Here is a 288,358-nt window from a genome sequence, read left to right on the forward strand (position 1 = left end):
AACATGTAATACTGTAAGACAAGTATGTTAACTACTAGCCCAAAAGCATTTGCTTGAAATCAGTAGTAGGAGATTTAGCTAATTGTTTAATGTAATTCAATGACTTCGCGTGTCTGAAAGCTATCGTTAGGAGCCTTCTTAATCAACAACTGAAATTTTCAAATTCATCTTGCACAAAATTATTGGTGATAGTAGGGAAAGGAAAGTATCTTAAGTCAAACTGCTTAATTCCTGTAGTCAGCTAATGCAACAGAATACATAAATGGAAGAACATGAGGAGAAGTGTCTTTGATCAGAGTATAGCTGTTGATTATGGGCTTAGCTTTGTATTCAATCTCCGTGCTGACCACAGACTTCCCACCAGTATTTTCTCATTTCTTGTTGATTACAATGATCAATCCATCCCATCATATCTAGCCACTCAGTCTGATAGTGGGAATTTCAGCTAGGGATTTTTCAACATTTTGCCACCTGAAGTCCAATGCTGTTGTCACACACAGATGCAAGCTTTCCATCAGAAGTCAGTGAAAGACATACTTGTTCTATAAACAGATTTTTCTGGCCTAGCAAGCTTGAAAGTTTGTAGTTCTCTGATTTTGGGAAAATCTAGAACATAAAAATTCTTTAAAAATGAAGCTATTATTGGATAAGCCTGTAGTAATCTGAGAACTGTCTCATGGCAAGGAAATTCCCACCTCCAAATTTCCCTTCAAGATATTACACTAGTGTAACTACTGAAAATTATAATATACTGAAAGCAAGTTAACTGTTGCAACAAATTAATGCAGCTTTTAATAGTAGTAATCATAGCAAAAAAGGCATTTCTTGAGGCAGCTGAATTAATGTTCAGAAACCGATTACTAACTTTGTGTTGCCTTTTGTAGTACAGAGCAATGCTGCTTGAACTACATTCACGACGACACACGAAGAGACACATTAAGAGTGGATATGAGATAAAAATAGCTAAGAGAATGTGAAGATATGTAACATACTTGTAGCCACCTGCTGGAAATCCTCACCTGTTTGATTACTCATCACACATGCATAGTTCATTGACTCCGATGGCTCACACTGAGAGTGCTTGCATAAGCAAAGGCTTGCAGAGGTAGGTCCTCCTAGATGATAAAGGCATGAGGAGTTAAATGAAGAACTAGTAAGATGAAAACATCTCAGATTTCGGGCAGGGGTATTAAATCTCTCCAGGAAGTTGAGAGCAGGAAATAAATTCCTTCTAGGGAAACAAAACCCCACAACAAAACAGTAATACTCTGCACTGGGATGCCTGAAGCCAATACCTATCAGGAGCTGAATGTAAAACGAAACAGAATCCCAGGTGAGGAACTTGTTACAAGTTGAAACATTGTCAAATCCAGCTTCAGTTTTTTTAGTTTTGCTTTTAATCAGCAAAGTCCATGCTGGACTACTGTTTACTGGTTGAACCAAAATAAATTTAGGGCCATGACTGAACAGTTTGTCTTTTATCTGCCAAGTGCCCAGTCATCACTCCCTGCTTCTGTCAAAACCTCAATTAGAGTTTCAAAAAACTGAGTTTACCAGATCTCTAAGCACTGGTCAGAGAGAAAAACAAGTTATATTCAAAGACATAATTGCTAGTCATTTTTGCATAAGAAAAGAATAGAAAATAAATAAATAAAATACTTCAGTTTCTCTTAGTGACTACCAAAATGCTTAGTTTATTCAAATGCAATGAATTAACAATGCAGTTTTAGGCTATTTCTGTATAGAGCATGTTCTATCCTTTCTTGACTTCTATCTTACTTGTGCATACAAAAGTTTTCTTGTAAGGGTCAGGTCACTTCAGATCATAAGATTCACATCAAAAGTAATTAAATCAGCATATCTGGCGTTACGCAAATAATTACCTCTTCATCAAAGATTCAGTTTGAACATGCACAGTGCCTTTTTTGGTAACAAACCACTTATTTTGCAGATTGTGGGGAAAAAGTATCAGTAAAAAGATTGAGCAATTATGAAATTGGTTTATGCATTCATGAATTTTATTCTTGACACTCCAACAGTGGAAGAGAAATAATAAACAATGAATTGTTGAAGTGGAATTTGGGCCAAGAGCAGAAACAAAAGAATTCTGTGCTTGTATGATAGAGAACATGTTTCTTTTCATGGTTGCTATAACATCACCTCAATTCAGGGTCAGTTCAGGCATTTTTAAACATCTTGGTCTACCCTTCTTTCAAGTGGATAGCATTTACCTGCTGGCCAACTAATTAAACAAGCATACCAGCTAATTTCAGTTCACTGTTACATAATTTATCAAATAACTAATTCATTCATATAATCCAAACATGTTTTATTAGTATAATACAAAAATAATTCAATATTTTCCAGAAATAAAGAGGTATAAATAGGGATATATTCAAGTTTCTTTTCTCAAATGCCTCTCTGCCTTACACTAAAAATGGGACAGCAGAAGTTCAGGGAAATTTGGCCAAAACCCCAAGCATTAATAGTATCATTACAAACTAGCACTAAAGAAGATTACATAAGTATCCATATGCTTATGCTTAAAAACAACAGCATATGCCTTATATACCATTTGATGATCACGATCTGTGTCAAAGCAAAGCAAAAGGAGTGGGAATATGAATAATATACTGCCTGAAATGGATGCTAGAAATGGTTTCAACTTGCTCTGTGCATTTCTACTTTGCTTGTTGTGCTTTCTCAGATTGATATACTTCTATTAATTCGGCCAAATGGCCCAGTCATCTGATTCCAGACAATTTCAAGGATATTAAAGCTGAAATACTTTTTTGTCATCAGAAGCAACACTGCTGAAAGCTGAAATGCTGGTATCTCTGCAATACTGAGAAACTGGTAGGGGACTCAATGACTAACTCATAATGAGAAAACCGAAACCAGCAATAGCATGAGGAAAATGAAGGTGAAACTGTAAAGACCTAAGAAAAAATATCCACCAATCCAAAAGAATACAGAAATTTCCGAAGTCCTGCTTCTGCTTATTACAGAAAAAGGGAAAGAGCCTGAAAATTATGCTGACTGACACTATTTTTATGACTCACTGTGTCTGGCATTCTTACAGTGTAGATGTCGTTCAATAACAGGGGAAAGGCAAACTATTAGCTTCTCTGTGTCCACAGTTTGCAATGCAGGAGTTTAGCATTATTGCAGTATAATGCTATGCTCTCCTTCTGTTGTTAACATGGATGTAATCTGATTATCACTGTAAATAGCTCATAACATGAGCTTCATAAGCTCATAAGGAGATGTGTCCATCTCCTCTGAGTCTTCTTCCAAGGACAGGGTGTGCTGCCCAGTGATATTCCCCACCCTGGTTCAGACTAGCACTAGTGATCACTGGTGTTGCAAGTGAGCTTAATACATTCATTGTATGAATGACCAGACCTCTTGCCTGTGCACAAGGGTGAGAACATATTCCTATAGGGAATACCAGTGAGCCCACCTCTGTGGGTTCAGCCCCGTCGTTTTGCTCCACGGGCTCCACTGTGTCATCATTTGCATGAACACCAGCAATGATTCATGTGCCAAAGACAATGTCCCAGATGTCCCATTTCTTAATCTGCTACCTTTTCCCACCAAACTGAATTATCTGGTCCATGGTTCAGCAAAGAGCCTCCTCAGTGTGCTACCCAAAGGACAGCAGCAACTCACCTCTGTTTGTCTGGATCCTGCTTGCTCCAGCTCTCCTTGGTGCTACAAGGACAAGGAGGTCGGTGAGTTGTGGGCCAGCCGGAGCTTGTTGGCCCTGTAGTACAAAGGAGACTTGATGGCTGCCTGTCAATGTATTTGACATTACACTGGATTTTGATTTAGAAGAGTGATACAGTATTATGCTGAAATCACAGCACAAGCATGATGTAATGATTGCAATACACAGTAGAATCACAATACAGACTGATTCCCCATGCCAGTCTCTACATGCTCCACCATCACAAAGCGGCAGGTTTTGTCCTAACTAGAGAGGTCCGAAATCATGGATTCAATAAAAATGTAGTTTGGAAATCTTTAGATGGCCTGCATAGTGAGGCATTCTTAGTATTTTTTCCCTAGCAGTTTGCATTTTGATGCTTAATTTCCAAGAATGAATGTTCTTTTTTTAATGGTAAGTCCCAGCTCTCATTTTAGCCAGTAATTCTGAAGGACAAACCTTCATTGTACTTCACTGAAATCAAGTCCTGAAAGTTGTCGGAGGGAAGAGGAGAGCTTACATAAAGTTGGTCATTATTTGGAGATTCAGAGTCAAGGACTCTAGGGTAATTGTGCATGACCATTCAGAACTGAGATCTGTCTGCACTGAGGAGGAGGCACAGTTCACTTGAAACATCTCCCAGGATCAAGGCCTTTTCTGGCTCCATGAGGAGTTTCAGGTTTAAATGGCAATTAAATCAGATGTACCTTATGCTATCAGTGTCTGACATACCAGCTCTGCCATGCAGGGACAGGGTGGCCTTGTGTGCCACCCTTCGTGGTGGGAAGTTGCACCAAGATGTAAAACTACACACGGTAATATAGTCTAAAATACCATCGCTGATGATTTTTAGGCATTCTGACTGAAGTGAGGTGAAATCAAAGCCACTACTGTTAATTTTCAATTTTCCATGGTAAAAAAAGGGATGGGGGGAGAGAGCAGCCTAGTAAGATGTGTATGCTACAAACCATGTATACACAAAGCTATACTAACCTTTGAAATACCTGTGAACAGTTTCTGTGGAGTGCAGGGGTAGACTTTAAGCAGCAGCATCCAAAATGTGGAAAGCAGCAGATGTTGTGCATCCCATTTTCTGTGCCATGGTGCTAGAGCCAGGGGTGTGTGATGAAATCTCATAATGAAACAGTTGAATACTTTGAGAAGTTGAACACAGCTCAGCAAAGCAGGTCTGAACTAATGTGGGCTGCCTGTCTGCCAGTAAACAGATAATTGCACTCTGTTGTTTAATTGAAATTTAATGAAACTAAAATATACTTTGGTAAAAACCATCAAGAAAATGTGTTCTGCTTGTGTATCCTGCATATAGGCGATCAAGCTATTGTTGGGGGTGGGGGTCTCTATAAAGTATGCAAATAATGCTTGAGATTAAATTGTTGTAAAAACAATGCAACTTCCACATATTATGCAACTTAGATTTTTTAGCCAGAAGTCTTTTCATTGCTGCTGCTGTTATTGGTAGTGATCTGTTCATAGATGGATTAGAGTTGGGGAATGTTATTAGGCCACAAAATGTTACCTTGTTTTTGCAAAACCACCTTGCAGCTGTATCATTCATACATGGTTAGTCTGCATTTCTCAGCTACCAGTCATTCGAAATGGTAAAGAGCATACTACCGGACTATGCGAGGTTTTTTTAAAAAAAGGAAAAATGAAAGAATCATTCTGATACACATTCTTTCTCATGAGGCTAAAATTTCAATGGCTTGGCCGGTAAGTTATGTCATCATAATCTCCTCTTTTCTTCTCTGTGCTTCATGAATAATTTTTCATGGAGGAAAGGCTGGATATTCTCAAGAACATTCTTACTCTTTGAAAATAGTAAGAATTTTCTGATTCTCTGAGGCACTGTGGGCAAGATTAATAATTCCTGTTTGTTGCTTTGTTCACAATTATTTCCATTGGGCATTATAATCTCACTCTTATTTCTAAATCTGTGATTTAACCCCAGGCTAGGGAATCGGAGGATTAGTACTTGCTTTTCCTCTATATGCTGTACAGGCTGAAGTGGGGAATCAAGCATATGTAAGTGACTCCCTCATAACTCTCGCTGATGAAAACTGTAGTGCCTAAGCAAAGAACCTGTTCCTTGGTTTTCACAGGTCCTTTTGGTTTGGATGACCAAATTAAAATACCTGGAGGGCACTGGAGCTATAGATATGTTCGAGGAATCTCACTGTGATTCCCTCAGTAGTTCCACTAAAAAATTCCTCCGACTGAATTTTCCTACTGTCCCACTAATTCACTCTGCTCCTGAAAAACTTTCAGCAGTGTTCAAAGTCACTTTTTTGGAAGGCGTTTTTTCTTTTTTGTTACCTTAAGTGCTGAACATAAATCTTGGCCACTCTGTCAACTGCTAGTTTCTCAAATTAGTAGCATTCCTATTCCTGAACTAGTATCTAAATGTAGCTTAGTCCCTTTCTACAAGAATCAACCTTTAACAGATAAATTGACAAAGAAATTGACAATTCAAAGTCTTAAGTGTTTGAATTTCATAAGGGAGAAGCATGTTCTCAAATATGTGAGGCATGTAAAACATGACATGACATGGTGTCACATAGATCAATACATTGAATAAGCCTGCAATGTACACTATGATCTGCTTTGGTTCTACTTTCCATAAAAAGAGGCAGGGAGAGAATCAAATAGCAATTTTGCTTTTTTGCAGGAGGAGTGTGTTTGTCCTAAGAGATATATGATTTTTAAAGCTTGTGCTAGGATACTTGGAAATTATACACAAGAATATACAGAAAAAGAAACATTAACATACTTTCAACCAGTCAAATATTAGAAGCAGAAGGATATTGTGAAAATAAATTAATTCATGTTCCCGGAGCACTCAGATAGCGTACTGAAGAATGTCACAGAAATGTCAATATGGAAATTAATAAATCTTGAGCTTGAATAATAGAGTTCATATAACGTACACTAAATAAATCTTTGGCCACCAACAAGCAATGTGGATAGAACACAGTATTGCGTACGTATTGATTCAATGAGTCCTTTCATCTTGTGGAGTGAGTAAGGCAAAGTTCCCATGGAAAAAAAAATGGTACGTAAGCATGCAACTATTTAAAAAGGCAATCCTGATCCTCTGGAATTTTTTAAATCTTAAAGCTTTTTGGTTTTAAAATGTCAATACTGCATAGCTGTTTATGTGTGTAGATGTATAATTCTCTAGGTTTATTTCAAAAATCCACATAATTATGATGTGGGATTATATCATATACCACATCCAGATCTCCAACACAGATCTCTGACAAGAGAACTAACAGTAACTAGCAACAGAATTAAGTTGACCTGGAGAAACCGTGGGTTCTCTTTTAGCAGACTGTTGTGGGTACTGCTTCTTTTGTCCTGTGTTTTTCAGCCTGTTGCTCTGCTAAACCCTTTCTCCCTCTCCTTGCTTCTACATTTGAATCTTCCTAGCATCCTATGTTGACTCAGCTCAGTCCCTGTCTCCTTCCCTAGCCATTCCCAGTCTTTCCTCTCAGCTATTTGCATCATTAACAGTGTTTCCCTATGCCAGATCTAGGTGTTTCTCTCCTTACTCTTCTTTTACTTTCCCTCTTCTGTGAGTTGTCTGTACCAGTCTTCTTGAGAAAAAGTCCTCTTCTCCCTATATAAGTGCTTCTTCTGTTCATAGTCTATTTTTTTCAAATTTTCCAAAATAGTAGCCTCACAGCTCTTCCTATCTTCCCTGTTCTCAGGTATAGCTTGTTGAAGCTAACTGGTCACTCCCTTTCTCCCCTCTCAGCTGTTCCAAGATCTTTATCCATCCTATGATTCCCATATGTAAAACCCACTCCTACTACATTGGCCTCAATTAGCACCTGCTCTCCAGTTCCGGTCTTCCTTTCCTATGTTCCAATTTCTTCTTCCCCTAGGCTCCTTGCCTTTCTCACAGACTACTCCTTCTTCAATGCCTCTCTGTGTTTTAGGCCATTCCACTGCATGGGCTGTGTGTCAACAGTGGGAAGACAAAAAGACTGGGACATGTTCAGTACCTTCTATCACAAAATGGTCCCCAAGAGCCAGATATTTCAAAGAGCACTTTACCTTAAGCAGGCTTGCGATACTAAGATGAAACGTCCTCAGCATGAACTAAGTATTTGGAAATTTTCATTGTTATATTTTATCAAGGTTTCCACTGAACATGTGCGAACGGCGTTTTTTCAGATGTATGTAACGTGGCTAAATGCAAAGAAGAAGGTAGTTATGGACTTTCTCTATGAAAGGGGTGCTATTTTCTTTTACATGCAATAAACAATGTATTTCTCCTTTACTTTTTCCTTTGAAAAAATATAACTACACATTTTTAAACAACGTAAATCTGTTAATAGTTGTTACACCATTGTCCATTGCTATTAAGGTCCATGAAAAGACATTGTACTATATATGACATCTGAGATATTAAGTAAATCTTTACATTCACTGTACTTATGTCAGATATACCCACATCAACTACTAAGACTGGATTGCAACTCGTAGTGAAATCTATCCACTGGAAGGTAAAAGAGTTAAAAGATAATCTGTAGATTATCTTCAAAAGACACACCAAAAAGACCAAGTTATACAGGGCTATGGGTGGATGAAGAGAACAAAAGTTTAATACGGTAGTAATTACTGCACGTATGTTGATGCCAAAATGAAAGGATTATCCAAACAGAAGAGAAGGGCTTATTGTAGCCAAAAGGAATGGTACGAATATGAACACAGTTTAGCATGAATCCCTGTATTGAAGATGCTCCTTATTAATAATTCAACAAAAATAAGTAACAGTATCTTGAAGCTAAATAGCTTAGGCTGCAATTATTATCAAGCTATTAGCTGAGATAAACAACTTATCATTTAACGAGTCTATCACGAAATATAGAATTATTAATAGGGAGCATCCAGGCGTTACCTTTTAATTAATCTTACAGAGAAGATAAATTATCAATATTAATCTGCATTTATTTTTAGACAAAATATGTCAAGATACATAAAAATGTGATGTGAGCTTTGAACTGTTGGCAAATTGTCAGCATAGTCTTAATGCACTTTTGGGATAACAAAGAGTAGAACAAAGATGGATCCAGTAATGTGGGTCTGATTCTCTGAAGGCCCTTCGTGTAACTTGTATTTCAGCATCTGCAACAAATTAGGAGTAAAAGTGACAAGATTCATGAGAGAGGTTTTCAAAGGCATCTTACTTTCTTGGTTTCAGGTGGGACACGTACACTTATCTGCCCCTTGTCCCTTTGAAAATCTTTCTGTTACACTCTATCAGTCAAGTCCTATTATTGGGCATCAAAGTATTATTGTTATTGTTATCTGGTGACCTAACAAATACAATTATTAAGCATATTCCCCTCTTATTTATCCTAAATTTACACTAAGCTGTGGTGTACTGCTTAAATACAATCTTTAAGAAGATTGGATAGATCCCCATCACTTTATGGCAGAAAAACAGTAGTCGGTCTCAGAGTGGATGGTCCTGCACCCTCCTACACTGTAAATATGTTGTGAGTAACAAGGTGAAGTAACTATTCCCAATTCTACAAGGAACTTATTTTCTTGTAAGACAAGGAAGGGTGGAGGAATCCTTCCTTTCTCCAGAAAGCTGACACAAAATTCTGCCCCATCATTAGAGACAGTACACTGGGAAAGGGAGTTAATTTGTCCTTTGCTTGCTGCATGCAGGCTGGGTAGAAGTTTGTTCTTTGTTATTGCTATAAACCACAATATACTTGTTTTAAAAATAATAGGAGCTCTGCTATTATAGGTTGTATTTACAATCATCATATTTACTATTACTGCAGAGAATTCTAGCATTGGCTCTCTATTGTACTGTACTGTAGCATGCTTGAAGAATTCAGCCATCCTAAACCACAGTCTTTCAGATTAGGTGCTGACCACAGAAATAGTCCAGTGGAGTGTTAATTATTTAGTAGCAGACTGGAACTCTTCATTCCTTTCGGATTTCAATAATTGGACGGTAAGGAGAGACCTTGCTCTCTAGATTGGAGGTGGCCTGAAGTCTTTTGCAAATGACAGTATTTAAACTGACAAGGTCAGATCGACATTTGCAGTACTTCTTCAGATGAAAGTTCTAGAAGTAATGAAGATGGGTTTGCTTCTCCAAAGTGGATTGAAGCAACTTAACATTTTATCTTTCAGGAAGGCATCAACCCCCTGCTTTGTTATTGTTATTTTAATAATGAGAATGGCTCTAATATGGCTCCTGACTCTGTAAGTGACTGGGAAAACTAAGAGTGAAACATGACCCACGTCACAGCTAATAATAAAACTGCCATTGATGTTAATGGAGTGAGGATTTTGTTCACTTTTTTTGGATAGCTTTAATAATAAAATTGTAAACTTTAAAATTGGAAGATGGTGTTAAAAATATGTTTTTTGTATTCCAGGCCTTCCACAAACCTTCAGGTAAACAGAAAAACAAAGCCATATCTCTAAAAATATCCAGTAGTATCATCTCACAAGAAAAAAATGACCAAGAAAACTAGAATGCTGTTGTCTGCACATAATTATAATTTCACACATGCTTTACAATTAAACTGTTATGAAATCCTGTTCTACTTCAATTTCTGAAAGATGTTTTACCATGTTGCACAATACCATTTCCATAACTTCCTGTCTGAACTGCTAAATATACCTTCCTTGTTTGCTTTTTCTCTAAATAATAATTTCAAAATGATTATTCCACTTTCTCTCGTATTTTCTCACTCTTAATTTGTATCCTCCTTTCCTTTTATATTCTTCTGCATTATAACCAAAGTTAACATCACTACTTACATGAAAGCATGTCCAAAACCAGAGATAGTGTATAAAGGAAAATAGACAGGCAAACACATAGTTTATTACTGAAATACTAGCTTGAGCTGAATAAATATGCTGAAATATAACCTATGTTGTCTGATTTAAATCTGGCTATGAAAATTCTGATTCCTAGTTTGTTACACTGATTTCATTATGCAAATGTTATTCTTTGGTCTCAAGTATAAACATCTAACAAGCTGTTGCTTTACTTGCTGTGTTTCACCTACCTATATTAACAACACAAAAAAAAGAACTGACAAAATATAAGGCCCCTAAACAAAAAAATCCTCCAAGCCAACTAATCAACAAGAGCAGAAGAAAATCCCTCCGAGCCCCTCCAAAAACTCTTCCATGAACTCAGCCAAAGAAACTCTTCTGAATCATATCACCTCCCTCTGAAATTAAATTTCTGCAATTCCTAGTATGTTAATAAAACATTAAATCTTTTTCCCCCCTCAAAGTTCTGTGACCAAAAGTAATTTATCAGCTTCCCCAGAGTAATGTTATTTTCCCATTAGTGCTATTTTACAACAGTGCCCCAGATTCAGAGGACTAGAGTTATCAAAACAACTTATTAGTAAATATCTTATGTAAAATATAAGACATGAAGAATAGTTTATATGGCAATGAAAAGGATATTAAAAAATAGCAATATACCACCTGTGATTTTAATCTTATTTTTTCTCCAAGATAAGTAGTTCCAGTTATAATTTGTTCCTCAATTCTCTCTTCATTCGCAGACTTTAAGAACACTATTTTAAAGGAAAGGCATGGTAAGAACATGTGTTCTAATGTGAGTCATATTTCAAAATATTTACCTCAATCTCTAGGCATTTTAAGATCACGGCAAGCTATTATAATTGCGCTGTAGTTTACATCTTTGGGAAATCTTATGCCCGGTACAGAACAGGGGAAGTTGATGGAGAGGTTAAGAGTCCTGTAACAACTTTGGAGGGTGGCTAGCCAACCACATAAATCAGTGGTTCAGCTGCATTAATACGGGATTTAACATGATTTGTACAATCACACGAATAATATGCATAATTAAAAAGTGTACTTTGTTTTTTGATTGTTTAATGTGCCTTTCATGGCTTGATGACATACATTCTCAAAAAGGAGACTACAGGTTAGTAACATTTTGTATGTAATTAAAGCACCTCTCGTTTGCTACATACTGTGATGAGCACGAAACCAGTACCAGGCCTCAAAAATGCAGTACCGGGATGCTGAAGGCACGGAGAAATGGCAGTGCTGCGGCTGTCCATACACCCGCAGCTACACAGCCACAAGACTGCAGGAGCTGGGCACTTAGTTAACTACCAACTAGCCCCAAACTAGTTGACCTAGTCTAGACCAACAGACTGAACTCTGTTAAAGTGCAACGGAGAGCAAAAAGACGAGCAGAGCCATTCAGGGCCTCGGGCAACCCCGCCAACTCGCCTCACCCAGCCCCGCTGCCGCCACAGCCCCAACCTCTTCCCTCACCGCCTCCTCCCGCTCCAGACCGCCCCGTGCCGACCCCCCACCCCCCCCGCAAGGCCTGCGGTGAGGGGAAACGAGGGAGGACTTTGCGCCCTGGCGGCTTTGCGCATGCGCACGGCGTCACCGTCACCACCACTACCCCCCCACGCCGCCGCCGTTCCCGGCAGGGCAGGGCAGGGGAGGGGGCAAGGGGCGGGAGGAAGGAGGACGAGGCGGCTCTGCGGGCCGGGCCAGCGCGGCGGCGGGAGGGAGGGTGTATATCAGCTGACCGCGTCCCGTGACGCCCCGGGCTTGACGGCGACTGCGTCGAGAGGGCGGTCTTGCTGCTGGAGCTAAGATGGCGGCCTCCAGCGCCAGACTCTGAGGGAGTTGGAGAGGTGTAGCGGCTGCCGCCTGGCCAGGTGGAGGGTGAGGGGCGAGGGCTTCGCTCAGTGGCCCTTCGCCCTTGTTGCCGGCAGCGGCGGGAAGCGCAGTGCTGGTGGGGGCAGGTCCGGGCAGCGCAGGCTCCCCGGCCAGGTAAATCCCAGCGGCGGGGGAGGCGAGGAGGCGATGGCGGCGGCCCCCCGCCTCCTTCCACAGCCCCGGGCGCGGCCGTTAGGCACCGAGGTGCTGCTCGAGGCCGTGTGGGTGGGGGGCGCGCCCGGCCGTTGGGGCTGTGAGAGAGCGGGGACAGGGCTGCGGGCAGCGCTCTCTGCTGCCGGCGGGCAGATGCTTCCGCCGGCAAGGCCCCCCCCCCCCCTTGCCCCAGCCGTGGAGGGGTGAGAGGCGGGCATCGGGGGGCGCCCGTGGCCTCGGGCGGTGAGCAGCCGGCCCGTGCGGCCCTGATCCCCAGGTGTGGTACCTGTTTTATTACAAGCCGCCCTCAAGCCCTTCTCTTCCTGTATCTCCCAGCAGAGGAGAGGCTGGGCTTTTCTCTAGCCTCAGCCTGCCTGGTGCTTCACTGAACGTGCTCTGCACCTGATGCAGCTTTTGTAGCCGCGGGGCAGAATCTGTCCTCTTTCCTACATGAGTACTACTATGTCCATTAAGAAAAGATACATTATTTTTCTCCTGCTGGCCTCAGGTCAAAATATACTCATCGTGAGATGCTTTGGGAAATAATTTATGAAGAGTGGGAGAGATGAGGAAGAGACTTGCTCTCACAGAGATGAGATTGTATTTCTTTTTTGAGTGGTAATAGTATGATGAAGTGCATGAGCAGAATTAAATGTATCTTTCAGAAAATCAACCCTTAATGTGCTTATTTTCCAGGAGTTTTTGAATTTCTCCCACAGATGCTTTTCACTTGCTTTTTGTTTTCTGAAAGTCAAAACAAGTAGGCATACTAAATGGTTTTCTGTCTGCAGTGACCTGCCAACAGTCTTTGGATAGATTTTCCTGTTGGGTGGTGTGGAGCTTGCACCTTCGTAGCTCTATGTCTACTGAGGGCCAACCTCTGGGCTGTAAAAATGTTGTCTTAGTGCTTCAGTTTGGGGTGGAGGGTTTTTTCTCTTGGCTTGAGAGCACTAAGCCAAAACCAGAATGTTTGAGCGTGCTGCTTGGCGGTAAACATAGGCATATAAGTTTATTTGGAGTCTTCCTATTAATGCACTTACTCTCTGCTCTGTGGCTGCTTTTGAAGTTAATGTAATCTGAAATGTATTTGCCCTTTTTCTCTTGTGCTCTTTCACAAATAAGACCTATGGTAGTGAGTCTGAGAAGATGAAGTTGAGTAGATAGCTGCTTTGTTTCCTGTTACTTACCGCTGATTAAATAATACTGTATTTCAGAAAATATTCCTTATTTTAGAACTTAAGTTCTTTGAAGTCCAAGGCTTTTCTTGATAGTTAGAAGATTGTCTACATAGGCTACTTGCATGTAGTGAGATACGTAGCAAAGGAGGAAGGCTGTCAAAGGGACTGCTAGTGACTCAAGTTTCATTTTTGAATTAAGTTAGGAAGATGCTGTTCAAACAATCTGCTATGGTTTGGTTCAGAATAACAGGACTGGTATTATAGATGTAAAAACTGTGCTTATCTAGCCTGCTTTAGTCTAATTCCTGTCTGCTCTAGGCAGCCAAGTGCCAGAACACTTAACCAGAAATTACTGACTCCTTTCTATTATTATTGACAGTTTATTCTGCTTGCAACAAATTTCTAAGTGTTTGGAGATTCAGAGCTGAGTACCTGTCCCTGTGTAGTATAGACTATCCAGGAACTTTACTTTGTATTTTAGCCTTGCTGGAATAAATTTCTGAGAAGATTTATTTCATATGTATTGCTTGCTCCTCTGGGTGTCATGTGATATTTTTCATAGTTTCCAAACACGTATTTGTCCTGAGGGACTGAATCACTGTTTATTTCCAGATTTTAAGTGGTATGCTGGGATTGGTTTTAAGGGCCAGATCTGTGTTTCAGACTGAGCAGGTGACTTTTCTTCTAACCTGTGTTTGAAGGTCAGTAAGTGAAGCTTACTGACTTAATAAAATAATTCTTCAGCTGGCATTCAACTGTATCTTGAAGTGTTTAACCTCTCAATTTGCTTCCAAAAAAACTATTGTCATGCCAAAAAAACCTTAACAATTATCCTATCTCACTAATAAAACTTAAAATAGAATGATAGTCTGAAGAAATATGGTAAGATGGCTAAACTATGACTGAAAGGAGCACTTTTTTTTTCTTCCCCCCATTAGTGAGTAAACCCTTTTGTCTGATACTCACCTGTCTAGCTGGTGAATCAGATTAGTGTTCTGCTGTATCAATGAACCAATGTGGATGGAAAAGAAAAAAACAAGTGTGGAAGATTCTGGTTAACCTCAGCATGGGTCCTCAGTGAGGGAATGGGAGCAGTCAGTTGGAGGATGGACACTAATGTAGTCACCATCATTTCTGGTAGTAGTAAGGTCTCAGCCAGTTTGCGTCCTGGACCACTGAGGGTGGTGATGCTGCTATCACTGAGGTAGGCGGCACTAATCCTCTTTTAAGGATCTGGTGGGTCTCATCTCTTTCTCCTCTTACAAAAAGGGCTGTGAGTTCCTGCACAACAGATTAAGAAATCTCAGTTTCCACAGCTAACTAGGCTGTAGTACTTTAAGAGCAGAGTACTGTTTAGGGAAGAGGAAAAAGTTTAGTGTTTGTGAAAAAGAATCTGTCTGAAGGCAAAACTCTGCCAGTTTCAACTCTTTCGCATGGCAGTGAAAGAGGCAGATGAAACCTAGACAGCTAAAAAAAAATTTCAGTGCAGAAAAACTCATTTATTTAAATAATGCCTTTAAAGCAACAGATGAGTAGATGACTGGAAATCAGGCTCCAGACCTTTAAGCTATAAGGTAGGTATGTAGAACTACAGATTAACAGAACCTTGGGGTTTTTTCAGTGCCTTGCTTACATGTCTTTCCAATTGGTCCCTGCTTTTATCCTCTTGGTATGTCTTCTCTCTCTCAGGAAAGTCACACTTGAGCTTGATGTGAGCATCTGTCCCTGTGTAGTATAGACTTCCCAGGAACTTTACCTTGTATTTTAGCCTTGCTGGAATAAATACTTGATAACAAACTGAGGTTTCTTTTTAGCACTTCTCTTCCTCCTCCCCCAAGAAATCTCAGTTTCTTATCAGCATTTCTCTTCCTCCTCCCCCTAGTGGAATAGAATAATAATCCTGATTGGGGCTCTAAAGTGCTACCTTAGCATAGGTTAAACCTTCACTTAAGATATGGAAGCTTTGTAATAGTAGAGGAATAATATGATCAGGAAAAAAGTCAATCTGAATTCTGCACTAAACTTTGACCCATGTCCAAACTTCTTACTTGATTTAAACTGAGGGATATTTATGTGTAATTACAGCTATGACAATTGCTTTGATGCCTGCAAGGTCACAGCTTTGTTTCTAGCTCTTCAAGTGTTAGTTTGAGACTGAATTGTCTGTTTCCTGAAATAGATTCTGTTTTCCCAGATGGTAATTTTGTCTGAAGAATGTGAAATCCTGGAAAAGTGGAAAGTGTATGCAAGTTGAACACAGCTTGTGTAATATACCTATTCATGTAGCTTAAACTCTGAAGGGGGGGGAGGAGGAATCCTGGCAGCAGTTCAGGCCCTTTAATTTTAGGGTTTGCTATTTCTGGTATATGTAGTACACAAAAATAGGGTTTCAACTCTTTCCCCCAAAAGCTGTTTCACTGCTACTTACAGTACTACAAGAACCAGATAGGAAAGTATTGCTGAATTGCTGTCTTGTGAAAAAGCTAATTAAAATATCCAGGTATTGGGGGAGTGCTTTAGTTAGGCTCCCAAAAGAAGTTGCAAGTAATGGACAATGTTTTGCCTGCAGGAACCTCAGATTATTTGACTATACTTTGCATTCAGCATGCTCTCTCTCTCAGCCAGATAAAACATATTTATAAACTGCTACTTTCAAAGTACTTGTTGCCTCTGCTTCTGTAGAAATAGAACAACTGAACTAGGAGTTTCTCCAGTATTAAACCTTTGAGAGCCGTGAGTATGGGATATCCAATAGCTGTGTCACAATATGTTCAAAATAACCTTTGAAGTTGTGATTTTTCTATTACTGGGTACCTCCAGACACTTAAGATGATCATTAAAATTGTCCTGGATGCTTTTATGAGTGAAATAAAAATTTAACTCCATTTCTGTGTTGTCAGTCAACTCTTCAAAGGTTTCTCAAATACAGGAGGAAGAGGTAAAGGTGACAATAAGAATGTTCTATTATTTTGGGAAATTGATTTGATATGACTAAGCAGTCTGCTATAGCTTACACTGGCAATATGGCTAACTCGATTAATAATAAAACCTGATGCGCTCTGCGAAGTCAATTGTTATACTAGCTCAGGTATTAAAATTACAACGTATCACATTGTAGATAGTATACTAAGAGTGATGCCATACTGGTTCTACAAGAATGATGGAAGATAATTTTAGAAGAAACAAAAAAGTTTCTTTGTCTTTGGCATGAACTATTTTTTTCGTCTTGCTCTTACTGTGGAACCAAAGGCAACTAAAAAATGATTGCTGGACTTCAACATAGCAGCTCAGAACACTAGGCTATTGTTAGCCTTGTTCTCTGTTAAACTGCAGGAAAATGTGTACAAGAATTAATTGTTACTAGATTTTGGCATACGTTGCCTCTGTGCTAGTCTTCTCAGTGGGAGAGATAGTTACAGTCATTGTCCAGAAGCACAGTGAGTAAAGTATCAAAGCTTAATGATTTTAATAGTTTTAATCTAAACAAAAAAGCAGTCTAGTGAATTTGTCACTTCCACTGCATGTACAATACTTCATGTATCAGTATCCTGAATCTAGTTAGATGCTGGTATTAAAATTAATGGCAGCTGCTGGTAGTTCATAAATGAGTGTTTCTCAGTTCTGTATTATTAAGAATAGATGTTGGCAAGTGTGAGAATATCTTGCTTTAAATACTCTAGAGCAGGTGGTGTTCAGGTCTGTGAGACTTACTAGAGCTGGTCAGAGGAGTCTGGTGTTGGTGAAACTGGAATTAAAGATAAATAGATCTTATAATCCCATACTTAGTCGAGCTAGTCTTGTTATAAGCCTTTTATTTTATTTTTACTAATACATTAATTAATGTCAAGAAAACAGCTTAAAAAGGGAGGTATGAAGATTAAGTATCTGGGACTTTGTTCTGAAAGATAACTTGAAAACACAAAATTACCAGAGCTAGTGTGCTACTATACAGTAAGATCTGAGTAGTTTGGACAAACAGAGTGTACTGTTTTGATGCTTATCTGTGGCAATAATGATACAACACAGTTCTTAAACCAGGCAAAATGGAGAACTTAAGAATACTGCTGCTAAATATCTTACCCCTCATGAAACTTTGCTTCTAAAAATGGATTTAGAGAATTTAACTTGCCACAAGTCAATGGGGTATTAACTCTGAAATCTTGACTCAAAGATTGAGTCATTGAAATACGTAAATACTGCTTTTGTCTTTTTCCAGAGGCATTACCGCAAGTTCTCTTCAGCAGGTAGTGATGATTGTGCTGGCTCTTCACCTGAGGGAAGGAATTCTCAAGTTCATTTCAGTCAGGCTATCCTTTCTTCATGTTCATGACTACATAACTGTTACAGTCTTTGCTCAGAAATAAAATAGCCTGAAGTTGTAGACGGTAGAAATTAGCAATGAGCTAACGTTACAGGTCATCCATGTCAAAATGAGAAATCTTCCTTTGCCAAATCAAGTAGAGTTAGCTGAATGTAAAAAGATAACTGGGGTTGTAGTCTAACTTTTAGTGGGGTACTGACTAGGATTGGATTACTTTAGCATTGCTTCAGGCAAGCTATGAATATGAATTCTTGCAGACTGGCTTCTTAAGCATGTGATGTTTTGGGGATGCTACCACATTAATGGTGTGAACCTGAGAGAGTACCAGTTGTAATCAAGAGCAGGGAAGCCTGTTATGACACATTCGAAAATAAAACTAATGCTGTAGCAGTAAACTCAGAGTGACAACTTCACTCTTGCAAGTTAATCAGCGTACCTCCACTTGAGTGCCTTGTATATATAATAACAGCAAAGTGAAGTAAAAGGGAAGTTAATTTCCCAAGTACTCAATGTGCATCTGTTTCAATCATGGAAGATAATGTTTAGTGTTCAGAAGCATGCCTTAGAACTTAGCAGCTCCTAAAGCAATGATTTGGTCAAGCAGTTGTAGGCAAGTTTCGGTAAATTCCTGCATGTGTTTAGGGAATGGGTATCCATGCGTGAAAAAAGCATGTTAGGATATCAGCAGTGGGATTGCTTAAACTTTTACAGCACAGAAAGGGTACTTAGTCAGCTCTTTAATCACAATGCTTGGCTAATAAGTAAGTTTCTGAACTTCAGATTCCGTTTCAGGCTGGAAAATAAGCTGGTTTATCTATAGAGATTTCTCCTTGCTGTTTATTTAAAAATTGCAATAAGAATCTGGCTTAGCTGGAGTTGCAGACGCGGGGTACTCAAATCATTTTGATATTACACAATTTTCAGGAGTTAAGTATTCCGGACATGACATAAAATACACTTGAATATGATTGTGCAAAGGTGCAGCAAAAGTAGTGTGACTGCAATAATATGGCAAATAATGGGACATAAATTACTGTAACCTGGTACTGTTAAAGAGTAACTAGTGTGACAAAATCAGTGGGGAAACTAATAATTCATGTTCAACTCCGTGTGCAACTTAGTCCATGCATTGTTTGATAAACATAAGTATTCCTAATATTTTTGTGTGTGTGTGGAATTGTCAAAGCAATGACTGAGTGTTTAAAGACAGTCTTTTTGTCTTGAAGCATATTGATGATTACTGAACTTTGGTTTTAAATGAAAATCATGAGTACTAACAGGATGTCTCTTTTGTTTTCAGGTCTTGGCACAGAATGAATATAATTAGGGAAAACAGAGATCTTGCTTGTTTCTACACAACAAAACATTCATGGAGGGGAAAGTAAGTAGTTTAAAGTTTGTTGGTTTTTTAATGTTTTGTGTGACATTTCTCCTCTCCATTATTGGATTTAACTGTATAGTTCCTGTATTGATGGATCAAAAATGAACTAAAGGCTCCTGCTGCTCAGTCTCTGAACTGAATGTATCTTCACTAGAATCAATTTGGATTTTAAACATTGCAGTTCAGCCTTCATCTGCACATGTTCCCACGCTTCAGTGTAGCTCTGAAATGGACCACCGGACTTGCTCAGTTTCTGAGTCTCTTGAACTTCCTATATGAAGTAGTAAATTTAAAGTGGAAATGCTTCTCAGAACAGGTTCTTGAAGGAGTGGTGTCTTACGTATTGTAATAGATGAGGGTCACTAGTCCACACATATACTTAACATGTTGTGTAATAATCTCGGTTAGTAGTTTAACAGATAATCTATTTGAAGACTTTTGTTGCTAAAAATAAACTTCATCCCTAATGGGGGGTCTTGGATCTGAAAATGAATTTTCAGTGATGCTTCTGTCTGCAAAAGCTAGGAAACTTCTAATAAAACTATCCATTAAACTATCATAACTCATATCTGTTATACTGTATTTGAAGTCAGCTGTTATGCATACTTCTTAAAGCTTGATAGGACTTTCTTTGGTATCCTTACCCACTGTTCCTTCTCACATGCATAGTAGTGCTGTGTAACTGTGATTTTTTTCCTTGCTACCTAAACATCAATGGAATAAAGAGGGTATGTTGCCTGTACCTCAGGAGCATGAGTACTGCTTTAATCTAATGATTATACTGAGAGGTGATGTCTGAATCAGTTTGACCAGTAAGTTGAAACTGGCTTTTTTTAGCTGTCTGCTAATAGATACTTCATGAATTCTTCCTATCAAAGATTGGGAATGCTGGGAAGGAAAGGAGGATGGGTTTGCAAGGAGTGGCCGCCAAAGATCTTTCTCAATTGTGCTTTGAAGAACCATGAGGATTGCTTCAGTGTCTAATCAAAGAGCTCCCTGCCTCTTTGTCAGCAAAAATTAAAGCCCTAGGTAGTTCAGAGTCCAGAGTAGACTGAGCAGCTGTCTGAGGGCAAAATCTTTCCTCTACCAAGACAGATTCTTGATTGTCTTGAAATATAGTTTAATATTTAGTTTTACCTCATGAGAATTCTAGCCAGTACTTGTGTAAATTGAGTCTTACCTGAGTTAAGGTCCACGCATTTGGATTTGTGTGGGCACGCGTGAATAAACTGTTTCCTTTACTAATAATAAGATACTATGTTGGGGTAGAACATTAGAACAGTTTGTCCCTTTTAATCTTTCTGTTGCCCAACAGAAAATATCTGCTCTCTTCCTCTGAAGTTCCTGTAGCTTATGTGCAAATTTAGTGTGCATGTGATTTGAGCCACTTGGTGAAAATTAAATACATAAACTCAGATTGCTTCTCTTGCCCAATGCCTTCCATTAAAGAGCCTGTTCCTACATGATGCAAGCTGTTGAATTTAGAGTAGTATGATCTTGACCTTCAACAGTAGTGTTCTGGTAAACTATGAAGTCTTATAGAACTTCAAACTAAGTCTAAAATCTAAACAGAGGCTTAGTTTAAAAACTCAATGGCACTTTTCACATAATGAAGGGGAAAGGAGTACTTAGTGAGTAGTTGCCTCTTGTTGTGTTGCAGCAGAAGCTTATATGGCTTTTAGTAGGCTTATATTTGAATATTTAAGTCCACTCACTTCGTAGTTATACATTCTCAGTATAATCTATGGATAACAAAAAAAAGCAGTAAGTTAATGTGTAGTGCTAAATGAGCCTGAATCACTTTGACTATTCATATGATTTGTTACTTTGCTGAATATGGGCTGTGTGCATGGTAGTTAAAGTATTTTCTAGTAGTACAGATGATGATGCTCCACTGTTGATCTATAGTTCTGTAAAATAAATGAACACTGTCTTTTTTGAGTGTGGTGGTACAAAATTTATTTACCAGGATCATCCTGATTAAAAAAAAAGTATAACTTCTGACTTCTACAGTGCTTTGAAGAAACTAGTGAATACGTAATAGCCTTTTTACTAGGAAGAGGACATTTACTTCAAATTCTTCTCAAAACAGCCTGGCATTAGACTGTACTGCGGAGTAGTTTGAGAGATAATTAATGGTAAAGTCTTCAAGGCCTGAAGGTATAAACACCTCTCCACATATTTAAAGGTGAATTTCTGGACAAGAGTATGTTTAGACAGTGTGTAAGAACTAACTTCTCAGTCCCCTCTGTTCGTGCAACAGGACTTGGGTCTTCTGAATTTGCCTAGGGAGAGGAGATGAAGGAAATGGTAACTCAACAAACCTGCTGTTCTGTCGTGTGTTCCTTGTCACATCATGTTAAGAATGCCAGATAATAAATATGCTTCCTAGATCTTGAAATGCTGGCTTGAGTGTGAGGGGAGAAAAGGAAGGGACTATAATGTTTGGAAGCTGGTCTTCAATTATGTGTGATCATTGCAGGTCATTATTCTGCCACAAAGCACTGTGAAGCTCTTCAGTATGTTAAGTGAGTAAACAAAACTTTAAACAAAGTGCTTTATTACTTGTGATAAACAAGCCTTAAAGAACTTAAATTTATGCTGTTCTATTTGTAAATAATATGAAAGACAGAATACCTACCTAAATTGTGCAACAAGAGGAGAGGGAACAGTTGATTTGTTAAAAGGATTTTCTTATTATCTACGAACTGGAGCATTCTTTGATGGACTGAATATGGTAGAATTATTAGCAGCTAGAGTAACTTCAAATGTTCTGCTTCATTACTACGACTTCTCTTGACTGACTGCTCATGGCTTGGACGGGCACACTCTTTGCTGGGTAAAAAGCTGGCTGGATGGCCGGGCCCAAAGGGTTGTGGTGAATGGAGTTAAATTCAGGCAGCCAGTCACAAATGGTGTTCCCTAGGGCTCAGTATTGGGGTCGGTCCTGTTTAATATCTTTATCAATTATCTGGATGAGGGGTTTGAGTGCACCCTCAGTAAGTTTGCAGATGACACCAAGTTGGGCGGGAGTGTTGATCTGCTTGAGGGTAGAAAGGCTCTTCAGAGGGGTCTGGACAGGCTGGATGGATGGGCCAAGGCCAACTGTATGAGATTCAACAAGGCCAAGTGCCAAGTCCTACACTTGGGTCACAACAACCCCATGCAACACTACAGGCTTGGGGACGAGTGGCTGGAAATCTGCCTGGTGGAAAAGGACCTGGGGGTGCTGATCGACAGCCGGCTGAATATGAGCCAGCAGTGTGCCCAGGTGGCCAAGAAGGCCAATGGCATCCTGGCCTGTATCAGAAACAGTGTGGCCAGCAGGAGCAGGGGGGTGATCGTGCCCCTGTACTCGGCACTGGTGAGGCCGCACCTCGAATACTGTGTTCAGTTTTGGGCCCCTCACTACAAGAAGGACATTGAGGTGCTGGAGCGTGTCCAGAGAAGGGCAACGAAGCTGGTGAGGGGTCTGGAGTACAAGTCTTATGAGGAGCAGCTGAGGGAACTGAGGTTGTTCAGTCTGGAGAAGAAGAGGCTGAGGGGAGACCTCATCGCTCTCTACAGCTACCTGAAAGGAGGTTGCAGAGAGGTGGGTGTTGGTCTCTTCTCCCCAGTGACAAGTGATAGGACAAGAGGGAATGGCCTCAAGTTGTGCCAGGAGAGGTTTAGACTGGATATTAGGAAAAATTTCTTCACTGAAAGGGTTGTCAGACATTGGAACAGGCTGCCCAGGGAGGTGATTGATTCACCAACATTGGAGGTTTTTAAAAGATGTGTGGATGAGGCGCTTAGCGAAATGGTTTAGTGGTGGGCTCAGCAGGGTTAGGTTAACGGTTGGACTCAATGATCTTAAGGGTCTTTTCCAACCTAAACGATTCTATGAAATGGATATTGCATCTTAAATAAGGAAAATTCAACTGTGTGGAAAAACAAATAGGTTTTTCAGATAGATTAAACATCTTTAAGGTGGCAGGTGACTTCAGTATTACAGATTTTTCTAAGCTTTGAGGAAAATAAACACTTGCTTTAATTCCTAGATAAACTCCTCTAGGCTAATAATGGCTTGAACTTGCACCAGTTCATTTGAATAATAATGGAAAACAGTAGGGAATGAAGTTTGAGACTGACTGTGTCAGACAGATACTCTTGGCCTTGCTATTATGAGAGAAGGGAGGATAAGTCATATAACATGAGGGTGCAGCTCTGAATGTATTTGAATCTCATGCAAAGTTTGGCCTTATACAGAAATGATGGCTTGTGCTGCAGACCTGGCAAGTGAGAGAGAAGAAGGGACTGCAACACAAGAATGCAGAGCAAGAAGGAAGAAATGATCTGCTCCTTCATGCAGTGTCTAGGGTGGCATGGATCCAGATTAGTTTGCCATCTGATAATATCCTGCTCTTTCCCTAGCAAACCCAGAACTGAAACTTCAATTGCTACATTGAATCAGTTCTAATATGGACAACTAGCCAAGGTATTTTTATTTGGTTCAAGAAAGAAATCCATGTTCAGATCCTGTTTCTTTGTTCAGAGAATAGTTACTGGAACAGGCTCTGGTTCAGGTTTGGCTTGACTTTCTGGGCAGGACTGCTTCCGGATAGAAGTACCCTAGAACAAGAACTTTGTGCAAGTAGTAAGGGATTAGTATAAGCTACTGTTTTGAACACTGGTTAGTTATGTTGCAAAACTTTCTGATTCAGAAATATGTAAATAGTCTCTGTATAAAGAGTTGGTTCAGGGTATGCTGTGAAGATTGTCTAGGAAATGAAACCATGGTAAGGCTTCCATTTTGCACTTGATGCATCTAAATTTCTTAGCTTTAGCTCACTGCTGCTTGTTTCTGATATGCCTGAAATGCAAGCAACTACCTTGCTACAGCTGGTCTTTAAGCACTATGGCAGCTAACATATCTGTGACATTGATGTACAATGACTAGCTGCTTATTGAACTATAGCTTCAGTGATCTGAGTCTTTCTGAGTTTAGTAGTCTTAGTTTTTCTCAATGTGAAGAAAATTAGGCTTGGCCATATAGCACTTTGACTTGTTACAGTATTGTGACCAGGTGCGTAAATTGGATTATTTCATGTTACAACTGTTGTCTGAGACAGCTTCAGACAGATGCTTTAAAGTATTGCAGGAATATCTTTTTTCCTATCTGTGTAGTCGTCTTAGAATTTATTCTGGCCTGGTAATACCTTCCAGTGCAAGTACCAAGAGTCTTTGGTCCTGATTTAGCCAAAAACATAAAAGATATGCATAAGGAAATATATTTAGTAGTATTTAACTTGTGTGCCCCTTTTATGGATATATAGAACAGAGGAGCCTAACATACTGTAAGGATAAACTAACAACAAAGAAAATACCATATCCATTTCCTAATGCTGATTTGTATGTAGCTTCTTAACATAATTTTTGCCATTCAACAGGGCTTTTTCTGTGACTTCTGGAGAAACTAACACTCTTCTGTATTCTAGGTATAAGCGAGTCTTTTCAGTTGGAACCCATGCCATCACCACATACAATCCCAACACACTAGAAGTTACGAATCAGGTAACTATCATTTTTGAACAGGGCTATTTTGAGTTGATTTCTGACTTATGTTCACCATCTAGAGTGAATAGTGGCATTCAGTCTTTAGAAACTTATCTAGTCTGACAAGATCTCGGCAAAACCAGAAGGTATGGCAGCTGCTACAAAAGCACACATAACAGAAAACTGGTGTTGCCTTCGCTAACTCTACAAATATCCAGTAGTTTTTGTACTTTTAGGCAATTTGTCTTTATTGGCCAATAAGTAGTATTTGCTTTTGGGTGTGCTGTTCTGAAAGAACTGGGATAAATTTGATCACTGTAAGGGTATGTCCCTGAAGGGAGTCAGGACACTTGCTTACTTTGCAGAGTATCAAATAGAAAGCTAAACCTGTCATGTAGCATGCTAGCTATTGTCTCATTACAGTAACTCAGTTGTTATAGGTACTAAGGTTTTTTGAGTGGAGGAGATGTGGCTTTAAAATGACTAACAGTATAACCTAATTACTTTCAATTGTCTAGTGGCCTTATGGAGATATCTGTAGTATTTCTCCTGTTGGAAAAGGACAAGGAACAGAATTTAGTCTCACTTTCCGCAAAGGGAGTGGAAAAAAGTCCGAAACTCTGAAGTTTTCCACAGAGCACAGAACAGAACTCCTTACAGAGGCACTGGTAAGACTTTTTTTTTTTCTTCAAGCAAGCAGTAAGTACTTGGTTGTTGTTACCATTTGTGGTAGCTTACTATGCTTTCTTTCCTACATAAAAAGTAGGAAAGCAAGTTGTCTTTTGCGCTGTTCTATTAATGCACTTGATCTAGAGTCAGTTGCAGCAACTAGTGCGTGATTCTTAAACAGCAAGTAAAGCTACAAATACTGAGTATATTAAACTGCAGTGGAATGGTGAGTCTTCAAGAAGGCTTAGTACAAATCCCTTAAAACAGGGTCAGCTGAAATGTTGGCTTTCTGGATAGATTGGCTATCATATTTGCATTCATTCATGGTTAACTTTTTTAAAAACAGAGATTCAGGACAGACTTCTCAGAAGGAAAAATCACAGGACGGGTAAGTGTCTGGCTTGTCTGCATCATGTGCAGTTTAATGAAATGATCTAAAGACTTAAACTTCTACTGTGTTCATGTATGATATGCTTCTGCTATATGCACTACCTAAAATAGCTTTTGTAAATTTGTCTCTGAAGTCTTGCTTTGAGACGAGTGTGTTCAAAAGCAATGAGAACCTTTTCAACAGTAGAATATTTGAATTCGCTTCACTTGGCCTGAGCCTTACGGTGGTACACTTAAAGACTCTGAATTTTACTGCTGAAATAAAGGGCTTTGCCACAAGGAGTTCTTATTTGGCGAGAAGGAAGAAGAAAAACATAAGCTTTGATTCATTATTCAATGTTTACCACTTCCAACATTTTACTTTCTAACTCTAAATAGTTTTCTGCATAACATCTTGAACACTTGATGTGGGAATATTGTTTCCTAGGAGGATTTCTGTAGGTCAGATTAAAGACAAGATTGCCATTTATTGAATCTTTGTAGTATAGTAATAAGCAAGGCAATATACAAAGCTGGACTTTGTATTTGGTTTTATGTCTTCTGGTCACAAAAGTACTTAAAGTAAAGCATTGCATAGAGTAAATCTTCAGTGATGAGCATAGTAACAGTGCTGGAATATGGGGGTCCCCTTTGTCTTACTGTAGTTTAGAACAGACCTCTAACTTCTGCTGACTTCAGTAAGTCTGTGTTTGAAATGGAATATGACTGCAGGAGATAAACTTACCACCATAGTGCAAATTTTTTATCTTAATTTAGTCTTGGTAAGCATCTGGTGCAATAGCTATTGTCTAGCCACAGTGCACATAGTCCAAGTAGGCCACCTGCTGCAGCAAGAGAAACCTTACTCCCTTTTTTGGGTGGCTGTTTTGGGTTTGCTGTTCTCTCTTCAAAATGCATTGTTTAAGCTGTGACTTCCTTGTCAGTAGACAGCTATTTTCATTTGATTCATAGTGTTCTTAACATAGTATTAAGGGAAATGATACAATTTTTTTAACTTTATGCCCATGCTGCTTACTAGATTGGAAAAGAACTATTGCTGTGTAGTAAAGGAGTGTGTGTGTGTGTGTAGATGTCTCAAGTCTAAAAGTAACTCCCTCTGCAGAGGTATAACTGCTATAAACATCACTGGAGTGATACGAGGAAACCTGTGATTCTGGAGGTGACTCCTGGAGGTATTGACCAAATTGATCCTGCAACAAATAAAGTCCTGTGCTCCTATGACTACAGAAACATTGAAGGCTTTGTTGATATTGCTGGCTATCAGGGAGGCTTCTGTATCCTCTATGGAGGGTTTAGTAGATTGGTGAGTACTAAAACAAAACAACTTGGTATGATGTTTAGGATGTTTATAGCTGCATACTTCATAATGAAGCTTCAACATAATTTGAGCATGCAATTATGTGCATCTTTGACACCCAGCTGTGTCCACAAGCCTTGAGGCTCCAGGTTTTAAAACCTCATTTCCATAGGAAATTAGGTAAAATATTTGAGAGCAATGTGTGGGGTTTTTTTGCTTATTGCATGTTTAAAAACTACGAGTGTAAAATATCCAGTTACTTACATTTGGCTAGTGAATATGAACGCAATGTGGACATGGAGTTGCCTGACTTTTCTCAAAGTTGCAGAAGTGACAGGCAATATTACTAATCTACCTAACTGATGGAGGGATTCTATTCAGAAATAGATCGATCAGTAGTGATGCTTTCTTTTTAGGCCTGTGATCTGATAATAAGCAGCTTTGCTTGGGAAATACTGCAGTGTTGGTTTCAAAATTTTAAAAGGGTTTCTGTGTATTATACTGCAAGCAGCTGAAATTGGTCTTCGGGAGTTAATTCATGGTTACTAATGTAAATACAGCTACCTCAGTCACTGCTAACAAAATAGGACTCTGCTCTCTAGATCAGGGTTTCCACGTCTCTCTTGTACTGCACCATGCTTTTCTCTGGTGTAAAACTAACAATATATAATTGATCCTCTAGAGCTGCCCTAACCTTGCCTAGCAAGGCTGGGTAGCAGCCCTTACAGATAACAGCTGGGGCTACCACTGTGTTTCTCTGGCTCCTCGCTCCTGCCAGGTTGTCAAGATCTGTTGCTGGGGGTGGACAGGCAGGTCATGCAGACCTTTACTTAATGGCATGCTAATGTGTAGCAAGGTATCCTTTTGGAATAGCTGCTATAGATTTTTTTTTTAAGGGAAATGTAAACTTAACGGTGTATCTCTTGTGTAATAAATACCTCTTCTCTTCATACTATGCACTTAGCAAAGGCAAGCCTAGCTGCTGGGAAGATTTTCTACTGTCAGGTATATAGTGGAGGATTACTTACGGAACTGTGATTTCTTGAGCTATGCTATATTTTTCACCTGTTTTTGTTTCTTGTCAAAACTTGCAGCACCTGTTTGCGTCTGAGCAGAGGGAGGAAATTATCAAAAGTGCAATAGAGCACGCTGGCAACTTCATAGGTATCTCTCTGCGGATAAGGAAAGAATCCCTTGAATTTGAGCAATACTTGAATCTTCGCTTTGGAAAATACAGCAACGATGAATCTGTAACATCTTTAGCAGAGTTTGTTGTTCAGAAAATAACACCTAGACACTTGGTAAGGGTATCAAACTGAACTTACTTGGTTCCTCTTAAGTGCTAAGAATTCTCTTCCCTAATGTGCTTTTTTTTCTTAAGGAACCTGTGAAAAGAGTACTAGCTCTTACAGAAGCTTGCTTAGTTGAGCGGGATCCAGCTACCTATAACATTGCAACTTTGAAACCTCTAGGCGAGGTAAGAGGCAATCTTTCTCATACCACTTCTTCGAATAGAAGCTCTAAAAGATGACAATAGTAGGAATTTGATAGTATACATAAGATGGCCTCAATTTGTAAAGTAGATGAATAACACTGCTTCATGAATGTGATCCTTATCTCTTATTTTTAGGTATTTGCAATAGTATGTGACTGTGAAAATCCCCAGCTTTTTACCATTGAATTTATCAAAGGACAAATTCGGAAATACTCTTCAACAGAAAGGTAACTGGAGATTCCGTGGGTTATAAATTCAAATGGATGTTGCCATTGTAGTGCTTCTAGATTTTCAGCTTCCATAAACTCTCACTGTTGGAAGTGTTAACTTGAAGCCTTGCTATTCTAGGGTCTACCACTTACAAATGAAGGTTTGTTACAGGATCTAAATCTCTCCCCTTTACCTTCATCCCAACTTAAAGCAAATCTGTCCAGAAGTTTTCTGATGAACATGTAAAGGTGTCAGACAGTTAGATACAGCCTGTTTCTTGTAAGGAATGTTGTTCTGTGTATGTTGTACTTGGTTAAGCAGTACATCTGGGAGAAGGAAAGCATGATTTAAGTGATAGAGAAATGTGAAGGCTGTAAACCCTTTGAGATGTCTACTTGAAATGGTCATAGTTGAGTCTATTTAAAACAACCAACAGAATGGTCCCAGAGTGTACTTGCAGTAGTAATGCGGTCTAATCCTGCTAAGTGAGGCTTTGCAGAAAGCACAGGGGTGAATTAGCTAGCAACATGTGTAACTCATTAACGGATAATCTAGAGTTGATCCTTTCACTAAAAGGCTGCAGCTGGCTATACTGGGTGTAAGACAGCTCTGTTCTTACAGTGAATAAAGGAACACTTGAAAGTTAGTGACTTCATCCAGAGGTGTAGCTGTTAGCACCAGTGTTAGTAGATTTCAAGTATTGCTGCCTTTCATTCTGTGCTTGATGGTTTTTTTTTAAATTTTTTTTGCCTGTTTTTCTTATAACTTGGTTTTTTGGCATCACTCTTCTGATCTAAACTGTATTTGTATCTCTTTCTCCCAACCCAGAGATTCTCTTCTGGCTAGCTTGTTGGATGGAGTGAGAGCTTCTGGTAATAGAGATGTATGTGTGAAAATGACCTCCACGCACAAAGGCCAGCGTTGGGGATTACTCAGTATGCCTGTAGATGAAGAAGTAGAGAGCCTTCATCTGAGGTTTTTGGCAGCTCCTCCAAGTAAGCTAATGCTTATTACATGGTTTTATAATGCTCTTTAAAGCATCCAGATATTTAGTTAGGTACTGTGCACTTAACTTTCGTTATGTCTTCTTCCAGATGGTAACTTTGCAGATGCTGTGTTCAGGTTCAATGCTAATATTTCCTACAGTGGGGTACTACATGCAGTTACACAAGATGTAAGAATAAATCCTCTGCCCGTCCTCTTAAGATGTTGTTAATGCATAAAGATATTAATAATTGTTATTTCTTAACCAGGGTCTGTTCTCAGAAAACAAGGAGAAACTCATTAATAATGCCATAACAGCATTGCTCTCGCAAGAGGGAGATATTGCAGCATCTAATGCAGAGCTTGAAAGCCAATTCCAAGCAGTAAGACGACTAGTGGCTTCAAAAGCAGGCTTCCTTGCCTTTACTCAGCTTCCAAAGTAAGTGAGAGGTCTCTTCAAGCTTGGAAGTAATAGGTGAAAACAGTTCTTGAGCTTTTGATGATGTCTTATCTTTAAAACTGAGAATTGGAGTTAAGCCTCACTTCTGAAAAAGGCTGGAAGACTCTGTAAGTGACTGCTTCCAGTAGTATGAGGCTGTCATCAGGCTTTAATGTAAATTGAGAATCCAAAGTGATCATTAGTATGTAAAGCTGATTCTTCCTTTGCTAAATACTCTCTGCCTTGAATCAAATATGGTTTAATGTTTTTCCTAGTGGAAAAACTTCTAAAATGCACCTTCATCTGTCCTTGAAGTAGGCAGTTCTTCATTCTTAAAGTATGTTGATGCCATTGCTGTCTTCAGTTCAACACAAGACTTTGATGTTAGGAAGTTGAGCTGTACTCCTACAGTAAGTACAGGCTGCTTGGAGTTTGTGTCTTAATTGGCTAACATAAGGAAGCAGAAGAACTGCCTGATGTTTTTCTGAAAATGAAAAATTCTTTGGAATATTTCTGACTGTGGACTATGGGACAACTGAATGATGTGAAGAGTAACATACACACTAAGTCTGAGACCTTTAGAAAGTTCTATTTCCCTGTGAATAGTGTCCTGTACTGTCACTATCCTGTAACTATGGAAATTTGTCTTTGTTTTGGTGAACGTGCTCGGGGCGTATTGTTAACAGTGAAGTCAATATTAATGTTTTCCTACCAAGGAATCTCAAATTTATGTAAACGTCAAGGGTACTGGCTTGCCAAATGCAATGGGAGCAGGCCACTTTTGGTCCCTGATTGGACTTTAATCTTAAAACAAAGATTTCTGTTTCCTCACTAATCTTGGTGGTTTTGCTTTCCTTTCAAAAGATTTCGAGAACGACTAGGAGTGAAGGTTGTGAAAGCCCTCAAAAGGAACAATGATGGAGTAACCCATGCCTCTATTGACATGCTTTGTGCTCTTATGTGTGTAAGTATTAAATTGCAGATTCTTTCACTTTGGAATGCATGAACTTCAGTCTACTGAAAGATGTAGAAATAGGGACTTCCCTTCAACTTGCAGTGTGCTCAGACATGAAATAACTTGTGGTACAGTGTTTCCTGCTGAACTTGAACTTGAAGTAGGATGTGCTTATTATGGGTTCAGAGTGTGGCTTTTGGACTACAGCTGTTAAGAACTGAGGGTTGAAATGTGACTGCGTAGTGAATACTTTTTTTTTTAATAGCCAATGCATGATGACTATGACTTGAGGCAGGAGCAGTTGAACAAAGCTTCCCTTCTTTCTTCAAAGAAGTTTCTAGAAAATCTACTAGAGAAATTCAATTCCCATGTGGTAAGTCAAATTTTGAAAACAGATAGCTTTAAGTGCCTTTCCTAATTGCTATGAAAACACTTCTGTCATACTTGGATACATCTTTGAATGTATTTGTATCTGCAATTGAAGTGCCGAAAATACAGCTCTGTCTGTCACTGAAGATTGCTCTGAACAGATTTGGATCTTTACAGGTTAGAATGTAGCTGTCTAGACTGCAGAACTTGTGTCATGCAACAAATATTTCCATGTTTAATGTGGAAACTGGGTGTCTCTTAAGTGAAAGAATAGCGTAAACTGGTACTTCTGGGATTAAAACTAGAAAAAGTAATTTGCAGCACACCAGTGTACGAGGTCATGAGTCTGATATGCTCTAGGAGCCAATACTTTACCAGAGTATTGCCATACTCAGAATAATGGCCTATTTTAAACTTGTAATTTTTGTTTGCAGACTATTTCCTGACAGGGAAGAGCACCTTCAGCATCATGAGTACTGAATAAAACTTGCATGAATACTCTCGGGCAGGGGAGAAACACTGTTACCTGTACTACATACCTGTCTTCCTAATTTCAGGATCATGGGACAGGTGCCCTAGTAATTAGTTCGCTTCTGGACTTCCTGACATTTGCCCTGTGTGCTCCATATAGTGAGACTACTGAGGGGCAGCAGTTTGACATGTTGTTGGAAATGGTGGCATCTAATGGAAGAACCCTATTTAAGCTCTTTCAGGTAAGGTTTCATATTTTTTCTATTACTATCAGAGGCCTTAGGTAGTTAGTGAAGGTGAACTTTTTCTTGTTCTCCTGAAAGACAAATTTCTCTACTGTTCAGCTGGTTAATGTGCCTAAACCTTTGCTACCTTGGTGAGTTTTTTAGTGACCTATTGCTTTACCTTCAGATATCACATTGAGGTGGTTATTCTATAGTGAATGATATGCCAAATCATTGTGGAACAGACTGCTGAAGACTTGTTTCTAGAAACACTTTAAAATACCGGTTAAATGTTAAGCTAGATTGAGCAGATGCACAGATCTTCCTCTCTTTGGAGAATCTGCCACCTTTTTGTTTCTCTCTCGGTAAATGAGAGATAAGAGTTACAAAACAAGAGTAACATCCTCTTCAGTAGTAAACCTATAAGAATTCTAGGATTTTATCTAAAATGTCAGTGCTTTCTTTCTGTAAAAACAGTATGCTCTTCTGCTTCTTGGTTAGTGTCAGCCTGAGTCAGTTTCCCCAGCATTATTCCAGCTTTTCGGGTATATACTGCTGTTAGTACTAAGAAGTCCATCTGATAGCTGCATGAGAGATACTTGTTTAAAGGTATAGGATACGGGGCTGGCTTTCACAAAACTGGAAGACTAACTTTTGCCCAGAACTGGAGGTAGAACAGTCATGTAGATCAGTTCAGGAAAATGTATCACAGGTGATCTCATCTTCAAATTTTGCACTTGAATAATTATTTTGTCAATGTTCTATTTTAGCACCCTTCCATGGCAATTGTGAAAGGAGCAGGTTTGGTAATGAAAGCAATAATAGAGGTGAGATTTTTATCAGTGTTATGTGGGATAGCATACTAAATATATGTTGTCTATTTTGGAAGTGCAATTGTTTACCAATAGTAGAAGTTTTATTTTTATTAGCTTCTCTTGGGGGGGGGGGGGGGGGGGAAGGGGGGAAGGTGAGGAACAGAACACCTGCTTAATTGTGAGTGGCTTAATACAGCAACTTGCTTTATCTTACATGTGGGGGTTTGGAAGGCATGCGAGTTGGGACATTAGGGTAGTGCCTTGCATGTTTTCATACTGCAGTAAAGGTTTGGCTGTTAATGTTGTACGTAGCTCAGTCACATCTCAGAGCCACCAGACTTCTGCATGTTAAAGAGGGTCTCTCAAAGAGGAGAGGCCATATTTCCTGGGATGCATTGCCAGATGGAATGGGACTGGGATTAGCAGGCAGTAGTGTCCCAGAGCAGACTAGTGATGTCAACCTCTGTTCTTGCTCTTTGTGCTTCAACAAAGGATGATTTAGTGTTGTTAGTTTCCATACCACATGATGTATGGGCCAAGTCCATGCTGCTCAAGGGCTGCTCATGATTGTTGCAGGGTGACCTTGCTAACTGACTCTCGACACTTCCTGTGTTGAAATTCAGGGCTAAAGTTAATGCCTCATTGTATCACAATGGCTTATGCATCTGAAATGCATCTAGTACTTTCTTGGAATGGAAGTGAATGAACACTTGAAATAGAGGTATTATAACGTTAGCTAAAAGTTGCCATGCTGTTTATTACAACTCCTGTCATTTGAACTATAGTGGGACATGCGCCAGTAAAAATGCAGTGAAAGCTTTTTCTTTGCAGTCAATGTGTCTCAACTGAGTGAGTCTTACCCATGTGGCTGTCTAAACTGAGCAGTACCAGTTATTCTTAAATGGTTACTGTTGACTAAAGTCAAGCAACAAGCAATTACTTGTGGCCGTCATTCTTTGTTTAACTCTAATTTACAATTGTAGTGTGGAAGTGGTACTCGTAAATGTACCACCAACCTCCTGATCTATGATGGGAGACATGCATCTTACAGTCTGTAAGATCAGACAGTATCAGTTACTGTGCTTGTAGATATAACTACCAATTATCTGGTCTGTGGCTTTGTTACAACTTCAATCAGTTGCTGTTGAGAACTTGCACTTAAAGCCCATCATACTATAGCTTCTGGCTTTTGGATGTATGTTGACATAATTGATGGTCAAGAAGGCCTTGGAACTGTAGATTAAGGTAAAAGCAGCTTAACCAAGATTCTTTAGTAATCATCTTGCCCTGTTTCCAAAGGAAGGAGACAAAGAGATTGCTACCAAAATGCAAGATCTTGCCCTCAGTGAAGGTGCCTTACCTCGTCACTTGCACACTGCTATGTTTACAATAAGCACAGATCAGAGGATGCTTACAAATAGGTATGTCAGTCTCACTTGATATATTATGTTTAAAAAGTCTAAATGATGGCCTAGGTAACACTAGAAACATCGTGAGGCCAGGGAATAAAACTTACAGTTTTTTAGGAGAATATTTTCTTCAGCAGCTGGTGTATTTAAGTAGAGCAAGCTTCAGTTGAGACTGCAACCACTTAACAAATCCTTGATTTTTATTTTTTTTTTCAAAATGGGATGTGGGTTGGTTACTCATTAAAGGATCAAGTTTTGATTTTTATTTTTTCCTGAAAACATTCAGGAAAAGAAAAGGCAAGTAGAATGTCTGGAACATGTAAAAGGGTTCAACTTTATAATACAACTGTATAAATCCTGGTATGCACACCTCAGACATCTTGCATGCAGTTAGGGTCATCCATCCCATGTAAGAGAGAAGTCTCCTCATAGAGAAACCATTCCATGAATTCAGCAATCAGTAGAACTTGTGAGCTCTAAGACAGGGCCTGAGGGCATGCTGAGGAGGATGAGTGATAATTCAATTATTTCTACCCAAATAAAAGATTATCGAAGTTTTGACTGCATGTTCCTGAAGCACTTAGAGTTGCTAAGCAATGTAGTGATGAGTGGATCTTATTGCCACTGTATGTCTTCAGGAGAGAGCTAGTATGAAACCTTCTGTCATACTAGCTCTGTTTGGAGTTACTACTTATTACTTGCTTGTAAGCAATGCTTCCATTCAATGCAGTAGAACCCTAGTGACAAATGTTGGCAAAAAGTGTCAGCTGGCATAGAAGGCAGGTTCCCAAAAAGGCTTTCCTAGACAGTAACTGGTATTAAGAGCTTCAAATAGAGCAGTTAACAGTTCTTGATGGCTTCTAGAGTCTAACTTAAGATTGACTGGGTAAATTTACACTTGGTCATTAGAGGTTTAGTTTTTGCTCTATTGCTCAAGTGTTCTTTTGAGGTCTAGATCAAAAAGCATGTGCTGCTACTGTTCCACTCACTTCACTGGAACTTCTTAAAGGCAACACTTTAACGCATGCTAAGCATATCCTTGAACTGGAACAATATAATGCTTTGTGCTCTTACTCACTCAAGAGCACGAAGCTCTTGCTCATCTTCATTTCACCAGCATGGTAAGGGTGTCAGTTTAGGGGTTTAAAAATCTATTTAAAATACTAACTCGCAGTTTGTTAATTTCAATGGCTTTTCCAGGCAGTTAAGTAGACATTTGGTTGGCCTCTGGACAGCTGAGAACAAAACTGCTATGAACTTGTTGAAACGTATTTTGGTGAGTAAAAATGGGATATGGAGTAGGGAAAGAATAAAATCTGAATGCCTGTAGTATGAGAAAACTTGGGGTAGTCTGTATAGTAAACACATCCCCTTTTCCCTCTAAGAGGGAAGTCTAGCCTGGGAGATCGGCAGTCTGGCATGTGCTGTTTGAAGGGTATTGATGGCTAGTGCAAAAATATTGTATTCTTAAAGTATTCTGTTACTTTACTGCCGCTTCCAAAAATGGTGTATGACACAAAACTTAAATAAGGTGTCTGACTTATTTTTTTTCTTATTAAATGGACAAAAATGTGGGAGACATAGTTTCTAATGCTTAGTGCCAATAAGAAATTAAGGCAACAATTCTGTCTATGCTTTCATGCCTATCCAACTTCGTTTGCTTGTAACATAGCTAAATTTATATATTGGCTGATACTTCCAATGTTCTTTCACCTTTACAGCCTTCTGAAAGGTTCTTGCTTAAGTTACTTCAGTGAAACTAGTTCAAAGAATAGTGTAAGGAATTACTAAATCTGGAAAAATACCAACTTTTATATTCAAAATAGCAGTTCTTCATTTTTGGTGGAGCAAACTGCCCTGATTTGGTCGCATCTTCCGGAAGGCTTAGTCAAATGAAACTATCTCATCTTCAATGTCACATGCAATGTTCAATCCATATCAGAGGATATGGATGGATTCTAGTGTTACAGTATTCATCCCCCTCAGTATTGCTGTGGGATCAACTCTTTTCTTCCTGCAGTCCTTAGTGCTCCTTTAAGAAATGGATATAGGCAAGAGCTCTGCTGTACTGAAGCTAATTAGTGCCTCTGTTGAATGGTTCTGTTGAGGATGGTGGCATTTCACTAATAAAAGCGAAAAGCTGCTGTAGCTTTACATACTTGCTTTAGAGTAGAGTATAAATTCTGTTTTGAAATCTCTAATTTAAAGAAATGATCTTGTTACCTATGTGATGGTTTCTGTTCCATGAGCCACATGTGTATTTACACTGGTTTTAAATGTTTTTAGCCACCAGGTTTGCTGGCGTACCTTGACAGTGCTGATCCTGTTCCTGAGAAAGATGCTGATAGGATGCATGTTAGAGATAACTTAAAAATTGCAACTGTAAGTAAATGTAGCTGTCTTACCTCTTCCATTATATAGATGTACTGTCTTAGTGAGTTTTCAAATACAGACACTTAACTGTTGCATTGACCTGCATCAAACATGTTGATAGACCTGTAACTGCAAATAACTATAGGATTTATTCTGCAGGATCAGTATGGCAAGTTTAATAAGGTGCCGGAGTGGCAGAGACTGGCTGGAAAAGCTGCGAAGGAAGTTGAAAAATTTGCCAAAGAGAAAGTGGATCTAGTCTTGATGCACTGGAGAGATAGAATGGGCATAGCTCAAAAAGAGGTAAAAGTATTTGAAATTCTTTGTTACAGCAACTTGACTAAGTGTAGAGAGGAACACCTACAACTCCATGAAATCAGAGGGAAGTTACACAGTAGTAGAAGTGCAGGAATGTGAGAAACTTCACAGTTCTGCTTCCTTTTAGCAAACTCTCTGCCTCTTACTACCCTTTATCTTGGGTTAGAAATGGATTCCAGTGAGAATGTAAAGCAGGCAAATGGATTCCTTCAGCATATGTATTAAGCTTTAACTTGTTCTTGCTTTAGCCAACCTTATCAAACCAGACTGCAGCTTATGTGCATTTCTTCCAAGATAATTATACAGGAGAATAGGAAATGCCTTGAAATGTGGCAAAACCAGTTTTTAACCTACGTTTGGAAGAAACTATGAATATTCTTTGCATCCGAAAATGTGTACTTTATGCTAGTGGTATTTCAATTATGGAACCTGCTTGAAGAAACTTAGTATTACCTTGAATGTAGGTATCTCAGTGCTTAAATTGCAACATAAGACTATACATAAAACCACAGTGAAGATTGAAGTGATAAGTGACTGTTTTGAGGATACTATAAGAGGATAGCTCAAGCACTGCTTAAGTTCTTACTGATGGTCTCCTTTTTCCATTAACTTTATTGTCATGTTCTCTATGACAAATTCTCTGAATTATGAGGTGTTTAACTTTAGTCTCCTGACTGAGCTTGTTTGTATGTGTTCTGGAAATGAAACAAACTATTATATATGCAAGGAAGGATGAAGAGAGCAATGCAATGTAGAGTATTGAAAATGTCTGTGTCTCTACTTGATCTGATGTAACAATAAGCTTTGATTTAGGAAAACCTTAACTCGGTAAAATCTAGCTCTATTTTGATGTAGACTGTGGTGCAGAAATTTGACAGGTAGTATTTCTGGACTAATGGTGAACTAGGTTCAAAACAAAGTATTAATGGAGAAATGTGGAAAACGGTGGTGGAAGGGCAAATTGCACTTTAAGCAACTTGTCTAGATACTGACTTTAAATAAATTTTTCTATTTGGAGTTTTGAGCTGTTTAATTTCACAGTAAACACTTCCAAGCTACACTTGCATAAGGTAGTAGCAAGTTTGGTATTACCACTTTGAATTACTTCAGTGGCTGTGGCTTGTTAAATGTACCTTTTCTTTTTCTTCCAACTTCCCATCACAATCAGGACAGAAACAATATGGTGAGTCTGTATATCTCTGCCACTTGTGTGGATTATGTTGCTCAGGCTTCTGCTTGCATGTTGTACCTCATGTAGAGTATAACATTGATTTCATGCTTGATCAAACTAGGGAATCTTTCAGTGGCCAAGTCAGGTTTGTGACTTATTTCTGTTACTTGCTCTAGTTATTTCCTTTCAAGAGCAAAGCATTCTTGTGGATTCCCCCTCCATCAGCTTTGCAGCTGATGAGTGCTTATGGTGATGGGAATTAAGCCTTTCTCAGGGATAACTTGCTTCTAAATGAATGATTTGTTAAACAGCTGAAAGTTTCTCTGGCATGATTTAACTTGGTGTAAATAACACTTGTGAAAGTCTGTTGCTACTACTTGCTAGAAAAGGAGACCTTATTAATGAGGTTTAGCTTAGTGTGGCTTTCGAAGAAGTAAAAAAAGCCCAGCTTTTTATTTTAAAAGGGGAAAATGGGGAGTGTCTGTTTCTACTAACTTCTTAAATTGGGCTCTTTTGCAGAACATTATTCAAAAGCCAGTGATATTAAGGAAACGCCGCCAAAGAATAAAAATAGAAGCAAACTGGGATCTCTTCTATTACAGGTAAAATACCAAGATTAATATGGTGGTCTCAAATACAAGTTATTACCTGGCTGCATATTTTTGTTAATGTCTTCTGAGTTGCTGTGACTTGATTCCAATTTCTGCCTGCCTTGAAACAGTGGAAGTCCTTTGTAACAGGAACTTACGAAAGATGAAATCCTAAGGTATACTTAAGGATTTAGCTTGTGGTTAGAAAAGGGGGGAGTTTAGAAAGCTTCTCAAATGTTATCAAACTACAACCTTTTTTCCCTTGAATCAAAAGGAAGAATGAATAACAAACTGCAGGTGCAGATCTGCATGATGTTGAAGGCTAAGCAAAGTAGCACTGAAAATCGTTGTAGTGTGTTGGTGCATCAACCTGTAAGCTATTCAAGATGTTTATGTGAATTGGAATAAAAATGAGCTTAAGGCAGGCAAAGAGAAAACACATGGATACTGGATTTCGAATAGTGCCACAGGTCCTAATTGCAGCTTGCTTGCCTCCATCTGAAAAAAGAGAATCATTTTACTTTGGTTAGGGGTGTTATGTTAAATGGACTGCTAAAGCTTGACTGTTCAACAAACTCTATGAAAGCGAGCTTGGGGAAATTCTGTGAACTTGACTGTTTGATTCAGTGCTCAATATTTCTAAAGGTCAAATATAGTCCGTTCTGCACAAGTTTTGCATGAAAGGAAGATTCACATTATTAAAGTGTATTAAAGTGCTGCTCCAAAGGCTGTTTTGTAACTGCCACTGAAGAATGTCCACTGATTGTCTTGTAATACTTGAGACATCAACTTCTATTTTCCTATATGAACTACTTTTTTTGTTTAAAACATACACTTGGTATGTGCATGTCTGCTGCCCTGGGTTCTTGTTCACTTGTAGCCCTTACTGGCAGATGTGATGAATAGCTCACACATCTCCTGGTCATCAACCATATGCAGATAACAAATTGAGCCAAAAGTGATGACAACAGGCATGCTTTAGCCAAGGCTGACCTCTGTGACTATGAAAACACTATACAAGTGAACAACCATGATTACTGTAACAAACTAGAGACTGCTACTCAGTGCCTTTTTAATTAAGGTTCACTAATGCTGATCTTCTCTATCTTGCCAGCTGAGTCTTGTCTGCCTTTCAGATCATGTTTTGAGGGGTTTAAACTATAACTTCTTTCTTAGATTTCTTCAGGATCATGCTAGATCAAACTTGATTTGGAACTTCAAAACACGGGAAGAACTGAGAGATACTCTTGAGTCTGAGATGAGAGCATTTAATATTGACAGAGAACTTGGTAGTGCTAATGTTATCTCATGGAACCATCAGGAGTTTGAGGTAAATGACCCACTGCAGGAGAAACTGCATATGTAAAATACATCTACTTAAAATGTCACTTTTCTGTCTCTAACTACATGAGTGAATCTTGTGGCTTGAGGCTGTGAGCAGGTACTATTGTCCAGTGTCACCCTGCAAAACTGAAACCGCTTTAGCCTGGCACTGTAGAGGTGAAACCTTGATCAGAACCATTGATGTATTCTTGCATTAAGAGGAAAAGAGAAAAGTTTGTGTGTGTTAAGTTGTTTTCCAGATAAGTCATACTTGTTCTTGATTGAATGTGCTCCATCAGACTTGTTTTTGGGTAGTTTCAAAAGTCACTTTTCCTGATAGCAAGTTCCCTGTCTTTATTTCCATCATGTGTCAGTGATCCTAAGGCTGTTAAATACTGGGTTGCCAAACCATGAATAGGTTATGTGGCTAAAATCATGCTGCTCTGTAAATTATAGATTCAGGATAGTGTTTTCACTTTTTAGGAACAGCTGTACCTAAAGTCAAAATAGACTTTCAGGCTTCTGCAAAGCAATTGGTATGGTCCTAATTGGCTTTCTCAAAACAACTCGCAAGATGTTTTCAAGTAATGTGCTAATAAACACTTCCTGTACTCTATCTCCAGTATTGTTATAGTTCCACACAGTTTTAATGTTTAATGCTGAAGCAAAGCAAGGCCACACTTGAATTCAACTCCGAGATATTCTTAGATATTACCAATGCCATCCTTGTCACAGTACAGCTTTCTAGTTGAAATTTGAGCAGAGGACTACTAGTGAAACAGAGTAAACTGCTGCTTTTGAGGAATTCTCAGTTGATTACTCTGGCAAATCAGAATTGCAAGACATCAGGCTAATACTTTAGGAGAAAAACTATTTTATGTATGCAACTTACCCCTATCACACAGCTACAGATTACTTCTTACCTTGATGCAGTAAATAGCTAAGTTTTGGGTTTGGTATTTTTTGCACTGGCATTTAGCTTCCAAAGTTTCTTTCAGGTATGGGTCAGGCACAGGACTTCTGGGTGCCACAGTGTCTGCTATCCCAACTCTATCTCTGTACTTCAGAGGTGCTAACTGTGGCAGAATTAAAAGTACAGATTTGAAACTTAGTAATACAGACTTCCCACCTGCACTTTGCACTCCTATGTGGTTTATGCTACTGGAATGTATCACTAGTGTTCTTGCAGTTACAGCCCAGGATGCTTTGGGACTGGCTTGAGGGGGCTTCTGTAACATGATCTTTGAACAGTTGCTGTCTCAGAGATTTGCTTTTAAATGTTTTAAATTAATACTTTATCAGGCTATGCTGTAAGTATTTGAACTAACTACATAGTGGTGACAAAGGCTTCTCTGTCAGCTGTGGAACGTGTCATTTTGCCAAGGGGGATGGTGGCTTGAGATTGCTCTGGAAGTGTACTAGTTAGTGGAATGTCTTTCTATCATGTGCTGTGGTCAAATCTGGAGATAACTTTGTGTGGCCTCATGACAGTGGCCTGCAAACGATACATAAGAAAAACCACTGTAGGGAGTGGCTTTTGTGGTGTGTTTAGAGGTACCTTTAAATGAGGTACTTGCCAAATGCTTAAAACCACCGTGCTTTGAGGCATATAGTTACATCTAATGTAATTGCTCTGAAGTTAATGATGGCTCTCATTGTGCAATTTCACTTCAGCTTCTTGGTGTGTATACTGATGCCTCTAGGCTTTTATTACCCAGCATAATAGCAAGTATAACTAGTAATTAAGTCATGCTTGTGTTTCATACTTGTAGTAACATTGAGTGAAATACCTTGCAATGGAATAACTACTTATTAAAGCCTGAGTCACTGAATACATCATGTATTATCCAAGTTTAGTTAATAAAACCAGCTGATATTAGAAACAAGTTAAAGGCTGGAAGCTGGGATTTCAGTAAGATGAGAAACTTCATTTATTCTGGGGAGCAACAATAGCTTGTGGCATATTTTGTAGATGTGTGTTTCTTTAACAGGAAACTTGCAGATTTCACTCTTCCTCAGACTGTAGGAGGGGATGCTAACCTTGTTGAATTTATGGATGCAAGCAAGTACAGTGGTGTTATGCAAGGAAAACCTTAACAGTAAATATTGTTTCTCCTTCATTAAGTAACTTGTGCTGTGTTACAGGTAAAATATGAGTGCCTTTCTGAAGAAATAAAAATAGGAGACTATTATCTAAGATTGCTACTGGAAGAAGATGAAACTGAAGAGAGTGGAGCAATCAAAAAATCGTGAGACATCATTAAAATCCTATCTCATTCCCAAGGGCTCTGTTTTCTTCACTAAAATCTCATCTCTTTCTTAGATATGAATTCTTCAATGAACTCTACCATCGCTTCTTGCTTACCCCAAAAGTGAATATGAAATGCTTATGTCTGCAAGCATTGGCCATTGTTTATGGAAGATGTCATGAAGAAATAGGACCATTTTCTGATACTAAGTACATTGTTGGGATGTTAGAAAGGGTAAGAATTATTTTAAATTACTTGATATAGTCGTTAACATACAGCTAGTCCAACATATGTTCAAATCCTTGAGGTTGCTGTGAAACCTGAGTTTTGATTTTATAGAATATGAAGCTGCAGCATGAATACTTTTCTCCATGCTGTCACCAAGTGTTCCTAGTATCTCCCCTTGATTCAGTTGAAGTTTCACTAAAAAAAATCTGCTGATCATAAAGTTATTTCCAACTAGTCTCTTTATATCTGCATTTTGCTGGCCTTAGCAGGTTTTCAGGCTGTACAGAAACAGTGTGAAGGAACTTGGCGTGATATTAATCTTGTGCTTGCTTTTGAAAAATGCAGAAGCATAAAGCTTTTTAAGGAGAACCTTGTTCCACGTCCCATTAGTTTGAAATACTGACTTCAAGAGTAGTAGCAATAGCCCCAGACCTAATGAAATGGTAGCCTTAGATGGGCACATGTGATGGATTAGATTTTTAGTGGTAACTACTTTGCCTATTAAGTGTCTGTTAAGTTTTGTCTGACAACTGATACAGCTTGCAAAAATACATATCCATGCAGTCTGAAGAAGGGGTACTTTGCTAACTCCAGTATGGGTTTTAGATATGGCTGTTGTAAGTGAAACTGAACTAATGCAATCTCTTGTTATTTTGCCTTGAGTCTTGATAGTCTCACCAGAGATGTAACATCAAAGACCCATTCTGCCTGCTGGCTGAAAGCATTCTCTTTTTCCCTTATACTTGTGTTAACAGGCTCACTGTGGAATCCAAACACTGTCCCTTTAGAACAATAGACTTAGAAAACTGGGTTTGACTGTCAGACCCAGAGCAACAAAGGGGATGGAGGGCAATGAGGCCTTTCCTCCTCAGTGGCAGAAAGCTATCTTAATTAGCTGTGCATGAAATTGGAAACTTAATAGTCAGCAGTTTTATCCTGGGCATGAAAAAAGTAAACGGGTCTTTGCAGGTGCAACTGTATTGACTTTTGAAGGTAACTTCTAATATATGCCATCAAATATTAATTTGTTCTCTTCTGCTGCAATAGTGCACTGATAGGCTTGAGCGGGACAGATTGATCCTGTTTCTCAACAAGCTGATCCTTAATAAGGTAAGGTGGACATGTACACCTAAAAGAAGTTTATTGACCTTTCAGCTGTATGAAATGGTCTGAACTAGTCTTTTGGGGTTAACTTGAGGAAGTCTTAAAACAATGTTTGATATAGCTTTCTGGGATGTGGCAGTTATTTACTGGTGAGAAAGCTGAAGGAAATATGTAGATATTGTGGTGGTTGTACCATTCTAGTCACTTTAGAGAATGATTTGACTTTTCTCATGGTTGCTTACTTGAATAAAACTGTTCAGTACTTGTAACAACTCTTATCTAGAAAATGCTTATGTTAACTCGGTTCATCCATTAACAGAAAAATGTGAAGGACCTTATGGATTCAAATGGCATTAGAATACTTGTAGATCTGCTTACTCTGGCACATCTTCACACAAGCAGAGCTACGGTCCCTTTGCAGGTACGTGGCCTTTGTTTCTTACTACTCATACATTGCTCTGCTAAAAGGACAATTCTAAAAAAAAAAAATCAATGTCCTTTTCACATTTCCTGTAGCTAAAGCTATTCTTGTAAACATCAACTTCTAGAGCAATGTGATTGAGGCGGCACCTGATATGAAGAGGGAAAGCGAGAAGGAATGGTACTTTGGCAATGCTGACAAAGAAAGGAGTGGTCCTTACAGCTTTCAAGAGGTACCTGTCAGCTTCAAACTCTCAAACTTGACAAATTGTTTCCACCCTGGTGACTGGGTGTGTTTCAAACCCTGAGAGGGAAAACTAAATGATGCTAAACTATATTCACAAAGTAACTGTTTAAATAAGTATTAAAACTAGGTAAGAGACTTGATGTTGTGCCAAGAACCACAGCCTTTTTGGTAAGGCTGCCTACCCGTCCATGCCTCAATTATGCTGCAGTTAATCTGTCAACTTTTACTTCATGTTTCCTGGCAGAGTTATAAATACATTGGAATTTCATACAACTATAGTAGTCTGCCATACAGCAGTTTTGTCTTGAGTGTGAATGTTTAGGAGCAAAGGTAGCTCTGAATGCTGAATCAACTAAATTCATCTCTACTCTTGCAATAGATGCAGGAACTATGGAACAGTGGAAAGCTGTCTTCAAAAACACGTTGCTGGGCTCAAGGTATGGATGGCTGGCGACCATTACAGGTCATCCCTCAGCTGAAGTGGTGCTTGCTTGCCAGCGGCCAGCCTGTGTTGAATGAGACTGACCTTGCCACACTTGTACTCAACATGCTCATCACAATGTGTGGATATTTTCCCAGCAGGTAAACACTAATTTTCAGCAGAAGTGGTTAACTTCCTCTGGCAGACACATAAATTCATAAATTTTATCTTAAAGCTTTTCTTAGAAACCAAGTAGTACATTAATTAACTGTATTAAAGAGGCTTTTACATAGTAGTAATTAATTCTGCAGGCAAATAGAGAGTTTGTAAATGGGACAATACTAATACTGTGAAAGGGACTGCAAGGATGAATGCACAAGCTATGTGCATTTCTAATGCACAGCAGCGTAGTCTTACTCTTGCAGGCAGGCTCTTGTTTAACTTAAAAACAAAGCTGCTTTAATTCATGACATTAAACCACACTTATCAAGTCTAACAACACACTTTGAAGTTAACAAAAAAATAATGACACTGAATATGATCTCAGTAGCCTGATACTTATGGCTTAATAAAGTTGTTCATTCTTGAAAGAGAAAAGGCACATGTGTGCTTACTGCTGTGCCACTTTATGGTTTTTTTAGGGATCAAGACAATGCTATTATAAGACCTCTGCCCAGAGTGAAAAGGCTGTTGTCAGATAGTACTTGCCTTCCTCATATCACACAGGTAAGCAAATCTTCAAAAATGTATCTAAATGAGTAAAAGTCTGACTTGCTCTACCATCTTCCCCATATTAATACTTTAAGTGGGACAAACACATCAAATGACATCTGTAACATCCTGCAGATCTCTGGACAAGCAGTTGTTTGTTTCACTGGGTGTTGTAACAAATTTCATGTTGTTTCAGCCAATATCTTATTAATAAATATTTCCATCCTTGGAGATACTGAAAAGCCATCTGGACATGGTCCTTGGCAATCAGCTCTAGGTGACTCTGCTTTTGAGCAGGGGGTTCAACAAGGTGACGTCCAGAGGTCCCTTCCAACTTTAAACATTCTCTGATTTGAACTTGTTATTTCTGGGCTGAAGTATTCTTTAACTGAAATTATTGTAAGTTTACTGACTTGTCCCAATACTGAATTAGTTAAAACTTCAATTTTGGCTAGGTAACTTGCACTACTCAAGCAGCTAATGTAAATGCTTGTGTTTGATTTCAGCTATTACTGACTTTTGATCCTATCCTTGTGGAAAAAGTTGCTATATTGCTGTTTCATGTCATGCAAGATAACCCTCAGTTACCACGTTTTTATCTGAGTGGAGTATTCTTCTTTATCATGATGTACACGGGTTCCAATGTGCTTCCTATTGCAAGGTGAGGAAAAGGAATGGCTAAAAATACCTCTTGACCAGTCATACTCAAAACAACTGCTGCTCTAAATGCTCCAGGGAATGTGGCTTGCTAGAACCAACATGAGGTTGCAAGCAAACACCCTCTAGAAGAATTGCCTCCACGTGGTCTAGTCAGTTGCTAAAAAAGTGAATTGCTCATGACCCTGCCAGGGAGGGAGCAAGAGCATGTCTGATCATATTGTTCTAACAGTACAACTAGGCATGGCTTATGGTAGAAGAACAAATCATTACAGGCACTAAGGAGCAGTAGTAATATAGGCTACTGATATGCTAATGTAGGTTTTGGTAGTAAGCAGCTATCAAAAGTGGTGGAAGAAATCTAATAGGCTGGTTTAGTATTGAAGCCTAAAACAAGTAAATCAGTCTGTACTGCCTGACACAGATGCACTGCATACACAGGTAGCTATTGCAGTTCATTCCAGTATTCTTCCTCTAAATTCAATAGTTCATAAAAAGCTATCTTACAATTCAAGTCAAATCTCTTCTATAGCAAAATGCTTTGGGAAATGATTGCATCTTTACATGATGACTCTAGTGTAACAGGACTGTCAGCAGTTAGTGTAAGATCATCTTGTTTCATCCCTGCAATGACAATCTAACAGTGCAGTGAGAGGTTTGTAAGGAAAGGTTGGCTGTGTTTCTATCAGCTTCATTTTTTTTTTGTGTGTGTGGAGAAAACAAGCTTTCAGGAACAAGACTTTCAAACTGAAATGATGAACATAAGGCAGCATTATAACACGGAGTACTTAACTTGTTTGACTTCCCAAGGATTTGATGGACTTTGTTCAGAAATTCGTTCAATTGTTGTTATTCTTTATCTCAAAGTAAATGTATGAGACTTGCCAGCTGGACTGTGTTGGTCTGCTTATCTTTCAAGGGTGCCTTAAGTATCAATTAAACAGGAAATAACTGCTGTTTCTCTTTTTAGGTTTTTGAAATACACACACACAAAACAAGCTTTCAAGTCTGAAGAAGTGAGTAGATTGCAAAAGTAACTACCTCTGTTTCCAAATAGTTTTGCAGATCACCTGTAGTTGTTTTAACAATACTTGATGGTTGTTCTTTTTTCTAAGTTCTCAAGAGTTAGAATTTAAGAACTATAAGGGAAAAGGGGGAGAGTTTTAGATCTCAGGTTGGTTAGCAAGACTGAATTCAGATTACCTTTGAGATGACAATGTGATCTCTTCTGTAGACAAAAGGTCAAGATATAGTTCAAAGAAGTATACTTGGACATATTCTTCCTGAAGCAATGGTGTGTTATTTAGAAAACTATGAACCGGAAAAATTTTCTGAAATATTCCTTGGAGAATTTGACACTCCAGAAGCAATTTGGAGCAATGAAATGAGGTAACTGTTTTCTGACAGAGGGACAAATAAATCTGAACTACGTCTCATGCTGAAGAGGTCTTGTCTTTGACATTTCTAAAGAACACCTAAAATACCTGGGTTCCATGGTTTCATTATTTCCCTCTGTTTGCCTTCTGCAAGGGCAATGTTCCACATTGCCTTCTGTTTCTGTCAAAAATAATGGGGCAAGGCGGGGGACAGAATTGGCAGCAGGAAGGGGAATATTTCCCTGAACATCTGACAACATGCTTTACATCTGCCTCTATCATATTTGATTCAGTTCCTTTCATGAGTGGAGACTTCATTATTTATGTGGACTGCTTTATACTTACTGTACCCATCTATTACCAGCACCTATCTAGGAAATATACCTCTACTATTACAGCATATTTTTAGGGTCTCCCAAAAATTAAAGAGGTGCTGAAGGAGGGAAAAACGTCACTTTACATTGTTTTTAATAAACTAATTTTCATGGCATTGAAATAGTTTTATAACAGAATAGGACTGAATCCTATTCTGAATCACTTCTAAAATGTGGGGAAACTATTAAGGAAAATATTTTTCAGAATAAATCATTGAACACACTTGTACAGTCACTGAAGATTGAGGACTGCTTGGCAAGTGTTAAACCAAACTTTGTAACTTTTAGGCGTCTTATGATAGAGAAGATTGCTGCTCATCTTGCTGACTTCACCCCTCGTCTTCAGAGCAATACAAGAGCACTCTACCAATACTGTCCTATCCCAGTTATCAACTATCCACAACTGGAAAATGAGCTGTTCTGTAATATTTATTACCTCAAGCATCTTTGTGATACACTCCGATTTCCAGACTGGCCAATTAAAGATCCAGTAAGTAATAAGTATTTTAGGATTCATTTAATTCTTGATCTTTGAGTCCTAAAAGTGGGATTTGTAATAGAAATTAAGGAAATCAAATGCTGGGTTTATTGCAAGTAACTGATTGATCCTGACTTTCAGTTCATAAGCAAATATATTAAACACTTTATCTTGAAGCAGAGTAGTCTTCATGCCATATAGCAACTGCATGTTAAGTATACACTCCTTGTGGTGACTACTGTAAAAGCAAAATAAAGTCCCCAAGAAACTTCAGATAGGTTCATTGAAACACTGAAGTGATTGGGGGGGCAGTGGAATAATCACTTTTGGGTTCTTATTTGTCCATGCTGGATAAGAAACTGAGCTAACTTGGTATCAGTACATTAACTGAATTGGTGAGATCTTTTTGGTACAAGTCTATGGTCTAGATCTGTCTAAGCAGCTTTACTTATTCATGCAGCTTTGCGGTTTTTGTAGTATCAAGATGCGAACTGCATATCACTTAAGTGATTCTCCCTGTTCTAATGTGACTGTTACAGAGGCATTTTAATCTTAAGGTGCTCTTATCTTGAAAAAAATACAGCACTACAGTGAAGCAAAGTCTTAATCACTTCCTGACTGGAGGGGGAACCATAATTACTAAAGGTAAAAGGATTAGGTCTTTGAACTTAGTGTGATGGGTGATAAGGATTCATTAATAAAGAAGCACTTTATTAAAAATGACGTGTACTGGTGTCAGCGTAAGTGAAACGCTAATAAACTGTAATTATTTAGGTTAAACTGTTGAAAGATACACTAGAAGCTTGGAAAAAGGAGGTAGAAAAGAAGCCACCTACCATGTCAATAGATGATGCTTATGAAGTCCTTAACCTTACCAAAGGACAAGGCCAGTAAGTTGTTTTCAGTATTTAAGGTTGTATAACTACATTTACATAAACTCCGTACACTGAACAAACTGAAGTTTCTTACCTCAGTACTTGCAACCAATTAGTAGTACCAGTTCAGTTATGTTTAGCACCTACTTCTTTCACAGTGGAAGATTGCTTTATCTAAAAAGAAACAAAGCTTGGAAATCCAACTCCAGGGTTTGAGAGAATAATTAATTGTAAAGTGTTCAGTTAAACTGAAACTGGGGAAAAATGCTTTGACCTCTGCTTCAGAGCATTCATTAGGCTGTTTTACAGGACAAGCATTAGACTCAACCATACTGAGCAAAGAATATGGCAGAACTTGAGTATGTTCAAAATGGAACTTGGTTTCTCTAATCGTCATTGTTCACCCTGCCAAATACTGTCCTTTTTCTCGGTGATAATATCCTTAGAATTTTTTAGCTCCTATCTTGCTACTGGTTTTGACTTCAAGCTTCTAGAGAGAACTGACAGCACTTTGTATTTATCCTTCAAGAACTGCACTTACTACAAATCATGAACTACTAACTTTTACCACTTGTAGCTCGTTTGGAGTCTTGATTTAGAAGATTCAGGGACTTTGAGCACCTTCTGGTTAGTATATTCAGTACAAGAGGTGCTAAAATACTTTCTAAAATTTCTTTCTATTCTGTGACCACATGATTACCCCCATTCAGTGTCAGCTGATGAAGCAGAATTGTCAAATTGAAGTGAGAGCTTTGTAGTTTTCACTTAATTGCAGTTACTATTAGTACTGTTGTCAGAATCCAGGCTTGTTTTCCTGGGTTTTTTTGATGTTACTCAATGTAATGGGACTGGTTTTCTTGTAGGCATGATGAAAGCAAGATCAGGAAAGCTTATTTCAGGCTGGCACAAAAATATCACCCAGACAAGAATCCAGAAGGCAGGGTATGTACAACACAAATTTATGGTGTTAATAAAGTGGGGACAAACTCAGCTGGTTTGTGCATGAAGGATTCTGAAATGCCCACTTAAGTTTTCTTTCTCCCTTTTAAAAGCTATGCCCTAGATGAATACTAGAATACAGATTAATGCTACAGATAAGTAATTTAACTGATGTCAATCAAGGGTTATTACGATTTCTACAGTAAACTGATGTAACCAGGTCAGACCCACATCTCAAAGCATCTGGTTTAAAGAGGTACATAGGACCAAAATAAACTAATTGCTCCCTTTCAAAGACTGCATCCCTGCCCATTCTTACAATCAATTAAACTGTACTTACTAATTTTGTCATAGTGGAATTGACTTAGTTTTAGTCTCTTGTCTCCTGAACTCCGCCATAGGCAAAAGAAAACTGATCTGTAAACCAGTGTTCTTAACATTATTTGGAGTATTTTTCAAAGTGTAATAAGGCAACAAAACTAGTGTAGCTAATAACCGGGAATGCTTTATTTTTCACCTGCATCTAAACTGATGCTGCAGACTTGTAATAATTTAGGGGGTTCTTAGCAACTCTTAAGACTATTCCTCTTTATTTGCAGGATATGTTTGAAAAAGTTAATAAAGCATATGAGTTTCTATGCACAAAGTCTGCCAAGGTGATAGATGGTCCAGATCCAGAAAACATAATTTTGATCTTGAAAACTCAAAGCATCCTCTTCAACAGGCATAAGGAAGGTAAGCATGCTGTCTCAGAAAAATGTTTCATGTTCACTTCTTCAGTGGCCATTGCAGTCAGTTTTAATCTCCTCTGTTCCTGAGTCTGTGTTGTGTTGATCTGGTTTCTGGTTTGCCACAGTGTTATGTAGCTATGGTAAAGGGCTTCAAAATAGGACTCTTTCTTCCATGAAAGAAATTCATCTGCAGTAAAACGTAATTCAGAAAAGCATGAATAGCTTTTTAGAAACTACCTGCACCAATACTAATCAATTTGAATCTTCTTCCATATATAGCTTAGACTTACAATTCTGTCCATGCAGAAAAGTCTTTGTTAGTATTCAGTCACCTGGATGGCAGGCTCTGGGTAAAAATGACATTACACTCATGTGGCTATTAAAAATGAGACAATCTTGCAGAAATTTTGACTAGCATTAGTGTCCTCTGAATGTGCTGCAACACTACCTCTTTCACAAGCCAACCAGGAAAGAGGCATAGCTAGAGTATCCTAACTCTTGGCTCTAGCTACAGTCCCTGGCTGGCAGCTGCTGGTATGTCCAAGTCTTGCAGAGTCAACAGTGTTTTGCTATGTAAGTGTTACATTATAATGGTAAACTAAGAACCTCATATGCAGTCATAGCTCTGTCAGGTGTGTGGAGGCAGTGACAATATTAGTGTAGATTTAGATAGGTCATCTCACAATCGGCTCCATACTGCAAGATGAAATTAGGGTTCAGCAGTGCTAAAGAAAAAAGGAATGTAAAATATAATTATTTAAAAGATATGATTGCTGTGTCAAACTGGAAAAGGTCCTTATGGCTTATTGTCAGACAATCCTGGCCTAAGACAGACAGACAAAGCTATACTTGTGTTTCTCTGGAGAGAGACAAGCGTCATTTGGAAGGCTCCGAGCTGGGGACTTGCTGAGCTGGCGATAAGTCTTTTCAATCTTAAACGAGTTCTTTCCATGAAGCTCTGTCAGCTTCTAGCATGAAGAGTCTTAGATGACAAGGAGTCAGATTGTGTGGACTGCTCAGTCTTGCTCCAGTTTTCCCAGGTGTTGGCTTTCATTGACTCCTAGTCCTTATATCTGATACATCTTCCATTGAGAATTATGTTTAAAGGTGGTTTAAATTGCTTAGACTCTGCATATATGTAAACTTTGAATTTTTTCTTTCAGAGTTGAAACCTTACAAGTATGCGGGCTATCCTATGCTGATAAAGACTATTACCATTGAAACATCAGATGACCTTTTGTTTTCCAAAGAATCTCCTCTGTTGCCTGCTGCTACAGAACTTGCTTTCCATACTGTCAATTGTTCAGCATTAAATGCAGAAGAACTGAGAAGAGAAAATGGAATTGAGGTAAATGGAATGAAACTTAGTGAAATTCATTTTAGTCTTAACTTCTCCACAGCTAAAAATCCTAGATCCTCAATGCGTAGGACATCAGATGCAATTGAGAATCACTTTTGGTGTTGTTGAGACACTTGTCCATTCTTACTGTCTCTTTTCTGGATGCAGTAGGAGAAGCCTCTTGCAGCATATACCCTTTTCTGGACCTAGGCTTGTCTGTTGAACTGTGGATAAGCAAACTACGTATGATGGTTTCTCTACTTCTTTACAAAACTCTATTGAGAGCTTTTGCATTCTGTATGTGGAAGAATAGATAAACGCGAACAAGTCACTTGAGCAGAAGGGCTTTTCATTGTGCATATTAGCTCATGTGAGCTAATGCTATCAACGCTAAGGCACCAAATGCTAGTACCAACACTTGCAAGGAATTTTGCCCCTACAAACTGTTTTAGCAAGCAGCAGATTTTGCCAAATGTTTCCCTTCAGCCATAAAACACTAGCTAATAAATCCATTTTTAATTTCTGCCAGCCTTTATCAGTTTTTGTTGTGACTGAACTTATGCATCATCCAATCCTCACAGGTATTGCAAGAAGCATTTAATCGTTGTGTAGCAGTCTTGACTCGTTCTAGTAAACCAGATGATATGTCTGTACAGGTAAGTTGCTGCAACCTAACTGATTGTATCAGCTTCTCAGAAGACTACGTATATGATATGATGTACATATATATGATAATAAATATAAGTGTGTGTATATACAATATAAAATATTGATAGAGTATTAGATATATTACAAAATAGGATTGTAAACCTGCATTTCCCCTCCACTTGGAACCAATAAAATGTTGCTTTTTGTAGGTATGTGGCTATATTAGTAAGTGTTACAGTGTAGCAGCTCAGTTTGAGGAGTGCAGAGAGAAGATTACAGAAATGCCTAACATCATTAAGGACCTCTGTAGACTACTGTATTATGGCAAGGTAAGAGCTCCCTTCCTTTGCATAAATGGGTATTTAACTGTTAAATGTTTAGGGGAATTTTGTGTTTTTAAGGGAGACAGGACAATTGCAAAGACTGATCAAGCCCTTCTGTAAGATACCAGCTAATCATTATGGGATGTAGAACTCTACTTACTGCCTTGTTCTCGACACTTGTGTTTGAATCCATTTAGTAGACTTTAAATGCAATCACTATTAAGATTCAGCTGCTTTTGCCTTTTAGCTGACCTATGCCTAGCCGATTTGATTTATGGCACTAAATCAGCAGATAAAAGTACTAGAGCTAGATCTTATGTAAGCAAATAGATTCCTAAATCAGCATAAACTCTGGGAACAGTATTCAAGAAGTTTTGTTGCCATTTTGCTCTTTAGAACTTACCTCATGTTATGTAAATACTGAATTTTGTTTGAATTAAGGAAGGAAAGTTTGTCTTGAATTTTTCCTATGGGGTATGTGAAAACAGAAGACTATAAAACCAGATTATAGTAATTGACTATAGGTGCTTGTCTGTTCTTTAGTCCCTGCAGAACACAGTATTGCCATAAAAAGCTCAACTGGGAATCTCTGCCACATTCTTGAATTGGTTTTTCCACCAGTTTATCAATGCTGCTTTCTAATTATATGAAATAACTATTCAAGTATTCTTCCTTTTGAAGGATGCTGACTAATTAGCCATGTTTCTTGGCTACCAGACACTTAACTTCAGCTGCAGATGTTGTTCTGTCTACTTCAGTATTCCTGTCTGTGCTGCTTAGATAGTACTCTAGAATTAGCAAGTTTTGGCCTTAAGCCTTTGTTTGGTAAGGAAACTAGTTGGCTTTCTTTGGTCACAAATACTAAGTCAAACTTTTTTTTTCCTCCCTCAGAACATACCACGAGTAGCTTCTTTGGGAGTGGAGTGTGTTAGCTCCTTTGCCTTAGATTACTGGCTACAAACGCACTTGTTCCAAGCTGGAGTTCTCTGGTACTTACTGGGTTACCTTTTCAACTATGACTATACACTAGAAGAGAGTGGTATTCAGAAAAGTGAAGATTCGAATCACCAGGTAATGTTAACAAGGTGCATGCTTTCAGACAACAATGGTTGCTGTTTGCCATGTCATATTAACAAAATAAGGGTATTCAAATGCTTGTTAGAATCATTGAATTACATGAACAATAATGTTAACAGAGCAGTTTTGGAAGGGGATTTTTGTATAGTAATGTAAATACTGTTGTTTGGGTTTTGGTTTTTGTTTTGGTTTTTTTTTGAAAGAGTAGCTCATGTTTTGAGTTCAAATGTTAAAGCTGCCAAAACCTGTAGTTTCCAACAGATTTAATGCAATAGATTTAATGCAACTGAACAGTAAAAAAGTACATTTGTGCATCAGAAGAAAAAGTAATTTTCTCTTGAGGTTGAACTGAAGGGGTTGTCTAGTGATACTATGAACTTATCTGAAATGTCTACTTTAGGACTGTATTGTCCCTTTGCCCCACAGCTGTATAAGTGGCTTCACACTTCCATTTCCTTAAATGGTGACCATTTAAGTATGGCATTTCTTCCTCAGCTACTGGATGAGATGAGCTTTGAACAGTCTATTGTAGTTATTAACTCTTGTATCACTGTCATAAAAGGCTTATTATGCTGATATTTTACTGTGCTAGCAGGAACCGTTGTCTGGTCAGAAGCTATTGCACTAAATAGCTTATGTAGCTTTCAGCTCATCTTGATGCCCCAGTTTTTCCTACTTACCAGTGTTCATGTCTAAATGCATTTATTAAGCCTACAACACAGTGACCATATTGTGCTCCTCTGCAGCACCTAGTGTTTTATTAGACATCGGTGCATAATTAGTGATGCAGATAAATAGGGAATACCAGTTCTGTTCATTCTGGTGCAGAAGTGTTTGACAGCTCTTTCTAGCTATTCTAATATTTCTTCAGTAAGCTCTAGGTTTTTTTTATAACTGTCTGTATTTTTCAGGAGGTAGCAAATAGCCTTGCTAAGCTCAGTCTCCTGGCCTTAAGTCGCCTTGGAGGATATCTCTCTGAAGAACAAGCTACACCTGAAAACCCAACGATCAGGAAAAGCTTGGCTGGAATGTTGACACCCTATATTGCAAGGAAACTCGCTGTAGTCAGTCCTACTGAGGTAAGCATCTGTTGGCCACAACTTTTTCTCTAGTGATTTATGGAAGGATTACTTGGTCACTTGTAAAACACTGAACTCTTAGACCAACCTGATACAGAGAACAGCAGTGCGATTTATTTTCCCTGCAGTTGGAGTAACTGCAAGGAAAAGAAACTGTTTCAGCCTCAAACACTATGGACAGGAACAGTACCCTACAGAATAATATTTGCAAAACAAATACGGAAGCAAAGAAGTGAAGGTAATTGTTGAAGGCTTAAGGTTATAATGATAATAGAGAGCATAGGCTCTCTTTAATGGTGCCAAGGAAGTAATCTACAAAGAGATGCTGCAGATAGTTGCTGCTCACTGTCAAAAATAGGAGAACCTGAAGTAAGTGTGGCTGAAAGCAGAATAAAGAAAAATTAAAATATAGATTGTACTGTACCACATAACTTACACGTACTGTTTTTTCCAGTATGTGGAAAACTTGACACTTTAAACCTGCTTATGAAATTGGTCTGGTTGTTAATGAGATTGGATTAACTTATGCCATGAAACACACCGATTACTGTGCATAATGATCAAGAACTAAGTTGTAAACGTGTTAATCATGTAAATTCCTTATTTCTTAGACTCTGAAGATGCTTAACAGTAACACAGAGAACCCCTACTTGATCTGGAACAATGGGACAAGAGCCGAATTACTTGAGTTTTTGGAATCTCAACAAGAAAGCATGATTAAGAGAGTAAGATAGCCTTTAAATCCCACTACTATTTTTTAAACTTCATGTTTTGTACACCTGCTTGTAGTATGGTGGTATAGTTAATACAAGTATCCATTGTCTACTCCTAAGTCAGTTTCTTCATTCAGTAGTCTTAAAAAGAAAACAAAAAAACTGAGAGTTTGCTTCTTTATTTCTTGTAATGTTTCAGTCAGTCTTGAGTTTCTGACTTTTGCTAAAGCTTTAAGTTTCATGTTCAAGTATTGGCTATTTCATTATCGGGTTATAGCTTTGCACTTTCTACAAGATTATTTTCTGTCTGAGCTTGTGCTGCTTATCTCTGCTTAAAGGGTGATTGTGACAAGAGCTATGGATCTGACTTTGTCTTCAGCGACCATGCAAAGGAACTTATTGTGGGAGAGATTTTTGTTAGAGTCTACAATGAGGTCCCTACCTTCCAACTAGAGGTGAGATGTAGCTAAAACCTTCCTGTTGAAACTAGCATTTGGAATGTTACTTCCTCTTCTTTATCTATCTGTTAATGCAAACAGAATGGAGAAAATAGGAAATCTCATGGAAATTTCCTTCAACATGATCTGCATGTTATGGGATATCTCTCTATTGGAGTAGAATAAATTAAAAAGAACAATGCGTTTGTCAAAGACATGCTGCTTCAGATGGCTTAATGTCTTTTCTCTACAAGCTTGCACTGCAGACAGTCAGGTTTATTCAGTAATTCTAGGAGGTAGTGATTCTGTCTAGTGGCTTTACTGTCCATCTATATATGTGGACAAACATACAACTTAAGAACGCTATTGAAGCAGTGGCAGCTTTCTAAGGGTATGGTTAGATATAAGTAGGGTTAATGTGCTCCAGATGTTATAGTGACCAGAGTAGAAAAGTGTTTCCTGACTGGAAGAAAGAGATATGTGAAAGGTAGGAAAAGTTATTTGTATACACTTCCTTCTAGTGTGAATACTATTGCATCACACAGCTAAAAATGCTCTCATCTCTAATTTAAAGCTTCCTAAAGCATTTGCTGCAAGCCTCTTGGATTACATAGGCTCACAAGCACAGTACCTTCATACGCTAATGGCAATAACACAGACTGGGAAAGTAGAGTCCAACCAACATGGAGATCGGTTACGGAGAGTTGAAATGGCCCTGGAGGCTCTGAGAAACGTGATAAAACACAACCCAGGTAGGCTTAAAAATGAACTTCACTGATAGGCTTTCTTGTGGACAACCTTAAAAAATGCAGATGTCTTTATCTTCCAGCGAGAAGGAAGCTTGTTTTGTTGGCTAACAGACTTTAACATTGTTGATAAGCCACATAGGCTTGCTTTTACTTTTTTTCCCTTGGAGAACATTATCAGTAGATGTATTAAAATGGGTTTTTGTGTGTGTGAAATTTAAGCCTTATCTAGTTTATTCTCTGAAACATTGGGTTTTAACTCTAATTCTAGCCTGCTTTTGCCAGGAAGACTTAAACCTCTTGGATGAAATTTTCTGTAATCCTTCAAAGAATTTTAGCTGAGTTTTAAACTTCCTTGCATCAAACAAGCCAAAAAGAACCCTCTTGAGCTGAGTACTGCACACTAGTAAACACCTAAAAACATGTCAGGGCCTTATTAAAGCAGGAGGAGAAGATGCTTTTGAGTGGGGTAGCTAATATCAGCAATGATTTATGAGCAGATATCAATGTACAGACTGGAGAAGCCTGAGGCACATGATTAGGATGTTTTCCTACTGTATTATATGTTAGTAACATGAGTTGCTTTTAGAACTGTCATGGTTTCTAATAATAGGTGGTTAGGTTGTTCTCAGACTGGATTATCTGTATTTGGCAATTATAACTGTGAAGGCAGCTGTTACTGCTGCAGATAGCAACCCTACTCTGAGCTGGGAGAATCAAAAGGGCAAGTGTATTTGAAGACAAGAACTACTGATAACTAATGATAAATAAAATAACTGAACTTGCTTAGTTGTCTTATAACAATGCAAGTAATTATGTAGTCCAAGAACTAGCTCAGTTACTTGCCTTAGAGGGAGGAATTATCCTCTCCTTTTGAAATGTTGTTGTGGAAGCTAGATTAACAACAGGACTTCATAATTTTCTAATCCTATAGCAGGTGCTGTCCTGTAGGAGCTGTTGTAACTACTGTGGCAGACTATAAACAGGCATGTAGTCTTTAACACCACTGTATAGTGAAATGGGGGCTTGGGATGGCCTTCAGTGAATGCTTTGGCTAACAGGAAGAGAATAACTTATTTGGTGTCTTGCAGGTTCTGAGTGTGAATGCATAGGTCACTTTAAGTTGATATTCTCCCTTTTGCGTGTTCACGGAGCTGGCCAGGTGCAGCAGTTGGCTCTGGAGGTAAAAAACAAAACAAAACACCTCAACCCACCCTGTCTGGATGCTCTGCATATTCAGCATAAACAAACCTGATTGTGTAACTGTTAGATTAGCACCTAAAAAGTGTGCATCACAGAATCACTAAGGTTGGAAAAGACCTATAAGATCAAGTCCAACCATCAACCCAACACCATCATGCTCACTAAACCATGTCCCGCAGTGCCACGTCTCCATGTTTTTTGAACACCTCCAGTGATGGTGACTCCACCACCTCCCTGGGCAGCCTGTTCCAATGCTTCACCACTCTCTCAGTAAAGAAATTTTTCCTAATATCCAGCCTAAACCTCCCCTAGCGCAACTTGAGGCCATTCCCTCTTGTCCTATCACTTGCTACTTAGCACAAGAGACTGACACCCACCTCACTACAACCTCCTTTCAGGTAGTTGTAGAGAGCAATAAGGTCTCCCCTCAGCCTCCTCTTCTGCAGACTGAACAACCCCAGTTCCCTCAGCTGCTCCTCATCAGACTTGTGCTCCAGACCCCTCACCAGCTTCATTGCCCTTCTCTGGACAAGCTCCAGCACCTCAATGTCCTTCTTGTAGTGAGGGGCCCAAAACTGAACACAGGATTTGAGGTGCGGCCTCACCAGCGCTGAGTACAGGGGCACGATCACATCCCTACTCCTACTGGCCACACTATTTCTCATACAGGCCAGGTGTTCCAAGGAGGAACAAGTGATAGCTTCTTGCCTGTGTCTTTGCTCCCTTCTTCCCTGAGGTGACAAGACAATTTGGTGGCAGGAATAAACATTGTAAATATTAGCTGTGGGTGACTGACTTCATCATACGCTGCATCATCTGGACAATGTCTTAACAGCTGGAACATAATCAAGTGGTGTTTCTGATCTTTTACAGGTAGTGAACATAGTGACAAGTAACCAAGAATGTGTTAACAACATTGCTGAGGCAATGGTTCTTGCTAACTTACTGGCACTTCTACATTCCTTACCTTCGAGTACGTACCATATAATTCTTAGTCTTGCAAGGCAAAGGGTTTCCAACTCGGAAATTAATTAAAATGCAGCTGGCTGAGCTTACTACTGAGTTTTAGGTTAAAACAGCATTTCAGTGGGTATGATTAAAAAAAAGTTCTATAACCTGTTTGTTGACTTAAAATGTGTGAGCTGAAACATGAATTATTGCAGGTATTCAAAATGTGTTTGAATTGCATAGAATTTCATTGAGTAATTCTTCTAGGGAATTTAGGTAGCAAACATCTAATTAAGAAGTTACGCCATACTAGAACGTACAATTTATTTGATGTTCCTTAAGTAACTGAATTTAGCCAGAAATCCCTAAGCTTGCAATTGTCATAAGCTTTACTGCAGTTTTGATACAGCTTTCTGTTAAGATCAGTTTAGTTCATCTTTGTGCCATACAGACTATTAACTAATCAAAGTTCTTATTTTGACAGGTCGGCAACTTGTCCTTGAAACTCTGTATGCTTTGACATCTAGCACAAAAATAATTAAAGAGGCCATGGCAAAAGGTACAGTACTATGTTGAAAGCAAATGTTTCTGCAGCACTGGACTTAAAGTAAATACAGTGGCCAAATCTTACTCTTCCCTTTAGAACAATCTCTGGATTGGTGAAGGCATACTACTTGTGACCAGAAAAAAAATTTGAATGTTTTCCTATCTCTTTGTACAGGTGCTTTGATCTACTTACTAGACATGTTTTGCAACTCAACTCATCCACAGGTCCGAGCCCAAACAGCAGAGCTCTTTGCCAAAATGACTGCAGATAAGCTGGTGGGTCCAAAGGTGAGAATCTTAACAGCTCTTGTTGGAACTCTTATCTTGCTACTACCAGCCTCTCTCTGAAGACGAAACAAAGAAACATCATCTGTGACTGAAACATTCATGTGAAGAGCAGTCTGGCTTTTTCAAAATAGATAACTCTTAATCCATGAGCAGACTTCTAGAAGCAGTTGTATTTACAGTAACTACTGTAAGCAGTTTGGTTTCTGTTTGTAATGACTCTAACATTAGATACCTAGATTTTGGACCTGTCACTTGCTATTGCTATTCAAAATGATAGCACTATTTTATTTTGTGGTGTTGTGTTCTAGCAGTTAGCGTTACAGCACTACAAATAATTTGACTTCCCGGAATTCCCTATTTTCTGTCAGTTAGTTTACTTACGGTATACTAAATGTCAATTCTGTTCATGCTTTCTAGGTTAGAATTACACTAATGAAATTTTTACCTGGAGTCTTCATGGATGCCATGAGGGACAACCCTGAAGCTGCTGTTCATATCTTTGAGGGAACTCATGAAAATCCTGAGTTAATTTGGAATGACAACTCCAGGGAGAGAGTATCAACAACAGTTCGAGAAATGATGCTTGAGTATGCGGAGACCTACTGACTAAGTATTTCCTTAACTGAGACACACTTTTAGTGGCAGTAAACCAGAGTTACTATAGAAGAAGTGTCAGACAGAGCTCTGCCTGTAAAAAGTAGAATTCTTGCAAGCCAGACTTCAGTGAAAAGAAACTTGTTGACTGTTTGTATATTTTACCTGTAACTCAGTGATGGAAGTGCGGTTTGTGCACAATCCAGGTATTTGCTCACTGCTGTAAGATTTGGGAGGGGGTTACAATGAGAGAAAATGGGGTTTAGGAACTGGAACTATTCACAATGATGGAGGGAAGATGACTGCTTCTTTTACTGCTTGTTAAAGCTTACTTTCTTTTTAAAGGCACTTTAAACTTCAGAGGGACAACCCTGACACTAACTGGAAGGTAAAAGTATACTGTTTCTGCTTTGGGTCTGTCTAGGGAGACTATAAGCCAGCTGATAATATATGTATGTATGTAACTTTCTGACAGGTTTTCCTCTTAGAGTACCAACAGGAACTCACAGCTGTGCTAACATTACTGTTTTAATGTTGAATTGATACTTTTGTTACTACTTTTACCTTGAAATCAGACACTTTATTGGCAGTGGTTTTGCCAGTAATACTCTGAATTTTCTGATAGTTCAGGTCATTCTAAAATTTACCAATAGTCAGCAACGAAGGAGAGTACTGGTTTGCTGGAAAAAGTCCTATCACTTACTACACAGCTGTAGTAAACTTTCTCTTGATAAATGTTCAGGAACGTTAATAAGCTGCTGAGTCTCAAAAATTATTGTCCTGATCCATTCCATCAAATCAGGTCAATCGGTGAGATATTTGTCTAGTTATTTCCCAATATCTGTGAAAGGCCAGGCATGACTTCCTCCCAGCAGTGGTCTAGTTTGACATTAAAAGGACTTCTGAACACATGCAGGATGACTATTGTAATGCAGGTGTAAACTGGAAACTTCCCTAGGTTAACGGTGGGAAACCTTCCCCTGAAGTGTGCAAGAAAGGAAGGAAAGGCTGTTTTATCAGCCTTGTTGCTGGTACTTCTCTTGAACTAGTGTTTACCACTAGTATAGTTGTAGACTCAGTTACTTGTGTTCTTTGAAAGAAAAGTCCACTTAGTAGTACTGCCTGGGCTGTTCTTTCTACTCTCACTTCTTACCTCATGTTTCTTCAAGATGAAGTGTTTGTTGATCTTGCACAGCTCTGTTTTGGAGAATACAGTTAGTTCATTGACCCTTACCACTTAAAGTCATGATGTTAGAGAAACAATTACAGCTGTCACAAATACCCTTGCCAATAACTCCTTTTACTTTACAATTCAACAGCTGCCTGAAGACTTTGCTGTGGTGTATGGTGAGGCAGAAGGTGAACTTTCAGTGGGGGGAGTCTTTCTAAGGATTTTTATTGCCCAGCCGGCCTGGGTTTTACGGAAACCAAGAGAATTTCTCATTGCACTGTTGGAAAAGTTTACTGAACTACTGGAGAAAAATAACCCCCATGTAAGATTATTCTTCTGATTCTGCTTTTTAAATTTGTTTAGCAGTCTTAAGCGACTAGTCTTTCAGTATCTGATTAAGTTTGATTCTCACTCCTTCTTCGCAATGTGAATGATTTTTTTTGTCTGCTTTCTGACTCTCTGTAAAAGCATGTAGATATGTTTGGGCGTAAAAGCATGTAGATATGTTTGGGCGTAAAAGCATGTAGATATGTTTGGGCGTAAAAGCATGTAGATATGTTTGGGCAACCTCTGAACATGAGTCAGTGCTTTTAAAGTCCCTGAAACCACAGAACTAGCTTCACTGAGTCTTGGAGCCTTATTTTGTGGTAGAGATGAGACTTAACAAATGAGTTGTCTTTAATTATTCCATGACTGACCAACCTAAGAAAATGGCACTTGTTTTACACTGCCTAAAGATTTTTCAGCTCTTTTTGCTTCTAGTGTCCTTCTGCAACACTAACTTCCCACTCTGGTGTAAATCACATGACCTATACAAGGCTGCCACCTAACAATTAGTGTAACACAGTAGAACTAATGTGTTACAGTTTGAATTAGAACAATGTTCAAGTCAGTAACAATGATATTACTAATAACTGAATTTTAAACAGTGTTCAGGCAGGTTCTGGGTTAGACTTGCAGGGAGGCAACTAACTTGCACATTGAATAAAACAGGCATCTCTGTAATAAAGATGTAAGAGCAGTTTGTATAGGCATGCAGAATACAAGTAGTGTGGTGGGTGCTGCTGCACAGACTGCAGAACCTGTTAAGGCATTCAGGGGATCAACCTGAACTTCCATGCTATCGTCCTTCCACTGAGCAGGTTAGCACATGTGCTACTGTCCATGCAGAGGCTGCAGCCAGACACTGGCTACTCTAGATACTGGAAATATTGCTTAGAAACTTCTATGTGATCTGTGTTCATGAAACTAGTGAATGTCTGCCACTGGTGGAGCTGATCATATTCTTCTAAACTTCTTGGTTTAACAATTTCAAAGCAAAGTGACATGATAAAAGCATCAAGGGAAAAAAATCTATAATGCAGAGCAAGTAAGAAATGATCCTATTATGGTGATACGTAAGGCTTTACTGAGGTACATTTTCTGTTGGTTTTTTGTTTTCTGCAGGGGGAAACTTTAGAAACCATTACCACAGCAACTGTGTGCCTGTTCAGTGCCCAACCTCAGCTAGCTGATCAAGTTCCTCCGCTTGGTCATCTTCACAAGATAATCCAAGCTATGAATCACAAGAACAATGCCATTCCTAAAAGTGCTATTCGTGTCATGCACATATTGTCTGACAATGAGGTACTGAATCATTTAAGTGCTCAAGGGGAGGGGAAAAAAGCATAACTGGAGTTATTTGTATTGTTTAGTAGTGCTCCTAGAAGGGCATTATTATGACTATAAATACTGTGTACCAGATGAGCAGGGACGTACACTTAATTAATGGGGAATTGATAGATTAAAGACACTGAGAAATTTAAGGCCTTAGCTGACTGTATCTGCCATAACCATCAAGCTTAGCATAAAATAAAGTATGTTTCTGTCTCTCTGTAGCTTTGTGTTCGAGCAATGGCATCACTAGAGACCATTAGCCCTCTCATGAATGGAATGAAAAAGAGATCGGATGTAATTGGTGTAGCCTGTGAAGCACTTAATCGAATGTTTCAGAAGGAACAAAATGACTTAGTAGCCCAAGTAAGTAGTATATTCTCAGTCTGTAAAAATGTGATATTTTTGTATTTGGCGATCTAACCTGCTCATAAGAACAGAGGTACCATTCAACTTCAGTGTCCAGGAGGCTTCCCAGAAACCAACTAATGTGCTTTTCACATTGGAGAAGTTGAAGTCATTCCTTTATCCAAAATGTGGACCTGTTCAAGGATGCTACCTGAGCGTTGATGCTTAATGCATAGGGGAGTGTTGGCTTCTGTCTGCTGAGAAAGCATAACATAGGAATGCCAGCTAATTCAACTGAGTTTACACCTAGACAGAGCAGAACTGCTGGACAGTATTTTTGTTTTCTCTTGTGTGTATTTATACAGCTCAGAAAAATTAACTAGCTAAACATGCTTAGCAATAGCTGTTGGTACTTTTGGTTCACACTAATGCTAGTAATGTAGAATATCTGTATGGAACTTCCTAGTCCATGTTAAGACAACTCATATGGGTATCTTTGCAGGCTTTGAAAGCCGATTTGGTCCCTTACCTTCTAAAGCTGCTTGAAGGTATTGGTCTTGAGAACCTGGAAAGCCCATCTGCAACAAAAGCTCAAATTGTTAAAACTCTGAAATCCATGTCTCGCAGCCTGCAGTACGGAGAACAGGTAAATACTGGCAAGTCCTTAACTGGGCTTTGCACACTTGGAAGATCCAAACTCTGAACATCCCTTGTTTAATCTTTATGGCTGTCATGTGCATCATTCCACCTAAAGCGTTAACATCATGTAACTACAAAATCATTATGGTTTGGAAGATCTCCAACCCTTTTTTTTTTTTGTGGAGAAGTCATTGGCTCAATGTATGTGAAGAGCACTAATCAAAAAAGACAAATCCCAAGTGCAGAAATGTTCTAGAAGCTTGTAGGCTTCTACTGACAACTCTTCAGAACTTGTTAGAAATGTAAATGCTTTGTTGTTTCCTGGATAAATACTGTTGTAGACAACTGTAGTGGTGTTATGGATGTATATACAAGTTGGTAAAATTTGTCCCAGTAACTGTGCCAGTTCTCGGTGCCTTTCTTTTACCCTTGTGTTAAACTTTCTCAAAGGGAGGGAAACTGGAGATAGTTCTTTACTCCAAGTTGGCCCTATCCTTGCTATAGTGCAGGAAGAGTCCTGTTCTACTTCAGCTGTAGATGCACAGCAAATGGCTGCTTGCAGGGTTGCTTTTCCTTGTCACCTAACTGGGGAATGAGGGAGAAAGTCAAGCTGCTAAATGACTTTTCTTTATGAGCTTTCTGCATTATGTGTTCAGCTGCACAATTCAAACAGAAAAGAAAGTTGCTACAGTCTCCTTGGAAATGTGTGCTTCTGTATCACAGCCTAAACTACTGCCATGCTATTTGGTAATCCCTTCAGAAAGGTTTGGTTCTAGAAAATGAGTTTGTTCCCCTAGAACATTACAAATGTCACTTGCTCACTGTGTTAATCTCTCCAAATACTGTAGGTAAATGAAATTCTGTCTCGTTCTTCTGTGTGGAGTGCCTTCAAGGATCAGAAACATGACTTGTTCATTTCTGAGACGCAAACAGCAGGATACCTCACAGGTTAGCAACCCTTTCCTGTTTATGTCCTGAAGCATACTGAACTGTTATTTAATTGTCAGACTTGACTCTGGAGATAGTGTTTATCCTCAGGATCTAGTGCCATCATGTGGCCTGAACATTCAATGCTGTAAAAATACAGTAAGTTTTTAAAACACTTACCAAAGCTAAACTTCTTTTTTGTGGTTGAGAATGTATTTCTCTGGATAGTCTTTGCTGTACCTGCTTCTGAAATATCAGAGCAATGGAATCTGGACACTGGCAAGTCTTGCAAGTACCCTGTAGTGATAAAGCAGAGAGGTCATCAGAACTAATGAATGACAGTAACTTTCCGTGCTTTCTCAGGATCAGTCTACTTGAGTTCTAGAAAAAAATTGTTTTCCAAGGTTGGGGGAGGAGGAGTAAAGATTCTTCAAAATCACTTAGGCTTTGTCATATTTATTGTCCTGTGAATTATGCTGCTTTAGGTATGTAGTTGTAGTGTTGGAACAGTTTGAATGTTAACAGCTTGGTGTGTGAGGCCATGTTCCAGTCAGACTCGGGGCACTGTACTGGTAGGGCCCTTCTCTGGTGGGAAAGGCCTCGTGCCTGTACTTGGAGTTTGCGGCTGTGTCCACAGAAAGTATAGCAACTGATGTGAACTTCCTTGCTGGTAATGGCACATAATCCTAGAACAGATGTGGACATAATCCTGGAACTGTTATGTCATAGCAAATTAAATTCTGGTTCTTCCTTCACTTGCGTGCAGCACTTGATAGACACATGTTTAATGAGTACATCCTGCTGTATCACAGACCAAAACTTCACTATCACAGATTACTTGCTATATCTGAAAATATTTTATGTAATGACATTGTAGCAAACTTTGTCTAAAGCAACACATGATGCGAACTTCTGACTCCTCAGTAGCCATCACCTGAACAATCATTTGGTCTTAAAAGTTTAGCCTCCCAGGTAAGGTTTTAAAGTCCTTTGTGACAAGTCAATATGAACACTTCCATGTGCCACATGGAACTTTCGCATCTAACCCAATATGGGCATCTTGGTAAAGCTTTTGAGCATAACTGAATTAATGGGGTGTAAATCAGATGGCCATATAGACAGGAAAGTTTTTCTTGCAAGATATTAGCACGTAATTTGAGAAAATGAAGCAAGAGCCTTTAAAGTCAGGAATTAGACATTCTAGAAGCAGATGCTTAATATTTTGAGAGCAGGTAAATTGCAACACTTAGTGTGTTTTTCCACACAGGAAAGACTCGGTGCTTTAGCTCTGAACAGGAGTTTTCTGTTTATTGCACCATTTAATGCCACTTCGACAAAGAACACTTGAAGACTTGATTCAGTTGGTACTGAATTTACTTGGTATTTCATGAATACTATAAATTTAAAAAATTAAGTAAATGCTGCCTGATTACTGGCCAAAAACTGAAACTATACCAGACATTGTCAGGCTTGAGACTGGGGGCAATATAGCTATATAGCCTTAAGGCCTGTGCTGCATTTAAATTGCCTAATGTTGAAGTGCTTGCAAATGTAGAATAAAGATGCTGTATAAATGCAAAGTACAGATGAAACCAAACTACAAGCTTTATTTTTAACCTGCCTTATCTTGTATTCTACCTTATGTCTTGCTTCAGATTGCTTTGCTATTTGCACTTCCCTTGAAACTTCCCTTGCTTATTTCTCTTCCCTCAGGTGTCTCTTCTCCTTCCCTTCTAACTGGCAGCAGTCCCCTTCACCTGAGAAGTGGGCTTTAGATCTGCTCTGCCAGGCAGCTTGCTAACTTCTGTGTAGCTCTCTAAAGCAGGTAGATACCATCTTGCAACACGCACGCCACACTTGCTGCATTCCAAGTAACAGATGCATGTCGTAGAACTGTAAAAAATATGTGGTCCCGACCTGCAAAACACTGATAAACTTGCCTTCGTCAAGCACACAGCAGCAGAAAACTGACTGCAGTGGCTGATACTTGCTGGTACTGCAGAGGAACTAAACTTCTGAAGTATGTTAGGAATCCCTCATGATGGACAAGTTTTAAGGACAAGAGAACTAGTGGAATTTTTGCACTAGGATATGTAAAAGTGGGTCTGGCTCTTGGCAGATGCCACCAATGGCCTGGCAAAAAGAAGTCCCCTTCTGAAGCCAGGCAGCTTTTTTTACCAAAGGCACTGCTTGCTTTGCTCCCTTGCTTGCAGTAGTAGTGTAGGACTGTTTGCAAGGTGACAAACCATGCTCTGATGGTCTGGCTCCAGGCTGTAGTGTGAGGAGGGAGGGTGGGGCACGAAAGGGTAGTAAATTTAGGAGAACTTGGTGAGGATGACTTAAGGGGAGGACCCAGTAGAACTTACCATGTTGAAGATGAGCAGTGTAGGCTGAAGGGCTAATACCAAGTTGATCACTGTATTGATGCAGGAGCATGCTGCGGGTTGGCAGTTTTCTGCAGTCGTTAATCTGATAAGTTGCTGTTGAAACACCTCATGCTGCAACATGAGTTTTTATTGCATTTGTTGAAAGTTTCTATATGGCTAAATCTTAAACTCCAAGCTTTGGGGGGGGGGGGCTTTGTCTGCAGTGCAAAACTGACTGCCCCTATAGTAATTGACATAGATTTATTAATGGTAAGAAGTTCTCCATCTCTGATACAGAGCTTGTGAAGTGCTGTTATTTCTTCTAACTGAAGGCACCAGGAGCTGCCTAGACAAGCATAAGGCAGTTCTGCTTGTTCACAGGGCAGCCCATAGAGTTTCCTTTATATATGCGGCTGGGAAAACCTTTGCAACACTGAAAGCTTAAATGGGGCAGCCCAGTAGTGGAATGCATGCCTGAACTCGCTTTACTTCTGCAGCAGGTCCTTTCCTGAGCAAAGGAAGGCCACACACCCTCTTTACTGCCACTTCCATGGTGGAAGGTGAGATGGATAACGCTGGTGGTTGGGGTGGTTCTGTAACTTATTTGGCACATCAGAATAAAAAACGCTGAGCAAGTCTGAGAATGGTCTCCACAAGCTACTCCACATAGTGGACTAAGATGCCTTAATTGCTAGGGTTCCTAGATCCCTAAGAATCTAAAGGAAAACTCTTAAATGTTCTTGTGTAAGGTGTCTGGTTGACTTGGATGATGCATTTGAGTGTTACCAGAGGGAATACAGCTGTTCAATCACGCTTCAGAATCAAAACTTATCGCCAGTATTCTCTTTTCTTCCTGAAAGGCCCTGGAGTTGCTGGTTACCTTACTGCAGGGACGACATCATCTGTAATGCCCAACGTTCCACCCCCAGTAGACAACGAAGTGGGAGATGTCAGCTAAGGACTGGAAATTCTTGTGGAAGAGACAGAAAGGCAGACTGGCCAGTGATGAGGAACAGCACTTTCCTCCAACACATTGAAGTGAACTTAATGCCTTTTCCAAGTGTTTAATGACAGTGTTATTCCTTTTTCTATGACTGTTTTTTGGTTTTTTTAGGAAAAAGTCAGTGATTCTAACTATCACACTGTAACACAAGAAAGCACTCTGTGGATCAGCTGAAATGGGTACACAAGAATTTTTTTCTTGCTGTATGTAAGCACATTTTGTTCCTTTATATTTGTTTACAAGACTGTGAATCAAAACTTTCCTAGTTTTTATATTTTATGAATTAGCATGACTGGAGTTGAGCTACAGTCTAGAGGAATTGGGCTAAAATCACTTTGACCTCACCAACCCGCACTAAAAGGGCATCCCTTTTCCCTGTCAGAAGTGATCATTCCCATTGAACATGACTTGCAAAGGGTTTGTCCCTGCACCAGTTCACTGATGTCCTTAATCATTAACATTATCTTCTTCCCGAGAACAAACAGCATTAGACATTTGTATGTATAACTGGCTTGACCAAATTGACAAAGCTTCAGCAAAAAAACCTTAAAGTTGACATGTAATGTAAGAAATTAGTGTAATTGTGAAATGTTCTATACATTATCCAGTATATAAAAACTTTCTATATTGAGTGTACATTATACAGATCATTCATATGTACATAAAATTTTAAAATAAAGGGAATTAAGAGCCTTGTTAATGAGATAAAGGTGGTGTTCTTCTGTAGCTGTTCTTTGAAGGTATGGGAAACGAGGGTGGTCAGAGACCTTAATTTGAGTGTGGCTAAACAGGGTTCCTGGGCATTCTTGCTTGGAGAAGCATGTTGTGCAGGTTTTGAGAGCCTGGAGCAGAACTCCTAAACCACAGTAGTGGTACAATGCAGGTTGATTTGTGTTTCAAACGCACTTCAGCCACTGACTTGCTGACATTCTCAACTTCCTAGGAAACATTCTTGGTGGGAAGCAAGAGGAAACTAAGATGAATGGAAATATAAACAGTAATTACTGCTTTCTCAGAAGATATTATAATCTTGTTTTTTAGGTATAATGAACTGATATGAGGTAAGAAACTTACTGTGGAAAGCTTCCAGTTCTAGGTACTCAGAAATAGTACCACCCTGACTGATTTCAGCAGCCTTTGCCGGAACACCCTTCAAGTGAACACTGGGCTGTAGGCTCAAGGCTGGAACTGGCTCCAAACCCCCAAATAGGGCGTTTTCGCTTCAAGGCTATGCTAGGGTTGTTCATTTGTTCATGCCAAAAGTAAACATGCGTATCCTTAAGTTAATTGTTGATCAACCCTGTGTAAGTTGAAAAGAGACTGTCCTACCTTATAGGAAGTAGAACTACTGACAGTCTGGTCTGCTGTGACCTGCCTTGTTCTGTTACTGTATGAACAAGTTCTCTTGTGAGTAACTAATGTCAAAGAGGATTGTTACAGAAGCAGAGCTGAGGAACTCGGACCTTTGAGAACTTCACAAAGGTGTATTGGGCATAAATGGCAGAGCCTCTTTTGGCAGCAGAGGTGGCCATGAACTGCCCTGTGCCAGTCACTGCTTGCTCCAGCCAAAACTTCAGCTCCTCAGAGGGGAAGGTGCCACCTATGCTTAGACACATTTAAGAAAAGGTGGGAGCAGCTGGGGCCAGGAGACAGGAGGACGCTTGTGAGGATGCACAAAAGGAGACACAGAAGGAAAGATGCAAGGGAAGACAAAAGGGGCACCTATAAAGAAAAATGTGGGGAGAGACATTTGGAGAAACAAAGCAGAGAAGTAAGAAGAAAGGAGTAGCAGACAAATGGCTACACACTGACCCCAGCCTCCTGTGCTGCCCTGAGCCTCACTTGAGGGGAGGTGGGAGGAGGACTGAGTTGTAGCATCAGTGAAAAGGAGGGCAGCTGAGAGCAGGAACAGGGGAGGAAAGGGGATTGGAGTGAGGCTGAGCTTAGGATAATGCCTTCCTTTTCATTTTCCAAAGGGATTAATTGTAATTTAATCAGTAATTAAAAGTTTATCCTAGCTTGCAGTAAACTAAATTAGGTGAACTGCTGAGTCAAAACTGCTTTGGCTACAGTGAAAGGATAAAAGAGGGCTTTGGCTCAGAGCAAATAAAGCACTTCAGGCCTATTAGAAAATAGATCTTTATTTAGTGTTACAAAGAACTCGGACAAATTCTGGTATTTACATGGCCTTCTGTGAACTTTTAAAAGCCTCTGATTATTAAGTGTAATAATTACAAGTAAAGGTTGACAGAATATGCATTGCTTCAAGCTAGAATCAAGTTTTTTTATTCATCTGATTTTACCTTAACATTATTACGCTGAAGAAAATCTCGAATCTTCTATCCATTTGAGATGGCTTTATGTTGACATTAGATTTTTGCAGTTAGCTGCTTTGACTGATCAAGCAGTTCCCACCTTGCAATTGTTGAGAGATGAACTTCATCCGGCCCATCTGCCAGGCGCAAGGTCCGTATATAAGCAAACCTGTGGAAGAGCTGAATTAGGGGTAGATTTCTAATCCTGCCACAGCAGCAAGCCAGTCTGACAGCAGGAGTTCTCAGCACTATTTTTGCAATAGTCGTCCTTTTAACAATAATCTCTTTGAAAAGAGCTATCACACAGCAGATAACTGCAGCACAATCTTCCTGGCAGGATTGAGATGTGTGGAAATTCAGAAGGCTTGCTTCTCCCCAAGGCGATAAGGGATAAGATAGAGCTGTAGAAACAGATCCTCTATGCTGCTGATAAGAACTATTTTAGTCCAGTGCCAGCTTTTTTTTTTTGGGGGGTGGGGTGTAAAGCCATGCAATGGTATTGGAATTGAATTATAAAAGCAATTGTTTTAAGTTTCATAGTTTACAGGCATATGGACCATTATTTTGGGCTACCTGAGGTGAAAGAGCATGTACTGGTGTTATAAAATTATCTTAAAAGGAATGCTTAGAATCTACAGGTAAGTCTTTCTTACTCACATAGAAGCCAAAGGGAAATCCTGGGAAACTCCAGCTCCACCACACACTTGGATAGCACAGTCAATCACTTTAAGCACAGCTCGAGGGACAACCACTTTAGTCATGGCTACCTGTAGTTAGAAGAGAACTTACATTATCAGTAATAGTTTCATAAGCAAGTGAAAATGTTTCTTTAACAGTTCTACTGAAGACTGGTATCTCATAGTACATTCCTTCCTCTTTGGATCGGATGAGAGCTCTGCCATTCCTGCTCCCTGGGTAATGTAAAACTGTTTCCAGTCACCCAAAACTATCTCATTGTGCTGTGAGACAAGTGAGCAATACTTGAATGTCTTCAATTTTTAAATACTTTATCAGACTGATCTCACAGTTTCTAACCAAGAACACTTTCCAGTCTTGTGACAATCAAAAGCACATCTTAGGGGTGTCTATTTTCAACATGAAGTTATGCTCTATCATTGGAAGGATAAAGTTTAGCAGTATGTTTTAGCTTGTATTTCAACCAGTTGAATGCACAGGTATTGCATCCCCAAGTCCGAGCCTAAGGCTGCCAAAAAAGAAATTACCTCTTTTCTTGCTTTTCTGTTTCCCAACGTGTCAATCTTGCTGGCTGTTTTCAGTGTAAGCAGTCGAGCCTGTTCTATGCTAAGGCGGCATTCAGCGATCCAGTGGGCAACAACTTCCTGCAGAAACCAAAGCCAACGAGCAGGAAGTCAGTTAATGCCTTCTAGTGTGTCTGGGTAAACCTGCCCTAAGGAAGATGCCCCTATTCCTCAGCATGTGCATGTTCAGTCATTTAGAGACACCCTTGTGCAAGTTAAAGCTGGTTTGATGCATCTAATCTAGTATGAGGAAAAAAGAAAGAAAACACTTGACCGACAAAAATACTAAAGATAGAGCAGTTCTTTTCCTACTAGGAAAGAGGATAAGGGGAAAAACTGCAGATTCTAGCACACTTCCCTTTCCTGGTCAGACCCACTGCCTGCCAGCCATTTTCCTGAAGCCCTTCAAAGCCTGCTTTTTACTCCCTGCTTTCCTTTACCCACTGCTAGGACTCACAACCCTCTCTCTGTGTAACATGCCCCAGTATACAAAAATTGGGGGGTGAAAGAGGAGAGGAATCAGTTCTGTTTTGCTTAAACTACCGTGTTACATGCCCAGACAAACAGCTGCAGGGTGGTTCCTGCAGCATCTGTCCGTTCACAGTGATGATAAATGATCTGAAGTTATGGTCTTGGCAGCCCTTCCCTGATCCTCTTAGCTAATTCCCCTCTGCAGCCAACACACCACAGTAGAAAAAAATGTTCATGTGACGCTTGTCAGTGCAAAAGCTGTTTGGAGCCTGAGCCAGCCTCGGGCACACATTCCTGCCTGCATTGTGGATGTTGCAGCCTTGGCAGCCACAGGAGGCATGAGCAAATGTGCAGCACTCCTTCCAGTGCAAAGTCTGGGGGCTCAGCTTAGCTCATGCCAGCAAAGGTGGACTGAACCTGGGTGGAAGTGTTCACACATTTCTTCTGCCCGCAGCTCCCAGGGTTGTAACTAGGTGCCATGTGGGCAGTGGTGGCAGTCAGCCCATTATGCAAGGCAGCCATCAGCCTCACCGCTTCCTTAGCTATCCCAGAGCTGTGAAGAGCCTAAGCTGGCTATGCAGCTGGCCTCCAGGTCTTGCCTGTGGCTTCATCAAACACCAGTTTTACTTTAATGAGCTTCTGAGAAATAGAGTGCGACTCATCCAACTCTTACTAATTCTAGGTTATGGTCGTGAACGTAAGTTTGGCAATGACATGACTGGAAAACGGAATGTAAGATTATTCCCTTTGGATCTGTACAAACAATTCTCTATAACCTGTGCCAGACGCTAATTCCATTTCCTCTTTCTGTTGCCTTTACTACTTTTTGCCAATAAAGTCATCTTATCTGTTGGATAAGACTGAGGAACACTTGAAATGTGATAGGCCAGCTACTAAATGCTGATGGTTCCTATAAAAAGCAGACCATCATCTTTTTATTATTCTAGTGAGTTCTCTCTCACGAAACAGTATTTTAATTCCACAGCAAGATAAGACCAAAAATCCCAATATGGGCTTGGTTTGGTCTGTACTTTCATAAGTAAGTAAGTACAAATAATTGATTAGAGAAGTAAAATTTTTAGTCATATTTAGACCCTTGACTGTCTCTGGTAATCATGAACGGTGATGTCTAGGTGACAAATTTGATACACAGAAATGGTGAATTCAGATTGTAACTACAGAAACATAAGCTGTATGCCTGAAAAAATACCTGTCCAAAGTGATCAGTGAAAGCAGAGAAAAAAACATGGTGATAAAATCTGTATTCAAATCCAGCAAAGGATATCCAATTCACTGCAAGGAGAAAGAAGGAAGGGAAAAAAAAAAAATCCTGTAGTGAAAAATGGGAACCTCGCAATGTGATTTTTTCCTTTGCCACCTGAGGCATTATGAATAGGAATTCAAGGTTAGGGCACATCTATTGCAGTGTCCGTTATTAGAGTCACAAGGTTTTGTGTGGCCAAAACAAAGGGTGATGTCTGGAGCACATGAGTTGAGACAAAGAGGGAATATACTCACGTGGTGATAAAGTTTCTTCCCAAAAGTCTCTCTCTGTGCTGCGCGCTGGCACATTATCTGTAAAGCAGTTTCAGCTGCACCAAGGGACCTCATGCAATGATGAATACGGCCTGGCCCAAGTCGACCTTGAGCTATCTCAAACCCCCTGCCCTCACCTGGTTGGAAAGAAAAACAGGCACATGTAGACTCCTTGATTCCTGCTTGAAGTGATCCATGGCTCTGAGCAGAAGTGGCCTCACAGCACCAGGGCTAGAAGCAAGCTTCTTAAAGTTTATTTTGCAGAACTGTTGCTTGTTTACTCCAACTAGATCTACACTGACACACTGTTCATAACACTTACAGCACAAAGTACACTCTAAGATGGTTTCTGAGAGGGAATTTACCTGATTTAATTTAAATGTTGTTAATATTACATTGAAAAACACATCTACGAGATTGGGTGTGAGAATGTGGGGGACAACTTTGAGGTTTCCAGGTCCTAGGGCTACTCAAGAGAGAAAGCTCTTTCAGGGAAATAAAAATAGCAGAGAGGAAATACTATAAATTCTGATTTCTTCTAAGTGAGAGAAGTAGAGTCCAGTTCTCCCTGAAGAAGGTCACAGTGCTGGCCTGCTCATTCTTTCTTTTTTTTTTTTTCAGTTCTGCTAAGTTTGCAGGCACCCAGGCTTGGACAGACATGGACTACAGCAGAATGCTCTTTTTAAAAACTGGTTTTGGGGAAAGAACGCCACAGATATCTTCTGCTTTGCTCTGCCTCAGGGAAGTGATTTTCACATGACAGCTACAGCTGCCCTACTTCCTTCAATCACCTTCCTGCTCTAAACAAGTTATATTCAAGCAGCAGGTAGACTGCTAAAGGAAGAGTGGGCTCCCTCTTACATGTGTTTGAGACCCTGGCTCAACCAACCGTAGCTGGACACACCTTATCTAAGGAATCCACTGTAAGCGGTTTACAATAACTTACGGTTATTCATAAAATAAACCACCATTTCATAAAACTTGTTTCATTGCTGTATGTATTAAAAAGGAATTAATACTGAAACTCACCCAGTATTATATTGGAGACAGGTACTCGCACATCACTAAAGTGTATCTCAAAATGTCCTCCATGGATCTCATCTACAGGGATAGAGAAAACACACCAGCAGGGTAAAACGAAGGAGGATAGAAATACATGCCTTCAATTCCTAACCCTTTTTCTATATATGCATTTTACTGATTTATTTCATACACAATATTTATTAGTATTACTGCAGCTTCTGAGCAGTTCTGCTAACAAATTAATACACATATAGCTGATAAATATCACCTACCCAGGTAGCCAAACACCGAGAGGGGTCTTATCAGCTTCAGCCCTGGAGTGTCCATGGGAACAATAATCATACTGTGCTGCTCATACCTGATCAAGACAAAATGCACAAGTTATGCACAAGTTTGAGCCTCCCTTCTGCCCCTTCCCTCCACTTTTTTATTTTCTATCCTCAATTTAGCACTCACATAAAGCCAACGTTGAGATTTACCTACACCGACTGCAGCCATTCTGCCTGCACGCAGTGCGGCATGCATGCTTCAACAGTCCTTGAATCACCAGCCAACAAGTAAAAATATACTACTGGCATCTAATGCACCATGACTGAAAAATTACTACTTCTGTCACTTCTGTGCAAGTACTTCTGTATCACCCAGTCCATTTCCTCCCCCCCTCCTTTCTTTTTTATTCTCCAAACATGTTTATCATCATCATCATCTTGGCTTGCCTATAGTTTAGGAAAAGAATCCCCATGTTTAAATTGCTTCAGAATATTTAAGGTCAGTTATTAGTCACACAGAACTGGAGGTGACATCCCAGGTCCCTGAATTTAGTCTCCAGTTCTAGCAAGTCCAGTATCGCATGACCCCTCCATGAACTTCTGTTCAGCTTTGAAGAGCTCAACAGATACCACTGTCTGTACAGCCTCTGGACAAACCATCCTCTGTGCTGTAAGCAAGTTACTGTTTGCTTCTCAATGGAACCTAGCCAAATCTAAAAACTTAAGATATTCAGTGGAATTTGGGCTAAAATCCAACTTAGAGATAGAAATGTTCCAATTCTTTTGTATTACAAGCTGAGTGATTTTAATGGAACTAGTCACGAAGCATTTTATTCATCACTCATATAAGTTTTTGTAAAAGGCAATTTTAGTTTGGTAATAAGAGTTGAACAACATATTTATTTTAAACAAGAAGATGGAATTATTATATTTATACATATATGAATGGAATGAGTAGGTCTGATTAAAGATTTACAATGCTTTCTGCTCACACAACTTCACATAATGAACAACCCAGGTTTCAAACTTAACCTACAGATAACTTTGTGAAAAACTTAAGAGATAACTTCAGGTCTCTGATGTGCCACTTGTACTCATTTTGTTCAGGGAAGCTCTGAAAAGTTTTGGTTTTATTATCATTTAAGCAAGCAATTCTTAGTCTTGATAATTGTTTTATATACGATACTTTTATGAAATAAATTATAAGCCAGAGGTATTTGTTGGTTAAACAACTGATGCAGACTAAAATGAATGTGACCAAGATAAAGTTAGTGAACCTCCAAAAATTTCCTGATCCAATTCACCACACAGCTGCACGAACACTAGGGCTAGTGCAATGGAGGTGGGGAAGCATGCCGATGCAAGCTGGTGACAGTGAAAATGTTGCAAGGCTTCAGTCATCAGCAGCTGACAGCAGAACAGGAGCTTGGTCAGCAACATTTTTCTCTAAACAGGCACATGCACAGGTTTAAAACTCCCCTGTAATTCACAAGCACATCCAACCAATCAAGGCAATTAATGGTATTTCACTTAGCAGAATTTTTGCAAGCAGTGACTCCTCCAGGAAACAAGTTTTAGGTAACTATTTGAATCTCCTAGGAATCCTTACCTGGATGCTGAGGAGGTTTTGGTTTTGCCCATTACAATTGCAACTTTGCAATTTGGGTTCCCAGCACCTTAAAAAAGTCACAAACACAGAAATAGTTTTCAATATGAAAATCTCATTGTAGAAGCAAATGAAGTTTCATACAAATAAATCTTACTGCCTTCCTTTCGTGACACAGGAGCAAAAGCATGCAATCTACTTCTGTGTTTATACTCTGAGTAATCAGACTGAAACGAAATACATCTTATTGCTTAACATGTAAAAGGGAGTTGACTTGTGGGGAGGGGAACAATGAAAAGCCAAACACCCAAACCCTCCAGGATCCAGCTCCATCATCTATTCCTATGAAAAGAGAACAAGAAGGTACTTGAAATGGAATCTAATTATTTCTGTCTCCATTACAGCTAAGCAAATAAGTGCAACTGATACAAAAGCACAGCTCAAGGTGAGATGCTGCCAATTTAAAAGTTAAACGTCTTAAAATTATAAAGACTGGAGGATCTATGTGGGAATGAAATGCTGACCACATTATAATGAAATTACGCAAATAAGGCTATCAAAGGGTTACCATGATGACTTTGCTGCTACTACTTCAGCATAACTTCTCTGGAATGAAGGGGTTTTTTCACCCTTTATGCAGAAAGATCTGAAGGGAAATCGTTACCTGAAAATAATCTGCTAGCATTTCAAGCCATTGATAACATTATTTGAGACATGCCTTTGTAGCATAAAGCTACCATTTTAATGTACAAGTACTAAAGAAGATTCTATCATTAATTAAAATGGTGTCTTATTTCTAAGAAAGAGCCTTAATCTTCACTAACGTTTTCTTTAAAGGTTTCTTAGGAAGAAAGCATGCTCTCATTCCTTTCATTCAAAGTCTCACACAGACTATAAAGCTAGGGAAAAGGGGGCAGGATTATACCTAACATATGTAACAATCAGTAAATTTTCTATTGCTATCTCAATGCAGATGACAAGCTTCGCAGAGATTTAATTCAAGATTTGATCTGTACCAACTCCGTTTGTTTTGAGGTCAGAAGCAAATATGACTTTTTAACTCCTCTGGCATCTGTTATCACAAGGTTTTGGGAGCCTCTGGTTTAGACAATACAACCACCTGGCTTTGAGCTGAGCTACTTCCTCCTAGAAACAGCCACTGTCACGGCCGGAAAGTGGGAGAGAGATTCATTTTGTTTTGATGAACACCGCCTGTTTTGAGGGCCAGACTGTTGGCTGTTTGCTTTCCTCTTTTGCAATAAGGTATTCATCCATTGCTTTCAAAGTGGGGTTGTATTTGTGGCCCATGAGCTGTACAATGTTAATAAGCTAAAATATCTGAGTGAAAAGCTGGAGTGCGGGGAATAAATCAGTTTGGTAAAAAAAAAAAAGGTAGATCTCAAACAGTTGGCTCATTTGGGCAACTGCAACAAGCGAGTGACCAATGCCCAAATAACAAAACGTACTGCGACAGAACTTTGCAATGTACTACCCCACAAAGGGAAATGCTGTGCTCTTAAGCGGTATTTGACTCTTCTTCTTTTCCACAGAAGATAAAGAATTGCACACGTGGTATTTTCTAAACAACACTTATCTTGAACTGAGATTTACAACAAAATATATTTTGACTTTCTGGAATCTCTTCAAAAACTGTTTTGTAAACAATCCTCAAGTCACATCCCTGCTTCAAAAAAAGGCAAATTTCACCATGTTTTATGAAAAAAATCAGAAGCAGCTTTCATGTTGAACTTAGTGAGGAGTTCACTGAGAGCCAGACATCTGGTTAGATGTGTTAAATCACTAGTACAGGTTTCTGGAAGGCAAATGAATACCTCTGTTTCATTTGTACTTTTTCCCATCTGAACACAGCAAAGTAAGGCAGATTCCTGGCCTTTCCACTCCTTAGAGACTCAAGTTCTGAAAACCCAAAACAAATTTTATGCAACTTTGACCCATAAATGCCAGAAAGAAGTTCTGGTCTAATGCAAGACTCTGAAAGTCTCCAGTGCTTTGGAAGAAATGCAGATTGTCTGGATAGAATAAATCTCTCATTTGCAAATGGCATTTTTATATTACTTACAGAATTCAAAGAAGCTGCTGGAGGATGGGGGGAAGAGTCAGAGAAGCCTGTGATTTTGCCAGGAGTTACAAGTAGTTTTGCAAGAAACTCACAATTGAACAAACAGAAATAGTAGAGATTTTAGAAGGTCAGTTTTAAGCATATTTCCATATTGATAAGCTTTTTAATAAGCTTTTACATATATATGTCTGCACAACCTGTCCAAAACTTTTAAACCACAATGCTGCTACACTGGGAAACATCCTAAGTTTAACTAATGTATTATATTTTTTAACTCTTCATAGCACTCATATAAAGCAAAGGCAATGATACTTTAAAATGTGCTTAGAGGGTTGATCACAACCTTATTAGTAGCCTAATCTTTGCTGTCAGAGGGTGTAACATGCTTAAGATTACGGGTCTTCACACAATCAGCTTATACAGATCTTTTCTGGTGGAGAGTACTAAATGTGGCACAGACACGGACAGTACAACCCTTACTTAAAGAAGCTGCCATATAACCTGATTTCAGAAGCCAATAGCACTTAATTCTTGCAATCTGCTTACCTATATTTTAGTGTCCAGTCTTCAAATTTTTGGCTAAGATGACTAAGGCAGGATAAACTACTACTTGAATGCCCAGAATACCTATGACTCTTGCCACGTTGGCTGCTGCACTGGTGAGCCCGGTGGGTTACCTCTCTCTGCTAAAGATCAGGCGCCTGTGGTGACATTATAGACTTGGCAGCTTCCTAGAAAGGCACTGATAAACACATGTTCTGGACTCTCCTACAAGAGGAAACTGGACTGAGTAGGGTGGATGGCAGCATGGTATTGATTGCTGTAATATGGGGATCTCCTAATGGATAAAAGGGGACCTCCCAAGAGCCTGCAGTAATTTCTATCCACTAGCATAATGTATTCCATAGTTTTATCTCATCTTCTCCAGATAACACCGCTAGGCATCTGGTTCACGCATGGTAAATATTATAATGTAGCTGCGAGCAAACTGGCTACCCCAGTAAAGACAGAGGCGATGCTGGGGTTCTGCAGCTAATCAACAAGGGCTACGCAGTCCTGCCACTGAATGTGGCTGCTAGTCGTTCCCAGCTAGAGCTCATAGTCTCAGATGGTGCCAGTAAGAGCAGTTGCTGAGTTTAGGAATGTTTTTTTTCCTCACCTTCATCTCACTTTTACACAGCCACAAGCGCTATAGTTAAACAAGATCCATTGTCATTTTGCATTCACTCTTACTTATTAAATAATCTTTGTTATTTTTGAGCCTATAGGGCCATACTGAATTGTAGTATTACCCAACAGTATTATTTCTGTACCCTGCCTGGAAGGTTCTGTCCTTCCTGCACCCTGCAAAGTTACGAGGAGCTGAGGCACTGTAATAAACAGTACAGGACTTACACAAACTGCCTTCCTACAGTCTGCCCACAGGACCTCTTAGGCACTGGTAACACAACCATCTTTTCTGCAGACAACACACAGAGATATTTCCCTGGGAGCTTTCTTACTTCTAGCCTGATTATTCTAACTTGTTGAGGACCATATTGAGACAATGCCCATTCAGAACTGAGAGATCCACTTATTTTAAAGAGAGAGCTTAGGCCTCTAAGCAACGAGACGACTTGCGAGAAGCAGACATGCTGGAAGCAATCCAAATGTCTTATCTGCCACTGTGAAGAGCACCAGGGAACTACTGTGATAACTCAAGATGAAAACATTGCAGAAATATGCACAAATATTGCGGCACTCTTTCTCTAGACTCCAGTTCCTCTCCCAACCCATTTTTCTGTCTCGTTGTGAATGCAAATGAAGACAGAAGCATGTGGAAAACATCTGCCCGTTACATTCTTAGCTGCCCATTTTGAAGAAACTTTCCTTTCACTTATTCCAAAATAGTTGAAGCACAGACAGATGGCTACTCCAGCCGTGGCAGGTGCGTCAATTTAGTCAGCGTGGCAAAAAGCAAAACCTGACCTCTGGTCTGCTCAAAATCTCTCTCTGTTGCTTGGCATCAATATTGCATTTACTGAAACTCATTAGACTGCTACGGGATCATTGGCTCCTGACACTCTGCACAAGGTACTCTTGCACAAGAGACCAATTTGAAGCTGTAGAGACTGTGGAAATTTAAGCAAGATCCAGTCATTTTAGGAATCCTTAGCACAGGTAAGTCCATGCCTCAGTGCAGAAATACTAATGAACTTCTCCATCTTCCCTTTCCTATAAAAGTTTTGACTGTTACACAGACAGCACACTGCAAGTGGAAGAAACCTCATGGATAGAATAGCATCTTTCTATTTTTCTTCTACAGTATCTTTCTGGCTTGCAGTTTCTATGGAAATATTATCAAACACTAACTTGATTAGGAGTCTTGACTGGTAACATTCAAATCCCTGAGAACTCTCCCACAGGGTGCAGGACTGCCTGCTTATACTCCAGTTGACAATTTATCACTTGCTTTCACATCTCTTACCTATAATCTTCCTGGTTTTGTTCAATATCGCATACTGAAAGAGCAACCTCCCCCATGTCACAAAAAGCAAACTCATCTTTCTATTGTATCCCCTAAAAAGTTATGTAAAAAGGGGATATACGGATCCCTTAAAATCTTATATAGGCAGCCATCAAAAGCACAGTAGTGCCCTGAGGAAAGACTATAGTGACTGCCTACAGGTAACTCTGCCCCACACAGACCTCCCCCTCTTTCTCTCCTTTTCACCTTTTAAATGTGTGATTTGATAAAAGCCTTTTGACAATGTAAAAAAGCATTTGGACTTTCAGGAATAAAACAACCAACAACACAGTGAAATAGTAAGAGAGTCTTGACCTTCCAAAGAACACTCACATGCTGGTTGGAACAGGAAGGAATGTAGGAAATGTATGTGTTCAACATGAGAAGTGTTTCCAGGAAAGCAGGATTTTTATTTGTTTTTTTAAAAGACTGGCAAGTCAAAATGAAAGTGCAACTGACTTCCACATGAGGGTGTGGTGCTTGAAGACAAAATGCAATGTGTCAGACCAATTCAGATCATTTCACTGAAGCACATCTAAACTGCAGTACCTGCTACTAGTCTGCTGGCAAAAGAAGGTTAGTTTTGTTTTAATATTAACTGCTCTGTATATTAAGTGTGATATCTTATTTACATAAGATAGAGAAGAGCTAGGATTTACTCTTAGTTAAGTTGGCTTTACAGAGAGACATCATTTTGCTAAGGGTCATGTTCATTTCCAGTCTTAAAATTGGACTGGTTCAGTAGAAGAACAATATTCTGCTTAATTCATTAAAGAAAAAAAATCTATCTGTTTAAACTGGGGATATTAACTTCATTCAACATGTATTCATATTCATGTCAAGTTTAAACACACAGAAACTGAATTTGTATCTAAATGGAAGGCAGGAATAATTCTGCAAGAAAACATGCAAAGCTGTCTATTAATGTATCTATTAATATACCTCCTTGAAAACAGTACTTGAAAAAACAGCTGAGGTTCTGAACTGTTTGGGTACTTGTGGGCAGTTTTGTATGTGATAAGACTCCTTTCTGTGCATAACATCCTGAGAAGTCTCCAGCTGTGAGATGCAGCGTACCCACAGCAATTTGACTCTGGAAGAAATTCCACATGGGCATAAGGTGGCTCGCTATGTGGGATGGAGACTAAACTAAGCCTGTTCTGCTGCTGTTGGGCACCTGACTCCCACGGGACTGCTTTGCTTTATGTAATGGGCATGTATACATGTGCCTGAGAAACAACATCATTAACAGGAATGACAGATACGAATAGGTGTGTTAGCCAAAACATAACCGTGTTTGTAAGGGAGAAAAATCAACTGTTGTATTTTAGATAACTTTGTTTCTGTCAAGAACTCAGGTCAGCCAAAAGCGTATCAGGCAGCAGAGCATGTTACTTGTCACAGCCAAACTGCTTTGTGATACACAGACTTCTTGAAGTTTGCACTGAAATGTTTATTGTTTTGCTTTCAAGCAAATTTGCCAGTGATCCAATTTGATTAAGCACTCCCAGATGGGTTCTGTAATAAGTGTTTTAGACCTCAAACAAATCTTTTCAGTTTGACTTTTAATTTTCTTCTGATCTCGGCTAAGTGGATTAAACTTTACCTCCATCAGTTTCTCTTCTACTAAAAGAAGATACATTTGCTGCTGATGTCTGAATCTCTCTTCAGAGTACTATAAAGCTGCAAAAGATTACCCTTGCTGAAAAATCCTTCTAACACAGCTTGTTAGGCATAGAATAGATATCCCTTCCCAAACTAATAAATAGAATTACTGTATCTTTCCATTCTGCACACTTCACTTACGCAACAGTAAATGACATATTACAAGACTTAAAATAAGTGTAATCATCATCTGAAGTCTAATGGGAAGTGTTTTGAAATGTTAAAATACTCCAACAAAGTCATTAAGGATGAAGCCAAACCACATAGTTAATTTCTAACTAACACATTTCTAAAAAAAATTTAGATAGAAGATTCACTGAAAAAAAAAAGTATCAAGTAAAAATAGAAATTATTCATTTCTTTCTATTTAATTGGTCTGCATTCCTAAACATGAGATCAATCAGTAACTTATTTTTCCTGGTAGACAGAATACATTAAAAATTTTTTTAAAAGTTACTGTTTATAGTAACAGTTTGGCAACCCTTCATTTAAACCCTTGTCTAAAAACCTGAAATGGTATTTGGAGTTTTTTCAAGCTTGAAAAAGCCAAGCTTAAAAAAGCTCTGGGGCAGAATATCAGATAAGAATCTGCTTTCAGTAACATTGGCCTCAAATGCTGAAACACTGCAGATAATGAGAAAGGGGGATGTGTTTTTCATTCTTAGCTACTTTTTGCTACTGCTGTTAAGAAATCTTAATCCCATTTATTTCAAGAAAACAGGGCACTGCAGGACTGTAGTTTACAACAGAAAGAATTTCAGCAAATTAATCAATGAACACAATTATAGGAAAAGAAGAAAATACTGTAGGACATGACTTGCTTAAGACACAGCCTGAAGATACAAACACTCAAACTTCAACTCTACGCTGGCAGTGAGAAAACAGCCTTAGTGCTTATGGAGCAAATCTGTCATGAGATAGTACTTGAAAAAAACAGCAGAGCTTCTGAGCTGTTTGGGTACTTGTGGGCAGTTTTGTACATGATAAGATTCCTTTTTGTCATAACATCCTGAGAAGTCTCCAGCTGTAAGATGCAGTGTACCCGCAGCAATTTGATTCTGTAAGAAATTCCACATGGGCATGGATTGCTGTGTGGGATGGAGACTAAAATAAGCCTGTTCCGCTGCTGTTCAGCAACTGACTCCACTGCTGTGCTTTATGTAACAGGCATGTATATATGTGACTGAGAAACAAACAAGCACATTCCTCCTATATTATACTTGTATCCCAAATTTGCCAAAATTAATGATAGTAGGCACAGAATACTACTGTTTGCCTCTCAGCTTTAACCTGTTAGTATTCCTTATCCACGCCAATGCTCCAATAGGATTTACAGCCTTCAACTGGTACTCCTTTGCTTTGCAGAGGCTGTAGAGGAAGGTGTAATTTCAACCCTATAAAGGTACAGACAAATTTATTTTGCAGTGGAATATTGTCAAACATAACTGAGTCAGAGCAGTCTAAGCAATGATGGCTCCTCAACTGAAATGTTGAAACCAGTGAAGTGCACTCCAAGCATCTTGCAATCTCAAACGCTAATGTTGTTAATGAAAGCATTTTCAGTTGAATCCATTTTACTTTACATTGCACAAACGGATGTAGTCAGTTGCCCCATTTCATGTGAGAATTTGAGACGGCCTGTTCTACCTCCATCAGTGCTCTACTTTGATTATTTATGAATGTATTCTCAATATCCAACTTCTTTAAACTTGAGATTTATAAGCAACCCTGAGCAAGGGTTTTAGGTTTCAACAGAAATTTTAAAACGTAAAACCAGTATTATTTCCTTGGTGTTCCCTTCCCCCCCTTTTTTTGTGTCTTGCAGCTTTGCCATGGGCTGGGATATGAATAACTCGACAGATTACTGGATTGAGGACGAGGAGGATGATCTCAACTCTGTTATAGATTACAATACATATGAGCTTCTCTGTGAAAAGAGTGACGTGAGAAATTTCAGTAAATTATTCCTTCCTGTGTTCTATGCATTGGCTTTCACTGTTGGAGTTGCTGGAAATTCATTAGTGGTCGCTATTTATGCCTATTGCAAGAAACCGAAGACTAAGACAGATGTGTACCTCATGCATCTAGCCATTGCTGATTTGCTCTTGCTCTTTACACTCCCTTTTTGGGCTGCAAATGCAGTGCAGGGATGGGAACTTGGAAACTCAATGTGCAAGCTCTCTTCTTCTCTGTACACCATGAATTTCAGCTCTAGCATGCTGTTCCTGGCCTGTATCAGCGTGGATAGATACAGGGCCACTTCTGAATCCCGGGGTCATAGAAGAATTGGTAAACATTGCAGTGTTACCTGCATCTGTGTCTGGCTGGCTGCCATTTTCCTCAGTATCCCTGAACTGATATTTAATCAAGTCAAGAAACACAATGACAGGAATGAATGCCTTCCTGTATTTCCAATGAACATGGAAACACTCTTAAAAGCAACCATTCAAATCCTGGAAATTATTCTGGAATTTCTGCTTCCTTTTCTAGTAATGCTGATCTGCTATTCAGCTACTGCTCGAGCAATCTTTAGATCTGCAAATGCTAAAAAATCTAGACCTTTCATGGTTCTGTTGGCAGTAGTGGCTACTTTCATTATTACCCAGCTACCTTACAACATTGTTAAGTTCTGGCGAGCCATAGATATCATCTACATGTTGATTACTGACTGTGATGCAAGTAAAACCATAGATGTCGCACTCCAGGTCACCAAGAGCATCGCTTTGTTTCACACCTGCCTGAACCCTCTTCTCTATGCCTTTCTGGGTGCCTCTTTTAAAATGCACATTATGAAAACCGCAAAAAATTATGGATACTGGAGAAGACAACAACAGGACAGAAGACCTGAAGAAATTTCTATGAATTATGAAGACCATACTGAAGAAACAGTTAGTTTCACTATATAGACTCTCCATTACTTTCATTATCTTATATAACTAAGAGATTTATTTACTAATTCTGGGGGTATTGTTTCAGCAGCTGTTTGTCTGCAAGTCAACTTTCAGATTAATTTCTGAACCTGCAGACTAGCCAAGACACTACAGTGCAGTTCAAAGTGGAACACGCTGATCAAAATCAAGTATCAAGCAAGAACTAAATACTGACATTCCTAGAAGCAACTAGAGATATTTACTAAAAGAAACCACCAAACCCAAAAAAACCACAACAAAACCCAAATATCTAAAAACCACCCCAAGATTTAAATTTCAAAGGGTCACAGTACTAGGCACTTAAGTAGCTGTGTAATGAACAATCTGTACATGTCTAAACATATAATTAAAACAGAAAAAGAAACCATCAGCCATAAAACAGCAGCATGGGAACTTTTGGTACAAAAAAGTTAATAATCTTGTCTTTCTCTTCTGTTTTGTAAAACTTCAGAACATTTGCCTAATAAGTCAGTTCCATTTTTTTCCTCAGCTATCATTCCATAGATACATTTGCAGCTTGAAATGAGGTATCAGTTCATGGCTGAAAATTGGCAGGGGGGGAGGGGGAGAGCAGGGCGGAAAGCCCTCCTCTATGTGTTTCCACACACGTATAGCAACAACAACATCCTCCACAAAAAACAGTAACTCCTTCTCTGTAACTACCAAAAATGACCTTTCACCTCTCCTTTTCTGCTCACACTAAACTTCAACAAGCCCAGTGTCCTATGGGAGGCACATTCTAGATCTCTGTAAATGTCATGTCAAATGTAAATGCCAAAGTAGTGCAGTCAACACATTAGCAGAAATGTAAGAAAAGTTAAGTTAATCTTCGGATACAGGGCCTGGAATTTCTACTCAGAATTTGTAAAATGACTCAAACCCTGCAGTAACTGTATCTGCTAAAACATATGAAGATACAATAAAATCAAAGAATAAAAAAAGTGCACTGGCTGTCATTTATTCATATCATTATGTTTATTTTGTTTTAATAGGTATTGACATCTCTCATCATAGGCATATATCAACCAGCAATGGCTAGAGGCCTTGCTTGATGAATGACAGAGGTTCTGACTCCATATGGAGCTCATGGTTGGTGGTATTTACAGTTTTTCCATGGAGACGTACCCTGCCACAGTGCTGGTGAGGATTCCAGGAAAACAGCAGTTTTCCATGACACTGTGGAAGCATTTCAAATGTACTGACATATTAGCTTTCAAAATGAAAAAAGTGGTATTACAGCACACTGTCCCTGCCCTCAAACATTGCATGGGCTCTGACAAAATGCCTGATCTGTGGCTTATGAAAGCCAACAAGAATCTCTAATTTTTAGACGCTGTTCCTAGTTACACAACTACGGACTGGAAGAAAAAGCTCTAAAATGACAGACAAGAAACAACAGTAGCATAAACAAGACATTAAGCCTCCTCTCTGTTTGGATGACAAAAGCTTACAGAATTTCTGCCCAGTATTTTCAGAAATACTAGGGCATGAACAAATTAAGTCAGAAGTGCTTGACAGATGGTCTACACATACACCATAAATCTGACATGTTTAAGCCATACTGGATTTACTGTAGATGTGCACAGCACCCATGCAGAGCATGGTAAGAAACTCCAGTTCTTCCACAAAGCAACTGACTCCGTGCATTTGTGATTTATGATTTGTCTTCACAAATACAGAGAGCTCGCACTCAGAGTGACATTCTGACCAGGCTGTCAGGCTTCTGGAATTCCCAAACATCCAAGGTCCTAATGTCCCACTCAGAGTAAAAAGGAAAAAAAAAAAAAAACAACAAACACACAACCAAAACCCAAACCAACCAACCAAAAAAAAACACCCACCCAAAAAATCAACCAAGCAGAAAAGTAGACTCTGTCTAAGGCAGAGCTGCATGTATGAGTTTCTCAAACTTCTTGAAATCGCAGCACCTTTTGTGCATCTGCCTTTGTGCAAATCTGACTGTTTAACTATTGTTATTAGAAATAAGACAAACCAAATCATGCTTACTCTCTTATGTTTACTCTTCTTTTTATAATTCACGTAACTAATTTTATGCGTAATATTTTGTGTGTGTGACCTCCTACAAATTTTCCCATTACTTCCTTAGGAACTGCAATGCACAGTCGAGAGACACTGGCCCAGAGCAAAGGTAGCAGCCAGCAGTTAAGTGACACTCTCAGGTCAAGAGAGAAGATACCATGCCTCCTTTTACCACCAGTTTTGCAGTACTAGAAAAGAGAGAGAGCCCTATCTTCTGGTGAGTTTAGGTATTGCACAAGCGTGTATCAGCAGGTAGCTGCCATGCTCAAAGGTACATAAATGAAACATTCAAGTGTCACTCCAGTTAGCAACTCAGTTTATGTAGTTGGCTTCCAAACTCCCAGGGAATGATGATTTTCCAGTTGTAGTCATGGTTGTTTCAGTAAAAAAGTAATGGTACTGTAATACCAAGGACATTTACCACTTACAGTCTAATCCCTTGATTTTTCTGGGAAGTACAGTATAAGCAAATTACCTGTAAGAATCAGTCCAACAGCATCACAGACTAGTTTAAAAAGCACCCAAATTTTACTGTAACTATACAGTATCCTCAAACCTCACGCACAAGCTGCCAAAGACAACTTCATAAAAACAAAGTTTAAAGGCTATGGCCATGAACATGTAAGTTACCTGATGGCAAGAGGTAATTTTTAAAGAACAATAGTTGCATTAATTCTGTGAACGAAATTCAGAGGTTCCAAAAAGGACCCAAAACCCCAAATTGGATTTGAGTCTTGGACTTTGCTTCATAGAATAAAAGCTTGATTTCAGCTCTTTCTGTTGTTTTACATTCCATTGCCTTTACCGAAGAAGAGATGATTTTCCATCTCAGAAATGGAGCACAAATATTTTTGTTTTGTCAGTTCTTGGAAAGAATTTTAGACTTAGCCATTCTTATTTAGGGTTTCCATACTTACCACTGCTCCACCACTTCTTGCCATTGATCACATAACTGTTTCCATCTCGCTCAATGCTGCATTGCATATTGGTGGCATCACTTGAAGCCACATCAGGTTCTGTGTAGAAGAAAAAAAAGCAAACCAAACCACTGGATTAAATATACAAGTAGTACTACCACCACAAAGATAGGGATCTAGATATACTATATTGACAGTAACACTGTTTTGCTCCCAGTAGAAAAGCTGTTTCCAGAACCTTGCGCTGCTGGTGGTCAAAGGCTTTCTATTTTCTAACAACCTGTTACTCATAGCCAGTTTAAACTTACTTCTTGGGCTCAGACTACTCTTTATAGTCAAAAGCCTTCTTCCTTCCCTGATGTTTTTAAATCCTTCCCCCTTCCAATGTACTTACAGATAACAGCCATATCTCTCTCCTTTTTTCCCCCTAGGCTCTTCTCAAGTGAAAATAAAGAGATTTAAACTACTTTTGTGATGGTTTATGCAATAGGTTACACAAAGCAGTTGCCAGCAAAATGTCATCAATTACTGTTTGGAACAGGAAAGATTCTTCCTCTCTCCTTTAACCCTTAGCTGCTTTTATAAGCCATCTTCTTTAAAGCAAAAGCATCTCTTTCCTCTTGGTGAACACAGTGAAACAGAATTTGCAAAATAAGAGTCCAGCTCTGCAAGACCGAGTTCTCTCAACTCCTACTGACACAGAAATATCAAGATTTTGACATCACATATTCAAAAGCTACCTTTCTAAATCAACAGTCAGGCCCTCCACAGATGCTGAATGCTATAAGCTTTCCAGAGCAAAAATGAATGTAATGCTGAACTACAGACATAAAGCAAGTGCATCATATGTTTTGCAAGTTATCTTCAGGTTATGTCTTAAAACCTCTGCCTATGACACACTGCAAAACTACACAACTTTAATCACAATAATTGTACCAACATGTATGTTTCTAGAGAACCCCGAAGCACATTACAAAAAAGGGTAAGTTCTACTGTAAATCTGTTTGGTACACCAAAATTTATTTTACTGGTACTAAAAATAAATTGAAAATATATGGAAAGCAAATACTAATTATTGTAACCATGAAAACCGGTAACTATCAGGGAAGGGCAGCAAGGATGCTTCACTTTGCACTCACACCTCATACATGATTTCATTTTCAAACACATTCACAGACAGAGTGGAAATTTCTGTATTAATTCATTAACACATAACAACTTGTAGTTTTGTAATTTTTGCACATGCCATGTGAAATTTCTGCCAATTCTTCTCCTGGTGAAAAATTTACCTGTCATGCAGAAGCAAGAACTAATCTTCCCTTCTAGGAGAGGCTCTAGCCACTCTTTCTTTTGCTCTTCAGTCCCATACATATGCAGGACCTCCATGTTTCCAGTGTCTGTAAGAAATCAACAGTCATGTTTACTTCTCAAGACACAAAACTTGTAAGGTGTAAGATGCCCAATTTTTCAATGCTCTTAGGGCTGTAGTTACAGGACACACTTGCTAACCTGGTGCATGACAGTTGAAAACCTCAGGGGCAAAAAAGCATTTCCCCGTCTCCTCAGCTATTAGCGCATAGTCAAGCTGGCTGAGACCACTGACATCTGGGAGAAAAAGGTTCCACAGACCTTCTGCTTTGGCCATTTCCTGTTGCAAGAACAGAGAAAAACATTAGCAATAAATCTTTAAAAGAAAATTAAATTCTGGCTGGCTGCTCATTTCCTTCCTTCCTGCCTAACATACTGTCCAATATATCTGATGCCTTTTTTCAATAGTTATTTTCAATAGGTACCGTTGTTGACTTAAAATTCAGACATAACCGTCACAGAACTCACTTTTGCTTCTCTCCTCTCTCATTCGTATCTCTCACCTCCTTTTATACACTTACTTCTTCCTTTCCTTACACTGTTCCTCATGCTGTTTCCTTCCATGCAGAGTAACTTCTCCAGCAGCATACACCAAACTTTCTTACGCTTCATGCCAGTGCCTGTTTCTCTTACTGCTAGAGTGCTCAAGAATAATTATCCCATACCTTCAATCTCCCAAGCAGTGGTGGTTTCTTCCATTTTTCCTCAGTATTTCCATGTCCAGCATAGTATTTTATTATTTCCTTAGAGAAACAATTAAAAATATGTTTGTTTAAATTAAGAACACATGTGACATACACAAGTAATAATATGGTGTCTTTTCCAGCCCTATACCCCAAGAAACCAATAAAAAAAATATTCAACACAGGTTTTTATTATATAGTTCGTTCCATTATAGAATTAAAAATAGAATTCAAAAATCAAACTGCAATCTATTCATTTTGCAAGACTTTAAATGCATCATGGAGATGACCCTAATCAGTACCTTATTTCATATAGGGAAATGGTTTGCTGTGGTTTAAAATGTGTGATGATGATGGTAGAAGGTCAGTGTTTTCTGATAATACAAGTAACTGTTACCAACAGTACGCACAAGAGGCATAAACCCAAAAGTAAAACAACAAATAAAAGCCAGATGTACTGACACTTAAGATTCAGGTTTCCCATCACAACATTCAGATATATAAGCCAGTTAATCTTTTTTTTAACTGAGAAAAAACTCAAAGACTACATTTTTCCCCTGTCAAACTAATTCCATAACAGATTATGTAAACAGTCATTCCAAGCACCAGTGATTAGTACTAAGTAAAACTGAGTATTCAGTAACACTAGTATTTTCACAAGTATGTTTTAGTGTGGCCCAGCACCTCATCAAAGCTGGCCCAGAACTAGTTTGAGAACTAATAAAAGTAGTGCCCTCTTCTGGGGAAAGAAAAAAAAAAAAATAAAAAAATCACACAATAAGACAAATTCCGAAGTAGAATTTACAAGTCCTGATTCACAATCCCTGTTATCAGAAATAAGTTACAAGCACAATGCTACTCATCTGCAAAACTTGCATGGCTAATTGTGGTTCATTTGTTTTTAAAGCAAGTACATTAATTATTTCAAGGCTTCCTTGGACAATCCAAAACTAGTTACAGACTTTTAAGAAACTTTGCGTATCAATGTCTTTCTGCTCTCATCCTCTCCTTGTGATAGGCAGATGCATTAATCTGTTAGATTAACATGTCCGCTGCACTTCTGCCTGACTGCAAAGAAGGGGGAAAAAAAAAAAAAACCCAACCAAAAAGCTGAAAAACCCAATTCTGGTACAAAAGTCATCCGTGCTTCCATAAGGCTAAAAGTCAAACCAAACCAACTTTCTAAGTGGAAAATTTCTAATCTCCCTAGGCTAAGAAGTAAAATGCTTCATCTTATTTTCCCTTCCACTAATTAGGGACTTCTGTGGGTATTTCACTCTCTGATTTCAAACCTTCACTGGTATTAGATATACTCAGGAATGAGACTATGTTGATACATTATGGAATCACATTTTTTGTCATAAAAGTCGTACCTTAAAAAATAATGCAAGAAACAGAAACATTCAACTTTGTATGGTTAAAAACAGCAGTTTCCATTTTTTAACTAAGTGTCTTTGCATTTAGTATGTGAGAGTTCTAGGGTTTTGTTAGTGTTAAAAATATTTCGGCAAATACCTTTAAAAACTATCTTGGCAAATACCTTTAAAAAGTATCTCTTTTTAAAAAGAGTACTTATTAAACTTTTTAAAGTTTAAAAAGTAACTCACAGCTTTCATTAACAATGCATACAACATTTTAATTCTGCAAAAAAATTAATACAGACTATAATGATTTCTGTTAATATTTTGCAAAGCCACAAACATCACTGCATGAAAATAAGGCTGTTTAAAAAAAGATAAAAAATATAGGACGGCATGACTTCTATACATAGCTTTACGTTTCTATAACTCTACTCAAAAAATGCTCATTTACAAATACATTTACTAAAAGCTTTTACCTTCTCAGCTGGATAGATGTGCTTCTTCATGAACTGCCTGACCTTCAGCAGAATTTCTTGGCCTTTCCTACTTTGATGGAACAATTCTCCAGAAATGCTGTGATGTGTGCTGCTGAAAGATGACCTAAAGAAGAACATTCAGTGCAATAACAAGTAATAATATAAGCTGTCTTATACAACCATTTAAGTAAGTGAAAGCTTTGCCTGGCCTTTGACCAGTAGTTTAGACCACTCTTACCTTTTTGAGAGCTCTAACCCTCTCTCTGCCAAAGGCTTCACAATCTTAGCAAATTCATGACTATTCTCTGCAGAAGCATTTCCAATGAGATATCTAGCATATACACCCTAAAACCAAAAGAAAGGCATCTGTGGTATAATTATGCACTTAAAATTATGCATTCTTTTTTCAGATTGGCGATTTCTTCAACTATGAAAGTAACACTTAAATGCACATATTCTTAACAGGAAAAAATTAGCACCCAGACAGATTTTACTGGGATACGTTAACATCAGTTTTGGTCCATTTCTGATATAATGGAGATGCTTGGCGCACAAGAGAAAAACAACATGCCCCAGCTAAAATAAACTAAATGAAAATCACAAAAATTAGAGGGGAAAAAAAAAAAGAAAAAAGAATACATCTGCACATGATACTGCAAGCAAGCCCAGCCTGTCCGTTAAGCCAACTGACAACAGTATACACACGTGATTATTATCCACAACTACATCAACTACCCACATACATACTCTTACTCCAAATTAATACCAGGTAGCTTATCCCACACAGTTGGTATGCTGATCTCATGTTGCAACTCATAAAAATATACTTATGCCTTACAATGGCTGAATAGCTAATTAAACAGTTACTTCTGTTAACAATGAATCAATAAAACTTATTTTCTCCTATAGCCACATCTCAAGATTGGCCTCCTATGCTTAAAATAAGCTGAGTTCACAATACACCCTTTTTCATTCATGGGTGGCACCAACAGGATCTTACTTACCTATCCTGCTATCTACTTTCATGAGAGCTGCAGAAACTTAGAAAGACCTTTGTTTCTCTGTAATACAGGATTTAAATTATCCAGAGAGTCCAAAAAGGTAATGACAAAATTGCCTGCATACTGGAACATCAATAAGAAAAAATCCACACATACACATTTGCTTCTTTTTCAGCCTACTTTCCTAAGAAGTTAGCTATATCTAACACAATGTACTTAATGTAGCAAGAATTCTATCCTAGAGAGTTATCAGTCATAAGCATCTAAGATATGGCTCCTAAAGGAACAAACTGAAATACAATGGTTACAGTTATTTTTTAAATATGATTCATATTTTGAACAGGTATTACCAAACTACAAATACTCATAATAAAAATGTGACATTTCAGCAAATGTGAGTGTATTACCTGGGATATTGCTGCCATTTTAAAATATGACAAAGCAAGAAAAAAATTAAAGTTGGATAAAGTAGTGCTAATACCCCGGCAGTGGCAGTAAATGGAAACCAGTTCTTCAAATGAAGGAGTTTCTACAAAAAAACAACGGAATATTTTAGAATATTCAACATTTTCTATGACTTTTTCCACCTTGTTCTTCAAACATTTGTACAGCCTTTCAGCTTTATGACATATTCCATTTACATAGTAAAAAACATGATTTATCATTTCTCATGATATGTGTGGTATGAAGAGCCAAAAGGAAATAGAAGCCGTCAGAATTCCAGATAAGCATAACACTTCCTACTGCTCCCCACCTCCACTCCAGCCAGGAAATTATTGCACCATGGGGGATATTTTTGCCTTTTTTTTTAATAAATGACAAATTTACATTTAAATTTTAGTTTTCTTCCATTATCTGTAAGAAAGGTTCAAAATAAACTTTTACAGAAGCAGCATAGTGTGGCTAAGCCACAGCTTATTAAAACAGGACTACCTTAAACCTCACTATCAGCATGTTTCCTACAACGAAGAAAACCATGGAAAAGTTCTTTTCAAGTGCAAAATTATGTGCTTATTAATTTAACTTTTTATAATTGTTTATGAAGGTAACTTATCAAATAGAAAGCAACCCTAGAATTCATTTCAACAAAAAGATTACAGTTTCATACCTATGGTGTCTTTGAAACCCAAGACAGTTCCTTGACCTAAGTCCTTAATAGATGTAGGCCAAAAGTAGAATAGAGTGGCATATGCTAAATCTGCTAAAGGATGACCAGCAGTTGAAAGTTCCCAGTCCAGCACTGCCAAAACACGAGCCTTAAATAAAAATAAAAACATCACATGAACGCCAGAAGATAAATTCTCTACACCCACAAATGCACAACCCACTTAATTTCAAACAGCTGTATTCGATCACTGTGTTTAAAATTAAAAACACGCACTGTACCTGCCTGCAGCAAAAACAGTTCCTTTTAGCACTATGTAAGGATCTGCAGAAAATTAACATTCACATAGTGGCAGAAAACCAGGCATTTTTTCCAATGAACACCTGTTTTAAATTCTACATTTTTGAGTAGTGTTCTTACTGTCAGAAACTTCTAAACTCTTCTAGTCAAAATATGATTGAATTAAAATATCCCAAAGAACAGTAGTATTGACGGTTGGGTTTTTTCTGTTTCCAGTCCTGTTGCACAGATACTGTTGCACAGTCCTTTTGCATGGACAGACCATGCACTAAAACAACATCCTTGCAATGGTGGTTTTTGGCTGAGACTCCCCAGTCCATCGTTCTGATGAATTCTTATAATCCAGCTGGCCTGTCATCCTGAACGACCCCTCCAGCCTACTCATGATCCATGGCTACTTGAACTATGTGCAAAAGACTTTCCTACATGGTCATTCCTCCACACACAGGAACAGTTTCTACAGATTATTTAAAATTACCTATGTAGAGTTTGGTCAATTCTCTCAACTACATCAGGAACAGCTGGGAGAGCCCCTGAGACTGCCAGATTCTCTGCTCAGGGAGTCAATCGACACATTTAAGCCAACAAACAGTGTCTATCAATTGATCTATGCACAACAACAGGAATCTCTGGGATCTGTTGCTTTGTTGTGAAGCAGGCATTGCGGAGTCTTGGTCACAAATCCCATGCATGTCTTCCGGTCACAACACAGCAAATAACATGGAAAAAAATAATGAAAATGCAATTGTGTCGATAGATAGGTAACACACATTTATTTCCACAAGCTAGAAAAAAAAATCTGTTCCTTTTCCCTAAAGATGAATGAGAAACTTTCGGCATCTCTGTGATCTATGTGTGCTCCGTACCTAAGAAGCTTTGGCAGATTTTTTTTTGCTTCCACTGGTATCACATACCATGCATTCAGATCCTGTTCAAAAGCCATTGTTGTTAATTGAAGCCATACCACAGATTTCAACAGGCTTTTGATCAGATGCTTATGTAGTTTAATGAAGTGAGCCTTCAGTATGTCTTTAAGTTGCACTGAATTCAACAGGATTTATGCATATAAAATGTTTTGCTCCTGGACTTTGAAGTAGAGACTAGAGCTAATGAATAGAGTAACTAGCTCCTGCAATGAAAACCAGGACTGTATTAGGTACCTAAACATCATACACAGAGTATAGAAAAGAGTTAAGTTCTCTACTGTTCCTTTCAAAGATGTATCATGCACTAAAACACCCACGTAAGCATCCCATTACATGGTAGGAGTACAAACAAATGGAGGACCAAAAACTACTAAATAGGTACAGATATGTTTTGAATACCTCTGTTGGGTGGAAGATGATGTTATCTATTCTAAAGTCACCATGAATCAGGCTTTCTTCATTATCATCAGGTGGCAAGTTGTTTGCTAACCACTCAGCCAGCTTGTTCATGGCAGGAATATCTGTATGAGCAGCTGCATCATACTGTCTTTTCCAAGTTGATACCTGAAGAAATGCAAACACTTCAACAGATTTTCCAGCTGATTCACCAGTTTTTCAAGAGCACAAAATTCTGAAGCACATGCTTCTGGGCTTTGACTATTACCATGTTACCTGTAAATTCAGTAAAACCCAGTACCCTTGCATTTGCAAATGTGAACTGTGAGATCAAAAGATGTAATGAAGACTACCTCTATTTTCTATTTCAATCCTATTTACATAGCCCAAATCTAATATTATTCCAAAAGTGAATTAATATCATTCCCTGCATAAGGCATTACAAAACTGATCTGAATGTAGTAGTAACTTCATACTTTGAACTAAGTGAAGGTGTTTAATAGCTAAAATATGCTGGTTACTTTTACAAGTCATCAATAATTAACAATTTAGCCTGCAAATCAAATAAATCTTCAAAGACCTGACAAAACAAGAGAATTTTTTGAAGAGCTGTACCTGTCTTCTGCAGTATCCTGGTCCTCTACCATACCCTTGGAGACCCAATGACTGTAAATCAAAGGAGTGCAACAGGGCCAAAGTTTCTATCATCGCAATATACAAGGCAGAACGCTCTGCTGGGCCCACTTCAGGCAGTGAGAGGTCTCGGAAGATGCGACCCTAGACACATAGTAAATCAGGTATTTGGTGGCATGTACGCATCAGATGAAGAGAAGTAAAGCTATACATTGCAGGAGCAAAACCAAATGCAGTGAACCAACACTCCCTATGCAATAAAAAATCTCTTCCTCATTTATTTTATTCCTTGCCCAGGACAGATGAAGGGATTCACAGTAATCTCAGATCATTAGTATACAGGATATCTATTGGAAGGCAATTAAAATAACAGATATATTCAGTAGATGAAAGTCTGAATTACAGCACTCAATCCAGATATCCTCAAGCTTTAAAGTACCAGGAAAAAAAATTTTACTATATTGTTTCTAACAGCTAACTTCCAGAAAAAATATCAATGAAGACCTTGGAGGTGGAGGGGTGCAGGCAGGGAGAGGAGGGGAATAGGTGGGTTGTACATACAAAGAGGTAAACAATCCAAAGAAATTCACTTGCATTCTCCTTAGAAGCAGTTTAATATGTTTAGAAGATGGGGGTGTCTTTCCATTTTCTCCTTTAATTTTGACCCTGCCAGTAACAGATTAGAAAAGAAAAAACAGACTCTTCTCTCCTCTAAGTTCCTCAATTTCACTGGTTCGTATGATGGCTTCAATATATTTACACAGCTAAAGCACCAATAGAACTTTTTTGCTGAAAGATTCTGCATAACAAATCTAGAAATCAGATTTTGGATTGTGTAATAGTTTATTCAATACAATAAATGTGTGTTTGTTTTCTAAATACACAATGTATTTGTTAAAAACAGTGCACTGCTATTCATCTTAGAATGCATAGACTGTAAATTTACATCCTTAGAAATGTAAATATATTAGTAGCAAGGATTCTTATTAAGGAATCACTTTGTTATAGTCAAAACCAGAAAAATTCTCCATCTTTAATGTAAGAAAATTGTTTCAAATTCTTCATAGCTTTTACATTTTATTACTCTTGATTCATTATTTTTGTAGGAAGGTTAACTTAATCTCCAGGAACTGGCCCACAAACTCTTACATTTCTTATTTCCCAGTGAATCTGATGATAGAGTAGGATGCAATGAAAGGGAAGAGGCCTGAATTCAAATCCTTCTCCCACAGGAAAAAAAAAAGACATGATACAGCAGACTTACACACAGAATCACCGAAATCTAGCAGAAACAGTATCAACTCAGCTACAGCACCCCCAGAGTGATGGACCACAGACCGAGCTATGCCATATTCTTTCTGAAACTAGTGCTTGAGCTGGAATCCTGCTTGGTTTTCAAGAAAAGGTGACTGTATGTAGATTCCTATCTTCAGTACTGATCAGGTCCCAGGATGTCCAAAGATTCAGTATAACTTTATAGCCTGATTGTTCTCCCTCTGACTTGTGTATGGTTTTCACAGAAGCAATATTGCCTCATTTCAAGACATCCTTCTGAGAGCTCAAACAAGAGCAAGAGGCTAAATACTGAGCTGAAAATTTCAACGAAGTGGGAAATAAGTCCTGGAGAAGCTGAAATCAGGGAGAATCTCTAATAGCTAGCATTTCTTAAAAATATCAGAGAATTATTTATGTTTATATCACAAAACTTAGTAAATGCCAGATAAGGCTCTAAGAGAAAGGTTTTGGACAATTTAAAGGTAGCTTGCAATAGGGAGAAGAAAAAAAAATCTCTCACACTGGAGGACCAACCTGCACATGCTGCATTACATAAAATTCTGTTCCAATGATAGAAACATCACTGCAATACAACAGGGGCTCAGGCACTGGAAATCCAACTGAAAATAAGGCTTTCTGCACACGATATTCTCTGTCGATCTGAAGAAGACACAGAATTTAGGTTCAATCAAAAGTTCCCAAATGTAAATGAGTACAGTGAATGACAATGTATCCTCTTAAATGTTTAGTTATGTGTATAGCCCAGAAAATTGGAAATGATCGAGCGGTTCACTGCATTTCTAGACACATTCAACAATGTGCTGCACCATCAAGTATAGGACTTAGCCACCTGCAATACAAAGTGTTTGGAGCTTGCTGAAAAACGTTACTTACCTTGTGAGCTCTAGGTAAAAGGGGGCCATGGGGCTTCTTCCTGAGCACATAAGCCTGCCCACCCTTCTGAAGATAAAAGGTTGGATTTGACTGGCCTGAGCTACAAAGAGAAAGATTATAATTATTTACAAATTCAAGTACTTACAAATTTGCAAACTTTTAACAGAAATTATGCAAAATGCACTGTGACTTGGCCTGAACAAAATGGCAAGACAGAGGAAAGGGTTCTTCTCAAGAGTTGTTTTTTTTGCATTTTTTCCAAATACAGTCTTACAAGGATGCAAGTGATAGCTTATAAAATCAGAATTCAGAGGTTCTGTTCCCACCTAGAAGAAAGATGTCTTCTTTCACTGTGGAAAAAGTCACAGATACTCAATTTGTTCTCCTGTGAAATGGAGATAGCATTTACCTCTCCTCCCTAAAGAGATGTCTTTAATGTTTTCAAGGTATGCAATAGATACTAACTTTAAAGCTTTCCGATTTGGAGGAGATTAAGCAGAGCAGAATTCACAGTAGCCCATGATTGTATTTGTCCTTCGGTGAGCTGTATTTTGAACAACGTAAGCATAGAGAAAGCTCTCCAAATAACTGATGAATTCTAGTACCAAGCCCCACTGTATGCTAGCCTGATCATCACATACATATCTATGCTTAAGGGACTGCCTATAATAACTGTAAAATTTTAAAGAATGAATGTTGCAAAGAATCATAGAAATTAGACATTTCAATCATATACATGTGTAAAAGAGAAGGACAACCTAGTTAAACCCTTCATAACACCTTGTCCATCATATCCCAGTCAAGCTAATTGATCCTTATTTTCCTCAAGGCTCTGTGCTAATCTACATGCCTTTCTCTCCTCATTCTGGATCATTTTTAAGATGCATTCTGACCTAGTCCAATAAAAGATTAGACAACTATCAGAAAATCAAAATCAAGCGAACTTTTGCCCTGATGCTCCCTACGACATTTCCATTCTCCCTGAGGCAGTTAGGGCATAGTCTGTAATATAGTTTAACAAGTATACTGCACAGACAAATACTCTGCCTGGCACAACAGAGATTTAGACCGGTTGAAGCCTTGAAGTGCAACTGCAAGACAAACAAAGTAGTAAAAGCATAAATACTGACAATATTTTAGCAGATTTTACTATTAGCTAGTCTTCTAAGGCATCTCCTCAAGTAAAGCACATATGAGGATTAGAGTACAGCTAGGATTTGATGGATGTTTTATATTTGCATCAGAAGACAATGAAAAATTGTTTACTGTTTCTTAGCAATAGGTGCAGATAAAGCAGTCGAGGTCATGTTTACAAAGGAATTAATAGGTATTTTTCAAATAACCTAACTTCTAATAGCTATCTCCCAATTTGAAGTCACACAGCCACACCACTAACTTGCTGAATGCAAATGAACTAGATGTTCTGTGGAACAGCAGCTTTGGAGTCTGGGCGTCGCACCTCACTGGCGCAATGCATTGCTCTCAGGGCCTTAACAGGAACCTCAGCACACTGTTATGCTGTTTTCATGGATTTGCTTACTTCACAATAGCCTAAGGCTTTTTAAATTCATTTCTTAAGCCATGTATGTGCTTCTGAACATTATTATTTGTTGTGCAATTAAAAACCAGTCAGACAAATTGAGATTTATGAGACGGCAATAAAAGTTATGCACGTACTCCAACAGAGTGCACCATGGAAGGCCAAATACATGTTTTTCTGAGGACAGCGGGAAGTCCACCCAACGCACCGCCTGCCTCCAGACGGCCAATGGCGGCCACAGGGTCTGCCTGTGCCAAAGGTCACCTTCGCCACCACCGCAAGCTTTTACCTCTCCAGCCCTTCAAGGGGCGAGCCCTGCCCTCATGGCCACTGTGCGCCATCACCAGGGCAAAGCGCCCTAACTCTGCCCACCTTTCCTGCCGGGCAGCAAGCAAAGCCGCGGCCCCTCTCCTTGTCCCACAGAGGCCCACTTCGGGCCCACACTCCTCAGGGCACCCCAAGGGCGAGGGCCCATGTCAACAGCCATGGAGGCCGCTGCTTGCCCCTCACAGGCGGTCTCGGGACAGGAGAGCGGCCCACCCTTTACCTGTACTGCCTGACAGCCAGAGCCCCCGCGGGCTGCCGAGGGAAGCCGGGCAGGTAGCTGCACAGGTACCGCTCCAAGCTCCCCTGGTCGAAGCGGTGCTGCCGCCGCACCTCGCCGGTGCCCGGCTCCACCGCCATCCCCCCACTGCGCCGGCGGCGTACGCCCCGTACCCGCCCACCGCGCCGCTACGCTACTGACGGAGGTGCCCCGCCCCGCCCGACCCAGCGTCGCCGCGGCAACCGGAGGCGGCTTGGTCCGTCAAGGAAAGCGGTCCCCGACGCCGAGCCGGGGGGGTGTCTCGGAGCCGGGTGGCTGCTCCTGGAAGAAAGCGGCTCCTGGGAGGTAGTTACCATCCCCGCTGACACCTGCCCCCAGTCATCGCCAGAGCCCGCTCGTTGCCTGCTGTCGGGCGGCCGGAGACCCCCTCGAGATGGGAACGCTCCCTGAGGCGTCGGCGCGAGCAGGGGACGGCAGTCCCTGACGCTCCCGGAAGCTCCCTCAGACGGGGAGACGTGTCGCTGCGGTGTAGCCGGCGCTGCCATGGCGGAGGCGAGCCGGCTGGAGCAGCTGGAGCGGCGTGTGCGTGAGCTGGAGGAGGAGCTGGCCCGGGAGAAGGGCGGGCGGCGGGCGCCGCGGGCCCGCATCGAGAGCATGAGCCCGGAGGTGACGGACTCCAACCCCTACAGGTGCGGGCGGGCGGCGGGGCGCGTTATGGGGTGAGGAGGCTGCACCTACGGGGGTTGGATTATGGGGAAAGGGCCAGGACTGAGCCATGGGGAGAAGGCCCAGAAGCTGAGTCAGGGTGTAGAGAATGGGGAGGAGGGAGGGCTATGGGGTCTCAGGCCGTGGGTTGGAACTGTGGGTCTGGGTAAAGGGGAGGAGGCATGTGGAGGTGGGCTCGGGCAGGTGGGGACCTGAGGGATGGGGCTGGGTGTGCTGAGGAGGGTGTCAGGGCAATGCTGAAGGCAGGTGCTCTGTGGGCAGGAGGGGAGAGTTGCTTTCAAATTTCCCACCTGACTGGGCTGGCAGGGGTGTACGTGGGGGTCACTTTGTATTATCTTGCTTTACAGTATAGGGAGAGAGGGGAAACATTGTGAGCTTTTCAGTTAAGTTGCTAATAAATGGGGCAGGTGTTGGTATTACATGAGGTCTTATTCTCATTCCTCTAACTTACCTATTTTAGAATTTGGTTTAGAGAAGTCTTGAGCATCTGGGACCCTTTCTAATGCTGAGCGCTTCTGGAAATCTGATGTGTTATTTTTTTTTCAGGATTAATTGCTTTAATACAAGTTGATACTTCCACTTTCATTTATACTTTCAATGAAAAAATGCAATAGCAGGATAAAATGTTACTGTAAAATACTTATCTTCACAACCTGATATTCTCTAATTTATTTTTTTTTTAAATGTTATGTTGGAGTTAACCTAATCAAATTGATCAGAAAACAGTGGAAGAGTCTTCACTGGCCTGCTGCCGTATGTTTCATTACAGAAAAAAGTGTATGCTTTCATTCTGTAATTCAGAGATTCATTTACAAAAATAGCTAATGGTCGTCCTGATTTCATTGATGTTACTCATACCAACTGAATAAGTACATGAGTTTCTGCAGGGTTAGCACTCTTTTGCTGTCACTAATAGGAAAGCATTTACTATTTCATTTAGACTGCATCTAGCTGGCATTCACAACTGTAGTGAAAACAGCAGGCTTGAATTTGGTGCTTGGTGGGGTTATTTTTAAAGCAAAAATGGTTGTAAATATCTGAAAAGCAAAACTGCTATTAGAAATGTAGAGAGCATTTTCTGTATAATGCTGCTGTTTTTCTTTGTAGTCGCTTGATGGCATTAAAAAGAATGGGAATTGTCAAAGACTATGAGGTAGGATTCTATCTGCCTTAAAACAGCCTTGCATTTTTTCCCTATGAGGACCACTTTTGATATATTGACCTGTATCGTATTTCTTTCTACAGAAAATCCGTACCTTTACGGTTGCAGTAGTAGGTGTAGGTGGAGTTGGCAGTGTGACTGCTGAAATGTTGACAAGGTGTGGCATTGGTAAGGTAATGAGAGTTTTGTTCCTCTTTATAGTAGGTGGACTAGTCGTCTTCATAAAGAATTAGATTCAACTTCACTCAGTTGATTTTTCCCAAATAAAAAAGTACTATGAAGAAAGCACTCAGGAACAGCACTTGCGTAAACATCGTAAATGAAGAGACTCTATTCTTCCTATGCCTTAATCCTGGATCACATGGATAATTCTTGTTTGGATGCTTGTCTTCTCCGTGCTCCTATAGGAGCCCATCTATCTAATCTTCATACTGGATTATTTCAAAAGGAAAACAAAATGGAGAAAACGGAGGGGGTAACTCGCATAGAGGATTAAGTCTAATATTATGAGAATAAGTTGGTATTCGTGAAATTGAAATGCAGTAGATGTCAAACAGATACTTTTATCACAAACATTAGTTCATCATGTGGCAGACTTAGAGCTAAAAATTTAGCAGCAGTTGAAAATAATTTGATATGTGTATAGATAACAGGAACCTCCAGAGTTAATAGAAAAGGATTTTTCTTTAAAGGATGAATTTGGGAAATGGCTCAGATGTTTGTATTTCTAGACAAAGCCTGACCATTACTCTTAGAACTTTAAGAATTAGTTTCTTAATACACAGGTGATGCAATTTTTTATTGCAAAGTTTATTCCCCCTTCCTCTGAAGGAGCATTTCCTGAAGACCAGCATCTTGGGCATAGAAAAGGACATTGGACAGTTGATTCAGATTTTATAATAATCAACATGTTCATGTATTATGTAGGTATTTTAAGTTAACTGTTTTTGAAGAACTACATGCCAAAACAAGTGAAAGAAATTACACATTTTTAGTTAATGCAATAACAGCAAGTAGGACTGTGATAACAGAGTTGATAGTGTTCATGTAGAAAATCTGTTGGATATTCTTAGTTTAGATCAAATGAATGGATTGCTTTTTATTAAGGGTGGTTTTCATGACTTAATGTATAAATACCTGGTGAATAGCAGTTAGAATTCAGTCTTTCAAGTATTCACAATGTTGGTACCTTTTGTATGTGAACTGAATGGGACTGCGGGGTCGGGGGGTGTTTGGTTGGGGGTTTTTGTTGTTGGTTTTAGAATGAGTTTTGCTGTTTAAAATGCCTTGCCATAGTGCTCTGGTTGCAGAGTCTTTGGACATTCACATATGTTAACACAATTTTTATCATAGCTGCTTCTGTTTGATTATGACAAAGTGGAATTGGCAAACATGAACAGACTCTTCTTCCAACCTCATCAAGCCGGATTAAGTAAAGTGCAAGCAGCAGAGCATACTTTGAGGTATAACTTAGAGAAGTGATTATCAAAATGTATTTACCCAGGATGCTGCTCCAGAAAACCAGTGTTTCATTCTTAATCACTTGCAAAGAAGCATGATCTAATTTGGAAATTTGACTATAAAATAGTTGTGGGAATGACTTATACATTAAGGACATTTTTGTACTGTCCAAAACCTTAATGTAAGTCTACTTTTTAAGTATAACTAATTTTGCTCAGAAGCTTGGTGTAAACTATACCACTTAATATGTTGTGATTTTTTTTCTTTTTTTTTTTTCCCTCATCTAATCTATGAATCTTTGAAAAATTTGTGTGTATTCTAGACTTTGGACTGGAAGCTTAAGACTGTAGCAACACCTGTGAAGTTAGGGAGTAGAATGCAAGTTATCGTTGTATTTATTAACATTGACTCATATTATTTCCTCCATAAGGAATATTAATCCTGATGTTCAATTTGAAGTACATAACTACAACATCACAACACTGGACAACTTTGAACATTTCATGGATAGAATAAGGTAAAATCTCTCACCTTCTGCTGGTGTGTGGCTCTAAATACAGCCTCACGTTTTTATTGTTGGGGTTTTTTCAATTTAATTAATTCCAATTGAAAACCGGTGGGAAATATATATATACAAACAAATTTCTGCCTAGACCTTTTCTATAGAGTTGGCATTTATTTCTGCTGTTACATAGTTATATTGGTGCGTCTTTAGATTTCCAACCAAAGCTGCAGGTCTTATAGGCTTTTCCCATTGTAGAAAAATAATCTGATCATATTTTGACTGCTCTGGCGTAGTTTCAGGTATGCTTTATAGAATGAAGAAAGAAAATGGTTATTAGCGGATCTCACAGAGAAGTTCTGAAATATCTTTTCCTGTTGTACAAAGATACAATTCTCCAATACTTTGTACTGTGAGTGTATACTATATAAAACTTCTATTAATCTAAAATGCCCATATATTTAAAACTCAGCTTCAGCATGCTGTTGTTTCTACTGTAGGTCTAAGATGCTAGTTGTATCCTGTTCTGCATTTGCACAGGTTTTGTTAGAAATACACTTCCTCTGTGCTTCTGTACTCTAAAACAGCATGTTGATTGCCATGTTGGTATTTTGTTCTGCCAGCAATTTCATGCAAACTTCTGATACTTATTTCAGTAACGGTGCACTAGAGGAAGGGAAGCCTGTCGATCTTGTTCTAAGCTGCGTGGACAACTTTGAAGCTCGCATGGCAATTAACACGGTAAGGCCAGTGAAGGCATGAGCTTGTGGAAGTCTATTTTCTCCTATAAATAATGTTAGTAATTGTGGCAACTAGAGAAAAGACAGGAACTTACCAAGAATCTTCTAAGAAATTTCCTCCTTGGTTTAAGGAAACAGAATCTGACCTTTTACCCAGTTCTTATAAAACATATTTTATGTATATAACTGTAGACTTCTATGTTACTAGCAGCTAATGGTTAGTAAAACAGTTAAGTATCATAAGCCCTCTCTGTCTTTCCAAATTATCCTGTTTATATAAAGTTATTATCAAAGCCTGCTATGTTAAATCTTACAAACTTTTTAAAGACTGTGTATAGCTAATTGTGTACTTCCTATGACTTTTTGTATACTAAAAACATCTTAAGGCTGTGTACCTAATCAAACTGTTTTTGTTTATAGTAGCAGCCAATGTAGGGTGTATGCCAAATGCATGTTTTCTGTTATCCTTCAGCTAACTTGATCCATAAACTGCATGTGCTGAAGGTACACAGATACACTGTATCCATGCCTCTAAAAGTAGTTTGTGCAATTAGATCCTGTAGTGTGCTAGTAACTGGATCATTAATGCCTTATATGTTCAAAAATCTCAGGTCCTCAGGAAAGCACAAAGGGCTGGCTTCATGAGGACAACTTTAATTTGTCCTTTGACTCTGATAAACAATTTCTATTCTACCTTTTCATGTTCCTTTTTCTGATCATAACCTTTTTGTCTTAAAGCAGGAAAATCAATGTGTTTAATCACTCTCAATTTACAATGTGGTTTGTTTTTTCTTTTCATTAAACTTCTGCAGTGCTGATGTGTGTGTTTCTGTGTTTATAAGGCCTGCAATGAACTTGGGCAAATCTGGATGGAATCTGGAGTGAGTGAAAACGCAGTGTCAGGACATATACAGCTGATCATACCTGGTGAATCTGCTTGTTTTGCGGTATGCAGTGTTCTGCTGAATTGCTCGTTTGTCTTTTAAAGCGGGACTGGGAATATGAAGATTAGCTGGCTAGTGAATGCCAGCTGATGGAGTAGCTTAAAATTTTGTGTGATCTGTGGGGTTTTTTCATCCTTTTTTTAAACTTGATTTCTTTATTTCCCCTCAGTGTGCTCCTCCACTTGTAGTTGCTGCAAATATTGATGAGAAAACATTAAAACGAGAAGGAGTTTGTGCAGCTAGTCTTCCTACGACTATGGGTGTTGTGGCAGGAATTCTTGTACAAAATGTTCTGAAGTAAGTGCCTGAGTTGTTGCTATTCAATGTACAGCACAATAAGAGAAAGAAACCTGAAGAAACATTTCATAATATTGGGTCTGGTTCTTTATATGTTTGTGGCCTATTTCCTAAAGGTATTGGCATCATTGGACAGGGCTGAAATATAAACTGCTTGAAACACTGGTGTGTTTACTTTGGAGCTGCTGTTTTTAATAGAACTTTTCAGGGGTAAGAAAAAGTCTTCAGAGTTTTCCTAAGAATTTCTCTTACTGCATACACACATGCACACTTTTTTTAGTTCTGCATTTAAACATGCTCCCATTTGACATCATTAAATCATACACAAAAAATGCTACAGTGCTGACTTGTCTTTGAAATTTTGTACTTGGACAAAGAATAAATAATTTCTCTTGCAGTGTTTGTATTATAAAAACCTGAGGTGAATTAAAAATAGTTATATAGCAATATGACATATTTTAACATTTTCACAAAGTACTGTCACATGACTCTAACTGCTAAAAGAACTGCATGTATCAGCAAGGAAAATATTTGAACAACTTCATACTCAGTTTCAAAATGATGCACCATTTTTTACAAGCATCTTTGAGAATAGGATCTTATTTAGCCTGTTTTTAGCCTTATCTTGGTTTTGTCAGTTATGCAAAAATTTCATTACAAGGAATAATGGTACTGTTTGCAAGTGTGCCTACAAACAACAAAGCTCCACTTTCAGCTCTGCAGAAAGAGGTATTGTATAAAATTGCATAGCAACATGTATTTTTCTTTAATGAAGAATGCCAACATTGCAGCTTAATTTAAATCTTTATTTTCATTGCAAATCTGACCCTACAGTAAAGATGATTAAACTGGTTCTGATTAGCTGTTGAAAACTCTCCCAGTGTAATACGGGGCACCTGAGTGTTTCAAGCAATGGATTAAGGCACAGGAGAAAACTGCTTGCAAACTACTCTAAACATATTTTTTCTGAGACTGTAGCTGACTTGCTCTCACACACTTACACCACAAGAGGACCGGGTTCTATGTTGATGCAGTTATGCTGTTGTCAGGTGACTACAGCTTATTTTAAGACAATTACAGTAACTCTTTACAACTTCATTAGTGTGAAAGTGTATTCTAAAAGTTCTTTGAGGAAAAATTATTCCTTGAGCAACTGAATTTTTAGGTTTACACCTGTATATAAGGGCCTGCTTTTTCTGTTTGTGTTTCTAGATACCTGCTAAATTTTGGTACTGTGAGTTATTATCTTGGTTACAATGCGATGCAGGATTTCTTTCCAACTATGTCTATGAAGCCAAATCCACAATGTAGTGACCAAAATTGCAGAAAACAGCAAGAAAATTATAAGGTAAAAATGTTTTGGGTTTGTGGTTTGTTTGGTTTTTTTTTTTCCTTTCTTGAAGTCTTAAGAACAAAGCAAGCTACAGATCTGTAGTAAAAGAAAACTTTCATTGCTATTCCAATTTTCAGCAGCCTTGTCTTCAGATGGTTGCATGTGTTTCTAAAACTACAGTACTTAGAGTTATCTTAAAGCAAAAGGTAGGTAGAGTGGCTTGCATTCAGTTAGATAATATTTTTGTCTACAGTAATTGCTCAACCTTTCTGGCAGTCGTACATTTTTGAGTGTTAATTGGTTTGGGTTTTTTTAACTTGCAGGTATTCTGCCTTTTTATGCCTAGCAAAGTTCTAAATGGTGACTGCATATCTTAAGTATTAAAAGAAGTGTGAACATTAGATTTTATCTTCTTTGCTGTTGTTGAAAATTGGACTATTACATATTTTATGGTTTTTATCTTTTTGTGGTTTTCCTTCAGAAAAAAGAAGCTGCACGACCAAAACAAGAAGTAATTGAACAGGAAGAAGCAATAGTACACGAAGACAATGACTGGGGTAAGTAATCAGCTGGAGACTAAATGATGTTCCCAGTAATGAGATACAATTGAAGTCATTGTTTTGGGTGAACACACTGTAGGGTGCATAAACTTCTTATGGTTCCTATTTTTTGTAGCTTATACTGCATAACTACTGCTAGCTTTTCACAGGTTTTGACAGTAATGTTACCACAATTTGATGATGTATTTTTAGTGTGATGTGCAGGTTTTAGGCTCAAAATGTAACTGCCATTTGAATAAAAAACTTTCTCAGAAGATGGTCTGAAGATATGAAAGATGTGAGATGTATTCACTGTGTGTTCCTTTTTAAATATGTAACTATAAAGAGCATTTGTCATTTCCGTAACCACTGTGCTGAGGCATCTTATGGTATGGATTTCTGTATTCCTCTGAGGGCTTTAAATTAGAAGGAATTGTCTTAAGGAATGGTAAGCATATTTTATAGAACAATTTCATGAATGGATATGTATATTCTGTTTATTACATGATACAGAATATAATCTTAGCTTACCATTGGGAGAAGTGACCTCATGATAAGATTTAAATGGTAAGGACAAGGAAGTCCTATAGGAGAGGTGCCATTCTTGTCCGTAAGTTACCCATATGGAATCATTTCATATATTGTAAAGGGAAGATATTTTCTACTGATGATAGAATGAAGTAGTTGAAATCAAAGGTCTTTCTGCTTTTAAATTTTTTTCTATTGCAGAAAAGTAGCTGCCGTTTTCATCTTATTGTGGTAACACAGTGCTTAAAGAACTTTTTCTTCTAACTTTTAATGGAGTTCTTGATTCCTTTTAATGCAAAGGCATTGAATTAGTATCAGAAACTTCAGAAGATGAGCTGAAAGCTGCATCTGGCCCAGTACCTGAGCTTCCTGAGGGAATTACCGTAGCATATACTATCCCAAACAAGGTAATAGATTTATTCTTTATGAATTTTTGAAATACATGTTGCAGATTAAATTTATAATACCAGCCAGTCTGGTTACCCTTTAAACCTAAAATAAAATTCCATCTTGAACAATTCCAGTGAAACTGTACCTCAGTACATCCAATTAGTGCTTTTTACGGTCCGGTTTTGTGTTTCTATGAAGTGTATTTCTTTAAGCGTGGATGCTAGTGTGAATGTAGTTGTGAGGTGATAGGAATGAATGTATTTGGGGCGTGCGGGGAGGAAAACAAATGTGAATTTCTCAGGTGATATTGTGGTGACTAATTAAATTTTACCGTATTTATCTTGTAAAAGCTGTATGTAGTCAAAGAGCAATTAGTATACCCGGGGAACACAGAATCTGTATGTATTGCAGCCAGAGCATTCTAACTCCTAGTCAGAATAGTTTACAATTTAAGCTTATAATTACTTAGGCCTAATCTTGCAATTGAGTGCTTGGTTCTAGGAAATGATGTGGTATAATGGCAGTAAAGCTTATTTGTATGGGGTTTTTTGTTTGCTGTTTTTGTTGCCAACTTTTTCTTCCTGTTCCTAATAGGAAGAGAATTTGATAACTGAGGAAACAGTAGCAGAGTCTGAAGAAAGCCTAGAAGAACTCATGGCCAAAATGAGAAACATGTAGCAAAACAACTATTCAGTACAACTTTTGGGACTTTGGATTGACACTGGATTTTGAGAAGACCAGACTTTTTTTTTCTTCCTTTTACCTCCACTGAAGCTTATCTTTACATTTCTGACAAAATGGAACTGTTAAAGGGGCAGGAGGGAAACAGACTTACTTTGGTTATATTCTGTTGTCTAGTCACATCTTTAAGATAGGGAGTTGTGCTACTGTAAATTTTAATTTCTCAGCATTGCTAGTGTCCAGATATTCAGTAGAAAATAAAGGAGATGGATAAACTAACAAAAGCAGGCCTAGCACATTATATTGCAATATCATGTGATGAGAACAGTACATAGCATTGGACAAGTGAAAGATGAAATCTGATGGAGTGGATTGAATAGGTCAAGGGCAGATGATCATGCCTTTCTCATATTGCTGCTCCTCATTTTCCAGGCACTTGTACTTGTTGTTCACTGGTCTCTGTAAAATGGCATGGATCGTGCTGTGGCTACTTTTTCTGAGTAAACAGAACATTGCAGCCTTTTCATCTGCCTTAAATATCTCTGGGATGGAATTTTTTTTAAACTTCCCCATTTTTATAAATGTTTTACTATTGCTTGTTCTTAAATAGCTGCCTGTATGTTTTGTCATAGTGGTTTAAGTATGCTGTAACAAGGCCAAGTCTTTTGTTAGTAGAGAATTATACTAGCAGACTGGGTAGTAGCATGTCACTATTGCAGCTGGCAGATGCTTTTCATGACAAAAATCTGTAAGAATTACCAGTAACACTAGAAAGAACAGGAGATTTTGTCTATCTCTTTAAAAAAAAAAATATTTTTGTTGGTTATTAAAAGTTTAGCTTTAATTCTGATCCGTCCCCATCATATGGGCTATATTAAGGAATATATTTAATCTGAGTTTGCATAGGAAATATATTTGATGCTCTAAACTTTGTTTAGTGTTGCAAATATTTTCAGTGGAGTAGCTGAGCTATTGTATTTGTCTTGTAAATAATGTTAGTACAGTCATATTACCTTTTAAAATATCATGTGTTAAACTGATCTGTAAATGTCTACATTCTGTAGTGCCAGTACTCTGCAGAACTGGAAGTATTAATTTCAAGTATTTTTACTGTGAGTGTCTGAACCAGAACTTTATCATTATTTAGATTTGGCTTAGAAGAACATAAATTTCAGCCCTTGCAGTATAATACAAATATTTTCAACTTGGGCTGTTCAGAAAACCTTTCCACAGCATGATGCAGGCAACACAGAACCAGCTAGTAATGGCAGTAGCAGTATCCAACCAACATGAAAAAGAGAGTAATACTGTGGAGGTGCTTCTGCTTCTTGGGATAGCTGAATGCTTAGTTAAAAAATGTTTGATTTCTAAGCAATGGTTACAAACTTCAAAATCTGTTTCTTCCACAGCTGACACTAGATTATATTATTTTTACATGAATAATCTCTGAAGCTAGCGAGGGAGGTTGTGGGTGGGTTTTGTGTGTGGTGCATTATACTGTAAAGTGGAAGTGTTTTTTTGGATTGAGCTTACTTGTGGAGAAAACAGATTTTAGAAATGAACTGTAAAGAGGGGTGGGAAATAGAACAATGAAATCATTAAAATGTGCATACTTAGATCTGTGTCACTAACTCTACGTTAGCTTGAGCCAAGTGTCAATTTAAGTGTTACTTACATTTCTTTGTGGCTTTACCTTTCTGTTGGGAACAATAAAAGTGAGGCACACGCTTGGCTCTGGAGATCTTTAGCAAATGGCTGACTCATTTCTGCAACAGCTCAGTTAATCTTGACTTTTAACTATTTGGGTGACATGGCTGCTATCACATGATTGACAGCTTTACAAGAGGCAACTGTTTACCCTTTTACTTCATGTACATTTTAATGAGCAAATTAATACACTTTTTTGTAGGCCCACTTACAGAGTATGCAAAATGGTTCTTATGTTACTTTCAGACTTTCAACTTGTATATACAAGAAGAATTTCAAATAATTAGAAAATACTTTGAGAATAGTGTATGTGCCAATGATTAAAATTATTTAAAAGTAAGCAACATTAAAAAAAGCAGCTTTAAGGATTTTTTTTTTAATTAAAAAGACATTTACAAGTATAATCTATTCTGACTATAAAACCTAATAGAAAATTTATGACTTCTTTTGTTATGAACTAACAAATTAAAGCATATTGCAATGGTTTAGTCCAGCTTTGATTATTTGGCCATCGTATAAAAGAAGCTTTCAGTTTTTACAGTGTTTCATGAATGTTATTGAGATGTTGATATTCTGACTGTATGATTAAATCTCCATTGAAACTGCTGACTTCCTGTTTTGTGGTGGAGGTTTCCTACATCAAAGTATTATTTGGCATACACCAGATACACAAATTACTTCTGGGGGTTTTTTAATGTACATGAGGTACAATTACAAATACATGAACAACTGTCTTAAAGCGCTATGTCTATAGCTGCATTAAGCTCATAGCTAACATGTGGCCTGCAAGACCCTCCACTGTTACTTGTGATCCTGTTTCACTTTCTGTAGAAAGTTTTCTTTGGGTTGACAGAGTAAGCATGTTCTTTTCTCACTGTCTTTGCTAATGGACCATGGATGGTTGGGATCTGCTGCATTTAGGGACTGATTTGCAACCTATGAGTAAGTTGGAGAGAAATCACCCAAGGGAAGAATAGTAACAGTTCAGAACTAGAAATCACTAAATGGGGAAAGTCTGATACAACACTGAAGGTCTAGGAGGTAGCTTCTTATTTAAGCTAACAACATTAAGGATAACTATTTAGAAGAGCAAGGTACATCATTATACATGTTAAAATCAGAACAGAGGTGACATGCTAGACCAGACATCTGATAATTCATAACACTGGCTTTAGAGGAGGGAATTATCATGTCTGAGAAGAGTAGGCAACAGAAACACATAGAAGCTGAGCAGGTTGAGGGTTTTCTTGTGGGTTGTTTTTGTTGGTTTGGTTTGTTTTTCCTTTCACCCCTCTCCTTACTCGGTAACAATCCTGCAGAGAACTTTCCCATTTTCAAAACTGTTCAAGGTGGCTGGAATACAGTGGAAAAAATCTTGCTTTGATTAAAACCCCATTTTCTGAAGTAAGAGGAAAATATCCAGAGAGTTATTACAAAGTGTCAACTCTTGTTGCTGTACTGTAATACGTTCAAGAGCTATTTTTTATTTTTTTATCAATTAAAGCTTAAAAATCAAATCTGACTTGCATATTTCTTCTATCAGTTTTATATGCTGTTTCTTTTGCCAAGTTACAGCCTTACTAAAATACTAAATTCCTTCTAACCAGATCAAGGGCTGAAATAGGTTATATTTAACTCTACTCTAAAAGGGAAAAAATGCAGTGGAAGGTAAGTATCGCTTTGAGGTAAAGGCCATTTGCATTTTTCAAACTGGATCAAATAAATCTTTACATCAGTTGCCTCTGAAACAGTATAGTGAGGTTTCAATTAATTTTTCACTGACAATCTTTTTATAAAAAGTCTTTTTTTAGTACATATTTAAATTGATTCATGGATTTATGCAGCGAATGAGAACAGACTTCAAACTGATTCTTCCAGCTGACTAGGGTTTTAAGAAATACAACAGGAAGGTAGACTTGATTAGTGTCTCTTTATCTGATGGCAAACTATTTTGCCTCGCTAGGTTTTTCCAGCTAATACATTCTTGTATTTTAAGGGATTCAGTAAGATTAAGTAGTGAAAGTATTGCTAAAGGGTTAATGACAGGGAATCAGTTCATAATCATCTTCATTCTGATTCCTCACTGGAAGTATTTTTACTGAACACAGTTGAATCTGACAACAGCTTTAACTGTAGATAATGATATATTTTGATATATTAGCTTCCCAAGGAAACAAATTATTTTTGCACAAGTCCCTTGAATGTAAGTTTGCTTAAAGCTGAAATCACCCTGCAGGTAAAACTTTGGGTGGAACAGTATTTTGACTTTTTCAAAATTACTGTCTCTTTCAAAACAACTTTAAAAGCTTCTGAAAAGGCAGAAAGGATTGATGAAACAAAAATACACAAATCCTCTAAGCCAGGCTATTACAACATAGAAGTAAGAACTACGCCATAGAGTATATACAATTGGTTCAACTTAACTTGTTATAATCCTGGCACTTAGGTTAAGAGGTATCAAATCCACATGGTTTTGGTGTTAGATACAACTTGACCTAGTAACTAATACGCGTATCTATATAGAATGAAAGAAGCTTACTTTGTACCATACCGTCTGTAAAGTTAACGTGGAAGGATTTCAAGCTTAAACACTTGTTTCCCTGTCATTCATGAAGACAGGTGTCGGTCCCAAAATAGTACGTTATACTAGGAAAAATAGATTTGTCTTAATAATTTTATGTCTGCTTCAAAATAGCAATAGAGACTGCCTTTTCTTTGAGCAGGTTTATATCACCTTTGTCCATGTTCCAGGAAAATGTTTGGTGATAATGCACTTTTTAAGCTGAATGTATCTCCACTCGATGAGTGTCGAGAAGTTGCTTTTCCACCTATCAACAAAGTCTCTGCTTCTTTTATTTCCATAGCTCTCTTGTAAAGTTCAGCTGCCTTCTCAAAGTCTCCCCCTTCATAGCTTTGGAGAAGAGTAAAACAAAGTTGAAACAAGCAAATAAAACAAGTCTCTCAATTAATTTAAATTGAAATGCACGCCATGCTCTCAATAAAGTGTACTTAAGGCTCTCTACTTTCCTAATAAGTACACCAAGTCCAGGATGTTTTGTTTCATCCAGTAATTTTTGTAGTAGTTTGCTTTTATAGGGCTAAAACATATAATCTTACCTTAGCACAGCCAAGTTTTTCAGCGTTTCCCCCACACGAGGATGCATGTGACCAAAGCTGTCTTCATAAATCTTTAATGCACGTTCATAAAGAGGTAAAGCTTCAATCTGCTTTTTCTTTGGGTAGCAGAAAGTTGTTTGTTACAGATATATATCACATTTGCTACTCTTTTTTCCAACATAGTATCAACACATCCTAGATGCAAAGTCATGCGTATTTAACCAGAAGGGTATTTTGAGTTCTCGGTACTGTTGACAGATGAGGATAATAATTGAGACTGTCAAAGCAATTGGCTTGCACTTGCAAATGCAATTCCCACTAATAATTAGGGTTTGGGCTTCCTAGGGAGTTTTGAAAATCTCAGTCCTGAAAGTTTTGAGTTACCAAATGCTCTTTAATTTTACCTGAGGCAGCTTTAATCACTGTTTAAAATCAGATACACAGATTGCAGAAATACAGAAAACAAGAAAACAATCTACAGCTCACTCATATTGATACAAAGTAAGGAATTCAGTAAGTTGATTGCATCTCCTTTGAATCTCATACTAGTTGTAGACTAGAAAGCCTACAGCCTTCTCAGATTTTTAGTTACGCACAGTTGCAGTTGATCAAAGTGGGCACTTTTCATTCATGGACATAAATTTCAAAGGATTGTGTTTCCCTCTGAGTCAGTGGTGGAGGTGTGTTCCATCATACTGTGATAACAGTCATATCACTGAAAATGCTGTACTCGTGCTCTAGTCTTATAAAGCATGTGGGTATTTTGAATAATCTAAAGAGTGTTAGCCGAAGTGTCCTTGTGAAATACCAGTCACAAAAATCATGTGTTCCCTGCTTACATTTTCCTTGCCAAATATCCTTTCAATTTTTAAAATGGAACCTAAAAATTTTCAAGTCTTATAAGGAATTTCCCTTTTAAATGAGATCAAGTTTCTTTGATATCATTTAGGTACAAATCATAAAAAAGTCTAAGACAGGAATAATAAACATGTAAGACATGAAAAACTTACCATCTGACAATAAAGGACAGCCAGATTCACCAAAGCAGTTGCTACACTAGGGTGTTTTGGGCCAAATGACTTCTGTCGGATTTCAACTGCTAGTTCGTACAGAGGAACAGCCTTGTCAAGTTTTCCCTAGAATAACAAGGGAAGAAATGATTCAATTGTCTTGTGTCAAAACGGTAACAGTAAAATCTATTTTAAACAAAAAGCCTTGGAGAAGATGTAACTCTTTCCAGAATAAGGGTTTAACTTTGGTTAATTCATAGTTATATTTTGCGCAGATTGTTTATCATGAATATTTATTAGGACCTAATTTTCAAAAATACTGAGCATATTCAACTCCAAGTAAACATGTTTCTCAGCTATGTCTATTTCCTTCTTTTTTAATTTTTTTTTCCCCACAAGTGTCTCACTGAGAAGGCTGTTAAAAAGAATTTTCAGTTGTACTTTTATCCATATAATCATCTCCATTTGTATTTCCTCATCCTGCCATAAATGAGAGCAGAGCTTATTTTTTGTCCTAAAGGGCCTAAATTTTACTGGTGATACAGGAATGTGAATGTAGCTGCCTTAACGTTTGAGCAGTTTTCTGCTCACTGAAGTGGTGTTTCCATCTTCTTTGGAACAGCCGCAGTGTCCGATGCCATTTCAAGTACCTACTGCTTCCCATTTACCATATTGAGGCTTTGGCTTCTTGACTTTGGTTTGTCTAAAATATCCCTCTCATAGTCCAGCTAATTTTACTATAGATTATTTTTCCAGCAAATCTGTTTTCCTCCAAATTCAAATCTGCTCACACATTAACTGGATGTACTTCAGAAATATGGTTAGGCTTCTATTATTAGGATGTGAATTCTCATATTTAATAGCAGTTAGAAATTAAATACCGCAAACTTCCATTTTATAATGGTTCACCGTAATTGCAAAATTCAAATCAAATTTTCTCCTTACTTTTTCAGAGCATTACCATGCCACAGTTGGAAGACAATCAGTAATTCATCTGGAATAAATACTTATCCGTAAATTAACGTCATTTTCTACATCTGATTCCTGTCCCTTCTCTTCCTCCGCTCCTCCCTGTGTCACTAGTTCACCATGAATTTTAATTTGTGCTCCTTCAAACTAGCAAAGAGCTTTTTGATGCAAATATTGAGTGCTCTTGCAGTTTCTAGCAGCATGAAGATTAGAAGCCGAAGTGAGCAGAGACTATGTGACCCAAAACAATTTCATGCACGTAACAGCAGGTAACAATTATTGAGCAAAAACACAGGAACATTTGATCCAAGGGATTATCTTCAAGGACTCTTTTCTCTTTGAAGAATGGTAAAATGTGGAAAATATAAAAGAAAAAAGTTGTCACCCTCTGAATTTGATCTTGGTTCAGCAGCTGGAAACCTTACATCGCTGTTACACTGATGATATTGAATGGTTAGAATGACCATCTGCAAACACAAATATTCATAAAACATTTTGAAATTATGAAACACAGGAGTTTATACTATTAATGTTATTCCCTGTAGTGCATTTAGCAGGGGAGTAACTCATCTTTCACTGAATTAACGTAAGCTGGAGGTGTCTCAGCTACACAATTTATTTGTAAAGTACTATCTCCCTCATGAGCCTTCAAGCTACTCTCAATTTGACTGTAAAGTTCAAGGTCATTGTGTAAAAAGAACTATTCCTACAACCTACATGATTTTTCCATTAAGACACATCAGACCAAACTCCTGTATGTGGATGTCACATAGCAGACAGTGGAGAACTCAAAAACAGCTGGGAAAAGGTTCCCTCACTGCAGCCAAAAGACTAGCTTTTAACCAAATCAGAAATTCTTTGTGGTGAATACTGAGCATGCAGGACACTGAAGATATTATTCATAAATAGCTTTCTTTAAGCAAAGTGTGTTTTGAAAAAGCTATGGGCTTTTTGGAAACAGACTGAGGCCGCCTGACGACATCTTTTATGCATGTGTGTAGAATGCCAATAGCTGACAAAATTCCCATGCCCCACTCCTTTTGGATTGAAGACTGTAACAATGCAAGGCATTACAGTTAATTTAGGTGATCAGAAAAAGGTAACAGGCTTGTGCTTACCATCTTTTTGTACAGCACTGCCAGGTGTTTCACAGTATAAGCCAAGGAGGGATGATCTGGAGCCAGTGCTCTCCTCCTGATGTCTAAAGCTTTTTCATAGAGTTCCTCTGCCTTGTCGTAGTGCTTCTTCTCATTGTACAAGGCTGCCAGATTGTTCAAAGACTGCGCGCAGTCTGGGTGCTCATGTCCCAGGACTCTCTCTCTCATTTCCAAGGAGCGCTTCAGGAAAAGCTCTGCTGTCCTACAGAACACATTAGTTTAGCAATATTTTAAAGCTGGTAACATCTCTACAGGCTGAAGTAGCTGTTTGAAACAGAACAAAAAGCCTCGGATACTGACACCTGGTAATAGACTTTCACTCTCCTCTGAACAAGCAAATGCCAGAGCAGCAATTCATGTATGCAGTGAGGAACTATACATCCCAGACATAGTCCTGCTGTGCAGGCTAACCCTAAGAATGTAGACAGAGAGCTAGTTAATATATTCCTGTGCAACCTTGGAGCCCCCTGTAAAGGACTGAAATGCCAGTCTAGCATATTTCAGCAAACATCACACTACCCCAACAGCTGCTGATTTCTTTAATTCAACCTACATCTTCATATATGCAAGTAATCCTTCCTTATTCAAAACATTCTACTGACTTCTGGGCAACTCCTCAGGGCAGTCATGTACTCCCATGGTTAAAGCAGTAGTGGAATGCAAGGTAAAGGTTCGGAACACACCACACATTTTTCAAGTAACTTTAAAAAATAAATAAAATAAAACATATTACAGGGTTCAGCAGACAGCTTTCATACCAAACGGGGAGAGAATGGAATGGGTTTTATATATGTCAGGAGCTAGATTCTCATAGTAGAATGTGTCTAGAAGTGACAAAGGTGAAAAAACTGTGTCATGCCACCATTCAAGCGTTTCCCTATCAAAAGGGCAGATTTTCTCTCACTAGAGTAGCTTACTACTACTCCGTTACAAATTTAAAGCAGTTCCTCTATCAAAAACAATGGGTGATCCCAACATAATACTGGCAGCATCCATTATAACTAGGCAGTTTGTCATCCTGACATACACACAAATTCTGTGTGACGCTATTCCCAAGAGGTCAGCTTAGTAAATTGGAAAAATCCCTTTCACATTAGAGAAAAAAAAAAGACCATTTATACACAGAACTGTAGGTTCAAATCTGGAGCTCTTAGACAAGTGTCAAAAGGTGTTCACTCTGTGTAAGGGCTAGAGGATGATGTGTGATATAACAACCAGAAGTGACATACCCTTCTGCCATTGTTTTCATTCTAACTGCATCGAATGATCAAAAAATTCAATCTTGGACTTGCTGATTCAGAACAGAGACACAATATCCATTAAAAAATGACTTAAAGCCTCACTAGAACAAATTTTATACTTTTCCTCACCTATGAAATAGTGGAGACACTAGAAGTAGGTTGTGTTGGACAGGAACTACATATGAATAATGTGGAATATAAAATGATCTTGTATTAGATTAGATAGATATCGGTCCTCTATAATCAGTCACTTCGGCATGACTTCATGACGGCAAACTGATGAAAAACCCCACATTTCCAACAACTGTTAATTCCTTCACTGCAAAGGTCCTGCATATAACAGAGATTCTCTGTGCCTATCCTAAATTACAATACACTTCTGCAGTTATCCATCAACTACTGGTGACATAAACATCAGATACAGGAAGAATGTAAAAATACTTCCAGAACTTAGTCTGTGCTTTTTTGCTGTGCACCTGCTTTCTTCTCCAAAAAGATTCAGTTCAGTAGAGTGGGATTTAAGGTGACTTTACAATTCCCTCACAACACACAGTTTTAGACTACTCTGTGGACTGAAGAAGTTGATATGAAGAGTGGCTAACCATGCAATCGCAACTGCTCTGCACCTTTTATTCCCCTTCTTCAACACACCTGCTTATTTCTATCTGCTTTTAGAACACCTTTGTCCTGCTCTGTCCTCTTTTGCCCTTAAAAAGGCCAGCAAGGTAAGATCCTGAGGATTACAAGCACAGTGAATATTTAACTCATGATTTATTGTAATACTGGCATTTCGAGTGTTTTTCACAGAAAAACAACAGTCCTGCTGTTCAAATATGAACACTACAGAGGAGGGTCACAAAATAGTGAAGCTGAGTAGAGGGACCATAACTTTCAAGAAAGAACTGGTATTTGCAACAAAGGCTAGGTTAAATTTAATTGTGGAACATCAATTCTGAATGCAGGAAATTCACTGACTTGGTAAATACATGCTAACAGCATCAACTCTAGAAAATATGAGTGAATTTCACAGTAAACAAAACCCAGTAGAATGAATCAAGGATGGCACTATAATGAGTATTTGATGATGTGTCTACATTTAATGCTAGTTCTCAATTCTTTGCTTCCATTTAGATCTATGGGAACACTCAGTGGATGTGTCACAGTTAATACAACTTACTCAAGATTATTCTGCAGGTAATAGAGGACTCCAAGCTCGTTGAGGGTTCGAGCATTATCTGGTGTATCCTTGCCTAACGTAAGCTCTTCCAGTTGCAGGGCTCTCTGACGCAGGAGAGCAAAGCCACACTACAGCAAAGCACAAGGTAATGTAAGCCAATCACCATTACTTTTAAAGTGTACAACTGAAGACAGAAAATCAGAAGACTCAGTTTGGTGCCAAAGGAGCATAATAATCCTTAAATTCTGTTTTCAAGCTAAATGGCACATAGGCATTCTGCTTATTTACAATCTAACAGTGAATTTCACCAAACATGCTTCCAGGAAATTTCAGTTATCATGCTGTCATAGAGCTCTGTTTTCCCTGTATCCGGGATCCTCCTACCCAGGCACACGCACTCGATGCATAGGGAGCACAAAACAGTGATTTGTTTTAAGGGTGTTTTACTGTAAATAGTCCACTGTGACTATTTCGTAATTTTATCAAAGGAAAAAAAAGATGATGATTGCTTAAACTCCGCAGTTCAGATAACTAATTCAGATCAAATTCTTAGGTTTATAAGCTAAAAACTTAAAATCAACTTAATATCCTATCCTTAATGCCATAACATATAACGTATTACTCAAGACTTTACGTGGATCTTTGTAAAATGGGCTGTCAAGCTAATGCTTACATGCAAAGTGAATTACAAGTAAAAAATGCAGCCATTGTTACAGGCTCTGCCTATTCTTGATCTCTGCAGTCTTAATAAAAGTATTTGTGCAGCAGAACTTATTACAAAAATGGACAAAATCTTCATGATCCAAATTCATTTACATTTAAGCATTGTGGAAATAGCAACATTTTTATGGCTTTTCACTACTTTCATTAGAGCCACAACTAGAGCTCTAGAGTTACTAGCTGAACTCTTACAGTACAGGCACTACATGACAAACAAACCCTTAGCTCAAGAATGACAAGAGGAACTCTGTAGCTGAAAAACACAAAAGAAAAAACAGGAAAAGACTCAGTATGGCACCTAATATTATTACTGGGATTATCCATTGCAGTAAGCATTCTGTTCAATAGTATTTGTAGGATAAATGTCTCAGTTATTCTGGAGAACACCTTTTTCCATTGCCATTTTGACAGCCAATTGTATCAGCAGTAATTCTGCACCTCTGAAACGTTTATATCCACTTATTTCTTTTCCACCTCTCTCAATTCCATACCAGTTGTACTTATTCATCTGCACTTCCAGCAGACTTGAAAGGGCAGTTACCAAAGCTGTGCTAGGCTACTTCACTACCAAGCCCTCAACTATCAAAAGCATTTGAGCATCAGATTAGCAGAGCTGCAACATGCCTTGCATTTTTATTAAATATCAAACTTTTCCTTACCAGGCTGCCTTTCCGCCTTGCTGCTTTTTGGCGTATTTTGAAGGACTTTTTCCTCAGTTGCTCAGCTTGTTCATATCTGAAAAGAGTTATTTACAGTGTTAGAAAGAATGTCAAATGTAGCATCACTGGGTATTCTAGAAAGCTTCTAAGTTACTTGAACACACATCTTGAAGAAATTCACACTTTTTGACAAAGATAAAAATATCCAAAATGCTTAGGACCAGACAATGCTCCTCCTTTATCTCTAACTTGTTTGTTTGAAAATTTGTTTGTTGGAAAACTAGCACAAAAGTTGGCCCCTACTGGGTGGCCTGCTGCAAGAATACAGAGGGGATGCTCATGGTGCATTGGAAGCTACGAAACTCTAAAAAAGAACCAAAGAAACATTCTGGCTTCAGGAAGAAAATCTTTGCTGTTATTTTTGTACCACCTCCACATGAAAGAAAAATACCAGTGTAATTAAGCTTACTTGTTCTGCTTTTGGTATAAGGTCGCAAGTGCATCAAGTTCACGGGCTACCCGAGGATGTTCGGCTCCATAAGCGTTTTCAGAGATTTCCAGCGCCTGTTTATACAGCTGTTCAGCATTTCCAAACTTTTTCCACTGAACATAAACTCCTGCTAGCTGATGGAGTGACTGCGCCACCCTTGGGTGGTCTGGATCCAGCGCAGTCTCTCGAATCTCCAGAGACCGCTGCAGAGGAGCTACAGCCTGTAACAACAAAGTTCAGAACATGATGGCAACAGGCAGCATCCTGTATGCTACAATAATTTAACAACTGCAACAGAAAGCACACGCTGAGCTCTGCTTAATTTGCCTCCTTGCTGTTACAACAATCTCTAAATGTACTTACCTGACTGAGAAGACCTAGGTCCTTAAGAAACCGTCCCAGGGTCTCATAAAGATCAGCCAGGCAGATCATATTTTCCTCTCCCTCACAGCTTTTTTCATATTCTTTCAGAGAGTCAAAATACTCAGCTGCCATAGAGCTCTTATCTTTCCCAACCAGCTGCCAGTAACTCAGCAATTCTGCAAAATGTCCCCTGTTTTAACAAGGAAATAAGAAGCTCATCTTATCTCTGATACCCCTCTATTCAGACTGATGCTAGCTTAGAAGAAAAGGGCCATGTGCACGAATTTTGTCTTTATGCAAAGTGTCTACAAAGACAATCCCCAGAGACTAATGCTGTTCAACAGCAGTATTTATCCCTTTACCAACCCCCAGGTGTAACAGAATAGAAAAAATGGATTATTTATATGAAAACAGCATTTAGCATTTCAGCCTCTACTATTTAAGTTCCTTTAATCTGTATCTGTCATTTTCTGATTTATTTTCAAATATTTCAAATTACTTTGAAATGTTTATAACCGCCAAAGCAGTGGCTACCTTTGTACCTTTTGTAAAGGTTTTGGGATACAAAGAGATTCAGAAGACACTTGTGTAGCTTTTGCTTATCACCCTGCTGTTGGAAGAGCCAAGGAAGTTCATCTGCACTTCTCCAAGTCACTCGGTCTCGACTATTGAAAGAAAAGCAAATAAAAATTAAAAGTCTGAGGCCTAACAGAACTTGTCAATTTGATGTGAAAAATAGGCAAGCATACAATTGCTGTACCTGAACGTCTAAACAGACAAACTACTATAAGACCTATGTACTCCATTTTCTCACATCTTCATTTTAATTTCACCTCAGAGGGTGCTGGAACCTGCAGGTACCCCACAGGAAGCTGCTCCTCCCTCCCATATGGGCTAATCTATGCCTACTAGCAGGCCTGCAGCCCTGCAGCAACAGCTCACTGTCCCTTTGTGTCCTCTTTGCCTGGCACACTGCATCTCTCTTGGCTTTCTGCTACCCAACCGTGGTTGTTCTGAGGAGCAGTAAGCAGTAGCTCACAGCTGGGACACACAAACTCAGGACTGTAAATGCTAATCAGTTTTCAAGCTGGATATGAACTTGTAGCTGTTCAGCTGTTCTACTGGGCCTCTTCTTGTGTATGTGCTAATTGCTTGCTGAACGCAAGTGGTCGTCTGCTTCTTCTTCAAGTTCCAAGCAATCTCAAATTTCCTAGCATTTACTGGGAGTTAAAAATCCACGTGGGGTCAGTTACCACAAAATAACTGATGCAGTATAAATTCATGCCCTACCTTTTCACATGATAACTTTATTATATGCCCATTCCCCTCCATAGTCCTCAATCTTGTCCAAGATATAAAGCAACATATCAATAATAAACTGCTAAACTGACAACTATGGTTTTGCAGAGTTATTTTGCCATAATAATTTACTAAACTGAGTCAAAGAAGCTATATGAAGAAAACAAAATATCCATGAGGCATACAGCCTGCAATTTAGCACATCTTGAGGAAATCTGACCTACCTTAGCTGCATAGTGAAATACTCCACTAGTTTTTGTCTATAGGCAGAAATAATATTTTCACCTTCTTCCATATACTCTAGTCTCACCATCTCCCAAGCCTGAAAGAGAGTATAATTGAGAGAAAGAGAATGCATTTAATTTGTTTATTAAGTGCTGATGTTACACAGGGCGCTATGCAAGATTTCTTTATGAAACACGTCTCATGTTGTAGAACTGAAAATCTTTCTATGTCAAAGGCATTACAAACAGACTGTCTTATATTAGACCAAAGCTCTGGTTATTCAGATAATATTCCCTTCTCCTTCAATTCTGCTTGTTTTTTGTGGAACCAGTATTTTCTAGGACACATAGAGTTAACAACTAATAGATCAGAAATTTCTGAAGGTTTGAAATGCCAGGTTTTCAACTGCTGAACAATACTGACCAATACTGGTATCACAGCTCTAGTAGTTTTCAAGGTGATTCTAACATCAGACCAGGTATTAAGGAAAACGGATGAGCAAACACAAACATATCACAGCCTACCTAGTTAACAACAGAACTTATTTAAAAACCAGCAGGGCCTTAGGGGGTGAAGTTTCACTTGCGAGTGTTTAGAATTACAAAATTTACCTGGAGGTGCTGGAACTTCAGCAAACCACAGCCATATGTCAGCAAACACATCTTGTGCAGGCTGTGAATGAGCGAGGCTAAGGCTGCAGAAGACAGTTCAGGATAAAGTTCCATCAGCTCTGACTCACTTACACCATTGTGGCTAACACCAATGACACACAGTATCTACGTAAAGCAGAAAATTATTTTACACAGTTAGCAATATTTGCTGCAGAGCTTAGTTACACTGAAATTCCAAGAAAAATACTGTTTATAATTGTGTATAACTTTACACTCCAAGGGAAAAAAAAACTGCCTACACAGGCCCTTTTCCTCTTCTGTCCTCAAAGAACAGTCCTCAGTGCTAATGGATTAATATTCTAATAGATAAAGCATCAAATGGGACAATCTGGGACAAAAAAAAAGTCTCCTTACAATTTCCTCTAAAACACTGGGGGAAAAAACTCCATTATCATAAGAAACTTCCATCTAAGTAAAATATGCTGAAGGTCTTATGCTGCCAGTACCAAAGAACTTCTAACAATTATTAAATATCATGTCCTAACCAAAAAAGTGTTCCACATAACAGGGAAATTCTGCAAAGGTAGGAAGAGGAATCAGAAATCTAATAAGCAGTGCCCTGTATTCACAAGATACCATATTTTGATTACATTTACTATGCTCAATGTAGTTAATAATTGGATCAGGGTAGCGATCAGCAAGGAAGTACTAATTCTATATCACATCATAGTGGAAAAGTTAGGTTTTGTGAGACGATGACTTAGTTGAAATTTAACACAAAGCAGTCGTTATGTTCTATATTATGCAACAGATACAATTAGATTAATAAAATTGTCCCTTCTATACTAATAATACAGTAATCTCTGAATCACACATATGAACCAACATAAATTTATACTTACTTTTAAGTTAAGAAAAACTCTTTACAGGAAAGAATATACATTACCTGTAGAAATAGTGACACATTCTCTGCTTACCTCTTTCAAAAGACCTTTCTCTTTATTACTCTGCAATGATTCTTGAATTGATCTCAGAACAAGCCTGTACAGTGACACCGTGTCTTCACATTGGAAACACTGTTGAAGGGTTTCATCAATATTTCCTGTATTTCCAACACTGAGCAGAAGGACAAAAAGGGAATGGTTTAGCATATTAAATTTGGCTGAGTAAGATGAATTGAAACTACTGAGGATCTCTATCTCAAAAGTGCTCTGAATTCCTACTGGGTTTAAAAGGTGCACAGCACCTGGTGAGATTAAAAACAGAAGCGGTGAATTCCTGAAGCGACCTTCTGTCATATTGTCTGATTTTTCCAAAGAACTGCAACATTTTTATTTAAAAAAAAAAAAAAAGAATACATTGCAGTGTTCTTTACTCCAGCAGGAGTACAGAATAAGAACATCAGATTGGATAAAGATAAAACCACTGTTTTATTTAATGCATTTACAAAGCATGTTTTCAAGAGCAATTAAGCATCCTAGGACACAAAACAGAAACAAAAAATAATGAAAAGCAGTCACCCAGAGTAAATTATCAATCAGTGTATCATCTTCTGGGAGTCTCTAAACTAAAAATGCATCATTCTCAACAAGATGAAGTGTAGGTTAATAAACCAATGCACTTATTAAATATTCCCTTGCACAAGAGGGAAGATTAATTTTCTCCACAGCAGGAATTATAGGGCAAAGGACCATATGCAGGATGTTAAACTAAACAGTTGTTGAACTCCCTTTTAGCCTTAAAAATCTATGAGGCAAACTATCTGGTACATCAGTAAATACAACAGTCCTGAATTAAACTGTTTAACAAAACAACACCAACATTCTCCAAATACCTTTAAAAAGCATTGAAGCAACTGACATACCCAGGAAGCAGAACAACAGAAAAATAAAATAAAACCAGAAGAGCTGAAAACAGACAGATACAACTATTTGGATTCACTTAGCATCAAAATGGCAATGGTAATCTCTCTGATTTTTCTTCCCATTGCATTCAGTCAGTGAAGGGGAAAAACTTTGTATACTGCTCCACTGTTTTTTCTTAACAAGATTCATGCTATGTTAAATGAATGTATTTCAAAATGCTAACAAATGTACTTGGAGTTTTCTCATCTAGTGATGAGCATAATAATTTCAAGATCATCTTAACTTACCACGCAATGGTTTTGCCCAAGAGAGTGACATACAAAGCATTGCAAGTTGTGGCAGAACGACAATGTCTCTCAAGCTTCTTCTCCTACAGTATTTTAAACAAAATCTGTGACCCAAGATGAAATTAACCATACCAATAAGATGTTCATTGTTTGACAAAAGTTCTAGATATGCTTCTGCCTGTAACGTCTGAAGACTATGACATGATAACTAGCACACAAAATACTGCATGTTTTTCTAGGTATACGAGCATATGAGTGAAAGTTTTCTTTTGAATTTAAAATGAAAAGAGTTAGGATCTAACTATTACATCTCTCAAGATAAGGATTACCTTACAGAATCGGTCTCCAAGGCAAGGAGGTAAAATACTTTTTTCCCCATTCTGTCAATCATTACAGTATTATGCAATACTAAACCTTCTATTATTCTAACATAAAAGAACATGTTTAGAGCAATATGTGCAACTGCACTGTTTTTGTGTTAATAATTTATGCTGTTCCATCTGTGTTTCAGTGCTATGAGCCATGGGGTAAAAATACTCAAACTGCATGCTATCTTCAGCAGTAGTAGTTAGTTAGCTAAATATAATACTTTCTTTTGGCAGCTGGGCTTATATCATCTCCCCGTATTTTCATTAAAAGTTATACTAGAGTAAGGTACTTTAGAAGAACTGCAACAGACATACCTGCTCTTTAGTCAATTTAACATTTGCAGAGTCACATTCTGCACTAATGAGAGATTTAACATCTTTGGAATTCAATGGATCAAGATGAAGAGTGGGCCACAACCTTTAGTAAGAGAGAACAAAGTCATATTCAGACCTTATTAAATAGCACACAAAAAGAAAAAAAGACATCAAAGTTCCAGAGTTTTTTAAAGATTTATATCAAAGCAGTAACTGAAGCTATTCCCCGCTACTAAGAAATTCTAGTTCTCACATGTCAAATTTCCACTTTTAGCCTTATCCTGGATCTACATCATGGTATTGCGGTTCTTGATGTGTGTCTGACTGCATTTAATATCCCCTTTCATACAGTCATGTGGATAGATCCATCACAGTAAAACGAAAGTCTGGTTTCCCAACAGCTAAAACCTGTCCTCATTGCAGTTACAATAGAGAAGCTTTCGTTGTCCTCAATGGTTGCAAAACCTTGTCCTATTAAATCTCCAGGTCTTGACAAATCTGGCTGTTTGCTCTTCAATGAGTAACTGTAATTTAAAACAGTAATTCTAACCCAGGCTACTTTGAAACATCTCAGAAATATAACATACCTCCAAGCCTGTGGACATGTTTCTACGTTCACTGATACAATCACTCTCACATTCACTGGCAGTGGATCTATCAGCCATTTCATATGCTTCTCAGCTTGCTTAAAAACAAATTTTGGTTACTTAATACAAAGGTTGTTAAAAAAAATGCCAGAAGTTGATAGGTTTCATTAACTGCACAGCTCAGTGAAAGGAGTCTTAAATTCTCCAGTGTCCTTAAAAATTGTTCATGATCTGGTTCTTGAAAGAGTACTAAATGATCCATTGATAGGTATCAGCATGCCTGTACATTAAATAAAGCAGATAGAATACTATTGTTGAAATATTCACATCAAAGACAGCTATTTAAATGCCCAGTAAGTCACCTCACAGCCTCGAACCTTTGCATAAATGAAGTACCTAGACTGCTCAAAAATTAAGGTGTTAAAATAAATTTAGGAAAAAAAACAAACAAAACAACCCAACATAAATTTTATCTATAAAAATGAAAGACTATTTTAAATCATCTGCACCTTTTGCAAAATTAGTTTCTATATGTGCTCTTTAGAGCAAAGCAAACATCAATATTTCTATTACATAGGTATATCTGAACCTGTTACAATAGTCAAGGTTTCCTTTAGACTGACAAATGGCAAGTATTTTGAAAACATACCTGTATTTGGTCAATAGAATCAATAATTATAATAATGCTCCCTTGATGACGTGCAGAAAGTTTTTCCAGCCAGCGGGGAAACTCTTCCAGAAGTTTAGCGGGATCCAAAGTCAGAGGTGACACTAACCAAGAGTGTTGCATAAGCTGCAGAATTATAAACATATATAACAAATTCTACCTTAAAAATCAACTAGGATAGTTGAAAGTCCTACAGACACAAGAGGGAAAAAACCCCAAAAAAACAACAACACACAATTTTGTGGCAATTTTTCTAGTCAACTTCACACAGAATTCTTTCCTTCCAGTATATGCAGAAAGCTGGCATATGCAGAATAAAGAATATTTATTGAACTAATTGTGTAAATTCTAGAGAGATAACCTGAGTTTACACAATGGACAAGGAATTTGGGGACTTAAAGGGCTTAAAAGTTGCACAGGTTAAATAGGCAGACTTCTAAAATACATGAGAAAATTACAAGGAGAGTGCAATTTATTTCATTTTTCTAAAGATTTCAGTCCTGTGAAGTCCTTAGTACCACCCTGTGAAGCAAAAAGAAAGCTCAGACCCTGGCACAAAAATACTCTTTCACTTAGTCCCTACATATCTAACACACAATTAAAAAATAAATTAACATAGGAGAGAGACTAGTCTAGGAACAATATGGTGCCAACTGGTGAATACTGCCTCAGGTTTCTAAACACATAAACAGAAGAGGTACCACCTGCCTCTCTTATTGGCCAGATGGCAGGAAATTTTGGAAGAAGCTTATATGGTTTTATAAGCCATCAATATAGGTCACTGGAAGCATAACTGCTAATGCCAATCTGTTATGAATATCCCAGAGATGCTATTTAATTGATCTGCATTCATGTATAGGATCGGATTCCCCCCATTCTATAATGCCTTACATGTGTTTTGTATTTGTATTACTCTTAACTGATGTAGAAAAACATGTTGAAAATTTTATCTTCTGACATACACACACACACAAGAACTTTTCAAAGAATTATGCAATGCTGGGTATGTAATAATACAGCATACCTTTAAAGTAAGGCGTTTAATTATCAATGCAGATTCTGAACTAGTAGACATGGGCCTCCCAACAAAGTGATAAAGAATTAGTGTGTTTGGTGAATGCTTCTGTTGCAATTGAATCCTAATGAGAGAAGTAAAAAAAAAAAAAGAGCACTTAACAGACTATAATTTTGCCTCAAATAAAAAACATCAGTTTAGCCAAAGGAGATAAGAGTGTCTGAGGTAGAGGTGTTCCACGTTTATCTTGCAAACTAGGATAGACATTTCCTGAGCTGTAATTGAACTTTTTATGTCAGATTCCATTTTTGCTCTCCTCAGTACTGATAGCCATTAACAAGTGACCTTCCTGGCACTAGATAGTCACATGTCACTAAGCTTTTAAGTAATGAAATTTATTTTTATGTCAACAAATTTTGTCATAGCCTACAAAATGACCACAAAATGTATTTCTATGATAAATCATTAGGTCTGATCTTTCCTTTATTTCAGTTAAAAAAAGACTCCAAAGGACTCCTCTTGGGTATCAGAGAAGGGCAACGCTATTGAGCTACTGAAACCACTTATGAACGCTGTGCAAAGACAGATCTGCAGGGTGTTGCAATTGGAGTCAGGAAGACATTAAAGGCAGTCCAGATGGAATTAGCTACTCAATTATTACAAATCTTTCCAGGATGCTTCAATAACTTCAGTGCTTTGTAAATGCTCCCATTTTACCTCTAATTAAACTGATACAATCACAGAAACACAGAATCATTAAGGTTGAAAAAGACCTGTAAGATCATCAAGTCCAACCATCAACCCAACACCACCATGCCCACTAAACCATGTCCCGCAGTGCCGTGTCTACGCATTTTTTGAACACCTCCAGTGATGGTGACTCCACCACCTCCCTGGGCAGCCTGTTCCAATGCTTCACCACTCTCTCAGTAAAGAATTTTTTCCTAATATCCAGCCTAAACCTCCCCTGGCGCAACTTGAGGCCATTCCCTCTTGTCCTATCACTTGCTACTTAGCACAAGAGACTGACACCCACCTCACTACAACCTCCTTTCAGGTAGTTGTAGAGAGCAATAAGGTGTCCCCTGAGCCTCCTCTTCTGCAGACTGAACAACCTCAGTTCCCTCAGCCGCCTCTCATCAGACTTGTGCTCCAGACCCCTCACCAGCTTCATTGCCCTTCTCTGGACACGCTCCAGCACCTCAATGTCCTTCTTGTAGTGAGGGGCCCAAAACTGAACACAGGATTTGAGGTGCAGCCTCACCAGCGCTGAGTACAGGGGCACAATCACTTCCCTACTCCTGCTGGCTACACTATTTCTGACACAGGCTAGGATGCCGTTGGCCTTCTTGGCCACCCGGGTTTGAAATGTAATGTAAACGTTTTTCTTACATTATGTTCATACAAAAAAAAAAAAAAAAAATTAGTTTAAACTACCATTTTGACAGAAGGAGAGATTTCCCAGAGCCTGGTCCTCCTGACACAAGCAGAGGTGGAATTGGTGCTGGTGCTGCTACTAGGTCATTGAGACGTTCAAAATACTATAAAAAAGAAACAATCATTATAAATATTCATCTGTTCAAGGGCAAAACATAGTGCTTGGTATTGTAAACCATCTAGATACAAAATGCAAGTACAGATTTATTAAGGTAAGAGAATAACTGCTGAAATGCAATATAATACAAATGGAAATAAATTTCGTAATGAAACATTTAAACCACAGAATTTATAATTTCTGTTAAAGAAAGTGTAAAATAAATAAATAACTTTTTCAAAACTCTATTTAATAGGAACTTTCAGTGCTAATAACTGAACTGGTGTTACTACAGTAAAGCAATTGGGTATTATGTTTGTTCAGGATTCCCCTCCCCTGCTCCTTCCCCCAATTACTCCACTGCATTGGATATGTTTGCCAGGACAAAGCCTTCAAAGCTGGCATCTGCCATGAGTGTTATTTAGAGGCACTAAGCACGAAAAAGAAAGGATTTCTTTCACCACATGAATGCCCAAGAATGTTGTAGCAGAGTTCAGGATGACAAAAAAAAAACCCAACCAAAACCAACCAAACAAAAACCCCACCCTTCAACCACTTGGGAGAAATTTTGTCTGCAAAAAAGAAGTGGAGGCACGTTAAGACACACATAGGTATTTCTTTTATTTATGTTCTATTATTTTACTATTCTAGCACGTAGTAAAGATGGCAAAATCCTCTAACTCATTGCCAATATATGAGCAGTGAAGTAAAAGAATAAATTGTGCTAGTAAAATAGGGGTACTAACAATTTAAATACACTAACACAGAAACTGCATGCTTATGTTACTTTATGACATCAAGGAATGTTGCCCAAATCAACTGTGGCATCACTTTCCATGACCACTTGAATGTAGGAAGAAAAAACATTAATTATAACTTCCCTACATATAACTGTTCCTGATACCCCCAAACTGAAATGTTTTAAAAATTTTCTTTCAAGTAATGAGTAAGTACTGAGTTATTCAGCAGCTCTCCACTTTTAACTTTCCTATGTTCTTCTCAGCCATATGTATGGCTGCATGATGAGACGAAATCTTTCATTAGTCATCTCCAAAAGACCTAACTTCAGGTGTCAAGACAAAGCTCGGATTGCCTCAAAAAAAAAAAAAAAAAAGAAAAAAAAGAAAAGAAAAGAAGCCATTCAGAGCCTTTTCTATTGACGATCAAAGTCTGGGAGAACATCCTACTTCTGGCACACCGTTATAGTGCTTTTCCCCAGTGCAGGAACAACAACTGCTTCTTCATCAATGCCATTCAACAACACACAGACTGGCACCTCTCCCCAAAAATAAATATGCCATCTATATAAGACATATGGCTTCTTCTAGCCTAAGGACTATCAGCTTCAGGGATGCTCTCAGACTCAACTTCTTCTGTAGAGCTACACCTTGCCTAACAAGAGATGGAAGTAAGTGATGACTTTCTCTTCATCCGTATATATTTCCAACGTACTTACTTTTTCAAATCCCAGCTCACACGTTGAATTACAGGCCTGCTGAAAAGCTTCCATCTGTTCTTGTTCATCATGTGCATCCCACAATACATCACCAAAAACAACTTCTTCAGGAGCAGTGGACTCTTCCTTATTACCCAAATCCTTGCTTTCTAGTTCTATCATTTCACACCCCAATATATCCTAAGTAAAAAGAAAATTACATGGAGAAAACTGCAACTATAATTCTTAACAGTGCAGGCACATTTAGCATTAGTCTTAATTCCACAGTATATGAGTGCAGCTCTACTAACATCAATATCCTCATTTCCTTTTAGGATAGCAGAGAACATAAATAAACGATCAATTAGATGAAACCAAGTTAAGACTGAATGCACAGATCTCAAGACATTGGTTTTAGACTTCTCATAGTGGAAGCAACTCACCACAAGGAAGGATAAGGACAGAATGGACTATGCAATCTTTCCTTATCCTATGATATGGATAAAGAGAAATTAAGAGAATTTAGGCCACGAATAGATCCCTTTCCCCAGTCCATAAAAGCACTGCTCCGTTTTGGGGTTTATTTGCCACTTGCAGATTTCTTTGCTTGCCAGATATTAATGATAAAACACAAAAAGATCCTTTGAATTACATCTAAGTAGCATATAGTAATCACACTGACATCATTTAAGATCATAAATCAGAGTAGGAACAGAAAAAGCTGAAATGCATCATGTACTCTACCTGTTTAATTATCTTTTCCACACAATTATAGATTTCATATGCTCCTTCCTCAACATCTCCAATATGATCAATCATCTGAAAGAGCAAATCGTAAAGCATGATGCAACTCTGAACCTGACTGGGAACAGTATTTAGGACTTCCAAATAAAAAAACAATTCTGGAACACATTCTGTTCCATTCTGTTCATTCCTTAGGTAGGATTCACTTTGCCTAAGCTTTTAAAAGTTGGGCTTCTAGTTTCAGCTGCTCTCAACAGTTCTCTCTATAGAGGGAAATAAATGGCAACTGATCTATTTTCAGGTGGGAAGTATCTCTCTGGAGGTACACTTCTTTCTCCTCAGTGGCTACAGAGAGACTTTAGATAATTAGCTTTGCCATTTAAATGGCTAAACACAGGTGAGAAATTCTGTCCTTATAACATAGGGGGGTTTTTTCAGTGAAAATGCAATGGCTTTTTTTCTCCCCTGCTAATGAAAATTTCATAACATTCACAAATTTCAGTTTCATCAATTCGCTTATATAATGAGCAATGACTGTAATGCAATTTCTCCTAAAATCTGGGACTACTAACACTTGATGTTGTTTATAGCAGGAAAGTAAGCCTTTTAAAATTCAAGTCTTTAAAATGCCATACCTTTGCTTTGTTCACATAAGAAATTTGCTCAATTAACTGTTGCACTGATGCTGAACTGACTCTGCCATCCTCCTTTCTGTGGTAAATTAGCCGGGGTTTTTCTTCTGGATTTCTCAAGAAGGCTTCTTCACAGTCCTCCAACAAACAACTAGATTGGAAATCAGCATTCTTGTGCTATATTACACTGCTGTAGTGAACAGTTCAATCAACACAAGCTCCAAAGATGGGTTTCACTGCAAAATCTAATTCAAAAGTCATATCTATTTACAACAAAGGGCAAGCAAATATGTCAGCAGAGAATTTGAGACAAGCTCTGAAGCAAGGAACAGCTAAGAGAGAAATTTATGCTACTTGTACCAAAAACATTAAAACCATTTATTAATTTTTACCATTATTGCTTTCTAAATTAGAAGTTGATCTTCCTGTCATACCAATACGCAGGGTGAAAGGTAATTGCCTTGCATGGAAAGAACATAGATTCACACATGATTAATAAGCATCATATGCATGCTCTGCCATCACTTATTTGAAGGCTCTGTTCTATTCCTTCATCTTTTTAGGAAAGTCCTTTAGTATTTGTCAGATGTAGGATAGTCTTTTAATTTATAGTAGTTGAAAAGGAGAATTACACACCTCCAAACTCAAAAGCACTTTGTATTTATATATGTAAATGATATCCATGGATATCATTCCCAGCAATCTATTGCTGTTCCACAGAAGGAACTATACAACTTGGGGATGCTGACAACAGCAGACAGGCTCTCTGAAATATTATGTTCTTTATATGAGCACTACAATTTTCATCACAGATTTTCTAAGAGAAACTCTTTAAGTGAATACTCTTGGCAGGAATACTCCTTTGTGGTTTTTTTTTCCTTGTGTATTTTGTTCTTGAACACTTGTGACCCACATACATGAAACTGGGTTATTTGGCAACAGTATCCCCTCAGAGTGTCAATATACCCTCAGCAGCTGACACTATCTTTCTAAGAGCATAAATGTATGCTCTAGTCCAATTCCTCCATGAAAACAAATCAACATCTTCTGTGGTACCTGGCTGTTCCCTGAAGCACTCCACTACTGTAAAACTTAGTTGCTAGTGTCTTAAACCAGCCTTTAATGCTCTGCGGACAGATATTTTATTTACAGAAACAGGAGGTCTAGTTAATACAAGAGCTCTAATAATACAACAGTATTTGAAATCCCTAGAGTTCAAAATCTACCCCTAATATGAAACCTAATGCATACCAGTATTTTCAGATTTTTGCATTCATACAGATATTTTGGAATGACCACTCTGTGATCCTTAATATTATCTTTTCTGATCCCTTTTTCTCTCTTCTTCAGCAAAAAGATACCCCTCTCTCCCCCAAACGTTAAAACCAAACTTTGCCCAAAATTCCCAAATGCATAACAGAAACAGTCCTAACACAATTCTAAAAATATCCCTAGTTTGGTGTTTTTCATTTAGTAAGTCATGTTTCTTCTTCTAGGTTAGAGAATTACTCACTGAACAAACAGAACACATTGCATCACTATTTGTCAAAAACCATACGACTTCAGTAAATTAAGATGTAGAAAGCTAGCATAAGGTACCAAACAGGAGAGCCATGAAATCAGTCCGAAAAATAGCCAAAGATATAAAATAATTTGTGATAGAATAAAATCAAAATACAGACAGTAAGGCTAGATAAGCAAATGAAAAACACTGAGGACATTCACACCAGCCATCTTTAATTCCTAAGACTCCAGCAATATGCATGACAGAGAGCTGCTCTTGGAAAGCAAAACATTTCTGTATTATGAAGACATCTTTCATGCTGTATTTTAAGAGAATCTGTATCTACAAGAAAAAGGAAATGATACAAAGTTGATATATTTTTTTAACTGCCTGAACTAGCAAACCTAAAGTTTGAAGAAGTATCACTTAGAAGATACTAGCTTAGGAATTGTACTGAGTAAAGCATCACATACATTTTAATAAACTATGCACTCTGCATAAATTACCAGTTTCCATTTGCTTTACCAGTCTGGAAAATACTTACCTTGGCAAAGTTAAATGCAAGAGCAAAATGACTAATGAACTTTTTTCAATTTCCCATTTTCTTACATCCTTAAGAGGCCTTTCATTTTCTGCTGAAAAATTAACAACTTGAAAGAAGTACCCCATTGTTTCACAGATTCTTTGAAGTTTTGGTGAGTAGTTCTGAAAGCAAATTTGAATGGTGCTTTATTACAAAATCTGCATAGCACTAAGGACCTACTAGATAAATATCAGCTTCTTTTCTCTACACAATTTCTTCCCCTGAAGTCCTTGACAATACTTCGCTGAAATCAGGCTACACCTACTAAAGCTTTCAAGAAATATTAGACAAATTTCTGAATAAATATCACAGTGGAAACAGAATGGCATATAAGTTAGCATAAATTTGTGAGGTACTCACTTTAATGAAGATGTCCACTTCTGGTTGAGTCTCATCAGTACTAATAACAAAACATCTTACTGTGTTACTCCACAGAGAGTGGGAAAACAGAGGAGTAACCTGTAATAAACTGGCGACAGCAGCATCCCAATCATCTGCCAATGAAAAAAAACAAGATGCAGTCTAGAGATCTTCACATCTGATTACACTACACAACAGATAAGTCATCACCTCTTAAAATAGTAGTAACATTTACTCAACTATTTTAATTTTTAAAATTTGAATTTAGAGAACCTAAATCATCTGATAATGTCATATAATTTGATAATATGGCAAAACAGTGTTAAATATATTCATATTATCATTACAACGATATTTCCTTTAAATAGGATTGATGAAATGTATCCACAAAATCAAGTTGATAGTTGCAAAATAAATAAAAATACACAGGAATAAAATAATCACTCATAATTTAACTTTTTTTTTCTTCCAGATCTACATGTATTTCAATTAGACCATGTGAATAAATGACAGCGAAACATTATAACTTCCTCTTCTTGAGATGAAGTCCATTGCTTTCTGTAGTACAATACTGCATGTCAATTCCCTATAGAAGCAATGAATTTTAAAACTTTCTTAAGTAAGTTCTTCATTTTGCAGCTGGTCATTCTTTCAAGCTAGGAATAGGTTCCCCTGTCAGAACCACAGGGCACGATGAATGGCTTAGCATGTGAAGCTGGAGCCATCACAGAGCAGACCTGACCCTCCCACTTTGCAGGCACAGGCTTCTGAATCAGAGCCTGAAGGACTGAAGAAAAAATGGAGAAACTGCCAGCAAAGTCAACTACATGCAGAAGGGGTTCCAGGGACAGGACAACAGTGAGGGAAACCAGAGCACCGGAAGGCCATTTGGGAAACAAAGTTCAAAAGCAACAACTACTGATAACAAAGTATCTAATACCAATTCACATAACAGTGCATACATCCTGGTCTTGCAATCAGACTTCCATGAATGGCCCATAAGCAGACTCAAAACCCATGCAAATCCAATGAAAAAACCCAAGGATATAAATTATTCTAATACAAATGTAATATTGATACTCAGGAAGTAGAGAACCTGACTACAAATGGAAAAAAGAATGCCAGCAGATGTTGAAAGAAAGATCACTATATTCCTTAGTCAACATAAGGAACAAAATGGTATTCGGTTTACTCACAACGAAGCACTATTCACTGCCGTTTGCTAAAATCACTGCTGCACCTATCGTAGTCACCAAATATATTAAACATAATTTAGCATGTACAGCTACAGATCCCTTTTATTTTTACAAAGAAGAATTCCAAATAACCCTTTAGTAAAATTACCCAAGAATGGAAAGAAAAGGAATTAAGAAAGAACAGAATTATTTAAGAATGGATAGGAAAATGACAGACACATATAATCCCAGCAAAACAAACCACCACTACTTACCTCTGTTTATATTTGCAAATGGTCCCTCAACGTCTATAGAGCTATGAGCGAATTCAGGCCCTCTGAAAGACTGCTGAAGTTGCATCATACTACCCATGGATGGCTCACTTCCCAAAGCTCCTCCATTCCAGTACTCAGATTGTGCCCCAGCAGCTAATATTGGGGAAAAAAACAAACCTATTCATTGTCACTAAATGAGGTAAATTATCAGTCTTAAATACTCCAGCTGAAACCTACGGTCACATGCCACTGCTCATAGTTTTTTCTCCTTTAGCAGGTTTGCTCACACTCTTGTATGCTGTAGTTCTAAACAGGAGTCAATGAGAAGCCATGCTGCTAAAGAACAAGGTATTTGCCATTATTTGTTATTATATGGATTGCTCACATCTGTTGGGTTCAAATGTTGACGTGGATTACAAATTAGGAAAACCATTCACAGTATTGCTGCAGTCATTTCAGCACATCACAAAACTGACAACTTTTGTTCAGGGAAGTTCCAGAACTGAAAGACTGTAAAGGGGCTGTAGGTCAGGATTAAAATATATTCTCTGTGCTGTGTGAAAGAGCTTTCAGTATCTCTTCATAATATGCTTGGATTACACTTCTGCCAATCAATATACAACATTCAAGACACTAAAAAAATCTTCCATGGAGAAAATCAGGAAATTGAAAAAGACTTAGAAAAAGGTAAGAAGGGAAGTATGAATTCAAAAATGAATTTAACACAAAAGAAGACAGAAAAAAAACCAAAACAAGACTATCTGTACCACTAAAGTTCATCAAATGCATAATTACTATGCAAAAAGCAATCACTGCATTTTGAAACATTTCTACTTTTAAAAGATTGCATATTTATACTCCTGCCAAGATGTGACTGTTGATAAATCTCAGTAAGCAAAACAAAGGTTAAGCAACAGCACTTGCACACAGTTTTTCCTCAGTAACCCTTCATGGTGCCAGAATTAATGGTGGCCATCCTTAAGAGTGTTAAGGCGTTAACTGTCTGCTACAATTACTGCTCTGTTTTTGAATCATCAGAGGACTGATCACATACCTATCTGAATCCTTCCCATGTTATCAAATACCTCTTACAGCATATATAAGGTTTTGCCTTTTTTGCCATTAAGTTTGCTAGGGCTTCCCTTTCAAAAAATTCTTCAATAAAATGACTCTTTTGGTCAGTTCATGTTTGTTAAATATCTAACCCTTCAATTCTGAAAAGTACAGCAGCTGAGACTGGCATACTTCATAATCTGTAGACAGTAAGTCTGTCTAAGATTCTCTCTAGTTTCAGGTGTGCTTTTTGGATCCTTTGGAACATGATCTCTCAGATCTAGAATCAGAAAACTCAGAAAAGACTACAAAACTCAGAATTATTCATGGAACAATTTAAAAAAATGTTCAAGTCACTGTGTCTAGACAGTGCTCTATTTTTTTCATCTATTCATTCATAAGACCAGAAATGTGGGGTTCCCACAATCTAAACCAAGTTTGTAAAGTCAGCTGCTTTTACCCTTTAAACTACATTATGTTGCTTTTCACCTGGATAATAAAACTTTTTTCAAAAGAATTTAAATATTTGCCTTGTGCTTCACTATTCAGAGACTTCAGTCATGTTCCAACACAAAATGCTGGGGATGAAATTCTCACCAGTAACATCTGTACAATTATCATCAGAATCAGACTCTTCAGGATCAAACACTTGGATTCCTTGGGCCTGGAGTCTCTGAAGTTTTGCTTCTAGCTCTCGTTTGGCCCTCAGTAAGTCCTGAATCTCATTTTCTTTAGTTTCTCTAAAAATCTATGAGAAAGAAGGGGGAAAAAAAAGAAATACAAACTGTAAATCTTTTAAAATTTAATATCAGTTGCTGAATTCATGTTATCATGTTATTCATGTTATCTGCTTTCAATTGGGAAAATAAGTTTCTAGCATTCATTTAGCAGGCAAAGACATGAAAATGTGAACAAGAAGCTATCAGGAGCCTATAAATGAGCAGGAAAACATAATTTAAAATTATCTATTTTTAAAATTTTACTATTTTAAACCTTAGCATACTGTTCTGAAAGTTAGAAGTCTGTGTTAGTATGGAAAGTTCATTAAAAATGGCAACTAACTTTCTTCAACTTTTAAAGTTTATTGTCTTTTAAAATCTCTACATGTAATATTTTCTTTCAAAGGTTCCCTTTTAGTCTTCCGTGTATTTTTTTACATTTACATATAATCTTAGTTTTACTTTTTATTGTTGCGGAAATTTAAATTTCCCTAAGATAGAAAGTGATCAAGCATCTCCAGCTGTCCCATTTGTAAAATATTACCATCATATGGGGAAGGAAACACAAACCTAGATTTAAATTCCAAGAGACGAAATCTTCAATTCTCATTTTGTTAAATAAGGTCAAAACCAATCCTCTTTTTACATATCTACCAAATATTAACACCTGTTACAATTAAAGATATCACGGATCTTGAAAACAGTGCAAAACCAGGACCTATTGCCCTGTTTTGGGTGGTAGAAGTATCATCATCTGCAGTAAGGCAAAAGCAGAAGCATCAGCTTGGCCTTTCAAGTCATCCCTCCAGAAAGTGCAAAAGCTTTTGTCTTTAACTGGCTATCATATTTTAGCAGCCAAAAGACATGCACCAATACACACTTTTCTTTAATGTAAGCTAGAAATGTTAAACATTGCAATGCTATATATAAAATTTATTCAGAATGGAACTCTGTGTTTATACATTCCTTCAGCATGTGTCAGTTTGCAGCCTGTGTCTTCTTGTCACTCTCAAATATGAATCTATTCCTGTGTTCAGATGCATTGCTGCATAGTCTCCTTTTAATATTTAAAAAGTTTTTAAGAGAGGTCCTCATGAAAGCTATGGGAGAAGAGTTCGTTGGGGGAATGTGACCAAGTGACATCTATCTTTTTTTTTGGTCATTTTCCCACGAAAAGAGAAGTCAAGCCATACCTTGAATTGCCTTTTGACCTTGTCTCGATCATGTTCAAAAGTAGCAGCTCTCTCCATGGCTTGGTATTTAGCTTCTAATGCACTTTCTTTCTCTCTAAGTATTTTCTGGTAAGTTTTCTGAAGTGCCTGAAAACATTTAATATACCATTTTTCTCAGTGAAAGGAATCGCTGATAAAAGGTTTTAGATTACTTTTCAGTTAGTGAAATTCAGGTCTGAACACAACGTTATCCCAGCACCCTACATCTCTCTCCTTGCTCTAAGGATGACGGCCACACACCATGCGGTCCCCATCCCCAGCAGCACACCTGGACCACAGCCTGACAGCTTGCCAGGATGGCACAGGGGTGCGCACCATTTCCCCAGCATCCTGCCTTCCTCGGGGAGGAAAACTCATCATACCCGTCACCTCCCTGCCACAGCTTTCCTGGGAAGCGGGACGAGTGCTTTGCAGCCTCGCATGCGAGGGCTCAGCTTCGCTGCTCAGCCCCCTTGGCCGAGAGGGCGGCAGGAGCTACCTGCAGCTCGGCGCGCAGCCGCTTGTTCTCCCTGTCCAGTTTGGCCTCCTTCTTCACCATAGAGGCCACCTCGTTGTTCTTGCTGACGCGGAAGATCTCGTACTCCTTTTTCAGGCGCTCGTACTCAGCCACGCACTCCAGCTCCTGCACCGAGGCCGTCGACTTGAAGCTGGCCCCGATCAGGCCACCGGGCCGTGAGGCCCCAACGCGCCGCAGAGAGCCGCGCAGCAGCCGAGCCTTGGGCTTCACCTCCACCGGGATCTCGCAGGCCTCGCCGCCGCCGTACGTGTCCTCGATCACCTCCCCTACACCGCCCGCCGGGCTCACCAGGGACGACGCCGTCCCCATGGCCGGGGGACGCCGCAGCCGCGCCCGCTGCCGGGAGAGGCTTGAAGACCGAGCGGAGGAGCCGGTGCCTCCGGCGGACCCTCACGGCGGGGACATGCCCGAGACGGAGCGCCTCCGGAGGCGGCTGCTCCCGGCCTCGACCCGGCCAGTGCCCCTCACCGCTCCCCCAGCCCGGCCGAGCCGGAGGGCCCTCCGAGCCCGCAGACCATGGTCCGCTCCTTGCGGCGGCCGGACGAGGAAGGGAGGGCGGGAGGAAGGCGGCCCACGGGGCGGCTTCCTCCCTCTCCCCCTCCCGCTCCGTCCTGTCCCACGGCGACTCCCTCCCCGCCCCCGAAGGCAGGGGAAAGGCAGAGCCGCGGTGGCGGTGAGCGGGAGGGGCCTGACGGCGGCCGGAGGGCGGGAAGCTGCTCCTCTGAGGAAAAGTGGGGTTTTTTAGGTTTTTGCTTTTAAAAACAGGAGGTAACGTGAGGGCACAGCAAACCCTCCCGTTCCCACTGGCACCATCTCGGTGTGCCTCAGCCCTGCTGGGCCCCGCCGCCTGGCCGGGCAGTGTCAGCAAAAAAAGTGTCCATTTTCTCCTCGGAGAGCAGGGCTCAACAGGGTCCATCACCTGCCCAGAAGCCCGCAGGCTGTGCACGCCCCGGGCTGGTCTACATCTTTATGATGCCTGGTTCTCCTCGGCAAAGCAGGGGCGCACAGGTTGTGCTGCAAGATTTTGTGTGGTAGAGAACTTATGGGGGAATTACCTCTCACCACCCTAAAATAGTGACCTTTGAGACCAGTTAGAACACTCTGAAGAAGAAGAACTGAGAAGAGATGGTAGTGGGTCTACCAAGAAGTAAGTGCTGGGTAATGGTGCCATGTCACACCCAAGCTCAGTGCCTGCACCTTGTGCTGCCTCTGGGCCTCGTCTGAAACTTGTCAATTCCCTGTTTGAAGACCTTCCCTTTCAAGAGTAGGGCAGTCCTAGATTATCTGCCCCTTAAATTATCCTAATGCCATTTCCCTCTCTGCCTCTTCAAAAACCCCCATCTGGTTCCTTCACCCATCCTGGGTATTTTGGAGGAGCAGATCCCCGAGGCTGAGGAAAATGCCTGTTTGTTCCCAAATCTCAGAATCTGCCCTACCATCAGCATGAAAAACAAAAATGTCACTACTTTAAAACAGATTTTACCTCACATATGTGCCAGGTTTGTTACCCATGACTGGGGGAGCCATTTCCTCTTAACAGGAGGAAATAAAATATCTTAGCAATGTCTTCCCAACAATACATCCCTGAATTGGAGGGGAAAATTACTTTTGTTTACAACAGAGAAAAGGTGTTGTTTTATTTCCCTGAGTAAAAACTCTGGGTTTTGGGAATATGTGCTATTTGCCCTAACTTTACCGCTTTGTTTTCATGAGGAAAAAATAATTTCATTTATGGTTACATTGGTGATCTACTCCAGTTAAACCCCGTTGCAGTGAAAAAGACGGATACAGAATATGTGACAATTGTGGGAAAAGGAAGGGTGCTACTATGTTTTCCCTAATACTGACAATAACATAGCCTGCACAGTATTAGGTGATTGCAAATGAGCCTGTAATTCGGTAACAAAGCAAGGCTCTTGGTTTCTTCATTTGCATGTTGGTATCAGGCTGCTTCTCCACTTCACTGCTGTTTGAGCTCTGGGAATAATTAAAAATACATTCATGCTGTTGCTTGAACTGAATTGTTCTCATATTCTGAGTTTGTGAAAGTCAAAATCTCCAAGCTTTAAGGCTAGAATAAAAAATGTAGTATTGCAGGAGCTCCTGGATTCCTTCTAATAATCCACTTGACATTAACAAATAGATTGGAAGAACTGTAGATGCTGTTTCTCTAATGCTGCCTCTGGGTGCATTACAGAATTTGTATGGATAGTAGAGACCATATTAACACAACCCTTTCTGAACAGAAAAATTACACTGCTTCCCTGTTGCTTCATGGATTAGTTTTCCTAATGTTTAGAGATTAGAATAGCTTGCTCCAACATCTAATTTGTAAACTAACAAAGATTGCTTTAAATCACCGATTAGGACATTTCAGAAAGAAATCCAACTGTTCATTGCACAGATGTTGGAAACAGTGTCTCAGAGTATCTGAGGATGATGTCTTAACTTTCAAACATAAATTGACACAAAAAAGCCATCGCTGGAGAAAATATCATACCAAGTTCTTTAAAAATTGCCTTGTCATGTTACGTTACTTTTTTAAGCTTCAATTGTAGCAGCCCAATCCTTAGTCCTCTGAGGACATTAATGCTGGGTGAATTGTGCCATAAAGTTCTTCACCAGTCAGTGAAGACATTTGGGATACTTGAGCAGCTTCATGTTTAACATTGCTGTTATTTAGCTAATTTAGAAAGGTTATTAAGATAATCCATGTGTGAGGTGTGGTGGGTTAACCCTGGCTAGCAAATAAGCACTCACCAGTTGCTCACTCACTACCCCAGCCCGATGGGATGGGGAAGAGAATTGGAAGAGCAAAAGCAAGAAAAACTTATGGGTCAAGATAAAGACAGTTTAATTAGTGAAGGAAAGCAACAAAAGAAAGAAAAAACCCCAACAAGAGATGCAGAGGTGGTCACTCACCACCTCCTACCAGCAGACCAATGCCCCACCAGTCTCTAAGGAACAGCTACTTTGGAAAGACTACCCCCGAGTTTTATTGCTGAGCATCACATTATATGTAACAGAATATGCCTTTGCTCAGTTCAGATGAACTGTCCTGGCTGTGCCCCCTCCCAACCTTTTGCCCACCTCCAGCCTACTTGCTGGCAGGCAGAGTGAGAAGTAGAGAGGGCCTTGATGCTGGGCAAGTGCTGCTCTGCAACAGCTAAAACATTGGTGTGTTATCAACACTGTTTTAGTTACAAATCTAAACCACAGCACCATATGGGCTGCTATGAAGAAAATTAGCTCTATCTCAGCCAGACACCACACAGATATATTTGTCAGATGAGGACCTGTACTTTGTAAAGCTCCTTCATGACTTCAGCTGTAACAGAACCAGACTGCTTTCCATCCCTGAATCCACATAATGAGGAATATAGTACATTGCCTGGTCTGCTGACAAATTTACTCTTCTAACTACCCCTTCAGGTTCAGTATGCAATCTATACTCCTGATCCACAATGAAACAACTACTTTGCCAATCTTCTCCTACTACAATTTTTTTTTTTTGTTTTTGTGTTACTTAGAAGCCCATGGACTTTTGTGCTTTATGGCATGGACAATTTTGTGCAAACATTCTAAATACTTTATTTGCTGTTACTTAAAATCTGCTGGGCTACAGTTTAAAACATTTATGTGGCATCTGTAGGTGTATTGCTCTTGCCTTTGATATATCCACTATATTACTACATGATTTATTGTTGAAGTTTCTCACTCTTGACTTTATTTCATTTTAGGAGTTCTTAACAAAAAAAATCTATGGATCTGAGGATCTGTCCCATAGAGAAAAGTACAGCTGCAGGAACCGGTCTTCTGAAAGAAGGTTGGTTTTTTACATGCATTATTAGGTTCAGCTCCAAGTTAGCAGGTGTTCATTTTACAAAATAGTATATCTGATATGTTATTACCTATGTATTCCTGTAAAATTTAGTGTACAAGGTCAGGATACAGCAAGATAAGAGCTGAGGAAGATTTGAAGATGATAGGTTGCCACAGATTGACTCCCCATTAAAAATAAGAGTTGTTATGATTAGAATGAATGTTGGTAATGACCTGAAAGCAGAAGATGCTTTACATGAAAGGCAGCTGAGCAAACTTCTACACAACATCCTTTTTGTTAACTCAGATGCTGGAGTGACTTTTAAGGCTATATACTACAGACATAAGCAAAGTGTGTTAGAGCCCTTCATAAATCACTATTAAATTGTTTGCGCCTGCACTGAATCAAGTTGATAATTTTTTATGATCTCATTCATTATTCAAAAATATCTGTTGTCTGACGGAACGTGATTAAGAGACTTCTACTGAGGACATGCAGTGAAAAGATACAGTGTGGTAATTTTTAAAAGATTAGTTTTGTCCTGGATTATATATGATTCTATTTCCCTCTTTTTAGTGATGATGAAGACCTTGCTCTAAAAAGTTTCTTGCTATTGGGCTGTTCTTTATTAATTGGTTGGCTTTCCCCAGTACTCTACCCTGTGCAGTAAGTGCAAGCCTGAATAAGCTAAATGACTGATCTACTTCCTCAGCTTCTTACTTTTGTATAACATGAGGCCTGATGTAAAACATAATGAAGACAGGGTGAATTTTTTAACTGAGATGATCTGTTTTGAATCTGGCACTCTGTTTTTTCCAAAAATCCTGAAACTACTAGGTCTTAGCTCTAAGCATGAGAATTACTTCGTTGTTTCTGCCCTGTTGCGACACCTGCATTTCGTTCATCTGCATGAAAGGCGTCTGCCTCTGTCCTCTGAGACCTTCATGCTAAGTGGCTAAGTTCCATGATTCGCCAGCCACTGTGACTGGTGTGTAGGGTTCTGGAGCTGTACACAGATGAGGGAATGTCTCCTACATAGTGGGGAAGTAGAGGTCATCTTCCCTTTTTCATGTGATAGCATGGCTGAGGCTATATCCATCATTATGACTGACTTACACCATACACAGTCTTTCTGTGACCTGACATGAAATCGCATACCTGGGGTTTGAGTAATTTAAGGTCTTATTGAGTATAGGAGACAGTAACTCAGAAACTGATTAAAGTTCATCATTAGGTCAATAAATTAGAAGTTTACATTCATAAGCAAGACTTTTTGTCATAAACTTAAGTTTTAGAAGTAAGACTGTACAATTGAAGTCTGAAGAAATGTGCTGAAAACCCCATCTAAAGTCTTAAGATAATTTATTTTTATAGGCATGTTTATCAGAATCTCTAAGACATCTGCTTTTTCTTTTCAAGCTAAAAAGAATACAACATACAGGTGGTTAATTGTAAACTGCCTAACAAATTCAACCTTGAGGCATAGTTCTAAGTTCAAATAGCTATTGAACTTACTGTGTTTCACTCAGTAACTTTATTACAGTCTGTCAACCTGAGATCATCAGCTTCTTCTAAGAATCCATTTGCTGAGAGACCTGAAAATTACCCGGAGCAGAGATGATGAAAATCACAATGAAGGAAAGGACATCTACTTTTAAATGCTCCCGTAACTGTACACGTCATAGCCCTTCGCCACTAGAGGACAGCAAGACTTCAGGCAAATGGCGTTGTGTCAGGAGGTGGGAGAAAAGGAGAGAAATTACTTACCCAGAGTTAAGAAAGTATTATTTCAGAAGTTACATGCTTCTAACTATAATCAACCTTGTTAAAGAATTGAGACAGGTTTGGAAGATGTTGCAAGACAAAATACAGAGGAGACACTTAGATAAATAAAAGCTGAAGTTTTAATGTAGTGGTTTGCCTATCAGTCATAGATAATATTATTTGAAAAGCACAATACTAGTTTTGAGAGCCATATACTTTCCCATTAAATTCATAGATAGTTTTGCACTGATTTCAGTAAGAATAGGGCTTTGCTCTGTAATCTTAAATAACTGGTAGGTGTTCTGGGTTTTGATGAAGGACTTAGATGCCCTTATGTAGGAAGGTTGTTACAATCTGTTATTTAGAAAGGAAATAACAGTCTGAAACCACTGGAGAGGAATCTTCTGCTTCCACATGTATTACTGGAACCATATTTATGTTTGCAACTTGTAATGCAAGGACTCATTAAATGCTTCAACATAATCTAGAGGAATTGGATTCAGAACAATGCAATTCATGATCAGAACCAACCTTTTCACTTTCATGGCTTCAGAATGTGAAACAAGATAAACTTCTTTAATCCTTATGGCAAGTCACTTGGTGACATTTCTCCATTAAAAGTTCAAAAGAGGCTTTGAAGCGACCTTAGTTTGTCATAAGTCTGAACTGGGTTTTAAGTGAAAATTCCACAAGGAGTTATAATCCTAGCAAGAAGAGAGCTCTTGAACATCCATTTTATCATCACTGAATCATCACTGAACTGAGAAGGACATCTCAGGTTTTGCAGTCTCATGGTCATTTCATCGCAGGCCAATTGGATTAATATTGTGTGTGGTCACAATGCTGAGGAACATCTAATCTTGTTCACCAGAAAAGTGGAAGGAAAGGGAGGGAAATGTCCAAATAAATAGCAAAACTGAGAAATATTAATGACAAGCAATTGCTGTTGCTGTGCTCTTTATTGCTTCAGCCTAGAGCCACAAAACTACAATGGTGCATAACAAGGGATGAAAATAGAAGAAATACGCTGAAGATTGCACCTAATAATTTTTAAGATCACTTAAGAGTGCTTTTTACAAAACCTTCCTGTGTTAGTGGGAATGTGAAATTCAGTAGAACCCAAGTGAAATTTCCTGAGTACTTTCATGTTGTATTGTTCATGCCCAGAACATCTGCTTTCTTGGCAGAGCTGAGTGTACCAATAGCTTATCCTGATCTGGATTTGCAAACTGGGCATCCTAAATCTGAACAAAATTTTCTTCAAAAACACATGTGGAAATGGTGCTGCCACCCAATCCAAAAGGTTGCTACCCGAGTGGGTTCACTGGCTTCTTTAGCCTACAGCAATTAGATCCTGCTGCATCTTTTGTTTCCCAGAAGGGTGCCCTGACCAAGAGGCTGTAGGGAGGACTGGGCTTGGACCTTCTGCAACTGTCTAGGGAGAACTAGTATGTCATACAGCATAGAGTGCATATTTTATGAGGCCAGAGAGAAAGAACTGTAAGGATCGTGATTTTCTAATTCAGTGATTAGGATGACTCCTCTCTTCCAGCAAGCTAAAAAAAAAAAAAAGGGTTCTGTCTCCAGATGTACTCAGCTATACCCAGATGAGGTTGAAATGAACTCTTACTTAATTTTAGATGTCTGATTCAGGGAGGAACCTGAGATCTCAAGAGTGATCAGGTATAAAACACACCCATTCTTCATCATTCCTTTATGAAGCTATCATCTCTGTCCTTCAGTATTCTGTCTGTGATCAGGTGTGAGTCTCCCTCTGTAGTGTCTACAGAAGTCAGACATTTGAAGTCATGGATTGTACCATCAGCGCAAGAGGCTTGAGAGTTTGGTGTGACAATGCTAGAAGATGCCATACTTACTTAAGTCTCTTTCTAGAACAACCTTTATTCAATGGTGCAAATGGCTGCAGTTCACTAAGGTATCAATTTAGCAATGTCCTTAATCAAGCCTAATATGTAATCATGTCAGTATTTACTTTGATATCCAAGGGGCTAATCCCTTCCTGCCATTTTTTCTTGTGGTTGGTGTCACTCTTCTATTTCATGCACAAGCAATTTTGCTTTTAGGAGTTATAAGGACAGTCGCATAGATTTATTTCTGACTTGATCAAATGTAGAAGAAATTATGTTCATATCCTGTGAGAAGAAGGTTGTTTAGAAATCCCCATGTTGCTAGGCTAGTGGTAGAGGTGCCAACAGAGATGTGGCATGTGGGATGTTGAATCCCATCTTTAAGAAGATAAATACTAGAAAGCTTCCCAGAAGTTCTTAGCATGTACATTTGAACCTGCAATTTCATCTCTGAATGGGTCCCTGTAAAGGCTTAGATGCTCTGAACTCCTGCCTTCCAGAGGAAGGTCCTTTTCATCTAGCTGAAAATTAAATACTAAGTTCCTTCAGTTTTCCATTGATGTCTCCAGTTTTAATTGTGTAGCTAGAAGTGCTCGATGTTGAGGGATGCTGCTGTATTTTATTATTTGTCCTGCTGAACAGGATATCATTTCAAGAAATTAATGTGGACAGTGTGGAAATTGCTGAAATGAATGAAGAATATTCAGTATTTTCCAAGGAGTTCATGTTATTAGAAAGAGCATGTAGTTACTTGTGTGCTAAATTAATTTTGCATGTATGAACTGAATCTGACAACTGCATGATGTAGAATTTTGTCTCTAAACCGTAATGTGGCATGTGTGTGGAGTCAGTTTATATAGTTTCCTAAAAAAATTCTTGGGCTACTGGGCTAGCAGGTTTTTTTAGCACTTCATTGTTTATAGTGTTTAAATTCTGTATATGAGATGTGTATTGAAACAAAATGATGTTTTTCTTTTTATAACTGCAGCAGATTCTGAATGTCCTGAGGCTATAACTGACTGGCACACAGAGAGATTAGATAACCATTGCATAGTAGGAATGGCTGGAGAACAGTGGAGCTGCATATACTCCTTTAAACATATGTAATTTTAAAAATCTGACTGATATGAAGAAGGCTTTACGGTCAGATTTATACTAAATTAAGTTACAGCTTATTTAAACACACTGGAGCTATGTTGTGGCATTGATGAAATTAGAACAATGGGCTATAATATGGCAAAAGGTCTAGTTAATTTTTCTCCGAAACATGTGAGGCATGCTATTACAGTAACTCTTCTGGGAGTACTTTAGATTGAAGGTGTAAAGGTCTGTGATTACATTCCAGGTTCATGCCACAGCTCATCTTACTTCAGGAGTTTTGTAGCAATGAACTGTGACCAGAGAGAATGAGAGGAAGGAAAAAAAGACTTGTCTGTAGTGCATACAGCAGAAATGTGCACTTGTGGAGTTTTTTGTGGTATGTTAATTGGTACCTTGTGGCTCCACATTTGGAGTGGCTTCAGTTCATGAGTTGGGAGTATGTGTATGTGTCTGGAAAAAGAGCATATTCATTATTGGATAGGAAATGTGGTTGTGATCTTGTGAGCTTCTGGAAGTCTGGGACTAGGGAGCATCTCCACAGTGTCAAGTGGTACAAGTTCTTATCAGGTAGGTCTGACTGATTGTTGTATAGCAAGACATGCTGAAGATTGCCCACTGTGCACATGCTAATCAGCTACACTGTGCCTGTGCACTGAGTTTGATGTTATAGGAAGTGTCAACTCAACGTACATCCATTGTACAGATTATCAGTTTTGGGCCCCTCACTACAAGAAAGACATTGAGGTGCTGGAGCGCATCCAAAGAGCAACGAAGCTGGTGAAGGGTCTAGAGTACAAGTTTTATAAGGAGCAACTGAAGAAACTGGAGTTGTTTAGTCTGGAGAAAAGGAGGGTGAGGGAAGACCTTATCGGTCTCTACAACTACCTGAAAGGAGTTTGTTGTGGAGTGGGTGTCGGTCTCTCCTCCCAAGTAAAAAGTGACAGGACAAGAGGAAACGGCCTCAAGTTGCGCCAGGGGAGGTTTAGATTGGATATGAGGAAAAATGTCTTCACTGAAAGGGTTGTCAGACATTGGAACAGGCTGCCCAGGGAGGTGGCTGAGTCACCATCACTGGAGGTTTTTAAAAGACGTGTGGATGAGGCGCTTTGGAACATGGTTTAGTGGTGGACTTGGCAGTGTTAGGTTTACAGTTGGACTCAATGATCTTAAGGGTCTCTTCCAACCTAAATGATTCTATGATTCTATCTGCCCAAGTGCAGTGGCTCTGATACATATGAGATATACAGGATTTACAGAGCATGCTCTACAAGCTGCAGTGTGTCCATAGTACTTATGTCTGGGGAACATGACAACTCCACTTTTATATAGCAATTCTATTTGTATGTACGTGCTTTGTACCTGGAGCCACAGCTTCTCTGCAGTACACATAGAGGCATTTCACAACTGCGTAAGATAGTACAAGTAGACATTACTGAAAATGTCTTTAAGGCTTCAAAAGAAAGGACATACTGCATAATTGTTACTTCATTTCTGAAAAGTTGTTTGCCATGCTGTCCTTTCCCTTCCACAAACTCATTTTTTCTCCCTCCCAGGCTTCATTTCCATCCCATTCCACCTTTCACCATCTTACAGTGCATGCCAAAGGAATAGTAAGACAATCAGATAGCTACTAGCAGGGCCTCTTCACTCCTGCTACTCAAGTACAAGTGTTGCAACAGCCAGACATTTCCCTGCATTCCTTTTGGTATTTCTCTGCGCCACAAGTCTGACTGCTGTCCGTGCTTCATCCCCTTAGCTCCTAATTCAGTCTTCTGTCTTAATTTTTATTAAAAAACCACAACTGTGCAGTGTGAAGAGACATCACATATGGTAAAGGAAGAGGAAAAAGATAAGAGATATCTTTTTGGCTTGGGGTCAACATAGGTGAAAGTATCTTCTGGCAACTGGAAGACTGTAGTGTCTCTTACTATCTTCTCTGTGGCAGGAAGCAGAGCACAACTGCTACAAATCACTGGGAAAAGACAATGCAAAGTGCTTGGTGTGAGGTACAATCTTTAATACCTGCTGGTGTCTCAAGTACATTAGAAAGCTGTCTTTGCAGTCATAAGGGCTAAACTTCTTTTATAGAGCTTTATAGAGCTCTGCACAAAGAAAGCAAGCTGCAATGAGAAGAGAGACCTAACTCCCCAGAGCAGTTTCTAAAAAAAACAAAACAGTCAAAGTCTTTTCTGCATTTTTCTACTTGTTTTTTAAAGACCTTTTATATTGACTTCACAGGGAAAATATGCTATAAACCACTTTTTCAAAGTATTTATAAACAGCAAATTGTCACTTTATTCTTAAACAAGGTAAATAAAGCCACAAAATGCATAGCTCAGACCTGTCAAAAAACATACTGCCTTTAAATCAGAAGAAACATTTCACACTGCATCTTCAAAACAATTTTACTATAATTCTGTCCAGCAATGAGACTAGTCTTGAAAACAGTAACCCTGCCTAGCTTTAAATCGTTAAATGTCAGAGCTGGGCTTATGTTCATAATGGAACTAAATGATGAACAGCAGCAATTGAATGACCTTTATTGAGTAAACAATTTGTTGCAGTCTCTGGTGAAGCCTTTCCGACTTTAGATTAGGTGATATGTTAGAATAAACACTACTGATATCTAACAGTAAAGAAAACATTCAAAATATTACTTTATTTCCCCATCCTCCCTAGAGCCTGCCACTTCATTCTCATGCACCTGCTAAAGAAAAGCCCAAGGCTACTTGAAATATTTGGAGGTTTTTTTTGAAAATCAATCTGCATGGAAAAGAAATTGAGAGTAATGGCAACCCCTATTCTTCCTACTGCACTTACATTGTTTACACAGATGATAGAAGAAACTAATTGTAGTTTCTGGGTTAAGGACCAGCTTGTGTCAGGAACTCAGGTAGCAATGAGCTTTTTTTCCCCCCCACAATAGAATAGCTTGCAAATGAACTGGGCACAACTGAAGTACCTTTGCATTGGGGTATCATGACAGTGCTTCCACAGTGCATTGGGAGCACTGAAGTGGGTATTCATATCCAGTAAACAGCAAACTCAGGTGCTTGGTTTCAGAAACAAATCTCTCTAGATTCCTTCTGCCAGCAATGTGGCAATGCCTTTTGGGAATTGCATTCCAGGGTCCTTAGCCATGTTGTCTGCAGGATGTGCTAAGGAAATGAGGCTGTGTCTCTGTCCTCCTCCTGTTGCAGTTTAGGACATGGTATTAACACAGAGTAACTTGCTACCCTGGAGAGGATGCTGCAGTGTTTGGATTAATCTTTTCAAAGGCCAACATGTCTTTGGTCAGCCTGCAACATAGAATGGTGTTTAAATGGCGTGGTTTGTTTTTCTGAGCATAAGAAATTGTATGTTCCATATGAAGTGCCTCCTTAGGCACCAGGCACTTTCAGAAGGGTGTGAAAGCAGAATACCAGCCTAAGAACGCAGCTCACAGACAAATGATGAGAGCACAGATGGGATGCAGTGCCTGAAGCCCACAGGGAATGAGCAACAGAATTGAGCATGCATTTGCTTCGATGACGGTTGGGTGGGGACTGTGTTCTTGGTAGCGGGTTCTTTGTATTTCAGTGCAGTCATGTGAATTTTGATGAGGTTCAAGGAGCTACCTATTTAGTTAGTCACACCTTAGGGAAATTTCCATATGCTAAATGTTTGAGTATATTGCTCTCTTATAGCATGTTTCTATTATCATCGTGGGAGAAGAATTGGAGTCTTCTTTTGTCAGTTATTTAAAACAAACTGGTGAAAAACAGGTGCAGTAAGCAATCAGGTCTGTGCTAAGAAGTTCCCCTCTCCAATTCTGTGCTAATAAATGGGGAGTTTACTTATATCCATGACAAATTCAACAGAGAAAGTAATTGGCCCTTGTGTGTGGTACATAGATTATTTGTCACCTTGAAAACTATCAGTAAGTTTATCAGGTAAAGATAATTGTTTTAGACATGTTCATGCTTCTGATATTAATCTAGCTGTTTCATTCCTTTGCTCTTCATTAGCTGTCATATGCATAATTTATGATCTAGTTTTATAAAACATAGATTTCTGTACCTTGGGTCCCGTCTATCTTCCTTTAAGTTTTGCTATAGAAAACTTCAGAATGAAGAGGATCAAATCATATTAATGTATAAACCTACACATAGTGAGTGACTGAAAAAGCAGTACATATCCCCTGCAAACCTGTATCGTCATTTTGCTGGATACCAGCTGTGTGGAAAGGATGTGAAATTGTTTGATTGATCTTTCCAGTAAGTGATGCCTGTATATTTGGTTACCAGAGACATCTAATGTTCATCTAAAATAGGCTGTGCAAGACTTGGTATATTTAGCAGGATGCTTGTCAGTGTTCAAGGTCACATGGCTTGGTAACCTGCTTGAGCTCTTAGAACAGCTGAGGTATTACAGGAGGACAAAAGGCTGGTAAGAGTAGGAGACTGCAGGGGAGTGAAGGTGGAAGTAGGAGCCTGCCCCGGGGCAACACGTTTGGATGTAAGTGAGGAGGTGAGAAGTCGATATTAACAGAGATTCTTGCAGCTACAGTTCCATATGGTTAAGCAGCTGTGTGCTTGCTCCTCTCAAAAACACGTTTTCCTATTACAGCTTGGAGTTGATTTGTTCAGAGATGCTCTCCAGGCCATAGCATAAAGAAGCAAACCTTGCTTTCTACTTGGGTTGTTATATTTTAATTAAGCAGCAGGTAAAATATTAAAATAGCTTCTAGGTGACTTAGAAGTCTAACTTAATTTTTCATCAAATTTCTTAGAACAATGTTGAACTGGTCTTAAACTCTATTTGAGCCAGTGTGAAAATGGGGCCTGAATACGTGTATCTAATGTGTACCCATATTTCTTTATTTTAAAGGATCCTTGTGTTTGTTAGGAAAGGTAGAAAATGAGAAATATTATTGTTACGCTTTTCCCTTAAATCAGTCAAGCTGTCTTGTGAGGCTGAATAGTAAGCAGTAATATTGGCAGAATAAAGTAAGACATTAACTGAAAGTGTAAAGGAGAAACCAAAGGGGAAAGATATTAAGTGCCCTGAAGAATTATTTTTCTTAATACATGATTCTTTCATAGACTCATAACACCACCACTGAGCAGACTATTCTATTCTTCATTTTTGTATCTTAAAAGTCTACATGATAATTTATGCCACTCAGACTACAGAACCTTACCTTTTAAATCTTCACTAATGTCTGTTGTAAATACTGTGTTTGCTTTTGATGAAAGAAATAATTTTTTTGTGTGTGCTACTTGGTGTTCTTTTATTCTTTCTCTTCAGTCACTTTTGCTTTACTTTGCTGTAATGCTTTAGATAAGCATTTTGAAATAATACATACTAAATAGATTTGAAATTGAAACGTGAAATAAATTTGGAAGATTTTAGGAAGATGGTGAAATTTTAAATGCAGCTAAGAGATGTTTGCTGACACATGTCTTTACTAGGTGACAGAATATACTGGATAACAAAGTTATAAAGAATTATGAGATTATGTGATATTTGGATTTGAGCTGCCCTTCCAGGCTTTTGGTCCTGAGATAATACACATCCACTTTGGACGTTTCTTGTTTTTCTCCATTTGTATCTAGTACAAACATTACTGAAGCATCTGTGTACACATATAGGTAAGAATCACACACTCATGTCTTTTCTGCAAAGCTGGTACAGTTAGCAGTGCTGGCAATCCACACCCTTCACTCTTAAGGCCTTCCTGTCTTTTTTGTGCAGGAGTAATTCCTGCAAATCCCAATTAGCCTGAAATCTGTGAGGCGAGAACCGAACCCAAACAGTACCAGAAATGATATCTCACCTTGGAATGTGGCTGTGACAGGAAAGGACTTTGTACTGTTTATGTTTCCACTTTTGCAGAGGAAAAGCACAATCTGGATGTAGATATCTCTTCTACATATTCTGGGGGAGGGATGAAAATTAAAGTATAGTATCACACATGGCACCATTTTCATCACATGTCAAAATTCTTTAGGAAACCACATACTTCTATTTATCCACTTCTTTCAAGAAAAACTGTGTTAAAATACTTGAAGATAAAAAGCATAGCTGAATGTCCATTTTGCTTAGTCATATCTTGACTCAAAAAACCTGGTGTTTGTGGAAAAATATTGTACTGCATCACATTTCTAAACCCACTATTCATACAGCCGTATACATTATATGCAAAAGGAGAAGTTGAATCTTAAAGAAGTGACTCCTAAATGTTCCACTAAGATACGTACTCACTCTGCAAACAAATGTTTCAGAACAAAGCAGATTAAAAAAAATAAAAGCTACTTGTGAAGAACTCTAGAACCTTTTGCAAAAACATCAAGAACCACTAGAAATGTCAGTGAATATAATAAAAGATGTAAGCAAAGAGAACTGCTTTTCTCTGAAAACAGAAATAAAAAATTCTGTCCTATAAAAATCTTCAAAAAGAAAAAGTAGGATTATTTCAATGACAGAGTTCACATCATAGATTTTCTAAAGAAAGTGTAATCCTGTGTTAATGCAGCTTCTTTAACTTAACAGTACAAGGTTTGGTTTGAACCCAAAAACATCTGGAGTTTTTATATCTCCTTGAATAAGCTCAGAAAAAAGGGAGGTTCTGCAAAGGAGACTTTGCACCAGTTATTTTAAGCCTTCCAAAAGGAGCTTTTGCAAATTTCAGACATCAGGTTTTTTGTGTTTGCAAAAGCCCAGACTTGTGAGTATATCTTTCTTTTTCATCACCTTGAGCATATGTGCTTATAAATCTCTTTTAGTGTGACTAATGATAAACTTGGACCCTATTCCTGCAAGCAGGAACATAAATACATCAGAACTGCATTTCCTAGGATGGCAAATTCTGCATCACTTGAAAATTTTCAATCAGTATTAGATTTCTTGTAATCACTTAATTTCTTTCAACCACAAATTTTGGTCTCGATTCAAGGACTGCTGCATAACACCTAGGAGATTTTTTTTTTTAATCTCAGTGTCAGGTTACATGATTGTAAATTCTTTTCAGATCTTGAAATGTTTCTTTGTTCTTTGCATGGACACTGGATCTTGAAAAAGGGGCGGGGGGGGATTGGGGAGGTGGCGTGCGTGTGGAATTTAGAAACCACTAATTGAAGGCAGAGGACAAAATGGCTTGAAAGGAGAAAAGTATAAAATGAGATAAAAGAGGACATAGATAAACATGCAGTTTTAAAAAGCCAGAAAAATGTAACTGACAGACCACAAAAGCAAGTGCAAGGGGCAGAGCTGATTGAAGAAGAATTTGCTGCATTGCATATTTTCATCAGAACCAAGCTCTGCACTTAGGTGGCCAAGCTTTCAACTTCTCAGGTACGCTGGTTCCATCCAGTGTAGCTGGATTGGTTCTGTCTTTCTTTTGCCTAGTACTGATCAAAAGACAGGAAAATGAAGAAATTTCTGAGGGCCAACAGGCTATGAAATGCATTTTGAATAATGCAGATACTTCTACAATGCAAAATGAAATTTGTCAGCTTAGTTACTGTGCCAAGTAACTATAAATAGACCTTGTCATTAGATAACATAACAGCTGTATATTTCATATGATTTATTTTGCTTCTTCTGATGGCAAACACTGCTACCTCATAGTGCCAGATTGATTTCTACAAAGGGATTTCTAGCTGATATAAAATGCCATTAGTCCACTGACTTAAATCCAGCTATGTCTCAGTTTAAGTTGGGGGTTTGGCCAAAGTGTTTGATAGATGGTGCCAAGAAGAGGAACAGTAGTGCGGAAAAAAAAAGAGTGAGTGAGTGAGTGATCTTGGTTTTACAAAACACTCATCTGATTTCTGAGTGAAAAAGTTATGAAATAATAGATGCACGCTCGCATCTTATTGAGTAGTTCATTTACTTTTACGTATGCTGACCACAGAGTCCTGTAAAGGTAACATATGATGGCATACCTTAATTCTACTGAGGGAAAATCTTTCAAATGCTTTTTTTTTTTGCTTTATGTCAAGGAGTGGCAATGAATTTAATTGTCCAGTGAATCATAAAACCAATCTGATGGCTTGTTTTGTAGTATTAATAACTTCACCATGACAACAAAATAGTTCAATTACTCTGTTTCCCATCCTATATTAACAGAGATGTATTAATTGAATACAGATATATTATTTGAACTTCTGGGTTTGGATCCATATCAACTCCTGGTTTTCCCCAAAGTTTCCAGTAAATTGGAATCTGGAGTTTCTATGATTTCTAGGTAGTATGGAAAGGCTATTTGATAATTTGAGTAGTAGTTCTTTACGAATTTCTCCAGACATTTCTGAGTTTTCAATCAAATCCACCTGGGATAGGACCTATGAACAATCACTGATCATACAAGAAATAATGAACTACAGTGAGTAAAACAGCTACAGGTTATATCAGCCCTAGAATGGGTAACCAAAGATGAACAGAGCTTAAAAAAAAGGTCTTTTGAAGGCACTGGCAAGAAAGAGAAATCGTCATACTGTTGCTTCTTTAAGGGGCGGATGAACCAGCCCATGAACAGTTTCTTTAAAACTCTTTCTACTTCCAAAGGCTTCAAGTGCAGGTGTCTAAGGTGTGAGTTTCTCACATGTATACCTGTCCTGATTTCTAGGGTGCCAAGGACTTGGAGTCAGGTGAGGATATAGACCATCATTTCAACCCAGGGAAGACCATGTCAGCAGCCCCACTCTGCCGTAGTTTGTAACAATGTCCACTACTAAGAAAACAGCTTAACTTAACTGCATAGGCTAATTGACAACAAATAACTGTGTTACTACATTGGTTAAGAAGAGTGGCTCAAAGTCCTAAAATCACTTGAATACTGAGAGCTTTTCTTCGTTGGTGAAGTAAATAAAAATGAAGTTTCCTGATTTGCATTGACTTTAAAAATTGACGATAGCCCTACAGAACCAAGTGCCAGCAATAAAAAAGTTGACATCATATGTTTGGACATCTTCTTTTTCTTCTTTTCAAATTTAAGATTAATTGTGTTTGACCACAGTCAAGGACAGTGTAATTTTCAAACCTTTCTTGTATTACTACTGCTGATTTTATCCTTTTTGAAAACTGTTTATCCCCCTCATCTGTATGGAACAAAAGCAATCTCTGGGGCTGATTGTCAAGGTACTTTATTTCCATATTTTTTAACTGCATGGAAAGAAAAAGAATTCAGCCACATACAGCAAGCTTCTAGCTTTCCAGAGCAAAGTCACTCAATCAAGACATTCAATAGCAAGCATTTAACAGAAGGTATAAGGGCACTGTTACACTTTGGGCTTATACAGGTACATAACTTCCCAGGGGACAGGAATAGTTGAAGTAGAGACTGTCTGTAGTGTATAAAATGAAACATATACATACATCCTTTGGAGGACAAAAGTCTAATTTTCTTTGATTTTTAGAGAAGGAAAGAAGAACCCAACCAAATGTTTTAGGCAGCTGTCACCTTCTTAAATGGCATGCGACCTTGGATAATGCAAATTTAAAAGCAGATTTGTTTAAAGACAAAAACAAACTGTGAAACTCTTCCCTATGAACTGTTCTTTAGCCCTCTGTACTTTCTAAGGTGCAATGATCTTTGCTGCCGATGTCTTCAAATGGAGAAGAAAAGTGAAATTTGATGGGTACGCAGCATATCATATTTGTAGCATTCTTTATCAGAAGATGTTGAAACACTTCTGGAGAATGTTCACACCTCTTTTACAATGAGACAGCTTCAGTCTGAGTACATCCCTGTCATAGTTGTGGTGTTGTATAGTGAGAAAGATGTGAATGCCAGATAATGTTTACTGAAAGAAAAATTCTTATGCTTTCCATCATGCTGAATAACTTTTTGCATATTTTAAATTATTTTTCTGCATGTTAAGAAAATTAATACAATCTTATAACAAAAGAGAACAAGTAGCAGTTTCCATTTTTTGTACTGAAGCCCTGTGTATGGATATGATAGCTGTGATATTTCACTACACAGTATTTTAGTTAAAATAAACAGTCTAGTTTAATACTTTAAATAGTATTTGCTAAATATCAAAAAGGCTGCTGTGTTACATATGTCCCCTTGATACATGAGGATCAAGCATTTTAATAAAGTACCTTTTTAATTAAAAAAAAAAAAATATCAGCTTTACATTATTTTGACGTTCTGAGTATGCACAAATAATGGTATATATTAGATAAACTAGCAGCCATTTGATTGCAGTGCCTTCAGTTTTCTTAAAAACAGTTTGACTTAGGGAGAGCTGCAATTTAACATTCACACACTTACAGCATAGGAAAGACAAACAAAACCCTTTTCAGTGCCTTTTGAGTAAGGCAAGTGCTGTTAATGCAAAGTTTGTTTACCATCCCTATGGAATTATAACAGTGAGGCCTTGACCCTCTACTGGGATATGATAGCTCAGATCCCTGTATCCATGAAGAATCCTTTTTAAATCATTGGTTTACACCTGAGTGCTTTTCCTGTCCCAGTTTGTCATCTGGTCTATTTCTTTTAAAAGATCACAAGAATTTAACTGAATAAAATTAGTCTTAATATAATTCACAAAGATAGTGCAGGTTAAAGAAAATGGCCCTGTTAACAAAATAAGGTTAGTGAGAAACAAGAGTTTTTAATCTTGGTTCAAGCAATGATGAAATGGTAACACTGCTGTGCTTGATTTCAGGTTCACCATTCATATGTTGTTTTTTCTGCTTGCAGAGAGAGGTGATCATTCTTATAATATTCTTTCTTCATCATGATAAGTAGGCAATTGCACCTGCAGGTGGATGAAATCTACCAGCTTGTATCTAAGAGCAAAATTGTACCCCTACTCTTTGAAGGAAGACATACTTAGCACCTTGCCATGTGCCTGAAGAAATGGTTTATTTTGGCTTTACTGTGCTCTGGTGGTTCAGCCACATGGATGTCTTGTTTATCTACACTTGCCTTTTATGTCCTTGCAAAAAGAGGCTTCAAATACCATGAGTAATGCGTATTCAGCAGTAAGCTACAATACCTAAGCTTAGAGAAACATTGAATTACCTTTGTTTAAAACCATAGCTAGTACAGAAGAGTGTAATTATTTGCAGAGGGGATCTGGAGAGTCAGCAGCTTCCCCATTTATGAAGGAGCATTTAGGAAATAGCTGACCTTATGTTTGTTGCATAACATTAAACGCTAGGAAAAGGAGCTACAGATTTTCAGATCCAGATCCTCAGACATATAAATACCTTTGAGAAGCCATGCTGTAGTAGTGAGAACTGTAGTTATGCTCTAGGACCCATTTTGTTAGGTACTATGCACAAAGAAAAGAATTGTACTTTTATCCTACAAATTAAATCTTAAATACAAGTCAGCACATTATAAAATGGATGTAAATGAAGACTAAAGAAGGAGGACAAGGAATCAGTGGGCTGGTTTTGGGCAGTCTGATAGCCCATTGTGTTAACACACCAGCAATTTAACTAGTGTTGCAATTCTGTGAAGGCTGCCAAAGCAAAGATAGATGTGAGGAGAATAACGAGGCAGCTGTGCAGATGTTGATATTAACAGATGCCCAAAGTATCAGGGACAGCAAGGAAGGAAGCACGAATTATTTTACTGTTTACTTGCTTGCCTGTTCATTTAGTAAGGCTAAAATGAGTTCAGCATTGGTTGATCACCATCTCAGTAAGAATTGTTTGATAGCGTAGAGCTACATGTGCACATACTGAAAATGCATACCAGTCTTTTCTGATTTCTTGCGATAAAAGATGGGAGCTGGTGGAAAGATGCAAAGAGACAGCTGTTGCAATATGAACTTGGAAAATGACTTTTTCAGCAGCTTTCTGGGTATGTACAAGCAGAGCCAGCTTCTGCTGATCGAGACCAATAGAGAGGAGGTTACAGTATTATGAATAACAGGTAATGAGATCCAGATCCTATGGTTAGATAGCATGTACAAGAATCTTGGAGGTGGAGTGGAGCTTTCTAACTTGATTGAGATTTAGACATAACGTGGGTATGAGGATTTGGAAGGAAGTCTAACTCAAAAGTAGTGATCAGTTGCTGTATATGAATACTGATGAGAAAGAATTGGTGATTGGTAAAGGAAAGAGAAGGGAGAGATCAAAAGATGTAAGAGTGTCTTACTTTTAGTCATATTGATGAGTGGACGTCTATGAGACAGAAACAGACACAGGAGTCAGTTGATTCATCCAGTTTAACTCATGTTTGTGAATGTTGCTGGGTGATTATATGGTTTTCCAACCTGTTAGTGAACAGTCTCCAATGTTGGAGCTTCTGCAACTTATCTACTTGATCTTTTTTATTGATTCACTACTGTTATTGCTAGAATGTTCTTCCTAACATCTAACCTGAATTGTATTTACTGCAGGTTGAGTGTCCCCTTCAACCCTTTTTTTAAAGATTGGTGCCATATTAGCCACCTTTCATTCTTCTCATGCAAAAGGGATTCAAGTAAGAATATAGTCACTTCAGTTAATAGTTCAGCCACTGTTGGGGCTAGGATTTTGAGCTAGGTATATATTGGTTTGATTCTTAAGTTTGCTGAAGTTCAGTTTCAGTCTATGTTCACAGTTCTTTTGAGGGCTGAGAACACTGCCATTTCACAAAGGATCATAGAATCAAAGAAATAGTATAGCTTGGATAGGACTTTTGGAGGTCCCCTCAGCTCAAACCACTGTTCAAAGCAAGGCCAACTTAGATCAGGTTGCTAACAGCCTTGTCCAGTTTTTATTATCTCCAAGAATGGAGATTTTGCAGCCTCTTTGAGCATCCTTTCAGTGTTCGACTGCCTTCATGGGGACTTTTTTTTCCTCTATATCCTTCTAGGAAGTTATTGAAGACCAAGATGCTTTCTAGTTCAGTCTCCTCCAGCAGCTGCTTCCTATTATTAGAAGCAAATATCGAGGAGTATTTGTGCATAGTTCTTTTCAACTAATGCATTTCAAGAGCTTACTAGACAAAACATGTTCTTTCCTCTGGACAACTAACATCCCTCATTCCCACCACTAAGTTTGTTTTGAATGATTTTGCAAAAAGCCTACAGAAATCTTGGTTTATCTGATTTTGCTGGTTTGGTTTCATGAGTAAGCTTTCCAGAAGAGATCCCCTATTCTTTTTCCTGTTCATTCTTGGACTTTCAGTGGGTTCATCCACATTCCAGGCTTCAGAGCAAATCCTTCATGTGGAAGCTAACATCACCTTCTGTCTTTTCTCTCTTCTATCTTCCTGAAACAAACCAAATTAAATGCAGGGCAACTAACTGAGTTATACTATTGGATCTCTGCTTTGCCATTTATTTCAAAGCCCTGATCATGTGCTAAGATTTCTACCAGCTCTTGTTTTTTTCCCTTACTATGCAAACATCTAAGATGATCAGTGATTTGCGCCATTTCTTCCTTGTGTCCTCCTCATTTCATCTTCAGCTATTTGTTCTGACAGTATTTCTTTTGCCCGTAATGTTGGATAACTGTTAGTAAAACTGGATTATAACACTATTTTTGAAAGATCAAATTATGAAGGAGAGCAACACATTTCTCACAGTATTGTGTAGAAAATAAACTGTTTCCATGGAGTGGGTTTTCTTCTGAAATGACCTGTAAGCACTACAGTTTATAAGAAGGAATCGCTAAATACCTCAAGTGCTGGGACTGTAATGTAAGGAAAGATTACAAAAGAAGAAGTTAAGTGTAAATGCATTGGAAGTCATGGTGAGAATTGATAACTCATGTTCTGAAAGGGTGATCATGAAGAATACTATGCTTTCAAGCATTTGTTACGCTATAAACTACACCCAGAATTTTAAATGAAGGGCTCTAATCCTGTGAGATTGTGACATATAGGATGGATAAATTGAATTTATACGTATTTATTTCCAAATATAACATAAGCAAAAAAATAGCTAATATGTACCATGCAATATGAATTCCACTAGCATTTTTATTACATAGTTAAAGGCAAAACATGCCAAAGGAAGGAAAATAGCATAATTCTTAAATTTAGAATTATGTCTATCAGCAGGGGAAGTAGTCTAAAACAAAAAATGCTTGCTTTAGAAAGTATTTTTGTCTATGAATGTCGAATGTGAAGGTCAACTGACCCTGTGGCCTCAACTTTTGTTTAGTGGTGTAATGTGTGTATTGTTGTCTCTGATATGCAGGGTTCCTGTGACCAGAAAACATAATTGTAGAAAACCAGAATTTGAGTATTCAAGGTTAATGACCTTAATGTATTCAATTTCATGCTATCCACAAGACAATTAAATTGAGTTTGTTATAAAGCTATTTTTAATAGCTGCTGGACATTTTCCATTTGAGAGAGCACTCCCAGTAATTACAGGGCATCAGAATCCCAAGCAACTTGAAGAAATTTAACTCATTTTACCCAGTCTAAGTGTTGTCTGGGTTCATTGTTGATGAAATCATCTGACTCCTGGTTCTCAAAGTTAGGTGGGGTTTGGCAGGAAAAAAATCCCTGTGAGTGCAGTGCACAGGGTGCTGAACTATCTCCGCTCCTACTGAAGTTCAGTAGCAGCAGAAAGATTTGGCAATTAGGATTAGAGTGTACTTCAGGCTTTGCTCTTGACTGAGGAACTCCAGTCAAAGTACTTAGTGAGTGCTTTTAGGCCATTATGGTAGAAGGTGTCTGCTTTCTGACTCACCTTTTCTTCTGCAAAGAACATGCTCTCCAGTCAGGTATTCAGAGCAACCTTCATTTTCTCTTAAATTAAAAAATAATAATAGTATTATAGATAAATAACATCCTTGTAGTTAATGTTATTGAGGATATTCCATCTTCATCCTGGAATGCTGCTGTAGACTAATGATACTTATTGGCTGGCTCATGATAACTGTATGTTTAACTCTATCCTTGTCACTCCCCTTCACCTTCACATTCTAAGTGCTTTCCACTAATGGTACTGAGTTTTAATATCCCGTATTCCTGTACAGGATAACTTATTTTTTTATAGTTGTAAAATATGAAAAGGGCATGCCACTCATCCTTTGGAGTTCTCTTGTGCCTGTAGTTGTTAGGCAGGACAGCAACAGGTAATAATCTTATTTTCAACAATATTTTGGCTAGTATAGTTTTTGATATGTGAGTTAAAAGCCTTAGCTGTGTATGGAACTAAGAAGCAATTATTTGTTACTTACATTGATTTAATATTAACTGAAAGATGCTTCTTTACTTGAAGGAATACTTAATGCAAGAAGAAACTGTCATCAGTAAAATTAAATGGTATAATGGAGCATTTATCCTACTGGAAAGAATTTTGGTATCTTCAAATCAATTGGTACACATGGGGGCTTCCACAATACAAATAATGGGGAATGTAGAAATTATTACTTCCACTTGCGTTTGACTGCAAAAAGTATTAGATTTGGATTTAGAAATGTTTTTGCAATATTTTTCTTAAGTAATGACTGTTAAAAAGAACTCTGAGACTTAGAAATATGAGATAAATCCAGTCACCATGTAATTACTTTACAATTAGATTCACATTAGAGACTTCCTTACAATTTTTGTAACATAAACCCCACAAAATATTTAGATATTTAAGAGCTCAGTCACTAAAATTATCTAGATCTTACTTATAAGATTAGAGCCTCTAGCTTCTCTCCCTTACAGTTAAACTCTCTTCTTCAGTCTATTGTGAGGGAAATCCCTGTGAGATGGCAATCTTGAAAATACTCTGTGTTGAAACTTGATTGAATGCCATTAAAATATATAAAGGATAATTTTATTTTTATCCCACTCTCTTGTACCAGTAACTGTAATTTTAAATTGTAATTCCACTCTATCTCCTTGTATGGACACCTCTTTACTTTGTATGAAACATTATTCTGCATACTTATTCTATTTATTCTGTATACTAAGTGTTAATACAGGAAATAGTGTTAACACAGGAAATGAATGTATATTAGCTATTTCAAATTCACCTGTTAACTTCCTCATCTAAACAAGGCTATAGATGAACAAAACACCCACCTTCAGGTGCATTTTAAAATAGAATTTACAAATCAAAACAGCCTTGCATCTCCTTCATGTAACTCCATGAGCTATGACACAAATAAAGGCAAGGATGGATACTCTCATTTAACCCATCTCTACTCATGCAAATGCCACAATTATAAAAATTCTGACCATTCTCACATGTATTACACACCATACATACCAACACCATATTTATAGTGCATATAAATATGCATATATATATACTCTTTTATATGTACCTAAGATATTATCTATATCAAGAAGATATAATTTAAAGTATTAACATGTTTCCTCCCGAATCTCAAGATATTAAAAGAACTTCTGCCTTCTCATTAGAATTAAATCCATTTTGATGTACATGCATACATATCAGTTACTGAATTTTAGCCATGTTTTCATTTCAAAATCAGCTCCAGCTCTCTTCCATTCTCTCACAAAGATAGTTACACGAATAGGCTGGTCTAAACTACTATCAAAGTCTGGCTGTTTGAAACTCTGGTAGGATCATGCATCTTCAGTCTAATCCCTATTCTAATGTGATCTGGGTTACAATTTTTAGTAATCCAGAAGAAATTCTTCTCCCAGGAATGCTTATTCAGTTGGCAATAGCCAAATAGTAAGTCTCTTGGAAATGCGTGGCTCTCCTGTAACTCACTTGGTATTATTATTGGAAGAATTCTGTATTTTAAAGAAAAAGCTGTAGGTTTTAAGGTCTTTTTTTTACTGACATACTGAATTTCTAGAGCATAAAAATTACAATCTAGACTATGTAGATTATACACAATACACCAGTTCTATTTTTTCCTCTTGCAACCATATGTTGATTAGTTCTGTTATAACAATGCCAACTGTGTAGTATGAAAAGGTAAAAACAATTGCAGTCCATTCATCAGTGTTACTGTTTTGATCATTCAAACATACTCTCAGAAAGAAAGGACAAAAAGCAAGAATAAAACTTGTTGTTGTTTTGGGGAGGAGGATGTTTGTATCTGTTTGCAGCAAAGATAAAGAAAGGAGGATTGGTTACTGCTTGCAGCCTTTGCAGCTGCTTCAGGTTAAGGTGACAAGAGGGCTCACAAAGAATGATGATGGTGACATGAAGTTTGGTGGGGTTTCGGATTGCTGTTTCAGAGGGGATGCAGTCAGCCCACACTGAGACAGTGTCTGCCATATGCACTCATGAACATCAGAAATAAAATGCAGAAGTATGTGACACCCTCTTGAGACTATAATGCCTTCTATTCATCCAGCACATTATTTTAATTTGTAAAACTGTCATAAGAGCGGTGTCAGGAGTTGCCAAATGCAGCTATCAGTCAGAAAACAGCATGTAGTTCTTAGCTGTGTTTACCTGAGCACAATGGTAGATCACAAGCAGCTTGTAGGAAACCCTGTGAAAGGAACAGTTGTTTGTACACCAAATTAAGTAGATCACTGCATAGAAAGCTGCTTTGTTTCAAAGCGATACAATAAAAGTTCTGCCTGTATTCATATTGTCCTTATGTATGTTGCCACTTCTTAGATATTTATAATTCATTTCCCTTTGGTTCAAAAGAGGAGGAATTAAAATATAAAAGGACAGCTCAGGAAAGGAGAATATGTTCTATACATAGTTGTAACAGGAGGAAGCCTGGTGTATAAACTCCCCTCCGGTAATTAACTGAAAATAAATAGTAAATGCCTTAAGCAAGGAGAGATCCTGAATTCCTCCTGGAAAAGAAGGAAATGATGTTACCCTGTTGTATTTCACTCTTCTGAAACCTATCTAGAACTTGAGAGATCTCCTGAAATTAAAATGTGTCAGTCAGAATCTAAATGCTTCAATACTGAACTTGAGAGGCATGAGTCTGCATGGTCCTCAGTGAATACCAATATGTACAGATACAATTAGAAAACAACATACTCAAATTATATGAAAGGCATCAAATATAATATATATAGCTCAGCAACCTTACAGTAAATCATGAACATGGAATTAGCTGAACACAGCACTATGATTTTAGCTCTTAGCTGGATTCTCTTCATCCAAACAAAAAGAAAGGTGGCAGGCTCAGGAAGAAGGTGAGATACGTCTCTTCCCATGGATCATAATGGATCATTCCCATGGATCATAATCACTTGAGGCAAGAGCCACCTATACTAATCTCTGTGCCTCAGTGTTAGATGAGGTATATCTTCCTTTCAGTAGCGCCCTTAGTCCCATGGCTTCATGAGAACTTTGCTGCCTACTTGTATGCAGCTGCATATGGAAAGGTCCTGGTGGAAGAGCTGCACTGATTACCTTGAAAATAGCCATCATCATTGCTGCAACTGTAATAAAACACATGACCATCCTTAAGGGCCAGGACTCTTCATGAAAAGTGTGAAAGGGTGGTGCCACAATCAGTATCTCTAGCAGAGACATTCTAGAGTCATGGTTGTTGCCACCATGCCCTTCAAAACTCGCAGAGCATTTACATGTTCTGGTGTTACACTAGAAGGAATGAGTTAGACACATGTTCTGGGGCAGGTAAGCTTGTGTATTAAAAGTGGAAGTCACAGACTTGACATTATGAATCAAAAACTGTTCAGGAGTTCCTTAATATGTATCAAAATATTTTGAAGGGTTGGATAATTTTATATGAAGATTTTAAACAAAATGCCAAGCAAAGCACAAAAAATTGCTTTGGAGTTGGAGGGTAAAATGTATTGTCAAATAGGAGTTTTGACCCAGGAAGAACTGTGATTCTGTGTCCAATCACTTTAAATAAAGCAATTCTTTTTTCTTCATCTCCTTCAGTTCTGAAGTTTTAGTAGCCAGAAAAGGTCTGTGTAGTGCTTTTGAAAGTGACCATACTTCAGACCAGAAATATTCTTTTGCTGTGGTCTTCTGCTCCCTCTGGAGAATATTACACTGAAAAATTGAGGATTAAAACAACTTAATTGGGAACAATTCAGGCCTGCTGATGGGTAACAGGTAGGTGGAGAATATTTTGCAGATTTCTTCCTTGCCTGGAATGATGAGGGGCTGGTAAACACAGCATTGAAGAAAGAATGATAGAAGGAAGTACCATGGGTTATAATATAACAGCCCTGAGTGAAAAAACAAAATGTAGGAGTGGGAAGAGATGTTGTTGGAGATGTTCTGTTTGTTTTTGAAAGAAAGAGGATAAGAAGGGTAGCAGGGGAGTAGGGCAGATTGCGTGTGGCCGAGGCACCCAGAACTCTTTTTACAATTTAATTAAATGAAGCAATTAAAAAATCATATCTAACAAATAAGCAATCTACCTTTGAGTATCATCTCTTTGGTGGGGTATGAATCCATGGCCCTCAGAGAATATAATAAATCCGGATGATGTCCATGAAAACTGATGTTGCATTTGGATCTCAGTCTAACTGACAGATATGTAAAATCTCATGAAGACAGACAGCTCCCCACTGGCTCTGCATCTGAGGAAGGTTCCTGTGCAATGTTTTAATTAAGGTTATTTATTTCTTTATTATGATGATTGCATTTTAATTGCTCATGAAGCACCCCAGGGGTGGAGGTGTAGGTACCTCATAAATATTATATGACAGTAAGTAAAGGGAAAATGTTGCAGTTTTAGAAAAAAACCAGCAGCTATATACTTCTGATGCAATTTAAGAATAAAATCAGAAATGCTTCTCTAAACTCTTACAGATTTGCAAGTAAATAACGTTATCTTATTTGTCTTCTCCATTTAACATAGGTGACTGGCAGTGTCCACATGTCATAGTCATGTCCACATCTTTGCTTAATTGATACACTATCTAGCCAGATGAAAGCTGTCTGATGTGCACGTCCACTTGCAGAACTTAGTGGGACCTTTTGTATTGGGTCAGGATAGACATTTATGCTTCCACTCAAAGCACTGCCTGAATAAATCTCTACTAGGGGAATAGGATAGGAAAAAGGGCAAAATAAGAAAAAAATCCTGCCTTATGATAACTAGTCCCTCAGCTGCTTCTTCTCCAGGTGTTCCCTGGGTCTGTGTTTGGTAAGTGGACAACGTATAGATAACTGGAGGTAAAATCCACATTGTACAAAGGTATGCTCTGCTTGTATGGCTTTATATAAGCCTTAGGCTTTCTCTGGCTCATCCGAGCAATGGTTTTGCAGCCAGGAAATCAAGTTCCCTATTTATACTTTGATACACCTCTCTTCACATGCACAGATTCTTGCATGCACAAATTCTTGTTTGTGGCACAAACTTGTGTTTTGAAGCCTAACAAAATATTTGCATCCGGCTAAAGTGGTGCTCTAGAAGTTGGGTGGGTTTTTTTCTGTTAGCTATTTTTGCTGTTTAATTCTTGATTTATAAAAGGTTCTTGTACAGGGACTGAAATATTTTTTTTTTATTTCTCCCCCAGCTTTATTTTCATTGCTTAATTCACAAATTTAGAAAGCGATATTTTTCAAGATTTTTTTTTATATCTGACCAGGCTGGGCTATTTGGCTTGCTTCCAACACTGAAAATTGTTCCCTGCAGGGGGAAAAAAAAAAAAAGAAGCATTTCAACAGCTTAAATTGTTTGACATTGTACAATAATTTGAAATTTATTTGAGCTTTTCAGGTCTTAATATGCACTTTAATTAGGAAGAGATTTGGCATTTTTTTCACACAAAGACTTAAAGGAATATCTCATTGGGATTATAAACAAGAAGTCTAGTACCATCTATTGGGATATTTTTACTTAGCAGTCAACATAAAATCTTATGTCTGATTTTCTCCATCTGGTTATTTTAAAGATTGCTGCACGCAATAAGGCACTGGAGCATGGCTTACTGTCTAAATTGCAGTTTGTGTAATGTGGCAGTAGAACCTGAAGAGTACTGATGCTTGTTATACCTGTTCAGCCACCTAGGAAGTTCATTTAAACTATGGTTATGGTCAGGAATTAGGTACTTTTGCATCATCTTGGGGCAAGATAGTTCTGTGTAGCTTCTGTATATATTATTATACATACAATAAGTCTATGGGTTGATATTAATCCCCTTAGAAACTGGCTGATTTATAACTATCACTTTTTCGGAGCTAATTCCTTTATCTCAAATAATATAGGATTCTGCATGTGAGAATGTCCAAGTGGATCCTTGCTGCTAAAAATAGTATTAATATTCATATGGCCACAGTTTGCTGTATATATGAGGGTGGTTTTCATGTGCAGAAATTGAATCTACAATTTCCAAAACATTCTTTAGGTCTGATCCCTCTTTATTTTATCTGCCTCCCCTTTATTTTGCTGGCAGTGCATCAGAAAGGATGTTCTACTCTCTGAATCTTCTGAGACTCTAAAGAGAATAAAAATACAGTGGTGAGGGTTATTTTATTTGCTCTATGTTGCACCTATGTGCCGAACGTCCATGCTAATGATTCAGTTGCCAGAAGTGTCTACACTGATGCCTCTTCCTCAGCAACTCACTGTTACATGAAGTTGCTGTAGAGCCAGTTCTTCACCACTGGGGATTCCCTTCTGTGTAGGTTCTGTACTTTGAGGGCTATAGGTTCAGAGTAGCAGAGACTTTGTAAATTATTTCTACATCACACTGTGATTATTAAGTCATTGCACATAAATAATTTGCGTATGGAATCTAGCAAAAATTCTTCAATCATTCTCCCTTTGTTTTCTTTGGTCTCTCTTACCTGCTTCCCTTTTTGTCTTTATAGCCCCTTAGTTTCTTTCTGCCTCGTCCTTTGGTCTCTCTCCATAATCCATTGCCTCCTACCTATTCTGTTTCCATCCCAAACAAATGCTGTCTGATGCAGTGTCTGCTGCACTCAGTCAGCTACAGCACATGAAGACATATATGAGCTAGCTTTGTACTAGCTAATTTTGGTATTGACAGCACAGTTTCTATTTTTGTCTAAAAGCCCAAATATGTACCCAGCTCCTCACCAAATACTGCACATGCAGTCACTTCATGCTACTATTGGTGTGTGAGCTAGTTCCCATATGTGCACGCACAGTGACTGCATTTTAGATACACCCTGAGTGTAATGCAGCAAAGGTTCAGTATATTCACTGCCTCTAGTTTTCAGCTGCTTAGTTATTGCTTACAGTAAAAAAGGCACCTAACCTATTAAGGAGACAGTGGCTTTAATCAGTTACTTACTTAGATGCAAGACCTGTTTACTTTGCAGGAAGCTGGTCTTAAACTCTGCAGGAATCAGGGCAGCTGCAAGGCCCTGACTATGCTCTTCTCAGTTGTCTGAATATTTTTAAAGGCTATTGGAAGTATCAAAAGGATACAGCTAGAGAATTTTTTTAAGGGATTTGAGTTTTTTATTGATTGATAATTTATGTAAATGGTTTCTGAGCTTGAAAAAAAATGTAATTCACTAATGATTTTATATTTATCAGAGTTTTTTTTTATTATCATCTCCCATTTCAGAGCTTGATATTAAAGCATCTTTATTTGATTTATTGGTTTGTGCACCTGCATCATCAAAAGTTTCACCATTGTTTTGAGAAGAATGTTCACTGACATTCAGTCTCTGCTACAAGTGGAATAGACAGGGAGAAGGCATCATGCTTAGCAGTGGTCAAATCTACAGCAGATTGCATTAGCTTTAGTGGGAGTGGATGACATGTGGCAAAGTCAGCTAGACAACTACTTTACTAATCTGAAATAAACTGACTGAAATCACTCAAGGATAGAGGTGATGCTTAAAGGAATTTGTGCAGTTACTTTAGGTAATGGTGGTGTGAATACAATATCCAGAGCAGTGGCTTACTCATTACTCTAGATGAAGAGTACAAGATGCTCAGGGAAAAAAGCCTCTGTGTTTTAGTAAGTCAGGACGTTTCCCTTCAATCCTGTTTATCCCTTTGCAGCAGTATACTACATATATAGCAGTATGCCATTCCCTTGCTTATTAGTAAATCTGCAACCAACGATTGCTTAGTTATGTCTACATGCACATTTCTTTCTCTTCCTGATCTTGCTGTTTTTACAGGATTAGAATAGGTTAGGAATTTGGAACAGGCAGAGGATAAGGCAGCATATCAAATATATTGATTGTTGAATGCCTGAAAGTTTTTTCTTGAGGAGACCATTTTAAATGAGTTTGTGGAAGACTAGGTTTGTGTGAGCTTAAGCTCTGTAGCAGACTGGGACAGTGCCAAGTTCCCTAACCCTGGTACCATTTGTTAGCTAGATTGCATTTGTGCCTGTCTCTACCTTGATGGAAGCGCTCTATTTTGTCTTACCACTATCCCACTCAGGTTTTTTTGCTGCAGGGTCAGGATTTTATACAACTGTGTTTTTGTTAATTGCTGTAATGATTTCATTATGTTGGTAGTAGTTCTATTTCATATTGGAATCCCAGTAAAATGTCCAGTAATACATTAGAAATGCCATGGTAAATTACATTAACTGCAAGTGCATTTAGCAAATGGTGATATAGTCTGTCTTTAATTAGAAAGACCTTGAAGGGTCAGGTGCATGAAACATATATGTTCAACGTGGAAATTCTTTTGAAAAAGCATATTTAACCCAGTTTAACAGCAGGTCAGCCTAGTAAGAATACAAAAGACATATTCTGTATGTAGAATGAGTGCAAAATATATCTGATTCTTTGTTATTCTTCTAGATGTTTTAAAATCCATCTGCAGCCATCCCCTGAGTGCTCTGGGCACTCTATATGAGGGATTAAGAAGTACAATATGAACTTTGACAAAACACTTCTTATAAGTGTATCTCCATTTTCTCACAACTTCCTCAAAAGTTATCAGAAAGGAGAAAAATACGGGCTGGGAGAAAATTAGTCCATTTGGTGTCTAGGAAGTAACTAACTCTTTAGAGTTATCATGATCCTGTTGAAATAGTGCCATTATAATTAACATATTCAAGAAATACTCATAAAGGTAAGGTCAGGGCCTGTGTGTGTTTTGAGGGAAGTGGTTTGATACGAACAATTTAAATAGCAAAGAAGTTATACAAAAATGCTGGGTATAATTTGGTCAGTCTGTCTTGCAGACAATTTTTTTAAGAGATCTTCTGAGGCCCAATAGAATATCAGGTTTAAGCTTTTTCCGTAAGTTACACTGAATTACCTACCCAGACGTGAATCTGATGGTCCTTTCTTCTGCAGAGATGCATGTAGCTGGAAACTTCTGTTTAAAGTGTACCTTTAAGCTGAGAACTCCTTGTTCTCACTTTTCAATCATAATACTTAAAACATCAATAAATATTTTAAATCTTTATAGATACAAATACCTAGTCTTCACTTTCACACTTCAAACTTAGTATGACCATTAATAGAAAGAAGATTTTGTAAGTACACAAAAGTTTGCAGACTTTGGCCATGACAGCTTTATGTCTTGGGCACACATTTCACTTCCTTCTTGTAAGTGCTGTGTTTAAATCCTCTAAAGTCCATTTTCTCTCACCCATTTTCATAGCATATGAACATGACTGCGTATGATTGTTTAAAATATAAACAGAATCTATTTCAGTTCAATGCATCAAGGTTATTTTGGGCTAGCCTTCCTTTTGCCTGTTTTTTCTTTGTGCGTGTGTGCCATTGTCCTGTTTTAGTAATGTCTCTACAAAAGACACCATTCTGTTCATACAGTCTTTCAAGTCTCTGCACTGATCTAATTGACAATGTTAAATGTTAGGCAACAGGAAAGCCTGCTTTTACTGTTAGTCACACATTACATTCCAGCTCCCAAAGCTGCAAGTTTTCTCTTCTCTGTATTGTTTGTGCTGAAAGTTCGGCCATATATGATGTGGATATTAAAGACAGATTGGGGGGAAGGAAGATTTTCTACTCAGAAGTTTTTATTCCATGTGTTTGAAGATCCAGTTGCTAATCAGGGCTTGTTTGTGACAGACAACACACATTACACAAAAATATAAAAGTCTTCCAAGGGCCAGAGATGTTCCTTTCTAAACATTTAATAAGTAGGTGCAACACATATCCAGGTAATAACAAAATAATTACAGTTGGTGGGATGAACAATGACTGTAGAATGCCAGTTTCTCATTAACTCTCAAGAATTCTGTAGGAAACCAGGCACAAATATGTTTCTATAACTGTGTTGATTTCTTTTCACATTTTGATGCTATGTTTTGCCAAGTAGTTAGTTTCTTGGCTGGAAAACCAAGATAATTTTGCATTTTCCCACTGTTCATTCCAGAAAATTCAGACACTCAAAATATCTTATGCATCATCTTATCCTCTATACTTTTATAAGCCTGAAATTATCATTTTATTTCCAGATGAATTTGTCTGTAATTCTTTTTCAGTGGTACACAAGTATTTTACTCAGTGAGCTTTACTGAAGAACATTGTCAGTCAAACAATTGTGTATCTTTTTATTTAGCCCTTATTTAAGTAAGGTCACTTTTAACTTGTTAGAGTAAAGACTGCCAGGTGAAGATCTAGTTGAGATTTCTTGAAAGGTATGACAGTAAAGCTTGTTTGAGCTCTTGTCTTTTCCAGCACTCCTTGCTTCTGCATTGCAATCTCCTTTGGGGAAACCAGGCTTCTTTGAGACAGGCGGGGGTTTTTTTTAATTGTTATGCAATTGGCTTGAGGGTGTTTTCAGTTGCTGTCTGCAAACCCAGCTGTGTGTGACTGTCATTTTCATTTTCTGATGTTGGATTAATCTGGAGGTGTTTTGCTTATTGTGGTTTCTGTTGTATCCTCCCAGTATCTGTTTTCCAAAAATGTTAAGTTCTAAAAGTACATTTATGATTGCCATATACTTAGAATTGCTGTAACACACTGCTGAAATTCTTCACTTAATTTCTACTGTTCCTGCTTTCCTTCAAATACAGAGATTTCTGCTAAAACACTGAAAAGTAAAATAGCTGTTGTAACGGACATATATTGTCATTATGAGACATGATCAAGTAGAGTGGTAGAAATATACTTCAACTTATTGCTTTGTATTAGCCATCACAGAATTGACACTCAGTAACAAAATCGTATCTACCTGAATGGTGAAAACACTAGCTATACTTTTAATTGTGAAATAACAGTTCAATATTTTCATGCTTTTCAAATTCAGTGTAACTTGGCCAGCTGGTAGGGGCTGGCTATATATTCTTTCAAAAAGCAATGATGTATCTGTAGATACATGTCTTCATGAAAGTTTAGAAATTTAGCCATATGTACAGCACAATGAGTATTATCAGATATTTTAAATTTCTGTAAGCAGCACAGAAGATTTGAGCCTATATTTTCCATAATTTTTATTAGTGTCACTGTTCTAAAAATAATAAATATATGACTATATTCAGAACACAGGTTTATCTTTTTATGTGAATGTTTTTGTAATGAGAAGAGTACAATCTGTATGTCTGAAATAACAGCAGCCTAGCCTCCCATGTACTATTGGGTAAGAAGACGACACTTTGAAGGCTGCAATAATTTTGGCAAAAGCTCTTCTGTTGAGCAACATCACAGTGTATGGAAAGGCTACATGCTGTTATGTGGTGGTGTTAATTGGCGTATAACAATGAATGCATTATAAACTTCCTACATTCTTTGGAAGTACAGTCATGCTATGTGTTTGGTGGTGGATGTATTTAGAAGATTAAATAGAGAAGCTTTGAAGAAGTTCAAAGTGGTTTTGGTTTGAACCACATCTAACAATGATGTGTACCTTACCTGAATTAAATTAACAACCAAGAAAATAGCTTTTTCATCCTGCCTTCATTGAAAAGTCCTATTAGAATTATTTTTGAAGTTGCATTTGTACAGGGTTGTTTTGGGAGAAAGAGGGAAGCATGCTATCTAGTAAAGATGATTATTTTCTTATTCAGTTCTATAAATCACTTTTTAGAGTCTTATAAATCACAGTTTTAGAGTCATATTGGCGTTGAACCTTTTCAGTCCTCATGGCTTTTCTGCCACCCAGGATTGGTCTTCAGTGAAATCCATGTTGTGCAGAGTGGACCACATAGTATGACTTCATCCTTGCATATGGTTCTGTACATTGACTTTTCATAGCTCTGCTTCTTATTACAGAAAAATATCATTAGTAGAAGCCATGTGTCCTGCATAGCTTTACTTTATTGTTATGCAGCATGTTAATGCTAGAAACAAGGCCTTGATGCAATTATTATAAATAAGACCATATGCTTATATGAGCATTTCTTAAACTCTGACAATGCGGATTGCTTAATTCCATCAGTCATCAATCCATTCCAAAACCTAGAATGTGCAAAATGTATGTGGCAGAGGATTAAAAGAAACTTGAAAGGAAATCTATGTGTGTGTAAAGAAATAGTTCTTGTTACAGTTTGGGTTGAAGCTGCTGTATAAAAGCAGTTGTCCTTCCATTCAGTCTAAATGAAAGAGCAGTTAATTCCCTTTTGTTCAGCCATTGCAGAACAGTAGAAGCTGAACACAGGCCCAGATAAGAATTAGCAGAAACCATTTAGTCTAAAGCCTTTTCTTGGGAAATGATAAAGCATATGCAGGAACTAGGATTGACTGGAGAAAGGGGAGAAGGAAAAGGAAATGCAGCCGAATCAAAAGCAAAGAAGCCAAAGTCACAATGACCTTTGAGAAATGAAGGGAGAGGCAGTCTTGGGTTGAGTGCTGACTGCAATAATGCAGGGAATTCCTTACTGGGGTTCAGGGAAACAGGAGTTTATACTCCTGTTGTATATAAACGAGGTTACATTAAAGGCATTTGTGCTTCCATTCAGTTTTTCCTCTCCAAGGGACTCATCTAAAATCTGCCAAATTTGACTAACTCTTTCATCCAAGAAGTGGGCAACGGTAACCTGAGTAAGACCCTGACCAGCTGGTGACCAGGTATTCCAAGACAGTCTTCTGCTAGTAGCTCATCAAGAATAGTAAGCCATAAGAAGACATTCAAAAAATGACATTCAAGGGTGTATTGGAAATGTGTGTATCTACTTGTTGGCTTGCTTCAAGGGTTAGCTGCTTAGGCTGTGGAGTCAAAATGAGCATTTGGATGATCTAACAGTTCCCACTGCAGTGGACAGACAATAAATCTGCAATTAGAAATTCAGGCATTAAGTCCATTTAGGAGGCCAGCTATTTTGTAGTTAAAAGTTGTAATGGCAGGGAACTTTCTATGCTCTCTAGGCTGCTCTGCACCTAATCAGCATCAGCGAGGGGTGGGGAAAACAACCCAGTCTCAATTGTCTAGCCTCATTTTTCAGCTGTCAGAACTACTTATAGTTTTCTCTTATAAACTGAGAAATGCTGACAGTATAAATGGATGAATCAGATTTGCTATTCTTGTAAATGGGTACAATTCAATTGAAATTAATATAGTGCAATTGAAATTGCCTGTAAATGTTATTACACTGTTAAGGTTTTGGTATTCTATTGGGAAATGTGACCTTACCTTTGGGTTCATGTAAATGATCAATTTTATTTGCATTTCTTCCATTTGTTTGCCACCTCATTCCTGCAATTGAACCTGTCTATAAAAATATTTGAACAGTTAATATGGTAATTTGCCAGCTTGAGGAAAACTTTATTTTATTAAAATGAGTTAAAGTTGAGTGAAGTCGTCTTTATTTTTTATCCTATGCTAGTCAACACTCAGAATTTGAATACATCGAAAAACAGTGATACTAGAAGAAGACTGAGAGAACCTATGATTGATAGTAGACACATGGTTGCAATAGTATCAGATTCCAACAGAAACAAAGGGAGACAGTTTTTGAAAATATATTCCAGGTTAGCCTTTCAAGTCAACTTTCCTGTCATCAACACAGATAACTTGACTGTCTTCTTTCTGAGCTAATCCTGACATTTTTTCTCCAGTCAACCAAGTAACATAGCTACTGAAAGTTCTCTTTGTCCTTACACAGATCAAATCTAAATTGGTAAGTTTTGACATAATAAAAGTTGAGGAGTGCATTCTCTGCCAGCATTATACTAGCCTAGAGGAAAACACAAATACTTTTGCTAGCCAGGTTGCCAGCAAAGGAAATAAGAATTAAGATCTTTTGGGAAATCCAGAAAGCTGTAATATTGAAGAACAAGAGGCTGATTTGTCAAAATAAATGGGACATACAAACCAAGTAATGAAGACATAAACCAAAACTCTCAGACCAAGAAGTTCTGTATGAAATGACTCAGTTACTTGTATTACATATTTGTTGCTTCAGTTGTGCAAAGCTCTGGCTTCCATTTGCCTACCTCAACACTTCAATATTTGTTCTCTTTTATACAGACTCCTTTAGGATCTGGGGCTTCATTACAGTGGCAACTTTTTTCATTGTAAGACTTCAAACTGTACTTCAGTGAGGTAGTATTTTCAGTTGTCCCCAAACTACTTCTTCACTTTTTTCACCTCTTCAAGTTAACCATTTCAGAAATACTTGAGATAAAATAACTTGACAAAAAATGCCCAGACGCAAATCAGTTTGTAAAGGAGAAATAAATTAACAGGTATTACCTATGTGGCATCTAGGTCTTTCAGAGGCAGCTTCCCCTAGATGGTGTTTCTGCCCTAACAACAGTATAAGGACAGTTTAAGAGTTCCATCACATTTAATATTTTATTTGTTGACAGACTCTTTTGTTCATATCAGACAGTGAAGGTAAATCCTTTTGTGATCATGAAACCTGCAAACAATGGAAACAAGAGAATCAAGAATCCCAGAAAAAGAAGAGTTATAAAGTAGCAGTAGTATAGAAGAGACCAGAGCCCCAAGCTGTAAATTGTCAGAAATCCATTTAAACAAGAGCATAATTGCAACAGATGAGAGTCTGGACATAAATTTTCCAGCAAACTTTTCTTATTGTAGTTGTTATGTTTGGGGTTTTTGAAATCCAATATTGATAAAATTGGCATAAGTCTGACATTTGCTGCTTATTTTTTGTTATAAAACAGATCAACAACCCATACGTCTACATAAGAGACAAATATTGTACAAACTGTCATCCTGTATCCAGACAGGAAAATTAGCATGTCTGTTCATCTTCAATGTATGCAGAGATCTCTGGAACTGAAACAGACACAGAAGGAAAGAGACGGTGACTAAGTAATTCCTGTCTTTCTATTGTTAAGATTCAGACAGCTGAGTCAGTAGTCAACACAAATAAATTCCAGGAGGGAGTTACAATCAAGACACTCAGGTTCTCCCATTCCGCCCAAAAAAACATGGAACACTGTTACTTCCAACATGAGTCTCCAGAAGTGATAGGTAAAAGGAAACCAAAACCCTAGTGAGTATGTCAAGATAAGAATAACTAGCCATGTCATCTTTTCTTTTCAAATGTTAATTTTATTGAAGACTGTACTGTTTGTGATCTGTTGTAATTTGGTGGTTGTCTTTAGAAGGGAAGTAAATAGAATTATTTTATTATAGCCTTCTTTAGACAACTACAAAAATATTTCTTGATAGTAAATGACCTGTTTTTTGGTTAACCTAATCTTCTGAGGTTTTTATTATGCACCTGGCACTGTGATATCTTAAGACTACCTCAAGAACTGACTAAGGAATTTCCATATTCAGGTAGAAGTTTCTTCCTGACTCAGAAGCATGCTATTTGCTACAGTGTATACTGAAATAGGGTGTGTTTTGTCTCCTGTAAGGTGTTGCCTTGCCTAGGAAAAAAATACCAGTTGCATGAGAAGTGACTTGTGGGACAGGATGTGCTGATCTGAGATAATACAGAAGTTGCAGTTGCTGATTACTTACTACAACCTCGTTCACCATGGTTGTTTTTTAAAGTTTGACCAGACTCTCTGATTCTGTAATATCTTGTAGCACTAGTTAATACGGTGTGTATACAAGTAAAGTATTTTAAATATTGGTAAGTTCATGCTGCTTGTTTTGACATTGCAGGGCATACTAATTAGGCCTTTTTTGAACATTTGATAACTTAATATACTGGTTTTGGTCGACTTGTATCTGAATGTCCAAACCATGACCCTACTCAAACATCCAAATGTGGTGGATTCTGCAGAACTAGGAACAATGGAATCCCCTCTCCATGGTGGCTTTGATGTGAGGATTGCACATCTCTGGCCTGAACCATCACCACTGTCATGTTAGCGCCCCTGGGACTGCTGTGAAATACAAGTCATGGGCAAGTATGAAATACAGACCTTCATTTTAGGGGCTGAGGGATGGACTCAGTAGTTTTTGATGTCTAGGGCCTGAGGGATGGACTAGAAGATCTGCTGATGTTCCTACTTGTCTTATTTTCTATTTTCCTGTGCATAGTCTCTTTGTATCCTTCTTCCCCTCCCACACTGGCTCTTATATACAGCAAAATCCTCTTTGCCTTTTTCTTGTGAATATTCCTATAAAGTTGGAAACCATTTTGGAGTCTTATTTTTCTCTACCACTAACTCTTTTTTCTGGAGGTTCTTATCATTAAGAAAGGTCCTGTGACAGTCATAAGCCATAGTCTTTAAGCCATAGTCATACTTTTTCTCGATTCTATTTCTACTGTATTGTTTTTTGGGATGAGATCACACACCTGTATGTTCTATTGAAAGTGAGGATGCACCAGTGATTTAGATACTAACATTATAGCTTTGATAGTATTCTGTATTTCCTTCTTAATGCCACCTAATGTCTTATCATGATTTTTAGGTACTGGCTGCATATTGAACAAATGTCTTTATTCAGTTCTCCTTGATGGCTCCTTCATTTTTTTTCACCAGGATCTTATAACTAATTCAGAAGTTATCAATGCATCTGAGTAGTTTAAATTGTTCTTTCCAATGTGCACTACCTTGTAATTTTCTATATTCAGTTTAATCTGGTCATCATATCATCCAATTGCTTTGTTATAATAGGTCCTTGTGGAGCTCTTCAGAATCGTTAGCTCAAAGGTTCCTGAGCATTTTATCCCACTGCCTTTCTGTCAATATAGCAACATGCAACACTTTAGCAGGAGTTAGGAGATCAATATGCCACTCTAATGGGAAAGTCTTATGCAAGCTAATAGAAATAAAATCAGTAGGCCTCCACATACGTTATTATTAAAAATACATTTCTCTTATTAAAACATGACCTTTTTCCCTGTGGGTTTTCAAATTATGCCTAATATAACCATTTATTTTTGGATGAACTGTAATTGACAATTCAAAAGGATAAGACACCATGGCAAATTTATGTTTTTCTAAATGGCATTGTATAAGTCTCTTCAATAAGAGTATAGTTAACAATAAAATATATCAAAGTGTTTGAAAAACAAAAAGTGCTTTTAAGGAGAAAATCGATGAGAAAAGGTTCATAAATATTAGAAAAGCCCTATTAATAGGCCCTATTAATAGACACAAATAGATACAAAATATTCCTAGAAGACGACAGTATTGAATGATTCCTGGGTTGGTAGAAGCTGTCTTAATCTTGATTCATTTGCAGTATATGTGTACCCTTATATTTGAAATGTCTTTAGTGCCATATCAGATCCCTTCTTGCTTTTGGCTTTTGATGGTTTTCTAGCTGTGGTTAGAAAAGTTGACTTTTTAAATTTTGACTTACTTGCACTTATTTGGCAATGCTTCTCCTCACATTAAGCTTTTAATTAATGATACAAAAAATATCCTATTTTGAACTTTTGAATTAAACAGTCTTTCAAGGTGTTTGGGGTTTTTTTCCAGGCAAATGTTTGGTTTCCATTGTAAATTGAATCTGTTCTCTTTTTGTTGTTGTTGCTTACCCCGTGTTCCAATCTGTTTGATTCAGGAGAATCTTGAAAACTTTTTAAACAATTCCTTGAAATATTATTTTGTTGCTATATTCAGGGCAAATTATTTTAACATGAAAAATAAAATTCACCCAAACTCAAAGCTTTGTTGAATACTGGTTTTCAGTAAACTTTCCAGTAAATTTACTTCTTCCCATGCAAGCCTATCTGTAGTTTAATAAAGTTATCATCCAGTAAACCACTTGGAATTAACATATTTTTCTGGGCATTTGCAGTCACAGCGAACTACATGCGTCAGTAAGGCTATTGTCACTCTTTCCCTACTTATGCATCTAATATTAGAGTAGTAATGAAATTTTATAATCGATTTTATTAATATTTTCATTACTTAATCTTACATAAAATCAAATCCCAGAGGGTTTTTTCTATGGAGTCATGAACCTCCCATCACATCCATATTTATCACTCACACTAGAAGATTAAAATCAAATGCTTGTGTGGTACATGTTGCATATGTAAAAAGGAATAGAAGAAGCTAGAAATTAAATCAAAATGGTGTTAATTGCTAATAAATGCAGGATATGCAGCTGGAGTGAAATTTTGTTGTTGCAGTCCTGTTTGTAGGTAGAGCCAAGATTTGTGTTATTTAGATGTTTAACAGTATCTGCAAACTTGGTTGCCTTTATATATTCCTTCCATTTTCAGTGCTTCAAAAAGTGGAGGTGGAAAATAAGAAATTCAGATTGATGTCCTATCCTCTCTATCATCATTCTTGAGACAGCAATAACATGAAGCTATGGGAGAATACTGCATTTGACAGAATCTTGCTGTTCATATAAGCTATTCATTTGCTTCAAATATATGTGAAGAATATTATATGGAAAGGTTCTTTCTTACCCAAAATGCTATCTATCCCCCTATAAATAATATCAAGATGTAGACTGAGAACAGTATCATTTTTCAGACTGTCAGAAATATGAGGATTTCACAGAGCACAAATGCACTCCCTCTCAAAAATCCATGCAAGATGCCAGTCAATTCTTTCAGTAAAATAACCGTCTGTTTGCCTGTTGTAAACAAAGGACCAAGCCATATTTCACAATTGCATAGTAGATGCAAATATTTTTCTTTACTATTTTAAATAACAGCCCCATGAGAACTCCATTCTGTCTTTCATGATTAAAGCATTTCTACAGAGAGAGTTACAGATTGAAATCTATTCATTATGGAAACTATTTTCATGTTGTTGAAGCTTTTATGAATGATTCCAAGTTTCCACACCATTTATTAGGCAATAACATCACAAAAGAGAAACACCAGGAATATTTTAGATTAGAAGAGATCTAATAAGGACCTTCAGAATTGGGGTGAACATGGTGTGCTGGAGATTTGAAAATGTTTCAGAGAAATCTTATCACAGCTTTAGAAAAAGGGAATAATCCCCCTGCCCCTCCCTCCCATACTATCCACTTGGACCAAAGTCATATCTTTGCAATTAAATCCAAATTATTATGAGTCATATGGTGACTTTTTGTTCAGTAATGGGAAACAACAAGGATGTTGGAACAATAGTCAGCAAAAGGATTCACTGAACTGGAAAATGCAGCTTTGACTGTGAACTCCAAATCATTTAAAACCTATGGAGATGTGATGATGGGGTTTGCTGGCATTTTATGGAGAGGCATTTAAAACTGTCATGTGTTTAACAGTAATTTTGCTGGAAGGTACAGCAACTGAACAATGTAAAAAAATCCAAGGGGAAAAGGAGATAAAAGTGTGGTTTATTTTGCATTTGATTGCCCTGTAAAAAGGTCAAATGTAGACCTGTGACCCACTGGGCAAGAAGCCCACCTCTTTTTCCAGGGGAAAGCAATTAATTTTTCTTTCTGTGACTAACATACGAAAATCCAGGAAGATAGCTGTGCTTTTCTTTTTAATTTTATCAGGAAAAAAGAAAGGTACTGGGAAGTTTCTCCCTCAGTTATTTGTGTATATGGATACTTTAGAGCTCGAGAAGAAAAGAACCGGAACAAGAAAATCGTCTGTGCCTAGAACCAATGCAGGGTAAGACTGATTACTGTTTTGCCCATGGTAATGTACTTTAGTCCAAGTCCCAGTGTGCTTGTGAAACCTATCAAATATAAGTGATTTTCCATTGGTAGACAGTTGTCTATATGGAGCTAGCGGGAACCTACTAATTCCGTGAAATTGTTCAAGGTACTGAAGAGGACGATACCCTTAAAAAATGGTTAACACATCATCCTTAGCTGTATTAGTATAGCTTCCTTGTCCAAGCAGGTGCTACATTTCTTTCTTAATTTTATTTGTTTTATTTTAGTCTATTTCTCTAAAATCTCACAACTTCCTTTATTTCCTGGGAGAGCCACCACCAATAATTCTTGAACAGAATGTGAATCATACACACAGCTTAGAAGAAAATGGCTTGGGTCTATGTTTTACATAGATGTTTTGGGTTTATTTTATTTTATTTTATTTTATTTTATTTTATTTTATTTTATTTTATTGTTGTTATTATTAAACAGTTAGTCTTTAAAGGCTTAAAATTTTCAAGGACTCAATAAGACAGATCAAGCACTTTTTTATCTATTGCCTTTGGCTTTACCCCTTGGAGTTGCTAATCTGTATTTATTTATTTGTTTTTATTTTTAGCATGTGGTCAGAAAAATCTCTGCAAAAATCATTTTGAAAAGGTTAATATGTGTGTGTGTGTGTATATGTAGGGGAGTATATGATGGACCATTATTAAATCATACATTACAATTTCATTCCTCTTCTGTGATATTGCTCAAAGCCCCTGTTTGTATGCACCTGGTCTGGATGCTTTTATCCTTATTAAAGTCTCTCATAAGCAGTAAATTTCAGAGATATCTGAAAAACATAATGTTGATAAAAAGACTCAGCATTTGTCCAGGGTTAGCTCAGTGGCCAGAAGGCTGCAACTACTCAGCACAAAGCAGCACTGTACATGGATATCTGCATTTGATCACATACTAGAAATTATATAGTTGCGTTCACCTAAAGGAAGAGCTGTGCAAATTACCATTTCTGAGATCAGTAAAATGTATCTATAGCATAAGACCAATAAAAATGTCAATAGGAACTCCTGCAAAATTAATCCAGTCAGGAACCTGCCATTAGCAGTCAGAGGCCCCTTCAACTGTAACTGGTAAGTTCCTGGAACTGATCAGTAATTAGCCAAATTGGCAATCTGTTTCTTTGTAGGACATAACAGTGCAAGGCAGACTGAAAGACAATAAAGAGATCTATTCTTTCACTGTTCATGAATGCTTGCTATTCAAATCATACTTCTTACTTCAGTATTTCCTAGTGCCATATTTTATAGCATTGTTTATATGCATTTCACCACACTTTTTTATTGTTTCCATTTGCAAAAGCCCCAGAACAGTAGTAGAATTACTTAGATTTTGTTTTGAAAAATAATATAAATAATACTTCAGAAAAGGAGAATAATTTACTTGGAAGATTTTCTGATATTAATCAGAGGTAGAAATACCTTATTAGATAAGTCAGTTTGCCCCTTTCCAGACACAATGATTCCTTATCATAAAAATACCAGTGTTGCAGACATTTGAATTATGAATTGCTTTTATCATTTCCCTGGTTAGACTGTTCCATGGTCTGGGAGAGCCCATGAACTGAAGGTATATCCACTGCAGGGGGCAGACAAACCTGGAGTCACAGCAGGATAGTCATTAATTTAAAGTTGTATCAAACTGAGATTTGTGAAAGCATGATTTTGACCTGGATCTATACCAATTTAAGTTTACTGAGCCAAATGGAGTTACTACTTATTCATGACAACGAAGAAGAGAAAAAAACAGGAAAAGAAAGGGAAGAGAGGGGACGAAAAGATAACAAACAACAAAAAGAGAAAGAATAAGGGAGGACTGGAAGGCTTTTAGATCAGATTTTGAAATTAAGATCTGGGACTAGGGAGAGAGCATGCATAGAGAAATTAGAAGGAGGAGGTCATTAAACACAGGAAACTTCTAGGACTTTGTAAATGCAAAATTAAAAATCAAGCTGAATTGTAAAGTGGGTAACAAGTTTCATGGTGCACTTTACTATGATGTCCTTTGAGCCTAGGACAGAACCCAGGTGCTCAGTGCTCGAGAGATCAGAATATGCCCCAGCAGTTGGTAATAAGACTGTAGAAAACATGGTCACTAATAAATGGAAATAAAAGCCAGAGCTTAAAAAGAAGATTTTTTTGCAAAAACCTTTCATTCTGAAAGCTGTCAGAGACTGAGATGAATGACAGAAAGCTTGAAACAATATAGATGATCCTCGTCATAATTAAGAATTAAAACTCTGCAGCTCCTTCTTCAAGGCAGACATAGAATGGTTCTACATAGATCATTTTTGTTCCACATAAAGTCACCAAGCACCCTTCTGACTATTGTTGTTCCCATTGGCATAGCAGTCCAGTGCTTAAGATGATAGAATATTTAATTCTTAGAATAGTGTATTATTGCACAATTACATTAATTGAGAACATCCGTACTGAACTTTTAAAGTCTCTGATTTCCTAAGTCCTTCTGAAATGGGAACAATCTGTTTATAAAATGCAGGCTTCATTAAGAGAAATTGCTCTTTGTAAAGATGTTTCCTAGACATCAGCATCTTCCCTGTGGCAGCTTAATTACAGAACAGCGTACTTAGTTATAACTGATTTCTTATTTAAGAATGAGGGCAGAAAATTAAACTCACACCAAAATAAAGACAACCTGCAGCTGGCTCATTTTGTTCTCAAGGGATAAAAATTCACAGACTAACTAATAAACTTTATTAGAATTTCCCATTGTGTTGCTAGAAATAAGAAAGTACTGTGAATAACTAATTGGAAAGTAGTGTGTGTGCTGGTGAGTTATTTGTCTCCATAGCACATATCACATTTAAATATATGGTCTTTCAGCAAAGACATGCTCCCACGATGAGCTACATTATAATCCCTACTGTGGTAGGTGAACATAAAGGCCAAATTAATTTAACTGTTAGGATTTCCTTGCGGAGGAGCAGGTCCTGCAAATAAGCTAGGTGTCCTCATCCCCTAAACTCAAAACAGGTGAATATGGTCATGTCTTCCTGGAGATTTAGTCTGCACTCTGAGCTATGAATTCAGTTCCAGTTAGAAAATTCATAGTGACTTTCCAAAAATGTTTGTGTGCCCCACTGGAAGGGGTGAAAACAGAATTAGGGGTTCAAGATGGAAGAAGTCTCTGACCTAAAACAGGCTGGTATAGTTACCATGGAAGCAACTAAGGATCTGAAAAGGGGTTGCACTCAGAGCTCCTGGCTTTTGCAGTATGTTCATCCCATGATTAGTTACTGCTTTTCTGTAGGGTTAACCAGAGTCAGATGCGATTTCCCATTGACATCTCTGAGTCTTCTCAGAAACTTCAGTTAATAAGCTTTGTCCTATTGATCATAATGGGCTTAAAGCCAGGTCCTTTGTTTTTCTGAATTTATATTTTCACTCAGGAGCCAGAGAGGCAGATCTATCATCACTAATCTGCAGAATACAAGAGTCTATGGAGAACTTTTTCCTTACCCTTTGGGTCTCACGATCACCAGTAATGCAGATCTCAGAACACTGTGATATGATAATTGATGCTTTAAGTCTCAGTTGCAAAGTAGACACTGAAGAGGAATGACAGCTAAGTGAAATTGGGCCCAAAATCCCAACAGGAAATAAATGTAGACCAAAGGTTTCAGATGGATTATTTGTGATTTGACATATGTGTTTTCTTCCATTTAATTATATAATTCTGAAATCCAATATGTCCAAATGAACCCCAAACACATACATTTTCAGTTGCTGAGACTTAGGAATAGTGTATCTGTATCTGAACTCTGCAGCAGAGCTCATTTCTAGAGCTGAGTCTGATTACCTCTCTGTTGCCTTTCTGAGACCATACCCTGAGTACTTAGAAACATATCATCCAGGCATTAATTGTTGAAATCCTCAGGGTTTTTGTGTACGACTGTATCTAGCGGCACCACATCTAGTGGTATTCTATCCGAACATGGCTGACCTTAAAACAGTAGAATCATAGAATATTTTATGTTAGAAGGTCCAACAACTCCCATGCCAACAGCTTTCTTAAAGCAGGGGTAATTTGCTAGCTGAAAAGATCTTGTGTGCACAACAGTTTATATACACAGTTTTGGAAAAAACATTTTGGGTACACCCCTCAAGAAAGCAAGGTGCTCAGCATCTTGTAGCATTAGATCTAGAACTGTTACAGAAAGTGAAATTTACTTCAAATGAACATGTTCACAGTATCCCAAGAAAAACTACTTTCTACTCACATTCAGAATTTCATTATTTTCCATCTATAGATGATGCTGGGTTTCAAGTAAGTGTTATAAAAATAAACTAGTAAGTTTGGCAGATAGACCCAGCTTGGGACTATACATGAAAGAGATCCCTAATATTTTAACCACATGATATATTTAAAAAAAGGTATATCTGCAAGTTTCTGAGCTACAAAGTAATTAAATAAAATACAAAAGTGAACAAGAACTATTACCCAGCAACAAAAATATTGGCTACTTTCTTTTCTGCCTTTGATGTGTTTAAAATAATCCAAGATGCAGAAATTGTTGTTCTTTAACACTGTAATTCTCAGCAAGATAGCTGTATTTTGTTATTATGTCAATAAATCTTTATGCTGTTCATTTTTAAAATGTTTTTTTTAATAGGATACAAATAAACCCTGATCTCCTGTTCCCATTTCTAGACTTTAAGAAATCCCAGTAATGGTCCAAAACAAAGGGTTTATGAAAATGGAATACGAAGACACAGTATTATCAGTCACACAAGCAGAATGGGCGTTCATAATCTCTGTATTTTGCTTAGGACTGGAAGAGAGCGAGCTGATTAAAAACTATAAACTTGCTTAAATGAAAAACCTGTACAAGGCCTATTTTCCCCTTCAGATTATGTCTTAAATTAGGCAGCCAAATATAAAGCTACTTCTTTCTTCCCCTCCCAGCATGAATCTTGAGATAGCTTAAATATGTATGTTAGAGTTAAAATCTTGGCTATAGAACCAGTTTATCCTTCTGGAAGGCAGTGATTGTGATTCCATCTCACAGATGTTCAGAGAAGATGCTCAAACACTAGGGGTTGTTATCAGCATAAAGACTTTGCTAAATGCACATTGCACTTGCAGCCTCCATAGCATTCTGCTTGCCAGGACCTACTCAATTTCTGAGTGGATCTTTGTTGTGCAGTAGTTGTATGTTTGAATTGCAGCAGCGATGTCCTTGTGAACACAATGAAATTAGTTATAAATTAGCTAGTTTTGTTATTGCTGCCAGGCTCAAAACAGAATGACAGTTTAGGTGTTTGTTTTATTTACTTGGTGCTTTTTGTGGCACAAACTGAGCTCCATGTTATCACAGCTAAATTTTGAAATTTCCTACCTAGCTTAAAATTAGCTAACTGATTAGTTTAAACTATCACTTAGATATGTATCTAAGCTGTCATCACCGTCATTACAGCACAGAGGTATCCTTCTGCTTTGCACAGAACCTATTTTGATAGGTTCATGAGATGTGTGGAGACCTTGACACAACCTAGAATCATACCATAGGGTTTCACAGGAGTTCTTTGCCAGAACACTTGGGTACTCGGGTTGTACTGCAAAGCTAACTGGCTTTGGAGCAGGCACGGTCTTGCAGAGTTGAACATGTCCCTTTGATTTCAAGGGTACTTACATCTTTTGATAAATGATGCTATGGATCTATAACCCTTTATAGGATCTGTGTCTGGGAACGTTTTCTTATCTGAATAGATCTTATCCAGTGGAATGTTATTGTGAAAATAAGTCTTCTGTAAAGATAGAGAAATCTCACCTTTGAGTACTGTTTTGCAAATCTGAAGATCACCTGGGGATATTACATCCTATTCCAAGTGGGTTATGAGGTTTTCACTGTCGTATGAGATCCTCCCCGTCTGAATTACATAGTCAGATAAGAAAGAAATTATGCCTTCCTTTTCTCCTCAGTAAAAACTGTTGTAAAATGGGGTTTGGATGTATGAAACGTGTTCTCACATTAATATTTTAAGCTTAAGAAAATAACTGCCAAACATTGGTTAAGCAACAGGGATTCAAAAGTGTTTGTCTGTAATTTGTAATGATTAATTCACAGAAAAATTGACAGATATTTTAGGAAATTCCAGAGTTGCCCTTACATTGATAATTTTTCTATTTGAATTTGCAAAGTGTAATTTCTTTCAAAATCTTTACTTGAAGAGGGGAAAGTGATTTCTGATATAATCTTAAGGGAATGCTATCAGAAAGCGATTAACTTTTAAACCTACAGTTCAGACTACAGCTCTATATATTTCAAAATTTATTATGGTTTTAATTAGGGTTTTAATTTCAGAACATACATAATTTCTTCTTGCAAATCAGCCTTTATTAGTGAATCATTCTCTACATGGTATGCATTATAAAACCTGATTTTTGAGAACAGGTGATTTTGACTTTTGGCTGCAAGCTTTTCACCTTTCACCGTATTTACTTATTCCTGTGGGATACTGAGAACCTTCGGCTCGCCCTGCCTTTCACACAACTGAGCTCTGAGCATACTTAGATTCTTTGATTAAAAGTTTGTTCCTTCGTTTGCTTTGTGCTCCCAAAGGCTTTGCTTCCAGGCAGCTCACATTCATTAAAGACTATGTGGAGAACACATGGGACAAACTTAATTCAGCAGTGCTAGTCCAGAATAGCAATGCATGTTCGGTGAGAACAAGGTGCAAGACAGTTGGCTTCTTGGGAATTGTAAAGCATCACCACAGTCTTCAGAGGCAGGTGCATTTGCTGGAGACAGCACTGCGTATCAGGGGATATTGGATCTTTCTTCTGTAGAAACACAATGATTTTAAAAGGTTACTGTGTAAGGTGAAATCATGCTGTCTCTTTACCCATTACAAACTATCACACTACTCTTGAACTATATACAGTATACAGCATACTCTTCATTCCATTGCTTATTTCAGATAGTTCGGGGGCTTTCTATTGCAGAAGTGGGCTTTGGTCCTGTTTCTGCATTTACTGAAGTACCTGAAATTTTGCCATCCACTTAAGCAAAGGGCAAATTGGATTAAAAAAAAAAGTGTATTATTTGGTGTATTTAGTAGTATATGTACTATCTACTGTAATAAATACTTCATTAATAGCTAGCAAGTACTTCTACATGTAAACTAGGAATGAAGTATAATGCAATTATTCATCTCTGATCTGGAGACAAACAGATCTTGTTTAATTTTTCATCTTATGACATGTGTCAGTTTTCTAACATAAAAAAGTATCTGTTAAATAGCACTGACCCAAATACATAAGCTGAACTCTGAAATTTCCAGCATCTACACTAAAAACAAAATTTGGGATGAAAAGCACAAATATCACATTGATTCTATTTTGGAAAGTTTTTCAATATCTATGGAAACCATTTCTCCTCCTGATATTATTGAATGAGCCACTAACGTTTGATGGGTTAGGCATATGCTAGTGCTTTTGTCCTGCTGCTCTACTTGTAAAACTAAGAGTTGTTTGGAAGTCTATTCCATTTTATCTGTATTTCAGAGTCATTAAAACTGATTTTTTTTTTAATCAGAAGTTGTATCACCATGATGGTGAGTTTAAGAACAGAAATAACAAACGCTTGGTTGGGAGACCATGCTTTAGAATGATCCAAAAACAATCTGTGTGACCCAGCAGTGCTGGCTGACTTTGATTACAGGTAATATTGGCAAAGGATGAATATGCTGTTAAGCATTTCAGTTCTCAGTCCTCATTCTACTACCATGAGTGCAAACCTCAGGAATAGGTCACAGAAACTTTTTATATGTTGTCAGCTAAACTGAAACCAGTACTGCCTTTAAATTGCAGGGATGATTGATATGGCCAGTTAAAGCACAGCATGCTACGTGCAGCTGACATTTTTGAAATATTTCTCTGCAGTCCCACATTTGTCCTGTTCTCAAGAACAAACTTACAACTCCCATGCTCTTGGACATGGTATAAATAAAAGGAGAGAATGAGCTTGTAAGGAGACTTGAAAAAAATGTAAGTTTGCAACGAATCCTGCATGGAAAAATTATATAGAATTTAAGACAGGGGAAGACAATAATATTCTTAGAATTTAACTGTTTCATTCATTTCTGAGTGGTGAATGACAGCCTTTGAATAAATGACCACTGAACCTTTTTCTCAGGTGCCAAGGCAAGAGCGTGATTTTCCGTGAGGGAAACCCCAGAACCTTCAGACTTTCAAGTTTCTTCGCTCAACGTGTGTGCAATTTAAGAATATATTTTCATCAAAAGTACTCTTAATGGCAATAAAGGCAGCATAAGAGTTATGTACCATATAGCTCGAACATTTAACCGCTTTCTCAGAGCTATTATTTAATATTGAAGAAAGTATGTAAGGAGTCCTAAGAGCCCTTTTTAGCAATTCATTGGTTTCTACAGTTTATTTCATTCCTTTAAGAAATTACACATGGTTTTGCCATTCAGTTATGTTTGGTGATGAGAATTTACTGTCTTCTTAGCGCATAACTTGCCTAAGTGAATATAAGTGAAAGGCCTTGCTTCCATGCCAAGAAGCTGTTTTTAAAGCTGTGGCTTTGCTGAGCCACAATGTCATGATCTATTAGAGGCCAGTACACCAATGAAGATCTCCTGATGCAGAGTAAAGCTTGTAAAGCAATACTACGAAATGTTTATTTCTGCAGCAGAAGTGTGTTGTTGGATACTTCAGTGATTGTGAAAAAGATTCATCCTGTTGGAAGTTTCAAAGTACAGGTGGGCTGTAATCATCATCTGCATTTGCTATTTTCTCTACTTTCAACATCTTGCTCTGGTAGAGAAGCACTCTCTTCTCTGAAAGTATTGACTTCAGTCTCCCATGGCTGGTCATTTGATGAAACGAGTTTATTATGTGGGCTTCTGAGAGAGAAAACAAAAACAGCAATAAAAAGCAAGCAGATTGGCAGTTGCTATGGCAATTCCATCCTTTGTTAGTGTTTGATACAAGTCTTAGGAGCTAGGGGAAATGCTCACAAATGGTAATTAGTTTTTTCAAGGGAATGTAATTTTCCATTGTGAACAGAGATTATAAAGTCAGCAATATAATTGATACAACTGGATTAAGGAATCTAATTTTTATATTATCTGTTTCTTAGGGACCAGGGGCCTTTTCTGTAAAATAATTGTATTGTTATCTGCAATTCCAATTATGTAGTATCAAATTTTATTTCAGATTATTGACTTTTTTCAAATGTATATTGGTGACAATTGTTAATAATGTTATCTGAGCAAACACAAACCCAATAAAGTGTGTTATTTGTTGCAAGAGATTTATTAATTTCAATACAAAATATCATGCTAAAATAACTTAGATTTTCCCATAACCTGAGAGGAAATCACTATGTGAGTTTTGGGACACAGCTTTGAGGGATGATCTCTGGGGAAGTTCCTGAAAATGAGACAAAGTTACAATTATGTGGTATTTATCCATACCGCACATTTAGTAGATTGCAATGGACTTCCAGATTAGAAGTTTGATGCCAAGCCATTTTTTCTGGAGAAAAAAATTTCTGGTGACATTGTACGTACTACTGCTGCAAAGCTTATGAAACACCTCTGGGTTTTGGGTAGACTAATGGAGTATGCGATAATACTCTTCCCCATTTATTACACTGCCAATTACACTGTCAACAGCACAGACATCTAAAGGGTCTTATTTATATATTGCTTTCTTACTCTGAGACTCTCTTTATATTAGGCCTTATCAAGTATTTTCCAGTGATAGATTTTTTATACTTCTAAGAATGGATATTGAATAGATTTAGTGGTTATTTTGGAAGTGTAATACCCAAAATTCTCTGTAGAAACTGCAGTACAACCACAGCACACTAATTCTATTTCACTTGGTATTTGTTTCCAATAGGGTTGAATTTGTAGGAGATAATCTTTGTTCCCATGAACAACAATAGATTCCTACCCTCTCTTTTAAAAACAGCACACTTACAAGAAATTTTAAAATTTTACCATTTGCGAATAGCTGCATCCAATACCCTGTATTTTCTAACACATGTAACATTGAGAAACATCCTTGCAATGAAATTGTCTCACTGTTTGGCTGTAAAGACACAGGAGACATTCTGGGCAAATGTGCTAAGAGAAGAGTGGAGAAGACAGCCATTTAAAAATACCAACAGAAAAAAGCATGGAGACTAGCTAACAGCTGAGTAACAGGATAGGCTGAAATGAACCTACAAATTCAGCCAAATAATTGTCTGGCTTTATTTTTTCCTCAGGTTCTCTGCAAGAAGATTTTATGTGAAAGTACATTGAAGTGGTAAGGTAACAGTAATTTTTAAAACCCCATTTTAAATAAAATGTCATTGCACTTTAAAGGTTATTTTTTAAAATATATGACAGCAAAAACCAGTTAAATTTTGAATTATCCCTTTGTTTCATGCCAGAGTAGTATTCTAAAAGGAACTTCAAAGGAGAGGGGTACTATAAGTCACTATCTTCCTATTTGATCCAAGAGATTATGATTTACAAAAGAACCTAACAAACAAACCACAACAGAAAAGGGGAAGAAATTAATTATCTGCAAGGAGGAACACTTCAAAGGCTGAACATGATTCCTTTCTCTCTTGTTAATACTACTGGCTTCTGATTCACACAAATGAGAAAAAAACCAAGATTTTTGTGTGCTTCAGTTAGGAGTTATATGAGTATGGACATCTATGTAGAGAGAAGGCTCTCCATGCGTGTGGTTGCATTCTCCCTCTGAAGGAGTCTGCCTCCTTATTGTCACCAAATGTGTAAGAAGCCTCAACCCTTTAGCTAAATGGTTAAAAAGGCAGTGTAAATAACCTCCAGGTGCTGCACAGAGTCATATTTCTGAAATTAGGGGATATTATTGTAAAATCCCCATATACTTGCAGCATACTTGGAGGTTTTCAGTAAGGATTACACGACATTCTTGGAACAACTAATACCCACTTTGTATTTGTTATGGGATATTAATTAACCTCAGAGATGACCCAAAGACGTGTATAACCTGTTTACCCAAGTTTTCATACCTTGGTCTGCTCTGTAGGGAATGCGCAAGCATGACTGAGGGCTGCACTTGCCTAGTAAGTGACACCAAACATAAAAGAGCAGATGTGTTCCCTCCTGGGGACTGTGGGCTGGTAGCAACGAAGGTGTTATATAGCACTTTGCAGCTCTGAGAATCCATCAGGAGATCTCACAAAGAATACTTCTCCAAGAGAGATCATCTGGCCAGAACCCTGCAGCAGAGCTGTTAGAGCTCCCAGGGAATTACTTTGCATACTTATGTGTCTAGACTTTTTGAATAATTTGTGTTATAGAGATACACCTCCAAAATTAGTCTAGAGAAGTATTTTCTCAAGAGTCTGAGGAGGAAGGCTTCTATTCAATTGTATTGATTTGCATTTTATTAAGTTTTCCTGGTATTACCAGTCAGGCAGTAAATTTATATTGGTTATATACCATACTCCATTGAAACAGTTTAGTACAGTAAAGCACACAAGTGCCAGTATCAGGGAGACCACTTTGTCCTCTGGCTGTCTGCATTCCAGGTTCCTCACCACCTGGAATATATACACAAGAATGCAGATTTTCTTTCTCTGTGATGATCACAGACTTGAATGTGCTGAACAGACAATTTTGAAAGGGTCGGCAATATGCATGCCTGTGGAATTATTGCTGGAGATGACTTAGAAATTAAATCTATATTCACATTTTTAGGAAAGGTACAGCATTGAAGAAACTTTCAGGGTCGAGTGTGATGGTCATGCAAGAGTTCCATCCCACAAAAGTTCCCTAGGCAGCCTTAGGTGTTGGCAACACCAGGGAAGCTTGGTGTGCTGACTCTAAGAGAAACTCTACGGAGGGTGGAGCGGAGTGGAGACACCGCTGCCAGGCTCTGTGATAAGATGGGAACTGGAAGGCACTATGGAACATGGAGATGGAGACTCACCCTGATAATTAGGATACATACCTTGTCAAAGACAATGCTATTGTACAAAGATACAATAACCTATTTAGTGTGTGTAATGGTGTGTAGTGGAGTACCTGGGAAGGGGCCCGCAGTCTGTCACCTTTTGACAAAATACTCATTATAATCCAATTATAATACTAAAAAACACACCTCCATCCCAAAGTTACCCACCTCCAAGGTGTGACCACCCCTCACTGAGCACGTGCTCTGAATTTTTCTTGGTCTATACCTTTAAAAGCAAAGTGAGAAACTTTTACACCAATTACAACAAAGAAATATATGACTAGAGTGACTCAAGCTCCACCTGTAAAGTAAAAATAGTGTGAAAAGGCTTAAGAGAGGAGGGGTGTTAGGGAAGATACCATCACAGACCTGCTCTGACATCTGGGATCAGTCGACGGGCTGAACCTCTCTTCCCCCCCAATAGGGATGCCTTTGGGTAAGATTTGGGCACTTGGCTATACCAAGTGTCCCCCCCCGGAGATTTAGCAACCTCTATAGGGTTGTTTTGTGATTTAATGCGCTTGTAGCCAGCTGTATTTCTCATATTAACACTTGGCTATACCAAGTGTTTCCCCAGGAGCTTTAGGAACCTCTATAGAGTTGTTTTGTGATCTAGCTCGCTTGTAGCCAGGCTATATTATTCATATTCTTGCTATTTGTACCATCTTTGTGGGCAGTAGTTCTATCACCGGCAATCCAAAAGAACTTGTGCATCTGTTGCTTTAATAAACTACACTATTCATTAATCTAACCGTAAGAGTTCTCATTGAATGCAACCAAATTCCTTAAAGGTGGCCGTGATAGTTCATGCAACACGGCTGGACTGAAAGTGTATGGAGTTACAAGTGCATCTGTAATCATTAGGATTATATATATATACATATATATACATTTATGTGTGTATATGTATATATATTGAACACGATCGGACTTGTAATACAGGAAATTGGGCATCACTCAGAATCTAAGCCTAGCCGCCCCCAGCCCCTCTGATACCTGAGGACTTAGAGAGGTGCACTCTTTGCTGGATAAAAAACCGGCTGGACGGTTGAGCACAGAGAGTTGTGAATGGAGTAAAATCCAGTTGGCGGCCGGTCACAAGCAGTGTTCCCCAGGGCTCAGTTTTGGGACCGGTCTTGTTCAATATCTTTATCGATGATCTGGATGAGGGGATTGAGTGCACCCTCAGCAAGTTTGCAGATGACACCAAGTTGGGCGGGAGCATTGATCTGCTCGAGGGTCGGAAGGCTCTGCAGAGGGATCTGGACAGGCTGGATCGATGGGCCGAGGCCAACTGGATGAAGTTCAACAAGGCCAAGTGCCGGGTTCTGCACTTTGGCCACAACAACCCCATGCAACGCTACAGGCTTGGGGACAAGTGGCTGGAAAGCTGCCCCGCAGAAAAGGACCTGAAGATGAGCCAGCAGTGTGCCCAGGTGGCCAAGAAGGCCAAGGGCATCCTGGCCTGTATCAGAAATAGTGTGGCCAGCAGGAGCAGGGAAGTGATCGTGCCCCTGTACTCAGCGCTGGTGAGGCTGCACCTCGAATCCTGTGCAGTTTTGGGCCCCTCACTACAAGAAGGACATTGAGGTGCTGGAGCGTGTCCAGAGAAGGGCGATGAAGCTGGTGAGGGGTCTGGAGCACAAGCCTTATGAGGAACAGCTGAGGGAGCTGGGGTTGTTCAGTCTGGAGAAGAGGAGGCTGAGGGGAGACCTCATCGCTCTCTACAATTACCTGAAAGGGGGTTGCAGAGAGGTGGGTGTTGGCCTCTTCTCCCAAGTGATGAGTGACAGGACAAGAAGAAATGGCCTCAAGTTGCACCAGGGGAGATTCAGACTGGATATTAGGAAAAATTTCTTTACTGAGAGAGTGGTGAGACACTGGAATAAACTGCCCAGGGAAGTGGTGGAGTCACCATCACTGGACGTATTCAAGGAACGTGTGGACGTGGCATTGGGGGACATGGCTTAATGGGCATGGTGGTGGGTTTTTTTTTTTGGTTGGTTGGTTGTTTTTTTTTTGGTTGATGGTTGGACTTGATGACCTTACAGGTCTTTTCCAACCTTAGTGATTCTGTGATTCTGTGACAAGCTGGAATGCAAGGGGGTTTATTTTCTGCCAAATTGCTCAGTCCTTTAACATGACAATGCCAGATACAGTAGGGCATCTTTAAGCCTATACAATTGTACCAGCATTCTTGGCCATCTGTCCCACCTGAAGGTGCAGAGATGAAAGAGGCCAGAGATAAGATAGGACTGATCTAACAAGGAGAGTATACAAGTAACTGGAATGTTGGACAGTGAGATTTTGTCTCCGCAGTCTCTGGCTCTACATGGAGATGACCCTGAGTACTAATCCAGACTAGGTCCTGATGTTGAAGACTAACCTAAACCTAGTAAAATGCTGTGCTCTGCAGAAGTACTCAAGTTAGGGTTTTAAGACACTTGGCAAGAAAGTATTGAGTCTTCTCAGTCAAATGCACTCAGCTGCAGAGGTGTGTAACAATTATTCCTATCAGGAACATGACACACGCATTGTCATCTTCCTTAGTGTCCTAAAATCTGGCAAAGCAATGCTCCCATTCATTGAGCTTGACCCTGTGTTCCATGACAAGGGATGGAAGCTTTCAGAGCTGTAGCCTGCCAAAGCAAAGAGGCTCAAATCCTTCTGGCATCCTCTGTAATGGAAAAAGACATAGAAGTAGTAACAGTGGGGGAAGTGAAAGAGCCAATGGGTGGAAGAAAACAGAGCAGCGAGAGCTGTTCTGGAGCATCTAAATGTCTTGATGCAAGAGCACCAGCTCCATGACATTATCTTTCATGCCTTGGATAGTGAAGGTTGCCAAAGTGGGACACAGATTTTAGCAACATTGGGAGAAACAAAGCAGGAATAGGCAGCATTTGCATGCAGGCACATACTTTCTGAGCAATTAAACCTTTTTAGTTCTGCAGGTTTCTCTGTGATAACTTAATGCTGGTACAGTTTGTCATATCTTTACAATGTGATAAGCTTGGAGAGAGCAGGGATTTCACAGTAAATGGAGGTACAGTGAAAGTGCCTTGTAGGGTTCACACCCCATATATCCATGTATTTAAAAATCCAAGTAATTTTGGATGATATCTTACATTTTAATGTATTAGTTAAAATATATTCATGGTCTAAAATTAAACAGCCTAGGGTGATCATATGGTAGAGGATAAAATATTAATCTCATTATAATTACAGAACTTAGATATAAAAGATTGAAATCTAGTAATGTTGCATTTTGAAAAAAAGACTGTATTGTAAATCTGGAGGATCATGTAAGTAACATCCATTCTAGGATTTTAAAATATTATTTCCTAGCATAAATAAATGCATTTTGTGTTGGATTCAACTTTTTCCTCAGTAAAACAAGCAAACTAACAGTGTCCTTTCAGTGAGTGGTGGCATCATGGTATAAAGAATTTCCATACTAAAATGTACATTACAATTGATATATTTTTATATCATGTATACAAATTTGAAATATGGTGTGTTTGCAATAATACTACATAAGTGATGGAAGCAAATGCTTCCCTCTCTGCCAAACACATACACACAGCAGAAAACCCCCTTGAACTCTAGCACAAGGAGGATGTGAAAAATAGCCTAGAGAAGAGGCAATGTAACATCAGTTTTCAAATAGGCAAAAGGTTGCTACAAGAAGAGACATTCTGGGTCCATCCACTCTGTTCTTCTAAATGTAGTGCTCTCAGAGGACATAAAAAAGCCTGTAATTTGTACCAAACAACAGCAATCCACCTTTGTTATGTACTCCCTCACCTGTTTAGTGGACATCTTCGAAACAGCAGGTCTGAATTATGGTGGGACTATATGGCTGGGAGCTATCATGGAAAAAACATTGTTATGAGAGAACTAGAGAAGCTGCTTAACTTTAAATGAGGACAGCTCCCATTCTACCTGTGATTTACTATTAACTGCAATGACATCAAGGTTTCCTGACTCAATAGCTTCTGAAACACAAGTTTCTGGCCTCTCTATGGCCATAAAAAGCCGTAATAACATTATAATAGGATTTCAGATTGGAGAAAGGAATGTAGGAAGCAAGTTCAAATACCACTGGGCAGGTTCATTATAAGAGAACGTATGGCTATAGGCAGAAGATCAACAAATCAAAATATATGTAAACATAAACTTAATTCTGACTTCAAAATATGCCTGTAAAGGAAGGGATACAGTCAGATAAGCATAAAGAAATCTAGAGGCAGCTATTGCCAAACACCTCAGCCTTTTGCTGCCTCATTTCAAAGTCCAGAAGGGATGGTTTAGGCATCAGCTCTACTAGACAAATAAAAATGGTAAGGGGTGTTAGATGTAGATCCCTTCCCTCATTTTATCTTCCAGACAGAAGCTGTTGCCCTAGAGCACACTTCTTGTTGCATTTATGATGCTTCCTTTGAATTTTTTTGTCACGTGAGCAACTCGTTCAGCAATAGCATGAGCTTCTGGGTCTGTTTTATACTCTGAATCTCATTAGACAGGTGACACATACCTGTCTGGGAGGTCCAGATCAGTACCCACTTAATAACGTGTTGTCATTTTAATGGTCCTTTCTTTCACTTTACAGTATTGCTATTTCATGGTTATAGCACCCAGCAGTGCTAAAGAGCAGCCAAGCACAAGGCCCTGTCAGGAAGAGGTCTCTATTTTTAAAGCATTTTGATTATAGTATAGACCAAGAACTTGCACGAGAAGGTGCAGGTCTGTGCCTAAATTCAGGTATAATGAAATTCGTATGGATGGGAGGAGGGTAGAATGAGAACACACAGATGATAAGGACTCTTCAGATAATCAGTTTATTGAGATAATGCATGTGACAAAAATGTGTAGGTGGATTTTCTCCGTTCTTCTCTGCGTAAGGTATTTTGTCGGCTATGTTTGTGCTATCCTTGTTAACTTCAGAATGGTCCTTATATACAGAGGTTGGATGACCAAACCTCTAGTAATTTACTCTTCCTTGCTATGTTATTTAATTTGTTACCATTTCAAAATACATAGGAATGTTAGATCTACTAAACACTATTTCAGCTCTGGTGAGAGTTACGAGTTCACTTTAGCTTTGTAATGATGAAGGAAAACCTCTCCAGCAAAGTAAGGAATAAATTATTTTTAGTGAAAGAAAACAATTGTTCTTTTTGTAAGTAGGAAAATGAACACAGTTATTTAGACATACCTGCGATGTAGGAAGTAGTGATCCATGATATCCTCTCAGAGTAATTAATGTAAGTAAGTGGTGCAATAATTTTAGAAAATCTTTTGATCACGTCTGCACAAAACATGTATTGGTCATATTCTACCTGCCTCTTTGCTTTTTTTATTTTATATTTTTTAATTTGCTCTTTTGCTAGAGCAAGCTAAGGTTATTTGTACATCTGAAGTCAAGGTTTGGGGCATTTCAAGCTCCACTCAGCCCCAGCTGAAGAGATTTCTACTCTTCTGATGAGATATCTTAGAAATATCTTTTCCAACCTTGAAGAAGGAAATGTTCTGTAAGAACATATATAGGAACATATATGCCTATAGCCAATTTTGAACCTTTACAATAGCTAAAATATGTTGGTTTCAATTGGCACTGAGTATTAGGTTCTGGTTCTGCAAATCTATAGTGTTATATTATACATACATTTAAATAAACCTGCAGAAAGTAATATATGTATATTGCTTTTTGTAAAAGTAATGTAAATCAGAGTTCTGACTTGCTTTCTAATTTGGGGAGGGGGAGATGGATTCATTTTTTTGTTTTTTTTAGTATTTGACATTGGCTGCCAATCACGTTGTCATCAAATGTAGTCAAATATGATGATCTTTCCTTCAGTCTTGTCAACAAAGCAGATGGCATTCTACTCTTCATTGTTTCTCTAGTTTTCTGTTCAAAATGCTGTAAATTAGATGAAATTTAACGTCTTCCATGTATCAAGATTGATTTTTTTGGTAATTAGATATTTGAAAAGCCTCCAGCAACTTTGACTCTATTCTCCTTTTCCTCCATGTATAAATCAGCACAAATCAAATGGAAACCTACACTTGTGTCACAAGCTGGCACTGAAGGTACTAAGCTGTGGTTTTCTGGTGTCATGAAGAACAGGAGAGTTTAAGGAACCCTTTCCCTTCTACAGGAAATAAAGTCAGGCTTTTTTTTTTCTTTGGCAATGGATTGCTTGCTAGGTGAGAAATACGTGAAAGTGCTCTGACCCGACTACCAGTTCATTTCATGCAACCCATTTGAACCACTTGCATTTTTAGGAGTCAGGAAGAAGTATTAGTCATGCACACTCCAGGTGACAGAGAAACTGTGCACAATGGATTTCTGTAGCAGATGTGCATATGGCAGTATTCCTGTTTTCCTGCCTTCTCCATAACAGTTGAGCTAAAACTTGATCTCGTGTCCAGTTAAACACATCCAGCTGTTAAATAACTAAAAAATGGCAGTTGTCAGGGCTGCATCCAAACCTATGGTTGCAGCAACAATAGCAAGAGGGAAAAGATTGCACAATCTCTGTTTATAGACTGTCCTTTGGCTTTTCCCATCCGCATACCAAAGCAAGTAAACTGCTGTTAATCTTAACATGAGCAATCTGAACAGGAAATTAGACCTTGTCCATTATTTATGAGGATGGGTAGAAAGTAAATAATCTTTTTTAGCATTAAATTGCAAATTCGGAGAGAGATATGCTGGTTTTGGATGATATGACACAGAGAAATAAATCTTACTGCTCTCCCAATTTAACATATCAGATTCTAAAGGCATAAAAGTGTTTTATTTCCCGCATCCCCTTTGATTACCTCCCTTTTTTGGTCTTACATGTTAATGCCTTTACTCTCTGTTGTTTTGCAAGAGATGGAGGTAAAACTTGGGTATACTATCAAGCTGGAAGAAAGAAACTATAGGCCCTAAGCCTCCTTTCAATTACACCAATGCAAAGGAATAATTTAATTGAAATCAATGACATTTCCCTGGTGTGAGACCTGCTGACAGATACAAGCCCTCTACTAACAATCTAGTAAAGTAAAAGATAGTTAATGGATTTGTTGTTCACTGTGTGCAGTGGCAGCGTCTGCTTTTCCATTGCCAACATCTAAATATGAGGCCACAATAAAATCTGCTGCTTGTGCAGCTGCCATTGCAAATCTGGTGCTTTGATATAAAGGAGAAAATAAAATGTGACAATAAAATGGTTGTCTGCCATTGGCAAATTTTAAGGGCTTCTTATTTAACAAGAGACATTCTTTCCCCACTCCTTCATGGTGTTTTTGGTTCCCTCCTTCACCCAGAGTCACTTTTAAAGTCTTGTTTCCTGAATGATGGTAGGAAGATTAATCCTTTTGCAAAGAAATAAGGGCAACTTCCCTTAACTGTGCTCCAAGCTGCTTTCCTTGTTGCCATCACTCTGCAACCACTGTATGAAATGGTCCATATTTACAATCCAGAAAGACAACTTTTTGAATGTGTTGGAGGCTATTGACCCTAGAAAAATAAACTTGCATTTCCATTTATCTACTACCCTGGAGTCTTCTCACTTACGTGTTATGGATCATTGTCTGCACAGAACATCAAGCTTAAAAAAACAGGCAAAAAGGCTGGATACACATGTTAAATGTAGAGGAAAAGAGCTTCTTGCATACCTCAAAGTGCTTTCTGGGGATGCTGATGTGAACTCAAACAGAAAGTCCAGTTTTCTAAATGTCAGTGATAGAGCACACTCCCAACTATGCCTCCAGTTTTAATTTTCGTAAGTAATGCTGGCTTTCTTCTGCATCACCACCCCAAATATTTAGTTTTGATCTGGTAGCTTTTTAACTCAGTGTTTTCCCTTTTTGCTTTCCTCAGGGAAGCTACACTCAGGAGTGTAGCCTGGAGTCATTTAGTTCTTTTTTACAAGATGTTGCCTTTAAGAGTATATTATTATCAGGAAAGATATTTTTCTACTCCATTGCATACTTTTCCCTGTGAACTACTTCCATTACGGAAGAATTCATTAGCTGATTGACTCCTGTCTCTTTCCTCATGGAAGCTGGTAATGTCATCTATCAGATCTCAGTCTAAATCCCAGTCCAACTCAATGTTGTATGGTCATGAAAGAGCAGGCTAAGCCTATATCTGTACTGATGCATAGTGAGAACAAGCAGGAGAAAATTGGGTCTTTGTTCAGGAACTACAAATTCCTTATGTGCAGCACTAAGTCCCTTCAAGAAAATCAGTTGGTAGCTTCCTCACATGTACAGTAGGGCATATCTTCTTGTAATGAAAATGGTCATTGATCCACTGACATTACTGGAACTATATGGATCAAAACCAATTAAGGACCTGGCCCTGTAACCCTGCTTTTCCATGCTTTTTCTCATGAAAAGACAGCAGCGACAGTTTGTCATCACTGTTCAAAACAGAAACATCTCTGTGAGAAGCACTAAACAGAGTAGGGCATACCTGAGCTGCAGAGACCATCGATATGGCCTTCAACACCCTTGCTGCAGATGTGCATCAGCTTAAACACAGCACAGTGCCATATTATGTTGCTGTATGGTTTTCAGAAGCCAATTGCTATCTCCACCAGGGACTAGAGCATGTGGAGCTACCAGCTCAGTTAGAGCTGTCATGGGTAGCAGTGAAAGTAAGGGTTACATGGCTGAGATATACTGTTCTTCTGTCTAGCATTTAACCATGATGGCAGATCAAGGAGGGAGTTACTTTTTCTGCCGCTCTCTTACTGCTGCTATGAAGCAGCAATGAAAAATAATGGCTAAGAGGTTTTTTTAGGCAAACTGCGTATAAATTTCCCCTAAAATATAAAAGAATGGTGATTTCATTAGTCCTAAGAGCTGAGAGTCCAAGGACAGGTAAAAAAAAAAATCATGCAGATTGCTTAGGACTAAGCTTTTTCTACATCTTTTGTAGGCTTCTGATCTCTAAACACAACTAGGGTTGATACAGAAGAGAAGATGAGGTTCAGTTGCTTTCCCATCAGAAAAGTTTGCTCAACTCCATTCTAGTGGGTTTTTTGCCCCGTGTCTGGGGGCTGTTCACCAATAAAATCACATACATTCCAGAAACATAATCACCAGCTTCATCTTTTATCCAGTCTTTCAGGATCAATAAACCATTTGCATTTGAAATGTTAGTAAATTCTTAATCCATCTGCATAATTTTAAACTGGCTGCAAGGTTACCAGCTGCAACCTTTGCTATGCACTTGGACTTCAAACCTATGTTGTCAGTATCATTCCTTCTCCAGGTGTATGCAAGTTACTTAACTAGTTCCATCTGTTTAATAACTAAAACAAGGTTATGTGTGATTATCATAGATCTGCAGATGATGACAGAGGATATTAGCTGAACTCTTGCTTATATTTACTGCTTAGGAAATACATTCTGCTGCAGATTGGAAACGTCCTTCTCCTTTTAAGTTTCCTCTATTGCAACCAGAGCAGATGTAGGCTGATAAACATAAAAGGCAGACTGCAGGATGTTGAAAGGTCTTGAAATAACATTTGGAGCCTGTATAAAATTATGTCCTAACTATCACATATAAGGTGCCATATATCCATTTTTTACACAACTAGTTTATGTTTCATACTTAAAAATTCTTTAGCTAAAAGTTTTGAAAATGAATGCCTGTAATCGGACATTTACACCTGTATTCAGACACATAAATAAAAGTACATGACAAAATACATAGATAAAGGTACATGGCTTGTTATTCTTTTAGACTCACAGCTTACGTGATGACTGGTGATTTTGTAAATAACATTTCTTACATAGAACAGCTACAGCAGGTCAGACAAGAAGGTGACCTTCCCCAGTATCTTTGCAAACGTCTAATAGTGGATGCTTTAGAGAATTAAAAATGACAAGCATATAGTGACAATTCTAGCAGTACATCCTCCCAGCTTCTGTCTGTTTAACACATTGGGGGCACCTCTTGGGTTGGAGTTTGCATCTGTAATAATATTTGATAGCCATTTACATGAATTATCTAGTAATCTTTTGAATCTCTTCATAAATGTGTTCTCCTGTGGCCATGAGTTCCACTGCTGAATTATTTATTGTGTTAAATTGTTCTTCTCTTTTGTTTCTTATTTAAGTCCCTAGATGTAAAAATAGTAGTGTGGCAAGGTCGATCCCTCCTGGTCTCTAATTATTCCTTCAGTATTTTAAGAATTATTTAAGAGTGCAATTTCCACTTGGAAAAAAATATGGTTCTCTTCTTTCTAGTAGCTCTTTAGTGCTAACTAGACTAAACTTTCCTCTCAGGTATATACCCTCCAGTAGCTGCCAGGAGGCAGACAATGACAGTACCATATGTCCATTTGTAATGTTCCCAGGTGGTAGGTAAATGATTTCTAAACACAGGAACAGATTTGTGATGTTTTAGACTCCTTACTCTGTAAGGAAAAACACTTCCCATATAGCTCACTGTTGTAAAAGCAAGTCAGTTTCTTCAAATAGTCTTAAAAAGTTGTTTCTCAAAATGCTAAAATTAGAACACACCTGAACATTTCAGATAAATTAGAATAAAGAAATGAATCCTCAGTAGGAGAATGTATTGCAGAAGCTCATAGATCTCTTCCTTTTCTAACTTCTGTTATACTGTCATCCATGTTTTTAAAAATTTGTTTCTGACAAACAGGAACCCTCTGATACCTATTAGACATATATAAGCAGCCTCTTAAAATGATGGTGGTGTTTGCTAATGGTACACCAGTACCTTTGAAAGTTTGCAAGGATTACCTGTCCAATCTGCACAGCAAATTTTAGCACTAGGTGAGAAATACATTTGCTGCTGGCCCTAGGGTGCCAAACCTACTATTCCTCCTTCACATCTCCTTCACTTTTGTGCTACTATTTCAAACTGCTTGTTAAGGAAAAGATCATTATGGCACAAGTATGCCTTTGAATTTTAAACTATCTGTTCTTCCTGCTAGAGAAAAGGCACATTTGGGTAAATCTGAAGATAAATAGGATTCCAAAGTGGCCGGTCATGATTTTCCTCTTCTTAAAAATGTCACAGCTGTCTAAAAACTAGATCTCTATCAATCTTACCAGGCTGAAAAGGGAGGCTGAAAAAATTCCTCATGTCCTTACAGTGTATACACTACTGAAGTTAGCCAACAAGGTTTCATTTTTGAGGGGTTCTTTTTAAAAAATTCTGACTTTTTGAGATAGAAACAGTAAAATAGAAATGTGCCAATTTTGATGAAAAAATATTTGGAGTATTTTAGATTCAGGATATGGGCTTCTGCAACAGGGGCACATGAGGAGAAGAAAGATCCCACAGCAGCTAATAGCCACTAACCAAGGCACTCATTTGGGATGAAAACAGGTCTGGTTAAATCATCAGTATGTTGAATAAGGAACAAGGACTCAAGCAAGCGCTGACATATCCTATGAGTGCCCTACACTGACATGATTGGCTTTACCAGGACGGGAGTCTCTCAGACTCTCCAGGTTCAGTTACTGTGCTTTGGGTAAGCACTCTACTGCTCTTGACACCAGAACAATGAACCCTTGTGATGGATGGTTAGAGTTCTCTCTTATTTAGAATATAGGAGACTCAAGTTGCTCGTCAGCTCAAGAAGGGCAGGACAGTGGAACTGTGCCTCTCACATGTAAGGTGTTGTTTGCCTTGACTTAAATAATCTGTGCTCAGCATGTCTCTCATTCTTTCTGAGAAAATATCAGCAATTCTTTACAAAGAGAGCAGCCAAAGACTGAAATCTCAGAATTTTTCATGCATTCTGGTTTCCCGACCAGCTGTAGAAAAGCATTCAATAAAGGGCCTTCCTTTGTAGAGGCAATAGGTTTTAATTATAAGGTACTTTTAAGAATGTGAAAAACACCGCAGTTTATTGGAGAACAAGATCTGAGCATTGTCCTTATAGCTACTGCTGCATCTAGACAGAAATGTTTCACCCCCAGAAAAGATTTCTAAACAATGCAATGAACATGTAAAAATATTTTCTGTAGTTTATGTGGCATATGCAATATGCAGTATGGCATAGATGTTCAAGTCGTTCAATATGGGATGATACTCATAACTTCAGCACTCCGGAATAACTAATCCTTCCCCTGTTCCTACTGCTTCTTATCACATTGTCAATCACATGTTCTTTATTCTCTGAGTGAAATACACTAAGATTTTTTTCTGCTTCTCTATCAATCTCCTTTAACCAAAATATGAAACCAATATGGTTAGAGTCACATTTTCAATCCATTGTATTAATGGGTTACAATTGTTCAGCACAGATTCTGCTCCTTCCTCCATAACTTAAACTAATCCTTAGGGGAGATGCAGAATAAACTTGTATCTTCAGTAAAATGCCAGTGATGTCTGCATAATGATACAACAAGGGATGAGAAATGAATGATACATAATCATCTTCTAAAAACAGCACTTGGCATTGCTCAGAATTAACTGCTGACTGTTCAGATCTTATAATTTTTACTGGCTATGGTAGTGGAGGTCATTGCATTTTTTATTAGTGTCTGCATGACCATAAGATGAGAGAAGTATAATTTGGCATAACTTCATAAAAAGGACATGTGTCCTGGTTTACAGCTATTATTTCTGTCCTGTGATATATTTTTGAGCTTTAAGGTGATCAGATTTCACTTAGTATGTAGACTAAGGGAAAATTGGCACCTTATAGGCAGTACATGAAACACTTGGCATCTACTGAAAAAGAAGTAAAACTGAATTCTTTTTTTTTCTCCTAGTCTGCAGAAGGAAAATTTATTTTTCAAAGTATTTCTGTGTAATAAAATTCTGATATTTTATTTACTTGTTTATCTTTCTTATTTTACTTATAATGAATGTGGGACTTAGTCTGTTTAGATATTTAAAATGGAGAGGTAAATTAAATAAAGTTTTATACCAGCGATGCACTGTGATTTGGGCTGAGTTGAAAAATCTGAATCTGGTTTAACATACAACTCTCCTTATGCGTCAAAGAAATATGATGACACTGGAATCACGAATTCTGGAACAGCACACTCTGTAAGTAAAAGGCAAGTATGGTTATGGAAGGAAAATATCAAATTTAGTTTCAGAGCTTGGATCCAATACTTCGGTTCAGGTCAAACTCCATTTATCTCTCTCAAATTTCACTTCAGAAATGTAGGTATTGCATACCCCGTTGTTAGATTCCCAGAAATGAAGCAGTTCCCGATAGCTGCTTTCCATTTTTTCATGCTTTGCTTCCCATCGTCATTTTCAATAAATCTGCAATGCAAACTGAAACTTCATATTTAATGTAGGGATAAACTTGTCTATTACTACTGAGATATTGAATTTAAAGCATGGGAAATTGTGTAGTCTCACTTCAATGCATTTTGCCATTGATGGTATCTCTCAGTTTACTCCTTAAATATTGGTGTTTGCTGAAAGCTGGATCAGAACCTGAAGTCAGTTCTCATTTGTCACCCTTACTTAGGCAACCTTCTCTGGAAATCAATGTGATATAAACAAGCAGGAATTTAAGCAATACTTCATAATTAGGTCTGTTGGAAAAAGGAACAGTGTGTGATAACAAAAGGCAGTGCTGGTTTGTGTTATTTCTTAGCGGTCTGGACAAAGCTACTCCAAGGGATGACACATCTCTCTTAGTCTCATTCTCTTGCAAAGCCAGTGGAAATGCTGTATATCGGATAAAGCAGTGAAGATAAAGATGACAATAGAACTGTGAAATAAAGCAGTAGGCCAGGTGCTGAGAAAACAGTCTGGTTTTTCTCTGTTTGTAGATAAAGCTGTGATTGACTTTAATCATTTCACTTGTACTAGGCATTAATTAGGACCTTAAGGTTTGACCAATACTGAATAATCACTCTAATAATCTACAATGTACAACCTAGTTATGCCATGGAAAGGGCAGGTTATAAATAACTTGGTATACAAAGCATGAAGACAGAGACCTCTCATTGTGTTTTTATCACTACCTTTTGATCTTTTATCCCTTTGATTTCTTATTGAAGAAAAGATAGTAATCTCGCATTAATATACTGCCTTTCACCTCAAAACACATCAAAAAAGTATACACACATAGTAGCATGTGTGTATAGTGTCTGTGAGTTTGTGTCTTACATAAATATGAGGCTTTTTATTTAATAGGAAGTAGCAAGGAGACAGAGGCTTAGAGGATGAAGTGGGAAAAAAACCCAAATAACCATTTTAAATTTGTTGGGCATTTAAGTCTCTAGAATATAATTATCCAGGTTGGACTGGTTCTGGGAAAGAGATTCCTGAACTTTTTAGGCCGTGTAGCACTCAGCATTTCTGGTTTATCACTGCAAAGCCACCATCTTCATGACAGTATGGTTGCGCAGACTGGGCACAGATCACTTACTGTGGCCTCCACAACACTTGCTGAGGATGCACTCAATCCCACTGTGCATGTCGCCAACAAAGATATTAAACAGCGCCGGTCCCAATACCAGTCGCTGAGGAACACTACTCATCACTGGTTGCCGCTTGGATATCAAGCTGCTGATCGCAAGTCTTTCACTGTGACCATCCAGCCAATTCCATATCTGCCGAGTGGCCCATCCATCACATCCATATCTCTCCAATTTGGAAACAAAGATGTCATGCGGGACAGTGTCAAATGCTTTGCACAAGTCCAGGTGATGAAGTCAGTTTCTCTTCCCATATCCACCAATGCTGTAACCCCGTTGTAGAAGGCCACCAAATTTGTCAGCGTGATTTGCCCTTAGTGAAGCCATGTTGGCTGTCACCAATCACCTCCTTGTTTTCCACGTGCCTTAGCGTAGTTTCCAGGAGGATCTGCTACATGATCTTGCTGGGCTCAGAGGTGAGACTGACTGGCCTGTAGTTCCCTGGGTCTTCTTTTTCTCCCTTTTTAAAAATGGGGTTATGTTTCCCCTTTTCCAGTCAGTGGGAACTTCACTGGACTGCCACAACCTCTCAAATATGATGGATAGTGGCTTAGCAACTTAATCTGCCAGTTCCCTCAGGACCTGTGGATGCATCTTATCAGGTCCCATGCACTTGTGCACCTTCAGGTTCCTTAGATGGCCTCGAACTTGATCTTCTCCTACAGTGGGCAGTTCTTCATTCTCCCAGTTCCTGCCTTTGCCTTCTGCTTCTTGGGCGGTGTGCCTTGAGCACTTGCCGGTGAAGACTGAGACAAAAAAGCTGTTGATGACCTCAGCCTTCTCCATATCCCAGGTAACCAGGTCTCGCATTTTCTTCCAGAGAGGGCCCACATTTTCCCTAGTCATCCTTTTATCACTGATGTACCTATAGGAGCTTTACTTGTTGCCCTTGATGTCCCTGGCCAGATTCAATTCTATCAGGTCTTTAGCTTTCCTAACCTGATCCCTGGCTGCATGGACAATTTCTCTGTATTCCTCCCAGGCTACCTGTCCTTGCTTCCACCCTCTGTAGGCTTCCTTTTTGTGTTTGAGTTGGTCCAGGAGCTCCTTGTTCATCCATGCAGGCCTCCTTGCATTTTTGCCTGACTTCATCTTTGTTGGGATGCATCGCTCCTGAGCTTGGAGGAGGTGATCCTTGAATATTAACCAGCTTTCTTGGGCCCCTCTTCCCTCCAGGGCTTTATCACATGATACTCCACCAAGCAGATCCCTGAAGAGGCCAAAGTCCGCTCCCTGAAGTCCAGGGTAGTGAGCTTGCTGTGCGCCCTCCTTGCTGCCCTAAGGATCTTGAATTCCACCATTTCATGGTCACTGCAGCCAAGGCTGCCCTTGAGCTTCACATTCCCCACCAGCCCCTCCTTGTTGGTCAGAACAAGGTCTGGCACAGCACCTCTCCTTGTTGGCTCCTCTATCACTTGGAGAAGGAAGTTATCATCAACGCATTCCAGGAACCTCCAGGATTGCTATGCCCTGCTGTGTTGTCCCTCCAACAGATATCAGGTGATTGAAGTCCCCCATGAGGACCAGGGCTTGTGAACGTGAGGCTGCCTTAGGTTTCCATCTTACTCTTCTTCGTGTATTAGAAATAAACAGAAAGGAGGAGGCTGTGTGGAAATAATAAATGGAGAACTTTGCAATGGTTGCCAATGCATAGAGTTAACAGACAAACTTAGTACTGTAAAATGGTATAGTAGAGTCTGAAGCAAAAGGAGGAAGGCAGAGTCTGAGTATCCTTGGGAGAGGAGGGAAGAAACACCTTTCAGGGTGTGCTCAGAGCCTTGCAGAAGTGATCTGAAAGCAACATTGATGTGCATGGAATGTAGGCAGGGAGTTTACAGTCTGATGAAATCTGTCCAAGCCTTTTTTCCTCCTCTAGACTTCAAAGAAAACATCATGTTACTCTAATGAATAGTGGGCCTAGAAAGGTGAGCAGTAAATAGCATTTTCTATTGTCCTATCATGTAAATCATGCTGTACAAATCCTTTTGATCTTGGCTAAGTCCACTGCATTATTGTGGGATGGTATAAGCCCTGCCAATGTCAACCCTGGTTACAAAAAGCATTCATTTTCCCAGATTAGCCATTTCCTTTTGGCGCTGGCAGCAGTTGAATCAGACTGGTTTCCCCAGAGCCCGGAGTAACTGTGATCTATGAGTTACTTTTTCCAGTTGATAATTTAGCCTGATCCTATGATCATAATAGCCAAGTTGTTGGGTTTTTTGGTTTTTTTCCCCATTAGCATCATGAGTATCTCCCTTTGTTCTATAATACCATCAACCTGGGATCTACTTTGGAACCACCAGTTCAGTGGTCCAGCAACTCACCATAGTCTTTTGCATACTAAGTATCTTCTTCCTTTGGTAAGATCTCTGCTTTAATCTGCATGGTAAACATAATGACTGACATAGGGCACACTCTGTCTCAGACTGACAAACACAAAAAAATCTTCACTGGCTTGTCACTTGCCTGGACAAGAATTTCTTTCTTTCACCAAGAAAAAACATTATCAAAAGCGGTGGGCCTTCAGTGGTGACAACTTCTCTGATGACTGTGAAGGTAGGGACATATCAGCCAAATTTGTTGAATTTTATGTAGTCAGACTCAGAAACAGGGTGTATTTTTAGTTGAGAATTAGTAAAAAAAAAAGTTTTAAATTCTTACCCCTTGATGATACAATGTAGCATCTAGAGGTTCCTTCAGGCCAAACGGTTTTGAAACAATTCATCAAGGTGAATTTGTAATAAAGAATAACAACTAGTGGCAGATGAGTGGGTGCTTAGGGACATTGTTATACATGGGGAACCAGATCCTAGTCAGGGGCACAAAATGTGGGGAAATGTCTGCAGAGGACATTTGTAGCACTTATTTTTATGAAGTGTTCCCAAATATTCTGTGATTTCATTCAGATGTGATAAGCTGCAATTAATTTTGCCTTTGCAGAGGTATATGCCTTTCTGGGGTTTTTTTGCATTATTCATTATTCAAAGGTTGGCCTTGCCATTTGTCTGCAGAATGAAGTTCAGATACCTCTGAGATCTTCTCTTCAAAACTGTGAAAACCATTCTGGGTACAATAACCAGACAGTCTTCCTACCAGTTTTCCTAGCAGTCTTCCTACTGTCTTTTTCTAGCTCTGAGTATAACACTTTTAGAGGAAGAGGTTGTGAAATAGGCCATGTGTGTCTATCATAACTGAATTAGATGTCCACCTCCTAGTTATCTGTAATACTTTAGCAAGTTCTTTTTTCTTGGCTGGGTTTCTCAAGCCTATCACTTTTCTTCTTCAGAAAGAACCTTGGATTTTGACCTCTCTTCACAGGTCTTTTCCCAGACTAGTTTCTTAACATTTCCAACACTTCTCATTTATTTCTCCCCAGCTGTCACACCATACCAATAGATTCATGCAGTAAACATCTCAACGATAGACTAACCTGAGAGAATGTAAATCAGCACAGAGCTGCTCAAAATCTGTCATGATCCCAATTTATGAATTGGGATCTAGCCCAGAGGTCTAGAGGTTTGGACCTCAATCACAGTCATTTCACAAAGAAATTTGCAGCTGGTTGTGTGTACCAATATCTGCTCTATAACAATCTTCATAAGTAACTAAATCTATTGTTCAGTTTCAGGAAAATTCAGTGTTACCTCTTAATAATTTGTCTTACCTATTGCCCCCACCATTTCCTAGACAGAAAACAGAAATGCATTGCCAATAAATCCTCATTTGAAATGAATGTGCAAGGCATAAAGAAGTGCTCTGTGTGTGTGTCACGTTTGTGTGTATGACAGAAAGACAAAGCTTTTGGAGAATGGTATTAAACCAGCTAATACAGTTGGGACAAAACATTAGGCCTCACATTTTTGTGCCTGGAAAATTGTCCATTTTTCCTAACTGATCTAATAAAAGGATGTGCCTGTCCTACGGACCTTGCTTTATCAGAACTATAACAATAATTTTTTTATGCATCATAGTTTTCTCAACTCATGACTTGCTAGCAAAGCAAACTCATATGCAGTAATTAATCTGGCACTGCAATTCTGTCAGCACAGGGGAAATTTGAATGACATGAAGGAGTGGATATGAGAGACTGAACTCAGAAACATCCAAATGATTCACTGAAAACTAAATGAAGATTTAGAGAATCCACCTGTTCATCAATCCTGAGACAGTAGTGAATAAATGTGTTTTAGTAATGATCCAAAGAAACAACAAAACACAGCCTTCTGTTATTAGGACTGACAGCAATAAGAGCAGAAGAAAAAATGCAGTGAATTACATGCTGCCCGTATTGGATTAACAAGTGAGTTATTCAAACAAAGATGGAGAACACAAAGTGAACTGATACTTCTTTTTATGCCTGATAGGGCAAAAACTACATGCTTGACTTATGCTGAGCATGACCTCTTTATAATCATCCTCCTGCAGACTTAGTGGAAATTCTGCAGTCAGATGTTCATTGCAGCATCTGGCCTTCAAACAGGACCATGCCTTTCTATTCTACTGTAGAGCAATGCGTGCAGTCTGGTACTCGCAATGTGAATAAATGTGTCAGAATCATGACCTTCATTTTTAGCAAAGTGGATAAAAACTAGGGATTTGAGCTATAGCAACCTCTTTTTATCTGAAATGTTTTGTGCAGTTGGAGGTCATCGGAGTTCCTCTCTGATTTTATAAATATTTCTGAAAATTCAAAGTAGGATTACATAATTCTATGATGTGTTCAAATCCACTACTACTGTTTTCATGCTGGATAGCTAGCAAATTACAGCACTGTGTGTGTGGTAAATAATTCAAAATTATTAACACAAGCAATGACTGATATAACTATCTCCCTTTTGAAAACAAAATTCCTTGAAATTATTTGCCCTTAAAAAAAAACCCCATTCTTGTTGTGAGATAACTCATTCCCATTTCTTCTTAGTGTCACTAATATCTTGCCCCAGATCTTTCAAAGATAAGACAAATAGGCAGCATTCTCAGAAGCATGAAAGTAATAGAAACATTTAAATCCTGGCAGACAATTTCTGAGGAACAGTTTTTAAAGCAATATAAACAAGGCAGACTAGGAGGGCAGAATTGTGTTTTAACAACCAGGATATAGAGGCTGACAAAGTTCAAATGAGAAAGATGGAATTGAACTGGTTCTGGCTAGTAAATGAAATGGTGACTCACCTGTATTTTTCTGTTAAAGAAACGCATAAAGACTGCCTCGCTTTATCAGCACGTTGCCGTTATTTCCAGTGGCATATACTGTATATTCGATTAGGCAGAACCTCACACTGAAACTCTGAGCCTCTAGACTCTCCTGTGTCCTCTTGCTGTACTACAACCTTTAAAATAACCCCTCATTCATATCAACGTTTGTAAATTTGGCCAGGTTTTGAACAAACCTAGGTCTGTTTTTCGATTGTGTCTTCCCCCACATTATCCATTCAAACAAGAGTAATGTGCAGAAAAATACAAGTGTATTCATTTATATTTTAGTGAACTTGGGCAGCTTTTTAAGTAGGAACAAATAGAATCCTTCTTCTAGCAGAAACTGTACCTTGTTGAACAAGAAATCCCTCCCCGGTCATCCCCTTGAATCATCCCAGTTGCTAAAAAGAGTGGTGGTAAGACCAGAAAACTTAGTATGACCTGTGTCTTATCTATTTACTTCTGTAATCAAGGTGTCTGATGAAAATGGGTAAATATTGTTTGCTAGAGCATACTCTAGGTATGCTTCCTTAGGTAGCTTCTTTTTTCATTAATATTGCCTATACACAAAAATTCACGTCTTAAATATTTCATGAACATTTGCTGGTTTGCAAAACAGTCTTGAAAATAAAATCTGATTTTAAGCATAATGCAAGGAAAACTAATTCTGCAAGAGGAAGCTGTCTGCTTCAAAGCCAGTACCAAACACTTTTTTTTTTTTTTTGCAAGGGCATAATGTCCTTCCAGACAAAAAAGTCTGATACTTTATAAAACTTTTGGGAATGTGCATCTTCTGAAGAAATTACTTCTTACTCTTTCTGTACAACACTTAGCACTGTTGTTGGTCCCATGACTGACTGGCACAGCTCCATGCTATTTTTAGTATTTCCTCAGAATTTCATTGCTCTCTTTAGTTTTTTCACATTATGGACAAAAAACCTGATTATTTGTATGTCTGCTATAAAGTTATTAACCTAGGCTGTTTGCTTCATGGAAACAAATATAACTTCAAAATGAGATGCAAACTTTAAAGTGGGCTGTTTCCCTCCCTGATTTATATTCCTTCTATTTCTTAAGTCTTCCCTGCCCTTAAGTCACAAAGTTGGCCAATTATAATTACACTCCAAAGGAAACTGTCCCTAACAGGTTTTGATCTAATGCAAAAGATCTCTCAGTTTTCATTTCATTTCCCTTTGTATTCAGGGACATTAGTTATTTATAGCCAGATAACTATTTTTAGTCATTCTACTGGAAAAGATAGGAAGAAAGCAACAGGTAAAGAGAAGGTAAAACCACTTTGGAAGCTAACAGAAAAAAAAATTGTTTAGAAAGCAAAATTCTGACTTGGGTCTGAAATAAAGTTCCTGATCCTTGGAGACAACAGCAGGGCTTATATTGATGTCAGCTGGACAGTACCAGTGCCCAAAGGTCTTGTGATGCCAATGCAGATGCTAAGCACACTGCTCAACAGGTTAGTGGGGTTGGAGGGATATGCCTAATGTTAACAGCGTGGTCTTTCTAGCCTGTGCTGTATAGCACAGTTAACCATAGTGACTACTGAGACGTCTCAGGGCAACCACCCAGAGCAGGAGCAAACTTGCTTACCACACAGCAAGAAGCTGTCTTTCTCCCAGTTATATTCGCCCTCTTCAGTAATGATCCATGCAGAAGAAGGAAATATTTTGATTTTTTAACCAAAATGAAATCAAGCCTCAAAATCAAATCTGATTTTTAACTTTCCCAACTATAGTGTTCACAGAATTGTGCTCCAAGCCCTTTTTTATAGTGATCTGAAGCTCAGGTCTGAACTTCAGCACAAATTTTACTGTCAGATCCAGAGGAATTTGTTCTGGAATTCACCTTGGGTAACATGGCAAAATCCTTTTCAGGAGCTAGAAACATACACTTCTGTAAGTGTATGTTCTACGTGAACATCTAGCACATTTATAAAGAGTGCAAAGGAATGAGAGAGCCAGTAGCATCAATGGAAGTAGAAAAATACTGGTAGATCAGCATTATGTGAAGCATGACTGTGTCTTTAATTTTTTATTTCTTTTTTATAACTTCTGGTGGTGTTCAAAAAGACATTTGACTAAGCTTGTCTCTTTAGACTAAATTTTCTTTTGCCTGGGTGTATTCTGTTCCTCATATACTCTTTCTTGCCTTGGCTAGGAGAGATAGGAAATAAAAATCAGGAGGAAACAGGAGAATCAGTTCTAGTTTGCATTAGTAGTGATGGAGTCAGAGCTGACTTTAATATGGGTAATGTGAGAACACAGATTTTTCCTGACAGCCAGACAGAGAAGCTTTCGTAATTGAAAAAACCTGTAGTGAGTAATGAAAATATATGTATGTGCATATATGTATGTGCACGCAGCTGACAAAGAAAAACAGGTTCTTTCACTCCTTACTTTAAGAAATGGAGAATTGCAACTCTCCATTAGGTAAAGCATTTCTTGGAGGAGATGAATAAACAAGCTCCTAGCAAGCCATTGGTGAAGGCTGAATAGGGCTGAGATGAGGCAGGTGCCACACTGAATGACATTATAAATCAAAATGCACCAAATAAATAAAATCACTGGTTTGAAGAAGCTGATTAAGGGTTGGCTAAAGTTTGGCTTTAGTCTGTGATGAGCCTGAGGAGACTCATTGGAGGCTGGAAGGGTAGAGGAAGAAGAGGTTTAGAGATTTCTCATTGAAGAAGTAATGGAGGATGAACTCCAAAGATTCAGCTGTCTGACACAGAGGTACTAAATAATTAAAGCTGGCAGTTGTCTAGGTTGAAAATGGTTATATCAAAACTGAAATGTGGTCAGTGTCTCCTAAAATAAATTTAGAAAGAGAAGGGAAAATTTAAACTATTGAATACAAACGTGTCGCATGAGTCCTAAAATTCCATGGACAGATTATATTACTTCGTCTTTTACAAAAGTCCTTTGTTTTCTGTTCATTTCTTCATTCTTTCCTTCAAACCTTCCAGCATTAACTGCAGTGGGAAAAACTACTCGTGGTCCTCATTTAAGACAAAGCAAATTGAAAAAAGAACAGCACTAGCACATATGCATTCTTTTTGACTGAATACAGTGTTGCATTTACTTTTTCCTTAACTAATTTTATTTTTGAATGGCAGCTTAGGAAAAAAAAAATTATATACTGAGATACCACTCACACAAGTGCAAAATTCAGTAAACTGTTAAATGTGTGAATCTGTTAAAATTTTGCCTGCTCCATTACATGCACATGACCTAAGTTGAAGATCAGCATATTTAAAAACTTGGACATAATTGTGCAGTCCTGAGGGAGTGAGGCTTAATAAGTAGTCATACTTCTTCCCACTTTGTTATTACTAGATTATTGCTTTCTTATTCCACTATCTTAACTTACATAACTTGACTGTTCAAATAGAAATTCCTTGACTTGAAAATAAGCCACATTCAGTTGGCTCTACAACTTTTGCCTCAGAGGAAAATTTTTAATAATGTAAACCTCATGAAACCACAGACATTTGCATAGGAAGAGAAAAGAATGAGGCAAGTATTTCCACTTTGTCTTCAAGAGAACAAGGGGTAAGTAGGGATGTTGTATTTTTTGTTTCTGTGTCTACAGTTCTTAACCAAATGCTTTAACATTTCTGAAGTCCTTATTCAAGCAAAATTATTAACTTCAAAGTCTGAGAACATGGCCACAGGCCTGTAAAACCATTAGGATCATCTTGGTTTATGTGTTGTAGGACTGTGAATTGCTAGAGGGCGGTTAATAACAAGGTTGAATTTAGCATTCAAAACAGAATCAGACAAATAGATTGGAAACCTACATTTTCCATGTTCAGCAAGGAAATTACAGGACAGACAGGAGCACTGTAAACTCTTAAATGGTCTAAGAAAAATCCCTTGGTTTTGAGCTGAGAAGCTTGCCGCTAATGCCAAAAAAATAGTTGACTCAGGCACACTGATGAAAGAGGACACAGACGCTACGTTGGAATTGAGCTGCATATCACAACATGTATTTACTGCTGCCTGTGTGCACATACACACATGGACATAATTTGTGGTCTATCCTGCGAATTAAAGGCATGGCATGACACTCCTAGTGAGGGATTCCCAAATCCCACTCAGGTTGGTTGTTTTGAGAGAAAGGAGCCCTGCTCCTATCAGTCCAGGCTCAGCGTTTACCAGCCTGACTCCTTACACTGCTGCTACAAGGCTGGGTGAATCATTTCTCCAAATTTCACAGCCTGAATACATCCATTTTCATTCCAAGGATTGGCCTGTTACTATCCCAACGCATTGGATTCTGTTCATTTCAGAGTGTGACCAATGTTCAGCTAAACACCTTGCTTGAAGCGTGACACATTATCAACAAAATCACCCACATTTAGGACGTCCCTTTTTACCGGACATGAATAAGAAGTAAAAACATTTGCTGATCCATCCTTTCCAGGAAAATCCCTACATGACTCTCGCAAATACCAGCAACTGTACTAGATGCACTGAGTAACTTGTACTTGCTTTAAGATCAAGACAAGGTGGATGGTGTGCTTGCTTTCTCTATTGTATCTTCAGAGGTGATAGAGCTTGCCAATAGGCTAAAGACCTGCTTACAGGCTTCTGCAAACCTGTCACCCAGCGGTTGCATCTGGTTGACAGTGGCAGGGTTATTACGAGTCCCCAAGGAGTGGCCTGACAGTGCATCACCTGAGCCCAATGCTCTCCCCAACATGAAACCAGGGAATGGCACTTCTTGAGACTCATTTCTCTGATCATAACGCTGTGTCTGGCAATTAATGTCACAGTTAATTAATATAGCTAATTCATACACATTAGGAGATAGATAAATATCCACTAGAAATGCAGCTGTTTTCACCATCCTCTTTTATTAGTGTTACCAAACAAAGATCAGCTGTCAATGTCTTACAGTTGTTACTGATCTGGGATGATATATATAATGTAAACTGGGGCTTAAATCTTCTATTATTTTTCCTTTACCAACCCCGACTCCTTGCAATTCAGTCCATCTTTACTTTGACAAATGGTGTCTACAAATGCCAGCGTGCCCTGCCATTAACAAGTCCTGCCTTCCATAATATTAACGAGCTCGGACAGCATAATTTGCACAGTGCTTAAGAGGGGTTGGTTTGTTTGTTTTATTGGTATGTAATAGAAATAGATGAATAAAATCTGGTGCGGACTGATCAGAAGCTTCTTGCACTAAACACAGTACAAAACACAGTGCAGTCTGGATTGCATCCAAATTTAATTACTGTGTTTCAGAACTGATGAGGCAAATCTAGGATTTGATAGAGATTCGTATTGCAGAGTTATGGGCTGGTCTTTCCAGAGGTTTGGAAGAGTCAAGGGAGAAAGTCAAACACCTGAACCTGTAGGAAATTGATGGGCAGAGGTTGTTTAGGATGTTGGCCCTGTAAAAATATCTGAGAACGTTTTGCAAGCAGGGATGAAAGCAGCAAATTGTAGGCAAAAGGAGGATAGCAAGTGGATGGAAAACAAAGAGGGTTTTTCCACCCTAGAAGATACTAAAAGAAAGGAAAAACACTCTCTGAAAATGATCTTTTTTTTTTTCGTATCTATGTAGTAAACAAAAATCTAATACTCTGTGGTCAAAAACAATCAAAAGAAATCAATATACTATAACAGAATTCACATGCCAGGTTTCAGGTGTCTCAGTGCGCTACATATTTTTACTTTTTCTTTTTTTCAAAGAAGACAGCCATATTCTGTTTGCTTTGTCAACAATCCACATTTATTTTTTAATAATAAATAAAAGGCAGATACCTTGGCCATATCTTATATTTGGCTGAAATACTTCTACACTTCTATTGCAAGTCATATTTAGAAAAAAGACCTTCTTTTTCTTTTCCTTGACAAAGCGAGGAAAAAAATACTGTCATCAGGACATGGAGGCTGTTGTGGAACCCTTCTGGAAAGCTGCTTTGACCAGGGGTTTTCCAGGAGTCACATGAGCAGACAAGCAATGCACTAGTGAATCAGAATCCTACAGTAGGTTTTGTGATGAAATGCACTTAAAAATCTCTACAAAATGCTGACTTTTACATGGCTGAATTAATAGCCCTTGAAAAAGACCTATTATATAATTTTGTTAATGCAGTTGTTCAAATACTTTCATCCAGCTATAAAGAAAAGATCCAGTAGGCTCTAAACTGGTTACATTTTCATACAAACAGAAATATAGTGCCGTGATGGCAAGGAGATAATTTTCTAATTGGATCAAGGACAGTGCAAACAATTTTTATTAGACATCTGTTTTTAAAGTCTCACTTCCTAGACTTGTAAGTTATGTGACAATTTTCACTACAAAGCAGTCTCAACCTTTGAGGTTGGAAACACATGAGTTTTCTTTTCCTTCTCTCCCTGAAATGCACAGTTCAGAAGAAGACAAATAACGTAGCTTATTTTAGTTTTCTTGATTTGGATAAATATAATAATGAATTAATCCAATTCTTTGCTAGTTTGGAACATGATTGTAGTTTTAGGGATTTTTACATTTAGGAATAAGAATTGCACTATATTTCAGGGGAACTTTTACCTTAGTATAACCCTTTGCAATTTATTGAAAGTCTCTGATGTTCACTTTATGTTTCATTTCTGCTTCTGAAAAGTTCTTTTACAAATAAATGCATCCAACTGAAAACTGCTGTGTGCTACTCTAAATCTAGACAGAACAACTGCGAAGGAAAAGAGAGGTAATTTAGGAGGAAAAAGCAAGGAAAATTTTACTTTACCTGTGTTTACATGACAGATGGTGAGCAGAATCCTGGGTAATCTGTTAGTCCTTGTGAGTGAAATCAATTAAGTTTAGAAAAGCTATTTATTGCCAGGGAGATTAAAAAGTAATTAGCAATTATAAAGAAATCTGCCAGTGTCCTAATTATAATGAAGCAATGAGTTTAGTTTCTGGACAGGAGGGAGGTTCTAAATACAAGGGAAGTTTGTATCTTCTGGTTTTTATTAAGAAAATAGCAAGCCCTATCTTTTTTGCTGTTATGGTGATGATCTCTGGAGAGGCCTCCTGGATTTTTATCACAATGCTGAGACAATAACAACAGCCCTAATACCAGTTTATTAAAACCCAACTGCAGGATTAAGTACTTAGTTATGAACATTTAGCAACAGATAGGAAAAGAATTTAAGATCTTGCTACTGTCATATCTCATATTCTTGCATAGTTAATCAAAACTTTTCCTGCAGTTTCTTTTAGTTTTATTTAGTTGTTTATTTGTACCATTACAATAATGGTTTTTTCCTCTGTTTCCAAGAGCTGGGCATAAGGTATTTCTGAGAATAATTTAATTGACACCACTAAGTTTTCACGAGGTGTACATCTGGCTCCCAGACAATGATTCAAAACTAAATTCCACCTATTTGAGCCACATAATATTTTGATAAGTTCCAACAGTAAGCAAATCTTTTTCTTGTTTAAAAAGTCCATTGTTTTTAGGTATGCAGATCTTTTTAACGAAAGCACTCACTCAAACTTACATGAAGAAACCTTGCTTGCGGAAAGCTTTCTTGATGGACGATGGCTGAATGATACACAAATGCCCAAGCAGCTGTTTTGAGGTGCAAGGTGAAGTGGAAGCTCTGCAAAGATGCTCCAAAGCAGTTCCCAGTGCAAAGCAATTTACCAGGTGACCACTAGGGATTTTTGACTGTTGGAAAGCACATATGAAAACCTAGCATAAAGGTGGTCATGGAATATTTCTGTCAACCATACAGACATAAACTAGGGAAACACCTAAGGTGGAGGAAAATGCAGCATCAACAAAACCCTGGAGTTTATGGGACATGTGAAGGTATGTGGTTTGTAGAAGAGGCTTAGGCATGCCATGAGGGGAGGTCTTCTTGGTCACTTGCTGTCCAGAGTGCCTGAGCTTCTTCCCTACTGTGCCACTGTTGTTATTCCTGACTCTGATAGAAATGGAAATTTAAGCCTCCACTGTTTCGGTGTGGTGTGATGACCCTTCAGGAAGACAGCTCCTGCCAGTAGTGATTGCTCAAACAGTAGTAAGAGTTCTTTATGGTTGAGGGCTTCTTTAAACTAGATCTCTTTGTTGACATGTTGTAAGAAATGCTTTTCTCCATGTAAACTACTCTCAGATGGCTGTGCTGAACAAAAAATCCCTATTTTACTTTCAGTTACCAGTGATCATTCTCAGAAATGTGTTTCATTAAGATATGGGTGAGGTATGTATAGATCCTCAACACCTCTGGTTTTGAAAAGTCTGTTCAGCACATTTATAAGAAAAACATCCATATTTTGAAGCCTGATATGTAATGTTTAGAGGACTGAACTAAAATAATTGTGACAAACATTGAAAATTTTATATTCTAGTTTGGTCTTTTCAATGGTATACTCCATGCTCTTCAGCCAAATACTTTAACAGCTGCAGTCTTACCCAAAGAATAGTACTTTCAAAGTCTTTTGTATTCTTCTGTAAGGCTTAAGGTTTTTTCTTCCCTTTCTGAGACCTTTTAAAGCTTTGGTAATTTTTTTGTTTTGTTTAAGATTTTGTATTTTTAAGGTATTGCTTCTTTTCCATCTTTAAGATATTATTTGCTTAATTAAATGCTTAGAAACTTCTGGTATGTTCACGCAACCAGCACAAGAACAACTTTCCCCTATTAACAGCTACCTCTTTGAGAGCCCATCTTGATTAATAGACATCAAACCCAAATCTGTGAATGCTTTCCTCAAGCCATTCAATATGTCAGCATGTCCTATGTGTAAATGACTTTGGCATTCATAGCTGATCATCTTTTGGTTCTTCTGTCCTTCCCTTTCTCTTCTTCACAAATTCTGGGGTGCTATAAGACAATTGTGAGGACAGAAAAGGATAGAAAACCCCCAGATATGAAGTTTGTAGGCTTAATGTTAGAATTCCAGGACCACGTATAGAGATTTAAGTAAATGTTGCTCGGTCTTAGAGCTGCTAGGTATTTATAGCTTCTATGATTGTCAGTGAAGCAGCTGAATGTTCAAGATGCCTGAAAAGCAGACTACTTTAATTAAATATTTTAAACAAGGATTTGGGGACCCAATGTTAAGCATAAGCGTAAATACAAAAGATGGTAGTAAGAGAACACTCCACTGCCCACCGTTATCTGAGCTCCCCATCAAAATTAGTCCTATGAATACAAAATGAGAAGCATTATTTTTAAAACTTTCTAAAATGGCTCAGGCCAATGTTGTAGTCCTGAATGAAGTCCAGTATTTTCCATATTCTTCCCAGTACTTTTACTGTTACTTTTATCGAATCTTTGTGAGGTTTTTCCTTTTTTCATACTACCTTATCCTTCTTAGCATATGAATAATTTCATGACTTTGTAAAGACCTAGAGATGAATTAAATTTGAGATGAAAGGGTAAGAGATTAATAGTGAAAAGGAAAAAGCTTTCTCTTTTAAAAAAGTGACTCTAATACTACAAATTCACCGCCAGTGCTTTTCTGAGAAGTATTTATGATCACAGATGTTTATAAGCCAAGACATTTTTGTAAAAAAAATAATGTGTTTAAGGGATAGCTTTAAGCATGTAAGGAACATATCCTTAACGACTCATCTCCAGGTTTTATTTTTAGAACAGTGCCACAATATTTTAGTATAATTTATTAAAAACTTAATAGGCTGTTAGCTCTCAAGTTGTAAATGAAACGTGGAGGAGGAGAGGGATTACTGCTGTACAGCTCCTGCAACAGGGAATAATTACAGTCCTTCTAGAATAAGAAGGGGGTGGAAAAATACTATGTAATAAGTTCTGTATACTTTTTCCCTTCCAGTGACATACTGATTCAGTTTTTAAAATTGCATATTTATAAGCTCCTGCTGGATGTTTGTTACCCACCATGCGACTGGTCTACAGAGAGAAGGAATGGTTACATTCATAGAGGGCTCATCTGTGGCTCCTCATGGCTGTAGCTCTGAGAGTTGGCAATGGAATTGCTCCTGCATTGTACAAGAAATCAGCCTCTCTGGGGCACATTTTCAAAAGGACACTGAAAAATTTGGAATTAAATAGTTTGCTGGCTCCAGTTCTGTAAATCTGGTTGTTTGTTTATATTGTACATACTATTCCTAGCTGAAATTGGGAACTTTTTTGAGTCTGTGCTGTTTTTAAAGCCCGTGCCTATCCCAGGGAGCTTGAAGTCAAGTTAGCCAAAGGCAGGAGAGAAAAAGAAGAGCTTGAGAAATATTCTGGCTTGTCAGAAAAATGTGATATCTTCGTGGCAGGCTCAGGAAGAGAAACCCGACTCCTCCTTATTCACACTGGATCAGCGTTGCTTGTGTACCTCATCCAGACCCTTTGAAGCTGATGGACCTCTATCAGGCTTCAGTTCTCTTGAGTGCTAAGGAGTACTTCATGGATAAAGGCACTTTTCTCTAGAATTCATGTGTACACCCTCATTCGTCCCACTTTAGAACTTTCATCCATTTTACAAAGACAAATTTTACTTTGTATCTAAACCAGTTCAATTTGGATTCCCTATGTACTGAAAATTGCCATTTGTTTTGGTTCAGAACTCTGGTTGTTATTTTTCATTAGGTACAAGGATGAATAATGACTTTTTACAAATCCCATGAGGATTTGAAAATTTCTTATAACTATAGTTATAACATCAAAATTAATTTTGTTCCAGCAAGGAAGAAATTCCAATCCTTCTCATTTGTTCTTTATGATTACTTATGAATTATAGTGCCTTGAAGGAGCCAAACTTGCTGGCTTTTGACCAGAGAAAATCCATAACCTCTCTTTAAATTGTAGATCTCTGAAGAGGCTGAACCTTAGTCTTCTTCAGAAAACACCTTTTAACCTGTGAATAACTAATGCTGGCTAGTTAAAAACAAACTACTAAACTGCCTTAAAGTAGTTAACCTCAGGTACGTTAAACATAGACAGACAAGAGATTTCGCTGAAATACAGTTTTTATATGTGGTCTGTGTGAACCCTAGGATAATGTTTTCTCAGCAGCTGAGATTTCTTCCTGAATTGCACGAAGCAACTATTGAAGAAAAAGCTTTTACCAAACAATATTATTTTAAAAGGTTATCAGAGTTGATGGACATTCTTCCAATCAAATCCGCTCTGTGTGGAGCATAAGGGTGCTTTTTAATTTCAGGCTGTTACGTTATTCCATATAGGGCAGCAGGAAGATTAGGCAAACTGATGGTCCTTTTCTCTTTGAATCTGGACTGAGGTTTAATTTCTAGCAAAAAGAAACCTGTTCTTCTTGAGCTAAGAACAGTTCCTCCATTTCCAAGACCGCCTCTGCATCAGGTCTAGTCTGTCAGACAAGGATATGAAGCCCTCTGTTATCCAGCTCCAGTAATATTCCTACTACTACCAACTTCATTGCTAGCAAAGGTATAGTAAGTGCATAAAACCTGGAAAAATGAACTTTTAAAGGGTTTGTGACAAGCAAAGCTTCCTCAGGGAGGACATGCTTGATCCCACTGATTGCTAGAAATTTGCCTATGGCAAAGCTGAACTGGGCATTTACAGCCAGGATTTCCACAGTCCTTAACTGGGCACTTGTAGATGTAGATGGAAAGACTTCTTTAACATGTGCAGACCTGTTGTTGCCAAACATTGGAGCACTAATTCTCTTTCCTCCTCTATAGCTCTAAAGGCTATTGACTATGTCACAGAGTCTATAAGCTGGTGATCAATTTACTTAGTCTGGGCATTATAAACTGGAGTATCCACAAACTGGCAGACATAATTGAGGATGCTGATCTGAAAAATTGTCTTTATATCCATTTGCTCATCATATAGGAGGCTTAGAATCTTATACTTCCTAGTCAGTAATGAGTTACTCCATTATTACAGCTCAATTAGCACATTTAGCCTAATTATTTTATATTTGTACTATGATTTGAAAACATAACTAACTACAGATGTTGTTAGTTGCTGATGTGTGACACGGACTCAGACATTCATTTTGTTATTAGTATGCAGCAACTCAAAGGAAATATTGGACAAAAGAAGAAAAGAGAAGGGAAAGCTCTAAAAACAAGACAGTGGTTGATGCTCTGGCACTAACAAAGGAAAGTCTCATCAAATAATCCAGAGCTGCAATGATGGTGGTATTTTACCAGCAGCAATTCTTGCTTTAATCGGAAGAAAGACTGCAAAGATTGCAAAGCCTCTGGAACGAAAAGCTGAGCAACCAGGCAGCTGGATCCAACTCATTGCTATGACCTACCACATATGTCTGAAGCTGTGCGTACCACTTTACACTCTTATATCCTGGAATCCTGACACACTCAACATTTCCGCTAAAGTAATAGAAAATAAAAAGTTAGATAGCCTACACTGGCAGAAGATAGATGTAGCAGGTTTGTCTTGGCTGTTAATAATTATATAGCAATAGAAAACCCAGGGCAAAAAAGTAAGTAAAAAAGGTAGGATTTTTCCCTCTACTGGTGAATGTAGAAAAATACAAACCAATAATGATTATGGTTAATAAGGGAAGAGGAATGAAGGCTTAAAATTTTCACCAAGCAGTAGTGTGTAGGATAAGGCATTAAACTGGAAGGGATCTGGGTTGGGAGCTGGCACTGTTTCTGGATCTGCACTTCCAAGGCTCAATTTCTCTTGGAGTAGCCACACCAATCTCCCTAGAAACATTCCCTTGCCTACAGGATAAATCCTAACTCAGAATCACAGAATCATTAAGGTTGGAAAAGACCTATGAGATCATCAAGTCCAACCATTAACCCAACACCACCATGCCCACTAATCCATGTCCTGAAGTGCCACAACTACACATTTTTTAAACACCTCCAGTGATGGTGACTCCACCACCTCCCTGGGCAGCCTGTTCCAATGCTTGACCACTTTCTCAGTAAAGACATTTTTCCTAATATCCAGTCTCTTAATTCTATAACTCAGTGGTGGCAAATTTCTTCTGGGGGGTCTCTTCCAGCCAGGTTCGAAATTCTAAGAGTTGACCCGAAAGCACACCAGCCCTGGTGCAAGTAAGAGTGATAAAACACTGTCAGAATTTTGAACAACCCACTGCTTGTAGCAAAAGGGACTGCATGGAGCAAACCGCTGTAGCAGCCACCTGTAATTTCATTTTAACGCTGTATTCCTATCACCTGCTTTTGTTGTGCGGTTAACCTTTCCAGCCTGGCCCCCCTAAATACCGGACTTCCCCTTTCGACACAATTATCGCTAATCCAATACAGCCGTTGTAAAACCCTGCCCCTAATCTGCCTCGCAGCCGCCCCGCGCTGCCGCAACAGCGGCTCCTCATTCACGTTCGCTGTCCGCGCCTCGCCCGCCGCTGCTCCGCGCCCCCGCGGCGGGGCCGCTACTGCCTCCCCCGCTGCCGCAGCCGGGGACCCTTCCCGGGGAGGCCGGGCCGGCGGGAGCCCCGCCCGTGCCGCCGGAGGAGCATCAGCGTGCGGCGGTGCGTGCCCGCCCGCCAGCAGCGCCGCTCGCTCCGCAGCGCGGGGGGAGCCGCCGCCGGCGCCGCGGCGGAGGTAAGCAGCAGCAGCAGCCGCCGCCGCCGGCTCCTTCTTCCCGGGGCTCAGCCGCCGGCCGGGGCGGGTGCTGCGGGGTTGGGTTCGGCAGTACAAGCTTTGGAGTAAGGGATGGGGGAAAGGATGGGGCTCTGCTTCTGAGATGCGTTTGCTTACCAGCTTTCTTCTTATTCTTATTTTATGAAATGTTATCTGATGTGACAGCTGCCTAGTGGTTTGCGCTGATGGTTTAAAAAGCATTGCATTGTAACTGTCCTGCTGCATCTTAGTGGGCTCGGTTATATGTGAATAAGCAGTTTCAGGGGTAGGCACGTAGTAAAAATCGTGTATGGATTCCTTCCGCTCTTTTTGAATGGGTGGGAGCTGCAAGGGAAGGTGGCATTAATATCTATCATTGCATGAAAAGCATCGTATCTCTTGTAGAAGGCAGGTTATTTTTTTTTTTTTTTTTTGAGCAGGAGCTACAAGGTGCTTGTCAAGACCAGTGAGCATATGTTTGCTGAGATGCATATGGGTAATATACAACCGAAGGCACAAGACTGCTCCATATCGTAATGAACTGGGAGCTTGTGGCTTGCGTACTGTATTTAAAGTAGAACACTGCGTGAAAGACTGCATCCTTTTTTAAACAGGTTTTGAAGCATAGCCAATTGAAAAAGCCTGTTGTAGTACTGTGATAGGCAGTACCTTTTATCTAGGCAGTTTACGAGAGATTGCCTTCATATATTTCTCTCAAATAGTAGGAGGGGCCAGATGACTGTTTCAGGAAAATATTTTAAAGCATAGATTGAACAGATGTTTTATAACAGAGATAAAACAGCTAAGGATAAGTAATTAAGGATTGAACTGACTTCTACAGGAAAAATTGGGAAGGACACTGAACTATGCTATGAATAAATGGCCGTGCTTGTGCAGCAGAACTACAAAATATATAATCTAACAAGAAAATCCACCTCTTTCAACTGCAGAAAGCAGTCAGGCATTCAAGGTCTATGGAGGGAGTCTTTTATATCGAGAGGCTTCTGTGGAAAAAGCTACTCATTAAAGCAAGTAGGATCAGTTCCTCTTTATCCTATTGACAATTTAATGTTTAAAAATGACCCTTTGACTGCCTCAGGAGGTAAATCAGCAATGGGAATGTGCTTCTGATGAATGAGGCTGTCATTTTACAGCTGGCTTTTTGCCCCCTCCCCTCCCCCCCCCCCAAAAAAAAAATAGTAGATTAAGGAATACAATTCAAAAGTAAATTTTAAAAAAATGCTTTGCAGCAGTACCTCTGGAAAGCAGATGCAACTATATTAAGATCTGACTCTTACATTTTCAGAGTGATTTTAACCAGATAAATTGCAGGAATAGATAACAGTATAGTAACAGTGACACTACCTGTATCTGAAAATATTCTAGTGACTTTACTTAAAAACTGTATTAATCAGACCTAAATCTACACATGCAAGCAATTGGCTATTGCCTACTACACTGTTGTCCCCGAGTGACTTATTATCCTCTAGTTTATGTAGCAGGCTTACTGTAGGCCCTAATCATAAAGTAATCTTTGCAGATGCAGTGAAATTATTATAGTAAATTTCTTACTAGCTATTCTGATTGTGGTGGACCATGCTAATCAACTGTATGAACACCACCTATTCCTTTAAAAAATATTTGTTACTTCTGAGGATTTGAAAACTGCGGAAATACCTTTAATCCTATTAGGACTGATGGAATTTACTCTAGCCTTGTAAACTGATGTTCTCTAGATTAATGCCAGATATGGAATAGTTTGAACTTCAGTCTTTCTGCTGGAGAGATTAAAGAAAGAGGGCAGGCAATTACAAGTGTTACAGTGATAGAGATGCAATTATGCAATTGTGTACAGGATCTGCAGTTACAATAGCATAATGCAGAATAAAATAAAACTCAAGCTTATTATTGACAAAGCCTTTTATTTCTGCTAATAAAACTTATGTGCCACTATAATGCTAAAATAGTTGCAATAACGTGCATACATTAAAGATGTTTTATGTATTGACACTGACTGCCTTGAAGTCTGAAAAACTGGGCGATCTTTCCTCTGCTGGCAACAGGAGGCAATATTACTAAGTGCTTGTGCTGTAGGGTCTGCTCTGGTGCTGTTCCCTTGGAGGTCTTGCCAGGGCTGAGTTTTGCCTTAACAGATAAACTGAATCAGCCCAGAATGCATTTCTTCACAGCCTGCAGCTGACCATAGCAAGAGTTTAGCTAAGCCGAATCCCTCAGTGGGCATGCAGCAGATCTCAATTGCATCAACAAAACCCAAGCAACTCATGCTCCAGTCTAGCTCCTTGCAGGTAAACAAATTCTTCTCTGCCTATTATAGGCAGACCAGAGGTTTTGGCCATGCTGTAAAGTGGATTAATCAATTGCCAGGTAAAGAGAGGCAATTAATGTACACATAAATTATGGTGTATGTACTTGCAAATTATTTATTCTGGACAGAGTTAATGGATCTGTGTAAAAACTTTCACTGAATTGTTTCATGACATCCTTGTTTGTGGAATATATGAACTGGTATGCCTGGCTGTATTTACTAAAAAACTAAATGAATTAATAACCAACAAATTTATGAATGGTTACTAAGTTTTTGCATCCAATGTTCAGCTGTGTGGTGGAGCACAACTGAAGACAATGTGGTGTCTGCAACAGATCTCCTTTGAATGATAGGGTGCAAATTTATGACTGTGGTACTGAAGATGGTTAACTTAAAATCAGCAGAAATTAAAGTGAACCAAAAACTCTCTTGTCATTCCCTGAATTATTCCAAGAAAACCATTAGACAACACAGCTACTGTGGGGTAGCTGCAAATAACTTGGCCGGAGGTGTGTGCTGGCCACAGTAAATATACAAAACAGGAAAAATGAGAATTGCTATTAAGTTTCTAACTTAACATCCACAAAAAGAAAGCTTCATAGTCGACTCTCTTGTCTGACTGAAGACCAAGTTATTCTTCAAAAGAAATGGGAATGAAACAAGATAGTAATTTTGGACCTACTTTGTAGCCTGTTGTAAATAAAGCTTTTTAAACTTGAGTTTGAAGTACTAGAACTCAGAATGTTGAGGTTAGAGGTGTTATCTATAGATCATAAATGATAGTAATATGGTAGCTGTTGCCATAAGGAGTGATGGGTATGGGAAAGAATGACCCATCTCTTGTTCCTGGCTGACTGAGGAACTTGATTATGCAGAACACTTAGCCACCTCTTTGGGTAAGATCATGATGCATCTCTGCTTGATACTGGGTAGTCCTTGCCACTAATGACAATGTATGTAATCCATAGTTAAAGCACTCATTGTGACCTTTGGTTTGCTGATAACATTCCCTGAAAGAAGCATATGAGCTGGCACACTTACTGGTTTTCCTTTGCAAAGCTCTCTTAAGCACTGGGTAAGGGTCCAACTTGTTCTTTATTATGGGGATGAATTCTCTATGCTCTGTCATCATTCTTTCTGCATCAGAAAGTGGGTTTTATCCAGTGTCCTGTGACGCTGAGGGAAAGATTTGCTAACTAAAATTGCTTTGGCAGTCTCTGTTTGGGAGCATGGTATAAACTGCAAGACGTAAACATAGTGCCACAAGTGGGCAATGCATGAAATGCCGCAAGCAGAACTACGGATCTTACTGCAAGCAGCAGTGACCATTGGAGCTTTTTCTTCTAAGAAAAATGCAAGAGGAGTTGTATGATTCTTAGAGTAAGGAGCATCTCTAACATCTAGTTTAATTTTCAAAGTCATGGTTTCATCAGTCCATTCTATCCTTAAATTGTGGAGACCTCAAATTAAATTCTTGTCTCACTGTTCAGGATCAGGTTTTCAACTTAGCCATGCCAGTAACATACTTGTTAAAAATAAAAAAATTAGGGAACAGGGCTCTGTTTACAGGCTCACAGAATGGCTGAGGTTGCAGGCACCTCTGGAGGTTGTCTCATCCAACCCTCTGCTCAAAACATCTAGAGCAGGCTGCACTGGGTTGTGTCCAGCTGAGTTTTGAATAGCTCCAGCCTCTGGGGATGGAGACTCCACAGCGTCTCTGTGTGACCTGTACCTGTGTTGGACCACCCTCACAGTGAGAGTTTCTTAAGTTTAAATGGAATTTCTTGTGTTTCAGTTTGTGCCTGTTTCCTCATGTTCTTTCACTGGGCATCCCTGAGAAGAGTCTGGCTCCATCTTCTTTACTCTCCCTTCTTTGTCACAAGGGCATGCTTCTGGCTTATGGTCAACTTGTTGTCTGCTGGGGCTTCCAGGTCGTTCTCTGCAAAGCTGTTTTCCCAGCCAGTTGGCCTCCAACCTGTACTAGTACAAAAGGAGAGGGAGGACTAAACAAAAGGAGGAAGAAGAGAAAATGACAAAGAGAAAAGGGTAGGAGAAGGGGTTAGGGGTGGCAGTGTGCAGAGGAATGCAGGCAACTGGAGCCAGTATGCTGGTTGCAGCAGGCTGGTTTACCTCAGCCTCATTATAATGCCATTGGGGGAAGACCACAGTCTTGAATGTCAACCCACAAGTGTTCCTATGCTTGGTAATTTAAGCAGGATTTAATGCATTCTGCAACTACAAACAATGACATTAGTATGACTCAAAAAGGATGTGTGAGTTTTGTTCTGAGGTTGGTATATATGCTTCCAGGGCAGCCAGGACACTTTTCTTTTCAACAGTCTTTGCAATGGCATAGTTCTGGCAGTTTTGGTATGATTTCATAAAAAGTTTGACTGGGCAGCTCACGTTGCTTTATTAAGCTCTGTCTATTAAGGCAGACTTTTCCAGGAAGGGCCTTTAAGTAAAGCATCATGATGCCTCAAAGGAGCAAATGTAGTTTTATGACAAGACTCTAGTACAATATATTAGTTGTGGAAGCCGTGGGGGAATCAGTGGTGAAAGAAGCCTTCTGTGGTCACTTAAAGGATCATTGGCATTCAGATTGTAATCCAGCAGTAGTCCTCTAGAATAGGTGATGCAGGACTACATTTAGGAGTCCTTTATGATGGTCCTAAAATGGAGGTTGCACAATAAGGTTGATTGTGGGGTTTCATAATACATGTATAGTTGAGCATATAACTCTTTTTCATGTTTGGAAATAAGACAGGTATATCAGGAGTTTTTAATATCTGAGAAATAGTTGCAGCTTTGTCCTTATCATTGGTCCAGATCCACATCCACTGTAAATAGGTCAATCAAAATCAATGGAGCAGTACCTGTCTGCCCTTTGTGTACCTTGCCTGTTATGTTTTTTCTTCCAAAAGATTGAAAGTCACCCAAGACACATAAAATAGAGGGATTTTGCTTGATCAACGGTGTTGCTATTCAAAGACTTCAGAGGTGTAATCCATGTGATCTGTGCCAATCTGTTAAAGCAATGGCTTTATCTTTATCACTCTTCATCTTGCTTGTGGCTGTTGGCTCATTCCTCTTTGTTCTCCAATGCAGGCTCTCGGCTATCTCATATCTATCCCTGTAGTCACATAATTGGCATGATTGCATACGCAGACTCCTTATTCTATAGGAATTTGGCACATGACAACCAGTTTTTTCCATTGAACTGTAATCAGTTCTTCAGTAGTGTTGTGGGAGTGGTGCGCCACAGAGTTCTCTTTAGCTGCATCCAGGCACATGCCAAAGCCTATGTCCTAAATGTCCCTTTTCTTAACCTGTTGCCTCTTCCTGCCAAGTAGTGATCTAGTCCATGGTTCAGTGAAGTGCCTCTTTGGCCTACCATCCAAAGGACAGCAGCCGCTCACCTCTGTCTGGACCCTGCTTGCTTCAGGTCTCCTTGGTGCTACAGGGACAAGGAGCTTGATCACCTTCTCACCAAGATGATTGGCCATGTAAGGCCAAGGAGACTTGGTGGCTGCCTGTCCTGACGCACAGGCTCTGGTCTAGCCAACAGGTCTGAGATGGCAGGAGGGTTTAATGTTTTAATACCAGCCAATTATTTCAGGATATTTGACATTATGTTGGATTTTGATTTAGAAGAGTGATACAGCATTATGCTGAAATCGCAACACAAGCATGATATAACGATTGTAATATACAGTGGAATCGCAATGCAAACTGATTCCCTATGCCAGTCTCTACGTGCTCCACTGTGACGAAGAGAGAGGTTTTGTCCTAATTAGAGAGGTCCCAAATCATGGATTCAATAAAAATATAGTTCGGAAATGTTCAGATATGCCTCATGATACAGGCTTCTTAGTATTTTTTTCCTAGCAGTTTGCATTCTGCTGCTTAATTTGTAAGACTGGATGTTGTTTTTTTTTCCATGTTAAATCCTGGCTCTCATTTTAACCAGTACTTCTGAAGGACAAATCTTGTACTTCACTGAAATCAAGTCCTGAAAGTTGTCAGAGGGAAGAGGAGAGCTTACATAAGGTTGGTCGTTATTTGGAGTCAAGGACTCTAGGGTAATTGTGCATGACCATTCGGACCTGAGATCTGTCTGCATTGAGGAGGAGGCACAGTTCACTTAAAAACATCTCCCAGGATCAAGGCCTTTTCTGGCTCCATCAGGAGTTTCAGGTTTAAATGGCAATTAAATCAGATGTACCTTGTGCCATAAGTGCCTGATATGCCAGCTCTGCCATGCAGGGACAATGTGGCTTTGTGTGCCACCCTTCATAGTGGGAGTTTACACCAGGATATAAGGCTACAAGTGGTTAATATAGTATAAAATGTCATTGCTGATGATTTTTAGGCGTTCTAACTGAAGTGAGTTCATTTTCAACTTTCCATGGTAAAAAAAGGGAGGGAAAGAGCAGCCTAGTAAGATGTGTATGCTACAAACCATGTATATATGAAGCTATACTAACCTTTGAAATACTTGTGAACAGTTTCTGTGGAGTGCAGGGGTAGGTTTTAAGCAGCAGCATCCAAAATGTGGAAAGCAGCAGGTGTTGTGCATCCCATTTTCTGTGCCATGGTGCTGGAGCCAGGGGTGTCTGATGAAATCTCGTAATAAAACAGTTGAATACTTTGAGAAGTTAAACACAGCTCAGCAAAGCAGATCTGAACTAATGTGGACTGCCTGTCTGCCAGTAAACAGATGATTGCACTCTTGTTTAATTGAACTTTCATGAACTTTTCATGAAACTAAAATATGTTTTTTGCAAAATCCACCATGAAAATGTGTTCTGCTTGTGTATCCTGCATGTAGGGGATCAAGGTATTGGCGGTGGGGAGGGGTATCTGTCAGGTACGAAGGTAATGTTCTATAAGCTGTACTGTCTGCAGTGAGGAGTCAAGCATGTGTAAGTGACTCTCAGCTTTTGCCGATGAAAACTCTAGTGCCTAAGCAAAGAAGCTGTTGCTTGGTTTTCAGAGGTCCTTTTGGTTTGGATGACCAAATTAAAATACCTGAAAGGCATTCCTCTGACTGAATTTTCCTACTGTCCCACTAATTCACTCTGCTCCTGAAAAACTTTCAGCAGTGTTCAAAGTCACTTTTTTGGAAGGCGTTTTTTCTTTTTTGTTACCTTAAGTGCTGAACATAAATCTTGGCCACTCTGTCAACTGCTTGTTTCTCAAATTAGTAGCATTCCTATTCCTGAACTAGTATCTAAATGTAGCTTAGTCCCTTTCTACAAGAATCAACCTTTAACAGATAAATTGACAAAGAAATTGGCGATTGAGATGCAAGTTGTGCCATTTGTTTTGTACAGTAAAGCATTTGAGTTTCATAAGGGAGGAGCATGTTCTCAAATATACAAGATATACACATATGAAATATGATGTTTTGGGAAGTCTGCAAAGAAATCCTTGAGTCCTCTATTTATATTCCCCAAAATCAATAACCTACAGAAACATTGTGGTCTGTAATCTGTTACACTGAAAGCTCTGGAGAGCAATAGGAGCCACATGGCACAGAGCCATATATATTTAAATTGAATGCTTTGTAGAATGAGATGGATAAACATCTTGGAATAACACACACAATTCTGTAAATTTATAGGTTGCACCAGCTGGCAGATTAAAAATAAGAAAACAAGAAGCTGGAAGAGTTGCTATTACCATGAAGATCTGAACCAATAGGCTGTATGGATATAGATATGTTTGAAGGCATCTGCTCTTCCCATTACAAGGTAAGACACAAAAGGGCTTTTTCTGCTGGCTTGTTTCTCTTGGGTACAGTGCAGTGCAGCTCTCTTTTGTGGCACTGCCCAAGATGGCAATGGAGGTGTTCTGCAAAGCTTGTGCAATCTGGTGGCTCACTGCTAATAACTGTGGCCTACAGTTAATGTATGATAGGACTATATTCAGACCTGAAAAGGCCTCAACTTTCAAAAGTCAGTGACAAATGTGGATCCTCCAGGCTTGTAAATTCAAAATTTTATTATGTAAAGTATCTGTTCAGATAGCTTTACAGGTTGTCTATTTTTAGCATGTGCTAATAGGAGACCTTCCCACTCACCTAAGGCTGCTTTTTTATGTGCTGATTAATTGCTGTAGACTGAAGTAGACTTGAAACCTGTACTTCTTAGTGCAGGATCTTAATCAGGAGAAAATATCTCTAAACTGGACGCCAGAAAATGTCTCTAACTGGAGATGCAAGTTATGCCATTTTCTTTGTACAGTCTTAATGTTCTTTCACTATCAGGATTGTTATATGGTTTGTTTACAAAAACTGCTGCATTTTTCTTTTTTCTATCTATTCCAATAAAAATGAATTACATATTACTCTAAGCTGAGGATGGTGGAGAGGTTGATACATTTTTTTGGCATCTTTTGTCTGATGCCTGGGTATGCTGTTGCTTATTCTGAATGCTTCCTTTACTGAGTTGTTTTCAGGGAAGCTACAAAATACAAATTTTCAAAAACTTATTTGGAACTGGTAGAAACACTTGAGAAAAGACATGAAGCAAAGTAATTTTGAAGTAAAGTTTCTCACTTCCAAGATCATGTAGTTCTGCATGCCTGGGGGATGGCTATGTGAGACTTCTTTGTATTCTAACAATTCTGATCAATACATGATTGCTACAGAGCAAATGCAAAACCACACCACCAGCTCTGTGTTACCCAGGAGCTCAAATCAGGCAGCTGTGCAGTTGCAACAAGAGGCAGCTATAACTGGTCTTAGCTGGTGTCTGCTTTAACCCAGAGAGGACTTTCAGCTGAAGTCAGTGTGACACTCCATTTCTCCATGTTCACCAGACAGTGTGAAATAATGAGGGAACCATCTGTACTGGGGCAATGCACTGCCATTGCTTCTATTCTGTATGGAAATACTGGCCACCAGTGTCCAGTGTTACCAGTCTGCCATTTTCACAAGCATGAGATACACTGCTCTCTTTCTTCTTTTGTGAAAGAACTAAATTGAAGAGAACCTCTTCCTAAGGTGTGGAATGTAACGCTGTGGCACTGCATCCTATAGAAACAGAAGGTGCTCCCTTGTATGCTGAAATAACAGGAATGAAATGTGTGAAGTATTTAGAAAATGCAAAGATAAGCAATAGCAAATACAGCTTACAAGGAAAAACACATTCAAAGTCTTGAGTACTTGGGACATTCCAGTAATTTTCCGTAATTGTTGTTAGGGAGGAATGTACATAGACCATAAAAACCTGTAAGATCTGTTCTAGATAGCAGACAGTTCTGTAAAGAGTTTTATTTCCCCTCCCAGATGCTTGCGTGATCCCTGGTGTCTACTTTCCACACATAAGTGCTCCATTGGAATCTGTAGTGCCACCAGTTATTCCCAGCTTCCACAAAAATTAATGCTGGCCTGGCCTGTGCTTTCTTGTTTGAACATCTTTACCACTTGCATTTTATGAAATACCCAGCTTTAGTCCAAATTCCTACTATAATGGGGGGAAGGGGAATGACAGCTTTGGTTCCGCATATGTGAAATGAGCATACCATTTCATGTTGCCACCTTGCCTGCTTTAATCGTGTCCTTCTCTGAATCAGAACTTCGGAGTTTGTGCTGCTTGGCATGGGAGGGAGCCCAGCCTTGGACAGGGCCTCTGGCTGTTGCATGGCAAGTAATCCTTACAAATAGGATTTGCATTCTTGCAGCAGCCATTCTGGGGATGGAGGATGAATACATGGAGGCAAATTCTGCTTACACAGACATAGCTCAAGTCCAGCCATTCAGAACATGAGTCAATGACAGACAGAATTGCACATAAATGGAGTCCTTTCTGAAAAGAGCTGGTACTAGTGGTTAAGAAAAATGTACAGGGTCAGAGCATCTGCAGTGTCTTAGTTAACTGGATTTATAGGCACTTAATTCACAGCAAAAATGTTGTTAGAGCCCCAGAGTTTATTAGTTTTCATTTCAAAGGCTGACATCTCTGCAGAGTTGTCATGTGGAAATGTGAGCTTGCAACCCAGCTATTTCTGTGTAGGGTCTCGGTCTTCACTTAAAACTTCATTGCTCTTTCAGTGCTGTGTACTGTTTGCTTTAAAGCACCTGAGATGGTCTACTATAGTGACTCTTCTATTTGGGATGATAGCCTGCAGTGGCAGGATAGAATACATAACTGGAGGTAATAGTGGCTTAAATTAAAATCAGACCTTGAATCCCTGAACTTTTATATTGCCATTTATCTGTGGGCATTATTCTTGATAGCCTTCTAGGTGTGTTTATCGTTTTTTGGCTGAGAAATGATTGAAACATCAAACAAAGCCTAGGAAGTGAAGGAACAGACTACCTTCTGGTTTATACTCATCACAGGTATTCTGTTATTAACAGAAGCTGTGCGAGTTTCAGTTAATTTTTTTCAGCAATCTAAGTTTTAAATGAAAGCCTGAAGAAGCAGCACCTTCTGGGAACTCATATTAGGGAAGTTCAAAACTGAATAAACTTCCTTCAACTCATCAAAATGTTTTGTAGCTCTTGGGGGTGTTTTTTTTTTTTCTCTGCAGAACATAAAGATGTGTTTGTTCTCTATATTGAAGCACTGGTATCTTATAATTGAAACATTTCTTTTCAAACTTCAGGATAGCTGAATGAAAACTGGTTCATTTTGCCAGGAGTTCACAGTTCAGTGAAAGATTTCCTTATAGTAAAATAAAATAAATTAATTTTGCTTATGACTTAGTCCTGTCTTTTTCCTTTCTGGTGCACTGAATTTGATCTTCCTATTACTCACTTCTACTAGTAGTGCTGAGGGACCTCAGGCTTTGACGAGGCCTCAATTGTGCCAGGACCCATGCCAGGTCCAGCATAAATTGCAAGTGCACCTTTCTGCAAAGATTACGTGATCAAAGAGGCAAGGAAGATTAGATGGGTACAGACCCAGGAGCACAGGGGACAGTGAGACATTTTTCATCAGCATGGTAAGCAGTGGCTTCAAGAACCTGCAGGCAGCCATTTACATATGTAACTCTATAGTCTTGAGGTGATTGTGTATTAAGGTAGTGGAGAATCAAAGCATTTCATCCCTTCAAGTAGGGAGGGATCCGAAGAATTGCCCATAATGTCACCATAGTACTCCCTCCATGCTGTTTTGATTTGAATAAGAGCAGTTTGATTTAAATCAACTCGGAAATGGGAGCAGCTTCTTAGCAGTGGGGGGGAAGCCTTTCCCTTTTGGAAGTGAAGGTGACATACAGCTTGCCTGTCCTGCAGTGTAATTTGTCCTGACATTTGCTGGCACAGTAAGTTCTTACTAACTGCAGTGACACTTGCCCTGTGTGACATAATTTGAAACACTTTTTCATAGTACTTCGACTTGAACTGAAAGCAGCCAAACTGTCTTCTCTAATTTCAGCCCTTTTGATCCCTTGTCCCCAATGGTAAGTTCTGCTTTGCAGTGTTTCCCAGTGCTGCCTGAGGTAAAAAGATGAGATAGCAGCTAGCAATCCAAGGTTTTTCCCCTGTTGCTACTCAAGAGCATGCTAGAAGTCATTGATCCTTTATGAGCTAAATCCTGAAGGAGTTAGCTTCAGAAGTTAACCCTCTCAAAGCAGACATTAAGATATAGAAGTAACAACAGAGCCACCTAACAATAAGGTGTGTTTGTGCTTGCCTGCATTTATTACTACTGACATTGGACACTAGTCACAGAATATTCTATTTAAAACCCATCAAAAGGAAAATGGTATGGAACGAGATCAGATCCTTCACAATCAAAAAGAATGCATTTTTCTAGTTTTGCTGTGGGTCACCAAGTAGGAATTGTTACAACTTCGTTTTTAATTTTTTTTCTGCAAGGAGAGTGGCTTTTATTCAGTAAAGAATACCCAAACACTTGTTGCTACTTAGTCATCTATTCAAGTGAGATGCTGCAATTATTTCCTGATGACTAGGTGGAAGATACAGTTTTTTGATAACATTTTGTTCATGCTGATGCCATGAATATGTATAATTCACTCCAATTGATGATCTGGCCCTCACACAAGTTTGATTACTATTCCTAACATTTCTTTTGGGGTGGTACGAGACTATTATGCACGATGTGGATGAAAAAAGTCTTATGGGTACAGTTGAATGCAGTCAAGTGCGTTGTAGAATTCACCAGTAAGTAGAGGAAGTTTGGGAGTATGACCTCTTGTTTGATAGCTGGTATAAAAGTAAACTGGTATACTGTGTAAAATCAGACTGGGAAATCTGATATAAAGGTAAACTTGCTATGAGACTAATCTAAGAGTGTCTGTAAGTACTGGCAAAAAGAAGGAAGTAGGTACCTGGTTATGCAGGATGCATAGTGCTTCCTCTGGTTTCTTGCCAAACATAAAAACAAAAGTGGGGACACTTTTAGGTGTCTACTTATTTAGCCTCAGGTCCCTCACAACCCATAATGAGTCATGGTTTTGAGGACAACCTCGTATCATCTATGTGAGGTGGGGAAATGCCCTTATCCCGCCCCTCCATACAGATGGCCACTGAGATTAGCCTAGGATTATGCAAAGCAGAGAACTAAATTCCACTTCTAAAACCAAGCACCAGACCTGGCTATTCACTCAATACTCTTACACCAGTGGATTGATATTTCTGCAGAATTAATAGGCCATACCACTCTTATCCTCAGTTAGACTAAGGATCAGTCTCTTGAATTTCAGCTGTGCTTTTCTAGGTCAGATTTAAAGGGAGTAAAAAGGTCACACTTTGTTTCAACTGTTCGCTGTTTAGGAAGAGAGCTGAAAATAGTAAATGGAGTAGAGAAAACTACAGCAATTCAGGAGAGACTCAGTTTCGGAGTCCAGCTTCTTACAAGAAAGAGGCCACACTGAACTTTTAAACTCTAATCTGTCTGCAAAGGTGAGGTTGCAGCTGAGACAGCATCACCTTGTGCTAAAGAGGTCCCTGTAAATAAAGATCCTCGTACTGGAAATTAAGTCAGTATAGAAAACATTACAAATGTATACAGTGTGACTTTGTATTTATTTCTGTATCTGTGCAGTTAATTACGTGTTAGATAAATAAAAGTACATTTTTAAAGTTCTGTTTGTGATATAACCTTTGCGTTTTTGTTTGTTTCATCTTTTTTTATTCCTCCTTACATGCATGTGCTAATTGCTTAGATTTAGATGTATATTGCTTTAAAACAAGCCTTTGTAAAAGCAAATGCAAAGTAAAATTCTTTTTTAAACAAGTGTCTGTTGGCATTTAGCATGCCAACAGCAGTGCTAGGAAGTCAAATGAATACTTGCGAGTAGGAAGGCAGAAACACATCATGTGAAGTTTCACAAATGGAAGCCAGCATCCTCTTTTGCACATAGTTGGAGTTGTTTATAGCTGCAAAGAGCTAGCTGAAGTGCTTAAAAAGCGGGGAAAGATTTTGACTTCTAGGTGTTCTGTAAAAGTATGTTTTCATGCATTTCAGTGTGGAATCCAAATTTAAATTGTTGGCATCTTTCTAAATGTGTATTAAAAGGAATGGGAAAATTATATATAATAAACTATGTCAGAAGAAGGAACGGTGATTTCTTTTGCTAGCAAGTGAGACAACGATGGTCTAAGCACGATCTTGCCCACAAGATCTGGTTGGATTTTTTTTTGCATGGCTTTAGCCAAATTACTTAACTTATCCGCCTTGAATCTTTCCTTTGGTTAAATGGAGTAACAGCACTAGCTTCGTTTGACTTTCGGAACGAAACGAGGGGAAAAATACATGTGCAGTTGTTGAAGATCCAGATTGTTAAAAATGCAGAGTACTGTTATTATATGACAGGCTGCTTTGTCTAGGCATCCTAGTGAACTACCAAATAAGTATCTAATATCCTAAATCCTCTGTTGGGGTTGTCTTTTGATTACATCAGTGCCACAATTCTTGCTTTCTTCTATAGCTATTCAAAGAAGAGATTGTCTGGTGCTTTTTTGAAAGTTATATTCTTTGTCCCAGTCCTTTTTCTGAATGCTCTGAAGAATTGTATTTCCAGCTCATTTAGCTGCATCCACTGCTGGCTTTCCTTGCTCATCTTAGTTAAATTTTGGAGGTAGGGTATATTGTCTATAAACTTCAGGTGGTTCAGCTACTCTGCCTTTTATGCTGAGTCTTTTTTTCTTTTCCACACCATTCTCCAGAAGACACTTTCAAAGCTAAGAATTACTTCAGAGAGAATGACCTTGTACTATTCTTCTTTCTGATTTGGTCTATTAGCTGCTCTTGTGTTATCTTATGGTAGAGGCAACTGTTCACCAAAAATGGTGCATGTAAAATCTTATTCTCAGAGATTTTCTTTAAATTAAAGGATGTTTTACTTATCACAATAGGGTTATTAATTTGCAATTGTTGCCTCCTCTTTTTGGATGTAACCTTCATGTCCTTGAGTAGAATCTCTCTTAACATGCTGTTGTCTTAGGCACACATAGTCTACTTTATTTCCTGATTCTGCCGCACAACCTAATAGCTTTCAGAATGGAGGTTGTCATGTACCAATTGGCAGGAACCACCACACTACTCTTATTTTGGACTTTCTTTGGCAATTTAATAATACTGTAGTCTTCAGTTTTCTGTTTCTCAGCAGTAGCTTACATCTTTCTTCATCTTTCAAATTCCATATGTTTATGTCCTGCCTTTATTTTCCCCTTTTGGAGAATTTGACACCTTCTACCCTTCTCCTTAGGCTGTTGAAATTCTTCCTTCATCTTACTGTGCCTTTCCAGGTTAATTTTAGTTGTCTGCTTATGGGTGATCAATCTGTTTTTATCCAGCTTTATACTAAGTGGGATCTTCTTTGTGTTTCTCTCCTGGGACTGTGTCATCCCTTGAACTTTTGCTCTGTACAGAAGTAGAAATATTCTGCTTCTCAGTCACAAAAAAATCAAACATATTTTCATGTTGGTAGTTAGCATTTTATTGTCTTATCTAATTTCAGATCAAATAGATCTACATGGTGCCCCTTCATCTACAAGGAAATTATGCTAGCATTGCTATTCTCTTGTGCTAAACTTCTTAGACAGGCATGTGTAACATCATGCCTGTCTCTTGCAGCTTCAATTGTATGTGTATATATATGTGAAAACAGTGCTTTCTGCTCCTCACACATTCGTGCATAACTTACGCAGCAGAAAGTCACTGGGATCTCTTATTTAAGAGTTTCTAGTCTTGTTCCACCCAGCATCTTTTCTAATTTAACATTGCTGCTCTCATGATTCAAGTTGCAGGACACCTGACTTTCAGGCTTGGAGGAGTGAAGGAAATTTGGAACCTGTTAAAGAAATGTTGGCAAGAAGTGGAGGTAGTAATTTTCAATAGCTCATCCAGCAATAGGTTGAGAAATCCTAATGCCTGATTTCTCTCTGATGTAAATGGCATCACTTATTTTAAAGTAACTTCAGGAATAAAAGACCAAAATAGAATGACCCTGAGGCATGTGCTGTACACATGGCAGATCAGAGCAAAGCAGTCCTAATGAAATAGCCCTTCTTTCTCTCTTCACATAAGCAGCTCCTGGGAAAGCAGTGTTGTGATTTTCCACTGCACAAGTAGAAAAGGCATAGGAAATTGATGTGATGAAACCTGTTAGGGACATGTTCCTTAAAAATTTCCCTAGTGTTGGCTCTCAAGTATGAAGACTGCACTGATCAGTAGAAGTGTCCAGGTATAGAGGAGGCCATTCTGCCTATTTTCCTGCAGATCTTTCTCCAAAGAACTGCAAAAAATTTCTAACCACTTCAGCTATCAGAGGCACAGTCTCATCTAAGATGTACATCTGTTCCAGTGGAGCAAAGAGGAATGTGGAAAAATGTGTTTTAAACAAATGTAGTTCCCTGAGAGAAATTTGTGTTTGTATCAAAGATCCATTTTTTAAGATCTTGTAATTCTTCATATTTAAAGGAAGAACTGAATGCAGGTGAGGAGAATGGTTCTGCTGCTTCTGTCAAGTTTTCTGTGTAACAGGCTAGGAAACAAACAAATTTAAAAAGCTTTTAGGATCTTTAAAAAACCTAAACACAAAACCAGATTGGTACTTAGTGTAATTATCAGAAGGGCTAGGCGGCTAGCCTTGACTGATTTGAAGGCTATCGTTAGGATCTATACATCTCAGTATCAAATATGGCAAGATATCTTAAAATCTGACACTTTGTCTATAACGGTGTATTTCCTATGGAAGGTGTGGTGTTGCTGCACAGAGATATGTTTGGGAAGTGTTTTAAGATTTGTAGATGAAAGTTGTTATATACGAAATGTACAAAGTGTTAGAATATCAAAGGGGTAGGACGTTATATCTAAGATTAGAAATAAATAATTGTCTCCTTCCCTACTGTGTGTTTAGTTTTCAAGAACCATAGGGTACAGTGTACCAGAAGGGCTCCCTAAGAATTAGGTTTGGATACATGGCTGCCAGTGGTGACCTTTTCTTAAAAGAAAAGGCAATTTTAGATATCGGCAGCTAATAGTACAAAACCAGTCTAGCGCTCAATCTGATAGCGTGGTTTGGTTCTAAGGCAGGAGCCTGGGAGAGAGAGTTGGGGAATGCATTGAGGGGGTGGGAAGATAATTTTCACACTCTGCACAAGTAGCATAAGCTCTTTGTTTAATCTAATGTCCTGAAATCTGACATGGATAACTATCCACAGGGGATATTCAAAGACTGTAATTAAGAAGTTTTGATGTGAGGAGAGGATAAATCACTGAAACATTGCAGGAAGGGTAGCGGTGAAAATTTTTCCACAGGTTTTTTTCAATGCTTTTTATCTCCAGTTTAACCTCACGTTGTACTGAATTGCCTTCATTTTTCCCTGTCTGATATAAAATGCATTAGTGGGTTATGGCAAATACTCATATCTATTGCAGCAAGGGGTTCATTTGCTATTTTTCTTCAAACTACTGGTAATAGAGCTCTGCAGCTGTGGCATACTACCTTGCAGTGATGCAGTGAACTAGTCTTAGGCTTTCCAAGTATTTTTTCTGCATTAATTAAACTTCACAATACCCTTCTGAGGCAGTATCTGACATGCTAGGCAGTGCTCTGTGAGTAGTTATATTGTAATTAGTTCAGCTATTTATGACTGAAAGTATAAGGTGTTGGGTAAAATCATGGAAGGTAGCCCCATCACATGTCATATAGCCTCCTCTCAAGGTCTTAATGCTATGACAACAGGAATGCTAAAAATAAAAATCAGGAGTCTTAGCTCCTGGGGGAGTGATTGCATCACTGGGCAGCATTTCCTCCCTTAGGACCTTCTTCTGTGTGTCTACTTGAACCCACCTTCTTTCTACCTTTGTTGCAGAGAAACAGTATGGCCCTAAATCAACTTTTAAGTGAAAGGTAATTGCAATCAATCATAAATCTCTTCCATTAGGGGGTTGGCATTGTCTGTCTCTTTAAGTTAGATATACCAGGAATCATACCAAACTGCTTCTTGCCGTGGAGTCAGTAGTGCAGGAAAACTGGCAACATTGAGGCACCTTTTTAATAAAATGCCCTTACTGATGTGCAAGGCAAGTTAGTTGTTAGCTTAGAAAATCAACCAAAACACAGCCACCATTTTTTGTTTTCCTCCTATCCCTGTTTCATGACCCTCTTTTTTTTCTATAGATGTTAAAAGCCAAGATTCTCATTCTTTTTAGAGAGCCTGCACAACTCCAGTCTAATATCAGTTGGACTGTCGTGTCAGGTCTAATGCAGTTTTTTTGCTACTGTGTTATAAATGCAGCAGAACTTGTGAACCATGATCACCAAAGGACTGTTCAAGCTGGTTTCTTATCACTGGAGCTTACTGCCTGTAGCTGACAGCTCGGTAATCATGCAACTAGGTAAAGGTCAGAAGTAATCCACCACTTTGCATTCCGGTGCTGCAGACCTTTTCTAAATACAGTAGCTAGCTGGGGAGGTGGGGTCTGTTCAGATCTCCCTCATGGCATACACAATGTGATGAGAGAAGTAGCTAATGAAAGCTTAGTTTCTTATCTTGAGACAGGTTGCCCAATTCCTGTTGTTAAATAGCCAGCTGCTCGCTGCTTTGCTGCAACATCTCCATCATCCAAAATAACATATTGACCACAACTACTGTTCAGTAACAGAAAAATTAGCTGATACCGTGCTGTGGGTAGGGGTAAGAACTGTTACAGACATACAGGATCTTTGCACAGATGTCCAGTGGTTTCTGGGGCGTGTCCTATGGCTGAATTTATTTCCACTGATTGCTTCTGTATTTTAAACTGTGATTTATTTTTTTTTATTATTTTATTGGTGTGGAGGTATCACCTCAAGGGAATTCCTGGAGGCATTTTCTCCCATTTATGCAGCATTTTCTGCTGAAAGGATAATCTGATCCGTACTTAGTACAAGGCAATCTTGAGTAATTTATGCCTATATCTTGACTGCAGAAAACAGACTACATCATAAATATTTTTGAAAAAGCATGGGGATCTCTTACTGAAATTAACAGTAATCTTTCTATTGACTTAATGGTTGAAACTGTGTTCAGTATATTTGTGCAATTGTTTTGAATGATTTAGACAGGACTGATGACGGGAGTAGAATGAAGATTTGATCGGAAGAAAACAGGGTTAATTAGAAACTGTGTGGTCCTGCAGTGACCCTAGAGATCACTGAAGTAAGCAGGACTTTTGTTGGACATGATACTGGTTTTTCAGCTCCAAAACAGTGGTTACACCAAAGCATGGATGAAGTTGTTTTTAAATGGTCTTCTCCAGAAGGTGTCATTCATTGAGGCAAAGCAGCTTTTTTGTTTCTGTTTTGGAACTATTTGAATAAACATGGATCAGAGACTCTCTCTCCTACTTACTCATGAGTCAATGTGAGAGATTCTGGCCCTGTGCTGTTAATGATCATAGTTTTAATTACAATGTTTTTGTACAGCATCTTTAGCTGTAATTCTTCTCTCAGAGATTATATTATTCTTTTGCTACTTTCTGTACTACAGAGCATTATTTAGTGTATTTGAGAATTATATTTTGCCCAAACTTGGAATTTCTTCTGTCATTTTGCAGTACAAGAGTGTTGTTATGTTACCATATTTTTATAGTCTTCTGAAGAACACCATCCCTTGATTCTTTTGTGTATTTAAAAGGCTGATACATTATAGTCTACTTTAGATCAGAAAAAAAAAGAACACTGCAGGAACATCAGGGATGAATGGCAAGTATTAGTTAGTCCTCCCCACAGCTTTTCTCTCTACTCCTTTGTCTTCATAGGAAGGAAGAATTCAACTTTTAATATTTTTATTCATCTTTATTCAGTGAAGACATAATTCAGAATGTAATAGCTAACTGCAGAGTGCCAGAAAAGTCTAATAAGATAATAAATTACCTTAAAAACTAGACAACTTTCTGGTACTTATTCTTGCTTCAGGACCATGTCATTTCACAGCTACATACTTAAGCCAATGTCCTCTCAGATGTTCTCCCACAGTTATTACAGTAGGTGAATTCCAGCCAATTTACTGTTTGGTGTGAACAGGAATATAAGAATCTGGTTTCAAAATAATTTCTGTTCTCATCTATTAAATGAAATACCAATAGTTTCAGGTCTTTTTAAATTAGTAATTACAGTGTATTTATACTGTCTTTCAATTTACATAATTCAACAGCAGATGATGAAAAAGATCATAGATAACTTGATTCATTGCTGTGCCAAAGCAGGATTGTTCCGGGTGTCATATTTTCCATTGCTTTGCCCAATATACTTTTAGGTGACTTCAAAGACAGATTGCCCATAATTTCCTCTTCCTTTCTAGGTAAGGTTCAGGTTCTTACATGAGTTTCAATAAGAGGCTCATTCTTTGTTGCAATAAACAGTTCATCAATGTAGAATGTCTTTTGCCAAGTTGACCAAGATGGATCTATGTACTTCATATAATAATGGAGCAGTTTATAAACCTGTATGGCTAGATGATGAAATTGGAAGAGAAAGCATATGACCCCTTGACTTATAAGGATCTGAAAAGGTAGAGGCATTGCTTCTTGAATGTTAGCCATATGACCATACAGCTGTCTCTTGCTGTAGGAGAGCAAAACCAGCCAAGTGGGTAAGCATATGCGACAGGTTGTTTGAACTAACAGAATTTATAAAGGGAAAAAATGTACTTTGCTGGAAGACTTCTGCCTCAAGTCAGCAAGGCTTCCTAACTCAAGCTCTCACTGCTTACCCCCTTTATAGCTATAGACAGTCTTTTCAGGTGGTTTATTAAGTGATTGTGTTTAGGGCTCGGCAGTAAACATGGGGCTTTGCTTTCCAACCTCCAGTGAAACATTCAGTGGTGAGTAGGTTGTCAGCCAGGAGTAACTGTGGATTCAGTCCCTTGTTAAGGATGCAGCAGTGTTCCAAAAATGTAATTACTGAACTCTTTGTAATCCGGAGAGAGGCTGATCTCTAGTATGAGTCCTTTCCCTTTTTATAACTCTTAATCTACATGAAAAAATTGGCAGTCCAGCCTAGTCATATAAAGTCGTCTTAATCCAGGTAAAACTTTTTCTTCCTCCTCTCTTCTTTTCTATAGTCCACCAAACTTAAGTCTTCAACTAAACCTTTAATTGTATTTAAAAGATTACTTTTATAATGCTTCCTTTACTTTTCCACAAATTACACTCAATCCTTTCTAAAAATAATTTCCAGTGTGAAAGTAAGATCATTCTCCAAGTGGAAAGTTTTTGTACTCTCTTCTCTTATTTAATAGAGCAAAACATATTAAAGAAGTATAAAACTTGAGCCTCTGTAGCTCCTATTGTCACTTAACACAACTAGCATAAGTGATTACTGAAGTATGTACAATCTGGCATTTATACTGCTTGATTAGCAGATCTATCCACTGAAATTTTGTTCTTCCTGTCCCTGTGGAACTGAAACTGCTTGCCCAGTCTTCTCAATTCTGGCCAGGTAATTATCTCGGTAGGATTAAATAAGGAAAAAAAAAGGCAAATGGTTTATGCTTGGTTTTGAAAAGAGATGTTGGATATTAATTCCCATTTGTTCTTATCATTAAGGAATTGTGCTGACAAAAGCACTTCACTCATGAAATAAGAAGAATGGAAGGGAGAGGGGAAAGCAAAATAAATAGGACTGAGGGATGTGCATGTGGCTTGGCAAATCAAGTACGGGGAGGAGGTGGGGTCAGAGCTCCCAACTTCACAGTTAATCGTCTGACTGATTTGCTTGGTTTAACTTATTTGCTCTGTGATACAAAGTACCTTCACTCTTCAGTATGCCCATCTGTAAGGAGGTTATGTTACCTGATTTAATAAAAGGTTCTGCAGATTATGTGTAAAATGCTTTGGGAACTTTGAATAAAAAGTTCTATGTAGATAGGTACAGATGTAGAAATAAATATAGACATGCACCTCAGCCTAGTGCAGTTACAGAGCACAGCATTACTGCCACCATGGAAAGGACTGGAAAAAACCTGCTGGGAGCTGTTCAGTAATTCCTCGAGTCTTTTTAGACATTTACTATATGTTACTTTAGCTTGGCAGCAAAGGTGGTGTGATATTCAGCTTAATGCATAAGAGTTCTGGAGGGAAAAGGGGGAAGTGTGGGGAGGAAGGGTCATCTGTTGAGGTTTTTAAATTCCTTTTGTACTCTTAATGTGTCATAAGAGCCAAAATTCATTCTTTCTCTCTTCTAGAGCCCTAGCTATTTACTCAGTGTTGAGCCACTGGCATTCTAAAATGAAAGATTTTCCATACTCAAGGATTATGTCCTGAGGGGAAATACAAGGGTTGTTCTGGGTAGGTGGATGGCTGGTCAGCTCCAGGATGGCACTTTTTAGATTATTATAGCAGCTCTTCTCTGAACACTTGCTTCTCCTACTGCTCATCAATTTCATTTGCAAATCACTCAATTTTTAAACCATTCAATGACTCTGTCTTGAAAACTATTCAAGTTATAGTGATCTGCCAAAAATAACACCAACCTGCTCTTCCACAGCACTGTAGGATTCATTCCCCTTGCTTTGTATCTTCTGTATGCTTTTTTTCCTTTAGTTTCTTTTTCCTCCCCTTTCCTCAATTTCAGCTGTCCTTGTGACAGTGGTGTTCAGATGGAGTAGAAAGCAAGAAGGGGAATAGTTCCCTTAATGCATTTTTGCTGCACAGTTGAGAGAGAAACCTATCAGTACGTGTCAGCAGGGAGGCAGGCAAGAGGTAACAGATGGCATGAAGGGAGAGCTGAGAAGCCATAAAGATACAAGGGAGCAGTATTTCTCAAAGAAAGATAAGTAATGTTGTCAAAGTAATGTGCAGGGGAAGGAAGGCAGTTGGGGACCTAAGGCAAAGTTGGTCAGAGCCTGAAAGTGAACTAAACACCAGCCTTCCCAGAGAGAGCATCCTCTCTGCTGAGTGGCCCATGGTGAGCTGCTGGCTACCGGGGGCAAACCTTTGGCTTCTCCACATTGAGCTAGAAGACCCAGGTTTCTAGATCAAAAGACATACAGACCTGTCAAGTAATTTGATTCATGTTTCTTCTTGGATGTTCAGGATGGAGGCACAGCCTGTCCTAAGCCATGTGGTAAGGGAGAAGCTACAGTGCTGCAGCTGAAAGCTGTTTATCTTACCTAGCCAGTGTGGCTGCATCAGTATAATAAATTAAATGTGGCCGGCATGCCCAGAGTTATTCTTGGGCCCTGAGCACAGCTAGCTACATGCAGCTCATCCCTATATAATTAAACTTTTTTAGCTTCCAGAAGATAGTCACGTGTAAACTGCTTGCTTGGAGTGGTCTCTGCACATTGCTAACTCCCAAAGTGTGCCTGAGAATTGTGAAAACCAGGCCAGTGACCATTTGAATAATTTAACAGCATTGATGATTGATTTCCAGAGCCCATGGTTGTTCCTTTGCGATGAGTAACTTGGAAATGTGAGCCAGGGTGCAACAGGTTGGCCTTCTCTGAAGGGTATGGAAAGGCTTGAAAAGCTGATGTTACAATGACAATGTAAGGTCAGACATAGGCAGTGAGGATGCACAGTGAGACATGTTGATCTTGACAGTGTCACTGTAGTGTTTTGGGTTGACTTTACCCCACCTTCAGGAACTGAAAGAATGTTTTGAACAAGTTTTGCTTTTGAATGTCTGCAGTTTAAGCCTGAGGAGCTCAGCTGGCAAAGCAAACAGGGACAGATTGAAAGTCATCTTCCACAGAACTGCTTCAATTTTTCAGACCTTTCTGCACAAGGAAAACAAGGTTCTTGGGACTTTATTCCATGAGGACCAGCCATAAAACAACGCTTAAGAGGCACGTTTCTGTTGACCGCACAAGGAATTGCACTTGCCAATGCCATGATATGAATGCCTGTTTGCAGTAGCGCTGTAAGCAAACTTATACCATGGTTTATTTCTAACTAATTGAAGTCTTATTTAGGAATGAGTCATTTGTACACTAGAATGATTTATTTATTTATTTATTTTAAATCATAGAGACAGGCATTTCATACTGAGGTCTGCCGCCTCTGTGCAATTTATTATCCTAAAAATTATCTGGGGTTGCTTCTCCCTGAATCCCAGCATCTGTGACGTTAATGTTACTGCATTTTATAATTGGTACTTGATAGTTTAAGTGGATAATCAGCTAAGACATAAATGCAGCTTACCAGGAAACAATTGAGAATTTGGGATAATAAGGCTGATCAGACACTGTGTTATACCAGTCTCATGCTAAGATAATTCTACTGAGTTGAAGTTGTACAAATAATGCTGTAAGATACACAGTGGTCAGGCAGATCCCTGTCACATATGCTTGACTGCCTACCTTTGAGTAGACACAGTCTAAATGGTAGTAAGCTCCTGTTAGTGAGAAATATTAAATGCTCCTCAAGTCTAGGATTCTAGATGTTGCTTCCCAGAGATCTTTGCAACTTCTTTAATAAAAGAAGTTTGAAAACCAGTTAATAACATCCCATAGCAGTCATCGTTTCAAATGCTTTTCTTCTGTTATCTAGGCTTGATATTTTAGATTAAAACATGTAAGGAGAAGCATCTTGTCCAGCATTACATAAACTTAGTGGCTTTTAGCATTCACTGGGAATGCTTGTTTGCTCCTAAAGCAGGTGTTAATGCTCTGTAGAGGAGGGAACCATATGCGTTCTTCTTGTGGACAAGCACAAGACTGAGAGCTCTTAATTCAGGGCCCAAGCAGTGGAACCACATGGTCCACTCGAGCTGTTTGGAGGAAAAGTTGAACAAATAAAGCTTTAAATTACCTTCATGACTCCCAGGCACAAGGCTTCATGGGGACCAATTTAGTCTCTGGCACAAAAGATAACAGCCTTATTGCCTGGGTATCACAGGGAGGTCAGACAGAGCCTGTGTTGCTGGATATAGTTTCTTATGGTGTTATTTGTAGCACAGGAAGGAGACCACTTACTCTTGTGTCCCAAGGGCTCATTCTGACCCTGTTTCCCATGCTATGGGGATGGAGAGCAAATAGAGAGAGTTCAGTGATGATAATACCAAATTTTTTTTTTCTGGAGTGTGTAGTGCTTCCCTGATACCAGCAAGTAATTTTACTAAGTAAATTGACCTGACAGTGTCATGTGTTGTTCTGGGACTCATGTAACCTGAACCATTTGGATCTGTTTGTCAGATTCCTCTGTGCTTATTAGGCTTATGAAATCCACGCACTCTGAGCAGTTAATGCCGCCTCCAAAACTGCCGGCTAATCCCTCTCATGCCTGTCTCCTTTTGGCACTCTCCTGGTATCATGGTTTGGCATGCCCTTGACGACTTCAATGTCATAGGAACAGCAGCTGGAGCTGTATGTTCAGTGGCCATGTGATGGTTGGTTGGGATGCATTAGACATATGCTGTGTGTTGAGGGCTGTTGACAGGATTAATTTACATGAGTCATGCAGCTGAACTGAAGCTAGTGATCCTCAGTCTATGCTCATTACTCCGCCATGCTTAAACACAACAAACTATTCATCTTATTCCATGTTTATTTTTTTTCCCCCAGTGAATTTCTGGGAGGAAAAAAATTATAATAGAACAGCTTCCATGGCTCGTTATAAGGGAAGGAATGAGTTAATTTCCTCCTGGGAAGGAAATACAGGCAAAACTTGCCTGTTCTAGGCTCTGTCTGGCAGAAGCCAGCTGGCCAGTCTCTCTGGTTCATAGCTCTGAACAAGCCACAGCACAGGCTTCTCCTACCCAGGGAAGACATCAGAGGGGACTGTGGGTTGAGGGGGGCTTTTCTGGGGTTATTAAGGTAAGGGGGAAAGAATGTTACTGTTTAGGAAACAGGCTACCAGTGGGATGATTGCTTTTTGAAATAATGTCGCCAAATTTCTTCTTTATCTGTTGTCTATATAGTGGGTTATTCTTTTATCTCTGTACAACATAGGGTCATTTCGCTGTGTCTCCTCTTTTGTCCAAGCATAGGAGGTTTCACTTTTTGCTTTCTTTGAACTTGATAGATATTATTTGTGGTTGTTAAGATGAGACTTGTTTTTAATACTTTGTCTGTAGAAGTATGGCAAAAGTCCTGAAAACTAATAGTCCAAGATGACTGGCTGTCATTTGGATTTTTGCTTTGATGCCAAAGCGATTTCTGTGAAGGGATAGCTCTGGCCTCTTTTCAGAATTTTGTCACTGAGAAAATGGTTGAACTGATTTGAGTAGTATCTGCTAAAATTGGCATCATCCTTAACCCATGGAAAAAGACACTTCGCATCCTTGGCTTACTTCCTAACAACAACACAATATCATTTCTATCAAGGTTAGAAGATCCTGAAAAGGTCCCTAATAAATACCTAATTGCAACTGTGTCAGTGGATCGGCATGGCTGTGAGTTGGGAAGACTGAGATATTGATTTCTTTCAATTTTTGGGGGTATCAACTGTACATCTACCTGACCTCCTATCAAACTGCTATTGCTGCCTGGGCTATATGTTAAATTTCTAATAGACAAGTTTTTCCTTTTTCCCCACATCTTTCTGTAATGTTTGTTTTATTTGTTTATGCATGTATTTATTCATTTTTATGCATCCAGCAAGATGAATCTGTCTGAAGAGCAACTAAAACCAGACCGTAATTCAGCCGTGTCCTCGCACAGCATTTTTCCAAGTGGAAAATCCCACTATGACAGTCATAGCCCAGCTGCACATCTTAAACCCTGTTGCAGCTCTGAATGACTCAATTGCACAACTTAAATAATGAAGTAGAGCTCAGATGGTTTTTATTGCAACCAAACAAATAGACACACATTGAACATGGCACTGCCACTGTTAAGTGACGTAAAACACTAGGAAGTGTCATATTTCATGGTGCAGCTAAAAACCCAACAGCCCTATCTCAGCATGGCTGTCAACATTTATATTGTAACAGTGTTTTATGATGACCATGGTTTTTGCTGATGACCCTTACTACCCATGTAAAATGTGTGTTCTTCTAGCAACTGTATTACCAAACTGACAAACCCACCCCACCCCATCCCCTTTTCTTCTCCACATCCAAAGCAACTTTTCATGGTAAATTGATGCAGGCATTTCACCTGTTTAGGTATTTTTTTAAAAAAACATCACTGGTAGGTGAAAACTATAAGATGAAATTTATAACATTTCTAATATCTCCCCTTACACAAGGGCATGTGGCACAGAACTTTATGGGAAAGAAATGTCAAATCCAAATGCTTACATAGCAAGAAAAACTAATCTAGCCCACACTGAAGACCACAGAGGCTGTTTTGTTAGATTAGAGAATGATCTCAGCTTTGGTAATGAGCTGAAGACAAATCACTTGAAAAATCTGGGTCTTTGCCTTGTTCTTTCAGAGGAAATATACTAAGCTTATTGTTAAATAGCCATTTCCAGTATGATCAGCCAAAGACAGTGTTAAAGGAGGGAAGTTTGGTTAAGTTCAGAGAAGCCAAACTGGCAACAGTCAATAGGATAGGGTTTTTTTGATGATTTTGGTACCTTTTTCATTGTACTGTTTGCAAAGTTGGAAATACTGTGTGAATAGTGTTCCTATGGAAAAAAATAGTATTTTATTTGCAGCCTGGTGGGAATGGAGCGATCTATAAGCTGGTTAAAATGAAAACCAAATCAAATTGTTTGGATTGTGTTGCTGCCTGAGGAAAGCTTGCTCTGAATGCTGTATTACTCCATATTAAAAATGCCCCAATTATTCAAAAAGTGTCTTAGTAGATTTTGAGGAAAAATCCTACAAGATCTAATTTGTTTAGGGATGTCAGCTGAAGGTCATGGCTGAAGTATAGTCTGAAAAGCTACTGTATTTACAGTTAGAATTTAGTGTTAGGTGGGATGAGAGGTGGAGCAAGCTAGATAATCTTTCTAGCTAGATGGATGAGCAGTTTCTCTAGGGAAAAAAAACCTGACTGATTTTTCTTTTTTCCCCACTTTAAATGTAGTTAACATTTTTCAAGGTCTCTTTTAGGACTTTTACAAGCAAAGCATAAAACACTGAGGGATAAATCTTCAGTGCATCTTCTTCACGTCATCCACTATGAAGTAGTATGCCTCTAAATGGATGCCTAGCCCTTACTATATTGCGAGTCATTGCCAGCACACATGCAGTGGTTCTGCTTGTTTCTAGATGTGCTGAACATACTGCGCTTTGGTATGTTTAATCCACAGGGCATCTTGTGCAGTTCATCTGGGCACCTATAGTTGTCATTTGCATTTTTAGATATCAGCTGGTTCTCTCTGACCAGGGTTGTTCAGTGTCCAAAAATTCCAGACAAATAGTCAAACCCTTATTTTTTCCAGTCTGTGCAACTTTTCAAGCAGTAAAAAAAAAAAAAAAAGACATAAAGAGGAAAACTTGGACATAGAATAGCCATAAGGGGTTATCTGTTGTGGTAGACTGTGATTTCAAAGCAAGGCTGATAATCTTGAGGCTTCTAAGGTCCTCAACTGCAAGGAATTGCCCAATCACGTTGGCTGCAGATTGAGAAACCATTCCATTCCATTCTATTGCTTGTCCTCTCCCATGGGCTATGCAGTTCATAAATAGGAACATGTTCTCCCTTGCTGACTTCAATGCAAGCTTGGTGTGGGTTTACTCGGAAAGCTGAAGATAAAAAACAGAGGTGGAAAGTAGAATGATAAGTGTTCTCATCAGTTTTGCCTGAGGAAAAGCAAGTTGTTTACTGACCTTTTCTTGCTTTAATGATATCTGTGTTCCACCTCTTATTCCAGGAAGCTGTGCTTATCTGCTGGTACCCATGACTAGTGAGCATTATCCTGGACACTTGGATGACAAAGGATTGTTTATTTACCACCTAAGCAGCTGCAGTGTTGTAGTGCAGCCTTTGAGGATGAGAAGAGCACATGATGGACACTAATTGGAAGGCTTAGACAACTGAGCAGTACCTGCCTTGAATTACAACCTTGTGCTGTGCTCTGCACAAGTTCTGTAAGATCAAGGCAGAAAGCCTCACTGAGAGCTGGGATGGAGTTTCAGAGACTGCAAAAGATCTTTTGGCAGTCCTTGAAGTGCCTCATTGAATGGCCACTGCCAGGGATGAGTGGTAGACATGCCTCAACTGCATCTGTCTGAACAAGAGGAAAAAATTTTGACGTGCTGTTGGGGAAATCTAAGCTAGGTGGTGTTAGTTCTGCATACATTGCAAATCTTTGTGAATTTGAGAGCTATGCATCAAGACCTGAACAGGCCGATTTTTTATATGTGGAGTTCTGGAGAGACTGCTTCATAGATTGTTTTTTAGATAGCTATAAATTTTATAAGCCACAGTATGTAGATTGATGGGCAAAAGGAAAACCAAATACCAAAAGTACAGACAGTGAAAACAATTATCTCACTATGAGGTGTAAAAAGGGAACACCTTAGTGGCTAGCAGCTTAGTGACAAAATTTGTCAAATGATTACTTTTCCTCTTTGGAGCTTTTCTGGAGCTGCAAGGCTGTGAGTGGGGTATCAGGGGTAGAAACCAAGCATCAGTTTTAGTGGGACATTGATGACAGCAACGATTGTCACATGAGGGGAGACTGTGAGGAGGCACCAGGAGGAGCAGCAGCCTGATGGAGAATTACCTTGTCATTCTCCTAAGATGGCAGCATCTGAGATAGGGTAACTAGAAGAAATGCCACTTGTATATCACAAGATGCGTTCTTGTTGTAAGGACTAAGGCAGTGGTACTTGCCATTTTCCTTTGCTGTGCTTCCTGACAGCCAGACTGTTCTCGGGAGCAGATGTAGGCTTGGCAGCAGAGAAAGGGTTGCTGCATCTTGGTCACTTTTGGTGGTTTCACCAGTAGACACCAGTTCAGTGACAAGATCCTGTGTTTTCTGTGTGTCCCCTTGAAAGGAGTCATTGCCCCTGCCCTCCTTTTTCTTTGTAGATGTACAATAGTCTGTGATGAAACATAAATTTAGACTATTGTCCTGTGCCAAAAATCTGTTCAATGTTTTCATAATGCAGCTAGAGTGATTTTAGGCATGTGTTTCTTTTCTTTAACCTGCTTGCAAGTCATCTTTATGCCTTAAAGAGCATGTTGTTCAGTGTACTGCTTTGGCCATTGCTGTGATACCTCTTTTCAAAGGTGTTGTTGGTTTGTGTCTAAAGATGGGAAACTTTTTAGTCTTGGCACTTCATAGAGGCACATTCAGTATAGATACCCACTTGGTAACTAAAGTACAAGGCTAGATGTAAGGAAAGAGTTGTTTGCTTCACTTCCTGCTCATTGGACATAGGAGCTCAAAGAGAGAGAACTGGCATCGAACTGGAGTCTTAATGGCTGTGTGGCCTTTCAGATGCAGAGTGGTGGCACAGGAGACTTGAAAGGTGAAGTGCAAAGCAATACAAGAAGCCTAGTTATCAGCCCTGGAAAATCACATACACACAAAATAAGTATTTTGTGACATACCTTATATACTTCCATAGCCACTTTTTCTAGGAGTAATGCTTAAGACATTTTGATAACAGGGCTGATGTTATTTGGATGCAGGGATTTTTACATAGACAGAGCTAGTGCTGGTTGCCCATGTAGACAGGCTTTTAGCATGGGGTAGTTATTCCCTTGCAGGACTGTTTTGGGGATGTATTATATACAACTCTTACTATATAGGGAAAATAGTATTTTTTTAAATAATGTATGCATGACAGGTTTTCTAACCCAGGTACCTGAAATGCAGGTCTTGCTTCCATGGAAGTTCCAGGATTTAGAGGCTCATGTGTTCCTGTACAACAAAATCCCCTTCATTGCTATGTGTGTCTCATCTCAGTATGAAGTGTTGACCTAAAGCCTTGCTTGTGTTTCTCCTTGTATATCCTGGCAGCAGAGTAGCTGTTGTTGCTGCTGCATGAGTAACAAAGGTTTCCTATCACCATCTGTCATGTCATACTTACAATTTTCAAGATCCCACCACGGCCCTCCTGGTGCAATTGACTTAGAATCATGATTGACATTAATAGCTATTTTTAAAAGTCAAAAACCAGGCTTTATTTCTGACAAGGGGAGCATGTTTGATTGATACTGAACTCATTACAATAATTTACTAGAGTCCCAGAGTTCTGGTGCAGTGACATTTATGACAGCTTTGTTTCAGCGTGCATGCTTACAAGTGTGTTCTGGCTGCGGCGGGCTTGCTCCGATGCTTTGAATTTAATGCCATGTTTTGGGAGTCAAAGAAAGAAAGGAGAAGGGAAAAAGCACCTATAAAAAAAGTGAACACTCTTTCTAGACATTTGTCCTTTTACAGAGTGGAGGACCATAAATGAAATGTAACTCTTATGCATTGACTTTAGCCAATTTTTTGTTTGCGTAGATGGATATACCTGCCTTCTTTAAGCTGCAACATACTGGCAGTGGAATGCACAGGGAGTTGAGACGCTTTCTGCCTGCTGAAAATATCAGAAAATGCTCTGCAATGATATTAAATTCCTAGCCATTCCAAAAGGCTCATTATATGCTTGAGAAAAGCAGACTTTTCAATTAGCCTTACTTTTGTCATTCATGCCTGGTTGCTTTTTATTTAATATACAATAAGTAGTCATGAGAGATACAGCCAAAAAGTTTTGATTCAACTTTGTAGCCAAGTTAGAAATGAAATGCTTTTGCCAAAAAAAAAAGGGCAAACGCAGACTTGTATGAACTGAGTTGGCAGAAGTAAATATTGCACTAGCTTTAGTTGCATTGATTACAAGAAAAAGAAGGGACAGCTGTAAATGAAGTCCAAGGGACAACAGCTGTGGCCTGAAAAATCAATGTATTAGAATAAATTGTGTGAAACTGGCTGTAGTTGAAAAGCATGTTCTGTTGAGAATATTTTTGGAAGTAGGTATTGCACTTCAGAACTTTGCTCTTCTATTCAGTAGTTTTCCTTCTTCTGTACATTTTTAATAATTTATGGAGAAACTAAAGGAAATTTGGAAGCTATGGGTTTTTTTGTGGCAAAATTCCAGACTTTTCAGTACTCAAAACACAGGACAACTTTAAGGTTAAATGACTACACAGTAGCATTTAAGTTTGCCACCAAAATTGGCGCTACTATTTCTGTGCAATGTTAAGGACGTTTTTTTGATAATCATGAGCCTGTTTCTGGTCCTTATAATAAAGTTTTGAAAGGGTTCCCTTCTAGCACTCTGCCTCATTTGTACAAGGTTGTGAGTTTGAAGGGCTGGACTGACACCAAAGTAAAACAGAGGTTTCATCTCTGCTGTGTGAGAAATGGAATAAATAATAATAACCGGTAAAGACTGGATGAGCTCAGAAATTATGCATAAATAAATTACGGGATAAAAATCAATTTTGTGCAGAGTCAGAGGCAATTTTGACTTTAAGGCAAGTGCCATATTTTTTAATGAAACAGCTTACAAAGATCTAAGTTTATGGAATAGTTTGTGAAAAGAGCAAGCTATGAAAGGCATGAGTTCTTATAGGACTATATAGCAACATAATACATGAGTAGAATTGAATATATCTGATTGTACCCAATGCAACTCCTAAAATGAAGCAAAACTTTGAAAAGACATTTGTCATTACATCCCTGTGTCAAAAGATGGGACAGAATATACTCATCCTGCAGTCTCTGGGAGCACCACTAGTATTTAGCTGACAAACACTACAGATTTTCTGGCAAAATTGCACTCATGGCTGCAAGAAAACAAACTCACATTTGAATAAGTACCTCGGATCGTGGTGCCTACAAGCAGATAGCACAGCCCTCAGGATGTGCAGCCAAGCTATTGTTTGTGTATGTAAAAGAGGTTTTTGTTCTTGTAACCAATGCATGAACACTTTTGTAGGTATTTGTTGGACATGCTTGTGAAAGCTTGACCGTTCAGTTGGTAGCCTCATGGACCTGATTTTCATTTCCATCAAAACTAGACTTGACTTGATTTTGCATGAATGTCACTGAAGGAAGACTGTAACCTATGTTCAGGCCTATCGAATTTTGTTTGTTCTTCTTCTAGACTGCTTTTTTTTTAAAAAAAAAGATAAAAATTAGTGTTTCATGGCAGGAATTTTAAATTTCTTCTGAAGCAACCTTCCTTTTTTGAGCTGACTTAGCGAAGTGCCCCAACAGCTCTGTAGCATTCATACACTGAATGCAAGTTTGAAATGCAAGGAAGGTGTTTGTTAATATCACTGGCCAGGAGCAGTGAAGGGAGTGTAATTCTTCTCACCTTCAACATAATTCAGTGCTCCCAATTCTTGGGGAGAGAGTATTGGAAGAAGAGTCCTCAGTTTGGAAACAACTTATGATTGTCTTTGCCTAGTTTTGATTTCAGATTCATGACCAGGTGAGATGCCTGACCAGGATGTAATGATGTTACCGAAAATCGTAACCAAGAAAACTATCCAAACCAAATGATAGTTTAGAAAGCTGACATTGGTTTATTGCAGCGCTGGGTGCATGGGTGATTTTTCGTCCTAGTATGCACACCCAATTGAAATCATGACAAGTATTTAAACAGTCAACAAAGTTAGTTACACCCACTGGTCCCACCCCTTAGCTAACTATTGACTAGGACCTTTCTTCGTCTTAAAGATACAGTTCTCTTTTAATTCACTACGCAGGCCCAGAGATGAGGGGGCTTATTTGGGTTGGGGGCTTTTCTAGCTAGGAGGTGTGGTTTTTAACATTATAATGAGGTAGGTCATCCTTAGGACACCCATTTGGGGCATTTTACTGACTTTGCTGTTTGGTATGTAAACAATACCAAGTCTCAAGGTTGTGTACCAGTCATTATCAGGAGACCCAGAAGCTCCTCCAAGGTGCTGTATATCAGTATACTGTTTATCTCAAGGTAAACAACATCAACATAACCCAATACAGCCAGTCACCACAGCCAGCCTGTTTCCAGGAAAAACTAATGCATATTTCAGTTTATGTGATGCAGTATCTTCTTAACTTACCTGTACAAAGTTTGGACAAAGGGGTCTGTTCTTTGTATGCTAACTAAGTTGTTTAAGTCTTTGGTATCAATGAGGATCATATTTGGAGAGGGGGGGAGAAGTGGAAATAGCTGGGGCAAAAACTTTTAAGCATTTTGGTACATAATACAGAATACTTTTTTTCACGTACATAAGTGAATGTTTTCTGTAAAATTTGTAATGACCATTATGTTCTTTTTTTTATGACCATACATATTAAAAAGCTGACAAGTGAGATACAGTAAGGCAGATAATTTTGATCAAAGTTTGGTTTTGTTTTATTTGAAAAAAACCCAACCCTAAATAAAAGATATGAGATTTAATATTATCCTCTATAGCTGTGAGGCATATTGAACAAGGCTTGTATAATTATATCTACAAGAAAAACAAGAGTTCAGCTACTAGTTGAACGTTTCCTACTCAAGAACATGTCCATGCCAGAACATGCCAAGCTGCCAGACTTGTGGTGGCAGCACCGTGGTCATGGAGCTGACGGTCTGCAGATCCCTGGGAATCACTGAGCTACTTCTAGATGTTCTACAGCAGAGATCAAAGTAAGTTTACTGTCAGGAGGCTTAAATTGTTTGAGAGGCAGTCTCACCTCCATTGGAAAATACATAGGGAGGGTCTGCAAATGGAGAAAGATTAAAATCACTACACTGCACAACTATGTATGTCTGTTTATAAAGAGGAGCTAATCTAACCCCACATAAAAGCTCTCAAGGGCGGGTTATTTTAACAATTGGCTTCATGTATATACTGGAAAAGAAAATGCTTTTCTTCTGGTTTCTTCAGATGAAGAACATTTAATCAGATACAGAATTGTGGGGCAAAAAACCAGACCGCTCATGAGAGCTCTCCTACATGACTGATCTGTTTTGAACTATTTTAGCAAACAGATAGAATGCTTTTATGGTCAGCCATCAACTAACAAGACTTTTAAATCCATTATTTAGATATCAAACACCACCTTGGCACAATTGTTACCTTCTAGCAATGACTTTCTAAGTAGATTGTACTCAGAGAGAAATCAGTGCCTATCTGCTGTTAGCGTGATTTATGCTTCAAGTGTTGTGCATAACTTCAACAATAATATTTGCATATTCAATTCTAACTATTTACAAGTGAAGCTTTCAGTCATTTTTAGTCAGTTTTGCTTACACAGTGTGTGACAATGTTAACATAGACTAAGTTTTAATGGATGGGGCTAGTTGCTGCAATACAGATGCTTTCTCGAACAGACTTTATGCAATTGAGGCAAGTTTCCTGCATAAATTCATGTTTAGATGTTAAATGATTACTTTTGTCTAGAGATTGTGGTGATCACATGTAGACTGTTTCCTTAAATGAATGTTTGGTTCTAAACTGTAAGGCTAGACTAGAAACTACTAATAGGCTAGATTTTTTTTAATAGATACTAGTATGCTGAATAATCTGTTGTTTTCCCTTGGTTTCAATGCATTTGAGATACCTGTTGTCATTTTTTAGCACGTGCATATTAATATTCTAGGATGTTTTTTTAATTGGCTTATTTTATATTCATGTTTGAATCTGAATGATGAGTATTTGTGAGCTCTGGCTTTTCTCAATGTCCTTTTAAAGAAACAGATTATTATAAAGTTGAGGATGGCTAGTCCTATAGACTCTGTATCTTGCATATATGAAGAACTCTGAGTACCAGCAGGATTTTTGCAAGTTATCCTATGTCTTCACTCAGCTACCTTCTGCTATAGAAAGAGCTTGTGATGAGAGAGGGGACTTTGCAATTACTACAGATCTCTCTGTTAATCATCCATGTAGTTATGTCTTACTTTGCTCACTGAAAATCTTTTTCTTAGCCCTGGTCAGCATGGGGAAAGTGTTGTCTGCAACGTCTCTTCCTTTTGCATATATTCTTCTAATGTCACAAGATAGCATCCTTCTGAGGATGTTAGGTGGCAAAGGATTCCAAACATATCCTCATAAAGTAAAATCTTCTACTTCAAATTGCCACTCCACGCAGAGAGGAGTGGTCTAGAAATAACTGTTCCAGAAGTGCCTTCTACATTTTAATCACTAACCAAGTACAAAGTCATAGAGTCATATAAATCATGGTTAGAAAGGGGTCTCTGGAGGTCACCTAGTCTAGGCTCCAGCTCAAAGGGGGCTACTGCCAACAGTAGATCAGGTTAACTGCAGCTTTGCCTTGCTGAGTCTTGAAACCTCCAAAGGTGGAGACTCTGCAACTCAGCATGGTCATTTTGCTCTTGGGCAGGAGGTTCAGGTGGTAATCAAGTTGGCATTTCACGAGCACCCAGTTCTAGGCAGCAGGAGGAATTGATCTCTTAAACTGTAAGACCTACACTGTAAGTCAAAACACTTTCCATAAGTGGGCATGGTGAAGGAAACATAAAGGGGAAATTCCATGCTGGTTTCCTTTAATCACTTTAAAACCCAACAGAGGAATTTGAAAATCAATTGTACGGATATGACTGCAAGCCAGCACACCTCTTCTGGAACCAGCAGTTTTGCTGATCGTATCATGTGGAATCTGAAGCAGGAATCTGAATAAATGAGAGCTTAGGTAATGTTTTATCAGCAAAACAGTTATGGATTTGTGGTTAACAGTATATCGACCATGTATTTTAGTGCAGTTGGCAGTTTTATCCTTTAATCTGCTTGTAAACCCTTTTCACTGACTTGTAAGATAGGCTTTCTCAAAATACGCAAACTGCAGAGGGGATTGTGTGTAATGTTATACTGAGGTGAGCATCTCTTGTGGTTAATATGATGCCATTTCTTCATATTAGGACTATGGAAACAGTTTGATAAATAATATAGTTATTGATTTAAATAAAAACAAAGGGCAAGAACAGAGTCAAGAGTAGGTCAAGCTGGACTGAGCTAGATACCATAGTATCTGGTTTGAAAATATATTAAAAAGCTGGAAAGAACCCAACAAAATCTGTATTGGGGCAAGGAAATGTACTCAATGGTATTGCTTTCAGAAGTAATTCCTGATTTCTGCTGGAAATAAGACTAAGTACATAGAAATAATGGTGATAGAGATCTTTCAATCTACAGTGTTGTTTTTGCTGCGTATAGAAACTCATCAAGGCGCTCTCAAACTAATTTCCACTGGAAATTTTGTGTGGCTTTTGCAAGCAAAAGCCCATGTCTTTCAATTTCAAGAACAAGCAATTGTTTTAAGTTGCAACTCTTATGATTATGGAATATGCCTGCAAATTTGCAATATTTATTACAACAATACAGCAAGAGTTCATATCTACTTGTCAGAAATCTGCCCGCCTGTGAGATGCGTGCCTGAGGGCAGGTCTTGCTTTGTGCGCCACTTCCCTGGTGAGCCCTGCAGTATAGGTCTGCTTATCCAGAGATGGACTTCCCCTTACTGCAGTTGAGTCTGCAGGTTGCCATGAGCATTAAGCAATTTGAAATGTGTTCTCACGTTTTAATAGCAGCAAGTTCCTGCCCTTCCCGGGCTGTCTGATAATAAAGTCACTGTGTAGAAATGGATAGAGGACAAATTAATTGCTGCTGAAAAGCTACATTGTGACAAGCAATATGGAGGAATAAAATATTTCCAGGGCTTTCATTTGTGCTGCATTATGTGAAATGGATGAGAAACGGTTTCTTTGTTCAGTCAAGATTTTTGTTATGAGGCAGCTAGGTCACCAAGGTTGGCTTATAGTGAAAACAAGAGGAGAATATCGCTGAATCCTCATTGCTAGCCAAAAGCAGGACAGGGTGAACAGTGGTTCATTCACAACTGAGAAACATGAAATGGCACAGAACACAAGCTTTCTGTTTTATGAGAAAACCTAGGTAGAGGACTTTTTGTTCTTATCGTACTTGATTGTATATAGAGTCATAAGGTATTTCAGGTCTGAAAGCTGTATTGGTATCATTAGCAGTGGCCCTCCCATAAAATCCATGCCAACTCTGTAGTACTTGCATCCCTATCCCTTTATTACATTAAAAAGTAACGAGTGAGAAGCTTGTTTCTTTCTGTCTGTCTTTCCTCCCTCTAATGGGTTAAATGTTTTCTGTCTTTTCTAAGAAATGAATCAATACAAATGGCTAAAAATCCTTGAAATGTACATCATGTTTTTTTCAGTTATAGGGTTTTTTTGGTGACAACACTTAAGGTCTATTGTGTGGTTAAGAATCCTCACCTTCCCCTAAGGTAGGTAAGTAATATTCTCTCCATTTACAGATAGTTAAACTGCAGTAAAGAGATAAAGCAGCTTGTCAAAAGCAACACAGCATCATTGACAGAGAGGAGGTTGGGACTGACAAGTTCCTAGCGCCTACTGGAGCGTATTTTGAATGACTAGGCTGCTGTGTCCTGACATAATAATATACACATGTGATTTGCATGTAGTCACACAAGTGAACAAGAACGCTGTTTTCTGTGTTTCTTGACTGTTTCCTCATGCCAGTCATATGCTGTTCACTTAAGCAGCACCATTTGCTAATATTTTTTATTAGCCCATTGTGTATTTTTTCAGGTTTTCTGAGTTCTGTGTCACTGATACACTGACAATGTCATAAATTGCTAACAAAAGGGCAAGAGTCAACTTCAATAAATCCCTTCTTGAGGCCTTTTCTGCAATGGGTACAGATCTCTCTGCACCATGTACCAAAGACTAGTTGATTGCTTGGTATAGTAAATCAAACCTGTGATGGAATGGGTAATGAAATTCTTCAAAAGGTTGAAATAGTAATTTGCTTTCCCTGGTAGAGCTTCTCTTAAATATGTTTGTTTACCCCTTTTCAGATTGTCTCCATTGATGATTGTTCAATGCTTTATTTCCTTTTCTCTTTTACTATTTAAAAGTTACTTTGTTTTCTGCAAACAAGGCAACACAGTTTGTGCATAAAGAGCAGTGTGGAATATTACCTCTCTGTGTTCAGAAAAAAATGGAAACAAATTTAAACAACTAAGTGTACAAAATTTAAAAAGGAAAAATACTATCCATATATGTAAGCACATAAATACATGTGCAGATATAAGTCACATACCCATGCACACTTTCTCAGTCACTCCAACTGCTCTAGACGCATCTTGTTCACTATTGTATTTATGAACATATTGACTCATGTATATCAACACTTTTTTTCTTGTATCAGAGGGGAAAAAAATGGTGTGCGATGAGGTTGACATTGTATGATAGGCCCAGAAAGAAAGGACTACTTGTTCTGTGTGTTGAATGCTGGCAAAACAAAAGGTCCTCCTAGCTTGTAGTTTTTCTGAACTCTCTGAGATGGAGCTGCAGCAATTAAGTCCCTACAGCACTCTGACAAGAAAAAAGTGGGAGATAGATATCCCAGACACTGGCAAACACTTCAGAAGACATTGATCCAGCACTGTTACAACTGCTTGGAGGTTGATATGGGGAAACCATCCAGCTGTTTTTGTCTGCTATAAGGAGAGAAGTTTTGTTCTTGCATTGGCTCATTGGTACCCACTAGCAGCCAGCTATGACAATGCATGCCACGTGTGCATGTGGCAGTGATAAGGCAAAGGTTTGTTTTTGTCCATGCTCCTTTATTGACCTTGCAGACAGCTATGGCAAATACTGCCAAGTCATGTCAAAAAGATTGCTGATTGCAGCGATGTTGCATCTCTGGGGTGGCACCGGCACAGTGCGAGTTCTCAGCCCATGAGGACGTTGGCTGCTGGATTGTGGGGCAGATAATTATCTGCAAGGTGTACTCGTCTGATGCCAGAACTGGTCAGAGGTAGATAGCAGCCCAGTTCCTGAAGTGTTGAAACTTCAAGTGCCTTATTCCAAAATAATATATCTATTGTTAGGAAAGTATTCTTCAGAAAGGCAGGTGAGAGGAAGCTTATAGGCATTGTTGCAATCTTGTGTAGTATCAGAGGTCCTAGTATAGGAGGCCCAAAGAATGAAGGAAGAAAATTATAACCCACCACTCAAACAGAAGATTAATTAGCTATCAGGCTTGTTAAAAATAATCAGGAATATACCCCAGGATCCGGGAGTGAAAGCTAAGCATCAAAAGCATTCCTTCCTACCAGGGATGAGGATGACCTTACCGTATTGCTGTAGGCCATGAGGTGCTTCAGCATTGCATTTTTCTCATTTAGCTCTATGACAGCTTCATACGGGGAGCTCACTCTACAGTTGCTGTTATTCCTTTTTTTCATAGAATATTTTAAAGACAAAAAAGCCCTACCCCCAAAATTTTAGTAGGTTCTGTGGGACAGCAGCTTGAAGTCAGTTCATGTTTAGGACAAGATGATTGAAAGTAGTGTATTGCCCACAAGGACAGGTGCCTTGAACCCTTGATATAATGCATTATGTCTGGCCAGTGAAGATAGGACAATTAGAGAGACATGATCCTTGATGTAACTTTGCTTCTTGCATTAAAGGTTGGGCATGGAGCACTACTGTTGGTCCAGACAACTCAATGACTAACATGGGTTGAGCTCTGCTAGCTAACCAAGCCATGCATGGAGTAGCAGAAGGCAAAGCTTTTTATCTCCCACCTGTTCAGGACTGCACACTTTTTTACAGGCCCAAGAACAGGATAAATCTTACAGGGATGTAAGAAAAATTCTTATACCTCTCTCCCCCCTGATTACATGGTCAAAGTCACAGCTTAATCATCTCTTAGAAGTGTAACGTGAGAGCCATTCAACACTAAAAGTGAAAAAAATCCATACTTCAATGTCACTTGTGACATCTGCTGCCCATCACACTGTATTCAGTGGATTGTACAGTGAAACTCTGTCTCATACACAGATACTAAATCACTTTTCACTAAGCTAAGCAATCTCCGGAGTGAGAGATAGGATAGTTTAAAGTGCATGTCATGGTTTCATAAAAGTATCTCTTTGAAACTGCGAGAGGAAGTCTATAGGCTGGCAGAATGTCATTTCTCAGTGAAAAATTAACAGTTGGTTATGATCTTCCCAAAAGTACCTTAGGGTTTTTTCTGCCTGGTACCTGATTTTTGCATCTTCTCTAAAAGATGGCATTTCCAGACCTTGATACCACACTCATTTGTCTGCTCAGTCCTGACTCTGAGGTAAGACTGCCATCTATTGAATCCCCAACATTATCTCCTGCAAAATTTAGCTTTCCATCCAAATGCTGACCAATTCCAGTCCTGCTTTGGTTATGAGACCTGACAAGATTGGAGCCCTTTCTGCCATGCCTACAGGCTTAAGTCACCTTGCAAGCAGCCATCAAAGCGTCAGAAAGCAGCATCTGAGCAAGAGCTCTCACCTTGCTGCATTGATTCCTTTTACACTGAAAGAAGCTATTACAGATGCATCTTTCCAGAGTTTTGTTGCCAGATGCATTTTTTCCAGGGCTTGTCAACTTGACTAGGATGCAGCTGTCTTCCATCAAAGAGAATTTCAGGCACTTGAGGATAATAGAAAGAAAGAGACAAGAATGACTTTCAGAAAACACCAAATTGGAACATGATTAAGAAAGAAAAAAAACTTCCATTCAGCTCATTGATTCCTCTCGATGGTTTCTTTCTGCTTTCATTTATATGCAGGAATACTATCTAGTGTAATAAGATTCATACCCTGCACAGTAGTAGCAGAAATTTTTAAAAGCATTGGCAGTATGCAATTTTCAAATGCCTCCTCCCTAGACACCGCTTCACCTTAACAGTTTGATAATGTGGAAATCCCATAAGCGCAACACTTGTCATTTATTCTTTTGCATTTCAAAATGTGTTTTGTGATTAAAAGCCTGCTCCAAGGCCCATGGAGGTCCTCTGTTGAATGCAGTGGACTTTAAATCGGACTCTCTCATTTAAAGAAGAAACACGACAACAGCCCAAGTTCATTTGAACCCACATGGCTCTTTCCTGGATGCCAATGCAGCAGAGCTGTAGCAATTTACCTAAGCAAAGTTGAGAGGCCTTGAATACCTTTGCTGAAGCATTCCTTGTTAGGCTCAGTGGACTTCTCTTACACAGTCAAGAAGAGTGTGTGCTGGCAGATGGTGAGGCAGCTGGCCAGCTGTAGACACACAAGGATCACTACTAACCTAGTGCCTGGTAAGTTTTCAGGCATTCCCTCTCCATGCACTGAGCAAGCCAAAGATGCCTGGTTAAAAGCCTCATTTCTCTTGACATCTTCTGCATATCTGTCTAGAGGACCTCATGTCTCTTGGGCTCTTTCACTGTAAGGCTTTCCCTCTTTAGCAGTTTTCTTTGGAATATCTCCGATGCATAATAATTTTCAATGGTATCATCTCTTTCAACCAAGATCCTAAGTACCATGCACTGCAGGATGGAGCTAAGCATTGATGCCATCTAAGCTTAAGTTGTGGATCCCCAGGATATTGAGGGTTCTCATTTTATGTTGCCTTTAATGAAAATGCATGAAGCTATGCCAACTGAGAAATAAGGTATATCACAGCCCCAGTTCTCCCTCTTTGCTCTCCCAGGAACTGATGTAAGTTATTGTGACCACTCAGTCCCAAAGGGTGGTATATTTCCCTTCAGTGATAAAGCAGCAAAGCTGCTTGTGCTTGCAGATCCTTCCCTTTGGATTTAGAAAGGATAATGCTTTCCTATTCGGGCACCCTGAATGAGAAAAGCCATCACCATCAGAAGGCAATGGAAAAAGGCAGGAACAAAGGTTAACATGAACCTTATGCTAACTAGGCATTGCCTGGGCATTGGCAATCCACTGTCCCCTGCTCACTTTCTACGCCACAAGGAGCAGAGGCCTAATCTTGTTCTGTACGTAGTAGTCAGTTGTGGCACTTACCCCAAAGCTGTATGAGCAATGAACTCCTAATGGAGCCTGAAATGCTTAGCCATTGTAATGTGCCATACAAAAGATGGAAATGTCCTCATCCCCCTTAAGGAGATAAATTGAATGGGCACAGAAATGAGAACAAAAGGGTTTGTAGTGGATGGAGCGAATAACACGTTTTGCCACAAAGAATATCAGCATGTATTGGGTGAACATATTGCTCAAAAGGGTATGTTAAAACATGTGACTGCTCATGTGTGGACATGTATGCTCCTCTGTTCTTGTCACCTGCTTTTCTCACTATGCAAAGGCAAATGTTGGCTTCACCCAGCCTACTCCTGCGCAATGGTCCCATATAAGGTTTTTCAGCACAATAAAAGTACTTGTGCAGTAACCTCTGTCTGAACCACATCTCATGAGGGTAGGACTGACAGAAAATAGCATCAAAACTGAAACATGCTTTTTTCTCTTGCAAAATCTGCATTTTCTCTGTTTACCAGTCATCCTTTGGGCTTTTCATTCAGACATCAATAAACTTGTCCCCAAGTGCCAGGCACCCAGAGAACGATGATGGACCGAAAGCTCATTGTGTGCTGCAAATCTTGTCCGTGGCTTGACTTCCAAGTCTAAGGGAGATCGGATTTCCCTGAGCACATTGGGGAAAAAACTGGGAAATGTAGTTGGGCATTTACAAAAATAAATTTCCCCACTCTGTACGTGAAGTATTAGCCAGGAAAAACAACTAACTAGTTAACGTGTGTATTTTATTCCTCCTGGAGAAAGTATGAATATGGATCATCATTTGTTTATGCTGGACAAAGAATTTACATAACTTTAATAGGGCTTTCTATTAGTTTGTGACAAATAACGAAATGCCAATATATTAATCATTTCAAACCCATTAATGCTGTCAGCTTTGCAAATGATTGATAAAATGCTCTGATTCAGACTTGCACATTTTGCCCCTTATCACAACCACCGCTTCATGTATGAGGCACAGTATTCTCACCAATTTCTCATCAGGGATAAGTAATTGGCCAATTAAATCATAGGCCATGATATCTTGTACAGTGGAGTTAAATCAGTGATAGTCTAGCTCTGAACAATTTGAATCTTAATGTAGGCTAAATTAAGCTCTCTCCTTTGCAGTTGCCTTCATATGGAGTCCTCTGGTTTGAGTAATGAAAAACCTGAATTCGTTGGTCAGGTAGGGTTTTAGACGTCTTTACTCTCATGGGTGTGTTGCCCGACTGGGCTCCACCTCTACATTTGTTACTGAAAAGGAATTACCAGCTTGGTTGTTAAAATAATGCCTTCCTTATTTATGGCTGAATCCTGATATCTTGATAGCAGGAACAGTTTTCTCTGTATGAGGACTGCAGGATTTGGTTTTGGAGCTTTCACAGATTACCTTCCCCCAGTAGTTTTGACTTCTCAGTGGTAATAGTTGAACTAATATTAGTATTCCAGTAGTGCCTAGAACTTTTGAGCTGTACCAGAGACCCATTGTATCACAGACGCTGTATAAACCCATAGTGGGGAAAAGTCCCAATCCTGCAGAGACTACAGTATAAACAGGCAAGATGATGTGTAGCAAAAAGAAAACAGTATCTCTTTTTTTCAGATGGGGTATCGCTATTCACGTGGGATAACAGAACAGTAACACTGTTTTCAGAAGTGTGGAGAAATAAAGCATTTTGCCAAATCTCAAAAAGAAAATCTCTGTCAGAGCTGGGAGTGAGCTTAGGTTTCTTGAATCCCAATACACTACTCTGATAAAAAGACAATCCTCCCTCTTTGTGATTTCTAAACAAAATTTAAGCATACCTCTGATAGATTGGAAAGGAAGTAGCATTCTTCTGGTAGATGAGAAAAAGCATTGTGCTGAGCGGGTAACATGCAAAAAGTAAACAGAGATTGTAAAAATAAATCAGCTTTTCTTTTTCCCCTCTTAATTCATAGATATCTTGGCAACACCACTAAAAATGTAAGAGTTGTTTCTATTTTGACACACCTCATACTTAGAATATCTCTTTTTAGCACTCAAGTTTATCCTGGGTGCTTGGATAAGTATGAACAAAACAGGTGAAGTGTGTGTTTGAGTGCCTAGTGACAAAAGTTATGTATGTGACCCAGATCTGGTGCTTATGCTCCTGGATCACTTTTCTGCATTCTTCTGCTGGCAGTGGCTGTTCCCCTACTTATGACTGAATGTTTTCAGGAAAGTCCCTCTCTGAAATATGCAATAAACTCAAATGCTGATTTTTAAATTAAGCCCATGCCCAGATATTTTTCCACACAGAGGCAGGGACTCCAGCAGGGGACTTAAAAAAGCACAGTTAAACCCATAAGTTCCCTTATAAAAAAAATATCTTTGTGTTTTTCAAGAAGCCTCCCTGCTGATAAAACATGGCTTATCTATTCCTAACCCACCCCCCGGGTACAAGGCAGACAACATTTGCAGGAGCAGTGGTAGGACCATGAAAAGCCCTGCCTTGGGTTACACTCTCCACTCAATCCGTGGATCTGCCACCCAGCTTCCAGTAGCGGAGAATTTGGTCTGATGTCTCTAGGCAGTTGCAGGGGCAGATGAGGAGGGCAGTAATGCTGCTTCTGCTCTACTGGAAAGATTTCCTGATGATAAAAGCGAAATGTCAGCTTTGATTGTGGTAGGGCTTTTCCCAGCCCAACATGGAAAAATGAGTTGTCAAGCAATTATTTTTGGTGCTGTGTGAACTTTTTGTAGGTAGATCGCATACCTTTACATTGAGGAAGGAACAGACTTGGCCTTTCACTCCACATCAGAAGAGGTTGATTGGTTTTTTGGAGGGAATGTGCACAGGCACCATCAGGGGATAAGTAGTAACCAGCTGGTGAAAGGTATTTAGAACAGAGACACATTTGGAGATTAAGTTTTGACTGTTGCACTGATGGCCTTCAGCCTCGTTGCCTTAATGGGGCAGACTTGGCAGCACAGAGGAGTAGGAACACCTGTCTGTTGGCTTCCCCAGCTCCGGCTTGAACACTGTATCATTTGAGATGCTCGACATCTGCTGCTAAATGTTGCTCTTTTGAGCACTTGCATACATTTTCAAATAGTTGCTTATGAGATAAATGCAAAATTCAGCTGGGGCAGGGTGTCAGGAAGCAAAAACTGAAGGTGAACACCTTTGCTTCTGGAGTGATCAGTGAGCTTATTTAGATGAAGCTGCAGAACAGTAGTGAAATGGGTCTCAGCTGTGCTGCATGCTAGGCTTGTGCAGAATCTGAAAACAAGATGCAAAAAGCACCTGCATTTAATCAGTCTGGGGAGAGTTGACTCTGAGCTTTATCAGGACTTCTGATCAACTGCTGGTGCCTAACAACACCCAGGGAGGCACTGGGAGTTATGTCACAGGCAAGATATAATGGTGTTATTAATTTAATGCTCTTTAGATTGTTTAATGTGGAAATTCAGATTTAATCGAATGTCAAACTCACTGTCCAAATTCCTAAATTAAACATGAATTGCTTGAGAGATTTTCCAGAACTGCTGTTTGTTGCATCAACCCCACTGTCACTTTTATTGGTTGTAGAAGCAACCATTTTGCAACAAGCTAATTTGGCCCTTGCTACAGGAGCCGGAATAGTTGCCTTGAGACATTCTGAGACCATTTTCTGTAGGAACCTGCAATTTTTAATAACATCATCAAAGACATTTTGCAGGCTGAGTGGGAGTGGAATAAAAAGCAACAAAAGGAAGCCTAATTCCCATTCTCATTATGGCATTCATTTGGTCTCCATATCTTGCTAGTTGTCTGCTTAAAGACTGTCGTCTCCTCAATCCTCCCAAGTGTATTCACGTTTGTCTGCTTTTATAAGAAATAAGTAATCTAGGTCGGGCATCTTCTTGCATAAAAGCATCTACAAAGATCTAAATGTACAAACTAGTGTTTTGTTTTGCTGGTTAAAATCATGCTGTGGGCTTCAGCTCTGCAAACACTGTGCTATCTAAAGTTGCTTTGTAACAGCTTTGTAAAAAAAGGAAAGACCAGATTTAGAATGTAAATCTGTATGGTTATTTGTTAACAGAGGAAGCTCTGGAGCAACTTTTTTATTTGATTGGTACTGGAGTTTTTGGTATAGTGTTGTACGTGTCTGAATGCTACATCACTGCCGTCTGGTTCCTTGCTAACAGCAGGGTTTGCGTGAGTTGTGCGCTGCTGAAAAGCTTGTCCCTCTTCTGTGTGTGAACGGTTCACAACTGAAATACAGGTGCATCTGTTTTTTTATCCACTTCCCTCCACTCTGGCACTTTGTAATGGCATTAAGGATGGGCTGTGAGACAACAGCTATTCTGGATTAGAGTGCAAACACCATGTATCTCCCCCCGTCCCCTGAAAAGCTGAAGTATTTGGAGCAAGGGCTTTGCATGAGCCTGTTTTCATGGCATAAATGTGTGTGTTATAAGAACAATTTTCTGGACAGCGTGGTTTCATATCTTTTGTAAATCCAGAAGAACTGAAACAGATTTATTTCCTACTTCTCTTAAGCTAATTGAAAACATAATTTAGTCCTTAATGAAGAGTGTAAAAATGAAATGGTCATTAAGTTCAGTCCCTTAAAATAACAAGTGACATCGTGCTGAGTCCAGAAGGGCTTACAGAAACACACTCTGCTGCTCCTTCCTTCCCAGGATCACAAACAAAGCAAAACCCCTTGCTCCATACAGAGACTTAAGAAATACCACTTGTACTTAGTTTTTTATTGCATTTATGCCTAGCTATTCCCCTTTTTTTAGCTTCTTTATTAGATAGCATTCAACAGATTATCTTTCAACTTTTCTTAATAAAACCAGCTGGGTATAGTTTTGGAGCTACTGAAAGGCAGGCAGTTACAATTGGATTGTGTTAGTGCAGGATGGATTTTCAATATGCTCCTAAATTTTGGCCTGACCTACATACTCTTTATGCTGAGAACACCAAGACTCTCGTCTCCCACGTCTATTCAGAGAAAGTCGGTGGTATCAAAAACGGTGTATTCTGGTCTGTATAAAAAGAGGTGAATCCTCACTCCAACGCTCCAGAGAGGTACTTGGGACGCTTCGTTGTAGCAGTTGTAGCATTCAGGTATTAATGGGACTCTTAGCCTTGTCAGATCTATTACAGCAGGATGTGACTGAAAATTTTTCCATCTCGAGCAGTAAAAGCGTGTGTGTTTGTGTGCAAGATGTGAATTCTCTGGGTTCAGCTGAGCTGTTGAACAGTTTCAGAAGCCAGCAGACAGCTGCTGTTTACCTTCTCAATCACTTTGTCCTTTTTGACCCATTACATTAATTTTGTTTCAGCCTTGTTGCCACCCAAATGTGACTCAGGCCAGTCACTGGCATCTGCACTATGTGGAGCGGGAAGGAGGGGAAAGGAGGAGGGAGAAAGGGAGAGGAAAAGGAGCTGGCAGTCTGGTCAAAACCAGATGGTATAGGATTATATTTGGGGGATCACATCTTGCTTCCGAAAATATTTTATACCCTTGTTATTCTGTTTTATGAGTTAAGAGTCTGCAGTTAATATTGCTTAGTCGCTAACATGTAACCGCTAAAATGTATTCCTCCTAGCGCTGCAAAAAGCTGTGTCCCAACAAAAATGTGAAGTGACGTGTCGGAAAATCAAAGTGACATACTGAGTCCTGAGCAAGACTTTCCTTTTGTCCTGAAAGGGTAATGAAATCTGAAAAACAGAGAAAGCTGTTTTTATTTAATATTTCTTGCTTTAATGTGAGTCTGGTAAAGGGTAGTATGGGTATGCTGTGAAGTGGATGTACAGAATGGGTAATTTAATTTTGTTGCTGTTGTAATCTGCTGGGCATTTTTCCAAAACAAGAGTAGGGAGTAACTCGCATATTTCATTACAACTGCCCAGATGACTAGGAGGAGATGAAGCCTTTAATTACAAGATGGAGCATCCTGAGCCAGCGTTACAGCTTGTGGCTGAAGCCACAGCCAATCCTAGAAAAACCTAGAGGGTTCTCAAGTAGATCACCTGTATGTACCTGCTAAAGACTTTCTGTCTTACCTACTTACATATTCATTTTATTGAAATGATCTATATGTATGTTTTAAGGGGATTAATATTTTCCATTAACTGGAATAATTCCCATGAGTCTGGTCTCCTAACCACATGGCTTTGAAACAAACTGACAGTCAGTTCTTTTCCTCTATGTTTGCATATCAGCAACATAATTTTTAATAGGTGCTACCCTGTGTGGATAGGAACTTTTAAACACCATAGTTAAACCTCTTGTCTCCTTTTTGACTTTTCCCTTCAAATTTGCCATGCTGGTTGCTATCAGTAGTTGTGAATGATTTACATTCTTGCTGATTTTGCTTGCCATCAGACTGTCAGCTAAGAGATGACATGCAATACTCATGTAAAAGTGGCAGAGAAAAGATTTTTTTGTGGTTTTTTCCTTGTTGTAAAATAGGTACAAAGCTGAATGGAGTGAAGATCACAAGTACCAAGAAGGGTTGTCTTTTGAGAGTGTTTCATTAAGCCAACCTGTATGAATGAGTGGATTTCTGTTTTACTCAGAACATTTGGAATAATGATCTTCCATTTGAATATTTCAGTTTTTAGGGAGCTCCTTCAACTCCATTTGGCTCTGATGGGAGTTGAGAGGGCTTAATTTATTACAGGTGCCCTAAAATTGTTCCTGTATGCACAATTAAATTTGGGATCTGTCTGTAGGTGGTGTTTTATTCAGTAAAATATGCTGGAATAGTAGCCAGAGCAGAGGGATAAAATTTATTCTACTAGTCCACATACATATGTTGAAGATTGGCATGGAAAGTTGTATTTTGCCAGTGTCAGATGGTCTGCCAGCGAAATGAATGAGTTAAGCATTCACTGGCATAATGCATGGGTATTGCAGACAGCACCTAGCTGTGAAGAACAGTCATTCTGTCTCAGCTCCATAAAGTTGTAAGATGTGGGTAATTTTGTTATTCAGATACCTTAAGACCTGGGTTGTGACCGTTGATGCTGAATGATCAGTTAGCTCGTAACTCCATCCAGGAAGTCTCAAAGCAGCTTGCCACCTTGGTAGAGCAGTGTTATTGGGCTGTCCTGGGTTAGAAGTTAGCGTAGCCTCATGCCCTGGGTGTAAAGCAATCATTTAGCTCCAGCAAACCCTTCTGATAGTGGGATATTATTGGGAAATGTCTTGCTCTCATTTGGGAATCCTAGATGTTTGGCAAAAGAGGGGCTGTGAAAATTGGATATAAGAGTGCTTAAAGGCACCAGAACAACATTAATAGCTTTATTGGCTCAGAAAACCTGACCTTGTCTCCCATGTAGGTTATGGACTTGTATATTTGAAAAGGGGGGAGCTAACTGCAGTTTAACCAGAGTGTTAATTTTCACATAACAAGTCTGGCCCATTTGCAAATACTGTGTTTTTCTGAGAGATGAGGAGAACGTATCAAATAAACAACACCCAATATTCAGAGTGGCCAAGAAACAATTGAAGTGTCCTTAAAGAGCTCACAATGTATATTATAATCAGCTGCAGGGGTATTAAAGAAAATGTTCTTTTTTTTCCTCCTCTTCATATTCTCCCAATCAATGCTGAAAGATTGAAAAAAAAAAAACAAACCAGTTTCGGGTCGTTTTATGTACATGGTATTTAATTTGTGGCACAAATCAGTGCAAGTCAGGAAGAAGAGCACAGAAAGGTTGAGTTGCTTTGCCAATACACTGTTCAGTGGCCTGGTATGTTTTTTCATCCTTACTACACATGTAGGTATCAGTATGACTCTGTGTGAGTATAAAAGGATCCATTTTTGTGCAGGGTAAGGATCATGGTTCTGGTGGTGTGAAAGTCGGTGTTGGCATTCTTTAAACCTACCGGTATGAATAAGTTTGAAGGATTTCCCCGTGGTTTTAACAGAGCAGGGACACCCACCGTGGAGTTCAGTGAACTTCTCTACAGCATCAGGAAAGTCAAATGAAGCTGTGATTGATGTCTTTGGTAAACCACGTGAAAAAACTTTGGTGGGAAAACTAGTTCCCTTATTAGTGAAACTTAGCTTGTGCAAGCTGTAATTCGTGGGGGATGCAGGCATCCAGGTCCTCTTGTACAGTTTAGCAGCATCTTGACTTTAGTAAAGCTCTGATCCTGTAAACAGTTTGGTACTCCCACACTAGGACCAGTATGCATTAAAAGTGGCAATTGAAAATAGCCATCAAATTGGACTATTTTTTTTAACACAAACTCAGTATGTTTTCCTCACATGTGGCTGCCTCTGGTTGGCATGAGGTGGCCTCTTCCTGAGAGAGGTCTCTAAGGAGGAAGCAAAAGTGCATTTTTTTTTTTTAGACATTACAGTGTGTTTGAGAGAGCAAGAACTAAGTGGTTGCAGACATGTCAGCTGTAGTTGAATGACTGAAATATTGGTCACCATCAGGGAAGACCTGAAAATGAGCATGAAATTCTGCTTTAATGGGGTTATTGTGAAAAAAAAATGTCCTGTGAGTGGCCAGTTTTAGATGTTGCTACTCAGAAATCTGTAGATGACAAAGAATATTACGGAGCAGCCTTTTGCATGGGAAAAATGTACTTTCTCTTTTGCAATACAGCACAAGCGGGCAATGGCCTACTGAGTTTATCCTCTTCAGCATCTCAGTTCAGGCAATACTGCTGTTACATCAATGGGATTTTTCTGCAACTGAATTGTCACTTACTGAGAGGAGAAAGTATTTTCAAAAGAGAAAATATCCCTCCTAGCTTCTTTGGAAAGGAGTTTTGTCTTTGAGAGCTTTGAAGTTGACATTGGGGAAGTCAGTAAACTAGCAAGCATTTTGGTATGTAGAGGTCAAGGATAACTATTACACAGAGTGGCTGGCAGAGAAAATCCAGGCAGTTAGCAGCGGATTCATGCCACAGCAAGTTATGATCAGGCAGTTAAATAGCCAGTTTATTTTCATCATCCGTGTGGCACTGCTGTGCTACTAACCGTTCCTCCTAGCATCCTCCACAAAAATGTTTTTAAGAGTTTATATTTAATTGCATATCTATCCTGAGGCTCAGTCTTCTAGTCCTTGTGTTAGCGGCTTAGCAAGGTTACCAAGAGCTGCAGGATAGGGCATATTGCTTTAGCATAAGGAATCCAAAGACTTTGTTAAAGTAGCTCTTTTTGTAATTTGTTCTTATGTATATTCTACTTTGCATCCTTTGATCATGACAGGAATTTTTTTTTCCCAATAGTAGTGTACATTCTGAGCACCGTATATGTCCCTTGGCTGTGGCTGAAAAATAAAGGAAAGAACAGTTGCAGCTATTCCTTAGCCAGTGGTAGTAATCACTGCATGCTGCGTCAGCTGCTCGGCAGGCTCTACAGCTCCCTGCTCAGTAGCTAGTACAATTACGTTAGTTTATTTATGGTTATCGGGTTACATAAGAAGTAAATTTGGGAAAAATTTCCATTTCCATGGTACACCTGGAAGGGTCAGTCATTGCACAAACTCAGCCACCTTACCTCTGTTGATGCAGAAGGTGAAATACTACCCATTCCAACCCTGCTATAAACAATTTTCTTGGCCATGCTTCTGTTGTTGCCTCACATCTGGGTAATCAGTTGTAATCTTTAGTAATCAGCCCCATTGAAAAAGAAAGCCAGCCAGCAGAGGGTACATCTGTACCAGCGTTTTAGTTTGGTTTAGGAATCTGGTTTTGATATGAATCCCTCCAGTTGTCTGCACTTCTTATGCTTTCATTCACAACAGTCCTGGTGCTTATGAACTGGGCTGTTTTTTGATGAAATTAAACCAGAAGATGCACTTCAGGTATCCAAATGCTAGTTCTTATTCAATCCATGGGAGACTAAAGTAATGCTAGTCCTAAGTAAGCCACCCTGAAACATATACAGTGTCGTTGCTGGGCCCTTAGCACCACTATTTGTCATACAAAACTATTCCTATAGGGCTACACTACTTGCTCAATAGACGTAGCCCAGGACTACCAAGCTGCATAGAGCAACTCACTCCCTGGAGTGCAGCTCAGGCCTTCATGTATCTCTGCTCCTGTGTAGACAACTCGTATTCAAAACCTACCTTGATGGAGGTGGTGGTGGTGGTTGTTTCAGCAGCCCCTAAGTGTTCACAGCTGGGGAGGGTGAGATCACCTTCTCGGACACCAGCAGCTGGGCAGCCTCTGGCCAAGGAGGAATACCTCCTTCGTCCTACAGTAACCATGGTCCTTTGGAGATGGGTGATCCATATGAACTCCATAATTCATTTTCCTTCCTCGGTGTTGTGAAGAAATGCCACCACCAGGACTCTGGATCTGTTGATGGGTGGAAGAGCAATTATGTCTGCTTCATTTCACATGCCGTTAACTAAAAAGTGCTGAAGACAGTGCAGGATACAAATACTTTCTGAGTAGCAATGTTTGTTACTGCTACTATCTGAATGAAACAGGAGAAATTATTGTAGTTATATAGTCGATAAATGATCAACAAAAACCACATTGTGCAGAGGCTGTGAAAGTTCAGAAGATGCCCCACGACAGCTGAACAAGAAATTGGAGTTGCAGCTCATTCCCGCCACGTGGGCTGGGTAGTAAGCAGTGTATTTCATCCTTGCCAGGACAACTGGGTGGGCTTCTTTTCTTTCATGCTGTACCAGAAAACTGTCTCTGTGGTAGCCGCACAACACCAGCATTTTCAGTATTATATTACCATAACTGAAAATATTACTGAATTGCTAGAAAACCACCAAATTAAATGTTCCAAATAACCATGGTGCCATTTGTCTGACAGATAATGTTTGATTTTTCTGAAGAACCATACAGCATGCAGAATTAGGCGCGAGGAAATACACTGCATGGTTATTATTAATTCTTTAATACTTGAAACTACTTAGCAACGAACATGTAGATCAAAGCTTTGCTTGAGAAGATTGAGCTTTCGAGACAGGAGATATTGGGAGCAGTCTGGAGCAATATAACAGAATCCTGTAGGATAAAACCCCCACTGATTACATTTCCATTAGTTTCAAAATCTTCTTTGTGTTCAGTTCGGACATTTTCATGGCTCTTGTATTACAGGTTAAATGTAACCTTTTAAGCACTTGATCTGTTTTCCCAAATTGACAGGCACTAGCTTTGCATTTTTAATGAATATACTTGGAATTTTGGTAGCCATCATTTAAGGAGAAGGCAAAGATATGACTTGATTTCTGATTGTTACCTTAGATTATGAAAGAAAGGGACGGGTTGCAATAATCCTTTCTTCACTGAAACCATACTCAAAAGAGGTATTTCAGACAGGTCAGATTTTCATAACCTCAATTGCTATAACTCATAAAATGGAAAAAGGAGGGATAATCTTGTGTTCCTTGCTGTGATATGCATTTAATGATCTGGTTCATATTTAAAGCCCAAGCCTACCGTAAGTACATTTGTTATTGGTTTAATTGGAAAGAGATATAGTATTTTATACTCCAAAGTCTGACCCTCCTGAAGTCAATGACAATTATACTAGAGATTTTGAAAGTGACAAAATTTGGCCTCAGGCTCCTCTGGATATGTATGTGAGCTTTGGAAAATGAATTGGAGCACTACTCCAGTTCAATGACATGAAAAAGAAAATAAAACATTAAGGGTCATTTTCCTCTGTTGGCGGCTTCTTAGCATTTAATGTACTCAGCAATTTGATAGTATCAAATCTTCTGAGATGGTGTGCTAGTGTGTATTACAATTTAGTGTTATTGAAAAGGATCAGTTAAGCAAAATACTGATTTTTCACTGAAAAACCATCATATTTCATTAGAAGTAAATGTGTTCCTCTGTGTAATTTTTAGTTATTGAAGAGCCTGAATTTCATCTCATGAAGCTCTAACTTAGTTGAAGCAAATTAAAATCCCTACAAATACTGTATTAGTAAGAACAGAAACTGATCCAATGCATTCTTTTTATTTCCTTGATGTATAATGTGTGTTTATTTCTATAATTAGAGCAAGTATAAAGAATACCACAGATTAAGACAGTAAACAGTCCTGTTTACAGAGCTTTGACTTTGACTCACTGGGAGGGGAATGCTGCATACTGGCTTAGTTAAATACACAAGCCAAGAAGTAAATCATCAGAATAGAAAAGTAGGTTTTAGGAGATGTTAATGCTACTTATGTTAATAACCCTCCATGTGATACAAGAGAGTATATAAATGCTTCTTTTACCATTGCTGTTTTTGCCTTTTGGTACTAACTGGCAAAGCTTCAATTAAGGAAAAGGTCACCAAAAGGTTACATTCTTTGTGGTGGGGTTTTTTTTTCTTTTTAAATGAAAAACAGGTTTTTAGCTTCCTTCTCTTCCCCTCCCCCCATTTTTGTCTCCTTCCATCATTGCTCTTACCACTTACAAACTCTTTTGGGTCTGCTTGATTTGTCTTTAATGGGTATAAGCAATATTGGGGCGGATTTCCAGCATGTATAAAAATCAATGTGGCTCCATTGACTTCAGCAGGCATACATTAATTTTGACCGAACAAAGACCTTCTATTTTATTTTTACAGTGTCTTTTCTTCCAAAGAGATGACTGAACCTTGACTTTTTTTTTTTAAGTCTTACAAAAATGCATTTAACATTGCTAGATATCAAATGGTGGTTTCAAAACAGTGGGAGTAAATAACAATTAACAGAAAGTATAATATGCCATAACAGAAATGTAACTCTGTCTTCTATGGCTAATTAACAGTTGAAAGTCAGATTTTTATATTTAATTTGGGTGTGAATAGAGCAAGTCTTTGTAATTGAAGGTTGTCAAAAGAGGAGATTTTTAACAGCTAGCTTTTAATTTATAAGGTGAGTCATTTGTTAACTGGTTCACGGCTGCCACAATTTAGGGTGCACCTGAGTGTGGGCTTCCAGCGTGCTGCCCATGCGTGCTGCCCTGTGTTTTAGCTGCGTACCTTTCCCCTGGAGGCACCATCACACTGGAAGCTGTTGTCTTGACAATGAAGCACTGCAAGGTATGTAGACTATATGGCAGCATAGAGCAATTTGGACGTTCAGTGTACATCACAGCCCACTGAATATGCCTGAGGCATGTTGTGAAGCACCTTGGGGAAGGCTGAATGATTTTTACCTACCCAAAATGTGCACCAGTGGTGCATTAATCTGTGCCCTGCACCAGTTCATTGGTGCTGAAGTATCGAACTCCTTTATGAAGAGGCAAATGTGTAAAATTAAAAATTAAGGGGTTTATACATAGTAGGCTAGATTGCACCTTGAGGCATCACATGTGTCAGAGCAGAAAGGGAGCCTCTGGCCAGCGGTAGCAGGTGTATTGAACTTTTCACACGTGTGATCTGCGCTTCTCTCTGCTTTCCACTCACTTCTATTGGTCTGAAGGTGAGACGGAACAATTTATCACATACCTTTAAAAACCAAATCAAAAGAGGTCTAAATCTGCTAATTTTTCTGCCCTGTTTTGACCTTGAATTCAGTGTACCATGGTACCATTCAGTGTAACGGTAGCATGTTAGCACAGACATCAAAAACATTGAGAGAAAAACCTCAGATGGTGCTATTAGCTAGAATTGACGAAGTGCTACCCAGCAGGGCCCTGGCTATGTTCTTTTTAATTTTGGACATGTTTACTCAGTTCTTGTCAATACTTCTTTGTTAGTATAGTGTTACAGTTTGCATCCATTTACTTGATGGCAAAGCAGTTGCCACTGATGTCGTTTTGTCTCTGCATGTGAAGTTTTGTGCAGTTGGTACTTCTGTTGGCACAGAGCTTTGTGATTTGACTTCTTAGATATGAATTAGAACAAGCCTGGACATTCAAAATGCAACAAGCTTTGTCAGAAAATATTTTTGCATTGAAAGGAAAGCATTGTTTTACTAAAACATAGCCATTTTATCTAATCCCTGTTCCTGAAGTCCAAGATAGAGTTTCTGGTCACAAGAAGAAGAATGTTCCTTTCCAGGATATGTAATGCCCTCTTGATCTAGACACTCATGTGAGAAGCTGGAGCTATAGATTCAACTCCCTAGCTGAATCAGACAAAGCAACAATTTGAGCTTTTTTTTTTTCTAGATCCTAGGTGAGGT

At 38.6% G+C, this 288,358-nt stretch overlaps 5 protein-coding genes across 6 annotated transcripts; 3 read left to right on the plus strand and 2 right to left on the minus strand.

Moving 5' to 3' along the window:
- The first annotated feature begins 19,398 nt into the window (after positions 1 to 19,398).
- On the plus strand, positions 19,399 to 70,044 carry DNAJC13 (DnaJ heat shock protein family (Hsp40) member C13). Of its 2 annotated transcripts, XM_059818445.1 has the most exons (56): positions 19,399 to 19,466; positions 24,944 to 25,019; positions 25,520 to 25,669; positions 26,017 to 26,058; positions 27,163 to 27,363; positions 28,452 to 28,658; positions 28,739 to 28,834; positions 28,988 to 29,079; positions 29,891 to 30,057; positions 30,157 to 30,236; positions 30,316 to 30,485; positions 31,350 to 31,449; positions 31,706 to 31,813; positions 32,367 to 32,522; positions 33,275 to 33,331; positions 34,619 to 34,740; positions 35,929 to 36,004; positions 37,015 to 37,110; positions 37,261 to 37,404; positions 38,588 to 38,602; positions 39,110 to 39,192; positions 40,357 to 40,510; positions 42,649 to 42,752; positions 42,827 to 42,986; positions 44,028 to 44,090; positions 44,404 to 44,505; positions 44,633 to 44,737; positions 45,131 to 45,333; positions 45,814 to 45,898; positions 46,390 to 46,544; positions 47,511 to 47,556; positions 47,775 to 47,929; positions 48,579 to 48,780; positions 49,543 to 49,658; positions 50,507 to 50,585; positions 51,182 to 51,317; positions 52,477 to 52,661; positions 53,234 to 53,308; positions 53,510 to 53,629; positions 54,515 to 54,694; positions 55,612 to 55,779; positions 56,391 to 56,504; positions 56,831 to 56,947; positions 57,504 to 57,681; positions 58,767 to 58,858; positions 59,752 to 59,851; positions 60,311 to 60,385; positions 60,548 to 60,660; positions 61,078 to 61,247; positions 61,600 to 61,642; positions 62,574 to 62,747; positions 63,872 to 64,051; positions 64,304 to 64,444; positions 64,929 to 65,072; positions 65,914 to 66,013; positions 69,219 to 70,044. In XM_059818445.1, exons 1-56 carry the CDS (start codon positions 19,399 to 19,401, stop codon positions 69,314 to 69,316), a joined length of 6,738 nt encoding a protein of 2,245 aa, XP_059674428.1. In that variant the 3' UTR covers positions 69,317 to 70,044. The 2 variants fall into 2 exon arrangements, with proteins under 2 accessions (XP_059674428.1, XP_059674430.1); XM_059818447.1 differs by lacking the exon at positions 38,588 to 38,602.
- Positions 70,045 to 71,509: 1,465 nt separating this feature from the next.
- ACAD11 (acyl-CoA dehydrogenase family member 11) lies at positions 71,510 to 102,620 on the minus strand. Its single transcript, XM_009822046.2, has 20 exons — positions 102,484 to 102,620; positions 100,397 to 100,496; positions 100,037 to 100,162; positions 98,210 to 98,371; positions 97,598 to 97,762; positions 95,976 to 96,123; positions 95,275 to 95,396; positions 94,105 to 94,211; positions 93,867 to 93,990; positions 92,012 to 92,089; positions 91,488 to 91,626; positions 91,268 to 91,375; positions 89,979 to 90,077; positions 77,844 to 77,910; positions 76,238 to 76,323; positions 75,972 to 76,043; positions 74,925 to 75,079; positions 72,900 to 73,016; positions 72,334 to 72,443; positions 71,510 to 71,845 (listed from the first exon to the last, which is right to left on the minus strand). The coding sequence occupies exons 1-20, from the start codon at positions 102,618 to 102,620 to the stop codon at positions 71,731 to 71,733; spliced, it is 2,337 nt and encodes a 778-aa protein (XP_009820348.2). The 3' UTR covers positions 71,510 to 71,730.
- ACKR4 (atypical chemokine receptor 4) lies at positions 82,923 to 87,060 on the plus strand. The gene is given in 2 exon segments (XM_009822045.2): positions 82,923 to 83,002; positions 85,917 to 87,060. Coding segments are annotated over 2 exon segments (1,161 nt in total). The 3' UTR covers positions 86,998 to 87,060.
- A 403-nt stretch (positions 102,621 to 103,023) lies between the features above and the next one.
- UBA5 (ubiquitin like modifier activating enzyme 5) lies at positions 103,024 to 113,233 on the plus strand. The gene is made up of 12 exons (XM_059818687.1): positions 103,024 to 103,169; positions 104,314 to 104,359; positions 104,452 to 104,541; positions 105,722 to 105,831; positions 106,260 to 106,346; positions 106,988 to 107,072; positions 107,914 to 108,018; positions 108,185 to 108,312; positions 109,525 to 109,660; positions 110,127 to 110,202; positions 111,013 to 111,119; positions 111,697 to 113,233. The coding sequence occupies exons 1-12, from the start codon at positions 103,024 to 103,026 to the stop codon at positions 111,778 to 111,780; spliced, it is 1,200 nt and encodes a 399-aa protein (XP_059674670.1). The 3' UTR covers positions 111,781 to 113,233.
- A 2,892-nt stretch (positions 113,234 to 116,125) lies between these two features.
- Positions 116,126 to 143,704, minus strand: NPHP3 (nephrocystin 3). The gene is made up of 27 exons (XM_009812443.2): positions 143,357 to 143,704; positions 142,840 to 142,965; positions 141,525 to 141,675; positions 139,875 to 140,027; positions 138,425 to 138,558; positions 138,026 to 138,186; positions 135,981 to 136,128; positions 135,346 to 135,420; positions 134,623 to 134,802; positions 133,070 to 133,173; positions 131,642 to 131,756; positions 130,600 to 130,743; positions 129,951 to 130,048; positions 129,364 to 129,466; positions 128,681 to 128,763; positions 127,506 to 127,644; positions 126,529 to 126,693; positions 125,917 to 126,014; positions 124,936 to 125,058; positions 124,394 to 124,583; positions 124,010 to 124,251; positions 123,541 to 123,616; positions 122,162 to 122,289; positions 119,705 to 119,945; positions 117,618 to 117,743; positions 116,608 to 116,723; positions 116,126 to 116,401 (listed from the first exon to the last, which is right to left on the minus strand). Exons 1-27 carry the CDS (start codon positions 143,702 to 143,704, stop codon positions 116,221 to 116,223), a joined length of 3,948 nt encoding a protein of 1,315 aa, XP_009810745.2. The 3' UTR covers positions 116,126 to 116,220.
- Positions 143,705 to 288,358: the final 144,654 nt, after the last annotated feature.

The sequence above is a fragment of the Gavia stellata genome, chromosome 6, assembly GCF_030936135.1.
Source record: "Gavia stellata isolate bGavSte3 chromosome 6, bGavSte3.hap2, whole genome shotgun sequence".
Lineage (NCBI taxonomy): Eukaryota > Metazoa > Chordata > Aves > Gaviiformes > Gaviidae > Gavia > Gavia stellata.

Bases quoted from the DNA above. Each gene is read 5' to 3' on its own strand.
- UBA5 (XM_059818687.1), top strand. From the start codon at position 103,024: ATGGCGGAGGCGAGCCGGCTGGAGCAGCTGGAGCGGCGTGTGCGTGAG. The intron at 106,347-106,987 runs GTAAAATCTCTC...TACTTATTTCAG, and splicing joins CATTTCATGGATAGAATAAG to TAACGGTGCACTAGAGGAAG. The intron at 111,120-111,696 runs GTAATAGATTTA...TGTTCCTAATAG, and splicing joins CATATACTATCCCAAACAAG to GAAGAGAATTTGATAACTGA.
- NPHP3 (XM_009812443.2), bottom strand. From the start codon at position 143,704: ATGGGGACGGCGTCGTCCCTGGTGAGCCCGGCGGGCGGTGTAGGGGAG. The intron at 124,584-124,935 runs GTACAAAGGTAG...TTGTTAAAACAG, and splicing joins TCCCAAAACCTTTACAAAAG to GGGACATTTTGCAGAATTGC. The intron at 119,946-122,161 runs GTAAGTTGTATT...TGTGTTCTGTAG, and splicing joins TACCTGCAGAATAATCTTGA to GACAGCAGAGCTTTTCCTGA.
- DNAJC13 (XM_059818445.1), top strand. From the start codon at position 19,399: ATGAATATAATTAGGGAAAACAGAGATCTTGCTTGTTTCTACACAACA. The intron at 30,486-31,349 runs GTAAGTGAGAGG...TCCTTTCAAAAG, and splicing joins GCCTTTACTCAGCTTCCAAA to ATTTCGAGAACGACTAGGAG. The intron at 31,450-31,705 runs GTAAGTATTAAA...TTTTTTTAATAG, and splicing joins TGCTTTGTGCTCTTATGTGT to CCAATGCATGATGACTATGA.
- ACAD11 (XM_009822046.2), bottom strand. From the start codon at position 102,620: ATGGCGGTGGAGCCGGGCACCGGCGAGGTGCGGCGGCAGCACCGCTTC. The intron at 95,397-95,975 runs GTATGAAACTGT...GTTTTTTTGTAG, and splicing joins GGGTTTCAAAGACACCATAG to AAACTCCTTCATTTGAAGAA. The intron at 92,090-93,866 runs GTAAAAGCTTTT...TGTTTCTCTAAG, and splicing joins ACATCTATCCAGCTGAGAAG to GAAATAATAAAATACTATGC.